The sequence below is a fragment of the Pongo pygmaeus genome, chromosome 4 (assembly GCF_028885625.2).
Source record: "Pongo pygmaeus isolate AG05252 chromosome 4, NHGRI_mPonPyg2-v2.0_pri, whole genome shotgun sequence".
NCBI lineage: Eukaryota > Metazoa > Chordata > Mammalia > Primates > Hominidae > Pongo > Pongo pygmaeus.
Genome location: NC_072377.2, coordinates 139,168,486 through 139,393,408, shown reverse-complemented (window position 1 = coordinate 139,393,408; position 224,923 = coordinate 139,168,486). Strand labels below are relative to the sequence as shown.

Sequence of the window (224,923 nt, the reverse complement as noted above, 5' to 3'; positions counted from 1 at the left end):
ATACATGATTTGAAGGTGCATGAAAAGCCAACAGGACAGAGCACCAAGGGGATTTATGATTAATGAAAAGGAAGCTGATCTGGATACTCCAACATGGATGCCCTGTGGTTACTACTCCTTCCTTTTTATTATGTCCTTTCCTTTCCTGTATGTGTGTTTGTTTGATTTTTTGAGACAAGAGTTTCGCTCTTGTTGCCCAGGCTGGAGTGCAATGGCGCGATCTCGGCTCACTGCAATCTCCACCTCCCCGGGTTCAAGCAGTTCTCCTACCTCAGCCTCCCAAGTAGCTGGGATTACAGGCATGCGCCACCACGCCTGACTAATTTTATATTTTTAGTAGAGACAGGGTTTCACCATGTTGCTCAGACTGGTCTCAAACTCCTGACCTCAGGTGATCCACCTGCCTTGGCCTCCCAAAGTGTTGGGATTACAGGCATGAGCCACTGCGCCTAGCCCCTTCCTGTGTTTTTACTTTAGCTCTGTGTTTGGACAGATACGCTTACAGATGTTGGAACTGGATGTTAGAATTGTCTTTCAATTTTTTTTTTTTTTTTTTTTTTAAGGCACAGTCTCGCTCTGTCACCCAGGTGCAATTGCTCAGCTATGGCTTATTGCAGCCGCAACCCCTTGGGCTCAAGCGATCTTCCCACCCCATTTTTAAATTTTTTTCTAGAGATGAGGTCTCACTGTTTGACCCAGGTTGATTTCAAACTCCTGGGCTCAAGCAATCCTCCCGCCTCGGCTTCCCAAAGGGCTGGGATTACAGGCTTGAGCATCTTTGAATAATTACTGTATATACCCCCTCTAATGACAACAAATGCAGCCCACAGGTTAGAATCCTTATTTAACTGTCTCACCACCAACGTGCACTTCTTTTCAGTGAGAAAACTGCCTTCACAATTGTCCTGGTTTCTATCAAATTTCTAGGGGTGAGAAGAGAAAAGCTGATATTATTCTCTTCCTTTGGCTGAAATTAAATCCGCTAAATTTGTCTTGCTATCTCAAAAGGCCTTTCTGTGAGTCTAGGACATCTTATATCAAAATGCAAAACTTAAATATATAAGTAAATAAATAAATAAATGAATACCAGGGTACTAGGGTCATTCAGAATGGCTGAGGAACCAGACTGGCTCCTACTTGCCAAAGATGGGATGATTTGAGCATAAAAATGAAAAATTTCAATAGACTGAAATACACTGCATATGTTAACATCTATGAGTTCACACTGATAACAAAATTTTTTAAAAACTAGTCGGCCGGGCACAGTGGCTCATACCTGTAATCCCAGCACTTTGGGAGGCCGAGGCGGGCTGATCACTTGAGGTCAGGAATTCAAGACCAGCCTGACCAACATGGAAAAACCCCATCTCTACTAAAAATACAAAATTAGCTGGGCATAGTGGCTGCATACCTGTAATCCCAGCTACTCAGGAGGCTGAGGCAGGAGAATCGCTTGAAACCGGAAGGCGGAGGTTGCAGTGAGCCGAGATCACGCCATTGCACTCCATCTAGCCTGGGCAACGAGCAAAATTCCATCTCAAAAAAAAAAAAAAAAAGAGAATGTAATTGGATTACTTGTAAATCAAGGATAAATTCTCGAGCAGATGGATACTCCAATCTCCCTGATATGCTTATTTCACATTGCATGCCTGTATCCAAACATCTCTGGGCCAGGCGCGGTGGCTCAGGCCTATAATCCCAGCAGTTTAGGAGGCCGAGGTGAGCAGATCACTTGAGGCCAGGAGTTCGAGACCAGCCTGACCAACATGGTGAAACCCCATCTCTACTAAAAAATACAATAATTAGCCGGGCATGGTGGCCCATGCTTGTAATCCCTGCTACCCAGAAGGATGAGGCAGGAGAATCACTTAAAACCCGGAGGGTGGCCAGGTGCGGTGACTCAGTCCTGTAATCCTAGCACTTTGGGATGCTGAGGCTGGCGAATTGCCTGAGCTCACGGGACCAGCCTGGGCAACACGATGAAACCCCGTCTCTCCTAAAATACAATAGAAATTAGCCAGGCATGGAGGCATGTGCCTGTAGTCCCTGCTACACGGGAGGCTGAAGCAGGAGAATTGCTTGAACCTGGGAGGCGGAGGTTATAGTGAGCCAAGATCAGGCCACTGCACTGTAGGCTGGGCAACAGAGTGAGACTCCGATTCTTAAAAAAAAAAAAAAAAAAAAATCCTGGTGGGGTGGAGGTTGCAGTAAGCTGAGATCCTGCCACTGCACTCCAGCCTCGGCAACAGAGCAAGACTCTGTCTCAAAAAACAAAAACGAAAAGAAACTCATTTATTCCATAAATATATACACCTACTATGTACTGGCAATTTTTTTTTCTTTTTTCTTTTTCCTCGAGACAGAGTTTCACTCTTGTTGCCCAGGCTAGAGTGCAATGGCATGATCTCGGCTCACTGCAACCTCTCTGCCTCCCGGGTGCAAGCTATTCTCCTGCCTCAGCCTCCCAAGTAGCTGGGATTACAGGCATGTGCCACCATGCCTGCCTAATTTTGTATTTTTAGTAGAGACAGGGTTTCTCCATATTGGTCAGGCTGGTCTCGAACTCCCGACCTCAGGTGATCCACCCGCCTTGGCCTCCCAAAGTGCTAGGATTACAGGCATGAGTCACTGCACCCGGCCAAAAAATTTTTTTAATAATTTAAAAATTAACAAAAACAACAACAAAAAACTACCAGAGATAATGAGTTTTGGAAGGTTGCCAGATAGAAGGTCAATATGCAGAAAATAGACTTTATATATGCTACCAAAAATAAAAAAAAATTCTATTCACAGTAGCATCAAAAATAATAAAATACCTAAGACTCAAGTCAACAAAACAAGTTCAAGTTTTATACACTAAAACATAAAAAACACTGCTGAAAGAAATCAAGACAGATGAAAATCGATGGAGAGACATACTATGTTCTGGATTGAAAGACAATATTGTTATGATGGCAATTCTGTCCAAATTGATCTATAGATACAACTCCTAAAAAATCCTAGAAATTGACAAACTGATCCTAAAATCTATATGAAACAACCAAAATGATTTTGAAAAAGTAGGAAGACTTACATTACCTGATTTCAAAACTTTAATTAAACTACAGTAATCAAGACTGTGCTATCGGCATAGGTATCAGCAGACAGATCATCAAATTGGACAAGTTAGCCCAGATATACACCTACACATCTACAGTCAACTGATCTTCAGTAAACATGACAAAGCAATTCCAGATGGAAAGGATAGCTGGCGCAGTGGCTCACGCCTGTAATCCCATCACTTTGGGAGGCCGAGGCAGGCAGATCACGAGGTCAGGAGTTTGAGACCAGCCTGGCTAACACGGTGAAACCCCATCTCTACTAAAAATACAAAAAATTAGCCGGGCGTGGTGGCGGGCGCCTGTAATCCTAGCTATTTGGGAGCCTGAGGCAGAAGAATGGCATGAACCTGGGAGGCGGAGGTTGCAGCAAGCCGAGATCGCACCACTGCACACCAGCCCAGGTGACAGTGCGAGACTCCGTCTCAAAAAAAAAAATGGAAAGGATAGTCTTTCCACCAAATTGTGCTAGATTAATTGGATACACACACACACACACACACACACACACACACACACACACACACACACACACACACACACACAAAATTAACAATGGGTAAAATTTATGATATGTAAATTATACTTCAATAAAAAGAAATAGCCGGGCGCCGTGGCTCACGCCTGTAGTCCCAGCACTTTGGGAGGCCGAGGTGGGCGGATCATGAGGTCAAGAGTTCGAAACCATCCTGGCGAACATGGTGAAACCCCTGCCTCTACTAAAAATACAAAAATTAGCTGGGCGTGGTGGCCCACCCCTGTAGTCCCAGCTACTCGGGAGGCTGAGGCAGGAGAATCACTTGAACCTGGGAGGTGGAGGTTGCAGTAAGTGGAGATCTGCTGCTGCACTCTAGCCTGGGCAACAGAGCAAGATTCCCTCTCAAAAAATAAATAAATAAAAATAAATAACAACTAAAAAACATTTTTAAAATGCTGGAACAGTTAGGACAATTTTAACACTAGAAGCGTGATATTTACAAACATTGTTGATTTTTTTAAATTGTAATAATGGTATTGTGCTTATGCTTTGAAAAAAGTCTTTAGGCCAGGTGCGGTGGCTCATGCCTGTAATCCCAAGACTTTGGGAGGCTGAGGCGGGCAGATCACGAGGTCGGGAGTTCGAGACCAGCCTGGCCAACATGGTGAAACCCTGTCTCTACTGAAAATACAAAAATTAGCCAGGGGTGGTGACTGGCACCTGTAATCCCAGCTACTCAGGCGGCTGAGGCAGGAGAATTGCTTGGACCCAGGAGACAGAGGTTGCAGTGAGCTGAGATCATGCCATTGCACTTCAGCCTGGGTAACAGAGTGAGACTCCAACTCAAAAAAAAAAAAAAAAAGGCTTTATTTTTAGATATATGTACTAAAATATTTTAGGATAAAATATGACTTGGAGAATTTCCTTCAAAATAACTGAGGGGGACAGGGAGTGGGTGGGGCTATACATGCAAATAGATAGGTTTTAAATTGTTTTTTTAATGTTTTTCTGGCTTTTATTTCAAAAGCAGGTATACTCATGAAAGGTCTTAACTTTTTAATTGCTAAAGCTTGGTGATGGACACATAGAAGGTCATTATACTCTATTTTTGCTTTTTGTATATGTTTGAAGTTTCCAAAAAAAATTTTTTTAACACAACTTGAAAAAAAGCCCTCTTTTTGGCATTTTTCTGACAGCCCTACAGTGAGTTACTCTGAAAAAATCATAATCTGCTTCAGTCATCATTCATTCTGCACCTGGCATAATGAGGATGTAATAGTACTTTGTAGTTATTTGTTTTTATTTTTATTTTTTATTTTTGAGATGGAGTCTTGCTCTGTTGCCCAGGCTGGAGTGCAGTGGTGCAATCTCGGCTCACTGCAACCTCCGCCTCCTGGATTTAAACAATTCTTCTGCCTCAGCCTCCTAAGTAGCTGGGATTACAGACACACGCCACAATGCCTGGCTAATTTTTTTGTATTTTTAGTAGAGACGGGGTTTCACCATGTTGCCCAGAATGGTCTTGATCTGTTGACCTCGTGATCCGCCCCCCTCAGCCTCCCAAAGTGCTGGGATTACAGGCGTGAGCCACCGCGCCTGGCCTATTTATGAATGATTTTTTAAGGTGATACTTTTGAGCTTAAAGAGAATAAACACAATAACCAGCTTTTTTGGTGAAATCATCTAAAAATTCACCTAAAGCTTAGGAATAGGCAGATGGACTGTAGTTTCATTTGCTATGCACTAAAATCATTAGCTAATTTATGAGATAAAGCATGTTTAAAATATCAGAGTGAATAAAAATTGACATTACATGGTTTAAGTTTTACACATCTTAAGACGTTTGTTTCCTCTTTCTTCTTTTTTTTTTTTTTTTGAAACAGAGTCTCGCTCTGTCGCCCACGCTGGAGTGCAGTGGTGCGATCTCCACTCGTTGCAAGCTCTGCCTCCTGGGTTCACGCCATTCTCCTGCCTCAGCCCCCCGAGTAGCTGGGACTACAGGCGCCCACCACCACGCCCGGCTAATTTTTTGTATTTTTCAGTAGAGACGGTGTTTCACTGTGTTAGCCAGGATGGTCTCGGTCTCCTGACCTCGTGATCCGCCCACCTTGGCCTCCCATAAGGCTGGGATTACAGATGTGAGCCACCGCGCCCGACCGGCATTTGTTTTCTAATACGAGTTCCTTGAGGATACTGACTTATGTCTTATTTGATATGGGAGCTGCCACATTGTAGAGCAGATGCTCAGAAACTATTAAGGTTTGTTGAATTTGTTAAGTCAACTGAAAACATAGAAAATTATTACTAATTAAGCCGGGTACGGTGGCTCACGCCTGTAATCCCAGCACTTTGGAAGGCCGAGGCGGCGGATCACGAGGTCAGATCGAGACCATCCTGGCTAACACGGTGAAACCCCGTCTCTACTAAATATACAAAAAATTAGCCGGGCGTGTTGGCGGGCGCCTGTGGTCCTAGCTACTTGGGAGGCTGAGGCAGGAGAATGGCGTGAACCCGGGAGGCGGAGCTTGCAGCGAGCCGAGATGGCGCCACTGCACTCCAGCCTGGGCGACAGAGCAAGACTCCATCTCAAAAATATAAATAAAAATAAATAAATAATTACCAATTAAAATGGGTTTCCACTTAAAATATATCAGCATCTCTATGTATAAGAGTAGTTCCTTTTTGCCCCATACCCTCCATCAGATATAAAAATAATGTCCACTTTCACCTATAAAGGGTAGATTTTGGGCTAAACTAGAAAAAATATCATGTCTTTATATAGGCAGGGGTCATCTTAACCTGTCATATTTAGCTTGGATACACTCCTAACCACCTCCCCTCAACTGTGCATATGCATGCAGGCACACACACTGCTCCATAGACTAGTTAATACTATGTTGCCACTCAAGTCAGAAACGGCATCATCTTAGACTCCTCTTTTGTTTATTCCTGGCACCAAGTTTTATTACTTCTATATATCTCAGTTCACAATTTGTCCACTTCTTTCTTCCTCACTGTCCCAAACCTAATCTGAGTATCTCATCCAAATGAGACTTTACTACTGTGCCTGACTCTGACCTCTGCTCCTCCAAACCAACCTAAGCTATAAATAAGGGCAAGTCATGACCTTAAATTTTTCCAATGGCTCGTCATTTGTCCTCAGAAGAAATCAGAAACTCTTTAGACTGATTTTCACAGCCCTTCTATGATCTAGTCTGTTTCATCTCCCCTTCCCAGCGCGTGTTCATTACCACCACCTACCATACACATTTACTTGCTGAAAGAAGGTCATTCATGCTTTCCAGGCTTCTGCGTGTGTTTCCTTTCTTTAACAGTCTCTTCTCTCCACATACCAATCTCTACTCTTAGCTTAAATGTTATTTCTTTTTGGTTATTGTTGGAACCCCCACTCCCACCCACCCCCATTTACTCTAGAAATAGTAGTAGTCATCATATATATGTTTTTTGAGACAGAATCTTATTCTGTCACCCAGGCTGGAGTGCACTGGTGCAATCACAGCTGGGCTCACTGCAGCCTCAACCTCCCAGGGTCAGGGAATCCTCCCATCTCAGCCTCTCAAGTAGCTGAGACTACAGGCACAAGCCACCAGGCCCGCTGATTTTTGTTGAGATGGGGTTTTGCCATGTCACCCAGGCTGGTCTCAAACTCTTGGGATCAAGCAGTCTGCCTGCCTTGGCCTCCCAAAGTGATGGAATTACAGATGTGAGCCACAAGCACCTGGCCTTTCATATTGTATAAACTCTTCACTTGTCCAGAACTTTCACTAGACTATAAACCAGGAAGTAATCTAGTGTACCCAGAATAGTGCTTGGCTCAAATATGATATTCAAATCTTTAGTGAATTAACAATTTTTTAAAGGTAACTAGTAACAATTTAGTTTCAAAAACCTCAATTTGGTTTCATGTAATCTGTAGGTATGTGTGCTTCTTCATTCCACCCCAATCTCCACCTACAAACCTTTACCTACAGATATGTGGTAGAGATTGCTACTAAAATCCATTCTCTCCCTCCACATTAATAACTGGACCTGGTTGTTCAAATAGGGACTATGCTTCCCAACACCTCTTGCAGCTATATGTAGCTTCACCTTATTTGCCTAACAGGGCTTGGACTTCTGTAATTCTTCCCTTCAGACTGGGTAAAATGAAGGCAACTAATCTTAGAAGCCATGTTTTTGTTTTTTGTTTTTGTTTTTGTTTTGTTTTGTTTTGTTTTTTTGAGACAGAGTTTCGCTCTGTTGCCCAGGCTGAAGTGCCCGGCCAGAAGCCATGTTTTGAAATTGGCAACATCACTGTGAGCTTAGGTCCTTGAAATTCTGCATGGAAAGCATAGGACAAATATATGAGAAATATGCTAATTTTATCAGAGCCACAGCATTTTTTTAATTAAGAGAAGGGGTCAGCTGGGCACGGTGGCTCACGCCTGTAACTTCAGCACTTAGGGAGGCAGAGCTAGGTGGATCACTTGAGGTCAGGAATTTGAGACCAGCCTGGCTAACATGGCAAAACCCCGTCTCTACTAAAAATACAAAAATTAGCTGGGTGTGGTGGCAGGCGCCTGTAGTCCCAGGTACTTGGGAGGCTGAGGCAGGAGAATCGCTTGAACCCAGGAGGCGGAGGTTGCAGTGAGCTGAGATTGCGCCTCTGCACTCCAGCCTGTGTGACAGAGACTCTGTCTCAAAAAAAAAAAAAAAAAAAAAAGAGAAGGGGTCTTGCTCTGTTGTCCAGGCTGGAGTGCAGTGGTATAATCCCAGCTCATTGCAGCCTCAAACTCCTGGACTCAAGAAGTCCTCCCACCTCAGCCTCCCAAGTAGCTAGGACTACAGGCATGCACCACCAAATTCGGCAATTTTGGGGTCTCTTCGTTACAACTATAATTACTGTAAGGACTAACTGCTACACAGGATATAAATAGGCAGGTGAAATGGAAGACTTAAGATATTCAGAAACACAATGTTAATCTAATAAAGATTAAAATTTCCCATAATATGAAAAACAGCATTAGTAGCAACCAAGGGTTACATAAATACAGAAATTAGAAAAATTCAAAAATACTTAAAAATATTTTCCTTGCTTTTCCAACTTGGGCCTGGCAGAATAGCTCCCGCAAAGAAGGGTGGTGAGAAGGGCTGTTCTGCAATCGAGGTGGTGATTTGAGAATACACCTTCAACATTCACAAGTGCATGCATGGAGTGGGCTTCAAGCAGCATGCCCCTCCGGCACTCAAGAGATCTGGAGGAGGTGGGAATTCCAGATGTGTGCATTGATACCAGGCTCAACAAAGCTGTCTGGGCCAAAGGAATAAGGAATGTCCCATACCGTATCTGTATGTGGTTGTCCAGAAAACGTAATGAGGATGAAGATTCACCAAACAAGCTCTATACTTAGGTTTCCTATGTACCTATCATTTTCAAAAATCCAGCCAATGTGGATGAGAACTGCTAATCATCAAATATATCAAATAAAGTTATACAGTTGTCCAAAAAATTTTTTCCTTTATGATAACTGAAAGTGATTTGAGGCAAATTAACAAAATTACCAAGAAATAAGTAAGTAAAAACAATGCAAAGAGGACAAGGAAAAAGAACTTATGTATCTGTGGGACCTGTAGGTCACATGCAGCTATAAGGCAGCAACTTATAGGGTGACTGCCACTCTACGAAAGCTAGCCCGAGGAAAGAAACAAACGATAGACAGTAAATCACACACAAGTTTTTTTTTTTTTTTTTTTTTGAGACGGAGTCTCACTCTGTTGCCCAGGCTGGAGTGCAGTGTCATGATCTCCGCTCACTGCAAGCTCCGCCTCCCGGGTTCACGCCATTCTCCTGCCTCAGCCTCCTGAGTAGCTGGGACTACCAGCGTCCACCACCACGCCCGGCTAATTTTTTGTATATTAGTAGAGACAGGGTTTCACCGTGTTAACCAGGATGGTCGCAATTTCCTGACCTCGTGATACACCCGCCTCAGCCTCCCAAAGTGCTGGGATTACAGGCATGAGCCACTGTGCCTGGCCAATGACAAACTAGCTTCTTAAGTGATCACAAACCAGCACCAGGCAGATTAAAGACAAAAGGGGCAGATTCTGTACTTAAAAACATGCCAAGCCCATATGGAAATAAACACCTAACAGAATGGACTAAAAATCCCCAGAGAAAAAAATTTTTAAGAGAGTTCACAAGAAAGACAAATGACAGAGAAAATTTTAAGACTGATTTTTTTCTGTCACTCTCCTTAGAAGCTACTTCAAAGCCCCAAAGTTCTCACAACAGAATGGCCGCAGAGATAAAATGAAATGTATCAGCTTCCATGGCCACATTTATCTCAAAGCCAGTACAAAAACACTACTACTAGGCCAGGCATGGTGGCTCATGCTTGTAATCCCAGCACTTTGAGAGGCCAAGGCGCACAGATAGCTTGAGTCCAGGAGTTCAAGACCAGTCTGGGCAATGTGGCAAAACCTGTCTCTCCAAAAAAATATAAAACATAGGCTGGGCGTGGTGGCTCACGAGGTCAGGAGTTCAAGGCCAGCCTGGCCAACACGGTGAAACCCTGTCTCTACTAATAATACAAAAATTAGCCAGGAACAGTGGCAGGCACCTGTAATCCCAGCTACTTGGGAGGCTGAGGCAGGATAATCGTTTGAACCTAGGAGGCGGAGGTTGCAGAGGGCTGAGATCATGCCACTGCACTCTAGCCTGGACGACAGAGCGAGACTCCATCTCAAACAAACAAACAAAAAAATATATATACACACACACACACACACACACACATATATATATATTTGAAACATTAGCCAGGCATAGTGGTGTGCACCTGCAGTCCCAGCTACCCGAGAGGATGGGGTGGGAGGATTGCCTGAACCCAGAGGGTTGAGGCGCAGTGAGCTGTGATCACACCACTGTACTCCAGCCTAGGCAACAGAGTGAGATCCTGTCTAAAAAAAATTCTAGGTGATAAATGGAGACTGCCTTCTCTTCAACCTACAGATCTTCAATTGGTTAGCTTTTTCAAATGATCTGCTTGAGAATATGGGGAAATATAATTACAATGGACAAATAAATATTACAGAAACTCTATGAACTAGAAAAAATTGGACTAAAATATACTTAATAAACAATAAGTAATCCTGTGAGCCCAAGCAAACTGTCCGTACCTATGATGGTGTAGACCTTTTCAGGAATAGCCCACCTAATCAATAGCACATGACCATCTATGAGTGAAAGGACTTTTAACAATCTAGGCAGGGTAGGTGTAGTGGCTCACGCCTGTAATCCCAGGCCTTCAGGGGACCGAGTCAGGAGGATACCTAAGAACCCAGGAGTTCAAGACAGGTGTGGGCAACTTAGTGAGGCCACATCTCTATTTAAATACATATGCACACGATAAAAAAAAAAAAAATACAAACTAGCCAGGCATGGTAGCACATGACTGTAGTCCCAGCTACTTAGGAGGCTGACTTGGGAGGATCGTTTGAGCCCAGGATTTGGAGGTTGCAGTGACCTAAGGTCGTGCCATTGCACTTCAGCCTGGGTGACAGAGCAAGACCCCATCTCAAAAAATAAATAACAAAATGAGCTGTCGCTTCTGTAATCCTAGCACTATGGGAGGCTGAGGCAGGAAGATTGTCTGAGGCCAAGAGTTCAAGTCCAGCCTGGGCAACATAGCAAAACCCTGTCTCTACAAAAAAACTTAAAAAAAAAAATAAGCTGGGTGTAGTCCCAGCTACTTTGGAGACTGAGGTGGGAGGATCACTTGAGCCCAGAAGTTCAAGGCTGCAGTGAGCTATGATTGTGCCACTGTTCTTTGGCCTGGGTGACAGAGACTGTATCTCAAAATAAATTTAAAAATGAGCTGTGTTTAATATCTAATTTTTTTAAAAAACCAAAGGGATCAATAATTTTTAAATTTAAATATTAGCCTTTTAGTAGAACTATTTGTCTGATGCATCTTTTTTTATTTCTAGCTGTATTCTGATTTATCTTTTTTTTTTTAAGTTTGTCGTGCAGGCTGGAGTGCAGTGGCGTGATCTCAGCTCGCTGCAACCTCTGCCTCCAGGGTTCAAGCAATTCTGTGCCTTAGCCTCCCAAGTAGCTGGGATTACAGGCACCTGCCATCACGCTCAGCTAATTTTTGTATTTTTAGTAGAGATGGGGTTTCACCATCTTGGCCAGGCTGGTCTCGAACTCCTGATCTCGTGATCCACCCACCTTGGCCTCCCAAGGTGCTGCGATTACAAGGGTGAGCCACCATGCCTGGCCAGAGACCAGGAGTTTGAGACCAGCCTGGGCAACATAGGGGACCCCATCTCTACAAAAATTAAAAAATTAAGGCCGGGCGCAGTGACTCACACCTGTAATCCCAGCACTTTCGGAGGCCAAGGCGGGTGGATCACGAGGTCAGGAGATCAAGACCATCCTGGCTAACACAGTGAAACCCCGTCTCTATTAAAAATACAAAAGATGAGCCGGGCGTGGTGGGGGCACCTGTAATCCAAGCTACTCGGGAGGCTGAGGCAGGAGAATGGCGTGAACCCGGGAGGCGGAGTTTGCAGTGCGCGAAGATCGCGCCACTGCACTCCAGCCTGGGAGACAGAGTGAGACTCCATCTCCAAAAAAAATAAAAATAATAAAAAATTAGCTGGGCATGGTGGCAGGTACCTGTAGTCCCAACTACTCGGGAGGCTGAGGTGGGAAGGTAGGAGGACTGCTTGAGCCGAGAAAGTTAAGGCTGCTGTGAGCTATGATCACGCCACTGAACTCCAGCCTGGGTGACAGAGTGAGACCCTGTCTTAAAAAAGAAAAAAAAAAGCAAAATTCTAAGAAAAACACAAGATCTACAGTCATGAAAAAGGTTTACCATTTACCACTTAAGTACTTGAAAAGTACCATACTAAAAAACATAGTAAACACAGTTGGTTTTAAAGTAATGACTTTATTAATAAATATACATCCATATGATGATGTAGATACAAATCATGAACACTACTCCATTCCCATACACATAATTGCACACGAGTAGCTCAAGTTCATGGACATAAAAACATACACAGTATCTATTCAGACTTTTTACAGCAGAGGACAGCGTGCTTATTATCAGTTAATTGGTAATTATTTTCTCCAAAATTACCTGTGGAAAAAAGAAATTCTGAAAACTTAAAAGAATCAAAGTGATCTGATTACTTTAAATCACACACTTGATTTACTATATAGCATTAAATTTTCCAAAAATTAAATACATTATATGTGAGAGCACAGATTTATATATTTGGAGGAGGAGGGGGAAAAAGGAAAGATTCAGATACATCCTAGAGTTTAACAGCATACAGTTAAGCTATAATAAAAACAAAAATAGAATAGCATCAAAATTTTTTATGTCCAAGAAAAAAAATCGTTTGAAAAACTGTTTTGAATTCTTTATATTCCTATAAAGGGACCATAAAATTTTACTGCATATAGAGACAATGACCGACAGAGTAGCAGTTATCAATATCCCCTGAATTGTTCTTTTAAAGCTTCTTAGAATATAAAGGAGAAATTTACTTTTTTTTTCTTTAGCTCACACACTGTGGTTATTTTTACACTGAATGGGTCAACTTTAACCTAATAAATGGACCCAAATATATATTTTTTTCTCCTTAACTCAAAGAAACTCTATTCTTAGTTCATTAAAATAGACATGTAAATTCACACAAACATCAGTTTGGAATCAATATTACTTTGACAGATGTTTCTTTAAAAAGTAAATAAAAAATATAAAGAATTTTTAGTCTAATTAAAACACTGATTTTTTAAAATGTCCCTAAATATTAAAAATTAAACCAGATACTACTCATTTTCTTCCAATACATTGTGCCATTTTTTAATATCCAGTGCAAAACTCTAAAGATAGTATCAAAATCATCCTAAATACTAGTTATGCAAGGTTATATCTGTCAAAAAATGAAAATGTCATCTGTTATTAGCTCCTTATTTGCTAATATAATAAATAAGGCATGTTAAAGTACTTTTTAAAGAAAAAAGTAATGCAAACTTACTTGAATTGCAGATCATTTTCTGACCAACAGTTTAAATATAGAATAATGAAACCTATTTTGTGAAGAACAGAACTACACAGTATAAAATTAGCAATTTACCTTTCAAGAAACAATCATACAGTGGGGGAGAAAAGGCCAGTTTTCCCCAACTGATTATATTAAAGTATAGGCAACTGTTTAACATGCTATTTCAGTGTTTATCATAACAAGAGACAGTGTTACAAAAGATGCACAATGTAGTCTTTAGTTTATATAACAGTAAAAATACTTTAAATTTTAAGACTTCATTCATGTTATCACTTAGATGTCTTTCTCTTCAGCATGGCACCAGTAAACTGTTCACAGGGAGAAAAGTAAGTGGAATCAGGAGATGCTCACCAGTGCATAGATATAATACTTCAGGTAACCGCTCAGACGAACAGTAAATTCGGCTTTCTAAATGATGTTATCCATTTACAACTGTAGCCATTTGCCCCTCCCGTTTTTTTTTCCTGGGACATAGCTCCTGATAATAAACACTGTTATGAACATGCCTCCTTTAGTTGATCTCACCATTTCATAAACATGTATACAAAATTCATTATACAATAATACACCTGTTTTATCTTCTGACACACAGCACAGCACCAGTAAGTAGATGTGCTGGAGGGTAGAGGAAGAGGAATGAATGTAGGAAAGGCAGGGGAGAAAGGGAAGGGTATGTATAACAAAATAAGGAAGGAAAATAAACTGAAAGGGAAATAAATGTCAAATGGACTTACTATAAAACACAACAATCAAATCTTTGACAATGGTGTGCATTATTCTATGGTAGAACATTAAACAAATGTCTTTAGAAACTGGCTTGAAAAAGATTTCTAAGCAGCCAACTGCTGAACATCATCTTGAGAAACAGCTAAATGACAGATACATGTGGAGAGTAGGTAACGAACATATGAGGCAAGCATTTGTGTGTGTCAGAAGTTATACTGTTCTGAGTAAATTATTAAAAATCTTATATTTTAAGCTTCTGCAAGAAAAAGCTCTTGTAGCAATTTAGCTGCCAGAATGTTATAACTGATTATGTAGCCATCCAACATCGTTCTCTATGGTTTGTGCAAAGCTAATATTGTTGAGGTCACTGTCTTAGATGCCAGTGCACATAGTCCCCACATACAATGCAACACCTCTTACTGTAAAGAGCAGCATAAAGTCCAGCTCATTGTGTCAGGCATCACTGGAACACCTGAAGGCTTGCTGCTTTTTTCCTGATAAAAAAGGTATGAAACATGACATCCATTTGCAATCAGAGTTTGCATTAACTAATAGCAAGCCCAAAAAACACAACATGTGCCCTTTTAAAATTTTAATTATTTTAAAAGTTTTTGGGTCCTGCAATTCTACATTTTAATCTCAAAGGCATTTAAAATCCCAAATACAAACATTGTAACTTTAAAATTCAGTGGAATTTTTTCAAGTCTGAAGTTTATAATATTTTATTTAGAACAAACTCAGAATAAATAAAATGTGTAACAAGAAGTATTACTTTCAGAAAGGAAAGAAGAAAGATTTCCCTCTGTCCCTACTATACATATCTACCTAATACTTTTTTTCCGTTCTATCTTGCTTCTAAAGCAAACATCATTGGGGGAAAAAATCTTTTGGATGAAATGGTCTCACTGGACCCACAATAAGATTTTTAATTAAACTAACCAACATATTTTTTACATGTTTCATGCATAGATGGATTCCTATATGTTTCTTAATATTTGGGTTCTGATGGTCAGGAAACTGCATTCTGTTTATACCAGTTTTACAGTCTACCATTCAATTTGTGTCCTTTGGTAGATATAAACCTGAAAACACAGTAAGTGCTAATGCAATGGGACAATTTCTGAGAAAAACTAAAAACGTTCCAAATAAATGAGCAACATCAATAAATGGTTTTATTTATTTATTTATTTGAGACGGAGTCTTACTCTGTCACCCAGGCTGGAGTGCAGTGGCGCAATCTTGGCTCACTGCAACCTCTGCCTCCTGGGTTTAAGCAATTCTCCTGCTTCAGCCTCCCGAGTAGCTTGGATTACAGGCGCCCGCCACCACGCCTGGCTAATTTTTGTATTTTTAGTAGAGATGGGGTTTCACCATGTTGGCCAGGCTGGTCTTGAACTGCTGACCTCAAGTGATCCACCCGCCTCAGCCTCCCAAAGTGCTGGGTGTGAGCCACCACACCCGGCCAATAAATGTTTTTAAACATAATACTTTAAAACTTTCTATATGAAAGGCAAAATATAGTGACTATAGCTACATGCAAACCTAGAGAATGTTTCTTTTTCTATTATATGAAATATGCTATCCTCAGAATGCACTATATTTCACCAAAAATGTAATGTGCAGTTTTTATAAAATAGTTTAAATTTCCTGTAAATATGAATTGTTTGTAGTGTTTGGTATATATGCTCTTAGGCAATTAAAAAATACACAACCTATCAGTGCTCAAAGGCAAACACTAAAGAATTATTTCAGGTATAATGGTTAAATCAATTAATGCCATGTAGATCAATAAATTACAAGCTGCTTAAACCTAGAACATTAAAAATAAGTTTTTTTAACATTTGAAGTTGATGTAAATGCCAAAGCATACAAATATCTGTGTCCCATCTTGTGAAAATAAATGTTACAAAAACTCACACAACCATTACCTCAAGTAATCCTGATTCATTAGTTTGCTTTTTTGCTCCATCAGTTAAAAATACGTTAGTGTCTTTATTATATTGTAGGCTTACTTCATAAACTAATAGGTATAATGGTTTCAGTTTATCACATAAAGCATCTATTTAGAACAGCCCCAAAGTATTAATGAAACATGAGACATAACCATAACTCTAAAGGAAAAGGAAAAATGATTTAGTTAGGTGTTACACTTGAACCTATGTACAAATACAATGCCACTGCTCATGCCCTGAGTGCATCTGTCAGCATATGGCAGTTTTTGAGCAAAAGCAGGAAAAAAACCAAACAGGAAAACAAATTTGGAAAGCCCAGGCCATAAAATTATGTATATCAAAATAAAACCAAGAAGCTTTGGGATTATTCACAATCTTCCTTCTAAACCTGGCCCTCTTTTCCTGCCTCATTCACTCATTGGGTGGTTTGACTTCACTGCTAGTTTCCTCTACCCCATGAACTGCTCTGCCATGCATCATAGGGTAAGGAAAAGCAGCAGTGCCACAGCCATAACCAAGATCGGCAAGACGGGATAGAGCTTTAATGCTACCTGGAGGTCTGCCTGGGCTGACTTTGTATCCCGCAGCTTTAGTTGTCCCCAAAGGTCTGCCTGGACTTGTCTTAAATCCAGCTGCTTTGGTGGTTCCCAGGGGTCTGCCTGTGCTGGTCCGGTATCCTGCTGATTTGGTGGTTCCCGAAGGCCGGCCACGCTTACCAGATCGGTTGAGATTCTTCTTTTTCTTTAGTTCGTCTTTTATTTCTATGCTTCTGCCACTTGTAGTCTGCAAGTGTGTTTCATTTAATGGGTCTTGCCTCTGACAGACCATTGGTTTGTGGTTGACTGTGTGGCTGTATTTGCTTTGCTGGGAGGAATATATGTCAAACTGATCAGCAGCTCTCATGGCATCTTCATTGAGGCAGGAAGGCTTGCCAGGCCCACAGAAAGCTGGATTACTGCTGGCAACAGGATGCATCATTTTCTACCAAAAATAAAAGACAAATATATATAAATACACATACACAAATACATATCTGTATGCAGCATTCAGTGAGAAAACAGTCTGTCTTCCAACAACTATGCAGGCTACATAAAATTAGGCTGACAGGCAGGACTCCAGACCACTTATAAACAAACACACATCAGCAGATTCAAGGATACTTCTTCTCAATTTAATCACGGGACAAACATCATACAAGATAACTCTATTATAATACTGATTTCATAGCTATAATGTTCTCCAATTAGGAACCGGAAAAGTGTGTAAGTCAAAAACAAATGTTCTATTCTGTGGGCTTTTCTCTTCTAGATTACTAAACCTCAAAAGAATAATAGTAAAGCCAAGAACTCTTATTAACACAATTCTTTTTTTCAGTTTGCCTGATGTTCTTAGAATGCCTCCTGTTGGCCTTTTATTGTATTTCTCACATGTATACTTCTGGCCTGACAACAGTTTCCACAAGATGGACACTCCATCGTTATTGTAATTTATTATTTATACAGAACCCTGAGTATATGTTACACTTCACAAAAGCAAGCATGTGCCAAGCAATGAACACAATCTCTACTGCTTCTTGGCCTTCTGGCTAAGATCAAGTGTAAAGAATACAATCTCTTGGCCCAAGGTACTGACTCCCTTCAAACATCCTCCATTCCAACAGAAGGCAGTACCAATACAGAAAGTAAACAAAGGTTTCCATTAGCTAAAATGAGTGAACATTATACAAATGCTTAAGACTTATACTACAAAAATATGGATAACAACCATAATAAAATACCTCCTTTTTAAAAAAAATTTTTTTTGAGATGGAGTCTTGCTCTGTCGCCCAGGCTAGAGTCCAGTGACGCGATCTCAGCTCACTGCAACCTCCGCCTCCTGGGTTCAAGCAATTCTCCTGCCTCAGCCTCCTGAGTAGCTGGGACTACAGGTGCCTGCCACCATGTTTGGCTAATTTTTGTACTTTTAGTAGAGACGGGGTTTCACCGTGTTAGTCAGGCTGGTCTCGAACTCCTGACCTCGTGATCTGCCTGCTTCGGCCTTCCACAGTGTTGGGATTACAGGCGTGAGCCACCGCACCCAGCCAATACCTCCTATTTGTAAGGTATATTTATCAAGACAAAAAGTTGAATGTACATACAACATTGCTTTCTCCCTTGATCATAAATAGTGTGGATCATCTTCCCTTACACAAGCCCTGACTTATTAAAGAACAGTCCAGCCAGGCATGGTGGCATCAGCTATTAGGGAGGCTGAGGTGGGAGGATTACTTGAGCCCAGGAGTTTGAATCCAGCCTGGGCAGCATAGCAAGATTCCTGCTCTTGAAATAGGAAAAAAAAAAAAAAAAAAAAAAAGGTCCAAAGTCTCTATTTTGTCTGTAAGGACATCCCTGTGATTTTTTTTTTTTAATATATAAAGGACTTATTAAAACCACTACCACAACAAACTAGCTCTAAATAGCCATATCATTTAGACAGAGGAAATGACAGGTTGTTGTTTTTTTTTTTAGGTGGAGTTTCGCACTTGTTGCCCAGGCTGGAGTGCGATGGCACGATCCTGGCTCACCGCAACCTCCGCCTCCTGGGTTCAAGCGATTCTCCTGCCTCAGCCTCCCGAGTAGCTGGGATTACAGGCATATGCCACCACGCCTGGCTAATTTTTTATTTTTATTTTGTATTTTCATTTTATTTTTTATTTTTTTTTGAGACGGAGTCTTGCTCTGTCACCCAGGCTGGAGTGCAGTAGCGTGATCTCGGCTCACTGCAACCTCTACCTCCCGGGTTCATGCCATTCTCCTGCCTCAGCCTCCCAAGTAGCTGGGACTACAGGCACCTGCCACCACGCCCGGCTAGTATTTTGTATTTTTAGTAGAGATGGGGTTTCACCGTGTTAGCCAGGATGGTCTTGATGTCCTGACCTCGTGATCTGCCTGCCTCAGCCTCCCAGAGTGTTGGGATTACAGGCGTGAGCCACCGTGCCTGGACTGTATTTTTAATAGAGATGAGGTTTCTCCATGTTGGTCAGGCTGGTCTTGAACTCCCGACCTCAGGTGATCCGCCCGCCTTGGCCTCCCAAAGTGCTGGGATTACAGGCGTGAGCCACCGTGCCCGGCTGGAAATGAGAGTTTTACAGACACTACAGTATTATGTTGTGATGAAGTAAGAAAGATAAAGATATGGGTTCCAATTTGGATTTAGAAAGAGTCACAAATGTATATTAAGGTCTAGCCTCAAGTTGTTAGGAGATATTTGTGTGCACCCTTCATACATGTAAGACTGCACCAAAACCTCAGTTATGAAAACAGTTACTCCCAGAGGCTGCAAACAGGTAATAAGGTTAGCCAAAACCACTGTAAATTTACTTTAGTTTGTAAAGGCAAAAGGAAACGAGCATGAAGTCACAGAATCAAATTCTGTTAAATTACGAAACATTTGCTGAGAATCAACAGAGCAATTGGCAAGCTGGCTTAAAGTCTCAATATGATAGAAAAATATCTACAGTGAGAAGTTACTTGTTCATGGCAAAAGCTTTTTAGACTTGAGAGCATAAAAAGACTGGGCTAAACACAAATATTAAGTGGAATAATTTTTTCACTCATTCCCCACAGATACAAGAACTAGATTATTGGCCAGGCGCGGTGGCTCACGCCTGTGATCCCAGCACTTTGGGAGGCCGAGGCAGGTGGATCACAAAGTCAGGAGATTGAGACCATCCTGGCTAACACAGTGAAACACCGTCTCTACTAAAAATACAAAAAATTAGCTGGGCGTGGTGGCATGTGCCTGTAGTCCCAGCTACTCAGGAGGCTGAGGCAGGAGAATTGGTTGAACCCCGAAGGCAGAGGTTGCAGTAAGCCAAGATCGTGCCACTGCACTCCAGCCTGAGTGACAGAGCAAGACTCCATCTCAAAAAAAAAAAAAAAAAAAGGACTAGATTATTAATTATCATTTCACTAGCTCAAATTCTAATTTCAGATGAGAAAAAAGGAGATTCTGAAGATGAGTTCCAAATATAGTATTGGCTGAAAATTAGCAATTTTTTAGCATTTTGTTATGTGCCAGGCAATAAGCTTGGTTCTTTGCACATTATCTGATTTAATCCTCAGTACACGCCTATAAGGAACATAAAATATTATTAGCTCTATTTTACAGACTTTAAGCATTCTGCCAGCGTCACACATTAGGAAATGGTTAAGCCAAATATGACTTTTGATAATTCAACTTCAGAACCAACAATTTACAATGTAGCATACCATGGTTTTTCAATAGCAGCACTGTCATTTGGGTCAGACAATTTTGTTGTGGTTTGTCCACTGCATTGTACAATGTTTAGCAGCATCCCTGGCCTCTACCCACTAGATGTCAGTAGCAACACCTCTCTCCCTTCCCCTAAATATTTGACAACGAAAAATTTCTCCAGACATTGCCAAATGTTCCCTGGAGGGCGGAGGGGGTGGGGGGGCAGGGAATCCACCCTTCACCATGAAATTGCTTGATTATACTAAAATGAAAACACAGACCAACTTAAAATATTCTCACTTAAGTTTTTATTCACCTTTTTAGCCTCTTCCTCACCAAATATCCACAAATTCTTTCTTACTGAAAAGTCAAATAGATTTGGTTTCCAAATGGAAGAAAAGCTAATGCCAGAATTAGTAAAGACAACCAGGACAGCCACGATGGCTCACACCTACTGTGAGAGGCCAAGGCGGGCAAATCACCTAAGGTCAGGAGTTCGAGACCAGCCTGGCCAAAATGGTAAAACCCTGTTTCTACTAAAAATACAAAAACTTACAAAAATTTTGTGGGGAAAAAAAAAGTTCTGTGACTTACCAGGAGGGTAACAAAATAAATAAATAAATATATATATTATATATATATAATATATATATTTTTTATATATAATATATATTATATATGTATTATATATAATACATGTATTATATATTATATTATATATAATATGTATAATATATGTATTATATATAATATATAGTATAATATATATGTATTATATATAATATATAATATATGTATTATATATAATATAATATATAATATATAATATAATGAATATATATAATATATAATTATATACATATTATATATATTATGTATTTCTGTACATATAAAATGTGTGTGTATATATATATATGAACATTCATAATCTATCAGAACTCAGGATATACAGTCTCAGCTTACATTATGTTAGGCTTTTAGAGGCAAAATGCCACTATCCTTGACTCAGATATTAATCCACACTGAAAAAAACATACCATTAAAAAATTAGACGTGCGGCTGGGCATGGTGGCTCATGCCTCTAATCCCAGCACTTTAGGAGGCTGAGGCAGGCAGATCACCTGAGGTCAGGAGTTCGAGACTAGCCTGGCCAAAATGGTAAAACCCTGTCCCTACTAAAAATACAAAAAAAATTAGCCTGGCATAGTGGTGCACGCCTGTAATCCCAACTACTCGGGAGGCTGAGGCAGGAGAATCGCTTGAACCCAGGAGGTGGAGGCTGCAATGAGCCAAGATCGCACCACTGCACTCCAGCCTGGGAGACAAGAGCGAAACTCCAACTCAAAAAAAAAAAACACACATGCAATTTTTAAAAAGCATGCACCTTAGCCGGGTGTGGTGGTTCACGCCTGTAATCCCAGCACTTTGGGAGGCCAAGGCGGGTGGATCACCTGAGGTCAGGAGTTCAAGACCAGCCTGACCAACATGGAGAAACCCCGTCTCTACTAAAAATAAAATTGAGTTGGGCGTGGTGGTACATGCCTGTAATCCCAGCTACTCAGGACGATGAGGCAGGAGAATCGCTTGAACCTGGGAGGAGGAGGTTGCAGTGAGCTGAGATCATGCCAATGCACTCCAGCCTGGGCAACAAGAGCAAACTCCGTCTCAAAGAAAACAAACAAACAAACAAAAAACCACGCATCTCCATTTCTCCATTCCTTCAATATTCTCCAGAATTTATGCCTTTAGTTTGTATTATGTAAATTTAGTTCTGACATAACCCACATTTATTGAGGGCCAACTCCATGCAAAACACTATTCTAAGCACAAATCGACAAGAGTAAAGCTATTTATTCCAATGGAAAGATAATGAGACACTGACTTGGCCAGGTGTGGTAGCTCACGCCTGTACTCCCAGCACTTTGGGAGGCTGAGGCAGGTGGATCACTTGAGGTCAGGAGTTCGAGACCAGCCTGGCCAACAGGCAGAAACTCCATCACTACTAAAAATACAAAAATTAGCTGGGCATGGAGGCATGCACTTGTAATCCCAGCTACTCGGAAGGCTGAGGCAGCAGAATTGCTTGAACCTGGGAGGCAGAGGTTGCAGTGAGCCAAGATCACACCTCTGCACTCCAGGCTGGGTGACAGAGTGAGACTCTGTCCTTAAAAAAAAAAAAAAAAAGACACTGACTTAACATTTCTGAAGTGCAGGGCTTCTGTATGTTCTATATATTCCTTCCCTGCTACTGCCAATAAATCAGTACAGTATTCTACTTAATAATTAACAAACAAGCTAGACAAGGAATTTAATATGAGAATTACTCATGTAAATAATTAATTTTAAAAATGCAAACAGAACTAAAACCAATCCTTTCCTATTTTCAGACTTCAACTTTATTAAGTTGGGAATCAACACTATTAGATGCTTGTGTGCATAACCATCACTATATATTTACATGCAGGATATTTATGTTTATATAAAAATTATTTGCATAATGTGAGCTTAACCCTGCACTCCATAATGCCTTCCTCCTCCCACTTCCAGACTAACTATTGTTGAAACACTCCCTTTTTTTTATTTTGAGACAAAGTCTAGCTCTGTTGCCCAGGCTGGAGTGCAGTGACTTGATCTTGGCTCACTGCAACCTCTGGCACCCAGGTTTAAGCGATTCTCCTGCCTCAGCCTCTGAAGTGGCTGGGATTACAGGCAAGTGCCACCACGCCCAGCTAATTTTTGTATATTTAGTAGAGACGGGGTTTCATTATGTTGGCCAGGCTGGTCTTGAACTCCTGACCTTGTGATCCACCCGCCTCAGCCTCCCAAAGTACTGGGATTACAGGCGTGAGCCACCACGCCCGGCCCCTTTTTTTTTTTGAGACGGAGTTTCACTCTTGTTGCCCAGGCTGGAGTGCAATGGTGCAATCTTGACTCACCGCAACCTCTGCCTCCCGGGTTCAAGCGATTCTCCTGCCTCAGCCTCCTGAGTAGCTGGGATTACAGGCACATGCCACCAGGCCCGGCTAATTTTTTTATTTTCAGTAGAGACGAGGTTTCACCATGTTGGTCAGAGCTGGTCTTGAACTCCTGACCTCAGGTGATCCGCCTGCCTCGACTCCCAAAGTGTTGGGATTACAGGCGTGAGGCACCACGCCCAGCCTTTTTTTTTTGAGACGGAGTTTTCCTCTTGCCCAGGCTGGAGTGCAATGGTGCGATCTTGGCTCACTGCAACCTCCACCTCCTGGGTTCAAGCAATTCTCCTGTCTCAGCCCCCTGAGTAGCTGAGATTACAGGCACGTACCACCATGCTAGGCTAATTTTTATACTTTTTTTTTAGTAGAAACGAGGTTTCACCATGTTGGCCAGGCTGGTCTCGAACTCCTGAGCTCTGGTGATTCGCCTGCCTTGGCCTCCCAAAGTGCTGGGATTACAGGTGTGAGCCACCGCGCGGACGAAAAGCCTCTTTCATTGAAAGTATGCAAGCGACATTTCTTTTGTTTTTGTTTTTTTTTTTGAGATGGAGTCTCGCTCTGTCGCCCAGGCTGGAGAAGAGTGGCCCAATCTTGGCTCACTACAAGCTACGCCTCCCGGGTTCTCGCCATTCTCCTGCCTCAGCCTCCCGAGTAGCTGGGACTACAGGCGCCAGCCACCATGCCTGGCTAATTTTTCATATTTTTAGTAGAGACGGGGTTTCACCGTGTTAGCCAGGATGGTCTTGATCTCCTGACCTCGTGATCCGCCTGCCTCGGCCTCCCTAAATGCTGGGATTACAGGCTAGAGCCACCGCAACCGGTCCCAAGCCACATTTCTAAAGAGTCAGAATGGTCCGGCGCGGTGGCTCAGGCCTATAATCCCAGAACTTTTGGAAGCCCAGGTGGGCAGATCAGTTGAGGTCGGGAGTTCCAGACTAGCCTGGCCTGGACAACACAGCGAAACCCTATCTCTAAAAATCCAAAAAATTAGTCGGGCATGGTGGCAGGTGCCTGTAACTCCAGCTACTCCAGAGGCTGAGGCAAGAGAATCGCTTGAACCCAAAGGCAGAGGTTGCAGTGAGCCGAGTTCGTGCCACTGCACTCCAGCCTAGGAAACAGACTCCATCTCAGGAAAAAAAAAAAAAAAAAAAAAACCCAGAGAGAATGAATACTACATTTCTAGACAGCGTGGACTGAATAGAAGCCAAGAGTTATAGAACAGGTTGTGCAGACTATCAAAGGTTAAAGATCATCTTTTCAAATAGTTACTGAGGCCGGGTGCAGTGGCTCACGCCTGTAATCCCAGCACTTTGGGAGGTTGAGACGGGTGGATCACGAGGTCAGGAGTTCGAGACCAGCCTGGTCAACATGGTTAAACACCGTCTCTACTAAAAATACAAAAATTAGCCGGGCGTGGTGGCGCATGCCTATAATCCCAGCTACTTGAGAGGCTGAGGCAGGAGAATTGCTTGAACCCGGGAGACAGAGGTTGCAGTGAGCTGTACTCCAGCCTGGGGGACAGAGTGAGACTCCGTTTCAAAACACAAAACAAACAAAAACAACCAATAAATAGTTCCCTGAATGTACAGGAGTCAACTAAGAGCTTCTATATATTTGGACTGTGACTAAATTCGAATACTTAAAGCATAAGCTAAAACTTGCCATCCTTGAAGTTGTTTTATTGTGTTTAACTCTAAAGTTTAACCCCTAAAATGAGCTGTTCTTTATAGAACAATTCCTTTCTTTTCTCTTGAATGTGGCAGTCATTACTGCCAACATAAAGAACTGTTACTATTTTTAGTAACTTCACAAAGCATCCCTGAAGCTTTCTAAACATGGAGAAAGCTTCCTTTCAAAAAACCCAAGTTCTGTTCTCCAAAGATCAAAGATCACGTAATTCTCAGAGATTTATTTCAGGTCATTTGACTAACTATTATGTATAATCATATACGTTTCATAATTCTAAATGAAGATTTGCAACTCACCTCAATCACTCTGAAAGTCCATTCAGCAGAGGCCAATAGCCACGCACCCTGCCCCACCACGGAAAGTTTTGATAATAGGACGGCACATAAATAACGGCCTCCTTTGTCTTCTTCCTACTCCTTAACTGTGCCCCACGGTGCACAAATAAGGACTCTCCTTATTTTGACACGAGGCGTTTAGAATGTATTACCTGTTGTGTGCTGAAAGCGACTATTAGCGTATTGGCAATAACAAGTTTGCAGAAGATGCACGCCACCCTAGAGAAAGGGTTGTGTACCCTCTAAAAAGCAAAATTCATAAGCCGCTGTCCGTCCACTCGGAGTTCCGCAAGCGTAGAAGTCCACGGGCACTCCATCGCGACGCCGATCTCGAGCCGGCAGGCTTTTATTTAAAGGCGGAGGGCGGACTGCGGATTCTGACCTCTCAAAGAAAAGAAAGGGGGCTCCCTCCCCTCGCCGCAGGAGGAATGTCCCCCCGTAATGGCTCCACACCCGGGAACAGCAGGCTACGTCCGGGGCCCCTCCTCTCACTCCAGCTACACTAGGGCCCCTTGGCAGGAGGCCTCTTCTTGCCGGCCAGCGAGGCGCCCGTTCTCGCCGCCGCCCGACCCCGCTCTCGGCCGGCTGACCAGCCCGCGCGCCCCTACCTACCTCAGCCGCTCGTAGCCCGGCCCCTCGGCGCGTCTAGGGGCTTCCCAGCGGCTGGGAACCTCGCGCTGGCGCCGCTCCCTCCCCAGCCCGCCGCCTCTGCACGGTGCGGAGAACGGGCCAAGACGGAGGGGCAGGCAGCGAGGGCGGCGGCGAGGCAGACGCTGGCTCCCAGCACCCGCCGCGGCCGCCGCGCACGGTCCTGCCCCGGACGCAGTACGAAGAGGCCGCTACCACCCTGTAGTGTTAGAGGCGGCGTGCGCGAGCTCGCGAGGGCCGCGCACGCACACGCACACTCGCATCGCGAGACCCCATCTCCCGCCGCCGACCTGCACGCAAGCTTTGGGAGAGAGCCAGGCTGGCAGGCTGCGCTTGCGCGTCGTGGCCTTAGGCCTGAGCTGCTGGTGGTCCGGCGTGGACCGTCCCCAGTGGCTGGGGTTGAGGAACCCACCAAATGGGGAATTAATAACTTCCTTACTTGTATTGGTTATCACCACAATTCTGAGATGCTGGAACTCCTGCTGACCCCATTTCTTAGATACAGGACTAATAGATGAAAGTCAGGGGAGTTGGGACTCTTCATGCCCAAGATCATGTGATAATGAAAAGCTTTATTTTATGGGACATCCTGATGATCCACGCGGATTACAGGCGTGAGCCACCACGCCCCACGGAATTGTCACATTCATTATTCCATAATCACAGGAAAGGATGGAACAACAAACTACCGCTATTATGTTTTTCTTGTGAGATATCTGACATATCAGTCACCTCACACAAACCCACTTAGAAGGGATTCATTTCCTCACTCCTTCCTCCTGTGAATTTCCAGATGTCAGAATGGAGAGGATCCAGAATTAGGGCAGCTACTGAAAGGGAGACACTTTATTAAGCAGTGGGAAGAGGCTAGAGGAGGATGCTTGCCCTTTTCTCTCATGTAATGAAGGCTATTTGAGGATGGACAATTCATAGAACTGAGTTCTACCATAAGCACAGCCCTGGGCCAGGTACTGCCCTGCCAGTAGGAAAGAAAGGAGGAGCAACAACTTTTCTGGACAAACACACAAGCCGGGACACAACACACGAAACAAGCAAGCCCATTCATTCAATCTACTGAGGGGCTGGAGACAGATAAGCCATGTGAACAGTTGATCAAACCTACACCAATAAAAACTCTGGACAGTCTGGGTGCGGTGGCTCATGCCTGTAATCCCAGCACTTTGGGAGGCCGAGGCGGGCAGATCACGAGGTCAGGAGTTCGAAACCAGCCTGGCCAACATGGTGAAACCCCTTCTCTACTGAAAATACGAAAATTAGTCGGGCATGGTGGCACGCACCTGTAATCCCAGCTACTCGGAAGGCTGAGGCAGGAGGATCGCTTGAACCCAGGAGGTGGAGGTTGCTGTGAGCCGAGATCGCGCCACTGCACTCCAGCCTGGGACAGAACGAGACTCCGTCTCAGACAAACAAACAACAACAACAACAACAACAAAAAACTCTGGACACAAAGCTCAGGTAGAATTCCCTGGTTGGGAAGGTAGGATTTTTTTTGGCAGACAGAGATTCATAACATGATTCTAAACATCATTCCAACTAGGTGGAGTGATTCACACCTGTAATCCCAGGACTTTGGGAGGCCAAAGCAGGAGGCCAGGAGTTTGAGACCAGCCTGGACAATATAGAGAGATTCTGTCTCTACAAAAAATAAAACAACTAGCTGGGTGTGGTGATGAGTACTTGTAGGGCCAGCTGCTAGGGAGGCTGAGATAGGAGGAAGGACTGAGATAGGAGGAAGGAGACTGAGGCTTCCTTAAGCTGTGTTTGTGCCACTGCACTCCAGCCTGGGCAACAGAGTGAGACCCTGTCTCAAAAAAGTAAAATGCTAAAAAACAGGATTAATCATGCTAGTGTTATTTATATGTAAAAGGAAAATACCAATATAGAAAGTTAAAATATGCACACAGATTTTAAGGCATATTAAGTAGCCTATCTAAAAACAAGTTTTTTTTCTAAGCAAGGTTTTTTTGCTCTTGAGGTGGAGCACTTCCATACCATATAATCACTATTCCAAATCTGTAATTCTAAACTCTTGTCTGAAATGGCATTTGTATATAAAAAGATTTAAGAAAAAGAAATTTTCATTCTAACAAAGTCAAGTAATTTGCAGGCCCAATGGAGGGGTAGCCAGAATAACAAAGGAAGTCAGACAGCCCTGAGTTTCAAAGCCTTTCTGCCACTTGCCTCCCATGATATTTTGGGCAAGTCATTGCTCCTTCAAAAGTTCCCACATGTATGAAATTAAGACAATGTCTTCCTTGTAGAGCTGTGAAATTAAATAAGGTAATAGGACTATTTAAATATCCATCAGTGGCCAGGCACTGTGACTCATGCCTATAATCCCAGCACTTTGGGAGGCCAAGGAGGGTGGATCCCCTGAAGTCAGGAGTTAAAGACCAGCCTGGCCAACATGGTGAAATCCTGTCTCTACTAAAAATACAAAAAATTAGCCAGGCGTGGTGGTGCATGTCGCTAATCCCAGTTACTTGGGAGGCTGAAGCAGGAGAATCGCTTGACCCTGGGAGGCGGAGGTTGCAGTCAGTTGAGATCGTGCCACTGCACTCCAGTCTGGGTGACAGAATGAGACTCTGTCTCAAAAATAACTCAGCTTAGCTACTTGGTAGGCTGAGGCGGGAGGATCGCTTGAGCCTGGAAGGCAGGGATTACACTGAGCCAAGATCACGCCACTGCACTCCAGCCTGGATGACCAAGCGAGACCCTGTCTCAAAAGATAAAAAGAAAAAAGAAAATATTCACCACTACTTAGATGTTCATCATACTATTCTATTTTCAAATATTTACCATTTTCCATAAAATATTTTAAGCTCATACAAGTTATATTGTTCTTGAAAATAACCAAATATAAACATTCCAATAAAATCTTGAATAAGAATTCATGGGAATAAGGCCAGGCACGGTGGGTCATGCCTGCAATCCCAGGACTTTGGGAGGCCGAGGCAGGTGGATTACTTGAGGCCAGAAGTTCCAGAACAGCCTGGCCAACATGACGAAACCTCCTATCTACTAAAAATAGAAAAATCAGCCGGGTGTGATGGTGCACATCTGTAATCCCAGCTACTCAGGAGGCTGAGGCACGAGAATCACTTGAACCCCAGAGGTAGAGGTTGCGGTGAGCCAAGATTGGCCACTGCACTCCAGTCTGGGCAACAGTGAGACTCTGTTTCAAAAAAAAAAAAAAAATATATATATATATATATATGGGGACAAATATTCATCATTACAGCTAAAGGGAATAACTGAGGAAGACTTGCAAAGGATTTGAGTTTCGAGTTTGGATTTGAAAGTGCCAGACATGAACTGGTGGAGTAGAAGCTGTGGTGGCTACAGGGAAGACAACAGCAAGTACATTTATAATGATGGAACCTTTGCCCACTGAATGCTCTAGGAAGGGTTGGAAGTGGGCTTTAAATGCCACTTTAATCTGGAGATATTTCACAGAAGCACCATGAGCCAGGAAATATCAGCAAGAAATCTCCAGCCAGCTCTCTTTAGAGGGAGATCTAGCCACCAAGATGAAACTGCACACTTATATCAGCTGATGACCTTAGTAAAATAGCACCAGCCATTTGGTGAACCACTAGCTAGTGGGTATTTGATCAAGGAAGAGGAGACATTCCAGGTTTACTCACCCTCTGACACAGCTACTCATTTATGCTATATGTTGACTTTAGCTTTTTTTTTTTTTTTTCAGACGGAGTCTCCCTCTTTCACCCAGGCTGGGTCACTGGATTGTGGCCCAATCTAGGCTCACTGCAACCTCCGCTTCCCGGGTTCAAGTGATTCTCCTGCCTCAGCCTCCTGAGTAGCTGGGACTATAGGCATGTGCTACCATGCCTGGCTAATTTTTGTATTTTTAGTAGGGATAGGGTTTCACCATGTTGGCCAGGCTGGTCTTGAACTCCTGACCTCAGGTGATCCTCCCACCTCGGCCTCCCAAAGTGCTGGGATTACCGGCAGGAGCCACCGTGCACAGCCAACTTATTCTAGATTCAATGGAGCAGACAAATGTTATAACCATGCAAAACAGTGCTTCACGAAAATCTAAACTATCTTCACAATAGTCACTATGAGAGAAATAGTGACCAATTCGTTTTTTATATAGGAATTTGCTACCACTGTAGGCAGCTCCTCTTATAAAATTCTAAAATTCTATAAACTTCTAAAATTTGACCTCATATTAAAGCAGTCAGCCTCCTACTAATGTCTATCCACTGTCCTAGTTTTTTAGACTCACATTGCACAAAGTTAGTCATGTGATTCCACTTGCCTCTATAAGGTGCTCATTTAGTTCAACCCTCTGGAAGCTCTTTTTTGGATATATTATAAATATTATAACTAATCTCCACTATCTAGCTCCTCTGTACTTCTTCAGCCATCCCCTCCCCAAACTCAGGCATAGCCATGTGACTTGCACTAGTCAATGAAAGTGACAAATGCGAGATTCTCTAAGATTCTTCTCTGCCATTAGGACTGTGATGTTAGAGTTGCCATCAGTCTGGATCCTGGATTCTGGGGTTAGATAGATGTGAAGTAAAGCTTCTCCTCTTACAACACATGAGGATAATTTAGCATAGATGAGAAATAAGCTTTTTTTTTTTTTTTTGAGACAGAGTCCCATTCTGTCACCCAGGCTGGAGTGCAGTGGCGAGATGTTGGCTCACTGCAACCTCCATCTCCCGGGTTCAGCCTCCCAAGTAGCTAGGACTACAGGCACGAGCCACCACACCTGGCTTTTTGTATTTTTAGTAGAGAGGGGGTTTCACCATGTTGACCAGCCTGGTCTCGAACTCCTGGCCTCAGGTGATCTGCCTGCTTCAACCTCCCAAAGTGCTGGGATGACAGGCGTGAGCCACTACACCTAGCCCAGAGAAATAAAATAAAAAAGAAATCACTGAGATTTTTGTTACTACACCATGATCTAGCTGTAGTAACTGGAAACTACAAATGTTATTTTTACCTCTGATGAAAAGCTAAGAGAGAATTGAAGAAATAACATAATCCAAAAAAATTGAGGAAACGGGCCCTTCTATGATGTAGAGGGGCAGGCGTAAAGAATTTAACCTTGCCAAAGAACAGTCTGGCCTTTACTGCTGGCTTCTTGGAAGTAATCCCTAAACCCTTGGAATGTCATGCTTCATAGTGTTTTTGTTTGCCTGGGGCCGTGGGTCATGCACGATAGTCTAACAATGTGATTTAGTGTGAAAGAGCTGGGTCACATGGTATCAGCTCCACCTCCTGAGGGACTGAAAACTGAAATCAGCCATATGGCTAATTAATCATGTCTACATAATTAGCTCCAATAAAAACTCTGGATACCAAGGCTCAGATGAGCTTCCCAGACAGGTGCAATGGCTTATGCCTATAATCCCAGCACTTTGGGAGGCTGAAACAGGAGGACTGCTTGAGCCCAGGAGTTGGAGGTCAGCCTAGCCAACAACATAGGGAGACCCTGCCAATACCAGAAGAAAAAAAATGCCAGGCATGGTGGCACATGCCTGTGGTCCCAACTACTTAGGATGCTGAGGTGGGAAGATTGTTTGAGCCCATGAGGTTGAGGCTGCAGTGAGCTGTAATCACGTCACTGTACTCCAGATTGAATGACAGAGTGAGACTCTGTCCCCAAAATATAATAAACCAGGCATGGTAGTTCACGTGTGAAATCCCAGCACTTTGAGAGGCTAAGGTGGGAGGACCACTTGAGCCCAAGAGTTTGGGGCTACAGTGAGCTATGACCATGACACTGTACTCCAGACTGAACAACAGAGCAAGACCTGGACTCAAAAAATATACAAATGAATGAATAAATAAATAGGGTGCTGCTAAGGCCACATCACTTACCTGTTTTGTTTTTTTTGTTTTTTTTTGAGATGCAGTCTTGCTGTGTCGCCAGGCTGTAGTGGGGTGGTGGGATCTCGACTCACTGCAACCTCCGCCTCCCGGGTTCAAGCGATTCCCCTGCCTCAGCCTCCCGAGTAGCTGGAACTCCAGGTGCACACCACCACGCCAGGCTAATGTTTTGTATTTTAGTAGAGACGGGGTTTCACCACTTCGGCCAGGATGGTCTCGATCTCCTGACCTCTTGATCTGCCCGTCTCGGCCTCCCAAGTTTCTGGGATTACAGGCGTGAACCACCGCACCCAGCCACTTACCTGTTCTTAAGGTTAAGTTACTCTAGACTGGGTGTGGTGGCTCACGCCTGTAATCCCAGCACTTTGGGAGGCTGAGGCAGGCAGATCACTTGAGGTCAGGAGTTCAAGACCAGCTTGACCAACATGGTGAAACTCTGTCTCTACTAAAAATACAAAAAATAAAAATAAAAAAAAAATTAGCCAGGCGTGGTGGCATGCGCCTGTAATCCCAGCTACTTAGGAGGCAGACACGAGAATTGCTTGAACCTGGGAGGTGGAGGTTGAAGTGAGCTGAGATTGAGCCATTGCACTCCAGCTTGGGTGACAGAGTGAGACTGTCTCAAAAAAAAAAAAAAGGTAAAGTTACTCCTTAAATTTAACACTTGCGTTAGCGTCTACAATAACAGCATCCTCTTTCCAGTCCCTTCAGCTGCAGAGTACAAATAATAAAAGCAGTATTGATATATTCTAATAATGCTGCTTGATATGAGCCAGCCAAACTGAAAAAAACTAAAATACCATGTATGTATCACAAACTACATCTTCTATATAGTATTTATTGTTACCAGACAGGCAGCCTTTGGAGTGAAGATACGGATTTAAATGCTAGGTCTGCCACTTACTAGCTGTGTGACCATAAACAATTCAACAAGTATTTATTAAATGCAAAACTGAGGATACAAAACATAGGACATGGACTGTGATCTCAGGGAGCCCATATTCCACTGAAACCATTGAAATGGACAGTCAAACATATCATTGGAATTTTGTGTTAAGTGCAACAAGAATGGTGGGTCTGATGTTTTTAGAAAATTAACTCAGATTGGGTTTTTTTTTTTTTTTTTTTTTTGCTCTGTTGCCAGGCTGGAATGTAGTGATGTGATCATGGCTCACTGCAGCCTCAACCTCCCCAGGCTCAGGGGATCCTCCAACCTCAGCCTCCCAAGTATCTGGGATTATGGATGCGTGCCGGGCCAATTTTTGTATGTTTTGTAGAGACAGGGTTTCCTCATATTTCCCAAGCTGGTCTTGAAGTCCTGGGCTCAAGCGATCCTCCTGCCTTAGCCTCCCAAAGTGCTGGGATTACAGGTTTGAGCCACTGTACCTGGCCAGATTGGTCTTAATGAGGTGCTATAGTACACACAATACATATATAATGTACTATCAAATGCAGAGGCTTTTTCAAGGGCATAGGTATTTATCAGTACTTCATCTGCAACAAGACCATACTTAAACATTTTTTTTTTTTTTTTGTAGAGATGAGGTCTTGCCATGTTGCCAAGGCTAGTCTCAAACTCCTGGCCTCAAGTGATCCCCCCACCTGAGTCTCTCAAAGTGCTGAAATTACAGGGATGAGCCACTGTGCCTGGAGTACACTTTTATTTATTTGTTTGAGATAAAGTCTTGCTCTTTCACTTAGGCTGGAATGTGGTGGTGTAATCTTGGCTCACTGATTCTCCTCCTCTCAGCCTCCCGAATAGCTGGGATTACAGGTGCCTGCCGACACGCCTGGCTAATTTTTGTATTTTTTTAGTAGAGATGGCGTTTCATCATGTTGGCCAGGCTGGTTTCAAACTGACCTCAGGTGATCTGCCCACCTCAGCCTCCCAAAGTGCTGGGATTACAGGCGTGAGCCACCGCACCCGGCCTGGAGTGCACTTTTAAACATCACACTATTCCACTTATCTCCCAACATTTTTTCTTCAAAAGTATACATCCTTGAAATACAATTTGAACTCAATATAACATTTTTCATTGTTTCTCCAAAAGCTTCAGCCTGGCCCAAGGTAGGCCATATCACATAGGCAAATCACCAGTGAATTTGGCTTTTGAATGATAGTGATTATATAAACGTGAATAAAAGGAATATTTGTTTATATCTGGAATTTGGCTGCCTCTAAAGACCTTTCAATTGAGGGTACAAGTGTTTTTGTTTTGTTTTGTTTTTAAATAGAGACGGGGGTCTCCCTGTATTGATCAGACTGGTCTTGAACTCGTGGGCTCAAGCAATCCTCCCGCCACTGCCTCGCAAAGTGCTAGGATTACAGGTGTGAGCAACCACACCCAACCCAAGTGTTCTTAAATACTTTCATATACATAGGAAAAAAATGAATCTTGCTTTCTACATTTTAACTTATCAGTAACAGCCGACTGTCCCTGCTAAATATATAGCTTTATATCAACACTAAAAAGAAAGATAGGGTCTTAGTCTGTTTTGGCTGCTATAACAAAATAACGGACTGAATGGCTTACAAAAGACAAAATTTTATTTCTCTGGAAGCTGGAAAGTCCAAGGTCAAAGTACTGGCCAATTTGGTGTCTGGTAGAGAGCCAGCTTTTGGTTCACAGACAGTTGTCTTTTTTTTTTTTGCTATGTTCTCACATGGCAGAAGGGGCAAGGGAGTTCACTGGGGTCTCTTTTATAAGGGCACTGATCCCACTAGCCCTCATGACATAATCACCTCCCAAAGGCCTCCAAATACTATCAAATTGGGAACTGGTTTCAACATCATGAATTTGGGGGTAGGAGGAGGGTACATTCAGTGTACAGCAGAGAGCATAAGAAAATCTACCACTATTCACCCATTATAATAATAGTGCCAGCCAACATTTATTGAATGCTTACCACATGCCAGGCACTATTTTTACGTGCTTTAAGCACATTTATGCTTTAAATGTATTATTTCACCTCATCCTCATAACAATCCTAAGATGTACATATTATATCAGAATTTTATATATGAAAAAACAGATAAAGTGGCCAGGCACAGTGGCTCACGCCTGTAGTTCCAGCACTTTGGGAGGTCAAGACCTGTGGATCACCTGAGGTCGGGAGTTCTAGACCAGACTGACCAACATGGAGAGACCCCATCTCTACTAAAAATACAAAATTAGCCGGGCATGGTGGCGCATGCCTATAGTCCCAGCTACTTGGGAGGCTGAGGCAGGAAAATCACTTGAACCTGGGAGGCGGAGGTTGCGGTGAGCTGAGATCGCGCCATTGCACTCCAACCTGGGCAACAAGAGTGAAACTCCATCTCAAAAAAAAGAAAAAACAGATAAAGCATTTAAGCAAGCCCAAGGTTGTTCAAGTACCCTCCCAATATACATACTTGATTATGTATATGAACTGTTATACCAATACAGTAACAATATATTATGTAGCAACGTATTATAAAAAATTTACACAGGCTGGGAGGGGTGGCTCATGCCTGCAATCCCAGCACTTTGGGAGGCTGAGGTGGGCGGATCACGAGGTCAGGAGTTTGAGACCAGCCTGACCAATATGGTGAATCTCCATCTCTACTAAAAATATAAAAATAAGCCAGGCGTGGTGGCACATGCCTATAATCCCAGCTACTCAGGAGGCTGAGGCAGGAGGATCACTTGAACCCGAGAGGCGGAGGTTGCGGTGAGCCAAGATTGCACCACTGCACTCCAGCCTGCATGACAGAGTGAGACTCCATCTCAAAAAAAAACAAAAACAATAACCTTACACAAAGTAAAATTTTAAAGAAAGGATGAGATTTAGAAAGAAAAATAAGGCCAGGAGGGCCCAGTGGTTCACGCCTGTAATCCCAGCACTTTGGGAGGGCAAGGCAGTTGGATCATCTGAGGTCAGGAGTTCGAGACCAGCCTGACCAACATGGTAAAACCTTGTCTCTACTAAAATTACAAAAATTTAGCCAGGTGTGGTGGTGGGCACTTGTAATCCCAGCTACTCGGGAGGCTGAGGCAGAATCACTTGAATCCGGGAGGCGGAGCTTGCAGTAAGCCGAGATCACGCCATTGCACACCAGCCTGGGCAGTAAGAGCAAAACTCTGTCTCAAAAAAAAAAAAAAAAAAAAAGCTCCTCAATGACCAGCCAGACATCAGGATGTAAAAAATAAATGAGTATAGTCTTCTCACTAAGTTGTTTTTATTTAGAAAAATGTATCTTTCATTTAAAAATATTTACTTAACACATATGGGTTGTTTTTTATAAATATTCTACAACTTAAAAAAATAAAGAAAGAAAAATAGATCCAGGTGCGGTGGCTCATGCCTGTAATCCCAGCAGAGGAAGGAGGATTGCCTGAGGCCAGGAGTCTAAGATTAGTCTGGGCAACACAGCGAGACCCCACTGCTACAAAAAATAAAAAATTAACCAGGCATGGTGGCACACACCTGTATAGTCCTACTTACCTATTCAGGAGGCTGAAGTGGGAGGATCACTTGAGCATAGGAGTTTGAGACTACTGTGAGCTATGATCATGCCACTGCACTCCAGCCTGGGCAACAGAGCAAGACCCTGTCTCTAAAAGTAAAATAAAGAAAAAACAAACAAACACAGAAGCTTCAAAATTTTTTTCCTACTTTTCTCTTTGAGATGGAGTTACTCTGTCACCCAGGCTGGAATTGGCACGATCTGGGCTCACTGTAACCTCCACCTCCTGGATTCATGCAATTCTCCTGCCTCAGCCTCCCAAGTAGCTGGGATTACAGGCGTGTGCCACCATGCCCTACTAATTTTTGTATTTTTTTAGTAGAGACTGGGTTTCACCATGTTGGCCAGACTGACACTCCTGACCTCAAGTGATCCGCCCACTTCGGCCTCCCGAAGTGTTGGGATTACAAGTGTGAGCCAACGCATCCGGCCTCTTCCTGCTTTTCAATAAATTACTGTCATGTACCCCACTTTGGAGACCACAGCTTTAGTTCACAGGCAGTCAAAATCCAAGAGCAAAAGTGAAGATTACCAGTATTTCTCAAACTTAAATGTATATCATAGAATGATTACCACTCCCAGATATACTTTTTTTTTTAAAGACAGTCTTGCTCTGTTGTCCAGGCTGGAGTGCACTGGCGTGATCTTGGCTCACTGCAACCTCTGCCTCCTGGGCTCGAGCAATTCTCATGCCTCAGCCTCCTGAGTAGCTGGGATTACAGGCGCACACCACCACACTGGCTAATTTTTTTTTTTTTTGAGATGAAGTTTAGCTCTGTCACCCAGGCTAGAGTGCAGTGGCGCAATCTTGGCTCACTGCAACCTCTGCCTCCCAGGTTCAAGTGATTCTCCTGCCTCAGCCTCCCGAGTAGCTGGGACTACAGATGCATGCCACTACACTGGCTAATTTTTTTTTTAGTAGAGACAGGTTTCACTATATTGGCCAGGCTGGTCTCGAACTCCTAACCCTGTGATCTGCCTGCCTCAGCCTCCCAAAGTGCTGGGGTTACAGGAGTGAGCTACCGTGCCTGGCCTTGTAGTTCTGATAGAGACAGAGTTGCACCATGTTGGCCAGGCTGGTCTCAAACTCCTGACCTCAGGTGATCCACCCTCCTCGGCCTCCCAAAGTGCTGGGATTACAGGCGTGAGCCACCGTGCCTGACCCCAGACACATTTTTAGGAGCAAAATTAAACCAATAAAAAGTTACAGAGGAATTTATGCTCTCTTTGAAGCTCCCAAGCATCCAACCCTACCAAGCTTTCCAAATCCTGTGCCACAGACACAGGCTGAGGGCTGGTTTGGGGATGGGGAGGACTCTTTTCCAAAGTCAACAGTATACTTTTGGGAGTATCAGCTCCCGGAAGACTCCCTTAGGCAAAGGCACAGAGAAAAGATGCTGCCTTCAAGGTTTCTGGGACTGGCTGGAAGGCACTTGAGAGTCTCCTAGGATTTCAGGGATAAAGGCCAAGGACACTTTAACATCCAAAGCTGCTATAGAAGTGCCTGAAGTTGCCAGGCTGCTAAAAATCCAATCACTACAAAGTTCGAATGAAAAGCTTTTTCTGTAGAAAGAACATGTTTTTCACACTGAATCCTCTCACATATCCCTTATTCCACAGTATGCAAAGTTGTGAAGAGAGACTAATATTCAAAACATGGGCAACTAGGTATTTCTATATATTAAAAATGATTAGTTTTTTAAATTCTGAAATTCTATCTTTTAAAGTAATCCTAACATGTGAGAGTAATGTTGAGTTCCAATTCCCCCAAAAGGTTAAACTTCCCTTTTTACTTCATACTTATTTTTTTTTCTTCCCAAAAGAACATGGTTAATGCAAAGTTAGAATTTCTTCTTTAGGGCTTGAGTTTGAAAAAAATCGTGAACTCCTGTAAGTTGTTGCCACATTTGGAAGAGAACAAGTTCAAGAAAAATAATCAAAAGTAAATTCCTCACCAGTCATGTAACTTGACAGTATGCACTCACACACACAGCAGCTAAACCATAAGGCACTTTTAAAGGGGAAGGTCAATACTGTGGGGACTTTGTGAAGAATACCTTTACACTTTCTCTTTGCATTCCTACTTGGACCCCTGCCTGAGAAAAATTATAAATTTATATATATTTTTAGAAGGCCTTCAAATATCCATAACAGTCAACATATCAGGGAATTTCTACCTGGTAAGGGAAACGTAGCTGTCTTTAGCTCCAGAGAGCTGACCTAAGAGTAGAGCAGATGTTTCATTAACCAGTATGTAAGATGTTGCTATACTCCAAGTTAAGCATCTCACTTCAGTAAGTTTGTTTTCTGATGGTTACACCCAAACTAAATAGTTAAGACTCTCCCTCACCCCTCTACATACATTTACTCTCTCACTCCTGATACTTAACACACATAAATATACATACATGCACCTTTTTAAAAGATAAGCTTCAGTATGCCAGAAGCAGAAGGCATGAGAAAATGTCAGTAGATTCCCGTTCGTATGTAAAACTATGTACCAAAATGTGAAAAACTGACAGCTCTAGACTCAAATCTAACTGGAAGAGTATCTGAATGGCCCACATTGGGCTAGCCACTCAGAACTCTTGCCTGCTTTAAGAACTTAGCATGATCTGGCCAGGCGCCGTGGCTCACGCCTATAATCCCAGCACTTTGGGAGGCCGAGGCAGGTGGATCACCTGAGGTCAGGAGTTTGAGACCAGCCTGGCCAACATGGTGAAACCCCATCTCTACCATAAAAATACAAATTCAAAATTTTTATTCAAATTCAAAATACAAATTCACCAGGCATGGTGGTGAGCACCTGTAACCCCAGCTACTTGGGAGGCCATGGCAGGACAATCACTTGAACCTGGGAGGCGGAGGTTGCAGTGAACCGAGACTGTACCACTACACTCCAGCCTGGGCGAAAGAGTGAGACTCCGTCTCAAAAAAAAAAAAAAAAAAAAAAGAACTTAGCATGATCTATAAAGTAGCAAAATGGCACATTTTACTAAATAAAGTGTAGCTATTTATACTAGACTTCATTTAGACAACAATTTCCCCACACCTCCTATTTTAAACAATATGCTAATCTGTCACTAAAGGACTTTGGCTGATGGCTTTATAAATCAAAGCATGGCTCCAATAGTAAAAAGAGGTCAGAAACAACTGAGTTACAACTTTGGCGGTTTTCCTTTCTAGTTTGTGCTTCTCAAGATTCTGCTGTTACTTTGAAGCTGACTTCACAGCTAGCTGAATGGGATTTATAAATCCTAAGTATTCAATAGCTGGTTCTCCTTTAAGACGAACAAACCCAATTCTATACATAGGAACTGCCTGACTCAAAAGAAAGATTAGGCCGGGAGCAGTGGGCCCATGACTGTAATCCCAGCGCTTTGGGAGGCCGAGGTGGGCAGATCACGAGGTCAGGAGATCGAGACCATCCTGGCTAACATGGTGAAACCCCATCTCTACTAAAAATACAAAAAATTAGACTGGTGTCGTGGCACGTGCCTGTAGTCCCAGCTACTCAGGAGGCTGAGACAGGAGAACTGCTTGAACCTGGGAGGCGGAGGTTGCAATGAGCTGAGATTGTGCCACTGCACTTCAGCCTGGGTAACAGAGCAAGACTCTGTCTCAAAAACAAAACAAAACAAAACAAAAGATTAGCAGTCATATGTGCATTGCGTACACCAACAAAGCCAATGAGACATGAAATAAATCAAATAGTGGCTGGGCGTGGTGGCTCGTGCCTGTAATCCCAGCACTTTGGGAGGCCAAGGTGGGCAGATCACGAGGTCAGAGATCCGAGACCATCCTGGCCAACATGGCGAAACCCCGTCTCTACTAAAAATACAAAAAAATTAACTGGGTGTGGTGGCTCACGCCTGTAGTCCCAGCTACTTGGGAGGCTGAGGCAGAAGAATGGCTTGAACCCGGGAGGCAGAGGTTGCAGCGTGCCGAGATCACGCTGCAAATCCAGCCTGGCAACAGAGCAAGGCTCTGTCTCAAAAAAAAAAAAAAAAAAAAAAAAAAAAAAAGAGATATATCAAATAGTAAAGTGTCCAAAAGGTGTGAGGGAGAACTTAGCTATTATTCTTTCATTCTACATATCCTTTTTTTTTCCCTTTTTTTTTTTTTTCTTGAGACGGAGTTTCGCTCTTCTTGCCCAAGTTGGAGTGCAATGGCGCCATCTCAGCTCACTGCAACCTCTGCCTCCCAGGTTCAAGCGATTCACCTGCCTCAGCCTCCCGAGTAGCTGAGATGACAGGCATGCGCCACCATGCCTGGCTAATTTTGTATTTTTAGTAGAGACTGGGTCTCTCCGTGTTGGTCAGACTGGTCTTGAACTCCTTACCCAAGGTGATCTGCCTGCCTCGGCCTCCCAAAGTGCTGGGATTACAGGTATGAGCCACCGCGCCCAGCCTACATATCCATTTTGTAAGAGTGTCACTGTGGCAAAACCCCAACTGGTAAATGAACCTATTATTTCACCTATGTTTCTCTTACGCTAAATACAATGAACATAAAAGACTTAAGAGCCTTCTTCAGGAAGACATTTCTGAAACAGAATTATAAATATTTTGGGTAATAAGTTGCTAGAATTTTTTAAATAAAAATACAGAGTATAATACTTCTCTCACCAATATAAAGAAAATTAGAGAAACAGAAGAAAAAGCATTCGAGGAAAGATAATTTTAAGAAAGTGCAGACTGAATTCGAATTAATTTTATTTTATAAGGAATTTAGAAAACGAGCAAATATTCATATTGCATTAAAAAAACAAAGTCTGTACATCATTCAAATTTTAAGTCAGTGTGACACTAAAAAATGTACTAACAAAGTAATATGTTTCATTTTAGAATAAAATTTTATCAGTGGCTCATCACAACTGATATACAAACAAAATGCTAAAATGATGTAAAACTGAATCTCAAAGTGATCCAGTTGGATGAAGGGAGCACCAATTATCATCAATGTGGGACTGCCATATACTCTACCAAAGAAAACAAACTACCATTAGGTGATAAAGATAAGCAAATAAATAAACTAGAGGGAGGGAATGAGCCCACAATTCCTGGAATTTTACAGTAAGTGGTTTATTTGTTTCCGTTGTTACATGTCTTTTGTCTGTTTTCTTCCTTCAAGAAATTAAGTGGATGTGTGAAGGATCCAAGAATATTTCCCAGGTATATCTTACTTTTTCAGGAAGAATAACTTTATACTGAATAAATAATGATTAATACTCCCTATCACTTCAGTCACTGAATATACTATTAAAATTATTTGTTTTTACAACTATAGTATGCTTTTATTTTTATTTTTAAAAAAACCTGTAAGTCAAGAATATTTAAAGAATGAACGTCTCTTCATTTAAGAAATATACGGTCATCCTTTGGTATGCGAGGGGGACTGATTGCAGGACACCCCTTAAACCCCTCCTCTATACCAAAATCCACGGATGTTCAAGCCTCTTATATGAAATGGCTTGCTATTTGCATATAACCTATGCACATCCTCCTGTATACTTTAACCTCCTGTATACTGTAACCTTTAAATTACTTAAAATACTTAACACAATGTAAATGTTATAGTAAAACTGTTTTACAGCTGTTAAACTGTATTTTTAAAATTTTACATTATTTTTTCTTCTTCTTTTTTTTTTTCTATTTTTGATCTGTGGTTGGTTTAATCTGTGGGTGTGAAACCCTTGGATATAAAAGGCTAACTTTATTTAACTCCTGAAAAAATTCCTTTTTTGAAAAGTGACAATAACATGAAGTTAATACATCAGGAATCTTGAAAAGAATATTAGGTAATCCAATTATAACAATTTAAATTAGAATATTCAGGAACTGTATCTTGAAGGCTCAAAAATACTATTTATTTATTTATTTATTTATTTATTTTTGAGATAGTCTCACTCTGTCGCCCAGGCTGGAGTGCAATGGTGTTATCTTGGCTCAGATTCTTCTGCCTCAGCCTCCTGAGTAGCTGGGATTACAGGCACCCACCACCATGCCGACTAATTTTTGTATTTTTAGTAGAGACAGGGTTTCGCCATGTTAACCAGGCTAGTCTTGAACTCCTGACCTCAAGTGATCTGCCCACCTCGGCCTCCCAAATTGCTGGGATACAGGTGTGAGTCACTGCACCCAGCCTCAAAAATACAATTTATGATTCCTTGTGAATTAAATTTCACTAAGATGAAGCACATCTAAGTTTAAAACTTGGGTACCATTATGTTTTACAATTTTTAAGAAAGAAAATTCACAACCTATTCAATAATCCTGAAGAAAAATCAGTTTAAAAGTAGTAGGATATTTGTACATACAACATGTATAGATATATAAACAAACACTTTCTAGAAGGAAAAGGTATCATATTTAGTATTTATAGGCTACACTCTTTCTTTTAAGGAAGATTATAAAAGAGGAGCTAGGTATGGAGCCAGAAGTTGTGAGGGAAACCTCAAAGTAGTAAATACTAAAACTCTTTGTAGAGTTTTACACTCAGTGTAAAGAAATGCAAAAAATCCTTATACTATTAAATCTTTACTTGTATAAAAACCGAAATTAGTCCAACTACTTTTTGCCCATTTATGATGATAAAAGTTGAAACAAAAACTCTCAACCCATTTTGTAAGACTTCTATTATAACATTCTTAAATCCAGTTCATATTGTTCCACAGAGTCATGTAACATTTAAGCTCAAGGCAGGGACACAAAATATGATAGTGAATTTTACCTTTTCTTAGGAAATGATAACAATTTCATTGAAAGTACACAATAAAGTGAATAGCCCCTTAAAGACTTGTGTACTTTATTGTCTTCAATAGAAAGTTCAAATATTTCCATTTTTTAAACCTCTAGAATATTATCCGGACATTTAAAATATTGATATTTAAGTTTACATTAAAGGACATCATACTCTGAAAACAGGCCGGCTTTAAATATAGTTTGATGGATTGTGGGGGTACTTACGGACAGATTTCTTTACCAAGTACCAGTTTCTTATATTTAAAAAAAATCAGCAAGATAGAATTTAAAAAATCTTAATTTACAATACATTGTAAACTGCAGACAGCAACTGTCACATATATCATAGACCAGCACAGGTAAAAATCTTTTTTCCGGATGTCTATAAGACTTTGTATCTTCCTTTATTTGTTGGTTGGTATGAATTTTGCTGTAATAGGAAATAAAAGATATGTCATCAGAGAAAGCAAAACAAAAAAAACAAACAAAAAAAACCAACCAACCAACCAACCAACCAACCAAACAAACCCAAAAGGAAATATTTAAGATCATTTCCTTTGCCAACTTATAAAACTATTGTTTATTTAAAACTTTAAATGTTAATATTACTGCATTGAGAAAGGAAAAACTATTCAATAACTAATGAATTCTCTGTTCACTCAACTACTCCTTAACAACTATGTTTTGAATCAATTTAATGGTGGTAGCATCTATGGGCACAAGATTTTTTTCGATCACTCCTTGGTGAACTAGTATTAAGCGCATGATTTAACAGCTGTTTTACTTTTTCCCTCTTGTTTTGTGAACCCTCTTTTCATTAAACTTCTAACCACCCCCACCTCCCCACAAAAAAAGGAATGCTCTGTGAGGGGAATTTTAGAAAAGCTCTCAGAATTACACTTAGAGAAAAGACAGCGTTTCCTTTCAAAGGAAATGTACACACGTAGGGAGTGTTTATAAGCTGCAACTGGCACTAAAGACACAAGGACATGTCTACCTCCTCTGGACAGGCAGTCTGTAAGGGGCTTTTTCCAAAATCACATTAAGTCATTGTTCAAGTTTAAAGACACTGACAACACCATGTGTTGGGAAATATGTAGAACAACTGGAATTTTCATACACTTCTGGATAGAGTGTGAATTGATGTAACCCTTTGAAAAACTATTTAGCAATACCTAGCCTATAATTAACAATTCTACTCCAAGGTATATACCCAAGGAAAAAATCATGCTAATATATACCAAACGCACATGGAATAATGTTCACAGAAGTGTTATACATAAAAACCAAAAATAAGAATAGCCCCCAAATCCAATATATAAATTAATTGTTGTATATTCATATAAATATTATATGGCCATGAAAATGTATGAATTATTGCTACATGCAATAACATGGACCGATCTCCTCAAAATGTTGAGTGAAGGAAACTAGATGCAAAACGTGCAAACATATGATTCCACTTATGTGGAGTTCAAAAACAGGAAAAACTAATCTATGATTTTAAAATTCACAATATGCGGCCGGGTGCCGTGGCTCACGCCTGTAATCCCAGCACTTTGGGAGGCCAAGGCAGGTGAATCATGAGGTCAGGAGTTTGAGACCAGCCTTGCCAACATAGTGAAACACCATCTCTACTAAAAATACAAAAATTAGCCAGATGTGGTGGTGTGTGCCTGTAATCCCAGCTACTCAGGAGGCTGAGGCAGGAGAATCGCTTGAACGCAGGAGGCGGAGGTTGCAGTGAGCCAAGATCGTGCCATTGCACTCCAGCCTGGGTGACAATGCAAGACTCAGTCTCAAAAAAAAAAAAAAAAAAAAAGATAAAAATTCAAGGTATGGTTTTGTTGGGGGGAGATGAATGGAGATGAATAGTGACAAGAATAGACACAGAGAAGACTTCTGGGATATTAGTAATGTTTTTTATTTCTTGATCTGGGTAGTGACTACCCTGGTATGCTTATTACTTTGTGAAAATTCATCAAACTATATGTTTATGATTTGAGTACTTGTCTGTATTTATATTTCAATAAAACACTTATTGAAACAAAACAAACGAAACTTTAAGGTTTTCACTCACCAGCCGGATCAGCTCTTCTTTTATGAGCCTGGTGATTTCTGCCTTTGCTTTCTGCACAGCCAGTTCATTGGCACCTGGTGATTGAGTGGAAAGCATATTATTCACATTACTAAACTTACACTGTGTTTACCCATATCACGGAGGTCCAGGAAGAAACACTGTAGGTGACTTTCAGAAACACTGTACTGCCTGCCAAGATAGCCATTTAATGCCTGGTGGAACATTACCCACATTATATAATAGCTGCTTATTATTTTGATTACTTTCAGAGTTTCAAATGTAACCACTGAGGTCATATTATGTGTTAAGAGTTCCTAGCATGGTGATTAAAAAGAGTGGAATAAAAAGACTATTAGCAATTTGTTCAGAAGATAGTAAGAGAAGGCTAAAGGGAAATATAACTTCCTTGGTTTATTCATTTAGCAAGTATTTATTAGACATTTATGATGTTCATTGAAGTCTACAAATGTTTCAGAAGGGTCTCGTCTGAACAAAATCTTTAAAATGAAAGGAGGACTAGCCAATTGGAGGGAGGAAAGATACCAGAAGAGTATTTTGTAAAGGGAATTACATGCATAATGGTACAGAGTTAAGACAAGCATGCTTAATTATTGAAGAATAAGAAGCGTAGCGTGGTTGGAAAAGGAGTGTGAAAGAACACAGCAAGATAGCTGACTGGATGAGGTAGGCTGCAGACATTCATTCACAGTTATCAATTTCATAAACATTAAGCACTCACCTCTCACATACTGTGAGACATTTAACATATAAAGAACAAATTCATGCTCTTTAAAAGCTTACAGACTAGAAAAACAAACTTGTAAAGATATCACAACAGGATGAAAAGGAAGTAGTTCACAAACTTCACTTTTAAATACCACTTTTAGGAAGCTTTTCCTGACTTTTAAAGGCACAGTTAAGTGTTTTTTTCCTTAGTGCTCTCACAATATTGTATTTATACCATCACAAGAGCACACTTTTGAGGTAGAATGGACAAGATATTTTTTCTGATGGGATGTGAACAGTGAAAAAGAGAAACAAATTAAGATATTAAGAGCTGGCTGGCAAGTGAAAAAAGGTAGAAGTAATAAAAGAATATATTGATTCCAGGAGGAAAAACAGGTGTTTTTTGGACAGTGATAATGGGTGAAATTTAATTCTAAAATTGCTGTAGCTGAGGTGCTCATCAGACATCCAATTGGAAATATAGATGAGACCAATGGAAATACGGACCAGAAGTTTAGAAGTGGCAGAGATTAGAGAGCCATCAAGGGTAGGCTGGGTAGAATCTGGAGCCAATGGACAATGCCAGTGAGTAGGTAAGTACAGATAGGCACCACATTGCACACTGAGAAGAGAAAAAGAGCTGAATCAAAGAAGACTAAAGATTGAAATGTCTAAGAATAAAAGGAGGACTGGGTTTGCAATGTAGAGAGCTATATTTTTATCATTCCATGTATTTTTAAAAAACACAAATTAGGGAAAGATTTACAATAAACGAGAAAATTTCCCCCCATATTAGAAATGAGTAACTTTTCTGTCCCCAGAGAGACAGAGACGGAGCTAGAAAGAGAGACAGAAACAGTTTCACAACAGGAAGGAAAAGGCCAAGAATATGGCTATGAAGTCATAGCAACATATCTAATTTAAATCCTATACCTCCACTAGCCACTAACCACAACAGTATAAAACTATGTGGGGAAGGTGAGTGCTGGAAGGGAAGAGAAACAGAAGAATCAAGACCAAAGTCAGACTGAAAATTACAACAAAAATGGAATTTAGGAGGAAAACACGTTGCTTGGTATGAGTTGGTGTGAAGCTTGTTGATATTTTTGTGCAACTTTAAAAAGAAGGAAAATGACACTCTCACCTAGATTTAACTGGAAAATTAATTTTCCTACTTTTGTCAGAGCCCGACAATTCGGACCAGTTTAAATTCTGACTTATGTAACTTCTTGTAATAGGTTACATATGTTTATAAGCAGCTATGAAAAAAAGGGCATTTCCTTTCATTGGGCCTAAAACAACTCTGGCTGCTTTTAAGGGATTCTCCACTAGTAAAAAGAGAGGGTCACAGAACAGGCTATATAAATTATACAGGCTGACTAGGCATGTAAGTCCTTCCTGTTCTCCTTCCCTTTGCCTGGTGGGAGGCCTGGAGCTGCTGAGCCAAACAGAGCCTCCAAGGAGCCAGCCGGGCAGTGGGGTCCCTCCAATTACAGAACTAGAAACAGATGACACTAGGCTCCTTCCACAGTAGCAACACCTGTTTTCATCCTGTTAGTGTTTAGTTGAGTTTGGAGTTTCAAAAACTAAATGATCCTTTAAAAAATCTAATTACCTCTGAAAATTCTAAAAGCTTTAGATCACTTAAATTACCAAACCCTAGCTCTTACTCAGTATCATTATATTTCTTTTTCTTTTTCTTTTTTTTTTTTTTGAGACAGAGTTTCGCTGTTTTTGCCCAGGCTGGAGTGCAGTGGCACCATCTCAGCTCACTGCAACCTCTACCTTCTGGTTCCAAGCGATTCTCTTGCCTCAGCCTCCCGAGTAACTGGGATACAGGATCCCACCACCATGCCCAGCTAATTTTTGTATTTAGTAGAGATGGGGTTTCACTATGTTGGCCAGGCTGGTCTCAAACTCTTGACCTTGTGATCCGCCCGCTTCGGCCTCCCAAAGTGCTGGGATTACAGGCGTGAGCCACCGCGCCCAGCCATTATCATTATATTTCTAGATTATCCTTGAGATTTGCTTTCAATAAAGTTGCCTTTTTACTGGGGAGGCTTGCTTAGATTATTATAAAAATTAGACGTTATTTCCTGAGTGTACATTGACAGTGGAGACAAATGACCAGAACCATTCTGGATGAAAGGAAAACTACATCGAAGCTGTGGAATCAGTGAATATCTCACTTCACATCACTTGGTAGTAGAGATGTGTTCTGATAAAGTTATACATAAATTGAAATTTGATATATCAATTATACCATACCAAGCAAATGCTGCATTTAAATTAATAAATGAATTACAAAAAGAATCCTTTTTCAAAGCAAATAATCGTGTCTCTCACCTACCTCTTTATAAGGCAAACATTTAAAATATTAATTTTGCTTAAATGATACCCATGTATTCAAGCAGAAAATAAAATCCTGACTCCATGTACACCAAAGGTTTTATTGCCACATCCTCTATCATTGTCTTCAGCCTGTATGATCTAATTAACACAGTAGCAAAGACCTGTCCAGTTCCAACTACAGAAACACAACAGCTTAAGTTTTCTCTGCTTGAAGACCCAGGGGTCAGCAACCCCTATTTCACTATGTAATAAGAAACAGTGTCACATGAGTTAGAAACATACTGGGTCATTGGCAGACCAAAAGTATTTCAGGATACACAAAAGGATGCCATTTTTAAACCTGACTTCAAATAGATCTAAGTCAGTTTCTCATAGTCACAAACATGAAGAAAAAAGTGTAGTTTGCCTAGTTCTGGACACACATCCTTTGTATGCCATTTAGAAATATGTATGAAACTTACCATGACTCAATGATAGAGTGGCAAAAACATGGAAAACAAACAGCTGTATTTGTCGGGCGTGGTGGCGCTCGCCTGTAATCCCAACACTTTGGGAGGCCAAGGCAGGAGGATCACGAGGTCAGGAGATAGAGACCATCCTGGCCAACATGCTGAAACCCCATCTCTACTAAAAATACAAAAATTAGCTGGGTGTGGTGGCATGTGCCTATAATCCCAGCTACTTGGGAGGCTGCCAGGAGGCAGAGGTTTTAGTGAGCCAAGATCGCACCATTGCACTCCAGCCTGGCGACAGAGCGAGACTCCATGTCAAAAAAAAGACGAAACTAAGAAATTCTCAGATAAACAAAACCTGAGTTAGTTGCTAGTATACCTGCCCTACAAGAAATACAAAAGAAAATCCTCCAGACTGAAGTGAAAGAACCCTAGATGATTACTTGAATGAGGAAACAATACTCATAACTACATAAGTAAATATAAAAGTCAGTATTATTTTTAGTTCGTAGCTTCTCTTTATTTCCTGTATGATTTTAAAATTACATAAAATAATTATGAATCTATGTTGAAGAATACAGAATGTATGAAGATGTACAGGTCTGGGCCCAGCATGGTGGCTCATGTTTGTAATCCCATCACTTTGGGAGGCTGAGGCAGGAGGATCACTTGAGCCCAGGAGTTCAAGAACAGTCTGGGCAACATAGTGAAAACCCATCTCTACAAAAAATACAAAAATTTAGCTGGACATAGTGGCATACACCTGTGGTCCCAGCTAAATGGGGGGCTGAGGTGGGAGGCTTGCTTGAGCTGTGACTGGGTCACTGCACTCCAGGACAGGTGACAGAACAAGACTCTGTCTCAAAAAAAGATGAGCAGGTTTGGGAGGCCAATGTGGGAGTACACGTGAAGCCAGGAGGTCAAGACAAGCCTAGACTGTAACATAGCAAGACCCTGTCTCTAGAAAAAAAAATTTTTTTCACTAGCCAGGCATGGTGGCACAGGCCTGTGGTCCTAGCTATTCAGGAGGCTAAGGATAGAGGATCACTTGAACCCTGGAGTTTGAAGCTGCAGTAAACTATAATCTCACCTTTGCACTCCAGCCTGAGTGACAGATCAAGACCCTGTCTCTTAGAAAAAGGTATACAGGAATTTTGTGTCAATAACAACAAAAAAATAGATGGGACTATATAGGAGCAAAATTTTTGTATAGTATTAAAACTAAGTTGGCATTAATTGAACTATGTTGTTATGAATTAAGATATTAATTGCAATCCACTGAGTAACCGCTAAGAAAATACCTGGCTGGGCACGGTGGCTCAGGCCTGTAATCCCTGCACTTTGGGAGGCTGAGGTAGGCAGTTCACCTGAGGTTAGGAGGTCAAGAACAGCCTGGCCAACGTGGTGAAACCCCATCTCTACTAAAAATAAAAGTAGCCAGGCATGCGTCTGTAATCCCAGCTACTAGGGAGGCCAAGGGAGAACTCCTTGAACCCGGGAGGTGGAGGTTGCAATGAGATGAGACTGTGCCATTGCACTCCAGCCTGGGCAACAGAGTGAGACTCCATCTCAAAAACAAACAAACAAACAAACAAAAAAACCTAAAAATACATATAGCAAAAGAAACAAGAAGGCCGGGCATGGTGGCTCATGCCTGTAATCCCAGCACTTTGGGAGGCCAAGGCAGGCAGATCATGAGGTCAGGAGATTGAGACCATCCTGGCCAACATGGTGAAACCCCATGTCTACTGAAAATACAAAAATTAGCTGGGCGTGGTGGTGCATGCCTGTAGTCCCAGCTACTCGGGAGGCTGAGGCAGTAGAATCGCTTAAGCCCGGGAGGCAGAGGTTGCAGTGAGCCAAAACTGCGCCGCTGCATCCCAGCCTGGTGACAGAGCTAGACTCCCTCTCAAAAAAAAAAAAAAAAAAAAAAAAAAAAAAACCGAGAAACGAGCAAATCAAAATGGCACACAAGAAAATATTACTTTAACACGGCAGGGCGCAGTGGCTCATGCCTGTAATCCCAGCACTTTGGGAGCCCGAGGCAGGTGGATCACCTGAGGTCAGGAGTTTGAGACCAGCCTGACCAACATGGTGAAACCTCGTCTCTACTAAAAATACAAAAATTGGCCGTGCGCAGTGGCTCACACCTGTAATCCCAGCACTTTGGGAGGCCGAGGCGGGTGGATCACAAGGTCAGGAGATCGAGACCATCCTGGCTAACATGGTGAAACCCTGTCTCTACTAAAAATACAAAAAAAAAAAAAAATTAGCCGGGCGTGGTGGCAGGCACCTGTAGTCCCAGCTACTTGGGAGGCTGAGGCAGGAGAATGGTGTGAACCCGGGAGGCGGAGCTGGCAGTGCGCCGAGATCGCGCCACTGCACTCTAGCCTGGGCAACAGAGCAAGACTCTGTCTCACAAAAAAAAAAAAAAACGAAAATTAGCTAGGCGTGGTGGGGCGGCGCCTGTAATCTTAGCCTCTCAGGAGGCTGAGGCATGAGAATTACTTGAACCCAGGAGGTGGGAGTTGCAGTGAGTCGAGATCGTGCCACTGCACTCCAGCCTAGATGACATAGTGAGACTTTTGTCTCAAAAAAAAAAAACCAGAAAAGAAAAGATTACTCTGACACAAAAAAGGCAGTAACTGAGATCTTTTATAATGCAGGCATTCACAGCTAGAAATTTCTCTCTAAGCACTGCTTTCACTGAATCCTGTTTAAGTTTCGCGAAGGTACTGAAGACTGAACTGTACATTTTTAACGGTTAAAATGGACAAACTTTTGTTACTTGAATTTTACCTCAATGTAAGTCCTAAATAGCAAAAGACTGCTACAGATTTTAAAAATAGTTCCAAATGGAAACAGTACAATCAAAAAGTAAGAGGTCTAGCCTGGCCAACATGGTGAAACCCCATCTCTACCCAAAAATACAAAAATTAGCCAGGTATGGTAGCACATGCCTGTGGTCCCAGCTACCCAGGAGGCTGAGGCATGAGAATCGCGTGAACCCTGGAGGCGGAGGTTGCAGTAAGCCAAGATCGTGCCATTGCACTCCAGCCTGGGCGATATAGTGCTAAACCCTGTACTGACAACAATGCTATGGTGTCAAGGAAATGAAGCCAGAACAGATGGTTCTATTATCTAGCAGTCTAGTTCTGTCTTGCTTCCATTTCACATGATGTCAGAAAACAAAAACAAAAACCACTTAAAATATCAATAACAAAGATGTTCGGATTAAACATAAATAAAGTGGGCTGGGCGCAGTGGCTCATGCCTGTAATCCCAGAACTTTGGGAGACCAAGGCGGGCGGACCATGAGGTCAGGAGTTTGAGACCAGCCAGGCCAGCATGGTGAAACCCCGTCTCTACTAAAAACACGAAAATGAGCCAGGCATGGTGGTGCATGCCTGTAATCCCAGCTACTCGGGAGGCTGAGGCAGGAGAACTGCTTGAACCCGGGAGGTGGAGGTTGCAGTGAGCCAAGATCGCGCTATTGTACTCCAGCTCTGGGCAACAGAGCAAGACTCCATCTCGGGGGAAAAAGCAAAACAAAACAAAACAAAAATCAAAAACATAAATAAAGTGTGACAGGGTGTCCTACTATGCAGTAGAGTAACACATCACAAAAAACAAAATAGGCTGGGCACATTGGCTCATGCCTGCAATCCTAGCACTTTCGGAGGCTGAGCGGGGGCGGGTCCCTTGAGCTCAGGAGTTTGAGACCGGCCTGGGCACCAAAACACAACCCTGTCTCTACAAAAAAGACAAAAAAATAAGTCAGGTGTGGTGGCATGTTCCTGTAGTCCCAGCTACTTGGGGGTGTTGAGGTGGGAGGATCACTTGAGCCCAGGACGTTGAGGCTACAGTGAGCTCAGATTGCACCACTGCGCTCCAGCCGGACAAAATAAGACCCTGTCTCAAAATAAAGAAAGATGGAAATTGCCTCTGGAATGAATTCATTCATGAATGTATGAAATAAAGTTAAAAACCAAACCTGACTGCTGTTAGATGATGTATTATTTATATCCATTACGTTGTGGCATTGTCTACTTGTTATTTTGTTAAAGGTATAAACTTTCATGGGCATAATTTCACAGGCAATATTTGCCTAGATAAACATTCATTAAGTGGACTAATACACTTGATTTACTTTCCAAACTAAACTTAGGCCAGAATATTCCACTTACTAGAAGCATAAACAGGTCAGTCCTTAAAATGTAAGTTTTCTTTTAATTTTCAAATTTGACTAAATTGCCAAAACTGAGTCTCGCAAACAGATCATTTATCTTTGCATATGTACTGAAATTCTTCTATATAAAGACCTCAATTGTCATAAGATTTTTTTTTCAGAGGTGTTCCTTACTTTCAGTTTTCTCTAGAATTGACCTCACATGCTCTTTGCGTTTATTACATCTACATCAACCTTGATCTAAATGCAAGACTGAAACAGAACTAACAGTACATACTTTCAATTGCCAAGTAAATCTTCCGCTCGCCTTCCTTGGGTTCTTTGCCAGGAGGGAAGTAGGTTCCTCTGATTGTAATTGCGGCTTCAGAGTATTCACTGATTCTCTGCAGAGCTTCCTTAGAGGTAACTTTCCACCTAGCAGTCTAAAAGAAAAGGTAAGGAAAAGAAAAATCACTTCATAACAGGATAAAAAAATCCAGGCGTGCTGACTAGGCTGGCTGATATATTATGGGGGTGTGTGTGTGTGTGTGTGTGTGTGTGTGTGTGTGTGTGTGTGTGTGTGTGTGTGTGTGTGTGTGTGTGTGTGTGTGTGTGTGTGTGTGTGTGTGTGTGTGTGTGTGTGTGTGTGTGTGTGTGTGTGTGTGTGTGTGTGTGTGTGTGTGTGTGTGTGTGTGTGTGTGTGTGTATATGTATACATATACATATATATACGTGTATATATATATATGTATACGTATATATATATTTTCTTTTGAGACGGAGTTTCACTCTTTTTGCCCAGGCTGGAGTACAATGGTGCAATCTTGGCTCACCGCAACCTCCGCCTCCCAGGTTCAAGCGATTCTCCTCCCTCAGCCTCCCGAGTAGCTGGGATTACAGGCATGCGCCACCATGCCCAGCTTATTTTTGTATTTTTAGTAGAGACGGGGTTTCACCATGTTGGTCAGGCTGGTCTCAACCTCCCGACCTCAAGTGATCCACCCGCCTTAGTCTCCCAAAGTGCTGGGATTCCAGGCGTGAGCCACCTCACCGGGCCCTATGGTCAATATTGAGATCATTATTGGCCAGGCGTGATGGCTCACGCCTGTAATTCCAGCACTTTGGGAGGCTAAGGTGGGTGGATCACCTGAGGTTGGGAGTTCGAGACCAGCCTGACCAACATGGAGAAACCCCATCTCTACTAAAAACAGAAAAATTAGCCAGGCATGGTGGTGCATGCCTGTAATCCCAGCACTTTGGGAGGCCGAGGCGGGCAGATGACCTGAGGTCGGGAATTCAAGACCAGCCTGAACAACATGGTGAAACCCCGTCTCTACTAAAAATACAAAAATAAGCTGGGCATGGTGGTGCATGCCTGTAATCCCAGCTACTCGCGAGGCTGAGGGAGGCGAATCGCTTGAACCCGGGAGGCAGAGGTTGAGGTGAGCCGAGATCACACCATTGTACTCCAGCCTAGGCGGTAAGAGCAAAAGTCCATCTCAAAAAAAAACAACAACAAACAAACAAAGAAAACAAAGATCATTATTAATACATACCTGCATCATAAGTTCATTTAGATCCTAAGGTACCTTGAACATACTCATAAAAATCAAATTTCTATTGTTATATCCTCCATTTAGGTGAAGAGTGAAGGAGTTATTAAAATGTTCATGGGTTTTACAGATGAGATTTTTCCTCCAAAGAAGAGTTTCTACTTCACAATAAAAAAAGGTTTAAACCTGTTACTTGCCTGTGGGAAGTCATTGATCTCTAATTCTTCTTCATATCTCTTAAAAGACTCATTCTGTCCACCATCCTGTCTCTCTTCTTCTTGTTTCTCTAAAGGCACATAATTGAGCTTGGCATTGATCTTTTCAGCAAGTTGTTCTGCAATGGTTTTTGCAGAAACAGTGGGAGCCAGAATGGTGCCACCTCTAAGAATTGCATTGGTGGCCTGCTGCATCACATCCTGTAGTTAAAGAAGACTTAGTTAAATCTCAAATGAGGGCAGAGACAAGAGTAGGGACCACACCACAAATTATTCTTTGAAAAGCTACTAACTTTATATGCAAGTTTAATAAATAAACACCTTTCTAATGCATAGTCTCATTGATATGTGTGATTTAGCAATATATATTTATAATGTAGTTTAATGTACCTCCTTGTGTATAAGAAAACTGGAGAACATTCAACTCTCTATTAAATATTCTACTAGATCATACAGATATAGTTGATAATTAGCTAACTCTTGATGTCAGACACAGTAAATATTTCCAAAATCATTTGCATACTCTAATTCCTAGGAGTTTACTCCAAATTTGAATGTTTGTACTACTACCATCACTGAGCTCCTTCATCTCTATGACCCAACCCAACATTACAAACATTATAATGACTGCCTCAAAAGCTTCAAAATAACAAGTAAGCTTCCAAGAAAAAGATAACGTGAAATATTTAAAAATCACATTTCTCCACTGTTTAAGACCATATTAATTTGAGTCATGTAACTGGGTGTTTGTATATCCAGGGAGTTGTGTGCCCAATAAAAGCAGATAAAGAAAAAGAGAATTATTAATACATCTTTAAGATTTTGTTAAGACTCATCAGAATACTACCCTATAAAACTACCTATGGCTAACAGTTAGAAATTCTAGAATAGACATAAAGTCCTCAGTTAATAGCACCAGAGAAATCATCCAAATGCAACGATCAAAAAATTCTGTATTGAGAATGTTAAATTCTCACAGACTCAATGTCTAGGACAACTTATTTACTTGTGCTCAACATAATTCCTGAAAAGTAAAATCAAAGAACTTCTTAAAAGTATTGACTGAGACTTGGAACAAATTACTTAATACCTGAGACTCGATGCCCAAATTCTTCTGGGCATTGATTCTAAGAGCCAATCTCTTAGCAATTTCTAATTTCTCAGCATTTCCTGCAGTTGGAGCAGGAACACTTGATGTTCCAGGAGCAGCCATATCCTTTACTCTCTTCTTTGAATTAAACATGCTTTCAATTTGCTCATCAATCTAGATCAAAAGGAAAAAAAGAACTAGTAAAAAACTGAATTAGAAATACCAAATTAAGTTATTCTACAGAAATAAATAAGGAATGTTTCCACCAAAAGGTTGGAATCAGATAGTTATATTTACACAAATCCTACTACACAGATCCATGGGAAAATATATCACCTATTTGTTAAAAGTCACATTTCATTTAAAAAATCAGTTGTCTATGGTGGGGAGAAAAATAGAAAACAGAGAAACAACATTGTATGAACCATGTCATCAGACTCCTGAGAGGACCAGAAACTTCATCCCTGTTCAATAAATGAGGAAACATCTGCTTTCCAGACAGAACAGCCAATACAATGCAGCTGACTTGCCCCAGGGCTCAGGCCTTGAGACCAAATTATACTGCAATGAAAGAGGCTGGAAGAAGGACTATAACTCAAGGTCAGTGGCCAACTAAAAATATAGTCAATAATTCTCAGAGGGAGTGGTATAACATGTTCCTAAGGCAAAGCTCTCAAAACTCTTCCCAACCCACAAAATCCAATTCGATTTGCCTTAAAAACTGGGTAACTGAACCAGAAAACGCTTATTCCCTTATTCCTTTGAATCAAGAAAGGAAAGAAATGCAGGCTGTTTCCCGACCAAGGCAAGCGCAATGATGAAAGCTCCGCTTTGACAGGAGTCACATGAGCCCTACTGCTAGGTGAATTTCTTTTTTTTTTTTTTTTTAAGACAGAGTCTCGCTCTGTCTCCCAGGCTGGAGTGCAATGGCGTGCCATCTCAGCTCACTGCAAGCTCCGCTTCCCGGGTTCAAGCCATTCTCCTGCCTCAGCCTCCTGAGTAGCTGGGACTACTGGTGCCTGCCACCACACCCGGCTAATTTTTTGTATTTTTAGTTGAGATGGGGTTTCACCATGTTAGCCGGGATGGTCTCAATCTCCTGACCTCGTGATCCGCCCACCTTGGCCTCCCAAAGTGCTGGGATTACAGGTGTGAGCCACCGCGCCCAGCCTGCTATATGCATTTCTTTTAAAAAATGCCCTTTGCCCAACAATGACTACTGATATCACTGATTACAGAAATACAAGCCCCCTTCAGAAATTTAGATTAGATTAATAAAGCTGTATCTTCTAGATCTCAAATGCACAGAAAAGCTTATTTAGGGCTTAAAAATTAATTGGTTAATTTACAAAGCTCTTTTACTAAAATAAAAACAGTCCATTTAGCTTTTATATTTTTTGGAGACAGGGTCGCCTTTAACTCCCAGGCTCGAGGGTTCCTCACACCTCGGCCTCCCAAGTAGCTAGGACCACAGCGTGCACTATCACATCCAGCTAATTTTTAAAAACGCTTTTATAGAGACGGGGTCTCACTGTGTTGTCTAGGAGGGTCTTGAACTCCTGGGCTCAAGCTATCCTCCCAACATGGCCTTCCAAAGTGTTGGGATTACAGGCCATGAGCCACCACACCCAGCCTTAGATTCTTCTTAAAACATTTATTACCTATTAAAGGGTTTTAGTTATGGCCAGGCACAGTAGCTTCTGCCTATAATCCCAGCATTTTGAGAGTCCAAGGCAGGAAGATTACTTGAGCCCAGGAGTTCAAGACCAGCCTGGGCAACATGGCGAAACCTTGTCTCTACAAAAAATATAAAAGTTAGCCAGGCATGGTGGCACATGCCTGTAGTCCCAGATATTCAGAAGGCTGAGGTGGAGAATCACCTGAGCCCAGGAGGTTGAGGCTACAGTGAGCCAAGATCACGCCACTTTACTCCAGCCTGGTTGATGGAGTGAGATCCTGTCTCATAAAAACAAAACAAAACAAAACCCCAAAAAAACACCAACAGGGGGTTAGTTATCAACTAGTTTTAAAACTCAACATTTACCTGAGTAAAACTTTTTTAAATTAAATAGCATTCATGGTATTACAATCTGAACAAATTCATAAAATCAGGAAAGGGGGAAGTATACAATGCTAGCTGGTAGAGCTAACCTTACTTTTGATTTTATTCGTGTTAAGTACTGTTTATATTTTTCATAAAATTATATATTACTTTAACACCCGAAGAAACAATTACCGTATTTTATCACAAGATTTTAAAAAACAGTTAAAAATACTGCAGTTTTCCCTTTATACATGGAATACATTCCAAGAACCCCAGTGGATGCCTAAAAACACAGATAATACCACACTGTTTTTTCCTATACATACATACCTATGATAAAGTTTAATTTATAAATTAGGTACAGTTAAGAGATTAACAACAATAAAATAGGACAATTATAACAATATACTATAATAAAAGTTATATGAATGTGGTCTCAAAATACTCTAATAGTTTCAGACTGTGGTTAACCTATGGCAACTAAAACCACAGAAAAGAGGAAACTACCATAATGTCAAAAAGTGACAGATGTTTTTAAAACATGGCTACAAATTATTTAATAGTCTTTTTTCCTGAGTGTGGGCTGGACTTAATGACTTCCTTCTAATAGAAGAAAGTGGGCTGGGCATGGTGGCTCATGTTTATAATACCATCACTTTGGGAGGCTGAGGCAGGAGGATCACTTGAGCCCAGGAATTTCAGACCAACCTAGGCAACATAGTGAGACCTCGCCTCTAAAAAAAACATTTTAAAATATATATTAACAGGGCATGGTGGTGCACCTATAGTACCAGCTACTCAAGAGGCTGAGGTGGGAAGATCGCTTGAGCCCAGGAGGCAGAGGCTGCAGTGAGCTGAGTTCGCACCACTACACTCCAGCCTGGGCAACAGAGTCAGACTCTGTTACCAAAACAAAACAAAACAAGACAAAAAAAACCCCACAAAGAATAAAGTGGAAGTGACAGAGTGTAATTTCAGAGACTAGTCATAAAAAGCACTAAAGCTTTCTCTTTGCTCTCTTGGATCACTTACTGTGGGGAAAACCAGCTGCCATGTGGGTAAGGACAGGCAAAGAGGTGAAGAACTGAGGCATCCTATCTACATCAAAGTGAATGATGTTGGAAGCAGATCATCCAGCAACAGTCAAGCCTGCAGATGACTGCAATCTCATGAGCGCCTAAGCCAGAACTACCTGACTAAACTGCTCCTGATTTCCTGACCATAAGGAACTATGTGATAATAAGTGTTTATTGCTTTAACCTGCTAAGTTTTGATTTGTTACATGGTAACAAATAAATTTAAAAAATGAAATTTGGCCAGGTGTGGTGGCTCACGCCTGTAATCCGAGCACTTTGGGAGGCCGAGGCGGGTGGATCACGAAGTCAAGAGATCAAGATCATCCTGGCCAACATGATAAAACCCTGTCTCTAGTAAAAATACAAAAAAAATTAGCCAAGCATGGTGGCGCGTGACTGTCATCCCAGTTACTTGGGAGTCTGAGGCAGGAGAACCGCTTGAACCTGAGAGGCGGAGGTTGCAGTGAGACAAGATCGAGCCACTGCACTCCACACTCCAGCCTGGTGACAGAGCGAGACTCCATCTCAAAAAAAAAAAAAAAAAAAAAAAAAAAGACTTTATTGGCCAGGCACAGTGGCTCACACCTATAATCCCAGCACTACAGGAGGCCAAGGCGGGTGGATCACCTGAGGTCAGGAGTTTGAGACCAGCCTGGCCAATATGGTGAAACCCCATCTCTACTAAAAATACAAAAATCAGCCGGGTGTGGTGGTAGGTGCCTGTAATCCCAGCTACTCAGGAGGCTGAAACAGGAGAATCGCTTGAACCCGGGAGGCAGAGGTTGCAGTGAGCTGAGATTACGACACTGCAGTCCAGCCTGGGTGACAGAGCAAGACACGCCCGGCTAATTTTTTGAGCTAGTATGGTATCCTAGAAAGAAATGGCTTAAGGTTAATACAACAACTGGGTTCTGGTCCTGACTGTGTTAACTCCCACTGTGGTCCTGGACCTAACATCTTTTCTTGGAGTCAATTTCCTAATGATAAGATCAGATTGAATTTCTGATTTCCAAAATTATTTTCTGAACTTGTTTAACATGATATGTCCAAAAGTGTTCTGAGATCAGGTATGTTGGGGAATTTCTGGGTTTAACAAAGTTAAACAAGATTCGTTAAAGACTTTTCACATCCATGGCCAGACGAGGTGGCTCACGCCTGTAATCCCAGCACTTTGGGAGGCCGAGGAAAGGGGATCGCTTGAGGTCAGGAGTCTGAGACCAGCCTGGGCAAGAGGGTGAAACCCCGTCTCTACTAAAAATACAAAAATTAGCCAGGTGTGGTGGTGGATGCCTGTAATCCCAGCTACTCAGGAGGCTGAGGCAGGAGAATTGCTTGAACCCAGGAGGCGGAGGTTACAGTGATTGGAGACCACACCACCGTACTCCAGCCTGGGTGACACAGCCAGACTCCCATCGCAAAAAAAAAAAAAAAAAAAAGACTTTTCACATCCTTTGAAGTGCTAATAAGTGGTCTATATATTGAGAGGAGGGGTATTGGTATGTAGTACGCAGATTTTCCAAAACTGTTCTGGAACCAACCTCTTGTAAAGAAGGTTTCCAATGATTGTCTATCTTGATAACCATATGGCAAGACCTCCAGTACAAAAGAAATAACTGCTTCAATTAAGAATAAGAGAATAACAGTACTTACATCAACTGCAGCATCCTCATCATCTGAATCCTGCAGACCAAGAGCTGCTTTTTGTAACTTCTTCCTCTCATTAGCCAAAGCTTGTTCTGTTTCATCAAACTTGAATCCCTTACCAGAGAATCCACTACTCTTTTTAATTATTTTCCCCTCCTTTCAAAAAAAGAAAACAAAGTTAATCTCATAGTAAAAACTTTAATGTTTAGGAATTCATACTAATTAAATATTTTTCAAGGTGGTGTATGTCAATGTAATAAAAACACTTCATCTAGCATGTAAGATAAACTAAGAGCTCTACATAGACACCACAAAATACTAAGTTCAAGAATAAGATAGGATTTTAGCTTTCACTCATTTTTCCCTCTAGAGAGAAATAAAAATAGTCCTACCAAAATTTCCAAATGTTAAATAAAAAAGATTTCCAAGAATTAAATAATCCAGGTTTAGTCACATTAATGATTTCTAGAAGAGTAACATGGGTTAAAAAACTCACAGCTTTCTGTTGATCTTTGAAATCACTCCACAGTTTCTCTAAATCAGGAGGTACTGCAGTCCCTGACAATTCAAGAGCTTTAATTATGTCACCAGCATAGCGAGCTTGATCCTCTGTGATAAAAGTATAAGCATAACCCTAATGAATGATGAAAAAGTGCAATTATTAGACACTAACAAGATGGATCTACTTAGATCACAAAAATCTGATCCACCTAATAAATCCTCGAGATTGACAACATTAACTATAGAATTTTAAAAGCCACGAAAGAGTCTTACTAAATTACTTAATGGTTCAAAGTGAAATATCCAAGTTTAATTTTTTGTTTGTTTGTTTTTTATTTTTCTGAGATGGAGTCTCGCTCTGTTGTCCAGGCTGGAGTGCAGTGGCACAGTTTTGGCTCATTGCAACCTCTGCCTCCCGGGTTCAAGTGATTCTCCTGCCTCAGCCTCCCGAGTAGCTGGGATTATAGGCACTTGCCACTATACCCGGCTAATTTTTGTATTTTTACTAGAGACGGGGTTTCACCATGTCGGCCAGGCTGGTCTCAAATTCCTGACCTCAGGTGATCCGCCCGCCTTGGCCTCCCAAAGTGCTGGGATTACAGGCACGAGCCACTGTGCCTGGCCCAAGTCTAATATTTTAAAATAACACAAGCAAACTAGAAAATTTCTAATTTCTTTACACAGAGGTAGAAATATATGCAATTGGCTGGACACAGTGGCTCACGTCTGTAATCCCAGCACTTTGTGAGGCCAAGGGGCAGGGGGTGGATCATTTGAGGTCAGAAGTTCGAGACCAGCCTGACCAACATAGTGAAACCCCATCTCTACTAAAAACACAAAAAAATTAGCCAAGTGTGGTGGTGCACGCCTGTAATCCCAACTACTTGGGAGGCTGATGCAGGAGAATCACTTGATCCTGGGAGATGGAGGTTGCAGTGAGTGTGAGATGGCGCCAATGCACTCCAGCCTGGGTGACAAGAGTGAAACTCCGTCTCAAAAAAAAATAATAAAATAAAAAGAAACATATGTAATTTTACACAAATGCACAATTGTGTGGTCATACCTATTGATTTTGTTTTTTGTTTTTCCTTTTTTTTTTTTTTTGAGATGGAGTCTCGCTAGAGTTTGCTGTCTTCACAAAACAATCTGACCTTGCTGGGTGCAATGGCTCACACCTGTAATCCCAGCACTTGGGGAGGCAGAGGTGGAAAGATAGCTTGAGCCTAGGAGTTTGAGGCCAGCCTGGGCGAAAATGGCAAGACCACATCTCCACAAAAATGTAAAAAACAAAACCAAAAAAACAATCTGACCCAAACAGTCAACTGTTGTGATTTTTTTTTTTTTTTTTTTTGAGACAAGAGTTTTGCTCCTGCTGTCCAGGCTGGAGTGCAATGGTGCAATCTCGGTTCATCACAACCTCTGCCTCCCGGGTTCAAGCTATTCTCCTGCCTCAGCCTCCCGAGTAGCTCGGATTACAGGCATATGCCACCACGCCCAGCTAATTTTTTATTTTAGTAGAAACAGGGTTTCTCCATGTTGGTCAGGCTGGTCTTGAGCTCCCAACCTCAGGTGATCTGCCCGCCTCGGCCTCCCAAAGTGCTGGGATTACCAGCGTGAGCCACCGCGCCCGGCCAACTGTTACGAATTTTAAAACGTGGTTTAAGATTTTAATTCAGAAATATCTTGGCCGGGTGCAGTGGCTCACGCCTATAATCCCAGCACTTTGAGAGGCCGAGGCGGGCAGATCACGAGGTCAGGAGATCGAGACCATCCTGGCTAACACGGTGAAACCCCGTCTCTACTAAAAATACAAAAAATTAGCCAGGCGTGGTGGCACACGCCTGTAGTCCCAGCTATTTGGGAGGCTGAGGCAGGAGAATCGTTTGAACCTGGGAGGCAGAGGTTGCAGTGAGCCAAGGTCGTGTCACTACACTCCAGTCTGGGCAACAGAGCGAGACTCCATCTCAAGAAAACAAAAACAAAAACAGAAATATCTAAATAGCCACCACCTTTGACCCATGGTCTGCTTTTGTACTCCTACGGGGCTACAAGTATTTACATTTTTATAGGGTTATGAACATATACACAGAAGGAGAGAGAAAGAGAAGAATATGCGACAGAGCCCAAATAGGCTACAATTTTTAGTACATGGCCCTTTCCAAAAAATATTCTTGACTCCTCCCAATACGTTAAAAGAATAAATGCCATTACTACTTATTAAATGTGTATAAGCAGGTGAGCTAAATTCTATGTGCATGGATTTTTCTCATCTATAAAATAGAGTAATATTATTTACCTCAAAGGAAAGTTTTAAGGATAAAATGACATTATATATGCAAAACACTTAAATAGTTTTAAGGATAAAATGATATTATATATGTAAGGATAAAATAACATTATATATGTAAAACAGTTAAAATGACATTATATATGGCAGATAATATGTTATCTATTAATGCAAGCTATGGCATATAAATACTATTTATTGCTTTATTATGCAATGTACAGGGTTAGAAAATTAAATATATCATAATCAATGTCTCCAACAACAGAATAGTCTGCTGCCTCTAGAAGGAATGAGTTAGACCTATACAGTTTCTAGAATACAGGTGAGTCAAAAAAGCAAGTAATATATGTATATATGAATGATAGGGAGGTAAAGAGGGGAGTAGGAGAAATTGGTAGGTGTGGAGATGGGTATATTTTATGATCCCATGTTTTTTTTAAAAAGATCCTGAAGTATAAACATTTATGTGTATGTGTATACAGATGGTCCCCGACTTACAATGATTCAATTTATAATTTTTCAACTTTACCATGGTGCAAAAGTGACATGCATTCAGTAGAAATTGTACTTTGAGTACCTATACAACCACTGTTTTTCACTTCCAGTACAGTATTCAGTAAATTACATGAGATACTTAATAGTTTATTATAAAATAGGCTTTGTGTTAGATGATGATGCCCAAGTATAGGCTAATATAAGTGTTCTGAGCATGCTAAAGGTAGGCTAGGCTACTATGATGTTTAGTACATCAGGTATATTAAATGCATTTTCAGCTTACGATGGGTTTATCAGGACATTGTAACCCCATCATAAATCAAGGAACATCTGTATAGAAATGTTTAGGCATGAGGGGAAAAACCTAAAAGGGAAGACAAACTGTTAACAGGATCTGCCTATAAAAAGCAGCTAGGTATCTGATAATTTGAACAATACTTAGACCTGTACATGTATATAAATTATTAACATCAACCACTCTTCACACTATGTGGATTAAAGATTTTCAAAATGTCTCCATAACTCCTATTATCTACTCCTTGAAATACTAAAGAAACACCTGTATTTTAATATAATGAAGATCAACTATAAAAAACTTATTTTTACCTTGTTTCCTGCTCTTCCAGTCCGCCCTGCTCTGTGTACATAATCCTCATAATGGTTGGGGCAGCTATAATTTACTACAAGAATCAGATGTTTCACATCTAGACCTCGGGCAGCAACAGAGGTAGCCACAAGAAGTTTGCAGGTCCCATTCTTAAAGTCATTTATGATGCTATCTCTGTCATATTGATCAATGCCTGCAAGTAATTTAAAGAGCTGTAAAACATGTTCAAATTAAATTTTCCATCTCTTCTGACCAAGAATCTAAACTCAGTGAAGAACAAATTGACACATCCAACTCCTAAAATATAGAAAATAAAATACTAAGAAAATGTAATGGCAAGATTAAAGGTTATTGCTATTAACTCATTTATGAATCTTTCAACTCTGGTCTTGTATTGCCCCCCCTTTATTCTATATAAGGTTTATATTTGCAAAGGTCCAATATCAGAAATTAATTTAAACCTGTTTGGGAGCCAAAGTGAGAAAAGGCAGAAACATTCAGCCTATATTGACAAGAGTTAGATCTTTCTCCTTTCCCTGTAGGTTATTTAGAGCCTTGCTACTCAGTTTTGTCCAAGGACCAGAGCAGCATCACCTGGGAGCTTGTTAGAAATGCAGAATCTAGGCCAGGTGCGGTGGCTCATGCCTGTAATCCCAGCACTTTGAGAGGCTGAGGCGGGTAGATCATGAGGTCAGGAGTTCGAGACCAGCCTGACCAACATGGTGAAACCCCCGTCTCTACTAAAAATACAAAAAAAAAAAAAAAAAAAGCCAGGCGTGGTGGCACATGCCTGAACCTGGGAGGCAGAGGTTGTCGTGAGCCGAGATCGAACCACTGCACTCCAGCCTGGGCGACAGAGCATGACTCTGTCTCGGAAAAAAAAAAAAAAGGAAATGAAGAATCTAGGGTTATACTCCAAACTACTGAATCAAAATCTGCATTTTAAAAAACGCTTAGGTGATTATCATATGCAAATTAAAGTTTTAGGAATACTGGTTTAAAAGTACCCAAATGGATCTCTCTTAAATAAATGATCCAAAGAGGTTTAGTATGAATGGCAAAGCAGAGTATAAAATACCATAAAGTTCTATTGCGACATGCCCAGGCCACAGAATATTTTATGATGAGGTTCCCAGGAAACTCTGATAATAGAGAAGGTAATAAGATAAACTCTCAAAACTTAAAACTCATGCTTTCAATGGAAGATTTCACAGAAAATCTGGGTTTAACATACACTGTTTAGCATGTAAATAATTACCAATACTAATTCTTAGTACTACCTAAAATTTTAAAGGTACTCTTCAAGGATTGATTTAAAGAAAGTATTTGAATCACTGTCAAAGAAACTGGAATCTAACACTTCACCAAAAAAATCGCCTAAGAAAATTTAATGAAATCAATATCAATATAAATTTAAGTTTATAATTTGAAAATACCAAAACTTTTACTTTAGCCTAAGGTACCCTTACTAACATAATCACACAAAATGGATTCCTTAGAATTGAATATAATATGCTAACTGAAGCAGCATATGGGATGTCAACCCAAAAACCATGAACCCCCTTCCTTTTTAAAATAACCCCAATTTTGTTCACATACCAACCCAACACATAGTCAGGTATACATCAAATGAGAGATGGGCCTAATCCCAGTCTCAAAGAGTGAATCGTGCTTGGTGTAAACCAGCCCTTCTCAAACTTTCTGTTTTCAGGATGTCTTTTTTTTTTTTTTTTTTTTTCTTGCCCAGGCTTGTGCAATAGCGTGATCTGGACTCACTGCAACCTTCGCCTCCCAGGTTCAAGCGATTCTCCTGCCTCAGCCTCCCCACTAGCTGGGACTACAGGTGACTGTCACCATGCCTGGCTAATTTTTGTATTTTTAGTACAGACAGGGTTTCGCCATGTTGGCCAGGCTGGTCTTGAACTCCTGATCTTGGGTGATCCGCCCACCTCCCAAAGTGCTGAAATTACAGGCGTGAGCCACCACGCCTGGCCTTTAGGATGTCTTTACACTCTTAAAATCAATAAGGACCCACACCCAAAGAGCTTTAGTTTAGGTCTTGTCTATCGATACTTAATGTATTAGAAATTAGAACAGAGAGGCTGGGGGCAAGGCTCACGCCTGTAATCCCAGCACTTTGGGAGGCCAAGGCAGGAGGATCACCTGAGGTCAGGAGTTTGAGACCAGCCTGGTCAACATGGCGAAACCCTGTCTCTTCTAAAAATACAAAAAAATTAACCAGGCATGGTGGCAGCCACCTGAAACCCCAGCTACTCGGAAGGCTGAAGCAGGAGAATTGCTTGAACCTGGGAGGTGGAGATTGCAGTGAGCCAAGATCGTGCCACTGCACTCCAGCCTGGGTAACAAAGAGTAAAACTCTGTCTCAAAAAAAAAAGAAAAGAAATTAGAACTGAGGAAATTTTTAAATACTGGATTTGTTTAAAAACACAGTTCCTTGGCCAAACGCGGTGGCTCATGCCTGTAATTCCAGCGCTTCGGGAGGCCGAGGTGGGCGGATTACAAGGTCAGGATTTCAAGACCAGCCTAGTCAATATGGTGAAACTCCGTCTCTACTAAAAACACAAAATTTAGCCAGGCGTGGTGGCAGGCGCCTATAGACCCAGCAACTCAGGAGGCTGAGGCAGAATAGCTTGAACTCGGGAGGCAGAGGTTGTAGTGAGCCGAGATCGTGCCACCGCACTCCAGCCTGGGTGACAGAGCAAGACTCTGTCTCAAAAAAAAAAAAAAAAATACAGTTCCTCTTTCAGGGGCGTTGTCTAGAGGCACTCAGAATGGTCAAGCATTTGACATACTGCCTGTCATAGGCTTTCTACAATACAGCCTTTAACAAAACTAGGTTGTCTGGAATCCCTGGTAATAGAATTGTTTACCTTTATACCAAGAAAGTTGGGAAAGCACCAAAATCTGCAAGTGGCATGTGCCCACGCAGACTTCAAGGGGTTTCTGTTGTGAGATCTAATATTGTTACGTGAATGTCCAAAACAAAAAAAACATGTCAGCAGAGCCTATGGTGGTTCCATGTGTGTTAAATGTGATCATGACAGGATTAAGCATGCTTTCCTTATCAAGGAACAGAAAATCATGATGAAAGTGTTGAAGGCACAAGCACAGAGTCAGAGAGCTAAATTTAAAAAATTATCTTTGAATAAAAATTAAAAGACTAAAAAATAGCAATGACATGTTAAAATAAAAAGCACATTTTTGTGAAAAATAACTTTCCCAGAACAATAAAATAATTTATTAAGACAAACGGGCCAGCCTGGGCAACATGGCAAAGCCCCCTCTCTACAAAAAATTAGCCTGGTGTGGTGGCACGCGCTTGTAGTCCCAACTCCTCGGGTGGCTGAGGTGGGAGGATCACCTGAGCAAAGAGAGGTCCAGGCTATAGTAAGCTGTGATTGTGCCTCTGCACTCCACCTTGGGCGACAGAGTAAAACCCTATCTCAAAAAAAATAAAAAGACAAATGGCACTGATTTACATTTTTGCCAATCTTTTTCAGGTCTGGCTTAATAGAAGATAATTGGAGTGTCATATCTTCTGTATTCAATCTGTCACAATATACCATGTCATTTAGTCTGTAGCAAACCCTACACACCAGAGAGAATGAGAGTGAAAAAGGCAAATAACATCATTGGATTATTACGAAAATACATATAGCCTCATAAACCTCCTGACATCTCAGGGATTCTCAGAGGTCCTAGGATACACGCCCATAATTCCAGTGCTTTTGGGAGGCCAAAGTGGGCAGATCACTCTGGGCAACATAGCAAAAACCCATCTTTACAAAAAATATAAAAATAGGCTAGGCACAGTGGCTCATGCCTGCAGTATCAGCTATTCAGGAAGCTGAGGTGGGAGGACAGCGTGAGCCCTGGAGGTCGAGGATGCAGTGAGCTGTGATCACACCCCTGCACTCCAGCCTGGGAGACAGAGCAAGACATTAAAAAATTGTCTCAAAAAAAAAAAAAAAAAAAAAGAAGAATCATTACTTGTCATTCTCTTTGCCTATGAAATGAAGCTTAAGCATATGATACAATACAATTCTGGCCAAAAAGATAAAAGGAGTATTAAAGACAAGTATTACGGGAAACAACTTCCTTACTATATAAAAACACACATTCCCAACAATGTAGGAGAAACCCTTACTGAACCAATCCCTCCGGCAGGTAACAACTATGAACTCTGGGCAAAATAAAGAGCAACTACGTAAAGACACCAGAGAGCGACTAACAGTAGCAGAAATGGAAAGAAAGTTGACACTTGGAACAAAGTATTGCACTGGCACTGGCAAAGTGTAGAGGATTGTATTTATTTACTTATTTATTTCAAACTCTTTGCTTAGGGGCAGGCCGTGCACAGACCAAGCAAGGAAGTCAAAACTTGAACAGAAACTCACAGTCTTATAAGAGAAACCACCAGAAAGTGTTCAAAACAAACTCAGGACTGGGAAACAGAGGAGATAAATCCTGAAAATAATGGAGCAGAAACCCACAACTATGCGTATATATGCTGCCCAATCATCTGGCTGACCCCTAAGCTACAGATTCATGAGGCAAAAATCTAAGCAGTTGGGATGAAAAAAAAAAAATTCAGAGATTTCAGGGCTAGGCTCGGTGGCTCAGGCCTGTAATCCCAGTACTTTGGGAGGCCAAGGTGGGTGGATCACCTGAGGTCAGGAGTTCCAGACCAGCCTGGCCAACATGGTGAAACCCCGTCTCTACTAAAAACACAAAAATTAGCTGGGCGTGGTGGCACACACCTGTCATCCCAGCTACTTGGGAGACTGAGGCAGGAAAATCGCTTGAACCTGGGAGATGGAGGTCCAGTGAGCTGAGATCATGCCACTGCACACAGTCTGGGAGACAGAGCAAGGCTCCGTCTAAAAAATAATAATAAAATTTAAAAGTAAGAGATTTCAGATGCTGCCCATTAAAGGCAGACAGAGCTTGGATGCTGGGTTCTGCCAAGTTAATGCCCTATTTGGAAACCACACAAAAACAAAAACAAAACACCACTTGAGGGGGACATCAGAGAATTGAGAATTTAGAATCGCTACAATGGATCATTCACAAAGTACAGTATACAAACAGAAATTACTAGACATACAGAGACAAAACCATAAAACAAAAATCAAGAGAAAAGACAGTCAATAGAGACTGACATCAGTATGACCCAGATGTTAAAATTAACAAAGATTTCAAAGCACATATAATAATTATGATCAAGACTTTTTAAAAATGCTTACAAGGAATGTCTAGAAAATCTAATCAGACAAACAACAAAATGTAAAAGAGAACATATTTGTAATTTTAGAACTAAAAAAAATACAATAACTAATTCAAAAATTCACTGGATGGGCTTAACAGAAGATAGGAGATGACAAAAAAAAAAAAAAGATAATGTTGACGACAGGGTAAAAGAAATTATCAGGGCCAGACACAGTGGCTCACGCCTATAACCCCAGCACTTTGGGAGGCCGAGGTGGATGATCACCTGATATCAGGAGTTCGAGACCAGCCTGACCAACATGATGAAACCCTGTCTCTACTAAAAATACAAAGTTAGCTGGACGTGGTAGCATACACCTGTAATCCCAGCTACTCAGGAGGCTGAGGCACAAAAATCACTTGAACCCAGGAGGCGGAGGTTGCAGTGAGCCAAGATAGTGCCATTGCACTTTAGCCTGGGCAACAAGAACAAAACTCCATCTCAAAAAAAAAAAAGAAAGAAATTATCCAATTTGATCTACAGAGGGGGAAAAAAAGGCCGAAAAAGACTGAACAAAGCATCAGTGAGACAATATCAAAAAGTCAAACATATACATAACTGAAGTCCCAAAGAGAGAATAAGGCAGGAAAGAAATAACGAAGAATTTCCCAAATTCAGAACAGGACATAAATTTACAGATTCTAGAAGTTAAATGAATCCCACACAGAATAAATACAATATAAAATAAATAGATATAGTCACCATATGATGTAGCAATCCCATTCTTTGTTATCTACCCTAGAGAAATGAAAGCTGACATTCACACAAAAATCTTTATTTGAATAATAGCAGCTTTATTCATAATTATAAAAAAAAAAAAACCACTAAAATGTCCTTAAACAGATGAATGGATACACAAACAGTGATAAATCCATACAATGAATACTACTCAGTAATAAAAAAAAAAGAACTATAGGCCGGGCACCATGGCTCAGGCTTGAATCCCAATACTCTGGAGCTTGAGGCGGGAGGACTGCTTGAACCCAAGAGTTTGAGATCAGCCTGGGCAACATGGTGAAACCTCATCTCCACAAAAAAATATAAAAAACTTAGTTGGGCATGGTGGCACATTCCTATAGTCCCAGCTACTCAAGAGGCTGAGGTGGGAGCATCGCTTGAGCCTGGGAGGTAGATGTTGCAGTGAGCCAAGCTGAGAGAGTGCCACTGTACTCTAGCCCGGGCAACAGAGAAAAGTTGTCTCAAGGAAAAAAATAAATAAATAAACTATGCAAGAACTTGGAACTTGGATGCATATCAAAGTTATTAAGCTGAGTAAAAAAAAGCCAATTGCAGAAACTTACATACCGTAGGATTCCACTACAAACTTTTTGTTTTCATTTGAGACAGGGTCTCACTCTGTCACCAAGGTGGGAGTACAGTGGCATAATCTCAGCTCACTGCAACCTCTGCCTCTCAGGCTCAAACAATCCTCCCTCCCACCTCAGCCTCCTGAGTAGCTGGGAGGCTAATTTTTTATAGTTTTTAAATTTTTTCAGAGATGGGGTCTTGCTATGCTGCCCAGACTGGTCTCAAACTCCCAGACTCAAGCAATCTGCCCAACTCGGCCTCCCAAAGTGCTGGGATTATAGGCATGAGTCACTGCACCCAGCCTACAAATGTTCTTAAAAGAATACAAGAGGCCAGGCGTGGTGGCTCAGCCTGTAACCCCAGCACTTTGGGAGGCTGAGGCAGGTGGATCACCTGAGGTCAGGAGTTCGAGACTACCCTGACCAACATGGCGACAACCCATCTCTACTAAAAATACAAAAATTAGTGAGACGAGGTGGCACATGCCGGTAATCCCAGCTACTTAGGAGGCTGAGGCAGGAGAATCGCTTGAACCCGGGAGGTGGAGGTTGCAGTGAGCCGAGATGGCATCATTGCACTACAGCCTGGGCAACAAGAGCAAAACTCTGTCTAAAAAAAAAAAAAAAAAAAAACACACACACACGAGTGGTTGCCAGCGGTTATAGATGGGGAAAGGTACCTTTATAATTAATTACCTTTATAGGGACATGATGAGGGAGTTTTTCAGGAAGTGATGGAACTGTTCTGCAACCTGATTATGGTGTATTCTGTGGGATGTGGCTAAAGCAACCAAAATACTGGAAGCAGCCCCCACCCCCAGGGTCCCACAGAAATGACTAAACTGTGGCACAGTCATATAATAGAATGTTATTCAGCAATAAAAGGGGAAGAACTACTGATACATGCAACAACACGCATCAATCTCAAAAGGCAAATGCTAAAAGAAACCTTACATAAATAACAATGCATTATATATGATTCCATTTATCTATAACTCTAAGAGGTAAAAAAACTAATCCATGTTGAAAAAATTTGTTTAAAGTACTTGACTCAGGCCAGGTGCAGGAGCTCACACCTGTAACCCCAGCACTTTGGAAGGCCGAGGCAGGTGGATCACTTGAGGTCAGGAGTTTGAGACCATCCCGGCCAACATGGTGAAATCCCGTCTCTACTAAAAATACAAAAATTAGCCGGACATGGCGGTGCATGCCTGTAGTCCCAGCTACCCAGGAGGCTGAGGCAGGAGAATCACTTGCACCTGGGAGGTGGAGGTTGCAGTGAGCCTAGATCATGCCACTGCACTCCAGCCTGGGCGACAGAGCGACATTCCATCTAAAAAAAATTAAAGTGGTTAACTCTGGAGGGGCAAGGACAGAGATAAACTGAGGGAAATTTCTTAGATTTTTTTTGATTTTTAAGAGACAGTGTCTCACTATGTTGCCCAGACTGGCCTCGAACTCCAAGACTCAAGCAATCCTTCCACCTCAGTCTCCTGAGTAGTTGGGACTACAGGCATGCAACACTGTGCCCAGATTAGGGTTTTTTTTTGTTTTTGTTTTTGTTTTCCTTGAGACGGAGTCTTGCTTTTGTCACCCAGGCCAGAGTGCAATGGTGCAATCTCTGCTGCTTACCACAACCTCCACCTCCCAGGATTAAGCGATTCTCCTGCCTCAGCCTCCTGAGTGGCTGGGAATACAGGCACCCGCCACCACGCCTGGCTAATTTTTGTATTTTTAGTAGAGACGAGGTTTCACCATGTTGGCCAGGCTGGTCCCACACTCCTGAGCTCAAGTGATCCACCCGCCTCAACCTCTCAAAGTGCTGGGATTACAGGCGTGAGCCACCGCACCCGGCTGGCTTTTTTTTTTTTTTAAATATTCACAAATTTTGCTGTAGTCCCAGCTACTTAGGAGGCTGAGGAGGGATGATTGCTTGAGCCCAGAAGTTCAAGACAAGCTGGGCAGCATAGGGAGACTCTGTCTCAGAAAAAAAAAAAAAAGTGAAACAAGTTTTGAACTAATGTTAATGATATGCACATTGACATGAAATGTGATAACCTGATCTCCAATTTATTTGAAATGTGTGAAAAATTAAGAAAAATTGATGTGTGGGTAGACAAAGAATAGTAGCTAAAAAAATGATAAACAAATGTAGTCATCACTCAGTATCCTCAGGGGATTGGTTCCAGAGTCCCTGGCAGATACCAAAATCCTAGGATGCTCAAGTCCCTTATATAAAATGGCATAGTAAGCCCATATCACCTACACCCTCCTGAAAACTTTAAAAAACTCTAGATTACTTAAAACCACCGATTACAATGTAAATGCTATGTATTAATAGATAGTTTTTATAATGTATTGTTTAGGGAATAATGACAAGAATAGATTTTATGCATGTTCAGGACGGACAAATTTTTTTCCAAATATTTTCAATCTGCAGTTTATGGACACAAAGGGCTGGCTGTATATACATACAATGGAATATTATTCAGCCTTACAAAGAAAATCTGACAAATGCTACAACACAGATGAACCTTGAAAGCATTTTGCTAAGTAAAAAAGACCAGTCACAAAAAGACATAGAATGTATGATTCTACTTATAGGAGGTACCCAGAATAGGCAAATGCATAGAGACAGAAAGCAAAATAGAGGTTATGAGCGACTGCTCAGGGATGGGGAAAGAAACTTGTTACCTAAAATAGTAGTTTCTATTCAGGGTGATTAAAACGTTCTAGAAATAGACAGTAGTGAAGGTTATAGCATTGTGAATATACTTAATGTCACTGAATTATATACAAAACATGGTACATTCTAAGGCTGAGCGTGGTGGTTCACGCATGTAATCCCAGCACTTTGGGAGGCCAAGGCAAGTGGATTATCTGAGGTCAGGAGTTCAAGAACAGCCTGGCCGACATGGCATAACCCTGTCTCTACTAAAACACACACAAAAAATTAGTCAGGCATGGTGGCATGCACCTATAGTCCCAGCAACTTGGGAGGCCGAGGCACAAGAACTGCTTGAACCCAGGAGGCGGGAGGCAGAGGTTGCAGTGAGCTGAGATCGCACCACTGCACTCCAGCCTGGGTGACAGAGCAAGACCCTGTCTCAAACAAACAAACAAACAAACAAATAACAAAAAAAAAAAAACGGTGGGGGAGGGGATATTTTATGTAGTGAGTATTTACCACACCAAAAAAAGTCATTTTCGGGCCAGGCACGGTGGCTCATGCCTGCATTCCCAGCACTTTGGGAGGCTGAGGCGGGCGGATCACCTGAGGTCGGCAGTTCGAGACCAGCCTGACCACATGGAGAAACCCTGTCTCTACTAAAAATACAAAATTAGCCAGGCGTGGTGGTGCATGTCTGTAATCCCAGCCACTGGGGAGGCTGAGGCAGGAGAATCACTTGAACCTGGGAAGCGGAGGTTGCAGTGAGCCAGGATTGTGCCATTGCACTCCAACCTGGGCAACAAGAGCAAAACTCCGTCTCAAAATAAATAAATAAAAAATCATTTTCAAACATTAAAAGTTAACCAAACACAAATCTTCAAAGCCCCTTTAATTTCATCCCATACGAAGCCTACTGGAAGTAGATTGTATTTCAAAGATATGTCCTATTCCATATGCTTTTCTGCACGTGGGATGACACTCTCTCAATCAAGAAGTGATATCTATGCCTCCATCCCCTTGAATCTGGGCCAGTGTGGTAATCAACCTATTGTATATGGCAGAAATGAAAGCTCTGCCAACTCCAGTATCATCTTTAACTCGCTGGGCAGCTTCTTGTTCTTTCCTCTTGGCCAAGCAGCCTCATAGAGAGGCCCACAAGGGCCCGTGACCAAGGCCTAACTGAGCTCCTAGTCAAGAGCCAGTACCAATTTGCCAGCCACATAAAGTGAGGTAGATTGGTAGGTGATGCCCAGCTCCACTGTGTCCCAGCAGATACAGCATGAAACAGAGACTAGATATATATGGTGAGCTCTGCGCAAATTGAAGATTCATAAGCAAAATAAGTAACTATTGCAACTAAATTTTGGAGTGATTCATTACTAAGCTACTGATAGCCAGAACACTTAGTTAATGAGAATAATTCAAACTGTCTCTGTTCCATGTGTTTTGTGGTTTTTTTTTTTTTTTTTTTGAGACAGAGTTTCGCTCTTGTTGCCCAGGCTGGAGTGCAATGGTGCAATCTCGGCTCACCGCAACCTCTGCCTCCCGGCAACCTCTGCCTCCCAGGTTCAAGCGATTCTCCTGCCTCAGCCTCCCAAGTAGCTGGGATTACTGGCATGCGCCACCATGCCTGGCTAATTTTGTATTTTTAGTAGAGACGGGTTTCTCCATGTTGGTCAGGATGGTCTCAAACTCCCAAACTGAGGTGATCCGCCCACCTCAGCCTCCCAAAGTTCTGGGATTACAGGTGTGAGCCACCTCGCCTGGCCTTTATTTATTTATTTATTTATTTATTTATTTATTTTTGTGGAGAGAGTCTCACTCTGTTGCCCCGAGTGCAGTGGCACGATCTCAGCTCACAGCAACCTCCGCCTCCCAGGTTCAAGCGGTTCTCCTGCCTCAGCCTCCCAAGTAGCTGGGATTACAGGCATGTGCCACCATGCCCAGCTAAGTTTTGTATTTTTAGTACAGATGGAGTTTCGCCATGTTGGCCAGACTGGTCTCCAACTCCTGATCTCCGGTGATCTGCCCGCCTCGGCCTCTCAAAGTGCTAGGATTACAAGCGTGAGCTACCGCGCCTGGTCTGTTCTAGTTCCACATACTGTGATATTGCTATTACATGTATATGATAGCAATATCACAAGAAATTAAAATGTTACTTTGAAATTTCAATAAAAGCTCTTTAAAGTGAATCATGAAAACCTACAAATAGCATGTGCAATGGAAAGGGTATAACACAGAGAAAATTTAAATTCAATTCCTCCAAAGTTGATAAATGGCGATGGAACTTGGTCAAACCAAAGTATGCCTGTATGATTTTCTTTCTCTTAGATGGGGCAATAATAATCTTACTCCCACAAAGCACCTTTGAATAAAAACTGACATAAAATTTAGTTCTGAATTATAGAGAACAAAGTAAATATCATCGAGAACACGGCACAATGCTTGGCAAGTACTTAATAGATATTTTATGTGTGAATCAAGTGAATAATTACCTCCATGAAGAGACATGCAAGGATAAGATGCTCTCATTAAATCCTTAAGAAGACCATCAGCATGTTCCTGCTTATCCACAAATATAATGACAGATCCTGACTCTTGATAATGGCCTAGAAGCTCAAGTAACTTCAAGAATTTCTTTTCTTCTTCAATCACAATCTGAAAACACCATATTGTATCAAGTTAATGAAGTGAAAATGCAAATGGATCCCCTGGACAGAAATATTCATTTTATTTGTGGTGAATGAATAAATGACAATATCTTGCTATATCTTTACCAAGGGCTAGGAAGATGTTGATTTTAATTGTAAACGATAAAAATTGTAAACTTTCAGGGTTTAACAGGCTTGCAAATGAGGGCAAATGATCATCTGTTCTCTCTGACTCTTAATTTCATATCCTAGTAACCAAGAAATAAAATAGGTATGTGACATTTCTTTTTCCTTTGTAGAGACAGGGGTCTCACTATATTGCCCAAGCTAGTCTCCATCTCCTGGCCTCAAGTGATCCTCCTACCATGGTCTCTCAAAATACTGGAATTACAGGCATGAGTCACCATGCCCATCTGGTATGTGACATTTCTATATATCAGCTCACCATTCACCACTCACCACTTTTGCTGACAGAAACTAAAACGACGTTTTATTTGTCTTTAAAGAGACAGGGCTCACTATGCCTAGGGTGCTATTCACAGATGTGCTCCAACTACGATCAGCACAAAAGTTTTGACCTGTTCTGTTTTTCTGCCCTGGACAGAATATCCCATTCTTTAGGCAATCTGGTGGTCCCCTGTTACCGGGAGGTCACCATACTGATGCTGAACTTAGTATGGACAAAGATAGGCATAGTGCACTACAGCCCAGAACTACAGGGACCGAAAAGCTGCGACTTCAGGCATGCACCACTGCACCCAGCAAAAAAAAAAAAAAAAAAAAGAGCATTTTAAATAGTTCCATGGAACAGCATAGTTAAGTTTATCTGGTAAAATACTGAAGGCTAGAGTAGCGGTATACGACTTCATTTTACAAATTACCTTGCCTACCTCACAAACAGTGATCCTAGAAGAATCACACATACCACCTAAGTATCAAGGAAGCTGGGAATTTCCTAAAGATGTTACCCACCACTTGTTGCTCCACATCTGAGCAAACCACACTCCTGCCTCCAACTTGTACTTCAATAGGTTTACTCAGGATCCTGCGAGCCAAAGCCTCCATAGCTCTGGGGAAAGTAGCTGAAAACATAACCGTCTGTCGATCAGGACGAACATTATCCACGATGCGCATGACCTGAGAAAAAGAAAACATTACAAATAAATATGGTAAATATGGTCTTCAAAGCTTATGCAATGTTAAAACCAAGTAAAAGGAACTTTTGAGAACAACTGTCTCAGTTTTGCCACTCCCAGTCTCCCAATCTCAAGAAATGACAACTCCACACATGCTCAGGCCAAAAATCTAGGAGACATCTTTGATTAATCTCTGTCACTCATCTTACAACCAATCCATCAACAAATATACTGGTCTATCTTCAAATTATATCTAGGATACAACCAACTACCACTGTTTTCCTTCATTTATTCAACACATTTTTATTAAAGACCCATCTTGAACCAGTTACTGTTCTAAGTACTACGAAGATGCAATAAAAACAGACAAAAAGAGGAGGATTCTGGGAAGCTGGCAGAACGGGAATCACCAGGAATCTGTATCCACACCTAGACAACAATTGTGCTGGTAGAATCTGTCTGATGTAACCACTTTGGAACTCTGGAGTCTACAGAAGGTTTGCAACTTCCTGGGAAAAGCCTGGAAGATAAATTGTGGCTATTTTCTGCCATTTTCAGCTGGTAGCACAGTAGCAGTTAACCGTCCCCCACATATAGCCCCACAGCAGGCAGGCGTACACATGTTTCTGAAGCAAACTGTACAGAGCTTGCAAGAGCCAGGGTCGTCAAGAAGGACTCTGTCCTCCAAATATGGAGGATCTCTGCTCTGATTGCTACTTCTGATCACAGAGGTGAAGACAAAGAGACACCTGGCTGTTATTGTTGCATTCACACCCTGCAAACCACTACAAGCCCGGGCCTCTCAAGCTGAAGTGACTACCAGGGGATTTAAAATCTGATGCCCCTTCCTTCTGCCTTAATTTTTCTCCTTTTGACAGCCAAAAATGAAATACTAGGAGATTAAAAAACAAACGAATATCCAGAGAAAATTACAAAGTAACCACACATAGAGAATACCACAGGCTCAGAAAACACATGAGATGACCTTAAGTTTACACCTCAGGGCAATCCTTGCCAGACTGCCTACAACAATGAAAAACAAAAATAATAAACAATAACAGTAATAAAAAACAGTAAACTCTAGGGAAAGGGGAGAATCTGATTCCCAAGTTACCACATTACTAAATTCAAATGTTCAGTCTTCAGGCTGGGTGTGGTGGCTCAGGCCTGTAATCCCAGCACTTTGGGAGGTCAAGGCAGGCAGATCACTTGAGCTCAGGAGTTCGAGACCAGCCCAGCCAACATGGTGAAACCCTGTCTCTACTAAAAATACAAAAATTAGCCAGGCGTGGTGGCATGTGCCTATAATGCCAGCTGCTCAGGAGGGTGAGGCAGGAGAATCACTTGAACCCAGGAGGCGGAGGTTGCAGTGAGTGGTGATCGTTCTCCACTGCACTGCAGCCTGGGCGACAGAGCAAGACTCCATCTCAAAAAAAATAAAAATAAGGCTTAAGCTCTATTATTAAGCACTCCAATTCTAGTTTTATTGGTGTTGGTCTTAGATGGCTAAGAAATGCCGGTATAAATACCTCCTGAAGAAGTTTTATGAGGAATCTGAAACATAAATATGTACTTCAATACTGTATGTCCCCAGTCTTCTGTATTACCGTGCGACAGAAAAGTGTGTGTGTGAATTTCAAAAATCACATGAACATTTCATTCTCATGGAAGCTACAAAGTTATATTTACATTTCAAAACACTTAAGAAATGTAATAATTACCTGGGGTTCAAAACCCATGTCAAACATTCTGTCTGCTTCATCTAAAACAACATACGTCACTCTTCGAAGATTTGTGACCCGACCTAAGATGAAAAGATAAATAAAGACAAAAAGAAAACTAAAAATCAGTCACAATTCATTTTATGGCTACCAAGAACTTTTAAAAACTGTAAAGGAAACTAAAATGCCTGACTTAACCAGAGGGGTAAGTTAGGTATCTTTAAAAAGTGAAAAGAAAATTTGATCTACAATGTCTTAATCTAGTGGCAAATACTTTCTGACAATGGGTATATGAGGCCCTTTATTTTGTCAAACTCGTCTCTTGCATACCATCATAGGGCCTGAAGAACCTGTAAAATTCAGAAAACAGCCCTCTCCAAAACACATCATAAAACTAAGACTGAGATGAAGCATCGAGCCACATCAGCCATTATCTGACAGCATCACCTAGAAAAAAACATATTAGAGATTACAGCGTATGTGTGGAAAGCAAGTTCTAGTGCTAACTATTTTAGACACAGAAAATGTCTCTCTATATTATTTTATAACCTGCTTCCATATATTTAGAAGCTTCTTAAATGGGCATGTCAAACCCTTAGTGAGAAGCTATTTGACAGCATTAGGAAACTAACGTATCACACAAAAACTTTAAATACCAAAACACCTTACATAAATACATTTTCCATACAAAGATATAAATCCCAATTTTATTAAGTGAACCCACTGACTTAAATAAATGCAACTGGCTTCCTAACCAGTGAAAACAAAATACATACATAGGAAATTCCTTCTAAAATATTAACAGAAGCACTGCTATCAACTGTTGAATCAATCACCTGGCAAAAACACGTATAAAATAGTTATTTAAAAATAGACCACAATGACAGATAAGAGAAAAAGGTAAAATTAATCAAGATGAATTTCAGGAGGAGACTTAATCAATGCAGCATTGAGAGAAAAAAAAAGGGGGGGATTATTTAATCAGCATTCAAACCAAAACTTTCCATATGCTAGACAAGCACAATGACTTCTCAATTTCGATGTCACTTTGCCAACTTCATGTACAATTAGAATTAGAAATTCAAGCAGAATACTACTAGAAACATGCACTAACTCAGTTTTTAATACTCTATTTATGTACACACTAAATATTGCAATGGAAACCTCTGAGAGCATTTTCTTCAAAATATAAAAAGTGCCAAAAATAAGTGCTATCTAATATTTAAGTATTCCACACTAGCATTTGTAGCCCCAATTAGTTTTGCAAGGTTGGGAACAGCATTAAATTACCTACCTTTGATGGTTTAAGTCTCGGAAGCCCAGTTCTATAAATCTTGAAGGGCCTTTCTCCACAGAAGTTAAATAATGTCAACAGTTTAGTAAGAGTTTTGATAGGGAATAATTTAACAAAGCATAACATTTGAGCTACAAACATGCAATATTTACAAAAGATAAAATTTCTTGAAGCTGCAATATCTTAATTTATGTAGTATCGTAAGAAAATACTAGCTCATGTGGAGAAAAAGTCTAAATTTTGTAATAAAGAAAAGGCTACTACCCCACTCTTTTACTAAGCAAAGCCAGGCCAAAAATGGATTAAGAATCCAAGTTATGATCAGATGGAGTTACTTCTGAAAAAAAATTTTAAATTGCAAAAATATCATTAATGCTTGTAATAATCAACTTGTTACAATTTTTTTTTTTTTTTTGAGACGGAGTCTCACTCTGTCACCCAGGCTGGAGTACAGTGGTGTGATCTTGGCTCACTGCAAGCTCCGCCTCCCAGGTTCAAACTATTCTCCTGCCTCAGCCTCCCAAGTAGCTGGGACTACAGGCTACAAATTTTAAGATACTGCAGCTTTAAGAAGAAATATAGAAACCTTTTGTTGGTTTCTTGCATCTGTTTTAACAAAAAAATGTAAAGAATTCAAAAATAAAAGACACCAAAAAAAATACCCCTGACTTACCACTGTTAGCTGCTAACATGTCAATCATTCGACCGGGTGTGCAAACAATAATTTCAGCACCTCTTTTCAGCTCAGCAATCTAATAAAAAAGATGAAACTTTATAGTCTATCACTAATGCTTACTTAAACACTAAAAAATATTACATTTAGTTCTTGCTTACTCTAATTAGAAAACTTCCAAGCTTCCTGCTTAATTATTTTGAATCTCGGGGCACTACTAAAGAAATAGCAACAACGTGACCACATAGTGCCATAAATTTGAAACAAATAAAAATTAGAGAATTTTGCAAATTTGATTTGCCACTATCCCTCAAAACCAAGAAAGGAACTTAAGAAAGCAGTTTAAAAAAAAAAAGTGATCATCTCTTGAGCCCAGGAGTTCAAGGTTGGAGTGAGCTATGATCACATCCTTGCACTCCAGCCTGAGCAAGAGCAAGAGCAAGACCCTGCCTCAGAAAAACAAATTTCTAAGTGACTACATAGACTGGTGTTTTTCAAATTGAGGGTTGCCACATTAGTGAATCATGAAATCATTTTAACAGTCATAATCAGCTTTTTTTTTGAGACAGGGTCTCACTCTGTTGCCCAGGCTCTGTTGCCCAGTGCCACAGTGTCATCATAGCTCACTGCAGCCTAGATCCTGGGCTCAAGTGACCCTCCCATCTCAGCCCCTCCCCCCACCACCCCACACACCCTCCCAGTATCTAGGACTACAGGCACTCGCTAATTTATTTACTGTTTTAAGAGATGGGGTCTCACTACATTGCCCAGGCTGGTCTCAAACTCCTGGACTCAAGTGATTCTTCCATTTCAGCCTCCCAAAGTGCTGTGATGATTACAGGTATGAGCCATAGTGTTCAACCACAACCAGCATTTTTTAAATGAAATGGAATGGAAAATACCAGAAGTCCCTTAACATCATAAAACTTTTGTTTGGCATTTATATAAATACAACGTGCAGGCATGTACCATGTTATTTTTGTAAGTGTATTTCTACAAACTATAGTCATGAAAAATCATAAAGATAAACTTAGAAAATGAAGTAAGTTGAAGTAATTAAAATAGCACTGGAGTTAACAAAAGCAAATATTCTTGAAGTGTGTTCTTGTAACAATACTCCTAAGAAACAGTTTTGTAGTTAAGTTCAGAAAACGTCACTTAATTTATCCCATTTATCTAGCAACACAATATACATTAGCTTATTAAGAACTAAGAAGTCTTACAGGAAAGAAAGTGGTTTTAACTTTTTATACTCCAACATTTCCAAAACTTATCCAATCACAGAACCTACTTTTTTGCCTTCTTCTAGTTAAGCAAAATATCTGAAAACTATTTCACTCTTTAGAAGACAGCTGAAGGGCTGGTCACAGTGGCTCATGCCTATTACCTTTTGGAGGTGTTACAAAGGGAAGCCGAGGCAAGCAGATTGCTTGAGCCCAGGAATTCGAGACCAGCCTGGGCAACTTGGCAAAACCTCATCTCTACAAAAAAATACAAAAACTAGCCAGGTGTGGTGGCATGCATCTGTGGTCCCAGCTACTCAGGAGGCTGAAGAGGGAGGATGGCTTGAGCCCAGGAGGTCAAGGATGCAGTGAGCCAAGATCACACCACCGCACTCCAGCCTGGGCAACAGAGTAAGACGCTGTCTCAAATAAAACACAACCAAAAAAAAAAAAAAGACAAAAAACCACCACCACCACCACCAACAAAACACCTCTGATATTAATGCATCCCAGTAATCACCATCACTTCTCCCGCCCGCCAAGATGGAGTCTTGCTCTGTCTCCCAGGCTGGAGTGCAGTGGCGTGATCTCAGCTTATTGCAACCTCCTCCTCCCAGGTTCAAGTGATTCTCCTGCCTCAGCCTACCGAGTAGCTGATATTACAAGCAGGCACCACCACGCCAGGCTAATTTCTGTGTTTTTAGTAGAGACGGGGGGTCTCGCCATGTTGGCTAGGCTGGTCTTGAGCTCCTGACCTCGTGAGCCACCCGCGTTGGCCTCTCAAAGTGCTGGGATTACAGGCGTGAGCCACCGTGCCTGGCCACCATCACTTTTTAAAGATGTCAGCATAGATTAGAGAAAACAAATGCTCAGAGATCAGAGACCTAGGTTCCAGGACAAACTTTAGAACGTATTAACCTAGTTGGTCAACTTAATAAATCTTTCTGAATATTTCCTCATATGTAAAATGAAAAAGAAAATCTGCCTTCTCAGGCAGGGGAAGAGGGAGGAGGGATAATCTATGTAAAAATGATTCAAAAATTCTAATATAGCATTAACATAATGTTCTTTTTTGCCACAACTATATTGGGTCATAATTAACAAAAATTATATATATTTAAGGTGTACAACATGTTTGATATACATATACACTCTGAAATAATGACCACAATCAAGCTAACATATCACCTCACATAGTTACCAATATTTTCTCTTGTGGTAAGAATATGTAAGATTGGTTGGGCGCAGTGGCTCACACCTGTAATCCCAACACTTTGGGTGGCCGAGGCAGGAGGATCACCTGAGGTCAGGTGTTCAATACCAATCTGGCCAATACGGTGAAACCCTGTCTCTACTAAAAATACAAAAATTAGCCAGGCGTGGTGGCAGGCACCTGTAGTCCCAGCAACTTGGGAGGCTGAGGTAGGAGAATCGCTTGAACCGGGGAGGCAGAGGTTGCAGTGAGCCGAGATCGTGCCACTGTACTCCAGCCTGGGCGACAGAGCGAGACTCCATTTCAAAAAAAACATGATGTGAGATCTACTGGCTTAGCAAATTTTCAGCATACAATATAATATTAACTAGTCACCATGCTGTACATTACATCTCCAAAGGTATATTCATCCTGCATACAATAACTAATTCTTACTATTATTTTTATACTTCATTTTTTAAATGATTTTATAAGCAATCACTATTCAAAAAACTAAAAGTCACTCTTTTACTTTATTGAATCATCCAACTTGAGAAAAGAATGGAAAACATGAATGTTTCTTATATAACTACCTGCTCACTGATTCCTGTTCCTCCGTAAACACAGACCACTCTAAGTCCCAAAGTCTTGGAAAACTTCTTACACTCTTTAGTAATCTGTAAAGCCAGTTCTCGAGTTGGAGTCATGATGACAGCTGGAAAGATAAATACATCAGTAGCCTAACCACCAAAATTCTTAAGGCTATGCTTTAAAGTGTTCAATTTAACCTTTACAATAAAGTTCAGATTGTTTCACCTAATTTTTGTTTTGTTATGCATCCCTGAAAACTATTTCAAAAGTTGTATAACAGCAGAGGTTGTGGGAAAGGATAAATATAAGCAGATTTTTAAAAACATGCTAAAAGAAGATAAATGACAGTTAAATGCCTCATCCAACCCTCAGGAAAATACTTGGTTCAAAAGAATGCAAATAGTTTTCTAATGCAAATCACAGAACAAAGAAAATCAAGTGACTCACTGTGCCACAGAAGCCATACTGCTGCTTCCAGAAACAACCTTGGTCTGAGGGGCACAGACAGAGGAGAGATATACTATGCCCCGTGTTCCTAAGAGAGAAGCTGAACAACTTTCCAAAACCCTACTCAACTTTCCAAGAGTTATCTCTGCCAAGATGAATCAAGAAACCAGAATCTAAACAAGTAATCTTGAATGAAGTGCTGGCATTATAGCCTGTTAAGGCCAAAAACTACCTAGGAAAATATGTTTCCCTAGCATATCTTCCATGTTGCTTTTATATATCCACTGATACTGGGCTAACAAACCTCAATATAAATAAACAGATAGATGCACAAGGAGTCTACCTGCCAAGTCAGAGTTTAAAAACTGAGCTGTGCCAGGAGAGGCTGTTTTTGTACTTCTGAGATGTCACTCCAGAGCTCTGAAGATTCTCACTCCACCTGCTGGTAAGGGGAAATCAGCCCCAAAGTGCCAAATTGATAAAGAAAATGTACATAAAGACACCTTCATTGTCATAATTAAGAACATTATAAACTATAAGGTCTTTCTGTTTGACAACAAAGCTGTTATTTGAAAAATAGTTTAATGAAAAGAATTGTACCTATTGGCCCCTCTCCTTCCTCTAATGACCTCTGATCCATGATGTGTCTAAACATGGGCAACAGAAAAGCAATGGTCTTTCCACTTCCTGTTTTGGCAATGCCAATCAAATCTCGTCCAGACATTATAGCAGGAATAGCTTGGGTTTGGATGGGTGTGGGCTTCTCATAGCCATGCCTTAAAAAGAAAACCAAAGGAAGAAAAGGTAAGAATTGAGATTGCTGGGCCCCAGACAGGTCCTATGTGTTCCCATAAAAATAAACTTCCAAAAGGTGGTATATATCATACAATAAAATACTATTTGGCAATAAAAAGGAATGAAGTACTAACATATTCTACAATATGGACTAACCTTTACAACATTATGTAAAGTGAAAAAGACCAGGCAGTAAAGACTATATATTGTTTGATCCCATTTACATGAAATGGTAGGAATAGCCAAATCTATTCTAGAGACAAAAAGATTAATGGTTGCCCAGGGGTGGCGAGAGGGAAGAAGACTGACTACTAATGGACAAAAGTTTCTTTTTGGGATAATGAAAAATTTAAAAATTAGGCAGGGCGCAGTGGTTCATGACTGAAATCCCAGCATTCTGGGAGACTGAGATGGGAGAATCATTTGGGGCCAGGAGTTGGAGACCAGCCTGGTCAACATAGCAACACCCCATCTCTTTTTTTAAATAAAAAAAAAAAAAAAAAAAAGGCTGGGGATGGTGGCTCATGCCTGTAATCCCAGTACTTTCAGAGGCCGCGGTGGGTGGATCATCTGAGGTAGAGAGTTCGAGACCACCCTCACGAACATGGAGAAACCCTGTCTCTACTAAAAATACAAAATTAGCTAGATGTGGTGGCACATGCCTGTAATCCCACCTACTTGGGAGGATGAGGCAGAAGAATCACTGAACCCAAGAGGCAGAGGTTGCAGTGAGCCAAGATCGAGCCACTGCACTCCAGCCTGGGCAACGAGAGTGAAACTCCATCTCAAAAAAAAAAAAGGCCGGGCATGGACGCTCACGCCTGTAATCCCAGCACTTTGGGAGGCTGAGGCGGGCGGATCACGAGGTCAGGAGTTTGAGGCCAGCCTGACTAACATGGTGAAACCCCGTCTCTACTAAAAATACAAAAATTAGCCAGGCGTGGTATGGCACACACCTGTAGTCCCAGCTACTTGGGAGGCTGAGGCAGGAGAATCACTTGACGCGGGAGGCGGAGGTTGCGGTGAGCCGAGATCATGCTACTGCACTCCAGCCTGGGCAACAGAGTGAGACTCTGTCTCAAAAAAATAAATAAATAAAATAAAATTTAAAAAAATTCAAAAAAATTTTCAAAAATTAGACTATTGTGATAGTTGCACAACTACAAAAATACACTGAAAACCATTAAGTTGGCCAGACGCGGTGGCTCACACCTGTAATCCCAGTACTCTGGGAGGCTGAGGCGGGTGAATCATGAGGTCAAGAGATCGAGACCATCCTGGCCAACATGGTGAAACCCCGTCTCTACTAAAAATACAAAAATTAGCCGGGCATGGTGGGGCGTTCCTGCAATCTCACTACTCAGGAGGCTGAGGTAGGAGAATCGCTTGAACCTGGGAGGCGAAGGCTGCAGTGAGCTGGGATTGCGCCACTGCACTCCAGCCTGGTGACAGAGTGAGACTCTGTCTAAAAGAAAGAAAAAAAAAACCCGTAAGTTGCATAATTTTTTTTTTTTTTTTTAAGACAGAGTCTCTCTCTGTCACCAGGCTGGCGTACAGTGGCATGATCTCAGCTCACTGCAACCTCCACCTCCCAGGTTCAAGCGATTCTGCTGCCTCAGCCTCCTGAGTAGCTGGGACTACAGGCATGCGCCACCACACCCAGCTAATTTTTTTATTTTTAGTAGAGACGGGGTTTCACCATGTCAGCCAGGATGGTCTCGATCTCTTAATCTCATGATCTGCCCCTCTTGGCTCTCAAAGTGCTGAGATTACAGGCGTGAACCACAGCATCCAGCCAAGTTGCATAATTTAACCAGCGCTTTGAGAGGCCAAAGTGGGGGGATCACTTGAAGTCAGGAGTCTGGACCAGCTTCACCAACATGACAAAACCCTGTCTCTATTAAAAATACAAAAATTGGGTGGGTGTGGTGGAGGGTACCTGTAATCCCAGCTACTTAAGAGGCTACAGCATGAGAATCGCTTGAACCTGGGATGCAGAGGTTGCAGTGAGATGATTGCAGTGAGATGATTGCAGTGAGAGGTTGCAGTGCATTGTGCCAATGCACGCCTGACGGACAGAGGCGGGAGGCTCTGTCTCAAAAAAGAAAAAAATAAATAAAAAATTAAAAAGGCCAGGCATGGTGGCTCATGCCCATACTCCCAGCACTTTGGGAGGCCGGGGCGGGCAGATCACCTGAGGTCAGGAGTTCAACGCCAGCCTGGCCAACATGGTGAAACCCTGTCTCTACTAAAAATATAAAAAAAATTAACCAGCTATGGTGGCACACACCTATAGTTCCAGCTACTTGGAAGGCTGAGGCAGGAGAATTGCTTGAGCCCGGGAGGCTGAGTTCACAGTGAGCACAGCGAGATTGCACCACTGCACTCCACCCTGGGCAACAGAGGAAGACTCTGTCTCAAAAAAAACCAAACAAACAAAAAACCAAAAACCAGTTGTATAATTTAAAGGGTAAATTTTGATATGTAAATTATCTCAATCAAAGTTTTTTAAAACGTAAGGTTTTTTTTAGAGTAAAAATGTAACTCAGGGAGACATTGGTGTGGAAGGACTATTTTGAGCAGCAAGACACGGAAAACATAAACAATCACCAACCACTTACTTTTTGAGGGAATTTAAGATCTTCATGGAAATTCCACACTGGACCCAGGATTTAATTGGTTTGGGGCAACCTTTTCCTTTAACTGTAATGCCCTCCATTTCCAATCGAAACACATTTACCTCTACAAAACAAAACCCAGATTAAAAGTTCTTAAATATTGTTCTATTGGTGTCTTCTACTTTTCAATTAGGCATAAGATTAACAAACTTTAACTCTTATGCCAGGCCCAGTGGCTCACACCTGTAATCCTAGCAGCTAGCACTTTGGGAGACAGACGCAGGCAGATCACTTGAACCCAGGACTCGAAGACCAACCTGGGCAACATGGTGAAACCCTGTCTCAACAAAAAGTACAAAAATTAGCTGGGTGTGGTGGCACATGCCTGTAGTCCCAGCTACTCGGGAGGCTGACATAGGAAGATCACCTGAGCCTGGGGTGGGAATGGGGGGTGTGGTAGGAAATCAAGGCTGCAGCGAGCCATGACTGCACCATTGCACTCCAGCCTCTAGCCTGGGCAATGGAGTGAGACCCTGTCTCAAAACAAAACAAAACAAAACAAAAAATTTTTTTTATTTTTGTATTTTTTTAGTAGAGACAGGGTTTCACCATATTGGCCAGGATGGTCTCAAAACTCTTGACCTCGTGATCTGCCCGCCTCGGCCTCCCAAAGTGCTGGGATTACAGGTGTGAGCCACTGTGCTCGGCCTAGTTTTTTGCATTTTAGTAGAGACAGGGTTTCACTGTATTGCCCAGGCTGGTCTCGAACTTCTGAGCTCAGACAATCCACCCACCTCGGCCTCCCAAAGTGCTTAGATTACAGGCGTGAGCCACCACAGCTAGCCAATTAATTTTTGATTCATTTTAAAAATATTTCCAAAACACCCTCCTTCATCAGACACTATCCACATTTCTCTTGAGCAATGTGAAATGTATCCTCTTCTGTTCCCTTATAACCAGTAAATGAAAAAATGGAATTTTACCTTCTTGAGACATTTTTGCTAGTTCTGGAACTTCAACATAGAAGTTTTTCCTAAATGGCTCATATTCAATTTTTCCATGATCAACTGGTTCTAGAAGCTTTCGCTGTTTTGTTTGATACCCTGTAAGGGCTGTCTGAAGATCAACTTCTTCCTCCTCTGAAGAATACTATAGTTTAAAAGAAAAAATTAAAGCGCTAAGTTCATTACTATTTTCCCCTTGTGGGAAGCAATACTCCTAGCTTTTCAAATCTTCCTCTCCTAGAAACTACTCTAATTTTTCTACTTTCTACGACACACTGTTTGACCCACAAGATTTTTATAGTGCTCCAGCACACTTAAACCTCATAATTTTAAAATCACCTCAAATAACGTATGTCACCTTGAATCAGAAACGTATCAAGCAGCTCCTGAAGAATTTTTCAACTTAGTTTTTTTTTCTTTGCCTTTAGAAGGTTAAAATGCCAATACAAAGCTAAAACAGTAATCATCACAGACAGCTCTAATAAGGTTTTGCTATTGTTTTTACTATATAAATCTTTACAATACGTGTTAATGGAAAGAAAGTTAATTCATTCTGTTACTCCATTTTTTTTCTCTCCATATTGTATGCCTGAAGTGAGCTGATGAGGGGCAGAAAGATCATACAGTTAGGAATGAAAGACATCAGAATGTTCCACTAAACAGATATTTAACTAGATACTATTATACTACTAAGAATAGCAAGAATGTCTCTCAATTCTGGGAATTTCTCCTAGCTCACACAAATGAAAAGCACATCTCCATGAATGCTTTCTAATAAATACTTCCAGGATAGTATCATAAACAAAGTCAAAATTAAGAAAAATCACCTCCATGGCATCCTGGTCATTCTCCATCAGCTCACCTTTCTTCTTATCAGAATCCACAACTGCTTTTTTGGTTGTCACAACAGTGACAACTTTTGTGACCGTTGGCCCAGACTTCTAAAATAAAGAACAAATATAGAATATTTTGCAAAGCTGAAACACAAGTTATATGACAGCTGAAGCACACAATAACTGACACAATTTCATCTTTAGTTTTTTTTCTTTTTTTAGTGACATGGTCTCAGTCACCCAGGCTTGAGTGGTGTGATAGTAGCTCACTGTAACCTCAAATTTCTGGGCTCAAGGATTCGTCCCATCAGTCCTCCTGAGTTGCTAGGACTACAAGGACATGTCACCAAACCCAGTTAATTTTGTTTGTTTTTTGGTAGAAAGAGTCATGCTATGTTGCCCAGGCTGGTCTTGAACTACTTGGCTCCAGTGATCCACCAGCCTCAGCCAACCAAAGTTCTGGGATTGCAGGTGTGAGCCAGGGCATTGAGCCAACTGAGTTATTAAATGAAAAGATAAACAATAGCCTGTTTTTCTCATTAATTTGTATAAAATTTTAAGCATAATATAATTATATTTTATAATACATCCATTTATCATTTACTGTATTATAAATAATTTTATATAATATACTTATACATACTTTATTCATTTATTTATTCAGATAAAGTTTTGCTCTTGTCACCCAGGCTGGAGTGCAATGGCATGATTTCAGCTCACTGTAACCTCTGCCTCCTGGATTCAAGCAATTCTCCTGCCTCAGCCTCCCCAGGAGCTGGGATTACAGGCACCCGCCACTATGTCCGGCTAATTTTTGTATCTTTAGTAGAAACAGGGTTTCATCATGTTGGCAGGCTGGTCTCGAACTCCTTACCTCAGGTAATCCACCCACCTCAGCCCCTGCAAAAGTGCTGAGATTACAGGCGTGAGTCAGCACACTCAGGCAATTATATATATATAATATTATAATAATATATGTAAATATATATATAATATATACATATACACACACATATATACACATATATACACACATACACATATACATACACACATATACATATACATATATACATATACATATATACACACACACACACATATATATATATATTTTTTTTCAGACTGAGTCTTATTCTGTCTCCCAGGTTGGAGTACAGTGGTGTGATCTAGGCTAACTGCTCCCAGTTCAAGCTACTCTCCTGCCTCAGCCTCCCAAGTAGCTGGGATTAGAGGTGTCTGCCATCACACCCAGCTAATTCTTGTATTTTTAGTAGAGATGGCATTTTGCCATGTTGGCCAGGCTGATCTCTAACTCCTGACCTCAGGTGATCCATCTGCCTCGGCCTCCCAAAATGTTGGGATTATAGGCATGAGCCACCGCATCCGGCATGATTATGTATTTTTAAACTACTACTAGGCTAGGTACAGTGGCTCATGTCTGTAATCCCAGCACTTTGGGAGGCCAACACAGGAAGATCACTTGAGTCCAGGAGTTCGAGACCAGCCTGGGTAACACAGTGAGATTCCATCTCTATAAACAATTAGCCAGGTGTGGTGGTACATGCCTGTAGTCCTAACTACTAAGAAGGCTGAAGCAGAACGATCGCTTCAGCCCAGGAGTATGAGGTATGATCATGCCACTGCACTCCAGCCTGGGTAACACAGCGAGACCCTGTCTCTAAAAAACATTTTCTTAAATAAAAAATAAAAAAAGGCTGAGTGTGGTGGCTCACGCTTGTAATTCCAGCACTTTGGGAGGCCAAGGCGGACAGATAATTTGAGGTCAGGAGTTCAAGGCCAGCATGGCCAACATGGTGAAACCCTGTCTCCACTAAAAATACAAAAATTAGCCAGGCATGGTGGTGGGCGCCTGTAATCCCAGCTACTCGGGAGGCTGAGGTAGGAGAATCACTTGAACCTGGGAAGCAAGCGTGCAGTAAGCAGAGATAGTGCCACTGCACTCCAGCCTGGGCAACAGAGCAAGACTCCATCCCAAAAAAAATAAAATAGGGCAGGCGCAGTGGCTAATGCCTGTAATCCCAGCATGTTGGGAGGCCAAGGCAGGTGGATCACCTGAGGTCAGGAGTTCAAGACCAGCCTGGCCAACATGGTGAAACCTCGTCTCCACTAAAAATACAAAAATTAGCTGGGCCTGGTGGCAAGGGCCTGTAATCCCAACTACTCAGGAAGCTGAGGCAGAAGAATCACTTGAACCCAGGAGGCGGAGGTTGCAGTGAGCCGAGATTACACCACTGCACTCCAGCCTAGGCAACAAAGGCGACACTCCATCTCAAAAAAATAAATTAAAATAATATAAAATAAAATAAAATTAGGCTGGGCACGGTGGTTCACACCTGTAATCCCAGTACTTTGGGAGGCCGAGGCAGGAGGATCACCTGAGGTCGGGAGTTCGAGACCAGCCTGACCAACATGGTGAAACCCGGTCTCTACTAAAAATACAAAATTTAGCCGGGCGTAGTGGCAGGCGCCTGTAATCCCAGCTACGTGGGAGGCTGAGGCAAGAGAATCACTTGAACTCGGGAGGTGGCGGTTGCAGTGAGCCAAGATTGCGCCACTGCACTCCAGCTTGGGCAATAGAGCGAGACTCTATCTCAGAAATAAATAAATAAATAAATAAAATAAAACAAAATACTACTAAATGGTATTTTCCAATCACTAGGCAAGCCAGGGGCTTGTACTGGGAGCCTGAATAAATCAACAAATAAAACAGGTAAAAGTCACTGCCCTGCCCTTAGAGTGCTTACATTTTAGAAGGGAGAAGGGACATACTGTAAACACAAAAAAATTATATAATTTGTCAAAATGTAATAAATGCTATGAAAAAGAGGAAAAATAGAATAAAGTGAGGGGCATCAAGGGTATCAAAGACACAGTTGGGCATGGTGGCTTATGCCTGTAATCCAAGTATTTTGGGAGGCCGAGGCAGGTGGATCACTTGAGGCCAGGAATTCGAGACCAGTGTGAGCAACATGGTAAAACCTCATCTCTACCAAAATACAAAAATTAGCCAGGCGTGGTGGTGCACACATGTAGTTCCAGCTACTTGGGAGGCTGAGGTAGGTAGACTGCATGGGCCTGGGAGGTGGAGGATGCAATAAGCCAAGATCACACCACTGCACTCTAGCCTGGGCAAGAGAGAGACTCTGTATCAAAAAAAAAAGAAAAAAAAAGAGTATCAAAGACAGGAGTGCTAGAGAAGTCTCCAGAGAACTTATTAAAAAGGTTAATATGTAAGCAAAGATATTAAACAAAGTTGATGGTGTTAAAAGAGTGACTTTTGAAAGAACACTTATAGCTAAAATTTACCAGTATCTCTGGTACTTAGAAAAAGTACTGCCATCTCTCAGATGAGGAGAAAGAAAACTGTTAGCTTTATAAAGTCATGCAAATCAGTAGGACAACGCAATGGAGAACTCAAGTTACCCAAGAGGAAACAGAAATCTTTAAAAATAAGAAATTCCATACCTTTTCATTTCCCCCACCACCTTTTACACTTCTCATGTTAAATTTTTTTACTTCCTCTTTCACTTCTTCCATGTAAGCATCTAATGGATCTAACTCCTCACCCTCCATTTCATTTCCCTCCTTTTCAGCTTCTGCAGGATCATCTTCATCATCTAAAATACCAGAATACACATTCTTTAAACATCTGTTTCAAAATGCAGTATTTCACAATCAGACCACACCCCACCTCTCTAACCTTTTCTCCCACTGCCCAAACACCACTTTTCCAATTACTCCAGCCATCCAGCAGTTCAAATGCTCACATTCTGAGGTTTTTCCACTTTTACATGAAGCATGTATTACTTCTGAATATTAACAATGACAAAATAAATATGAATAAAACATAAATTGGTTGTAAAAGGGTCAAAAGATTAATTATGCCAAAAAAGGTGATCTCCAATAATAGATTTTACAGCTATACAGCTGGATGCAGAACTACAAACTTTCTCTGCTAAATGACTTTTTTTTTGAGACGGAGTCTCGCTCTGTCACCCAGGCTGGAGTACAGTGGCGCAATCTCGGCTCACTGCAAGCTCCGCCTCCCACGTTCCCAGGTTCACACCGTTCTCTTGCCTCAGCCTGACAAGTAACCGGGACTACAGGTGCTCGCCACCATGCCGGCTAATTTTTTGTATTTTTAGTAGAGACGGGGTTTCACCACGTGAGCCAGGATGGTCTCTAACTCCTGACCTCGTGATCCACCCGCCTCGGCCTCCCAAAGTGCTGGGATTACAGGCGTGAGCCACCACGCTTGGCCTTTTTTTTTTTTTTGAGACAGAGTCTCGCTCTGTCACCCAGGCTGGAGTGCAGTGTCGTGATCTCAGCTTACTGCAACCTCTGCATCCTGGGTTCAAGCAATTCTCTTGCCTCAGCCTCCTGAGTAGCTGGGATTACAGGCGCGCGTCACCATACTCAGCTAATTTTTTTGTTTAGTAGAGATGGGGTTTCACCATGTTTGTCAGGCTGGTCTTGAACTCCTGACCTTGTGATCCACCCACCTCAGCCTCCCAAAATGTTGGGATTACAGGCGTGAGCTACTGCGCCCAGCTAAATGACATTTTCAATTACAGTTGATCCCTGAACAACATAGGTTTGAACTGCGTGGGTCCACATGGAAATAAATTTTCTTCCGCCTTTGCCACCCCAGAGACAAGACCAACTCCTCCTCCTCTTCTTCCTTCTCAGCCTACTCAATGCGAAGACAACAAGGATGAAGACCTTTAAGATGATCTACTTCAACTTAATGGACAGTAAGTATATTTTCTCTTTCTCGTAATTCTTTTTTTTTTTTCGAGACAGTCTCGCTCTGTTGCCAGGCTGGAGTGCAGTGGCACCATCTCGGCTCACTGATGGCAACCTCCACCTTCCAGGTTCAAGCGAGTCTTCTGCCTCAGCCTCCCGAGTAGCTGGGACTACAGGTGTGTGCCACCACACCAAGCTAATTTTTGTATTTTTAGTAGAGACGGAGTTTCACCATGTTGGCCAGGATGATCTTGATCTCTTGACCTTGTGAACCACCTGCCTTGGCCTCCCAAAGTGCTGGGATTACAGGCATGCACCAGCGCGCCCAGCCTCTAATTCTCTTAATAACATTCTTTTCTCCAGCTTACCATATTAAAAGAATACAGTATTCAATACACAAAGCATACAAAGTATGTGTTATTCAACTGTTCATGTTATTGGTGAACAGTAAGCAGGTAATGCTTAGTTTCTGGGGAGTAAAAAGTTATATATGGATATTTCACTGTGTGGGGGTTGGTGTGCTTAGCTACCAAGTTGTTCAAGGGTCAACTGTATTTTTCTTTCAATCACAGAAGACAGCATATCTCAGCTACGTAAAAAAGATTAGATTGTCTAGAATTAAGACATCATGACTACTTGGCTGGGCATGATGGCTCACACTTGTAATTCCACTGCTTTGGGAGGCCGAGGCAGGCGGATCATGAGGTCAGGCGTTTGAGACTAGCCTGGCCAACATAGTGAAACCCCATCTCTACTAAAGATAGGCCAAGGCGGGAGGATCACAAGGTTAGGAGTTCAACACCCACCTGGCCAATGTAGTGAAACTTCGTCTCTACTAAAAATACAAAAAAATTAGCTGGGCGTGGTGGTGTACACCTGTAATCCCAGCTACTCAGGAGGCTGAGGCAGAGAATTTCTTGAACCCAGGAGGCGGAGGTTGCAGTGAGCCGAGATCATGGCACTGCACTCAAGCATGGGCAATAGAGCAAAAAAAAAAGACGTCATGACTACTTATAGATAGAATCTATTTAAACCATTCTTTGTAACTTTCCCAGACAATGGACCTAAATCCCATTTTCCTATAAAATTCTACAATCTTCTACTTTACTAAAATCTCAAAAGTCAAAATCAGATGTGAAGGGAAATGTTTGCATCCTAAATTATGAAATATCAGCAGCCAGGCACAGTGGCTCCTGCCTGTAATCCCAGCACTGAGAAAGGTCAAAGCAGCAGGCTCTCTTGACCCCAGGAGCTCAAGACTAGCTGGGTAACATATTGCGACACTGGCTCTTCAAAAAATGACAAAATTCGCTGGGCATGGTGACTCACGCCTGTAATCCCAGCACTTTGGGAGGCCAAAGTGGGAGGATCACCTGAGGTCAGGAGTTCAAGACCGGCCTGGCCAACATAGCAAAACCCCACCTGTACTAAAAACACAAAAATTATCCAGGCATGGTGGCAGATGCCTGTAATCCCGGCTACTTGAAAAGCTGAGGCGCAACAGAATAGCTTGAACCTGGGAGGCGGAGACTGCAGTGCCACCTGGGTGACAGAGCAAGACTCTGTCAAAAAAGAAAAAAGAAAAAGACAAAATTAGCCAGGCATGGTGGCTACTCTGGAAGCTGAGGCAGAAAAAATCACTTAAGCCCAGGAGGTCGAGGCTGCAGTGAACTATGACTGTGCCACTGCACTCCAGCCTAGGCAACAGAATGAAACTCTATCTCCAAAAACATAAAATAGAAAAGAAAAATCAGAGGAGGCACTTGAAAGCATGCCCTTAATTTACTCTCCTTACTAACGTTCACATTGGTATATTAAAGAGCTATTTACTGGCTATGTCCAATAACACTCAACGATTCATTCTAAAGTAAAATCAGTGATGCTTACTAAACACAATTCTATATTTCAAATTACAATATAAATATTAAAAGGAGCTTTTATAATCTCAATTCCACTTCTGGGTATATACTTCACAGAACTCAATACAGAGACTCAAACAGATTTTTATACACCAATGGTCACAGGAGCATTACTCACAATAACAAAAGGGTGGAAACAACCAAATTAACCAACGGCAGGTGAATGAACAAACAAAACTTGGCATATATATACAGTGAAATATTATTCAGCCATATAAAGAAAGGAAATTCCAACATGCTACAACATACATGCACCTTGAAGACATTATGCTAAGTGAAACAAGCCAGACACAAAAAGACAAATATTTATTATTATGATTCCACTTATGTGAGGTAGCTACACTAAACAAATTCAGAGACAGAAAATAGAGCAAAGGTCACAAGAAGTAGCGAGAAAAGGTGTCATGGAGTTATTTAAAAGGTGCAGAATTTCTGCATGGAATGACGAAAAAGTCATGGAAACAGACAGTGGTAACGACTGCATAACATTGCAAATGTATTTATCACTGAATTGAAACCTGAAAATGATGAAAATGGTAAATAGCATACCATGCATAGTTTTCAACGATAAAAAAGATTAAAAACCCCTTATGAAATATTATTCATATAATATTCTACATGAGGTGTTATACAGGCTATTAGGCTAAAAAATATACCATCATCGTCCTCTAAACTCCACTTTTTCCCTTGTTTCATCTCTTCGATTTCCTTTTTCAGTTCTCCTATGTTTTCCATAGCCTTTTTACGTTGCTCTTCTCGCCATTTTTCTACTCTTTCTTTTCGCTTTCTCATTTCTTCTTCCAGCTTATTCTGGTCAAAGTTCTTGGGGGAATAAAAGAAAGAAAAAGATGGGGGAAAATAAAAAGCAAAACCAAATTTAATAATTTTGCTCCAAGTGACATTCCAGTAAGTTCTTCAAAGTATAAAGAAGGGGAAAAAAGGCATATATACAAACTCCTCAGGGTAGACTTAGATCACACACCTTTATAAATATACACACAAATATATTACCAAAATGAAATCACAAAAAAAGCATCTTCAAATAAGAAAGCCAAAAGATAGATTTCAAACACCATAAATTAATCTCATTTTACTTACAAGCATTATGCACACATAAACTTTATTTCTTCCTAACAATAGAAATTAAAGTAATTAGCAAGCAAAGTTTCCCAGTTATTCTCAATTTTAATCCCCTAAACTCCTCCAAAATTGCCTCTATGAAAAGCAATTTTCTATTAACAGTTAGAAAATAAACGACATCAACATGATAAAGAAATTTTGTGGCCAGGCACGTGGTACATGTCTGTGGTCCCAGCTACTTGGGAAGCTGAGGCTAGAGGATCCCTTGAGCACAGGAAGTTGAGATCAGCCTCAGCAACAAAGGGAGACTCTGTGTTATTAAAAAAATACAAGTTTATGGCCAGGCATGGTGGCTTACACCTGTAATCCCAGCACTGTGGGAAGCTGAGGCTGGTGGATCCCTTGAGGTCAGGAGTTGGAAACCACCCTGGCCAACATGGTGAAACCCTGTCTCTACTAAAAACACAAAAATTAGTTGGGCATGGTTCCCCATTCCTGTAGTTCCTCCTTCAGGAGGCTGAAGCAGGAGAATTGCTTCAACTCAGGAGGCGGAGGTTGCAGCAAGCTGAGATCATGCCATTGTACTCCGGCCTCGGCAACAAGAGCAGAACTCTGTCTCAAAAAAATGAATAGGCCAAGTACGGTGGCTCATGCTTGTAATTCCAGTGCTCTGGGAGGCAGAGGTGGGCGGATTGCCTGAGGTCAAGAGTTCAAGATCAGTCTGGCCAACAGGGGGAAATCCCATCTCTACAAAAAATACCAAAAAATTAGCTGGGCGTGGTGGCATGCACTTGTAATCCCAGCTACTCAGGAGGCTGAGGCAGGGGAATTGCTTGAACTCCCAAAGTCCTGGGATTACAGGCATGAGCCACAGCACCTGACCTCATGTCTAAATTCTTAAGTCTACTTTTCTTTTTTTCAGACAGAGTCTCGCAGTCACCAGGCTGGAGTGCACTGGAGGGATCTCAGCTCATTGCAATCTCCAAGTCCAGGGTTCAAGCCATTCTCCTGTCTCAGCCTCCCGAGTAGCTGGGATTACAGGTACACACAACCATACCCAGCTAATTTTTGTATTTTTAGTAGAGACAGGGTTTCACCATGGTGGCCAAGATGGTCTCAATCTCTTGACCTCATGATCTACCCACCTTGGCCTCCCAAAGTGCTGAGATTACAGGCATGAGCCACCATGCCTGGCCTTCACGTTTGAGACAGAGTTTCACTCTTGTTGCCCAGGCTGGAGTGCAATGGTGTGATTTTGGCTCACTGCAACCTCTGCCTCCCAGGTTCAAGTGATTCTCCTGCCTCAGTCTCCCAAGTAGCTGGGATTACAGGCATGTGCCATCACGCCCGGCTAATTTTTGTATTTTTAGTAGTGACGGGGTTTTACCATGTTGGTCAGACTGGTCTCGAACTCCTGACCTCAGATGATCCACCTGCCTTGGCCTCCCAAAGTGGTGAGATTACAGGTATGAGCCACTGTGCCCAGCCTTAAGTCTAAATTTATACAAATTTTTTGGAAGGCAATTGATAATATTTATATGGTAAGACCACACTTTGTATGTAAAAACAGATATTGTGTATAGATGTGCAACTTCTTTCAGAAAATTTTCCCACAGGGGTAAATATTATTGAATCTTCCTTTTTTATCTTTCACATCTGGTTATTTTAAAATAAAGGTTACAGCATTAAAAAGAAAAAAATGTGTTGGCATAGAAACAAGTTTCTTTTGGTTTTTGAGACAGTCTCACTTTGTCACCCAGGCTGAAGTACAGTGCCCCGATCTCGGCTCACTGCAAGCTCCGCCTCCCAGGTTCACACCATTCTCCTGGCTTAGCCTCCCAAGTAACTGGGACTACAGGTGCCCGCCACCATGCCCGGCTAATTTTTTTTTTGTATTTTTAGTAGAGACAGGGTTTCACCATGTTAGCCAGGATTGCTTTGATCTCCTGACCTCCTGATCTACCCGCCTCGGCCTCCCAAAGTGCTGGGATTACAGGCGTGAGCCACCACGCCTGGCCCATAGAAACAAGTTTGATGGCCAGGCACGGTGGCTCACACCTGTAATCTCAGCACTTTGGGGGGCCGAGGCGGGTGGATCACGAGGTCAGGAGTTCAAGACCAGCCTGGCCAACACAGTGAAACCCCATCTCTACTAAAAATACAAAAATTAGCCAGGCATGGTGGCGCATGCCTATAGTCCCAACTACTTGGGAGGCTGAGGCAGGAGAATCGCTTGAACTCAGGAGCCGAGAATGTGCCACTGCACAGAGTGAGACAGACAGAAACAAAGAAAGACACAGACCGACAGACAGAAAAGAAAGAAAGAAAGACAGACAGAAAAGAAAGAGAAAGAAAGAAAGAAAGGAAAAGAAAAGAAAGGGAAGAAAGGGAAGAAAGGAAAGAGGAAAGAAAGAAAGAAATTATTTTTAAGTTAATAAACATACGCCAGCATCTTTTTCTTTTTCATCCTCCTTGTCATCTTTGTCTTTTTTCTTCTCTTTAGAACTTTCCCCACCATCAGTTTTCTCTTTGGACCTAGATCTACCAAAAAAATAAAAGAGACAAGAGAAATGTCATTCATTTGTACTTAGAAACACTCATTTTTAAACACTTTTTTTTTTGAAACAGTGTCTCACTCTGTCGCCCAGACTGGAGTGGAGTGCAATGGCGCGATCTCGGCTCACTGCAACCTCCACCTTCCGGGTTCAAGGGATTCTCCTGTCAGACTCCCGAATACCTGAGATTACAGGTGCCAGCCACCACACTCATATAATTTTTGTATTTTTAGTAGAGACAGGTTTTCCCCATGTTGGCCAGGCTGGTCCTGAACTTCTAACCTCAGGTGATTTGCCCACCTCAGCCTCTCAACGTGCTGGGATTATAGGCATGAGCCACCTCGCCCAGCCTCAAAATACTTTTACAGGTGGGGTGAGGTGGCTCACACTTATATTCCCAGCGCTTTGGGAGGCCAAGGCAGGAGGATCAATTGAAAACAGGAGTTAAAGAGATCAGCCAGGGAAACATAACAAGATCCAGTCTTTCCAAAATATACTAATAATTAGCTGGGTATGGTGGTGTGCACCTGCAATCCTACCTACTGAGGAGGCAGAGACAAGACGATCACTTGAGCCCAGTAGTTCGAGGCTGCAGTCAGCTATGATCCCATCACTGCACTCGAGCTTGGGTGACAAAGTGAGACCCTGTCTCTTTTTAAAAAAAAAAAAAAAAACTTGGGGCAGGCATAGTGGCTCATGCCTGTAATCTCAGCATTTTGGGAGGCCAAGGCAGGAAGATCACTTGAGCCCAGGAGTTCGAGACCAGCCAGGATAATACAGTGAGACCTCGTCTCTATTAAATTAAAACAAAAAATACTTAAGTACACTTTTTAGACTTGTATTCCAATATTTAGGTAAGAAATAAACTTCTAAGAGTCAACCGTGTTTTCATATTCCATTAACAAACACCTGGAGGCTGGGCACGGTGGCTCATGCCTCTAATCTCAGCACTTTGAGAGGCCAAGGCAGGCAGATCACGAGGTCAGGAGATCGAGACCATCCTGGCCAACATGGTGAAACCCCATCTCAGCCGGGCGCAGTGGCTCACGCCTGTAATCCCAGCACTTTGGGAGGCCGAGGCAGGTGGATCACATGAGGTCAGGAGTTCTAGACCAGCCTGACCAACAAGGTGAAACCCTGTCTCTACTAAAAGTACTAAAATTAGCCGGGCTTGGTGGCAGGCGCCTGTAATCCCAGCTACTCGGGGGTGGGAGGCCGAGGCAGGAGAATCGCTTGAACTCGGGAGGCAGAGGCTGCAGTGAGCCGAGATGGCACCATTGCACACCAGCCTAGGAGACAAGCGCAAGACTTCATCTCAAAAAAAAAAAAAAAAAAACCCCGTCTCTACTAAAAATACAAAAATCAGCTGGGTATGGTGGCACGTGCCTCTAATCCCAGCTACTCAGGAGGCTGAGGCAGGAGAATAGCTTGAACCAGGGAGTCAGAGGTTGCAATGAGCTGATGTTGCACAACTGCATTCCAGCCTGACGACAGAGCAAGATTCTGCCTAAAAAAAAAAAAAAAAAAAACCTTGAAAATATAATGAAAAAAATTAATCCCATGACACTAATGGGAAGCATTACTAAATATTTGGAAATTCAACCCAAGAAAAACTGAACATACTACATACAAACAATATAGTTTGTTTATAGGTAGGATAGTTAAAATGTGATAAATGAAGAAATAGACCAATATCTTAATATTCTGCAAGATAATATATATATGTAGTAACATTTAAAATCCCAAGGGACATGCATTTCGAAAGTTCTAATGTTCTAATGATTTTTGGGGTTTTTTTTTGAGACACAGTCTCTCTCTGTTGGCCAGGCTGGAGTGCACTGGCGCAGTCTCGGCTCACTGCAACCTCCACCTCCCGGTTTCAAACGATTCTCCTGTCTCAGCCTCCCGAGTAGCTGGAATCACAGGTGTGCACCACACCTGGCTAATTTTTTTATTTTTAGTTAAGACGAGGTTTCACCATGTTGGTCAGACTGGTCTCAAACTCCTGACCTCGTGATCCATCCACCTCGGCCTCCCAAAGTGCTGGGATTACTTACAGGCGTGAGCCACTCCACCCGGACTTCTAATGATTTTCTAATGTTAAAATAACCTGCCATTCTTGGAATAAACCCAACTTGTTTATGCACCCCAACTTACGGCATCTCATAATGGATAAAATTTCTTAATTTTAATGTAATCAAATTAGTCAATCTTTTTTCTCCTTTATAATTGGTGCTTTTTAAAGTAGTTTAGAAATCCTTCCAGATTTGATGTAAGATACCTAGAGGTGAAGAAGAAGATACTCTCTAGTACAAACTTCTAAAAGGTTTAGAATTTTGTCATCTAATTTGGTCTTTGCTTGGAATTGCTTTCTGAACACAGAATAAGATAGGCAGTCTTATTTCATAAAAGGATACTAGACATCCCTAAAGCAATTTAAAAAATTTTCTGGCCGGGCATGGTGGCTCACGCCTTTAATCCCAGCACTTTGGGAGGCCGAGGCAGGTGGATCACGAGATCAGGAGATCAAGACCATTCTGGCTAACACGGTGAAACCCCACCTCTACTAAAAAATACAAAAAATTAGCCGGGCATGTTGGCACACGCCTGCAGTCCCAGCTACTCAGGAGGCTGAGGCAGGAGAATTACTTGAACCCGGGAGGCGAAGGTTGCCGTGAGCCGAGATTGTGCCACTGCATTCCAGCGTGGGCAACAGAACAAGACTTCGGCTGTAAAAAAAAACTCCACTTATTACATCATCACCTCTGTCATCTATCAAATTACCATGTGTATGGATGCCTTTCTAGGCTCTTTACATGGTTCACTAATCTGTTTGTCCACTGCTAAACAAATTGCACATTGTCTTAATTTCTGTAACTTTTTTTTTTTTTTTTTTTTTTTTTTTTTTTTTTTTGAGAAGGAGTTTCACTCTTGTTGCCCAGGCTGGAGTGCAACGGCGCGATCTCGCCTCACCACAACCTCCGCCTCCTGGGTTCAAGCCATTCTCCTGCCTCAGCCTCCCGAGTAGCTGGAATTACAGGCATACGCCACCAAGCCCAGCTAATTGTGTATTTTTAGTAGAGACGGGGTTTATCCACAATGGTCAGGCTGGTCGCGAACTCCCAACCTCAGGTGATCCGCCCACCTCAGCCTCCCAAAGTGCTGGGATTACTGGCATGAGCCACCGCGCCCGGCCTAATTTCTGTAACTTTTAAGACAAGTCTTGGCTGGGCGCGGTGGCTCACGCCTGTAATCCCAGCACTTTGGGAAGCCGAGGCGGGCAGATCGCTTGAGGTCGGGAGTTCGAGACCAGCCTGGCAAACATACCAAAACCCCATCTCCACTAAAAACATAAAAATTAGCTGGGCGTGATGGCGGGAACCTGTAATCCCAGCTACTCGGGAGGCTGAGGCAGGAAAACTGCTTGAACCGCAGAGGCAGAGCTTGCAGTGAACTGAGATTGTGCCACTGCACTACAGCCTAGGCAAAAAACTGAGACTCTGTCTCAAAAAAAAAAAAAAGTATTCAACTCCAACTTCATTATTAATCAGGGAAATGCAAATTGAAACAATAACAATATTGTTATTACACATCTATCCAGTTGGTAAAAATTTAAAGGACTGACAATTCCAAATACTGAAAAGGGTATGGGGTAACAGCATTCTCATCCACTGGTAGTAGAAGTATCATTAGCACAAACTCTTTGAAAAGCAATTTGAGATTAACTACTAAAAATAAAGCTATGTTTATTCTACAACCAAGCACTTTCACTCCTAGAAATGCACACTAGGAAAAAGTTATGCGTATATATACCAGGAGATACACACACAAAAGCTAATAGCCCAAAAGTTAAAACAAACATCCATCTTCAGCAGAATGGATAAATTATAGGATATTTGCTGACTCTCTTTTAGGACTCAGCCCACCTACACCCAGGTGAAATAAACAGCCTTGTTGCTCACACAAAGCCTGTTTGGTGGTCTCTTCACACGGACGTGCGTGAAATTTGGTGCCGTGACTCGGAACGGGGGACCTCCCTTGGGAGATCAATCCCCTGTCCTCCTGCTCTTTGCTCCGTGAGAAAGATCACCTACGACCTCGGGTCCTCAGACCGACCAGCCCAAGGAACATCTCACCAATTCGTAAAATGGGCAAACGGTCTGAGGTGCCTGACGTCCAGACATTCTTTTACACATCGGTCCTTCCCTAGTCTCTGTTCCCACGCAACTCATCCCAAATCTTCCTTCTTTCCCTCCCATCTGTCCCCTCAGTCCCAACCCCAAGCATCGCTGAGTCTTTCTTTTTTCTAATCTTCCTTTTCTATAAAACGGCCCCACCCCTAATCTCCCTTCGCTGACTCTCTTTTCGGACTCAGCCTGCCTGCACCCAGGTGAAATAAACAGCCTTGTTGCTCACACACACACACAAAATTATGGGATATTTATACCACAGAATACTACTCAGCAACGAAAATGAACTACTGCTAGAAGTAACACGTGAATCTCAAACAATGTTGAGCAAAGACACAAAAGAACACATGACTCCATTCATGTAAAGATAAAAAGAAAACATAAATCTAAATTATTTTTCCAGATGCAAATGCAGGTATAAAACGATAAGGAAATGAAGAAAATTACTAGCACAAAAGTCAACAGTGGTTTCACCTACGAGGCAGAGAGTTAGGTTAGAGAAGATAAATGGAGGACTCATGTGATACTGACAATGTTTTATTTCTTGACTTTGATGATGGGCATATGATGTTTGTTTTATAATTACTTAATAAACTACATGTTTTTTTGTTTGTTTTTTCTGAGACAGAGTCTTGCTCTGTGGCCCAGAGCTGGAGTGCAATGGTGCGATCTCAGCTCACGGCAACCTCCACCTCCCGGGTTCAAGCATTTCTCCCACCTCGGCCTCCCGAGTAGCTGGGATTACATGCATGTGCCACCACACCCAGCTGATTTTTGTATTTTTAGTAGAGACGGGGTTTCACCATGTTGGCCAGGCTGGTCTTCAACTCCTGACCTCGTGATCTGCCTGCCTCGGCCTCCCCAAGTGCGGGGATTACAGGCATGAGCCACCGCGCCCAACCTTAATAAACTATATGTTTATATTTTGCTCACTTTTTCTGAATTTATATTTTGTTTTTAATTGAAATAGAACCTCCAGAATGGGCAGAGTGGCTCACACCTATAATCCCAGGACTTTTGGAGGCCTAGGTGAGAGGATGGCTTGAGTTTACAAGTGTAAGGTTAGTGAGCTATGTTCTTGCCACTTCACTCCAGCCTGGACAACAGAGTGAGACCCTGTCTGAAAAGAAAACGACAGAGTTTCTACAAAGATGTCTATAAAATACATTTCTGATCAATAGTATGTATTAAGTAAGAATACAATGTATTGAATGTTAAAACTGACAGAATCTATTATTTTCCAGTTGAATTATAAACATTATAACCAATTAAAACAAAACACTGCCAACAGTTCATGGTAGGAGCCAAATGCAGTTAATTCTCTATAAATATAAACTTAAAGGAAAAAAAAAGAAAGGCACAGAGAAGGGAAGCAGTCCCCAGTCTGCACTATAGATGCAGCCCAATGATAACATTACCTATTCTCAGTTTTCTTGCTTTTATTTCCAGGACTAGAGGATCGGGATCGCCGGCCCCGGCTTCTACTCCTTGAGCGTCTCCTGTCTCTACTTCGAGATCTTCTTCGCTCTCGGCTTCTGTCTCTCTCTCTACTTCTGGAACGTCTGAAAGGGGGACACTTTTCATTTATTCTATGACCAAATGGAGCTACTATTTCATATTAGGATTCTGTCCCACATTGAAAGAATCTTAATCACTACCATTATTAAAGGCGGAGGTCTCAATGAAGTAAAAGCCAAGTCTTATAAGTGCTCAACGAAAAAAATGAGAATACTAATTTATTTCTTTCTTTTTTTTTAAAGACAAAGTCTCACACCTGTCACCCAGGCTGGAGTGCAGTGGCACAATTGCAGCTCACTGCAACCTCCACCTTCTGGGTTCAAGTGATTCTCCTGCCTCAGCCTCCCCAGCAGCTGGGATTACAGACATGCACCACCATGCCCTGCTAATTTTTTTTTTTTTTTGGAGACAGAGTTTTGCTTTTGTTGCCCAGGCTGGAGTGCAATGGCGCAATCTCAGCTCACCACAACCTCCATCTCCTGGGTTAAAGTGATTCTCCTGCCTCAGCCTCCCGAGTAGCTGGGATTACAGGCATGTACCACCATGCCCAGCCAATTTTGTATTTTTAGAGATGGGGTTTCTCCATGTTGGTCAGGCTGGTCTCGAACTCCCAACCTCAGGTGATCTGCCTGCCTCAGCCTCCCAAAGTGCTGGGATTACAGGCGTGAGCCACCATGCCAGGCCAGAGAATACTAATTTCATAAAGATGTCTGTGAAAAAAACATAATACATCTGTAACTAACATCGATTGAAAATCGATGGTCTAAGATAGAATACCTAGTTTCAGATAGCCTAAACCTAAGTATAAGGATGGGCATAATGGGTCTACTAAAAGATCACTGATCTGAAGATGAAGAGGCAAGAATTTTTATCCTGCTACTCCTGGTAACTAATGACATGATACAGGTCAGATCTCCAACTTTCTGGGTCTCAGTTTCATCACCTACAAAATACGGAGACTTCACTAGACATCTTTCAAATCCCTCTTGCTCTAAAATTTTGTGATTCTACTTTCACACCCAAAAGTCAAAGATCAAATGTTAAATAACCATTTTCACTTAAGTACTTGAATTAATTGTGTGAAATTGTTCCTAGGACCACAAAATGTGAAAATGAATTAGTTAGCACTATCCACATTGTCACGGGTGAATATTTTCCTTGAATCCTATGTAACAACAACGTACTCCAATGTCTGAAAAGGAAAAAGTTAAATTCTTTCTGTGATCCACTCACAACACAATCTTGTCTTCCTTTCCTATTTTAATGAGAAACTGGGCAAGGTATGGTATCTCATACCTGTAGTCCCAACCCTTTCGGAGGCCACTAGCAACACAGTTAAGACCCCCATCTCTATGAAAAGCTTTTTTTAATTGGTTGGGTGTAGTGTGCACAGAAGATTATTTTCTTTTTTTCTGTTTTGAGATGGAGTCCTGATCTGTCTCCCAGGCTGGAGCACAGTGGCACCATCTCGGCTCACTACAACCTCCACCTCCCAGGTATCAAGCAAGTCTCCTGCCTCAGCTTCCCAAGCGGCTGGGAATACAAGCATGCACCAACATGCTGACTAATTTTTTTTTTTTTTTTGAGACAGAATTTTGCTCCTTGCCCAGGCTAGAGTGCAATGGCATGATCTCTGCTCACCGCAACCTCCGCCCCCTGGGTTCAAGCGATTCTCCTGCCTCAGCCTCCCAAGTAGCTGGGATTACAGGCATGCACCACCACACCTGGCTAATTTTTTTTTTTTTTTTTTTTTTTTTTTTTTTAGTAGAGACGGGGTTTCACCATGTTGGCCAGGCTGGTCTCAAACTCCTGACCTCGTGATTCACCCACCTCGGCCTCCCAAAGTGCTGGGATTACAGGCGTGAGCCACCATGCCTGGCCAACTTTGTCACTATTAAAAATACAAAAATTATCCAGGCATTATGGAGCACGCCTATAATCCCAGCTACTCAAGAGGCTGCGGCATGAGAATCACTTGAACCCGGGAGGCAGAGGTTGCAGTGAGCCTAGATTGTGCCACTGCACTCCAGCCTGGGTGACAAAGTGAGACTCTGTCTCAAAAAAAAAAAAAAATTAAATTAAAAAAAAAAAATTAAGGTGCTCTTTAGTTTAAATCTATGACAGCTCATTAAAATAGTTTAAGAGGCTTGGAGAGGGTCTGCTTTGTTTCCTTTTTCTGTCTGCTTTAGAGGCTGCTCTAAACACACTGTTTAGCAAAATGAAGAAAGAAAGAGAAAGAGAGAAACAGTGAGAGAGGAAGGGAGAGAGAGTGGAAGGGGAGATAGGGAGGGAGGAAGAGAGAGATGGAGGAAGGGAGGGAGGGAAGGAGGGAGAGAGGAAGGAAATTTTACAAATTTCAACAAGGGTGGCCAAAAAAAAAAAAAAAGGAAGGAAAATTAACACCTCGGTCAGCTCTCCTGGAACAGAATTGGAATAGAACCCTCTTGAATACAACTTATTACTTTACTTTTTACTTCATTTTGTATGTCCCTCAGAGGGCTTCAAGGGATATCTTTGGGTTGCAGGAAATACAGGCTAAAGTTTCCAAACTAAAAACACTGTTTGATGGCCGGACACGGTGGCTCACACATGTAATCCCAGCACTTTGGGAGGCCAAGGTGGGAGGATCACATGAGGCCAGGAGATCGAGAGCAGCCTGGCCAACATGGCAAAACACCGTCTCTTCTAAAAACACAAAAATTAGCCAGGTGTGGTGGTGCACATCTGTAATCCCAGCTACTTGGCAGGCGTAGGCATGAGAATCGCTTGAACCCAGGAGGTGGAGGTTGCAGTGAGCTGAGATCATACCACTGCACTCCAGTCTGGGCAACAGAGTGAGGCTCTGTCTCAAAAAACATATAAAAAAAAAAAAACACTGTTTGATAGTCTTTGTAGGCACATCCTTCTCGGTCTAATCAAACAACTTGGGGATAAAGAAAAGGGCCTGCAATTGGGCCACCAAACTCCAGTTGAAAACATACTTTTCAAGAAGCCTGCTATAGCTGAGAAGGCCCAATTTATCACTAGTCCTTTGGAAATTAATTAATGTCTTACCTCAGACGCTTCCTGTCCCTTGACCGAGATCTTCTTTTATCCCTGCTACGAGACCTCTCTCTCCTCCTATCTCTATCTCTACTTCTAGACCGTCTGTCATCTCCACGTTTACTTCTTTTGTCTGAGGGTGAGCGACTTCTAGACCGACTTCCAGAGCGACCCCGGGATGCCGATCGTTTTCGATAGTGGCTAGAATAATAATAAGTCAAAGATTAGGTTCAGCAAACACCATTAGCTTCTATTATATTTTATTACATTTTTTCTAAAAATAATTTCAGCAGACAAATTTAACACTCAAAGAACTTCTTATGAATTTTTCTAAAATTAGGAGGGAAAAAATGAACCCTTCTGCTTCAGCACAGACACATGTAGAGGTGGAAAATCTGTCTTGAAAGAGAGGCAAGGACAGTGAACAAAACAGACCAAGCTCCTGCCTTTGAACTCCAGGCAGCTTACACTCTGGTAAAGGAAAAGATGGCAGACAAGTGAAGAAACAAACACTGTATATAATATGTTTATATACAATATAAATATGACATTTGTTACAGAGGCTTGGAGGAAATAAAGGAGCCATGTAGATATACAGGGAATTTTCCACGCAAAAGGCACAAGTGCAAAGTCCCTAAAGAGGAAGCTTGACTGGTGCGTTCAAGGAACTGCAAGGATGCCAGTTGTGGCTAGTGTTGAAAGAGTGACACAGTGTGCCATAAGACGAGGTCAGAAAAACCGCAGGGAAGCCAAACCTGGAAGGCCTTACTGGCCATTATATAAGGACTATGTCTTTTACACCAAGATGAAAATCTACTGGAAGACTTTAAGCAGAGGAGTGACACAACCTCGTTAATGTTTTTATTTTTATTTTTAGAAACAGGCCTCACTCTATTATCCAGGATAGAGTGCAGTGGTGTGATCACAGCTCACTGCAACTTCAACTCTCAGAGGCTCAAGCAATCCTCCCACTTCAGCCTCCCAAGAAGCTGGAACTACAGGCATGCATCACCACACTTAGCTAATTATTATTATTATTTTTTGAGACGGAGTCTCGCTCTGTTGCCCAGGCTGGAGTGCAGTGGCGCAATCTCGGCTCACTGCAAGCTCCGCCTCCTGGGTTCACGCCATTCTCCTGCCTCAGCCTCCCGAGTAGCTAGGACTATAGGCGTCCGCCACTACGCCAGGCTAATTTTTTTTTGTATTTTTAGTAGAGATGGGGTTTCACCGTGTTAGCCAGGATGGTCTCGATCTCCTGACCTCGTGATCCACCCTCCTCGGCCTCCCAAAGTGCTGGGATTACAGGCGTGAGCCACTGCGCCCGGCCACTCAGCTAATTATTTTTATTTTATTTTATTTTATTTTTTTTGAGACAGAGTTGCACTTTGTTGCCCAGGCTGGAATGCAATAGCACCATCTCAGCTTACTGCAACCTCTGCCTCCCGGGTTCAAGCGATCCTCCTGCCTCAGCCTCCCAAGCAGCTGGGATTACAGGCCTATATCACCACGCCCAGCCAATTTTGTGTCTTTAGTAGAGGAGGCAGTTTCACCACGTTGGTCAGGCTGGTCTGGAACTCCTGACCTCAGGTGATCCACCTGCCTCAGCCTCCCAGAGTCCTGGGATGGATTACAGGCATGAGCCACCGCATGCAGCCTTTTTATCATTTTTTTACATTTCTTTTTTGAGACAAGGTCTCACTCTGTCGCCCAGGCTGGAATGCAGCAGCTCAATTGCCACTCACTGTAACCTCGACCTACTGGGCCCCAGCAATCCTTCCACCTCAACCTCCAGCATAGCTGAGACCAAAGGCACACACCACCACGCCCACCAATTTTTTTTTTTTTTTTTTTTTTTTTTTTTTGGGTAGAGATAGTGTCTCACTATGTTGCTCAGGATTGTCTTAACCTCCCGGCCTCAAGCATCCTCCCACCTCAGCCTCCCAAGTAGCTGGGACCAAAAGCATAAAAGCGTGTGCCACTATGCCCACCTATTTATTTATTTTTATTTTTTATTTTTGTAGAGATGGAGTCTTGCTATGTTGCTCAGGATGGTCTCGAACTCCTGGGCTCAAGCAATCCTTCCACTTAATGTAATCCCAAAATACTAGGATTACAGGTGTGAGCCACTGCACCTGGCCTAATGTTTTTAAAGTATTAGTCTGGCTGCTGAGAGAACAAACCAAACAAAGGGAGGCAAGGACAAAAGGAGAAAGAATAGGCAGGATTATCAAAGACCAGCACTATAGCAATCATCCAGGCATGAGATAGCGGTGGCATAGATCAAAATGGAAGGTGGAAAGATTTTGAGAAATATCAAAATCTGGATATCTTGAAGCTAGCACTGATGGGATTTAATGATTAACTAAATGTCAAGTGTGACAGCAAGAGAGAAATCACTCAGTTGCCATTTACTAAGATGGGAAGGCTGAGGGAGGAATAGATCTAGGGAGAAGGTGGATCAGAATATTAGGTATCCAAGTGGAGATATATAGTATATAGTTGAAATATTAGCCTGGAGTTCAAGGAAGAGGTTTGTCTATAAATATAAACTGGACAGCCATTAGTGTGAAAAGGCTATTTAAAGCTATAAACCTAAATAAGATCACTAGGAGATGAATGCACCTAATTACCTCTCAAGCACCTCAAGTTCAACCTGTAGAAACCCAAACTTGTTACCCTTCCCTCCCCAAACCATTAATCATACCAACTTCCGGTCACTAGGCTCAAAACATTAGTTATCATCAATATTTTTCTCTTGCTCTCATTCGATACAATAAATAAAACACCAATTGGCTGGGCACAGCGGCTCATGCCTGTAATCTCAGCATTTTGGGAGGCCAAGGTGGGCAGAAAGCTTGAGCTCAGGAGTTGAGACCAGCCTGGGCAACATGGTGAAACCCTGTCTCTACAAAAAACACAAAAATTAGCAGAGCGTGGTGGCACACGCTTGTAGTCCCAGCTACTCGGGAGGTTGAGGTGGGAGGATCTCTTGAACCTGGGAAGCATAGGTTGCAGTGAGCCAAGATTGTTTCAATGCACTCCAGCCTGGGCAACAGAGCAAGTCCCTGTCTCAAAAACAAAAAAACAGGCCGGGCGCGGTGGCTCAGGCCTGTAATTCCAGCACTTTGGGAGGCCGAGGCGGGTGGATCACGAGGTCAGGAGATCAAGACCATCCTGGCTAACACGGTGAAACCCCGTCTCTACTAAAAAATACAAAAATTAGCCGGGCGCGGTGGCGGGCGCCTGTAGTTCCAGCTACTCGGGAGGCTGAGGCAGGAGAATGGCGTGAACCCAGGAGGCGGAGCTTGCAGTGAGCCGAGATTGCGCCACTGCACTCCAGCCTGGGCGAAAGAGCGAGACTCTGTCTCAAAACAAAAACAAAAACAAAAAAACAACCAAGTAATACCAATTTCACCTCTGTAATTCCCTTCACATTATATTACCTCCACGAGTTCCAACTGTCACTATTCTATATCAGACATATCTACCTAGGAGATTCTTAAAGACTGTGGTCTTCTTGTTTCTATTACTTTTCCATTAAATCTTGCTCATTGCTGCTAAGGAGAATTCTGATTCTATTACACACTTTTTACTCAAAATCTTCAAAGGTTCACAAACAAATCCTGATCTTCAAAATCTACAATCCACCCGCTTTCTGGGCCCAAGTCCTATTCAGGACTTACCTCCTACCACTTCTCAAAAAAGATAAAAACTCTTCATGAAACCTACACATGCAGAAAAATTGGGCTTTTTAGCTATTTCTCTAACACCTTGCGCCTTCCCACCTCTGAGCCTTTCACGATTCTCTCAACAAACCTAGAGCACAGGCCATGCACAACAGAGAGGTAAAGGAGAAGGCTGACGGGCTAGAATGGACCTTCTTGTGAAAGGCCTTGAAGGCTGTCATAGAGTTTAAATTTCATCTTGGAAGCAGTAGAAACCAATGGAGACTAAGTCAGGGGCATGCCATGATCTTATCTCTACTTCAGAAGTGTCACTCTGGCTGTAGTGTGAGGGATCTAACAATTAGGAGAGCAACAGAGGAAGACAATCAATTCAGAGAATAATCAATTTAAAACAGGTGTAGTAGTCTGGACAATAAATAATTAGGGCCTCAATTAAGTCAGGGACAACCAAAATGGGGAAAGGATGTAGAATCTAACAGGCTGTGGGTAGTGAGAGAGAAGAATGAGTCAAATAAATATCACTTCCAGATTTCTGGTCTGGACAGCCTTCCGGAGATTTAAAACACCGTCACACGAATTTTCTGTAGTTAAAGAAATATTTTTTATCTTCATCCAGGTGATGATTACACGGTTTATATATCTGCTAAATTTCATCAAGCTTTACCCTTACGTTTTGTCCATTTCCCTGATTGTTAATTGTACCTTAACAAAGAACTGTTAGCACTAAAAACAAAAGCCTTCATTGTTCCTAGACATAAAATATCTTTCAGTCATTGCTAAATACATAGCAAATAGTCATTTTTAATATAAAAATCTCAAGGTTCCTAACAATCTATCAACAATCTAAAGTTGTGATGAGATCTAATGAGTTCTAATACGAGCTCACAGTCCACAACTTCAAAAGGACAGAAAAGCAGGTAACAAAGTTACCTGCTTAAATACGAAATCTATTTGCGAAGTAAATGCCCACGCAACAAGTATTTATCGTAGCCCAGTAAAAGCCTAGTCGTGTACAGTGCTGTCGATGCGGTAAACATGTCTGCCCACACGCTCCTTTCAAGTAACTTGGGAAAAGATCATACGCGCACAAAGAACTAAAATACAGAATGACAGGAGTCGAGGAAATGTTGGAAACGCGAAGCAATAAGCAATCCAACTGGGATCACTTCTGACTGAAGTAATCAGGGCAGGCTCCCTTGAAGTGGCGGGATGTGGTGCCCAATCACTAACGTCCTGGAGGGTTGTTCCCGCTCCAGGGGCTCGAACCCTCTGATGGTAGTGCAGGGGAAGCCGTCGCTGGCCCAAACACAACCATTCCCTCAGCCGAGGTCCCCCAGCCCTTCCAATGCCCGCGGGGCAACGCTGGCCGCACGTGGGGCCGCGCCAGGCCTGGCCCGGCGGCCACCTCAACTCCCGCCTCTTCTCACGACCCCAAGAAGCCGCTCGCCCGCTAGCCCCCTCGGCGCTCTGCCTCACCGTGACTCCCGACCCATGCTGCCGACCGCGGGAATGCTGGTGCCCTTGAGTATCACGCACAGGCGAACCGAACAAACAAGGAGGCTGCTCTGCCCTCAACGCCCGGCAAAGACCAGCGCTAAGCACTTGCAGCAGCTACAGCTGCGGCGGCCATCCCAGCGCGGCCAACGAAAACAGGACGTGCTGGCGCCGGCAGCCGAAGGAAGAGAAAAGCCGACCGGAAGCTGCCACTTTTCCACAGCGCCCCACCTCGACTGGAGGGCGCACAGCGCCGGCCCCATCGAAAGGTGATGCCTTCGCCCCGCCCAGTCTTCCCGGCCGCCTTACCACGCCCGGCTGATTAGTGCGGTGGGGCGTAGCGCCTCAGGCTCGCCGGCACGTGGGGGTGTTTCGCGCCAGAGCCAAAGAGGCGTCCTGGGCAGGCTGATGTCTGCCTTAATTTGCGCTAAATAATGCGGCAACTTTCTCCATACACGCTCTTTATTCATGTATACATTCACTCATTTATTTATGTGTTGTCATATGCCAGGCTTGTGCTAGATCCTGCGGAGCTCACAGTCTAGCCCGGGAAACAGAGATGACTAAAGCCAGCACAGTGGCTCACGCCTGAAATCCCAGCACTTTGGGAGGCTGAGGCGGGAGGATCGCTTGAGCCCAGGAATTCAAGACCTGGGCAACGTAGCCCTCGTCTCTGTAAAGAAAATAATAATAATGATAGACTTGACTAAAAACACAAGCAGATGTAATACAGCAAGGAGACTCCACTGGAGAGGGATTCAGAAAAAACGTTTCCCGAGGAAGTGAACTCTGAGGTGAGATTTGAAGACCTGATAGGTGTTAACCTAGTAGAGAACAAAGAGCTAAAAATACTTTGGCAAAAGATTAGTTCTCAACATTGCTTGCACTGGGAAGCTTAAAAAAAAAAAAAGGGCCAGGCATAGTGGCTCATGCCTATAATCCCAGCACTTTGGGAGGCCGAGGCAGGAGGATGGCTTGAGCCCAGGAGTTCAAGACCAACCTGGGCAACATAGTGAGACCCTCTACAAAAAATAAGCAAAATAATTAGCCAGGTGTGCTGGCACGCCTGTGGTTCTAGCTACTTGGGAGGCTGAGGTGGGAGGATCATTTGAGCCAGGGAAGCTGAGGCAAGAAGATTACTTGAGCCCAGGAGTTTGAGGCTGCAGTGAGCTATGATGACTCCAGCCTGGGTAGCACAGAGAAATCTCATCTCTAAAATATTAATAAATAAAATAGAAGCCTGGGTTCCACCCCTATGTTCTGATTTAATTGGCCGGGAGTGCTTCTTGTGCACTGGGAATTTTTAAGCTTCCCAGGTAATTCTGAAGTACAGTCAAGATTGAGAACATTATTCGAGAGTTTGGGCACCAAAAAAATGTATATGTATTGTCTCATGCAACATACACAGAAATGTTGAATTTTTTTTTTTTTTTTTGAGGCAGAGTTTTGCTTTTGTTGCCCAGGCTGGAGTGCAATGGTGCGAGCTCAGCTCACCACAACCTCCACCTCCCCGGTACAAGCGATTCTCCTGCCTCAGCCTCCCAAGTAGCTGGGATTACAGGCATGCACCACCACCCCGGCTAATTTTGTATTTTTAGTAGAGATGGGGTTTCTCCATGTTGGTCAGGCTGGTCTTGAACTCTCGACCTCAGGAGATCTGCCCGCCTCGGCCTCCCAAAGTGCTGGGATTACAGGCATGAGCCACTGCGCCCGGCCATGTTGAGTTGTTTTTGCAAAAAGCTATGATGGAGTTGGACAAAGGCTCACATTTTTACTTTACTTGCCTCTGTACTATTTTACTTTCTTACACCTAAAGATGATGGAAAAGTTCTGTATCTTGATTTTAGTGGTCATTGAATAGATTTGCACATTTTTCAAAATTCACTGAACTGTACCCTTTAACTGTACATGACTTACTGTATGTAAATTTTACCTCAACATAGTTGATTAAAAAAAAAAAAGCAAACCAACGAGTGACACTCCAAGATGAGTTTATGCTCCCCACGCCCCCAGTGGCTTGCTGCCCACCTGTGGTAGCTGCTGAGAAGCACTGAAGAGGGATAGAGACTGGAGGGTCTGGCAGTCCATGCCAAGGGTAAGAAGGCCTGAGCTAATTAATGAGTGACAGGATGGACACCAAGGAGGGTTAGGAATCCCCCTGTAAATTGTTTGGATGTGGGCTGCAGGTAGGGAATGTGGATTTCAGCCTAAAAAGCGTAGAAAACCACCAGTGGCTTAAACAGTGAAGACTGAGAAGTGATCAGATCTGGATGTATTCTGGAAGCAGCTCTCAAAGCGCCAATAGATAAACTGGATGTGAGCTATGACGGAAAGGAAGGAATAAAAGATGACTGCCAGGTTTTCAACAGAGCTATTGTGGACTGTGGTGAATTTGTGGAGATGAGAAAGGCATGGGAGCAACAGATTTGGTGGAGGAAACAGAGAAAGTCATTGATTTTGTTTCAGTCATGTGATATTTGAGGTGCCTACTAGACGTCCAGGAAATAACAGCTACAAAGAGAAGCGGGAGAGATATGGGTCCTCAGCATTTAATAGAATGTATAATACACAGTATTTGAAGCCATGGAACTGGATGAGGCCATGCAGAAGTGAATGGAAATAAGTCCTTAATTTTTGAAATTAACACAATTTGAATATTGCTTAGAATCACAGGATTAGGGCCAGATGCAGTGACTCATGACTGCCATCCCAGCACTTTAGGAGGCTGAGGCGGGTGGATCACGTGAGGGCAGGACTTCAAGGCCAGCCTTGCCAACATGGTGAAATTCTGTCTCTACTAAAAATACAAAAATTAGCTGGGTGTGGTGGTGCGTGCTAATCCCAGCTACTCGGGAGACTGAGGCATGAGAATCACTTGAACCCGGGAGACAGAGGTTGTAGTGAGTCAAGATCGTGCCACTGCATTCCAGCCTGTGAGATAGAGCGAGACTCTGTCTCAAAATATAATAATAAAAAGAATCATGGAATTAATGTTATAGATTTTTAAAATCACAAACTCAAACTTCTTGATTTTAAGTAACAAAACTGAGACTCAGGAAACATATTTCGTCCTAGATTACTAACCTTGTTGGAATCTAACCTGGAACTAGAGTGCAGAGATCTGACACTTAGGCCAGAGCTGTCTTCAAGATACTTTATTTCCAACTCCCCTTTAAGATAACACATTAACAAGACAATTCTAACTGGCTTAAATATTTCTTATATATATAATACATATTCAATATTCTATATTAATATTATATTAATCTAATATAGTATATATATTATAACATAGAATATATATTATTATTTTTTTTTGAGACAGGGCCTGGTTCTGTTGCCCAGGCTGGAGTGCAGTACTGTGATCTCGGCTCACTGCAACCTCCTCCCAGGTTCAAGCGAATCTTGTGCCTCAACTTCCCAAGTAGCTAGTAGCTGGGACTACAGGCACACACCACCCCGCCAGCTAACTTTTGTATTTTTCATAGAGAGGGTTTCGCCATGTTGCTCAAGCTGGTCTCAAACTCCTGGACTCCTGGTCTCAAGCGATCTGCCTCTCTTGGCCTCCCAAAGTGCTGGGATTACAGATGTGCACCACGCCCACTCCGCCACAATATATTTATAGTAAATTCACATCAAGTCTGTCCTGGAGGAAGGTTTTTTTTTTTTCTTTCTTTTGAGATGGAGTTTCACTCTTGTTGCCCAGGCTGGAGGGCAATGGCGCGATCTCGACTCACTGCAACCTTGCCTCCTGGGTTCAAGTGATTCTCCTGCCTCAGCCTCCCAAGTAGCTGGGATTACAGGCATGAGCCACCACTCCCAGCTAATTTTGTATTTTTAGTAGAGGCGGGGTTTCTCCATGTTGGTCAGGCTGGTCGCGAACTCCCGACCTCGGGTGATCCACTGCCTTGGCCTCCCAAAGTGCTGGGATTACAGGTGTGAGGCTGGAAGATTTTATCTATTAGACAGGTGAAAGAAATGACTATAGTCTGTGTTCTAATACATCACTTTCAGTAAACTAACCTGTTTTCCAAAGCAGCAGATTTTGACTGTAACTTGACTTACTAACCCAGTATTGAATATCTGATAACCCTCTTGCTGTTTTTAGTGCCAACTGTGATGACACATGTCCATTTACACAACTAATTGAACTTAAAAAACTACTAGGTAACATGGTCAAGATGTCACCTCTAAACAACCATCCTTGTCCCTCTAGTTTTAATCCATATACTTTTTTTTTTTTTTTTTTGAGACAGAGTCTCACTCTGTTGTCCAGGCTGGAGTGCAGTGGTGCGATCTCAGTTCATTGCAACCTCTGCCTCCCGGGTTCAAGTGATTCTCATGCCTCAGCCTCTCGAGTAGCTAGGATTACAGACGCACCCGCCACCACACCTGGCTAACTTTGTGTATTTTTTTTTTTTTTTTAGTAGAGACAGGATTTCACCATGTTGGCCAGGCTGGTCTCAAACTCCTGACCTCAAGTGATCCACCCGCCTCGGCCTCCCAAAGTGCTGGCATTACAGGCATGAGTCATGGTGCCCAGCCAATCCATATACATTTCAAAACCCAGAAATTTCCAAATAAAAAACGTTTTAAACTATTCCAAACACTAAGAAACTTCAATTCCCAGGCCAGGCGCAGTGGCTCTCGCTTGTAATCCCAGCAGTTTGGGAGGCCAAGGTGGGTGGATCACATGAGGCCAGGAGTTCGAGACCAGCCTGGCCAACATGGTGAAACCTGTCTCTACTAAAAATACAAAAATTAGCCAGATGTGGTGGCATGCATCTGTAATCCCAGCTACTCAGGAAGCTGAGGCATGAGAATCGCTTGAACCAGCGCCGGGGGGCGGGCAGAGGTTGCAGTAAGCCGAGATCGACATCACTGCACTCCAGCCTGGGCGACAGAGTGAGACTCTGTTCTGAAAAAAACAAAACAAAAATTAGCCAGGGGTGGTGGCACATGCCTGTGGTCCCAGCTACTTGCAAGGCTGAGGTGGGAAGATTGCTTGGGCCTAGGAAAGCAAGGCTGCAGTGAGCCCTGACCATGCCACTGCACTCCAACAGGGGCAACATAGTGAGACCTTGTCTCAAAAAAAAGAAACTTTCAGGTCGGCTGCAGTGGCTCACACTTTTTTTTTTTTTTCCTTTTTTTCTTTTTGAGACACAGTCTTGCTCTGTTGCCCAGGCTAGAATGCAGTGGCACGATCTCGGCTCACTGCAAGCTCCACCTCCCAGGTTCATGCCATTCTCCTGCCTCAGCCTCCCGAGTAGCTGGGACTACAGATGCCCGCCACCATGCCTGGCTAATTTTTTGTATTTTTAGTAGAGATGGGATTTCACCGTGTTAGCCAGGATGGTCTCGATCTCCTGACCTCATGATCTGCCCGCCTCGGCTTCCTAAAGTGCTGGGATTACAGGCGTGAGCCACCGCGCCCGGCCTCACACTTTTAATCTCAGCACATTGGGAGGCTGAGACGGGCAGATCACTTGAGGTCAGGAGTTTGAGACCTGCCTGGCCAACATGATGAAACCACCATCTCTACTAAAAATACAAAAATTAGCCAGGCATGGTGGCAATGCCTGTAATCCCAGCTACTCACTACTCAGGAGGCTGAGACATGAGCATTGCTTGAACCTGAGAGGCAGAGGTTGTACATCATGCCACTGCACTCCAGCCTGGGTGACAGAGTGAAACTGTCCAACAAAACACAACAAAACAGGCCGGGCGCAGTGGCTTATGCCTGTAATCCCAGCACTTTGGGAGGCCGAGGCGGGCAGATCACCTGAGGTCTGGAGTTCGAGACCAGCCTGACCAACATGGAGAAACCCTGTCTCTACTAAAAATACAAAATTAGCTGGGCGTGGTGGTGCATGCCTGTAAACTCAGCTACTCGGGAGGCTGAGGCAGAATTGCTTGAACTTGGGAGGCAGAGGCTGCAGTGAGCCGAGATTGTACCATTGTACTCCAGCCTGGGCAACAAGAACGAAACTCTGTCTCAGAAAAAACAAAACAAAACAAAACAAAAAAAACCTTTAATTTCTACTTGATATTATTCAACAAATGCAAGCAAATGATCAGGGAGTTGCCTATCAGTTAAAGAGAAAAAATGGCACCAATAGATACAGGTATCTTCTGTTTTCAAAATACAAATTTGATAATGATCTACAATTACTAAAATTTTGCATGTGTCAGCTGGCTAAAGGATATTTTTTTTTTTAAGAAACAAAAGTAGGCCAGGCACAATGGCTCGTACCTGTAATCCTAGCATTTTGGGAGGCCAAGGCAGGAGGACTGCTTGAGCCCAGTTCGAGACCAGCCTGGGTAACATGGCAAGATCCTCTCTCTACAAAAAATCAAAAAATTAGCCAGGCATTAATGGTCCCAGTTACTTGGGAGGCTGAGACAGGAGGATTGCTTGAGCCCAGGAGGTCAATCAAGGCTCCAGTGAGCCATGATTGTGCTACCACTACACTCCAGCCTGGACAACAGCGGTAAACACGGTTTGGGAAAAAAAAAAAAAAAAAAAAAAGCAGCAAAAGAGTAAACATGTGCAATGTGCAATTGAAGACCACTAGTATCTTCTCAGGGATTAAGGAAGTGACAACTTTAAGGATGATTTACAACCCTTTAGATACTAGATTCATTATGGAATCAGGAAAAATGTGTGCTTACAATCTTTCACCCAAATCAGAAGAATAGACTTAAATTATACTTATTCTTCATTACCCTGGTTCAAAATGAAATGACAGAAATCAAGACTTAATGAGTAATTTTTTAAAAAGTGTATGTGTTTTTAATCTCACAAGGATTAACCAAATTGGACTATACAAAAATCTGTAAGGAAATGTGACACCAAGTGACATTAACATTTTAGTCTTATATTCTTTTAAGAAAGCAACCCATCAAAATATGGCAGTTACTGAGTTAGTTAAAAGGCGATTTATAAGGCCAGGTGCAGTGGCTCACACCTGTAATCTCAGCACTTTGGGAGGCCGAGGTGGGCAGATCACCTGAGGTCAGAAGTTCGAGACCAGCCTGACCGACATGGAGAAACCCTGTCTCTACTAAAAATACAAAAGTTAGCCGGGCGTGGTGGTGCATGCCTGTAATCCCAGCTACTTGGGAGGCTGAGGCAGAAGAATCCCTTGAACCAGGAAGGCGGAGGTTGCGGTGAGCCGAGATGGCGCCATTGCACTCTAGCCTGGGCAACAAGAGCGAAACTCTGTCTCAAAAAAATAAAAACAATGTTTATAATAACTCGTCTAGACCATATTTGGGGGGGAAAAGGACATTTATGCTGTTGGGTTGCATGCCTCAATTCTTTGCATCCCATTTTGTTTTTGCTTGCTTAAAACATACTTCTAAAAAGTGAAACTCAAATGTAAAAAGTGAAACTCAAATGTAATAAAAAGTTCCAACTCTGAGTCTGGTATATGGCAATAAAAATTTTATAAATACCTTCCAATTTCACATGTATGAATCATTTCTTTGATTAAATACTTGTGCTGGAGTAAAAATTAAGATACTAACTCAACAAGAAAAGTTACAATGTGCAGACTTAACATTAGACAATTCAGTTTCTTTCATTTTATTTTTCAGATGACTTCATTTCTCAGGACAGAATGACACAAATACAAGAAGCAGTCTCTAGGGCTGGCTGAGACCACGTTTATCTGTTCTCCTAAAAGCACTAGCTCAGCTCCCAAAAGAAGAATTACAAATCTGAGAAGTTAAAGGAAAGGTACAGAATAGGAATTCTGATTAAACAAGAAAAATCAATTAATGACATTGGTACTCTATTCTTCATATCAGTAATAATACAAACTCAGCCCTTTTAAATCAGAGAATCTGCCATTCTATTTCTAATAAAGTAGTTTTACAACCCCTAAAGTAAAAGAATTACATGAAGGTGTAAACCAGTTTGCCTCCTTTAGAGACACTACAATATAGAAGATTTTTTTTTTTTTTTTGTAAGCTTCTCCTTCTCAGTTCTACAGGCTTCATGGTACTTCAGAGCCCCAATAATCAAGCAGTTCATGACAAAAGATAAAAGTGAAAAAGTAGACACAGAGATCTGTGAAGACTTCGCCCATTTTGCTATAGGTATCCATTGATCGATTTATCACTTCGGCAGGAATTCCCGATAATAGAAGTGCAGCTGTTAGTACTGTTGTCTTTATCTTCTTTTCACTCTGTGTAGAGAAAGACTCAAATTAATCTTCAAAGTTTCAGCAGACTACATTAAGCTCTATACAAACATGATCAATACTGCTGTTTTTAACCGAAAGGATTTAAAAACTGTTAATGATGTTTTAAAACAATCAGTAATATGCCAACATTTACTGAGCATATAATATGTAACTCATCAAACTGCTAGGCAATAGCAGACATCAGTCTTGCTTTATTTATTTATTTATTTTTTTGAGATGGAGTCTCGCTCTGTTGCCCAGGCTGGAGTGCAATGGCACGATCTCGGCTCACTGCAACCTCCGCCTCCCGGGTTCAAGCGATTCTCCTGCCTCAGCCTCCTGAGTAGCTGGGATTACAGGTGCTTGCCACCACGCCCAGCTAATTTTTGTATTTTTAGTAGAGACGGGATTTCACCATGTTGGTCAGGCTGGTCTCAAACTCCTGACCTCGTGATCTGCCTGCCTCGGCCTCCCAAAGTGTCAGGATTACAGGTGTGAGCCACTGCGTCTGGCCCAGTCTTGCTATTAAAAGTTTTTAAAAAGTGTCATCTTGGAAGCATGACATAAATAACAATTTATGATATATACAACAGTACATATAAAAACAAGAAAAATATTACTAGACAGGACATAAATAACTGCTAAATGACTGACATGGATAATGTGTGACATAGGAGCTCACAGGAGATATAAATTACTCCAGTGTTTTATGTAAATAAAGCACAAGGAGGACTTCAGAGGAAGTAAAATTAAAAACAGGCCTTCAGGCCAAGTGCAGTGGCTCACGCCTCTAATCCCAGCACTTTGGGAGGCCGAGGCTGGGTGATGGCTTGAGCTTAGGAGTTTAAGACCACTCTGGACAACATAGGGAGACTCTGTCTCTACAAAAAATACAAAAATTAGCTGAGCATGAGCCTGTAGTCCCATCTACTCAGGAGGCTGAGGTGGGAGGATCTCTTAAGAGGTTGAGGCTGCACTGAACTGAGACTGCACCGCTGCACTCCAGCCCACATGACAAAGTGAGACCCTGTCTCCAAAAACAACAACTAAAAACAGACCTTCAAAGAAGAGCAGGATTTAGACTGGCAGAAGTGAAAGTTTTTTGAAGGGTTAAGTCTCAGGACAAGTTAGAGGCAGAAGAATGCTAGGAGAACAATGAGTAATTTTTAACAGACTTATAGGAATGTGGGGCCCTAATTGTTATGCAAAGGAATCCACACTTGATTACACATCCAATAGGGTATCACTGAACAATTCAGTATACTTCTGGTGGAAGAGAGAACATTTACTTACTAATTTTCTAGTCTCATTTTTTAAGAGCTTAAAAGCTGAATTTTTCTTTGTTATCACAAAATCCAATCATATGGTTTAAAATATTTTTAAATATAAAAACCTATAGTTGGCCGGGCGTGGCGGCTCATGCCTGTAATCCCAGCACTTTGGGAGGTCGAAGTGGGTGGATCACAAGGTCAGGAGTTCGAGATCAGCCTGGCCAATATGGTGAAACCTCGTCTCTACTAAAAATACAAAAAAATTAGCCAGGCGTGGTGGCGCATGCCTGTAATCCAAGCTACTTGGGAGCCTGAGACAGGAGAATTGCTTGAATCTGGGAGGCAGAGGTTGCAGTGAGCCGAGATCATGCCACTGCACTCCAGCCTGAGTGATAGAGCAAGACTCCGTCTGAAAATAAAAACAAACAAACAAACAAAAAAAACCCTATAGTTACCTAAGAGAAATGAAAGCTTATGCTCACAAAAAGCCTCATACAAGAAAGCTCTTAGTTTTAGTCACAATAACCCCAAAACTGAAAACAACCAGGATGTCCATCTACAGGAGACTAGATAAATGGATATAGTCATACAATGGAGTATTAATGAGCCAAGAAAAAAAGGAATTAACTACTGATTTATCCAACAACATGGATAAATCTCAAAAATATCATGCAGAATAAAAGAAGGCTTGCACAAAAAAGTAAAATCAAGAATGATCCCACTTATATGAATTACTATGCCAGACACAACTAATCTATGGTGGGAAAAAGTTCTTTGGGGTATAGGGACTGGGACTGCCTAGAAAGGAGCATGAAAGAAACTCCTGGGGTGACAGCGAAGTTATAAACCTTGAAACAGGTATGGGTTTCACAGGATGTCAAACGTATTAAATGGTACAATTAAGACGAGCATTTCAAGCAATCAATTAATTACGCTGGTACCCTACTCTTCATATTAGAACTAATTTTTTTTTTTTTTTTGAGATGTAGTCTCGCTCTGTTGACCACGCTGGAGTGCAATGGCAGAATCTTGGCCCACTGCAACCTCTGCCTTCTGGGTTCAAGCGATTCTCCCACCTCAGCCTCCCCAGTAGCTGGGATTATAGGTACCCACCATCATGCCCAGCAAATTTTTGCAGAGATGGAGTTTCACCATGTTGGCCATGCTGGTCTTCAACTCCTGACTTCAGGTGATCCGCCCATCTCGGCCTCCCAAAGTGCTGGGATTATAGGTGTGAACCACTGCACCCGGCCTCAGAACTAATTTTACCTTAAAATTTTACCTAAAAAAGGCCAGGCGCGGTGGCTCACACCTGTAATCCCAGCACTTTGAGAGGCGGAGGTGGGCGAATCACAAGGTCAAGAGATGGACACCAGAGACCAGCTAATTCTAGCACTTTGGGAGGCCAAGGTGGGCAGATAACCAGGTCAGGAAATCAAGACTGTCTTGGCCAACATGGTGAAACCCCGTCTCTACTAAAATACAAAAAAATAAGCCAGGTGTGGTGGCACATGCCTGTAATCCCAGCTACTTGGGAGGCTGAGGCAGGGAAATCGCTCGAAGCTGGGAGGCGGAGGTTGCGGTGAGCTGAGATCTCACCACTGGACTCCAGCCTGGTGAAAGAGTAAGACTCCGTCTCAAAAAAAAAAGAGAGACCATCCTGGTCAGCATGGTGAAATCCTGTCTCTACTAAAAATACAAAAATTACCTGGGCTTGGTGGCGCGTGCCTGTAGTCTCAGCTATTCGGGAGGCTGAGGTGGAAGAATCGCTTGAACCTGGGAGGTGGAGGTTGCAGTGAGCCAAGATTGTGCCACTGCACTCCAGTGTGGTGACAGAGCGAGACTCCGTCTCGAGAAAAAAAAAAAAAAAAAGCCGAGCATGGTGGTTCATGCCTGTAATCCCAGCACTTTGGGGGGCCGAGGCAGGCGGATCATGAGGTCAGGAGATCAAGACCATCCTGGCTAACACGGTGAAACCCTGTCTCTACTAAAAATACAAAACAAAATTAGCCGGGCATGGTGGCGGGCACCTGTAGTCCCAGCTACTTGGGAGGCTGAGGTAGGAGAATGGCGTGAACCCGGGAGGCGGAGCTTGCAGTGAGCCGAGATGGCGCTCCAGCCTTGGTGACAGAGCCTCGTCTCAAAAAAAAAAAAAAAAAAAAAGAAAAAAAATTACCTAAAGAACCTTAAAACAGTAAATTGTAAGTCAGTGTTATGTAAGAGGGGTGAGGTATACTGATGTGTACACCTACAACATACTTTGAAATGCATCAAGAAAAATTTGATGGAAAAACTTTACAGAGATTATCTTGGGTTTGAAAAATAAAAGAAAATCTGATAGATACGTAATATAATAAGATGTTAACTGTAGAATCTAGGTGGTTGGTATCATACAAATGGGTGTTCACGGCACAATTCTTTCAACTTTTGTGTTTATTTATTTTTGAGATGGAGTCTTGCTCTGTCGCCCAGGTTGGAGTGCAGTGGCGCTGTCTTGGCTCACTGTAACCTCTGCCACCCGGGTTCCAGCAATTCTCCTGCCTCAGACGCTGAGTAGCTGGGATTACAGGTCTGTATCCACCATGCCAAGCTAATTTTTGTATTTTCAGTAGACATAGCGTTTCACCATGTTGGCCAGGCTGGTCAAGAACTCCCAGCCTCAGGTGATCTGCCCACTATGGCCTTCCGAAGTGCTGGGATTACAGGCGTGAGGCACCGCGCCTGGCCAACTTTTGTGTTTAAAAACTGCTATAACAGGCCAGGTGCGGTGGCTCATACCTGTAATCCCAGCACTTTGGAAGGCCCACGTGGGCAGATCACCTGAGGCTGGGAGTTCCAGACCAGACTGACCAACACGGTGACACCCCGTCTCTACTAAAAATACAAAAATTAAGTGGGTGTGGTCACTCACACCTGTAGTCACAGCTACCTGGAAGGCTGAGGCAGGAGAATGAACCCAGGAGGCGGAGGCTGCAGTGAGCTGAGATCGTGCCACTGCACTCCAGCCTGGGTGACAGAGTGATACTCTGTCTCAAAAACAAACAAGCAAAAAACCCTGCTATAACAAAATGCTGTTTTGTTGGGAGAATATATAAAGTTTCCCTTTTCTCTCTTCTATTTACATAGTACCCATATATACATCTGTATCACACACATAAGTATTGTTAGTAATTTCATGTATAGTCTTTCAGTTTGTTTATGCACATATAAGCAAAATCAAATAATACATTATTTTTTCTTTTCAAAAAGAAATTAGTATAGATTCTATTCTGAATTTTGTTTTTTTTTTTCTCTTAATATTTCTTGGAGAGCTTACCATTATCAGTACATTGAGAACATCTTCATTCTGATATAATTTTTTTTTTTTTTGAGACGGAGTTTTGCTTTGTTGCCCAGGCTGAAGTGCAATGGTGCGATCTCGGCTCACCACAACCTCCACCTCCTGGGTTCAAGTGATTCTCCTGCCTCAGCCTCCTCAGTAGCTGGGATTACAGACATGTGCCACCATGCCTGGCTAATTTTGAATTTGTAGTAGAGACGGGGTTTCTCCATGTTGGTCAGACTGGTCTCGAACTCCCGACCTCAGCTGATCCGCCTACCTCGGCCTCCCAAAGTGCTGGGATTACAGGCATGAGCCACTGTGCCTGGCCGATTTTTTTTTTTTTAATGTAGTCACTCAGTGGACATTTAGGTTCCAAACTTTGCTACTGGAAAACTACAATCAGTGTTTCAAAGGTGAATTTCTTTTTTTTTTTTTTTTTTGAGACAGAGTCTCGCTCTGTTGCCCAGGCTGGAGTGCAATGGCACAGTCTCGGCTCACTGCAACCTCCACCTCCCAGGTTCAAGTGATTCTCCTTGCCTCAGCCTCCCAAGTAGCTGGGATTACAGGCGCCCACAACCATGCCCGGGTAATTTTTATATTTTTAGTAGAGACGGGATTTCGCCATGTTGGCCAGGCTGGTCTCGAACTCCTGACCTCAGGTGATCCACCCGCCTCAGCCTCCGAAAGTGCTGGGATTAGGGCGTGAGCCACCGCACCCAGCCTCAAAGGTGAATTTCTTTCTTTTTTTTTTTGAGGAGTCTCGTTCTGTTGCCCAGGCTGGAGTGCAGTGGCGCAATCTCGGCTCACTGCAAGCTCCGCCTCCCAGGTTCACGCCATTCTCCTGCCTCAGCCTCCCGAGTAGCTGGGACTACAGGCGCCCGCCACCACGCCTGGCTAATTTTTGTATTTTTAGTAGAAATGGGGTTTCACCCTGTGAGCCAGGACGGTCTCGATCTTTTGACCTCGTGATTCGCCTCCCTCGGCCTCCCAAAGTGCTGGGATTACAGGCGTGAGCCACCGTGCCCGGCCTCAAAGGTGAATTTCTAAACAAATGCTTCAATTAAAATTACAATGTTATTTACTCTTTTACTTCTTATATTTGACCTATTTGACCCTTCAAAAATACAAATGCTTCAAATCCATTAAAATCATACACAGGTCTGTCAGCCAGTTAAATATAACACGCAAACAGCCAAGTAGCAATTTTTTCAGCAAAAAGCTCCCACAAAATTCGATCACACTAGTTAGGCTATCGTCTATGTCAGGCAAGCCAAGCCTCATAAAACTGTATGTATCTGTAGTCAAGTAGGCCAGGTAAACATTGACTCTCAACATCATTCTGTTCTGTAATATTGGCCAAATATTTATTGCAAATATCAGGCCCTCAACACTGAAGATAAAGTGCACTGCTATTAAGTGTCCAATATGAAGTACAATGAGATAATCAAATCCATTTTTAAATTAATTTCCTTTATTATAGACAAAATGAATTACTAAATTTACTAATTAAATTTAATACTTTGCTTAAACAAGTACTATTCACACTTTTTCATGAAGGACCTCAATCCACAGTAGACCAATATTTTTGTAAAACAGAATAACAATGTTATGGCAATGTCAAATTGCTATAAAAGTTTCTAATTACTCTTTTTTTTTTTTTTTTTTGAGACAGAGTCTCACTCTGCTGCCCAGACTGGAGCAGTGCAGTGGTGCAATCTTGGCTCACTGCAACCTCTGCCTCCTGGGTTGGAGCAATTCTCCTGCCTCAGCCTCCTGAGTAGCTGGAATTACAGGTGTGCGTCACCATACCTGGCTAATTTTTGTATTTTTAGTAGAGATGGGGTTGCACCATGTTGGCCAGGCTGGTCTTGAACTCCTGACCTCAGGTGATCCACCCACCTCAGCCTCTCAGAGTGTGGGGATTACAGGCGTGAGCCACTGTGCCTGGCCAATTACTGATTTTTTGAACTTAATGTATAACAAACACAAACACATAGTTTGGAGATAAGTGGGCAAACCACACTTTGAGTAGCACTGATTCAGACCGTAAGCAGGACTAACATTTTAAAGTTCCTTCAATTAGCTAGTCATAAATCAATCCAAACACATCATCAAAATTTAGAAAAAAAAATTAATTTACCTTGGGAAAATATTTGTATAATCCCATGTACGCAAGTTGTAAAGTAAGAAATGGAGCAAATATGGACTGTGAAGATAGAAGATAAAATTAAATATTTCCAACATAATCATTCAAATCACAATAAATCAAACAGCAGCTATAAAATTCCAAGGAAAAGCTGTAAGAAAATATTGTTATTATTATTTTTTGAGACGGAGTCTTCCTCTGTCACCCAGGCTGAGTTGCAGTGGCACGATCTTGGTTCATGGCAACATCCACCTCCCAGGTTCAAGCGATGCTCGTGCCTCAGCCTTCCGAGTAGATGGGATTACAGGCGCCTGCCACCACACCTGGCTAATTTTTATATTTTTAGTAGAGACAGGGTTTCACCATGTTGGCCAGGATGGTCTAGAACTTCTGACCTCATGTGATCCACCCACCTCGGCCTCCCAACATGCTGGGATTACAGGTGTGAGTCACCGCGCCTGGCAATTGCTTTTTTTTTTAAGATGGAGTCTCGCTCTGTCGCCCAGGCTGGAGTGCAGTGGCGCAATCTCAGCTCACTGCAACCCCTGCCTCCCCAGTCCAAGCAATTCTCCTGCCTCAGCCTCTCATAAAATAGTAATTTTAATGGTTAAAAGTAATCTTGTTTCTGCAGAAGGGTGAATACAATATTTCCTAACATAAAATATGTTTCTCAAGTCATACAATTCTTTCATATTCTTTTAGTGTCCCCAAAACTGTCTTCTCTCATAAAAACTTATCTTTTAAATTATTTAAAGTATTAAATAGTGACAGATGTTTAACACAGTAACACAGAGACGGTAACATCTCCATCACCCAGAGGGAATTAATTGACATCCAGGAAGCACACAGAAAAGGCCCAGCACTCAAAATAGATGGCATTCTTCCAGCTATGCAGAAGGCTAAGGCAGGAGGACTGCTTGAGCCCAGAAGTTCTAGTCTAGCCTGGGCACCATAGCAAGATCCTATCTCTAAAACAACAACAAGAACAAAACTAAATGCTTGGCTGGGTGCGGTGGCTCATGCCTGTAATCCCAGCACTTTGGGAGGCAGAGGTGGGTGGATCATGAGGTCAGGAGATCGAGACCATCCTGACTAACACGGTGAAACCCCATCTCTACTAAAAACACAAAAAATTAGCCGTGAGTGGTGGCACATGCCTGTAGTCCCAGCTACTCAGGCGGCTAAGGCAGGAGAATCACTTGAACCCAGGAGGTGGAGGTTGCAGTGAGCCAAGATCACACCACTGCACTCCAGCCTGGGCGACAGAAACTCCATCTCAAAAAAAAAAAAGATTTACAAAAACTGTTTTGCTTAATGATATAAACTTTAATTATCTGGATATTTATGTGCCTGGTACATATACTTAAAATGTCTACTGAATGGAAAAACCTCAGAGCAAGACACGGAACTATGAGCTATGCTTTTCTGCATTCTTTAATATACTATAAAACAAAATGACTACATCATGGTACAGCCAAAATGGACTCATTATGATACATTAGGAAATGCTGAAATGTCTTCTGAACCATATGAAAATTACCTCATATTCGGGACCAGAGGAACTGCATTTTACTATTTCAAATTATTTGAAAATTGATAATATGCAGTATATATATGTAAAGCACTTAACACTTTGGTTAAGGAATGAAACTGCCAGGGTTTAATCCCAGCACCGCTTAATCCCAGCACCACTGTGTGACCTTGGGCAAATGATTTAACCTCTCTGAGTCTTCATTTCCCAACGGATTCAAATAATACCAAGTTCATAAGAATGAGGATTAGATGAATTAATATATGCAAAGCAATGACAAGGGTCCGTAGAATGAAAAAAGGGTTTTAGTACAGTCATCCCTCAGTATCAGCAGAGGACTGGTACCAGGTTCCTCCTGATACCAAAATCCATAGATGCTCAAGTCCCTTATGTAAAACGGCACAGTAAATATTACCTACTCACTTTCTCCCATATACTTTAAATCATTTCTAGATTTTTTTATGCCTAATGCAATGTAAATAGTTGCTATACTGTTTTTATTTGTATTATTTACTATTTGTTATTGTTGTATTGTTATTTTTTCCCCAAATATATACACATACATATATTTTTGAGACAGGGTCTCACTCTGTCACCCAGGCTGGAGTGCAGTGCCGTTATTCTGGCTCACTGCAACCTCTGCCTCCCGGGTTCAAGCAATTCTCCTGCCTCAGCCTCCCAAGTAACTGGGATTACAGGCGTGCACCACCACGCCCAGCTAAATCCAAATATTTTCAATCCACAATTGGTTGAATCCACATAGGGTGCAGAACCAACTGATATGGAGGGCCAACAGTAATTATTAGGCTCTGTAACCAGAACACTTCATTCTATGAGATGAATAGCAAAATTAATAATATATCTTCAAACAGCCACATGGATCTGGTAGATATTAATACTGGCAATGACTTCTATGGATCAAAAGAACTCATAATTATTAACATTTTGCATTTTCCATTAAGTTAGTTAATAATTTACAGATCTTTTCTTACCAAGTATTTGCAAACAAAAGCTCTGACTCCAAGAGCAAGAAGAGCACATCCCACCAATCTAAATATTCGAAAAGAGTCAAATTCTTCTGTTGTACTTCCATCCTCTTGACTGGGTTTTTCACTAATCAGCTGTTTCCTTAGCTTCATTGCTTCTTCGAATCTGGAAAGGTACTGCTCTAGGCCATGGCGGGAACCCCTCTGGACCGAGTCCGCTGTCAGGTCCCCTCTGTTCCGCTGCCGGAGCTCAAGGTTGACATCATTACTGCACTCGGGTGGTTTAATGAACGAGTCTAATTTGTCTCCCAGTTGGGTCCCCTTTACCTCGGCCACACCACCCTGCTGGTCAGTTGTTCCTGTACTGACTGAATCACCCAGCACTACTCGCTTTGAAACGGAAGGAACGCTGAAGGAGTTCAGTTTATCACTGTCCTGCTGCTTTGATTTTGTTTGACTTTCTTCTTCTGAGAAAAGAAATTTAAAAGTCTTATGTATTTATTCCATACTGGCAAACACCTTACATATTTATGTTTTAAAATATGCTGTTGCAGCCAGAACTCAGCAGCCTCTGAATCAAAATAAATAAATACTGATTCTGCATTAAAGAAAAGCTGGTTTCGGCCAGGCGCCGTGGCTCACGAATGTAATCCCAACACTTTGGGAGGCTGAGGCGGGCAGATCATGAGGTCAAGAGATTGAGACCATCCTAGCCAACATGGTGAAACCCCATCTCTACTAAAAATACAAAAATTAGCTGGGTGTGGTGGCGTGTGTCTGTAGTCCCAGCTGCCTGTAGTTCCAGCTACTCTGGCTGAGGCAGAAAAATCACTTGAAACCCAGGGGGCGGAGGTTGCAGAGATTGCGCCACTGCACTCCATCTGCATCTGCCTGGCGACAGAGCGAGACTCCATCTCAAAAAATAAAAAAAAGAAAGAAAAAAGCTAGTTTCTTCCTCTACACCCTCAAAATATATCACCCAAAATGAGTATTCTGCAGAGGAAATAACCCAAACTTTGTGGGTAGGAGATAAGATTAGTAGACAAACTGGGAAAGATATTCAGAGATGAAGCAAGCTGAAAAGACCAACTTTTTATGGATAATATATCCCAGATGTATGATTGCATTGCCTGCCTTAGCTTATTTGGTTAAAAATATAAAATCAGTAAAGCTTTTTAAAATCTATATTTTAAAATTAGATTTCTGAATCCAGTGCCCTATGAGCATAGGGTGTGGCATATCCCACAGCTACTGTTTATGTAGTCAGGCAGCCATTAGTAGGCACTTCAGCAGTTTTAAGACACGACTCTGGTGTTTTGTTTTTGTTTTTGTTTTTAAAAAAAGGCCAGGCACAATGGCTCACACCTGTAATCCTGTAAGCCCAGCACTTTTGGAAGCCAAGGATGGTGGAACACTTGAGCCCAGAAGTTCAAGACCAGCTTAGGAAACATAGTGAGACCCCCATCTCCACACACACAATTTTTTTTTTTAATTAGCCGGGCATGGTGGTGTACACCTGTGGTCCTAGCTACTCCGGAGGCTGAGGTAGCAGGATTGCTTAAGCCCAGGAGTTTGAGGCTGCAGTAAGCTATGATCATGCCACTGCACTCCAGCCTGGCCTACAGAGGAAGACCCTGTCTCAAAAAACAAAACAACCTTTAAAGACATAAAATTTTCAAAGCAAAAGAACAAAATATAGAAAGTACCTCGGGTAAGATCATAAATAATGCTTTAAGAATAAATAGCCTGATAGAAAAACGTTTCTTCTATTGTTCTAGAAGAATTTGAAATGGTTTTCTTACCTCTCATTTGAACTGTCTAAAAGTTCAGAGCTATACACCTAAAGCCTTACAGAACAAAAGTCACAAAGATATAAGGAGCTTGCGACCAGTGACTAAAGGCCAATTACTAAAGGAAACACTGGAAACTTAGATAACACTAGGGCGTGCTAATTGCTCAATTATACTCACGTGAAATAAATTTTTTTTTAAAGAAAATCATTGGACATGTGTTTGGGGGAGGAATGAGGCGCTCTCCTTAGAAATGCAGCTCCATACATCAATCACATCAATATCCCCTGATGAGGAGAGGAAACTCTCAGGTGTGCACTTCGCACTTGCTGGGTCTCTGAAGAATGCTCACTCTCACTTTTCCCACCTTTTCTAGCCGGCCCGTAGGTGACAGTGTTGAGGGCACTGAACACAAACACTAGAATATGACCACAAGAGTCCCTGATACACGCAGGATGAACTAGCGGGCAGTTCAGTAAAGACAGGCTGATGTGGGCGGACAAGAGTTACACAGCAAAAGGCAAAAGAAGGTAGACGCTAGAGAAGGCACTGTAAGGAAAAGCACTTGGAACCTTAAGAAGGAAAGCCATCTTCCTAAGGGGAGCAGTAGGCACGACAGTCTGGGGATACACCGTGAGCCCTTCAAGAAAGGCGAGGAGTGGCTAACGAGAAAATGGGCTGTTCAACGTAACTGGGAAGAGGGAGTGAGAGCTCTGCAGGCAGGGTGGGGAAAATCTCACGGCGAGGCCCCGGGAAAATTGGGGGGAGCGACTAGGAACATCCTGGGGTTCAGGAATGAGAACTTGGGATATCACCGAAGGGGCGGGACAGAGAGGAAGTCAAAGAGCAGAGCTTGGTCAAAAAGGTCAGAGGAGTGGAGGTGGAAGAGGGAAGAATGACCCTGAAGATTCAAGGTGATGGGCTGGAGACTGAGGGGAAATCGAGGCTCTTACCCGCGCCGCTCCCGGGCCTGTGAAAGCCCATGATCCGGTTGATGCGCTGTTCCGAGTTCATGAGCAGCTTTCTCCGACGCAGCTCGGCCCGACGCTGGGAAGCCGACAGACCTGAGCCCGCTGGGACCCCCGGCCTCTCCCCGCCGTCGGTAGCGACGCCCATCGACTCCATCCTCCCGTCCACAGTCTGGGAGGGGTGGCAGTGGCGGTGGTGTTGGCCGCCGCTGCGAGGGCGATGACTAGACGCCGGGCCGCAGGGCGCGCGTCCCCTTCCCGCTGTAGACCCGCCCCCGAACGCGGTGCCGGAGCCTGTGAGCTAAGCACTCACGCACGGCCCTACGCGACCAAGCGCGAGGCTCTGGCCGCCATCTTGAGTGAGGGCAGCGCTGGACGCCCTGGTGCCTCCCCAACTCGTCTGGCCCTCACCCAACAGCCCCCTCTGCTGTTCGCTCGGAGGTGAAGAAAACCGGCACCCAGGGCCGGGGGTGGTGACTCACGCCTGTAATCCTAGCACTTTGGAAGGCCGAGGCGGGCGGATCACGAGGTTAGGAGTTCGAGACTAGCCTGGCCAACATGGTGAACCCTCCCCCCTCACACCCCCCGTCTCTACTGAAAATACAAAAACTTAGAAGGGCGTGGTGGCGCGCGCCTGTAATCCTAGCTACTCGGGAGGCTGAGGCAGGAGAATCGCTTGGACCCAGGAGGCGGAGGTTGCAGTGAGCCGAGATCGCGCCACTGTACTCCAGCCTGGGCTACACAGCGAAACTTTGTCTCGAGAAAAAGAAAAAGAAAGAAAGAAAAGAAAACCGGGAGCGGGAATGGGATGTCAGTGAATAGATCAGCCCAGATTTGGTGCCAGGAAGCAAAATGGAGGTTGCAGCGGCAGTCGCTTGTTTACAGACCCGCGGCCTCGCCTGTAGGCAATGGGAATACGTAACCCTGGGAGCCGCGCTTAAAGGGAGCCTTACACTGGGATTTGTTCTTGGTGCCTGTACCTCATCCTTAACTTCTCTACGCCGAAGTACACGGCTGATGTGTTTCTAGGCGCTTTCCTCGCGTTTTGTGCGTTTTTGTTCACATTAGAATTTCCCAGTGAAGCCTTTTGTGCACATTCTATCTAAATTGCCAACACTCCCTATTCCCCTTCACCTTATTTTTTCTCCTTGTCGTTTATGACCACCTCTCATGCTATTATTTTTTCTCCTTGTATTTTATGACCACCTCTTATGCTAAAGATGCTCCACCTGGGCGACAGAGCGAGACTCCGTCTCAAAAAAAAAAAAAGAAAAGAAAAGAAAAAAACAAAAAGGCCGGGAGCGGTGGCTCACGCCTGTAATCCTAACACTTTGGGAAGCTGAGGCAGGCGGATCACCTGGGGTCAGGAGTTCAAGACCAGCCTGGCCAATATGGCAAAATCCCGTCTCTACTAAAAATACAAAAATTAGGCAGGGCGCGGTGGCTTACGCCTGTAATCCCAGCACTTTGGGAGGCCGAGGCGGGCGGATCACCTGAGGTCGGGAGTTCGAGACCACCCTGGCCAACATGGTGAAACCCCATCTCTAGTAAAAATACAAAAATTAGCCGGACGTGGGTGGCATGCACCTGTAATCCCAGCTACTTGGGAGGCTGAGGCAGGAGAATCACTTGAACCTGGGAGGCGGAAATTGCAGTGAGCTGAGATCATGCCACTGCACTCCAGCCTGGGCAACAGAGGGAGACTCCATCTCAAAAATACATATATAAAATAAATAAATAAATAAAATAAAATCAGAACAAATGACTGGGCGTGGTGGCTCATGCCTTTAATCCCAGCATTTTGGGAGGCTGAGGTGGGTGGATCACTTGAGGTCAGGTGTTCGAAACCAACCTGGCCAACATGATGAAACCCATCTCTACCAAAAATACAAAAATTAGCCAGGCATGGTGGCGCACACCTGTAATCCCAGCTACTCGGGAGGGTGAGGCAGGAGAATCACTCAAACCCAGGAGGCAGAGGTTGCAGTGAGCTGAGATTGCGCCACTGCACTCTAGCTTGGGCGACAGAGTGAAACTCTGTCTCAAAAAAACAAACAAAAAAAGAGGCCAGGCACAGTGGCTCACGCCTGTAATCCCAACACTTTGGGAGGCCAAGGTGGGAGGACTGCTTAAGCTTAGGAGTTCAAGACCAGCCTGGGTAACATAGTGAGACCTTGTCTCTAGAAAAAAAAAAAAATCAAGAAATTTTAAAAAATTTAAAACGAGGCAGAAAGTTTGCTGCAATGAGCCATGATTGCATCACTCCACAACCACCTGGGTGATAGAGCCAGACCTCGTCTCAAAAGAAAAAGAGTAAAAGAATGAATTGATGAAACTGCTTAAAAGAAATTCAAGAAAAATTTTCAGAAATTAGCAAATTACTTCCTCTAAACTCCAAAATGAGTCAAATTTTTATTTTTGTAGACACAGGGTCTCACTCTATGGTCTAGGCTGGAGTGCAGTGGCACAATCATAGTTCACTGCAGCCTACAGCCTTGAACTCCTGGGCTCAAGCAATCCTCCTGCTTCTGCATCCTGAGTAGCTAGGGCTACAGGATTGAGCCCAGATAATTTTTTTTTTTTTTTGAGATGGAGTCTTGCTCTGTCGCCCAGGCTGGAATGCAGTGGCGCAATCTCGGCTCACTGAAAGCTCCGCCTCCCAGGTTCAAACCATTCTCCTGCCTCAGCCTCCCGAGTAGCTGGGACTACAGGCGCCCACCACCACGCCCGGCTAATTTTGTGTATTTTTAGTTGAGATGGGGCTTCACCGTGTTAGCCAGGATGGTCTCGATCTCCTGACCTTGTGATCCACCCGCTTTGGCCTCTCAAAGTGCTAGGATTACAGGCGTGAGCCACCGTGCCCGGCCGAGCCCCAATAATTAAAAAAAAAAATTTTTTTAGTAGAGATTGGGTCTCTGTGTTGCTGGTCTTAAATTCCTGGGCTCAAACAATCCAATCTTCTCAGCCTCCCAAAGTGCTGGGATTACAGGTGTGAGCCCCTGCACCCAGCCAGAAATTTTATTTCAATAATTTTCTCAAGTATAGTTGTTAAACACCCTTAAACACTCAAAGTTTAAAAGAAACAGAGTGAATTAACAGTTTCAATAGGAGACATGTCAATAGTCCTCTCCTTAATGAGAATGGAGCTTAGTATAACAAACCAAAAGCCAAGTAGTGAACCTCATGAAATAAATGTAATTTTAGATGGTACTGAATATTTTGTTTTACAGTATTTATTTATTTATTTACTCTCTCGCCCAGGCTAGAGTGCAGTGGTGCCATCTCTCGGCTCACTGCAACCTCTACCTCCTGGGTTCAAGCTATTCTCCTGCCTCAGCCTCCCAAGTAGCTGGGATTACAGGCACGCACCACCATGCCCGGCTAATTTTTGTAATTTTAGTAGAAATGGGGTTTCCGCATGTTGGCCAGGCTGGTCTCCAACTCCTGACCTCAGGTGATCCACCTGCCTCGGCCTCCCAAAGTGCTGAGATTACAGGCGTGAGCCACCGCGCCGGGCCTATATTAACTTTTAGTATGTTATAAACACTGCAAAACAGGCCGGGCATGGTGGCACATGCCTGTAGTCCCAGCTACTTGGGAGACTGAGGCACGAGAATCGCTTGAACCCAGGAGGTGGAGGTGGCAGTGAGCCAAGATCATGCCATTGCACTCCAGCCAGGGTGACAGAGGGAGACTACGTCGCAAAAAAAAAAAAAAGAGTTAATATAAATGTGTGGATGTTGTCGTGGGTTGGGACAAAATCATTTGGCTCCTTGGATAATGTTACTCTCCGATGTTACCCCAGAGTGACACTGATGAGGATTTCTGCTACTCTAAGAGAGTGGCAGTTTAAGGTTTCTGGCCTCCCTTGCTCAGGCAGTCTCCATGCTTTTTTTTCTTCTTTGAGACAGAGTCTCCCTCTGTTGCCTAGGCTGGAGTGCAGTGGCTCGAACGGGGCTCACTGCAGCCTTGACTTCCCAGGCTCAACTGATCCTCTCACCTAGCCTCCCAAGTAGCTGAGACCACAGGTACATGCCACCACATCTGGCTATTTTTTATTTATTTATTTATTTACAGACAAAGTCTCTTGCTCTATCACCCAGGCTGGAAGGAAGCAGTGCGATCTCAGCTCACTGCAACCTCCACCTCCCGGGTTCAAGTGATTTTCCTGCCTCAGCCTCCCAAGTAGCTGGGACTACAGGCATGTGCCAGCATGCTTGGCTAATTTTTTGCATTTCTAATAGAGATGGGGTTTCATCGTGTTAGCCAGGATTGTCTCAATCTCCTGACCTTGTGATCCACCTGCCTCGGCCTCCCAAAGTGCTGGGATTACAGGTGTGAGCCACTGCGCCCGGCCTATTTTTTATTTTTAAAGACAGGATCTTGCCATGTTGCCCAGGCTGTTCTTGAACTTCTGGGCTCAAGCAGTCCTCCTGCCTCAGACTCCCAAAGTGCTGGGATTACAGGCATGAGCTACCACGCTTGGCCTCTCCAGGCTTGTGAAGCCCTCCTGTACCTGGTGTTTTCAGCACTCCTATAAAGTGAATTATTTTCATGCCTCATCTCTTTTGCCAAATCATTGCACATGAGTATTATCCTGACTCAAAACCCCTAATACTTGAAGGAAGAATTCAGGGAGAAAGCTTCCAACACAGACCAATTGGTTTGTGCCACCCTTGCCATGACCCTGGCTGAATTGCTAAGAATCTTATCCTTCTAAGTGATACTGCAGTTTGATATCACCACGGAGAAGCACGATTTGAGGAAGTGATAATTATGACACACTGATTAATCCTGCCAACTAATATAAAGAAATAGTCCCCATTCATGAGGACAAACTCATGCTCCAAATCATAACATGCTGATGATAAATTAGCATTCTCATAATATGTGGTAGGAACTAAAAAAAGTCTCTTGATTTATAATAGTAATCACTTAAAACTTAACATAGGTAAAATATTCACAAGAAGGAAAAAACAAAAACAAAAACAAAAAACTGGCTGGGCATGGTGGCTCACACCTGTAATCCCAGCACTTTGATAGGCCGAGGCTGGAGGATCACTTGAGCCCAGACACTTGAGACCAGCCTGGGCAACATGGTGAAACCCCATCTCTACAAAAACTACAAAAAATAAAAATAAAAAAATAAAAATTAAATAAAAATAGCCTGTAATCCCAGTCACTTGGGAGGCTGAGGTGGGAGGATCCTTTGAGCCCAGCAGGTCAAGGCTGCAGCGAGCTATGATCCTGTCAGTGCACTTACTGTGTGACAGTGAGACCTTGTCTAAAAAAAAGAAAAAAATAATGAACATGTAGATGCTCAATGAATAACTGTGAAAACTTGGAATTAATTCATATTTCCAATATTGAGAGAAAAATAATAAATATTGATTAAATAGCTAATAATATGCTATTATGCAAACACTAACAATGCTAAAGTAATATGTATAATATATAATGCAAAATTGAATCTTAACTATGATTTATGAGAGAATAAAAAATTCAAATGCATTGAACAAAGAATGGAAGGGAATAGGGAACATAAAAAGACACCTTTTATGATTGTGGATGGACTTTCTAGTTTCACTAAGTTATGTTTGACCTTGTTCATTCATTCATCAATCATTTGAGTGCCTAATATATATCAGCTACTAAGCTAGTTAAGAGTGTTAAGAGTGTTAAATTTTTAGGTGGAAATAAATTCCCAGAAAACAATCCTCTGCCATTTCAGTGTCTCACCAGTTATCTAAAATAGTAGTGTTTTTCCATAATCTCTAGGTTGTAAACCCTCAAATTGGCATCATAAAGCAATTGTGAAGACCTATTTAGAACGTAATTAGTGAACATCTAAAAAAGAAAGGTTAGGCCGGGCGCAGTGGCTCACGCCTATAATCCCAGCACTTTGGGAGGCCGAGGCGGGCGGATCACAAGGTCAGGAGATGGAGACCATCCTGGCTAACACGGTGAAACCCCGTCTCTACTAAAAATACAAAAAATTAGCCGGGCATGGTGGCGGGCGCCTGTAGTCCCAGCTACTCGGGAGGCTGAGGCAGGAGAATGGCGAGAATCCGGGAGGCGGAGCTTGCGGTGAGCCGAGATCGCGCCACTGCACTCCAGCCTGGGCGAGAGTGCGAGACTCTGTCTCAAAAAAAAAAAAAAAAAGAAAGGTTAAATTATAAGAAAGAAACTCATATTCAGAGAGGTCCAATCTCCTTTTGTCGTAGTCAAGGTCTAAAGGAAACAAACATAACTTAGGGTTGTGGGTATCTACCTAGAAAAGCGTCTAACCTCTTAAACATACAAGTAACAATATGTCTCTTCCTTCTTCTCCTTTAATAACAAAGTTGTCTAAATATAATCCCAGGGTAAACAAAAGATTTTTTCATTTGAGATAGCCTATAAAAGCCAGATGAAAGTTTCAGTTCTTTAGATAGATGTTTTGATATATGATGGCTCATTTAAGTCAGGTGAGAGTTAAAGTGTCAAGATTTCATGTTATGTGCTTACCAATGTCTGGGGAACCTTTTCCTGTTGGGGTTCCTGTAGTTTCAGTTATCCTTCCTAGCACATCTCAGTGGTATGTGATTCTTTGATACATGATGTGCATACATACATACTAATTTCTATCTCCCTCACTATAGACTTTACGAGGGCAGGCCCTTCCATTTTTTTTTTTTTTTTTTTTTTTTTTTGAGACAGAGTCTTGCCTTGTCACCCTGCTAGAGTGCAATGGCACTATCTCAGCTCACTGCAACCTCCGCCTCCCAGGTTCAAGCGATTCTCCTGCCTCAGCCTCCCGAGTAGCTGGAATTACAGGCACATGCCACCATGCCCCGCTAATTTTTTGTATCTTTAGTAGAGATGGGGTTTAACCATGTTGGCCAGGCTAGTCTTGAACTCCTGACCTTGTGATCCGCCCACCTCGGTCTCCCAAAGTGCTGAGATTACAGGCATGAGCCACCACACCTGGCCAGGCCCTTCCTTTTTTTTTAAAAAAGTACCACTTTGCCCCAAGTCTAGCACTGAGTACCAGACTTTAGTACTAGACTAAATTTACCAGAATATTTGCAGAAATTTTTCTCTTAGAGCAAGTGTCAAAACTTGGCATTTTCAGTGAGTTTTTTGTATGATTTGTATTTGATCCTAGTATTTTTTTTTAGGTAGGCTAATATTAGTAATTTTTAAAATAAACTGTAGATACAAAGCTGAACAGATTGAATAGCAATAATTAAGTGATAAAATTAGAATCCAGTTTTTGGGGTTACAATTATGGCAGTAAGTTGATGCTTGGATTCCTCTACTACACACAGTTAAAAATAAAAAAGGAGACAAAACATAGCTTGCTTGATTCAAAACCATGAGAGAAACATCTCAGCAGATCAAAGAACCAGAAACACAAGGAAGTGTAGAGTTGAAATCAGATGCCTGGTGGGCTACAGGTCCAGAAGCAGGAGAAAGAGAACATTTTATGGGGTGACAGGCATTAGTCATGCTCTATATGAGACAGGGAAGACCAGACCAAACTGTTTAAAGCCTGTCCTTGCTCCGAAATGTTCAAATCATAACTCGCTATTGACCTACACAGCCTCGGATTTCTGCTTTAAAAGAGAGAAGGCAGAAAGGAGGGCAACAATTACACTTCCCACTATAGGTGACTGCAATGATGGTATCCCCAAATCATTACAGAATAGGAGCCCAGAAGCACCACTATGAGTCCTAGTTCTGGAAAAGGGGTCAGGAAAAGGCAATTATAAAACCCTTGGATAAGAGGTAGGCATAAACAAAAAGAGATGAACTAAAACAAAAATAAAAATACTTCCACTCAAATATGCCTGAAAACCCATATTCCAACAAACATGAAGAAATACAACACTTAAATTCTTCCAGCCGAGTTAAAAGTTGGAATAGAAATTTATTCCAGAAAGAATTAATTTTATAGAACAGTTTTCAAATATTTGAAAAGGAAATGGCTGGGAGTTTTTCAGAATTGTATACAAGGATCTTTAAAGTGTGCTCTGAATAACAAGCAGGATAAAAAAATAAACAACAGGCTGGGCACGGTGGCTTATGCCTGTAATCCCAGCATTTTGGGAGGCTGAGGCAGGCGGATCACCTGAGGTCAAGAGTTCGAGACCAGCCTGACCAACATGGAGAAACCCTGTCTCTACTAAAAATACAAAATTAGCCAGGTGTTGTGCCGCATGCCTGTAATCCCAGCTACTTGGGAGGCTGAAGCAGGAGAATTGCTTGAACCCGGGAGGTGGAGGTTGCAGTGAGCCGAGATCACGCCATTGCACTCCAGCCTGGGCAACGAGAGTGAAATTCTGTCTCAAAAAAATAAACAACAAACCAACAGTAATAAAACTATAGACATTAAGGATAAAAGCCAAGACGGGTGGATCACTTGAGGCTAGGAGCTCGAGACCAGCCTCGTCAACATGGTGAAACTCTGTCTCTATTAAAAATACAAAAATGACAGGCATGCGCCACCACGCCCAGCTAATTTTGTATTTTTAGTAGAGACGGAGTTTCTCCATGTTGGTCAGGCTGGTCTCAAACTCCCGACCTCAGGTGATCCACCTGCCTCAGCCTCCCAAAGTGCTGGGATTACAGGCATGAGCCACCGTGCCTGGCCAGTTATCTTCTTATGACACGAGGGTACAGAAGACAATGGAGTAATATCTTAAAATTATCAATGGAAAAATAACCTTTGATATAGAATTTCAAACCCAGCTATCCTTGAAGAGCAAGCATCAAGAATTCAGTTTATGACCTCCCAGACATCTATGTAGGCTATTTAAAGCACCTTCAGCAATAGTTTTTTCATTGACATAATTTGGATGCACAACATAGCACTACTTAGTAATTGGCAAGTTGTTCGTGCCACTTTTTACTTAAAGAGACTGGGTCTTGCTTTCTTGCCCTGGGTGGAATGCAGTGGCACAATCATGGTTCATTGCAGCTTCACACTCCTAGGCTCAAGGGATCCCCCCACCTCAGCCTCCTGAATAGCTGGGACTACAAGTGTGAGTCACCATGCCCCGCCACTTTTTTTTTTTTTTTGAGACTGAGTCTCACATTGTCACCCAGGCTGGAGTGCAGTGGTGCGATCTTGGCTCACTGCAACCTCTGCTTCCCAGGTTCAAGCGATTCTCCTGCCTCAGCCTCTCAAGTAGCTGGGATTACAGGTGCCCGTCACCACACCCAGCTAATTTTTTGTACTTTTAGTAGAGATGGGGTTTCACTATGTTGGCCAGGCTGGTCTCAAACTCCTGACCTTGTGATCCACCCACCTCGGCCTCCCAAAGTGCTGGGATTACAGCACTTTTTTTTTACTGGGATTACACTTTTTTTTTTTTTTTGAGATTGAGTCTCGCTCTGTCGCCCAGGCTGGAATACAGTGGTGCTATCTCAGCTCCCTGCAACCTCCGCCTCTCAAGTTCAAGCAATTCTCATGCCTCAGTTTCCCAAGTAGCTGGGATTACAGGCACCCACCACCATGCCCAGCTGATTTTTGTATTTTTAGTAGAAACGGGGTTTCACCATATTGGCCAGGGTGGTCTCAAACTCCTGACCTCAGGTGATCTGCCCACCTCGGCCTCCCAAAGTTTTGGGATTACAGGCATGAGCCACCACACCTGGTCTATTTTTTTTTTTTTTTTTTGAGATGTAGTTTTGCTCTTGTTCCCCAAGCTGGAGTGCAATGGCGCGATCTGGGCTCACTGCAACCTCAGCCAGGGTTCAAGCGATTCTCCTGCCTCAGCCTCCCAAGTAGCTGGGATTACAGGCATGCGCCACCGTGCCTGGCTAAGTTTTTGTACTTTTATTAGAAATGGGGTTTCACCATATTGGCCAGGCTGGTCTCGAACTCCTAACCTCAGGTGATCCATCTGCCTTGGCCTCCCAAAGTGCTAGGATTACAGGCATGAGCCACCACGCCCAGCCTACTTTTAAAAACTATTTTGTAGAGACAAGGTTTCGCCATCTGGCCCAGACAGGTCTTCAACTCCAGGCCTCAAGTGATCCTTACACCTGGGCCTCCCAAACTGCTGGGATTACAGGTGTGGGCCACTGTACTTGGCTCATATCACTTTAAATAACTAGTCACTATATATAAGCTCTTTTCAATTAACTTTATTGAATAGCCAAGTTGATAAGTTAGCACAGATCAAACGATTGTTTGCATGGGTTACAAATGACTTTTTTTTTTTTTTACAGGAATAAAACAGTGAAAATTACAAACTGTAAAAAGGAAGACGAATCTTGTCTCCAACATTTCAGAGAAGCAAGATTTAACACAGCACATTGAAGATCAATACATACTTGAATTTGAGAACAAGAATTTAATATTACAATATTATACACTACTTTACAAAATTAAAATTTCTATATAAGAATTACATTTGTAATAGTTAACAAAATTTTGAAATCACATTTGGTGGTCCCCTAGATAATAGCTGTTATGTATCTTTGATTAGAAGAAATAAATCTTTATTCTAATTATTGCAAAACGGTCTATTAGACTCAATACATTAAATTAAAAACAGTGAAAATATATGCAAACTAAAATAAATGGTACTGCTTGAGTGACTATTAGTATGTCAGACTTACAGAAATGTTATTTTAAAAATCCTAGAAATTAGAAAAATAGAGTACTTTTTATGGTAGAACTGCCATGCTCAGATTTAAATACCAAGATTGCCCTTGTCTGTTACATTAGTAGTTGTAGATCTGTAGAAAATTCAAGGATCTTTCATAATTTACAACTATGATTAAAAAAAATATGGCATAGTGTAAATATTAGTTGCTTTACATCAAAAAGTAATATAAGATGATATGGCAGGTAGTGCCCTATTGGGGGGAAAAAAAAGAATCAAACTAAAAAACACATTCAACATTGCAAAAAATAATTGCTTTATATCAGTATCTCCAAAGGCTCATTCATTCTCTCATTATGTGGAAAACAAATATTGTGAATCCTAACTAAAGTTATGTTTTTCATGACCTGTTATAAAATTATTCTGAATTGCACATGTTACACAGTATCTAAAATAATATTTAAAAGTAAATTTGTGAAATATACTAATAAAGCATGTGGTAATAACAAGAGTCATACCCACTTAGGGATGTAGTGAGGCACAAGGAAGATTATCCCTAAAAGTACAAATGTTTCCCTCTAGAAGATTCTTTACTACTAAGAAGGGACCTACAAATCACTCCATTTAAAATCATGTTAAGAGGAACATTTTAGTTATTTTAAGAAACATCAGCATATAGTGACTGTTTCTTTAAAAGAGGGGATAATATAATTTGCTACAATTTGAAAATTGCTTCTTAATAGATGAAGCAGCTTTCAAGAAAACTTCCAGTTCAATGTGCCACTTACACACTGCAAACCAACCTTAACACTGCTTAAGGGAGATATTTTCATAAAACATGATTATTTTGATCCAGCTGGCAAGCAGTAGTTGTATACTGTAGAGGGACTGCTTCTTCCCTATCCCAAACAACTCAGTTAAAGTCAGCTCATATTGATATAAACCTGAAAGTTACTATTCCATTGGTGATCATATAAGACCAAGATTGTAAACACATTTTCTAACCCATTAAAACAAAACAAAAAACCCAAAAATATTTTGATCAAGTATTATACATGAACATATTTAAGAAATTCTTAAGACAAAATCTGTGAAAACTGAGCCAAACTCTTAAAGATACTATGTCACAGCACTTTAAATATACAAATGTATAATTTACCTATTTGTAAACAAAATTCACTCAATAGTTTTGACTATAATATTTCTCTAGCTGAATCAAGAAAGCAGTCTCTTAAGGATTTTCAGAAATCAAGTTTCTTTCATAACTTTAATATGTTGGATGTGTATAATCTTAATATCCACCAAATCAAACAGCAGCATTTATGCTTTAATAGATTTTCATATTCAAGCATAAATATTTCTTATGAATGACTTCTAATTTAACAATTAAACTCCTTAGAAAAATGTTACTGATGTATTTGAATAGCACTTTAGAAACCTTTCATTTCTTCACTCTCATTTCACCAAAAACCCCCACTTTTATTATATACCCAGAGCAGAAATGCACCAAATAAAATCCACTTAAAGGATCAAGATTAATTTAAAGTTTCTTATCTCCCTATTATCATTGCCAGTCCCAGTGTTTATGAAGACAGCTCAAATTCTTTTCACTACAGATTAAGACAGTATGTCCAACTCTTCGTCAGGAAATCAGAAAACCACCTAATGATAGTTCTCACTTCAAATCAAAGTGACTTTGTTCTTCAAGTATAAAGAATACTGACAGATTTTAAAGCCTGAATGTGTTTCTTCATATTTTTCTCAAGCTATACTAGAATTAGTTTACTCTAGTTTTAGTCAACAATCCTTACCCTTCCTTAACAAAGAAAAAAAAAAAAAGACACGTGTGGGGAATGAATTCTAGTTTTCTTACATTATATTTACTTCCCATTGTTTTCATTTTAAAAACATCACTACCAATGAATTTGTAACTTCCCTGCAACACTTAGGTTTGTGAGGTTTTAAATGTAGCAGCCAAAGATTCAGAAAAATTAAAAATGAGAAATATACATATAGAACACAGAAATCTTTATTTTACAAAATGTACTTTGCCTCTGCAATATTGTCTTGTCTTATTTTAATCCATAACAACTCAAACATAATTGGCAAGAAAAAAGTATCCAATCATATGTTGCTATATTCTGATTTGAAAAATACAGTATTTGAGTTGCATGTTTGATTCTCTGCTGTGGTCTTTTATTTGCTATAGGTTGTTGAAATCACAGTGAGAACATCTCAATCATCACATTAGTCCACAAACATAATAGAAAAAGAAGGTATTACACATTTCCAGGTATTCTGCACTATCGTGACATTCCTTAGAAATAATTAAGTCAAATTTCTTCATTCATTCATTTATTTACTTGTTGCTGTATATGCAACAGGAATTCATAATATGATAATGCAGATTCTGTTCTGTCTTCTATCATGTTTTGAAGGAAGTTTGCTTTCATTGGACTCTCATCCCTTAGGAATAAAAGCAAAAAAATTTAGGTAAAATGTAGCAGTAAAATAAACAGACTTGTCAGAAGGCTTTTGATTTCCTCATAACCATAATAACATTTACTATATAAACAGTTACTTCTAGAGGCTTTCTCTGAGAATACTTGGTTGATTATGTAAATTTCAAGTTGTTTAAGGGAAAAGCTTATGGTGGAATTAAGAGAAATAGTTGATCCAGAAATTCCATTTCTGAATATATATCCAAAGGAATTGAAATCAGTATATCAAAGAGATGTCTGCACTTCCATGATCATTCCAGCATTAATCACTATAGCTAAGATATGGAAATAACTGAATGAATGGATTTTTCAAATGTGGTATATATATACAATGGAATTCTACTGAGCCTTTTTTTTTTTTTGAGACAGAGTTTTACTCTTGTTGCCCAGGCTGGAGTGCAATGGCACGATCCTGGCTCACCGCAACTTCCACCTCCTGGGTTCAAGCTATTCTCCTGCCTCAGCCTCTCGAGTAGCTGGGATTACAGGCATGTGCTACCATGACAGGCTAATTTTGTATTTTTAGTAGAGACGGGGTTTCTCCATGTTGGTCAGGCTGGTCTCGAACTCCCAACCTCAGGTGATCTGCCCGCCTCGACCTCCCAAAGTGCTGGGATTACAGGCATGAGCCACCGCGCCCGGCGACTTCTATTCTGCCTTTAAAAAACAGGAAATTCTGTCATTTGTGACATTATGCTGAGTGAAATAAACCAGGCACAGAGAGACAAACACCACACAATCTTACTTATGTGTGGAACCTAAAAAAGTTGAACTCATATAAGTAGAAAGTAGAATTATGGTTATTAGAGGCTAGGTGGCAGGAAGTGGCTGCGGAGAAGGAAAGGAGATGTTAGTCAAAGGGCACAAAATTTCAGTTAGGATGAATAGATTCTGGTGATCTATTACACAGTATGATGACTATGGTTAATAATAATGTATTGTATATTTTAAAATAGGCAAAATAATGGATTTTAAATGTTCTCACCACAAGAAAACAATAATTGGCTGAGAAGATGAATATGTTAATTAGCCTAATTCGATCATTTCACAGTGTATACATGTATCAAGAAATCAGTGTACCCCATAAATATATACACATTATTAGTCAATTAAAAATGAAAAAAGTTCAGTATTTCCAATAATTGGATATAAGGCATGATTTACTGCTATTTATTGAGAATTCTTTTTCTTTCTTCTCCTTTTTTTTTTTTGCTATACTCTTGTCAGGTCCTGGCAAGGCCAAACAAATTGTTTTACTACTAGCAAATGGAAAATTCAACTTACCTTATTACATAAAGTACTGGGAAAAATGGTCTCTGCTCTCTAAGCCAAGAGATGAAAGCTATTATTCTGGCAGATTCTGGTGTATCAAGTTCTGGAAGGTCTGTCTGTTAACCAAAACCAACAATATCCAATTACTTTAATTACATATCTAATGTATGGTCTATGGTACTTTTCAAATTTTTATTTTTTTAATTACTTTTTTTTTCTTTTTTGTGACAAGGTCTCTGTTGCCAGGCTGGAGTGCAGTGGCATAATCATGGCTCACTGCAGTCTCAACCTCCAGGCTCCGGTGATCCTCCCACCATAGCCTCCTGAGTAGTTGGGACTACAGGTGTGTGCCACCATGCCTGGCTAATTTTTGTATTTCTTGTAGAGATGAGTTTTGCCATGTTGCCCAGGCTGATTTCGAACTCCTGGGCTCAGGCAATACACCTGCCTCAGCCACCCAAAGTGCTGGGATTATAGGAGTGAGCCACATTGCCCGGCTTACTTCTCAAATTTAACTTAATTTATTTTGAGACAAGGTCTTGCTCTGTTGCCCAGGCTGAAGTACACTGGTGTGATGACGGCTCACTGTAACCTCCACTGCCTCCCAAGGCTCAAGTGATTCTCTCACCTCAGCCCCACCAAGTAGCTGGAATAAGAGGTGTGTGCCACCTGCCAGGTAATTTTTGTATTTTTAGTAGAGACGAGGATCTCACCATGTTGCTCAGGCTGGTCTTGAACTCCTGGGCTTAAGCAATCTGCCCACCTCGGCCTCCCAAAGTGCTGGGATAACAGGTGTGAGCCACCATGCCTGGTCTTGAATTTTAACATGTATATGAATCACCTGATCATCTTCTTGAACTATAGATAATGATTTAGGAGGTCTGGGACAGGGTTGTGGTCCCGAGATTTTGCTTTCCTAAAAAATTCCCTCAGTGATGCCAATGCAACTTGACTTGGGACCACAATTTTCTACGAATAATCTAGAACAGGAGTAGGCACACTTCTTAAAGGCCCATATAGTAAATACTTTAGGCTTGCAGATCATTTGGTCTCTGCTGCAACTACTTAACTTTGCCATTGTTTTTTATTTTTTGAGACAGAGTTTCGCTCTTGTTGCCCAGGCTGGAGTGCAACGGCGTGATCATGGCTCACTGCAACCTCTGCCTCCCAGATTCAAGCGATTCTCCTGCCAGAGATTCTCCTGCCTCAGCCTCCCGAGTAGCTGGGAGAATAGCTGGGATTACAGGTGTGCACCAAAACACCTGGCTAATTTTGTATTTTTAGTAGAGATGGGGGTTTCTCCATGTTGGCCAGGCTGGTCTCGAACTCCTGACCTCAGGTCATTCGCACACCTCGCCTTGAGACGGGGGTTTCTTCATGTTGGCCAGGCTGGTCTTGAACTCCCGACCTCAGGTGATTCGCCAGCCTCAGCCTCCCAAAGTGCTGAGATTAGAGGTGTGAGCCACCACGCCCGGGCAACCTTGCCATTGTTACACCAAAGTAGCCATAAACAATACATAAGTGAACAGGCATGGATGTTCCAATAAAACCTTATTTACAAAAACAAGTAGCAGGTACCCCTTGGGCATAGTTTCTAAGCCCTCATCTAAAAAAACCTCTTAGTTCTTCCCTTCATTTTAGCATGACATCAAGAATTAATTGATTCGTTCAGGTATTATTAAAAATATAACAATTTCTTACTCATTACTTAAAACGCTTAGTCATCTAGTCCAGTAGTTCTGTTTAAGGCCTGAAAGCCAGTGCTTATCCTAGCTATAATCCTGACACAGCTGTCTTTTATTTATTTATTTTTTGAGACAGGTTCTTGCTCTGTTGCCCAGGCTGGAGTGCAGCAGCACAATCACTGCTCACTCCAGCCTCAACCTCCCAGGTCCTAGCACTCCTCCCCTTTCAGCCTCGTAAGTAGCTAAGACCACAGTTGTGTGCCACCATGCCCAGCTATTTTAAAAATGTTGTGTAGTTATGGGGTCTCACTATGTTGCTTAGGGTCGTCTCAAACTCCAGGGCTCAAGTGATCCTCCCACCTCAGCCTCCCAAAGTGCTGGGATTACAAGTGTGAGCCACCACGCCTGGCATATCTATCTTTTTTTTTTTTTTTTTTTTTTTGAGATGGAGTCTCGCTCTGTTGCCAGGCTGAAGTGTAGTGGTACAATCTTGGCTCACTGCAACGTCCACCTCCCGGGTTCAAGCGATTCTCCTGCCTCAATCTCCTGAGTAGCTGGGACTACAGGTGTGCGCCACCATGCCCAACTAATTTTTGTATTTTTAGTAGAGAAGGGGTTTCACCATGTTGGCCAGGATGGTCTTGATCTCTTGACCTCATGATCAGCCCGCCTTGGCCTCCCAAAGTGCTGGGATTATAGCATGAGCCGCTGCGCCTGGCATATCTGCCTTTTAAATACATAAATTCCCTAATGATTCTATGAGTGGAGTCATAGAATCCATCAATATGAAAACCTATCAATAAAAATTTTTGGTATGATTTTGTTATTATTTTCTGATAATCAAAATAGGGGATATTCATGTTTTTGCCAACTTTGAAATGCCCTTTATAATCACTATAATAAAAGAGTCTTACCATAGGCTGTGGAATTGATGCATAGTTTTGAACTCCTAGAACTTGGCTCAGAAAATTCTGTGTACAGTTTTTTCCAACCCAAAGCATCAGTACCTAGGGACAGGAATAAAATTATTTTGAGATGTAGCATACATAAAGGTGAGTCTGTTGAGTGAGTACATTTATTTTTATTTTATATATATATTTGTGAGATAGGGTCTCACTCTGTCACCCAGGCTGGAGTGCAGTGGTGTAATCTCGGCTCACTGCAACCTCCGCCTCCTGGGTTCAAGCGATTTCCCACCTCAGCCTCCAGAGTAGCTGGGACTACAGGCGTGTGCCACCATGCCCAGCTAATTTTTGTATTTTTAGTAGAGATGGGGTTTCACCATATTGACCAGGCTAGTCTTGAACTTCTGACCTCAAGAGATCTGCCTGCCTCAGCCTCCCAAAGTGTTGGGATTACAGGTGTGAGCCACCACACCCAGCCTGAGTATATTTTAAAAGGTCAAAAAGGTAAGTATATTTAGTGAGTTTGTACAGCCTTTAACTGAATTAATAATAATTAGTATTTACCTGATGAGACATTTTATGCTTGGCATGAAACAAGGAGGATATGGAGGGGAAAGGTGGCAGACAAATGTACTGTCATGAATCACTCACTGAACAATGGGGATACATGCTGAGAAACGTGTTGTTAAGTGATTTCATTGTGTGAACATCATAGAGTGGATTTACACAAGCCTTAATGGTATAGCCTACTGTACCTAGGCTACAAACATCTATAGTATGTTACTGTACTGAATACCGTAGGCAACTGTAACACAATGCTAAGTATTTGTGTATCTAAACATAGGAAACATATAGTAAAAATATGGCAGAAGGGATAAACAGTACACCTGTATAGGGCACTTACCACGAATGGAGTGCACAAGACTGAAAGTTGCTCTGGGTGAGTCAGTGAGTGATGAGTGAATGTAAAGGCCTAGGACATTACTGGACACTGCTATAAACTTTACAAACACTCTACATTTAGGCTACACTAGATATATATAAAAAATTTCTTTCTTCAATAATTAACCTTAGTTTACTATAACTTTATAAACTTCTTTTAATTTTTTTTTTTGAGACGGAGTTTTGCTCTTGTTGCCCAGGCTGGAGTGCAACGGCACGATCTTGACTCACCACAACCTCCGCCTCCCAGGTTCAAGTGATTCTCTTGCCTCAGCCTCCCAAGTAGCTGGGATTACAGGCATGTGCCACCACGCCTGGCTAATTTTGTATTTTTAGTACAGACGTGGTTTCTCCATGTTGGTCAGGCTGGTCTCGAACTCCTGACCTAAGGTGATCTGCCCGCCTTGGCATCCCTAAGTGCTGGGATTACAGGTGTGGGCTACTGCGCCCAGCCTCTTAATTTTGTTTTTGAGACAGGGCCTTGTTCTGCTGCCCAGGCTGGAGCGCAGTGGTATGATCTCAGCTCACTGCAGCCTCAACCTCCTGGGTTCAGGTGATCTTCCCACATCAGCCTCCCAAGTAGCTGGTATTACAGGTGTATGTGACCATGCCTAGATTTTGTATTTTGAGTAGAGACAGGGTTTTGCTATATTGCCCAGGCTGTTCTCGAATTCCTGGGCTCAAGGAATCTGCCATCCTCGGCCTCCCAAAAGGTTGGGATTATAGACGTGAGCCACTGGGCCCAGCCAACTTCTTCTTCTTTTTTTTTTTTTTTGAGAATAGGTCTCACTTTGTTGCCCAGGCTGGAGTGCAGTGGTGTGATCTCAGCATACTGAAGCCTCAGCCTCCCCAGCTCAGGTGATTCTCACACCTCAGACTTCTGAGTTGCTGGGACTACAGCCTTGAGCCACCATGTCTGGCTAATATTTGCATTTTGAGTAGAGACAGGGTTTCACCATGTTGCCCAGGCTGGTCTCGAATTCCTGACCTCAAGCGATCCGCCTGCCTTGGCATCCTAAAGCGCTGCAATTACAGGCATAAGCCACCATGCCTGGCCAAATTATTTTAATTTTTTGACTCTTTTGTAATAACACTTAGCTTAAAACACACATTGTACAGTTGTACAAAAATATTCTTTATATCATTATTCTATAAGCATTTTTCTATTTTAAATTTTTTTTTTTTGAGACAGTCTTGCTCTGTTGCCCAGGCTAGAGTGCAGTGGTGCAATCTTGGCTCACTGCAACCTCTGCCTCCTGGGTTCAAGCGATTCTCCTGCCTCAGCTTCCCAAGTAGTTAGGATTACAGGCATGCACCACCACGCCCGGTTAATTTCTTTGTATTTTTAGTAGAGATTTTCGCCATGTTGGCCAGGCTGATCTTAAACTCCTGACCTCAAATGATCTACCCGCCTCGGCCTCCCAAAGTGCTGGGATTATAGGCGTAAGCCACCATGCCCGGCCCTATTTTTAAAATTTTTTATCTTTTACTTTTTAAATTGTTTTGTTAAATACTGAAACACAAACACACATTAGCCCAGGCCTATACAGCGTCAAGATCATCAATCTCACTGTCTTCCACCTCCACATCTTGTCTCATTGGAAGGTCTTCAGGGGCAGTAACATGCATAGAAATGTCATCTCCTATGATAATAAGATCTTCTTTTAGAATACCTCCTCAAGGACCCGCCTGAGGTTAATTTTTCAAAAAATTAAGTAGGAGTACATTCCAAAGCAATAATAAAAAAATATAGCATAGTAAATACTAAATGATAGGAATTCTTCAGCTCCATTATAAATCTTATGGGATCACCATCATATAAGTCATGACTTACACATCATTAATCAGTGTAAGACTGTATATAGGTTAAAATATGAAATCTGTTCAAGAAGAGAGATATTAAAGGGAATGAAACCAAATGCTAAATTAAAACAGTATAGTAGTTTGCAGTGAGGGTCAGGATAAGTCAAATTACTTACAGAGCCTGCATCCATGAGGAAAGCTCCATCTCTGCTCAGCTTCTCCACTGAAAGCTGAAGAATGGGGGGCTGAGGTATGGTTCTATCACTGATGTTGAGTGCTCCCTGAGGAATTAAGTAAAAGAGTAAAGGTTTTAAATATAGGAAATATGGAGTCACAATTAAACAACAACAAAAAATTAAATGAATGTTACCTCTACAAGTCTGGGCCTTGCTTAGGTAAATCACAATTATTCTTATTTATTTATTTATTTATTTATTTATTTATTTATTTATTTGAGACGGAGTTTCGCTCTTGTTGCCCAAGCTGAAGTGTAATGGCGCAATCTCAGCTCCCCACAACCTCTGCCTCCTGGGTTCAAGCGATTCTCCTGCCTCAGCCTCCCGAGTAGCTGGGATTACAGGCATGCACCACGACACCCGGCTAATTTTGTATTTTTATAGAGATGGAGTTTCTCCATGTTGGTCAGGCTGGTCACGAACTCCCAACCTCAGTTGATCCACCCGCCTCGGCCTCCCAAAGTGCTGTTACAGGCGTGAGCTACCGCACCCAGCCAATTATTCATATTTAAATATAAAGAAAATGACGAAATAGTTATCACTTATCTAACTAAGCTACTGTGACTCCCAATAAAGCCAAACTAACTTCTGATCTTGTTTTTTCTTTCTTTTTTTTTTTTTTGAGACAGAATTTCACTCTTGTTGCCAAGGCTGGAGTGCAATGGCACCATCTTGGCTCACCGCAACCTCCGCCTCCCAGGTTCAAGTGGTTCTCCTGCCTCAGCCTCCCAAGTAACTGGGATTACAGGCATGCGCCACCAAGCCCGGCTAATTTTTTGTATCTTTAGTAGAGAAGGGGTTTCACCATGTTGGCCAGGCTGGTCTCAAACTCCTGACTTCAGGTGATCCACCTGCCTTGGCCTCCCAAAGTGCTGGGATTACAGGTGTGAGCCACTGTACCTGGCCTGAAAAGTTTTTAACCAAAACATTACTTCCAAAATATATATCTTAACTTGATCACAATTTTAAAAAGATTATGATTTAACATTTTCATTCTTGTGACTTTAATTCTGGCAAATTTCTACCAAAGGAAAACAATGTTACAACTTAGATAACTATTTTTTCTTTAATTCAAGGACACTGTTACATTGAACTGGGTGTTCAGATGTAATTTCACTCTCAGATCTAGACGTGCACTTGTTCCAGTCTGGAATGATTTCTGTAACAAAAAACCCCCGTTCCCCAGAAAAAATATATTTTAAAAATACACCCAGAACTTTTTTTTTTTTTTTAATACTTTTAAGTTCTGGGACACATGTGCAGAACATGCAGGTTTGATATATAGGCATGCATGTGCCATGGTGTTTTGCTGCACCCATCAACCTGTCATCTGGGTTTTAAGCCCCACATGCATTATATTTGTGCTAATGATCTCCGTCTGCTTGTCCCCACCCCCTGACAGGCCCCAGTGTGTGATATTTCCCTCTCTGTGTCCATGTGTTCTCATTGTTCAACTCCCACTTATGAGTGAGAACATGCAGTGTTCGGTATTCTGTTCCTAAAAATGCTTCACGAATTTGCATGTCATCCTTGCGCAAGGGGCATGCTAGTCTTCTCTGTAGCATTCCAATTTTAGTATATTTGCTGCTGAAGTGAGTAAAAATGCACCCAGAACTTTTAAAATGTCAGTTGTTAAAAGATCGATTTGTTTGAATAAATTAGTAAGTTGCTCTGGTCAATTTGACAATCTTTCCATTTCTTAGATCTGCTCTACAGATGGTATTTTAGGAAACTTAAAGGCACTATTTTTAGGAGCTTCCCTATACTAAAATTTCTTTACTCAGACTTAGCCAAAATAAAATAAAATAAAATAAAAGCTAAAGCCTTAAATAATAAACAAACCCTTCCTCATTTCTGTACTGGACTATGATTAGGCTTACTAATCTTCAAGTAAAAGCCACAAAAAAGCAATCCATCTTACCTCATCTGAGAGATTGTCAACTCTATACAAACTGGGATGAGTTGTGAGCATAAGGTAAACTAAGGGCTGGTTTTTCACTTGACACATAGCAAAAATGCGTTCATCTAGACGTGCATTTGTCCCAGTCTGGAATGATTTCTGTAACAGAAAACCCCCATTCCCCACAAAAGAACATATTTTAAAAATACATCCAGAACTTTTAAAATGCCAGTTGTTAAAAGAATATTTTCAGAGAGAATTCACAAATTTACTGTTAATTTTTTTAAAGTATCTTTTTTTAAGAAGTCACACACATCTATTAAACTGTAGGTATAGCCCCACTTAAAAGTCTTTTGAAATTAACTAACTGACCATGGCAAAGTTATCTGATCTCCACAGTGTCTGTTTCCTAGTTGATAAAATAGATCTAAACACTCTATCTACCATATTAACGACAGTGATAATGATGTAACAATCCAAGCAACACCATAGGAAGGATGAAGTTATATTGCAGATGACAAAGTAAAGGCATACATGAAGGACCAAAAAGATATCCATTACGTCAGTGATCCTTTTTCGTACCAGGGACTGATTTCGCAGAAGATAATTTTTCCACAGACTGGTGGGGACACGGTGGAGGATGATTTTGGGATGAAACTGTTCCACCTCATATCATCAGACATTAGATTCTCATAAGGAGCATGCAACCTAGATCTCTCGCATGCGCAGTTCACAATATGGTTGGTGCTCCTATGAGAATCTAATGCTGCCACTTATCTGACAGGAGGCAGAGCTCAGGCAGTAATGCTCCCTCGTCCACTGGTCACCTCCCGCTGTGTGGCTCAGTTCCTAACAGGCCACCCGCTGGTACCGGTATGTGGCTGGGGGGTAGTGCACTTAGAATACTGCACTAAGTGGTCCATAAGTGCTGGGTGACGATTAATGGCAGCTGTCATTGATTCTCCCACCATACAAACAATGTAACAAAGAATACTAATAAACAAGAAAAAATAATACTACTACAAATGAGGAAAGCTTCTTAGTAAAATGAGTTAATAAGTAACTATGATATTTAACCATTATTATTTTCTTTACACAGATAAAAACGGAGAAGAAAAAAGTTATGGGTAAGATTTGTTTTGTTTTTTTTTGTGACGGAGTCTCCCTCTGTTGCCAAGCCTGGAGTGTAGTGGTTCGATCTCTGCTCACTGCAACCTCTGCCTCCCGGGTTCAAACGATTCTCCTGCCTCAGCCTCCTCAGTAGGTGGGATTACAGGTGCGCACCACCACGCCCGGCTAATTTTTTGTTTGTTTGTTTGTTTTGTATTTTTAGTAGAGACCAGGTTTCAGCATGTTGGTCAGGCTGGTCTTGAACTCCTGACCTCATGATCCGCCTGCCTCGGCCTCCCAAAGTGCTGGGATTACAGGCGTGAGCCACCGCACCCAGCCAGTCATAGGTAAGGTTTTAAGTATTCCAATTGATGGAAAGGAGTAAAACAGGCAGAGAGAAAAGAATAATGAAATTACATATTAAAACAAGTACACTGACTATATTAAAGGAAGATAATAAAAGCTCTTAAGATTTTAATGGAAGAAGGAAAGTTCCATCTATTCATTCAAAAAATATTTCCTGAGTGTCTATTATATACTAGGAACTGTTCTAACTGCTAGGACAAAAAAATGAATGAAAAAGATAAAAACCCTTGTCCTCATGGAGCGTACATCCTATTAAGGGAAGAATAAAAAATAAGCAAAATATGTGGTATGTCAGTGATAAATGCTATAGGAAAAATACAGGAGGTAAGAGTGATTAGGAGTGTCAGGATGGTGAGGGATGGGGTGGGATTAGGGTATTGCATATTAAATGGGGAAGATCAGAGAATGTAGGCTTTAGAAAAAAGTATTTCAAGAAAGGCCTGAAGGAGAAAGAAGAGCTCAGATTTTTAAATGTCAAAATTTAAATATTTCGGCCGGGCGCGGTGGCTCACGCCTATAATCCCAGCACTTTGGGAGACCGAGGCGGGAGGATCACGAGGTCAGGAAATCGAGACCATCCCGGCTAACACGGTGAAACCCCGTCTCTACTAAAAATACAAAAAATTAGCCAGGCGTCGTGGTGGGCGCCTGTAGTCCCAGCTACTCAGGAGGCTGAAGCAGGAGAATGGCGTGAACCCGGGAGGCGGAGCTTGCAGTGAGCCGAGATCGCGCCACTGCACTCCAGCCTGGGCAACAGAGCGAGACTCTGTCTCAAAAAAAAAAAAAAAAAAAAAATTTAATTTTTCCAGGCACGGTGGCTCATGGCTGTAATCCCAACAATTTGGGAGGCCGAGGTGGGCGGATCACGAGGTCAGGAGATTGAGGCCATCCTGGTTAACACGGTGAAATCCCGTCTCTACTAAAAATACAAAAAATTAGCCAGGCATGGTGGCACGCGCCTGTAGTCCCAGCTATTTGGGAGGCTGAGGCAGAAGAATCACTTGAACCCAGGAGGCGGAGGTTGCAGTGAGCCAAGATTGTGCCATTGCACTCCATCCTGGGCAACAAGAGCCAGACTACACCTCAAAAAAAAAAAAAAAAAAATTAAATATTTATGTAATCTGTGTACCTATACTCAGAAATAGAAATACATAATTTGAGTTAAAGAAGTGAGAACTAGAGACCGGGCACGGTGGCTCATGCTTGTAATCCCAGTACTTTGGGAGGCCATGGAGGGCGGATCACAAGGTCAGGAGTTCGAGACCAGAATGGCCAACATAGTGAAACCCTGTCTCTACTAAAAATACAAAAAATTAGCTGGGCATGGTGGCGGGTGCCTGTAATCCCAGCTACTCTGGAGGCTGAGACAGGAGAATCACTTGAACCCGGGAGGTGGAAGTTGCAGTGAGCCAAGATCATGCCACTACACTCCAGCCCAGATGACAGTGTGAGACTCCATCTCACAAAAAAAAAAAAGAAGTGAGAACTGTAGATTCAAAAGCCACTCCTACTAGAAAGTAATGAGTTGCTCTTCTCACCTGGAAAAAACTACACACAACAGACAGTAAATCCCAGAGTTCAGGAAAAATACAAGATGCAGGCCAGGTGTGGTAGCTCACGCCTATAATCCCAGCAATTTAGGAGGCCGAGGCCAGTGGATCATTGAGGTCAGGAGTTCAAAACCAGCCTGGCCAACATGGTGAAACCCCGTCTCTACTAAAAATACAAAAATTAGCCAGGCGTGGTGGTAAACACCTGTAATCCCAGCTACTCAGGAGGCTGAGGTCGCAGTGAGCCGAGATCGCCACTGCCACTCCAGCCTGGGTGACATAGCGAGACTGTTTAAAAAAAAAAAAAAAAAAAAAGATGCAGAGCAGTCCTTTATTTTTCTTATTAAAAAACTTTTTTTGTAGGGGTGGAATCTCACTATGTTGTCCAGGCTGGTCTCAAACTCCCAGACTCAAGCAATCAATCCTCCCGCCTTCGCCTCCCAAGGTGCTGGGATTACAGGCATGAGCCACTGTGCCCAGCCAGCAGTCCTTGAACAGTTCTGGAATCTGGAATGCTGCTTCAGGTGCTTTACTAACATGAGTTGTTTCTTTTTTAATTAAAAAAATTAAACAAATTTTTTAATAGAGACAGATTCTTCTTTCTTGCCCAGGCTGGTCTCAAACCCCTAGCTTTAAGCAATCCTTCTGCCTTGGCCTCTCAAAGTATTGGGTTATAGGTGTGAACCATGGCACCTGGCCAACATGAGCTTTTATCTATTTTTTATTTATTTAATTTTTCTTTTAAGAGAAGGAGTCTCGCTTTGTCACCCAGGCTGAAGGGCAGTGGTGCAATCTCAGCTCACTGCAACCTCTGCCTCCTGGGTTCAGGCGATTCTCCTGCCTCAGCCTCCCAAGTAGCTGTGACTACAGGTATGTGCCACCATGCCCTGCTAATTTTTGTATTTTTTGTAGAGACAGGGTTTCACCACTTTGGCCAGGCTGGTCTCAAACTCCTGAACTTAAGTGATCTGCCTGCCTTGGCCTCCCAAAATGTTGGGATTACAGGCATGAGCCACCATGGCCAGCCAACACGAGCTTTTAAATAAAATTTTATAAGGGAAGTTTATCCTGAGGCAATAAGCTTGGACATTCAATTCTGGACACTGGATAAATAAGCCTACTCCACCAGACCAGAGTTTTCCTTCTTTTCTGAGAGGAAGGCAAAGAGCAGGCAGGGGAGACATGTAAATAATAAGTAGCAAATGAAAAACCCTACAAATAAAACAAAACAAAGAAAAACTCTACAAACGTTTAAACTCAAAGACAAGGATATGGAAGTCCAATCCAGATCATGGAAACAGGTATGCAGGTATACAGGTATAAGAAAGTGTATCTAAAGAAGATTAAGGGCCGGGCATGGTGGCTCACGGCTGTAATCCCTGCAATTTAGGAGAATGAGGTGGGAGGATCACCTGAGGTTGGGCATTAGAAACCAGCCTAACCAATATGGTGAAACCCTGTCTCTACTAAAAATACAAAAATTAGCTGGAGTGTGGTGGTGCATGCCTATAATCCCAGCTACTCAGGAGGCTGAGGCGAGAGAATTGCCTGAACCCAGGAGGCGGAGGTTGTGGTGAGCCGAGATCATGCCACTGTGCTCCAGCCTGGGCAACAGAGGGAGACCCTGTCTCAGAAAAAAAAAAAAAAAAGAAGAAGATTAAGAAGTGTAATGTGCTAGCTCATGCCTGTAATCCTAGCACTTTGGTAGGCCAAGGCGGGCGAATCACCTGAGATCAGGAGTTTGAGACGAGCCTGACCAACATGGTGAAACCTTGTCTCTACTAAAAATACAAAATTAGTCAGACATAGTGGCACACACTTGTAATCCCAGCTACTCAGGAGGCTGAGGCAAGAGAATTGCTTGAACCCGGGAGGCGGAGGTTGCAGTGAGCCAAGATCGTGCTACTACACTCCAGCCTGGGTGACAGAGCAAGACTCTGTCTCAAAAAAAAAAAAAGAGAAGTGTAATGTTGCTGAAATTCTGTAGGGACAGGAAAGAGCAAAAAAAAAAAAAAAAAAAAAAAAAAAATCACATATATGGTCTCTTTTTAAAAAAAAGTTAAATTTTTTTGTTGGTGAAAAATTCTAATTGTATATATTTATGAGGTATAAAGGGATGCTATGATATAGTATACAATGTGGAATGATTTAATGAAGCTAGGTAACATATCCATAACCTCAAATAGTTATCACTTATTTCTCCTAACTAAAACACTGTACATTTTGTTCAATATCTCCCCATTCCTGCCCCACCACCCAGCCTCTAGTAACCACCATTCTGCTTTCTGCTTCCGTGTGTTTGATTTTTTAGCTTTCACATATAAGTGAGAACACACAGTGCATGTGTGCCTTCTTGCACCAGCAATATAATATACAATTCTTGTTCTGGAAAACTGATTATCAGTTGAATTTTTTATAATGTCACTGAAAACTTTGCTTAGAGAAGCATCTTATGAACAAGGAACTTGCTCTGAATCAGTTTTCTGTAAGTTTCTTCAGTTATTAAACTTTTCAAAGTTCAAATAAGAGGTAAGGTCCCTGTCGTCAAAAATTTAACCAACATAAAGTTACATATACAATGTTTAGGGATTCACAGGAGAAAAATTTTGCCTTTTGATGTTTCCATCGTGTTCGTTTCTTTCTTTTTGTTTGAGACAGAGTCTGGGTCTGTCACCCAAGCTGGAGTACAATGGCGCGATATGGGCTCACTACAACCTCTGCCTCCTGGACTCAACCATCCTCCCACCTCAGCATCCCAAGTAGCTGGGACTACAGGCGTGCACCACCACACCTGGCTAGCTTTTTTGTATTTTTTGCAGAGACCAGGTTTCACCGTGTTTCCCAGGCTGGTCTCAAATGCCTGGACTCAAGCAATCCACCCATGTCAGCCACCCAAAGTGCTGAGATTGCAGGTGTAGGCCACAGTGCCTGGCCATCATTGTGTTAGTTTCTGTATCTGTTTTTCTTACCTGTTTAAGGAGAGCCAACACAAAAAGTGGGAAAAGCCGCAAAGAAAAAGGAACCATGAGTCCAGGCTGCTGGTTACTTAAGACTGAAGAACGGTAAGCTGAAAGGGAGTCAATGACTGCATTCACTAGAGCATCTCGAGCGTCACTCAGACTGGCAGTCATAGATCTGTCAACAGCTAAGCAAGGTGAGGGTAAGGACAAAAAAGAAATATGATAGAAGTTTAGCTAGTCCACTGTTAAGGATAGAAGAGATAATTTTTAAAAACTATACTAAGTATCTCTCCAATTTGCTACATACACAAACGAGACAAAACACAGCAGCTAAAAGCATGGTCTGGAGAACTGAGCCAACCTCTGTTGAAATGCTCCTCTGCTATTTCCTAACTGTATAATGATTTGGCAAGTAACTTAACCTTCCTGAGCCTCAGTTATGCTACTGATTGTAATCCAACATTTTATATACCAATGAGAAAGAAAAACATTGCAATTAAACACACAATGCTTTCCTGTGTTTCCTGAAATGCACAATGTTTCGAAACAGAGTTCTTTTGAAATTTTAATTTTAATTAATTAAAACACTTTTTTTGTACAAAGTCTCCCTATGTTGCCCAGGCTGACCTCAAACTCCTGGCCTCAAGCAATCCTCCTGCCTCAGCCTCCCAAAGTGCTGGGATTATAGGCACAAACCATCATGCCCAGCCCAGAGTTTTTATATTTACAGAAAGAGCTCTTAGAGTTATTTATTTATTTATTTATTTAGAGACAGAGTTTCTCTCTGTCGCCCAGGCTGGAGTGCGGGGGTGTGGTCTTGGCTCGCTGCATCCTCCGCCTCCCAGGTTCAAGCAATTCTCCTGCCTCAGCCTCCTGAGTAGCTTGGACTATAGCTGGGACTACAGACATGTGCCACCACACCCTACTAATGGTTTTCTTTTTTGTTTTTTGTATTTTTAGTAGAGATAGGGTTTCACCATGTTGGCCTCTTATTTAGACAGATTTTCATCATTTGCCATGACACTCTGTTTATACGCATTTCTGCATAAAAACATTTTTTCAATACTTAAAAAAAAGCATAATTGAAGACTTCTCAAATAAATAAACTCCATCCATGTGGTACTAAAAATACATTCAATATGGTAGCAGAACCAATACTTACAAAGTTGTGACAATTTATCAAAAATCCACAAAACCCATCTATCTAATAGTTACTGCTGTCAATAATAATAATAATCACAGTTACAAAAAAATGTAACTTAAACAAAAAAATAGGCCAGGCGCGGTGGCTCACGCCTGTAATCCCAGCACTTTGGGAGGCCAAGGCGGGTGGATCACGAGGTCAGGAGATCGAGACCATCCTGGCTAACATGGTGAAACCCCATCTCTACTAAAAATACAAAAAATTAGCTGGGAGTGATGGCGGGCGCCTGTAGTCCCAGCTACTGGGGAGGCTGAGGCAGGCGAATGGCGTGAACCCTGGAAGTGGAGGTTGCAGTGAGCCGAGATCACGCCACTGCACTCCACCCTGGGCGACAGAGCGAGACTCCATCTCAAAAAAAATAAATAAATAAATAAAATAAAGGCAGTGATCTTCAAATTTCATAGGTCACAATCTTGAACATCTAATAACATAAAAGACTAAAGTGTGGGTAAATCCTTTACCAGGCTCCATGTAAAACATTTTTCCCAATAGGAAATTCAAGAAAGTGGGTAACTATTCCTGATACAGACAGAATTAAGTTTGAAGCAAATGGACCTACTGAGGCCGGGTGTAGTGACTCACAGCTGTAATCCCAACAGTTTGGTAGGCCAAAGCAGGAGGATTGCTTGAGCCCAGGATTCAAGATCAGCCTGGGCAACATGGTGAGACTCTGTCTCTAAAAAATTTTTTTTAAAGTTAGCTGATTGAGGGCCAGGCGTGGTGGCTCACGCCTGTAATCCCAGCACTTTGGGAGGCTGAGGTGGGTGGATCACGAGGTCAAGAGATCGAGACCATCCTGGCCAACATGGTGAACCCCCGCCTCTACTAAAAATACAAAAATTAGCTGGGTGTGGTGCCATGCGCCTGTAGTCCCAGCTACTTGGGAGACTGAGGCAGCAGAATCGCTTGAACTTTGGGGTCAGAGGTTGCAGTGAGCCGAGATTGTGCCACTGCACTCCATCCTGGGAGGGTGAATGAGACTCCATCTCTAAACAAATAAATAAATGAATGAGTGAATGAATGAATGTTAGTTAGCTGGGTGTGGTGGTGTGGGCCTGTAATCCCAGCTATTCAGGAGGCTGAGGTGGGAGGATCCATTGAGCCCAGGAGGTAAAGGCTGCAGTGAGCTAGAACCACACCATTGCACTCCACCCTGGGTGACAGAGCAAGACTCTGTTTTCAAAAACAAAAGAAAGAAAATGGACCCACTGAAGTCTTCCCTCAAGTAGAAAGACCACAAGAATCAAAATGATGTTATTAAGCTGTATGTATTTGAAAAGGGACCAAAAAAATCAAGAGGACAATTGTATCTGAGATGGAAATAAATACGTGAAGATATCAGTAAGTTTTCTATTGGCTCACATGATTTGGCTGCAAACAAATGTATGGTGGTAAACTGGTTTTCAATCCCAAATTCCATGACTCTAATGATCTTTATGGTACACTGCTTCTCATAAAAAGAGTATTAAATAGCACTAATATTAACCATTACATAAGATATAGTTGGCCAGGCACGGTGGCTCACGCCTGTAATCCCAGCACTTTGGGAGGCCAAAGCGGGTGGATTACATGAGGTCGGGAGTTCAAGAACAGCCTGACCAACATGAAGAAACCCTGTCTCTACTAAAAATACAAAAATTAGCCGGGCATGGTGGCGCATGCCTGTAATCCCAGCTACTCGGGATGCTGAGGAAGGAGAATCGCTTGAACCTGGGAGACAGAGGTTGTGGCAAGCCGAGATTGCGCCATTGCACTCCAGCCTGGGCAATAAGAGCGAGACTCCATCTCAAAAAAAAAAAAAAAAAAAAAAAAAGATATAGCTAAGTTCAGTGTAGACAAATATATAAACATATAGAGACAGAAAGTAGTTTAGTGGTTACTTAAGGCCAGTAAGGGAGGGAGGAAGAAGTGGGCAGTAACTGCTAATGAGCATGAGGTTCCTCCTGGGACAATAGAAATGTTATAAAATTAGATTGTGGTGATAGCTGTACAACTCTGTAAAAACACTAAAAACAAATGAATTATCAATTAAACTGGGTGAAGTGGTATGGTATGTAATTATATCTCAATAAATTTGTTTAAATAAACAAACAAAAAAGATAAGATTATCTGCAGCAGATCTTTTCATTCAAATAGTTACTTAGCAGGCACCCAGGGGATCTAAAACATTCAAACTATAAAGCCAACTATTTAAAGGAAAACAAAACTGTTTGGATGTGCCTAATGTTATTACTTGTAAGATATTTATAACAGATAACAACTCTTACCCATATTGGCCAATAACCCTGAAATTGCTTGAACATCAGCTCCAAGAAAGACATCATTCAGAGTCGAAACTACTGGCAAACACAAAGTATGAACACGAATTCTTCTTTCGCCTTCGGGGAAAATACACAAACAACAGTGAGGGGCAACTATATATAACAAAAGATTATGTTAAAGTCACTTGGAAAAATCACTTCTTAGCTGGGTGCAGTGGTGCACCCCTGTAGTCCCAGCTACTCCAGAGGCAGAGACAGGAGGATCCCTTGAGCTCAGGAGTTTAAGTGCAGCCTGGGCAATACAGTGAGACTCCATCTCTTAAAAAAAAAAAAGTATACACACACATATATATATATAAATAAATAACTTCTTTTCGATTTAGAACCAGGTAGTATAGTTACATAGTAAGCAGAGACAGTATCAAACGTTTTATACTGGCCAGACACAGTGGCTCACACCTGTAATCCCAGCACCCAGCACTTTGGGAGGCTAAGGTGGGAGGATCACCTGAGGCCAGGAGTTCAAGACAGGGCTGGATAACATAGTAAGACCCTCTCTCTATTAAAATAAATAAGTACATAAATATTAAAAATTTCATCCTTTTTTTTTTTTTTAGAAACAAGGTCTCATTCTGTTGCCCAGGCAGGACTACAGTGGCACAATCATAACTCACTGTAGCCTCAAACTCCTGGGCTCAAACAATCCTCCCTACTCAGCCTCCCAAGTAGGTAGGACTACCAGTGTGTGCCACTATACCTGGCTAATTAAAAAAATATTTTTTTAGAGACAGTGTCTCACTATGTTGTCCAGGCTGGTCTTGAACTCCTGGCCTCAAGTGATCCTCCCCAGTCAGCCTTCCAAAGTGCTAGGTTTACAGACCACCACATCTGACCCTACTTCTTTTAATTTTTTTTAACTATAAAATTCTTTTCATTCAGATTATTACTAAATGAACAGGGATCGTATTCAAATGACAATATGCTAAATTTTTAAAAATCTCTTTTTTGAACTTTTTAGTTGGTTTACTGCTTTTGGTAATGAAAATTTTAAGGGCTGGGCGCAGTGGCTCATGCCTGTAATCCCAGCACTTTGGAAGGCAGAGACGGGCAGATCACGAGGTCAAGAGATTTCACACCATCCTGGCCAACATGGCAAAACTCCATCTCTACTAAAAATACAAAAATTAGCTGGGTGTGGTGGCGCACACCTGTAGTCCCAACTACTCGGGAGGCTGAGGCAGGAGAATCACCTGAACCCAGGAGGCAGAGGTTGCAGTGAGCAGAGACCGCGCAGAGGTTGCAGTGAGCAGAGACCGCACCACTGTACTCTAGCCTGGCGACAGAGTGAGACTCTGTCTCTAAATAAATAAATAAATAAATAAATAAATAAATAAATAAATAAAAATAGAAATTTTAAGTTAGCACACGTAAGATATGCTACATGTATTTTATAGCCTGTTTTGACATTTGAAATCCAGACAATATGTGAACATTTGAAATCCAAAAAAGCAAACAACTTACCTTTGCTGGATGTATACAAGAGTGCTGACTGAAAAGAAACCAACTGAGTGTCAGTAAGACTCTCTTCCACTGACATCTGTACTGCATACCCAGCGTCTGGGTTGACGTTAGGCAAAGACAGTAAGTCGGTTGACCTAACAAAGAAGTTCCCATGGAAAGTATGAATGGAAAGACCTAGAAGAGAAAAAGGTAACAAAATGATTTTTATATACCTACATACTGATATTTACATTTTATCCTAGTTACTTATCAGATTGGCAAAAAGTAAAGAAATCTAGACAATACACAGTACTTAGTGAGGTTAAGGAATAACAGATGCCTTTCGAAATGAAGGTGGGGATACTAATTTTCAAAAAACATTTTTGGGTCAGGTGCGGTAGCTCACGTCTGTAATCCCAGCACTTTGGGAGGCCAAGGCAGGTGGATCGCCTGAGGTCAGTTTGAGACCAGCCTGGCCAATAACATGGTGAAACCCTGTCTCTACCAAAAACACAAAAATTAGCCGAACACGGTGGCAGGCGCCTGCAATCCCAGCTACTCGGGAGGTTGAGGCAGGAGAATTGCTTGAACCCGGGAGGCAGAGGTTGCAGTGAGCTGAGATTGCGCCACTGCACTCCAGCCTGGGCGACAGAGCGAGACTCGGTCTCAAAAAGAAACACAAAAAACATTTTTGGAGGATAATTTGGCAGTATCTATCAAAATTCTAGATACTTATTTTGACTTTAGCAATCCCATATCAAAGAATGTGTCCTACAGATATACTCATTTAAGTGCCAAATTCATACCTGCAGAAAAATTTCAAGTAGACTGGTGTGTCACAGCAAAAAAATTTAGAAATACCTTCAATGGGTATCAGTAGAAAAACCAGGCCAGGCACAATGGCTCATGCCTGTAATCCCAACACTTTCGGAGGCTGAGGCAGGCAGATCGCTTGAAGTCAGGAGTTCGAGACCAGCCTTGGCAACATGGTGAAATCCTGTCTCTACTAAAAATACAAAAATTAGCCGGGCATGGTGGCACACGCCTGTAGTCCCAGCTACTCGGGAGGTTGAGGCAGGAGAATCGCTTGAACCTGGGAGGCAGAGGTTGCAGTGAGCCAAGATCGCGCCACTGCACTCCAGCCTAGGTGACAGAGTGCGACTCTGTCTCAAAAAACAACAACAACAACAACAAACAAACAAAAAACTAAACTGTGATTTGTCCAATCTGCTGAATACTAGGTAGAATAGGCAGAAGTTTAAATTAATGTGATGGATTTATATGATCTAAAATTAATGAATCTTCAAGGTTTATTGAATAAAAATACATACGATATGTCACTTATGTAAATCGACCATAAGATACGTTTTCCATGGAGATGTACCTAAGTATGTAAATGTATAGGAAATTCAGTATATACCAAGTGATATACACCATTTTTAATAAGAAATTCTGATATATACCATTTTTAACTACATAAAAATGAAGTGAAAGTGTATGTGTCACATACACATGCAAGCTGATACAGGAAGACTTTAGCTTTATCAATAATGTTTTTATTTTTTACAAGAAAAACAGATGCACATGTTGCTTGTGAAATAAAAACCAACTTAAAAACACTAATCAGGATGAAAAAGAATGCTGGGCATGGTGGCACGTGCCTGTAATCCCAGGTATTCAGGAGGCTGAAGCAGGAAGATTGCTTAAGCCCAAGAGTTGAAAGCAAGCCTGGGCAACATAGTGAGACCCTGTCTCTTAAAAAGAAATATATAACATTAATAAAGAAAGAAAGAAAAAGGAGAATGTGGGTCTGTACATATAAAAATAGAAAGGTTTTCAAGATATTGTGATAAAAATAAAAAAGCCAGGTATAATTCCTCACTGCTTTTACTTGAAGTTAAGGCCAAAATATATGTTTATAAATGCCATGGGAAAGTTTCTGAAGGGCATATGATTAACTGTAGAGTGGAACAGAGGTTATGCTTGAGTTCTCATTTTATATCTTTTTGTACATTATCTTTTCTGTGTTAACTTTTCTAGAGTATGTATTTGATCTGTAGTGAATTTATCATAATAAAATAAAAAGAGGAACCTAAGCAAGCTAACCACAAAGCTTTATTAAATTAAGCACTCTAGAAAGAGGGCGGCAGGCCGCACTGGCTCACACCTGTAATCCCAGCACTTTGGGAGGACAAGGCAGGCAGATCACGAGGTCAGGAGTTCGAGACCAGCCTGGCCAACATGGCGAAATGCCACCTCTACTAAAAATACAGGCCGGGCGCGGTGGCTCACGCCTGTAATCCCAGCATTTTGGGAGGCCGAGGCGGGTGGATCACAAGGTCAGGAGATCAAGACCATCCTGGCTAACATGGTGAAACCCTGTTTCTACCAAAAATACAAAAAATTAGCTGGGCGTGGTGGCAGGCGCCTGTAGTCCCAGCTACTTGGGAGGCTGAGGCAGGAGAATGGCGTGAACCCAGGAGGCGGAGCTTGCAGTGAGCGGAGATCGCGCCACTGAACTCCAGCCTGGGCAAAAGAGCAAGACGCGATCTCAAAAAAAAAAAAAAAAAGTAAAAAAAAAAAATAAATAAAAACTATTAGAATTAATAAATTCTAATTATAGTGAAGGATAGATAAGAGAGACCTATCTTGCTCATGGTTTGACCAATAGACTTCAATGTGTAACGGAACAGGTTAGTGGATCTTTTATCTTTTTTTCTTTGTTATAGATTTCATATAAATAATTTTTCCATTGAAAAGAATATTATTATACTAGGCGTGGTGATTCACACCTGTAATCCCAGCACTTTGGGAGGCTGAGGTGGTAGGACTGCTTAAGTCCAGGAGTTTGAAACCAGCCTGAGTAATAGAGTAAGACCCTGTCTCTACAAAAAAATTAAAAATTAACTAGGCATGGTGGCATGCGCCTGTGGTCCCAGTTATTTGGGAGGCTGAGCTAAGAGGATTGCTTGAGCCCAGGAGTTGAGGCTGCAGTGAGCTATGATGGTGCCACTGCACTCCAGCCAGGGGGACAGAGCAACACTCTCTGTCTCCAAAAAAAGAAAAAAGAGAGAGGAGAAGAAGAAAGAAAATTACCGCTCTACACCCCATTACAGAGCAATATTTATTTAAATAAAACTCAATCTGTGCTCCACACCCCGTTACAGAGCAATAATATTTATTTAAATAAAAAATTTGTGCAGCAGCAATGGAAAAAAAAAAACCCACCTTAAAAAAAAAACCCACCAGGTTGATAATGTGGAGAAATGAAAAACTAAAAATAAGAGTACAGGCCGGGTGCGGTGGCTCATATCTGTAATCCCAGCACTTAGGGAGGCCAAGGCAGGCGGATGACCTGAGGTCAGGAGTTTGAGACCAGCCTGGCCAACATGGCAAAACCCCGTTTCTACTAAAAATACAAAAATTAGTCAGGCGTAGTGTCAGGCACCTGTAATCCCAGTTACTCAGGAGGCTGAGGCAGGGAGAATTGCTTGAACCTGGGAGATGGAGGTTGCAGTGAGCCTAGATCACACCATTATACTCCAGCCTGGGCGAGAGAGTGAGACTCTGGCTCAAAAAAAAAAAAAAGAAAGAGAGTACAAACTAAGAGATCTCCCACTTTTGGAAATAAATAGTTGCACAGTGAAAACGTACTTGATGCCACTATACAATTAAAAAATGGATAAAATGGGCCAGGTGCGGTAGCTCATGCTTGTAATCCCAGCACTTTGGGAGGCCGAGGCGGACGGATCACGAGATCAGGAGATCGAGACCATCCTGGCTAACACAGTGAAACCCCGTCTCTACTAAAAAATACAAAAAATTAGCTGGGCATGGTGGCAGGCGCCTGTATTCCCAGCTACTTGGGAGGCTGAGGCAGGAGAATGGCATGAACCCAGGAGGCGAAGCTTGCAGTGAGCTGAGATTGTGCCACTGCACTCCAGCCTGGGCGACAGAGCGAGAGACTCCGTCTCAAAAAAAAAAAAAAAAAGGATAAAATGGTAAAGCTTATGTTATATATATTTTACCACAAGTAAAAAAAAAAGTTTAAAAGCAAGATCTGTGGCTGGGTGTGGTGGCTCATGCCTGTAATCCTAACACTTCGGGAGGCTAAGGCAGGAGGATCGTGTGAGCCCACGAGCTTGCAACCAGCCTGGGCAACATAGGGAGACCCAGTCTCTACAAAAAATAAAATAAAAAATTAGCCAGGTGTCGTGGCTCACACCTGCAGTCTCAGCTACTAGGAAAGTTGAGGTGGGAGGATCACTTGAGTCAGGGAGGTGGAGACTCCAGTGAGCTGTGATTGCACCACTGCACTCCAGCCTGGGCGATAGAATGAGACTCTCAAAAAAGATACGGTCTAGGCTGCGTGCGGTCGCTCACACCTGTAATCCCAGTACTTTGGGAGGCTGAGGTGGGCAGATCATCTAAGGTCAGGAGTTCCAGACCAGCCTGGCCAACATGGTGTAACCCTGTCTCTACTAAAAACACAAAAATTAGCTGGGCATGGTGGCGGGCACCTATAATCCCAGCTACTCGGGAGGCTGAAGCAGGGAGAATTGCTTGAACTCGGGAGGTGGAGGTTGCAGTTAGCCGAGATTGTGCCACTGCACTCCAGCCTGGGCAACAGAGCAATATACCATCTCAAAAAAAAAAAAAAAAAAAAAGACTCTATCCTCTTCTTTTTTTTTTTGGAGACAGTGTTGCCCAGGCTGGAGTGCAGTGGTGTGATCTCTGCTCACTGCAACCTCTGACTCCCAGGCCAGGCCCCAACAATCCTCCCACCTCAGCCTCCTAAGAAGCTGGGACTACAGAGGTGCACCACCACGCTCAGCTAAGTTTTTGTATTTTTTGTAGAGACATCATTTTGCAGTGTTGTCCAGGCTGGTCTCTAATTCCTGGGCTCAAGCGATCCACCAGCCTTGGCCTCCCAAAGTGCTGGAATTACCAGGCATGAGCCACTGTGCCCAGCCAGAGATAAGGTCTTTTTTAAAAAACAGAGATAATTCACACACCATAAAATTCTCTATTTAGAAATATACAAGTCAGTGCTTTTGAGTATATTCTCAATAGGTCCCCCTTTTTTTTGGTTACAGTGTGTCTTCTCTCCTCTTAATTGTATATTCCAGAGTAGGCAAAGTATCTCTGAAGGGCAATCTTATAAGACTAGATAAAAACATGTATATTTACTGATACCAAAAATATTATTTAGTCCTACGCAAAAAAAAAAATATTCCTACCTTTGGTGCACCGAATCCTCATGACTGCCTCAAAGCCAATCTTCCGAGTAAGGTATCTCTGTAGTTCCTTCTGTAATTTCTGTACTTGGACTGGGTTGTGCTGATGATGGTAAGAGGGATAGTAATAGACACTACCTGCTGAATACCGAGAAATACAACCTGGAAGAGAACACACACTGTTTTAAACTGTGCCGTTAACTATTTCTACCACACCAAAGTAACTAAAGACATTGGAATTAATCTTTCTTTAACTTTCCAAGGTAAACTACTGTCAGAAAGGAGATTTCATTCCCTTTTTTTGAGACAGAGTCCCATTCTGTCACCCAGGCTGGAGTGCAGTAGTGATACCATGGGGCTCACTGCAGCCTTGACCTCTCCACCTCAAGCACTCTTCCCCCCTCAGCCTTCCAAGTAGCTGGGACCGCAGGTGTGCGCCACCATGCCTGGCTAGTTTTTTATTTAAAAAAATATACATATTATTTGCAAATACAGGGTCTTCCTATGCTGCCCAGGTTGGTCTCAAACTCCTGGGCTCAAGCAATCCTCCTGCATAGGCCTCACAAATTGTTAGGATTACAGGCAAGAGCCATCATACCCGGCCTGCATTCCTTTAAATAGTAGAATAGAAATTTCTCTATTACTAAATGTTTAGAGTAGAAGACTATAAGGTTTTTAATAGACTAAACTGACTGATTAACTTTCCCAAGGGCATACATATTCTTTAATTTTGTTCTATATTTAGAACACTATCATATAAGGACCTTTTTGATATTCATTTAACAGAAAAAAAAAATCATTACGAAGAACTTACCCAGAGAAGCCAAATCAGAATACTGTCCACTGAGAAGGAATAAGTCAACAGCTACTTGCTGACCAGAACAGTCCAAGGCTAATTTCTTATAGAAGTCAGTGGATGGTGTCATGTGTATATCCTATTTATAATAAATTACAAAGAGACATTTTAAAAAATCATTACATTGTCATAAAATCTAAATACACATCTACATACATCATGATGTTAACAACAATTGCAATGATTTCTGGGCATTCTACAAAGTCCTTTTCCTTTGTGGTACTACTTGATTTTTCATTAAGAAGCAAGTACTGCTTAGGAATTTTCTGTAAGTTCCAGCCAGGTGTGGTGGCTCACACCTGTAATCCTAGCACTTTGGGAAGCCAAAGCGGGTGGATTGCTTGAGCCCAGGAGTTTGAGACCATCCTGGGCAACATGGCTTTATTTATTTAAAAAAAAAAAAAAAAAAGGCTGGGCACGGTGGCTCACGCCTGTAATCCCAGCACTTTGGGAGGCTGAGGCAGGTGGATCATGAGGGCCGGAGATCAAGACCATCCTGGCTAACATGGTGAAACCCCGTCTCTACTAAAAATACAAAAAATTAGCCAGGCATGGTGGCGGGCACCGGTAGTCCCAGCTACTCGGGAGGCTGAGACAGGAGAATGGCATGAACCCAGGAGGCGGAGCTTGCAGTGAGCTGAGATCGCACCACTGAACTCCAGCCTGGGCGACAGAGCGAGACACCATCTGAAAAAAAAATATATCTTTTTAAAAAATTTTCTGTACTTTTTTTTCCCTTTACTTTTAAAAAGAAATACATCTACTATAATAATTTCATAGTTGGCAAAGTTTTTTTATTGTAACTAAAATATATTAACTGTTGAGTATGCTGGAAACTGTTCTAAACAATTCATATGTAATACTTAGTCCTTTCAACTACCCTAAGAGGTAAGCGCTATCTTTATTTTCTTTTTTTTCTTTTTTTTTTTTTTGAGATGGAGTTTTGCTGTGGTTGCCCAGGCTGATGTGCAATGGCACGATCTCGGCTCACCGCAACCTCTGCCTCCCAGGTTCTAGCGATTCTCCTGCCTCAGCCTCCCGAGTAGCTGGGATTACAGGCATGCGCCACCACGCCCAGCTAATTTTTTTTGTATTTTTAGTAGAGACGGGATTTCACCATGTTGTTCAGGCTGGTCTCGAACTCCCGACCTTAGATGATCCGTGTGCCTCGGCCTCCCAAAGTGCTGGGATTACAGGTGTGAGCCACCACACCTGGCCGCTATCATTATTTTCTTTCTTTTTTTTTTTTTTTTCTTTTTTTGAGACAGAGTCTCACTCTGTCACCCAGGCTGGAGTGCAGTGGCGTGATCTCAGCTCACTGCCTCCTGGGTTCAAGCAATTCTCATGCCTCAGCCTCCCGAGTAGCTGGGACTACAGGTGCACACCACCACCCCTGGCTAATTTTTGTTTTTTGTTGTTGTTGTTTTGAGACGGAGTCTCGCTCTATCGCTCAGGCTGGAGTGCAGTGGCACAATCTCAGCTCACTGCAACCTCCCAGGTTCAAGCCAATTCTCCTGCCTCAGCCTCCTGAGTAGCTGGGATTATAGGTGTGTGCCACCACACCCGGTTAATTTTTGTATTTTTAGTAGAGACAGGGTTTCACCATGTTGGTCAGGCTAGTCTCGAACACCTGAATTCGTGATCCACCCACCTTGGCCTCCCAAAGTGCTGGAATTACAGGCGTGAGCCACCATGCCCGGGCAATTTTTGTATTTTTAGTAGAGATGGGGTTTCGTCGTGTTGGCCAGGCTGGTCTCGAACTCCTGACCTCAGGTTATCCGCCCACCTCGGCCTCCCAAAGCACTGGTCTTACAGGCATGAACCACCGCACCCAGCCATCTTTTTTTTGTTGTTGTTGTTGTTTCCCAAGTTGGAGTGTAGTGGCACGATCTCACTGCAGCCTCCTGGGCTCAAGTGATCCTCTCACCTCAGCCTCCGGAGTAGCTAGGACTATAGGCTCTCAGCATCACACCTGGCTAATTTTTTTGTATTTATGTAGGGACAGGGTCTCACTATGTTGCCCAGATTGGTCTCAAACTCCTGAGCTCAACTGATCCTTCCATCTCAGCCTCCCAAAGGGCTGGGATTATAGGCACAAGCCACCACACCTGACCCTTTATTTTCACCTTATATATAAAGAAACAAAGGGGCAAAGAAATTAATTTTTCAAGCTCCCGAGTGTAATAAACAGTGAGAACAGGCAGTCTGACTCCAGGAATGATACAATACCCAGTATAGTACACAGGTCTCTCTTTCATCATCTTTTGGGAAATACGGGTCTCAAAAACCTTAAAGTTTATGCAAACAAGGTGCACATAAGCACCTTGGCCATCAATGTACCAAATACAACTATTCTTTTTCTTTCTTTTTTTTTTTTTTTGAGACAGAGTTTTGCTCTTGTTGCACAGGCTGGGGTGCAATGGTGCAATCTTGGCTCACTGTAACCTCCGCCTCCCAGGTTCAAGCAATTCTCCTGCCTCAGCCTCCTGAGTAGCTGGGATTACAGGCATGTGCCACCACACCCGGCTAATTTTGCCTTTTTTTTTTTTTTTGAGACGGAGTCTCGCTCTGTCACCCAGGCTGGAGTGCTGGAATGCAGTGGCGCGATCTCAGCTCACTGCAAGCTCCGCCTCCCAGGTTCATGCCATACTCCTGCCTCAGCCTCTCCGAGTAGCTGGGATTACAGGCGCCCGCCACCATGCCTGGCTAATTTTTTATATTTTTAGTAGAGATGGGGTTTCACCGTGGTCTTGATCTCCTGACCTCATGATCCACCCGCCTCGGCCTCCCAAAGTGCTGGGATTACAAGTGTGAGCCACCGCACCCAGCCAATTTTGTATTTTTAGTAGAGATGGGGTTTCTCCATGTTGGTCAGGCTGGTCTCAAACTCCCAACCTCAGATGATCCACCCGCCTCGGCCTCCCAAGATGTTGGGATTACAGGCGTGAGCTACCACACCCAGCCAAATAAGACGATTCTTAACTGGTCAATCAGGTTCTCTTTGTCCCTATCAAGCATATTCTGTTAGTCTCCCAGACTATCTCTCTGAAGGCAGGCTGAATTGCTAGTGGCCTGCTAAAGATATTAAAAATTAAAGAAAGGTGAATCAGGTAGAGAAAAATGTAACAAAATAAAAATGTCTACATAAAAGTTAACTTCCTTATAGTCCCTCCTCCCAACATTTGACAAATAAATTTAAAGAAAAAACAAGTTCTATGGTCACAGGGATGGAACACCAGCATAAACCTTATCAGACATTTCATGACTCTCTAACCTTAGCAGATGACCTGTGGTTTGGTTCCTCTCGTGGTTTCAGGGCTCCCACTCCAAGAGTTGGGAGTTGTGTTTGAAAGACAGACATTCGACCACCAGTTGGAGACATCAGCTTAAAGGCAGCCTGCAGTGCAGGACCCAAGGCACTCTGGGTCTCCAGAGTCTTGGTAAACATTTGTGGCAAAGTTTTCAGTAAATCTTGCACGAGCTTGTAAAATAAAGCAAGAAAACTCAAGAGTGTCATAATTAAAAATTTATTTCACATTAAGTCAGTATCTAATACAATAGACAAGACATTGAGTCATGATGATGGTCAGAGAATCTACAGACACTAAACAATGAAGTTGGTCAAATGACAAGAAAGCCATTTTAAGTCAACATTATAAATTGGCAAGCAAGACAAATCAAAGTTGGGGCCTTACAGTTCTTGCACATGCAGTAGTCCAGCAAGACTATAAGTCCAAAATGTATCCAAAAGAACCATCACAGTTTAGAGATTTGATGTATTTTAATGCCATGAAATATGGCCTTCTCCATCACCTCTACATACTTTATTCTTGTAAGTTCCAAAGTGAGTTTAGTTCTTCCCTGTTGCAAATCTAAGATATCCAGTAACTTTGCCAACTAGTAATATCACTACAAAAGAAAAACAACTACCTTTACAGGTTAGGTTGTACAAATAAAGTTAATGGGGAAAAAAATACTTCGCACTATGGCACAGTCACCATTGCCAACAGCAGAGACCATAGACTTGCTAGTTAAAATGTTACCCCTACGGCATATATGCATGTACAGGGTAGACAACATCCCCCCTTCAGACACATTCTGTTCACCTCTCACTGTATTATCTCATGGCAATTTCCAGGCAGGTAATAAGAGTTTCTTCTGAACTGACCCCAATGACACTCTGTGAATCAGAAAAGCAAAGGGCACTGAAAGCAGCCTACCTAATGTGCTTCTATGTAGTGACCAGAAGCTTTATCTCAGCAACCCTCCCAACTTCCCAAATGGCTGGCAAGACAGATTTCCTTCAGGTGTTCCTCCTTTATGGAATACGCTTATTTTCTACCCTACTACAAATAACTTGCTTCATTAGACTTAAAAATGATCAGCTCAAGGTTGAACTCAAGAGCTGTTCATCTAATTATAAGAGCAAATATAAAATGCTACACATCTTAGAAATGTCACAGAAATAATCAAAATTTTACTTAAAGTTCATTTCAAAAACATATTCCTTCAATATTTCAATTAAACATGTCAAGTAGGAAAATGTGCCTTACCTCTTTACTTTCATTTAAGTTTACTAATAAGTTCTCTGGCATAGGTATAAAAACATCTGAAAGAAGAAATACATATTTATTTTAAACAAAATGTAATAATTAAAAGTGTTCCAAATATATAACACTAATGCAATTAACCACCCCCTTCCTTAAAAATAAGCCACCTCCTCCACTATTATAGCACTGTTTACATGTGTCCAAAGAGCCACCAAAAAACCACAATGATACAGGTATCTACTGCAAATTTTCTGCTTCTTGTCTGCTACCTTGTAAAAGGTACAGCTTCCCAGTTAGAAAATATTTATCTGGGCCGGATGCAGTAGTACACGCCTGTAATCCCAGCACTTTGAGAGGCCGAGGTAAGTGAATGACTTGAACTCAGGAGTTTGAGACCAGCCTGGGCAACACAGTAAAACCCTGTCTCTACAAAAAATACAAAAACGAGCCAGGCATGGTGGTACATGCCTATAGTCCCAGCTGTGTGGGAGGATTCCTTGAGCCCGGGAGGCTGAGGCTGCAGTGAGCCAAGATCGCACCACTGCACTCCCAGGCTAGTAGGGAGGTCGAGACCCTGTCTCCAAGAAAAAAAAAAAAAAAAAAGGAAAGAAAATATTGATCTGTACTCACTGAATAAGGGTTTGTGTACGTGCTATGCTTCTCAGGCTAAAGATAATTTACAATTCTGCTTTGACTTTTTTTTTTTTTAAATGGCTGGCTCTGGAAGCCAGCCAAAGATACACTCTTGGCATTAAGAAATTTTTTGACTAACACGACACACAAGAATGCTGTCTTTATAAGGAAGCAATACAGCTCACCAATAGCTCTGTCATTCACAAAGCGGATGCTTTCTCATAAAGAAGGTCGGCTGGGCACGGTGGCTCATGCCTGTAATCCCAGTACTTTGGGAGGCCGACGCGGGCGGATCACAAGGTCAGGAGCAATGTGGTAAAACTCTGTCTCTGACCAATGTGGTGAAACCCTGTCTCTACTAAAAATACAAAACGTTAGCCGGGCATGGTGGTGGGCATCTGTAGTCCCAGCTACTCGGGAGGATGAGGCAGGAGAATCACTTGAACCCGGGAGGCGGAGGTTGCAGTGAGCCGAGAGTGCCACTGCACTCCAGCCTGGGTGACAGATCAATCAAGACCTGTCTCAAAAAAAAAAAAAAAAAAAGAAGGCCCACACCAGTGCCTTGAAAAAGGGACTATGGGCTGGGTGCGGTGGCTTGTGCCTGTAATCCCAGCACTTTGGGAGGCTGAGGCAGGTGGATCATGAGGTCAGGAGTTCAAGACCAGCCTGGCCAAGATGGTGAAACCCTGTCTCTACTAAAAATATAAAAATTAGCCAAGCTTGGTGGGCGCCTGTAATCCCAGCTACTCGGGAGGCTGAGGCAGGAGAATTGCTTGAACCCAGGAGGCGTAGGCTGCAGTGAGCCAAGATCGTGCTACTGCACTACAGCCTGGGCAACAGAGTAAGACTCCATCTCAAAAAAAAATAAATAAAAATAAATAAATAAGAAAAATCAATTGACTATATATGCTAGGCTTTATTCTGAGCTCTAAATTCTATTTCCTTGCTCTATATGTCTATCCTCAAATACTTTTTGAATGAATAAATGGGAAGAAGGGGGAAAAAAAGCCTAAACTTGATCTGAGTTCTAACATTAACTTGTTTTTGTTAACTTGTTCAGTGGGTTGTCTCCATAACCCCCATTTCCTCCTCCATAAAATGAGAGATTGAACTGAAAGACTCTTACAACTCCAACAATCATGATTTTATACTCAAGATTTTCCTTGACATACTACAAACAACACACATCCAATTTGTCAAGTAATCAAGAAATATTTCTAAAATTGAAAAATTATGAAAGTAGTTCAATAAATCTATACCTTCAATATCTGAAACTATTAGCATCTGAGGTTGAGAGAGACCTTCCTGAAGACTGTAGAAATGGATTGTACTGTCAAATGTTACGAACCCAATTTTTGTTCTAGTGTTGCCAGGAAGCCTAAAAATAAATTCAGAAGAGTACTTTATCAAGTTTTAACCATATACAAATACACATAAAATATGTCCTAAGAGTTACATGAAAATATCTAATTCAGTATTATAGAAATTGGCCCAACACAAACAAATGTTTAAACCACCCAACGTTTACCATGAAAACATATCTGACTCAAAGGGAAAACACTACACGTAAGCCAAACAATAAACAAAAAACAGCAATAATACAATAATCCACAAGTATAGCTATGTAAAGTTACATATAATCACTTAGGAAATAGTATGTTAAAAATACTGAAAAGTGTTAATGAAATTTTGCAGATGATTTTAAGTCATAAAGCATGCTTCAAAATATTATGATACAGAAACTCTAATATTTAAGAACAAAGAAAAGCAAAAGCATCTATTTTAAAGAACTACAAATATGTGGAACTACAATTATATAAGGGGAAGAACAAACTGTTTTTCACTCTTGTTCATGCATGGATGAGTCAGTGACAATCTCATCAATTCGCAATCCCCATTCACAATCTACAACATTAAAAATACAAATGCTGGCAGGAACAAGAATGAGCTTTTCACCAAAGTGAAGGAGTTACTCCACTCGTGATGAAATTTGGCCATCTATATGCCTCCACACCACACACAAGCACTATACTTCATTACACAGAAAGGTCACATTAGCTTTGATGGATTACACTAGGTCTCTAAGCACCACTGGAAATAGTTATTTTAAGAGACTTAAGACACTTGATAACCAAATGCAATGTGTGTACACTGTTTAAATTCTTACTCCAATAAACTGACAGTAAAAAGGCATTTTTGAGACAACTAGGAACAAAAAATAAACTAGGTATTAGATCATATGTGGAATTACTGCTAATTTTCCTTGATGCTTTAGTATTATAGTTAGGTATAAAAGTTAATCTTGAAGTACGTATAGGTAAAACAGTACGCTGGCTGAAATTTGCTTTCAAATACTCAAGGTGGGAAAAGGTATGTGCATGAAAGGGGAAGGATGAGATTAAGAAGAGCAAAATGCTGAAGATGATGAATCTGGGTGACAGGTGCCTGGAAGTTCATTACATTATTCTTCCTACCAACTATAGGTTTAAAAATAATGTTTCGAAGAGACAGTGAGGCCTAAATTAACAACTGATTTGGGTGGAGTTTTAGAACATAATTATACAGTTTTTTTTAATTTCAAAAACTACTTATTCATTTAGAAAATATTATTAGTTTCATATTTAAGCTGAATTGAGAAACTTACAAATCCAGATTGTCTAACAAACTCTGGCAAACTGAATTCAAGTATCCAGTTTCGACTGCATTGTGAGACACATCAAATACAAAGAGATACACTGGAGGCTGAGGTGGTCGTAACTGAAGAAAAAAAGATCTTGTTAAGTACATTTAACAGGATTAAGTTTAAACTTATTTGCTGGGTACACATACAGCAAAACAATTTAAAAAGCATTATTTACAGATTGAGTAGAGATTATAATAAACAGGCAAAGCTATACTATATTGTTTATAGATGTATACTTAAAAGAAAAATGAGTCTCTGATTGCCATAATTCAGAAGAGTGTTTTCTCTAGAACAGGAAGGGGAAGAGATGTAATCAGAAGGGCTTGTGGCTGGGCATGGTGGCTCATGCCTGTAATCCCAGCACTTTGGGAGGCCAAGGCGGGCAGATCACCTGAGGTCAGGAGTTCAAGACCAGCCTCATTAGTCAGATGTGGTGGTGGGCGCTTGTAGTCCCAGCTACTTGTGAGGCTGAGGCAGGAGGATCGCTTGAACCTGAGAGATGGAGGTTGCAGTGAGCCGAGATTATGCCACTGCACTCTAGCCTGGGCGACAAAGTGAGACTCCATCTCAAAAAAAAAAAAAAAAAGAAGAGATTCTGGGAGTACTAGCAAGGTTCAAGTGCTTGGCTTGGGTTATACTAACAAAAGTGTTTAGTTTATAATGATTTGGTAACCTGAATATTTTATGTTTTATTGATTTTTCAATATGTTTGTTGGATTTCACAATTTAGGGAAATTATAGCTCTGAAAGTTACAAGTTAGCTTCAGCTGGTTATTTAAACAACAAATTACAGCCAAATCTCATAAAAACGTAAGACTATTTTTTTTTTCTTTTGAGATGGAGTCTTGCCCTGTCCCCCATGCTGGAGAGCAGTGGTGCGATCTCGGCTCACTGCAACCCCTGCCTCCTGGGTTCAAGAGATTCTCCTGCCTCAGCCTCCTGAGTAGCTGGGATTACAGGCACGCGCCACCACGCCTGGCTAATTTTTGTATTTTTTTAGTAGAGACAGGGTTTCATCATTTTGGCCAGGCTGGTCTTGAACTCCTGACCTCATGTGATCCACCTGCCTTTGCTGCCTCCCAAAGTGCTGGGATTACAGGTGTGAGCCACCGCACCTGGCCAAGACTGTATTTTAAACTTCCAAATCCAAAGATTTGATCTCAATTCAGTAAAAAGCATCAAATAGCCACAGTCAGAACTGGGTATGTAGTATACAATCTTCCCTTGGTATCTGCAAGAGATTAGTTCCATGATCTCCCACCTCGAATACCAAAATCTAAGGATGCTCAATACCCTTACATACAATGGTGTATTATTTGCATATAACCTATGCACACCCTTCTGTATACTTTAAATCATCCCTAGATTTTTAAAATAATACCTAATACAACATAAATGCTATGTAAATAGTTGCTATACTGTATATTAAAATTTGTATTATTATTTTTTTTTAGAGAGAACGTGTTGCTCTGTCACTCACGCTGGAGTGCAGTGATGCAATGCAATCATAGCTCACTGCAGCCTTGAACTCCTGGGCTCAAGTGATCCTTCCACCTCAGCCTCCCAAGTACCTGGGACTATAAGCACACACCACAATTCCTGAAATTTTTCGCAGAGATTTGGGTCTTACTATGTTGCCCAGGCTGGTCTCGAACTGTTGGCTTCAAGCAATCCTCCTGCATCGGCTTCCCAAAGTGCTGGGATTATAGGTGTAAGCCACCATGTCTGTCCTACAATATTTTTTACTGTGTTTTTCTGAACATTTTTGATCCGTGGGTAGTTGAATCCACAGATGCAGAACTCATGGATACAGAGTCAACTGTACTTTTATATATTTTTGCATGTATCACTTGCCAAATCCACACAACCTGCCCCCCAAGAGATAGAAAGGAGCAAACACTTTCTGCTATAGGAAAGTTTCTAAATTTAAAGGAAGCAATTTTTGCAAAGCATGGATGATAAAGGGAAACTAGGAAGGTAAATTTAAAAGAACAAGTGCTTCTGTTTTTTTTTTGTTTTAATCCAATAAAGGAACACCTAACTCTGTGGATGGCTATTACCAACCACTTAAGTGCAACAAAATGTTTTCTTTTTTTTTTTTTTTTTTTTTTTTGAGACGGAGTCTCGCACTGTTGCCCAGGCTGGAGTGCAGTGGCGCAATCTCGGCTCACTGCAACCTCTCCCTCCCTGGTTCAAGCAATTCTCCTGCCTCAGTCTCCCGAGTAGCTGGGATTACAGGCGTATGTCACCACATCTGGCTAATTTTTGTATTTTTAATAGAGACGGGGTTTCACCATGTTGGTAAGGCTGGTGTCGAACTCCTGACCTCCAGTCATCTGCCTGCCTCGGTCTCCCAAAGTGCTGGAATTACAGGTGTGAGCCACTGCGCCTGGCCAACAAAATGTTTTCTACATAGAAGCTTTTCTGTGGTGAGGAGACTGGTTCCTCATAAGTTTACAGAAAAATGGACCTAACTGCCCAGATAAAGACACAAAAATATATTAATTTTTTTTTTTTTTGAGTTTCGCTCTTTTGCCTAGGCTGGGGTGCGGTGGCGCAACCTTGGCTCACTGCAACCTCTGACTTTCGGTTTCAAGCATTTTTCCTGCCTAAGCCTCCGAAGTAGCTGGGATTACAGGCACTTGCCACCAGGCCCGGCTAATTTTTGTATTTTTAGTAGAGACGGGGTTTTACCATGTTGGCCAGGCTGGTCTTGAACTCCTGACCTCATAATCCGTCCAGCTTGGCATCCCAAAGTGCTGGGATTACAGGCAGGAGGCACTGTGCCCAGCCAAAATACAGTAAAATATTAAAAGGTAGTGTTGACAGTTATCTTCATATTCCCTTTTCCCAAGAGACAATTATGGCATGGTGAAAGAGTAACCAAATCAAAAGGCCTAAATTACTATGCAAGTTCTACTACTAAGTGAAATTTGGCAAGTCACTTAACCTAAGTCTGTTTTCATATCTGTAAAAGAGGATTAACAGCATTTTTCTAGCTTACTTCAGAATACTGTTTGTGCTGATCAAGTGTAAGTGCTTTATAAAATGTAAAGTGCTAATTAAACATTAGGCATTCACGACCAGCCTAAGCAACATAGTGAGACTCTGTCTCTAAAAAACTTTTAAAAAATTAGCAGGGCATGGTCGTGCATGTCTGTAGTTCCAGCTACTTGAGAGGCTGAGGCAGGAGAATTGCTTGAGCCCATGAAGTTGAGGCTACAGTGAGCTATGATAGTGCCACTGCACTTTAGCTTCAGCAACAAAGTGAGACCCTCCTCTCTAAAAGAAATAAACATTAAACAAAAAAATTAGGCATAGTTACTAGTTTTAAAACGCAAGACCTCAGATAGTCTCACGGGTGTAGAAAAGAACAATATTTGCAAGAAGATGTTCATCACAGCATTATTTCTAATAGAAAAAAATTGGTATGAAGGAAAAATGAAGCAATAGGGAAAAAAAAAATGACTGTAACTTATAAGTAAATATGAGCTGGCCGGGCGCGGTGGCTCATGCCTGTAATCCCAGCACTCTGGGAAGCCGAGGTGGGAGGATCACAAGGTCAGGAGTTTGAGACCAGCCTGACCAACATGGTGAAACCCCGTCTCTACTAAAAACTCAAAAATTAGCCAGGTGTGGTGGCTCGCACCTATAATCCCAGCTACTCAGGAGGCTGAGGCAGGAGAATTGCTTGAACCCGGGAGGCAGAGATTGCAGTGAGCCAAGATCACAGCACTGCACTCCAGCCTGGGTGACAGAGTGAGACTCCGTCTCAAAAAAAAAAAAAAAAAAAAAGTAAATATGAGCCCAATATTATATTGGAAATTTCTGAATGTCACATAAGACACTTAAATGGGACTTTACATAAACTCTTACCTTTCAAATATACACTTATATATTAATTACTTTAGCAATAAACAAGTATTACGCTTTTACACATTTAAAAACATAAAATTTTGGCTGGGCACAGTGGCTCACACTTGTAATCCCAGCACTTTGGGAGGCCAAGGTGGGCAGATCACTTGAGCCCAGGAATTCGAGACCAGCCTGGGCAACATAGCAAAACTCTGTCTCTACAAAAATAAGCCAGGTGTGGTGGTGTGTGCCTACAGCCCAGCTACTCAGGAGGCTGAGGTGGGAGGATCACTTGAGCACGGGAGGTTGAGGCTGCAGTGAGCCTTGAACCTGCCACTGCACCACTGCACTCCAGCATGGGCAACAAGAGTGAAACTCTGTCTCAAAATAAAATAAAATAAAATTTTGTTACAGGATGCTGTATTGTTTTACTTAAAACCTGGTAATAAAAAATAGGTATACTGTAATAAAAAATAAAAGTTTACCATGTATTCTGAAGGAGCCATAAACTCAATAGTAGCATTTTGAACTTCTGGTCTTCTGTGAGGTTCTCCATAAACTCTGGTCAAAGGGTTGTACAAGAATTCTTCAGGAACTATATAAAGTTAACAATACACATATTGAAAAAACTGAAAGAATTTAATATATTTTGCATTTGGCCACTTTCTTCCTTGAAAAGATGACAAAGATTCATTAAATGTTTTCTTTTTTTTTTTTGAGACGGAGTTTCGCTCTGTTGCCCAGGCTGGAGTGCAGTGGTGCAATCTCGGCTCACCGCAACCTCCACCTCCTAGGTTCAAGCGATTCTCCTGCCTCAGCCTCCCGAGTAGCTAGGATTACAGGCATGTGCCACCATGCCCGGCTAATTTTTTCTATTTTTAGTACAGATGGGGTTTCTCCATGTTGGTCAGGCTGGCCTCGAACTTGCGACCTCAGGTGATCCGCCCGCCTCGGCCTCCCAAAGTGCTGGGATTACAGACGTGAGCCACCACACCCGGCCTATTTTCTTAAATTTCACAATTATACAAAGATATTAACATTTCACATATGAAATGTACAGACACTAGCTGGCACTAGAAGCTATGGTAAGACAATTTCAGAGGTCAAGGTCATAAGGTTTAGTGAGTTTCATTAAGTAATGAGAACTTTATGGAACATCACTTAACCTAACATCATACCTACCACTTATAATACACTAGTGGTCAAAGAGTATTTCCTGAATTATCATTGTATCTGTCTTCCTACTAATTGTTTAGAAATTCAAATCCCTATGCACTCTAAAGGGTAAGCTATATATAGTTCAGGAAATAGTCTGGTTTGCAGATGAAAGTGGTTTTAGCTTTTATTACAATTTCATTTTGTATATTAAAGCACTTACACATAAAGATATTAAAGGTAACTAAATACTTCATGTACATTTTCAGAATTATTATAATGCAAAAGAAAGTTCTTAGCCTATCCTTACTTTTCCATACTCAAAAAAAAAAAAAAAAAACCACACACACACACAAACAATAAAACTGTTTTTTTTGTTTTGTTTTATTTGTTTGTTTGAGACGGAGTTTTGCTCTTGTTGCCCAGGCTGGAGTGCAATGGTGCAATCTTGGTTCACTGCAACCTCTGCCTCCCGGGTTCAAGCGATTCTCTTGCCTCAGCCTCCCGAGTAGCTGGGATTACAGGCGCCCACCACCACACCCAGCTAATTTTTTTATATTTTTAGTAAAGATGGGGTTTCACTACATTGGCCAGGCTGGTCTCAAACTCCTGACCTTAGGTGATCCACCCACCTCAGCCTCCCAAAGTGTTGGGATTACAGGCGTGAGCCACTGCACCTGGCTCTGTTTTGTTTGTTTTTGAGACAGAGTCTCGCTCTGTCACCCAGGCTGGAGTGCAATGGCTCGATCTCAGCTCATTGAAACCTCTGCTTCCTGGGTTCAAGCGATTCTCCTGCCTCAGCCTCCCGAGTAGCTGGGATTATAGGCGCCCACCACCACACCCGGCTAATTATTGTATTTTTAGTAGAGATGGGGCTTCACTGTGTTGGCTACGCTGATCTCAAATTCCTGACCTCAGATGATCCACCGCCTCGGCCTCCCAAAGTGCTGGGATTAGAGGCGTGAGCCACCGTGCCCGTCCAATAAAACTGGTTTTTAAAAACTCTTGGCCAGGACCGGGTGCGTTCTCGGGAGGCGGAGGCAGGAGAATTGCTTGAACCTGGGAGGCAGAGAGGTTTCAGTGAGCTGAGATCATGCCACTACACTCCAGCCTGGCGACAGAGCCAGACTCCGTCTCAAAAACAAACAAAAACAAACTCTTGGCCGGGTGCAGTGGCTCATGCCTGTAATCCCAGCACTTTGGGAGCCTGAGGAGGGCAGACCACTTGAGGTCAGGAGTTCTAGACCAGCCTGGCCAAAACGGTGAAACTCCACCCCTGCTAAAAATATAAAAATTAGCCGGCCGTGGGGGTGGATGCCTGTAATTCCAGCTACTCAGGAGGCTGAGGCAGGAGAATCTCTTGAACCTGGGAGGCGGAGGTTGCAGTGAGCCAAGATCGTGCCACTGCACTCAAGCCTGGGCAACAGAGTGAGACTCCATCTCAAAAACACAAACAAAAACAAAACTCTTATATTCCTCTATTTCTCAAATCTTTCAAACAGACACTGTGGATACTGGCATACGCACTTCCTTCTCTAATCTAACAGAACCCTGTTGATTACATTATAGTCCTCAAATAAAAACGGTGACATAGTTACTGAGAGAAATCTCCTCCTCCTCAATTACTGAGAAAACTACATTCAACTAACCTTCTAGCACTGCCTACCTCCCTTCATTCAGCAGTGAATTAATTAGGCAGCTATTCTGTGGACTTATTTTCTTTCACCCTAGAGAAAAGGCGTGGGACAATTTCTAAATAAAAATGTTTCTTAAATTCCTGGCTTAAGTAATACCATGAAATATACCACTTATTATATACCCAATACAATGTAAAAATGGGATATCCATGTAATACTATCATTATTTTTTGCTTAAAAAATAATTAAATTTATTTATAAATATAAATGCACAGAAAAAAGTCACCCGTAGTTTTCTCTGAGTGGAAGGACTGACTACAGGTAAATAAAAGGGTTTTTTTTTTAACTGTGCATTTGTATCATCTGATTTCCCTACAATTCAAGTAGAAATGTTTAAATGTTTCAAAAAAGCATCCCATACCATCATTGACTCGATAACATAAGTTACACTTCCATCTCCTTTGATCAAGAAAGCTGACAAAAGGATTGATGTACGTCCTGCATGAACGGCATCTCACAATTGTACTGGAGGTAACCACAGGCAATTGCTGAAAAAAAAAAACCAATTAAATTTTTAAAGGCAATAATCGTCATGTTGAAAACATAAGCATGAATCCAACCTGTCTAAATAACTGTTGGGATATTATCATTTTAGAGAAAACCTAGAGTACAAGATGTATCTAAACTGCCATACACAAAAACCATGTAGTTGAAATGTATTAATTTTAAACCCTACTATTTTGCTCCAAGACCATTCTCATTAAAAGTTGTCTTAAAAAAAAAATTATTGGCTGGGGACAGTGGCTCACATGTGTAATTCCAGCACTTTGGGGGCCAAGGCAGAAGGATTGCTTGAGGCCAGAAGTTTGAGACCGGCCTGGGCAACATAGTGAAACATGACCCTCTAAAGATTTAAAAAATTAGCCCAGTGTGGTGAGTTGGGTTGAAGTGGGAGGATCACTTGAGCCTGGGAGGTCAAGGCTGCAGTGAGCCATGATTGAGCCACTGCACTACAATATGGGCAACAGAGCAAGACCCAGTCTCAAAAAATAAAATAAGATAAAAATTTAAAAAGCATTTTTTTCCTCATTAAACACTCACATTGTGAAACCAAAATAGCAGGCCAGGCACAGTGGCTAACACCTATGTCTAAAATCCCAGCACTCTGGTGGGAGTCCGAGGCAGGAGGATTACTTGAGGCCAGGAGTTTGAGACCAACCTGGGCAAGAAAGTAAGACCCTGTCTCTATTCTAAAAATAAAAATAGGCTGGGCGTGGTGGCTCATGCCTGTAATCCCAGCACTTTGGGAGGCCAAGGCGGGTGGAACGCAAGGTCAGGAGTTCAAGACCAGCCTGGCCAATGTGGTAAAACCTCGTCTCTACTAAAAATACAAAAATTAGCTAGGCGTAGTGGCGGGTGCCTATAATCCCAGCTACTCGGGAGGCTGAGGCAGGAGAATTGCTTCAACCCTGGGAGGCGGAGGTTGCAGTGAGCCAAGATTACGCCACTGTACTCCAGCCTGGGCAACAGAGCAAGACTCCATCTTGGAAAAAAATAAATAAATAAAAATAAAAATATCCCAGTGCTTTGGAAGGCCAAAGCAGGAGGATCACTTGAGGCCGGGAGCTAGAGACCAACCTGAGCAACACAGCAACAGCCCATCTCTACCAAAAAAAAAAAAAAAAGAGTTTTTAAATAAATAAATAATAAGTTAAAAAAAAATAAAACCAAGATGGTAAATTTACAATGTACTTTTGGCATAAATGGCAAAGAAAAAAAAATCAACATTCTAAAATATATGACCAATGAAACTATTACAAAGTTTGTTGATGTTACATTAAGAAGCTTACTTAGTTCTCAACTGTAATAAAGTAAGGTGAGGTTAATTTAAATAACCAATTAAACTTTGGAATTACGCTCCTAGTTAAAGTTTATCCTACATATTAAAAGTTCTAAAGTCTTAGCTGGGTATAGTGGCCAGTGCCTACAGTACCACTTACTCTGTCTGGAGGCTGAGGCAGGAGGACTGCTTGAGCCCAAGAGTTCAAGGCTGCAGTGAGCTATGATCATGGAACTGCACTCTAACCTGGGTGACAACGAGAGACCCGGTCTCTAATAAATAAATAAATAAATAACAGTAAATACATGGGAAGGGTCTTTGTAAGACTATCAGATTTGGGGAGATTTGTTTTGATTTACCAGAAACCCTGAGACAGGTGAACACTGATCAACTTAACTGAGAGCCAGTGCCTTGGACAACAAAGTGACATAGCATCTCATCTTTAAAAAAAAAAAGGTTTTATTTATTTATCTTTTTTTTTTTTTTTTTTTTGAGACAGTCTCACTCTATTGCCCATACTGGAGTGCAGTGTGGGATCTTGGCTCACTGCAACCTCCACCTCCCGGGCTCAAGCGATTCCCTTGCCTCAGCCTCCCCAGTAGCTGGGATTATAGGTGTGCATCACCATGCTTGGCTAAATTTTCTATTTCTGGTAGAGATGAGTTTCACCACGTTGGCCAGGCTGGTCTTGAACTCCTGACCTCAGGTGATCTGCCCGCCTCAGCCTCCCAAAGTGCTGGGATTACAGGTATGAGCCACTGCACCTGGCCTTTATCTTTTTTTTTTAAGATAAGGATCTCATACCCAATCCTGGGCAACTCAGTTAAGACTCTGCTTCTTAAAAAAAAAAAAAAAAAAAAAATCAATGCAGGCAATAAAATTCTATCACCACCAAAAAAATCCTATCACCAAAAGAAGGTGTGTTTTGGGAAAGTCAGCAATCCTCAAGAGTATGTGGCCACAGAGCTTTAGGACAAAGGTAGATCAGTTTCTTTTTTCTTTTGAAATAACTTTTCTTTTTGGATACAGGGTCTCACTCTGTCACTCAGGCTGGAGTGAAGTAGTACAATCATGTCTCACTGCAGCCTCAACCTCCTGGGCTCAAGTGATCCTCCCACCTTAGCCTCCCGAGTAGCCAGGACTAGGCTGGTCTTGAACTCCTAGACCCAAGGAATTCTCCCACCTTGGCCTCCAAAAATGCTGGGATTACAGGCCATGAGCCACCATATCTGGCTTAAAACAACTTTTTAAAATAACAAATTTTACTGCAAGGATGGCAGAACGGGGAGACTAGGGTAAAGTACTTTAATGGGTAAATAATTCACAACCTATTAAAATAGTATGATTCATTTATTTAGTTTCTCTCAGTACCTCTATTCTGTTCAGTACTTTTTGAATTTTCCAGCAATATACCTACTTTACCTAGTATTTGAAAGTGTTTAGTAATAAAATTTTTGGTTGAACTGTAAGTAATCTGTCAATCATCGACTTCCTAAAGATAGATCAAACAAATTCTATATGTAATTCTTGCATCACTGCAGAAAATTTTCACCACCAAGATAATTTTGCACAAAAGACATTTACCTTCACTAAAGAGGTCGGGTGTAGTGGCTCAGGCCTATAAATCCCAGCACTTTGGGAGGTGGGCAGATCACTTGAGGTCAGTTCGAGACCAGTCTGGCCAACATGGTGAAACACCATCTCTACTAAAAATACAAAAATTAGCTGGATGTGGTGGCAGATGCCTGTAATGCCAGCTACTTAGGAAGCTGAGGCAAGAGAATCGCCCGAACCTGGGAGGCGGAGATTGCGGTGAGCCGAGATCTCGCCACTGCACTCCAGCCTGGGCGACAGTGAGACCCAGTCTCAGAAAAAAAAAAAAAAAAAAAAAAAGAGCCGGGCGCGGTGGCTCACGCCTGTAATCCCAGCACTTTGGGAGGCCCAGGCAGGTGGATCACGAGGTCAGGAGTTCAAGACCAGCCTGGCCAAGATGGTGAAACCCCCTCTCTACTAAAAATACAAAAATTAGCCGGGCGCGGTGGCAGGCACCTGTAATCCCAGCTACTAGGGAGGCTGAGGCAGGAAAATCGCTTGAACATGGAGGGCAGATGTTGCAATGAGCTGAGATCGCGTCACTGCACTCCAGCCTGGGCGACAGAGGGAGACTCCGTCTCAAAAAAAAAAAAAGAAAAGAAAAGAAACATACCACTAAGTCTTTGAAAGGATGAAGCAGCAGCCCCAAAGGAAGTTTGGCTTTATTCAGTAAGGCCTGCGTCTGAGGAATGCTAGTCAGCGTGCATCGAAATAACCTATATCAAAGTAAAAGTACGTATCAGTTGCTGCTATGATTATTTTTGAACAAAACAACAACAAAGATTTAGAAGGTATATATTTTAATACTGGATCAGATTACAGATGAAATATTTCAATAGAGTCTCAAAATTTTATCCCATTTAAATATTTACATCTAAGTCCTATGCAGAAATAGAGTGGATGGTTATCCTATAACTAAAACATAGTCTCTTCTTGGCTTGTGTGTAAAACAGTCTAAACTATCAAATGACTTATTTTTTGTTTTGTAAGTCTAGTTGACACTGGAATTAAATTAAACTTAGGTGATGACCCAAATTGCAAAGTCTATTATTTAAAAGTTCAGTTTTGCTGAAGATTCTAAATACAATTTAAAGGTACCAAATTTATCAGAAATTATTGATCATATACATTTAAGCTTATGGTAAGTTTTTAGGAAGAAAAGGTATTATGTTTGTTATGAAATTAATTTTAAATGAGAGCAAATAAAGGATTATGTAGAATCAAATCCCTGTACTTTGGATTTTGAAGAAAGAATGTAACCACTATAATGATAATGAATATCATAATCTCATTAGAGCTGATAAGATCAAATCAGTTCAGGAGTTACATCCCTATTTCTTGACGTAGGACTTTTCAAATGTCTATTAAGTAAACAAGTAAAAGAGTTCTATCTTCTGTATCCAGAACTTTCATAAATTAATAATTTGTACAGCTTATTCATAACACCTGATGTGCCCCCTGCAAAAAGCTAGAAAACTTTTCGAACGTGCATAATGTCACATCTGAAGCCTTACTCTGGGTTACAGTTGAGTTTCTGGATGTCTTCATGCAAATTTGGAACCGGAGGCTTCAAAGGTGTTGACGGAAGCATGTTTCTTTCTTGAAGAAGATTGACAACTCTTAGACCCTCTGGTTGTAGACTTAATCCACTCATGCTTGTGGTTAAATGATTAGCACCTAAGGGAGTCTACAGATACATAATTTTAAAGTAAGTAACTTTTATTAAGTGTGTAGGGAAGTGGTTAATTTCTCTGTAAATAACAAAAGTGTAATCTAGATTTCTTGGCCAATCTTTTGGTTCTGGAAAAATGTATAAAGACAAAGGCTTTATGAAATATCCATTATTATTCTAATTGGTTATAAAAATGTATAATATATGTTCCTAAAACTTTCTTCATGTGTATACAGTTTAAACCAAATGGAGGAACAGGTTAAAGAAAATCCCAAAAAGTTTACCTGAGTAAAGGCTTGTGGCCCACTTGGGTAATTCAAGGAAGAGGGTGGTACTCCAGTTGCACCAGGTGGTGTTGTGTTCTGATAACCAGGCGGTAAGGAGGGATATGAATATCCAACACTTCGGCTCATTTTGGGATTCTTGTTAGTAAGCTGTGGTGTTGCTAGAAACAAGGTAACTTTTAAGTTCTATTTTATACTCCAGAATACTTGATTTATTTATTTAAAAAAAACATTTTTTTTGGAGAAAGGGTCTCACTATTGCCCAGGCTGCAGTGCAGAGGTGCAATCACACCTCACTGCAGCCTTAACCTCCTGGGTTCAAGTGATCCTCCTGTGTCAGCCTCCCAAGTAGCTGGAATGACTGGTGTGTGCCATCATGCCTGGCTAATGTTTTTGTATGTTTTGTAGAGACGGGACTTCACCATGTTGTCCAGGCTGGGATTACAGGCGTAAGCCACCACGCCTGGCCCAGAATGCTTTAAATCAACACATAAATCTAATAAGTTATAGGTATTATAAGTCCAAAATTCTTTGGATAATTTAATACTTTCATTTATCAAATTTGTAAAATAAGACAAACACCAGTAACAAAGTAATAGCAATGGTTAAAATCTATTTATTTCATTTTACCTATCATTTTATTTTTCGAGATGGAGTCTCACTCTGTCACCCAGGCTGGAATGCAGTGACACAACCTCGGCTCACTGCAACCTCTACCTCCCGGGTTCAAGTGATTCTCCTGCTTCAGCCTCTCGAGTAGCTGGGACTACAGGCGTGTGCCACCACACCACCTAATTTTTGTATTTTTAGTAGAGATGGGGTTTTACTATGTTGGTCAGACTGGTCTCAAACTCCTGACCTCAGGTGATCTGCCTGCCTTGGCCTCCCGAAGTGCTGGGATTACAGGCATGAGCCACTGTGCCCAGCCAAAAATCTTAATAGATTTACACTAGTTAATATTTTATACTATAGTAGTAGACACAAAAACTAGTTTGCACAGTTAATTTACTTTCATATCGGCTGGGTGTGGTGGCTCATGCCTATAATCCCAGCACTTTGGGAGGCTGAGGTGGGCGGATCACTTGAGGTCAGGGGTTCGAGACCAGCCTGGCCAACATAGTGAAATCCCATCACTACTAAAAAGTACAAAAATTACCCGGGTGTGGTGGCATGTGCCTGTAGCTCCAGCTACTTGAGAGGCTGAGATGGTAGAACTGCTTGAATCCAGGAGGTGGAGGTGAGCCGAGATTGTGCCCACTGCACTCCAGCCTGGACGACGGAGGGAAACTCTGTCTCAAAACAAAAACAAAAACAAAAACAAAACCAACAAAACAAAAGAATAGTTAATTTACTTTCATATCATGTACTAAATTTTGTATTCAGACTAAAATTTTAATTCAAAACAACTTTAATTAAAACATCCTGGCAGGGCGAGGTGGCTCATACCTGTAATCCCAGCACTTTGGGAGGCCAAGGTAGGTGGATCACAAGGTCAGGAGATAGAGACTATCCTGGCCAGCGTGGTTAAACCCCATCTCTACTAAAAATACAAAAATTAACTGGGTGTGGTGGCACGTGCCTATAATCCCAGCTACTCGGGAGGCTGAGGCAGGAGAATCGCTTGAACCAGGGAGTTGGAGGTTGCAGTGAGCCAAGATCACACCACTGCACTCCAATCTGGGCGACAGAGCAAGAATCCATCTCAGAAAAAAAAAAAAAAAAAAAAAAACCTAAATGGGCCGTGTGAGGTGGTTCACGCCTGTAATCCCAGCAAATCGGGGAACCAAGGCAGGAGGGATCTCTTCAAGCCAAGGGTTTGAGACCAGCCCAGGCAATATACTGAGACCCACCCCCACATCTCTACAAAAATAAAAAAACTAGCCTGGCATGGTACCATATGCCGATAGTCCCTGCTACTCAGGGAGGGTGAGGTGGAAGATCACACGAGCCCAGGAGTTGGAGGCTGCAGTGAGCTATAACAGTGCTACTGCACTTGAGCCTGGGTAACAGAGACCCTGTCTCAAAAAAAAAAAACACCTAAAAGTACTCTATAGTCAAAACATAATAATAATAAATCCATGATCCCAATTCTGACAGAAGAAAAACTTAACAAAAAATCTAATGCATAGAAATAAAAAATGTTAAATAATAGAGCCAGATGTTGTGGCACACGCCTATTATCCCAGCACTTTGGGAGGCAAAATGGGCAGATCGCTTGAGCCCAGGAATTCAAGACCAGCCTGGGTAACATGGTGAAACCCTGCCTCTACAAAAAATACAAAAATTAGCCAGGGCCTGGGCATGGTGGCTCATGCCTATAATCCCAGCACTTTGGGAGGCCAAGGCGGGCAGATCACTTGAGGTCAGGAGTTAGAGAACAGCCTGGCCAACATGGTGAAACCCTGTCTCTACCAAAAATACAAAAATTAGCAGGGTGTGGTGGCGGGTGCCTCTAATACCAGCTAACTGGGAGGCTTAAGTGGGAGAATCACTTGAACCCGGGAGGCAGAGGCTGCTGTGAACCGAGATCTTGCCACTGCACTCCAGCCTAAGCAACAGAGCGAGACTGTCTCAAAAAACAAAAACAAAAACAAAAAGCTGGGCATGGTGATATGTGTCTATAGTCCCAGATACTCAGGAGGCTGAGGTGGGAGGACTGCTTGAGCCCAGGAAACTAAGGCTGCAGTGAGCCATGATCGCACCACTGCACTCCAGCCTGAGCAAGAGAGTGAGACCCTGTGTCCAAATAAATAAATAAATAAGTTAATAGTATGTATGGCTACATGATTATGAAGTTTCCCTCTTAGTTTCCTATATATTTGTACAATTACCACATATTATTTCTATAATCAGAAAAAAGAGATTAAAAAAAAACTTTCATAGCATCTCACCCAATAAGCCACCTCCTTCAATCTCATCGTAACTACTGTGGACCACCATAGATCCGTTATTGGTATTTGATGTAATACCTAAGAAGAAAGTTCATCAACAAGATTTTAGTTAGAATGATTATAACAATCTCTGTATGATTTGAACCAATATCCAAAATTTTAGATAATTTTCTAAACAACAAATAATTTAAAACCACAGCCTATTAAAAACACCAAAAATCCAAGTTTTTACATATACGATAGTTTCAAGTAATTTAGCTGCAACTTCAGGGAAAGGAAACATGAGTCTTTGGAGTCTTTTTTCACCTTACATTGTACCTAAGCCAAAGGCCCAAATAACAAGGCTTTTTCAAAACCTACTCCAGCAACATAACTTCTAGCAAAAGATGGTTCTTCATGAAGTTTATAAAATTATATACCATCTGAAAGATTTCAGCAGTTTTGAGAGCTGCATTAAAAACCTCTAAGGAGCAGTACACAATGAAAAAAAATTATCAAAATCAAAACTACCTAAAGAAAGAGGCCAGGTGCGGTGGCTCACGCCTGTAATCCCAGCACTTTGGGAGGCCAAGGCGGGCGGATCATGAGGTCAGGAGTTAGAGATCAGCCTGGCCAACATGGGGAAACCCCGTCTCTACTAAAAATACAAAAAAAATTAGCTGGGCGTGGTGGCGCGTGCCTGTAATCAGCGCATGCCTGTAATCAGCTACTCGGGAGGCTGAGACGGGGAACTGCTTGAACCTGAGAGGCAGAGGTTGCTGTGAGCCAAGATCGTGCCACTGCACTCTAGCCTGGGCGACAGAGCGAAACTCCATCTCAAAAAAACAAACAAAAAAGGAAAGTAAAATTATGAGGAACAAAGACCTTACTTTCTTTTCTTTTTGTTTTTTGAGATGGAGTCTCACTCTGTTGCCCAGGCTGGAGTGCAGTGGCGCAATTTCAGCTCACAGCAACTTCCACCTCCTGGGTTCAAGGGATTCTCCTGCCTCAGCCTCCCACGTAGCTGGGACTACATGCGCCCGTCACCATGCCCGGCTAATGTTTTGTATTTTAGTAGAGACAGGGTTTCACCATGTTGGCCAGGATGGTCTCAAACTCTTGGCCTCGTGATCCGCGTGCCTCAGCCTCCCAAAGTGCTGGGATTACAGGCATGAGCCACCGTGCCCAGCCCTTATTTTCAAAATATCTAACAAAGAGAGTGGAATCCAAATTAATTTGAAAATGATATAAATGAATTAGAACAACTGCTTTAAGTCCAGAGGACAACCACTAAAATAGAATTAAAATCTTAATATCTCTTCTCCCAAAATTATACAGGATTAAAGACAAATGCCAGGGACATCTGTTTATGAGAACTAAATATTTATTTCTAGTTACCTCTACTAAGTATGAGCTCTAATTCAGGAATAGAAGACAATTCAGTGAACAGCATTAACCTCTAGCACCTAAGTACAAAACTGCTAACTTCAATAGCTGTATTAACACGAAGCAGATAAATTTAATGGTTTAAAGACAGTAACTTCTAACCAGTTCTCAAGACCAACATGACTTTAGCCATGAATTTGTAACAGAAAACCACAATAAAACTTTTAGGAGAAACAAAAACACTGGGCATATTGTGAATTATTTTTAGTTGTTAAAAAATGTAGGCAAGGCGTGGACGCTTACACATGTAATCCCAGCACTTTGGGAGGCCAAGGCAGGCAGATCACTTGAGCTCAGGAGTTCACACCAGCCTGGGCAACATGGGAAAACCCTGCCTCTACTGAAAATACAAAAATTAGCCGGTTGTGGTGGCACATGCCTGTAATCTCAGCTACTCAGGAGACTGAGGCACAAGAATCGCTTGAACCTGGGAGGCGGAAGCTGCAGTGGACCAAGATCCTTCCACTGCACTCCAGCCTGGAAAACAGAACTCCAGCCTCGGCAAGAGTGAGACTTATGTCTCAAAAATAAATAAAATAAAATATTAGCCAGGTGTGGTGGTACACACCTGTAGTTCCAGACCAGGAGGCTGCAGCTGTAGCCTCCTGCACCTCTGCATTCCAGCCTGTGTGACAGAGTAAACTCTATCTCTTAAAAGTTTTTTTTTTTCTGGGGCCGGGCGCAGTGGCTCATGCCTGTAATCCTAGCACTTTGGGAGGCTGAAAGGCAGGCAGATCACAAGGTCAGGAGATCGAGACCATCCTGGCTAACACAGTGAAACCCCATCTCTACGAAAAATACAAAAAAAATTAGCCGGGCGTGGTGGCAGGCGCCTGTAGTCCCAGCTACTCAGGAGGCTGAGGCAGGAGAATGGTGTGAAGCCGGGAGCAGAGGTTGCAGTGAGCCAAGATCACGCCACTGCACTCCAGCCTGGGAGACAGAGTGAGACTCCATCTCAAAAAAATAAATAAATAAAATTTTTTTTCTGCCGGGCACGGTGGCTCATGCCTGTAATCCCAGCACTTTGGGAGGCTGAGGCGGGAGAATCACCTGAGGTCAGGAGTTCCAGACCAGCCTGACCAACATGGAGAAACCCCATCTCTACTAAAAATACAAAATTAGCTGGGTGGGGTGGTGCATGCCTGTAATCCCAGCTACTCGGGAAGCTGAGGCAGGAGAATCGCTTGAACCCAGGAGGCGGAGGTTGCGGTGAGCCGAGATCGCGCCATTGCACTCCAGCCTGGGCAACAAGAGTGAAACTCCCTCTCGAAAAAAAAAAAAAAAATTTTCTTATTTAAATATTTAATGTAACTTGATTTTCAAAGTAATACTGTGGCAACCAATGAGACAATGCCTCATCATTTTGACACTCTTTTTTTTTTTTGAGACTGAGTATTACTCTGTAACCCAGGCTGGAGTACTGTGGTGTGATCTTGGCTCACTGCAACCTCCACCTCTCGGGTTCAAGCAATTCTCCTGCCTCAGTCTCCCAAGTAGCTGGGATTACAGGCACATGCCACCACGCCCGGCTAATCTTTGTATTTTTATTTTTTATTATTTTTATTTTTTTTGAGACAGAGTCTTGCTCTGTTGCCCAGGCTAGAGTGCAGTGGGCAACACTGGAGTGCCTTACGGGTTCAAGCAATTCTCCTATCTCAGCCTCCCGAGTAGCTGGGATTACAGGTGCCCACCACCACTCCTGGCTAATTTGTTGTTTGTTTTTTTTTGTGATGGAGTTTTGCTCTTGTCACCCAGGCTGGAGTGCAATCGTGCCATCTTGGCTCACTGCAACCTCCGCCTCCCAAGTTCAAGCAATTCTCCTGCCTCAGCCTCCTGAGTAGCTGGGATTACAGGTGCCCACCACTATGCCCGGCTAATTTTTGTATTTTTAGTAGAGACAGGGTTTTGCCATGTTGGCCAGACTGGTCTGGAACTCCCGACCTCAGGTGATCCGCCCACCTCGGCCTCCCAAAGTGCTGGGAATACAGGCGTGAGCCACCACGCCTGGCCTTAATTTCTGTATTTTTAGTAGAGATGGGGTTTCACCACCTTGGCCAGGCTGGTCTCAAACTCCTGACCTAAGGTGACCTGCCCACCTCGGCTTCCCAAAGTGTCAGGATTGAAGGCATGAGCCACCACACACAGCCTTGTTATTCATTGCTAACATTATTCTTTTCCCTACTTATAATACTTAATGTAATGCTAGAAGAAAACACAAAAATGATAATATTGATTGTATTCAGTAGTATAATATGGGCAATGTTTTTACCCCCTCATCTGTTTTCTACATCTTGCTGCAACGATTATATTACTGCTAAAATCAAAAGCAATTCTCCTGCCTCAGCCTCCCAAGTAGCTGGGATTACAGGCACATGCCAGCACACCTGGCTAATTTTTGTATTTTTAGTAGAGATGGGGTTTCACCATGTTGGCCAGGCTGGTCTCAAACTCCTGACCTCAAGTGATCCGCCTGCCTCAGCCTACCAAAGTTCTGAGATTACAGGGGTAAGCCACTGTGCCCAGCCTAAAATCAAATTTCTTACTTTATAAAATATCTTATTTAAATGAACACTCTTATTTCCATTACATCCCAAGATGATGCTTCAAAATATTTTACTTATATAAAACTGCATGTAGCTGACATTGATTCCAGGGAGGGGAAAATCAAATTTCAAAAGCTTGTATTTTTCCACTGCTTGTATAAATGACTTTTATTTAGTTTCATAAGTATGTGTTAACATTTACGATAATAGTGGCAATCAAAATACATCTTTTTTTTTTTTTTGAGATGGAGTCTGGCTCTGTTGCCCAGGCTGGAGTGCAGTGGCGCAATCTCGGCTCACTGCAAGCTCCGCCTCCCAGGTTCACGCCATTCTCCTGCCTCAGCCTCCAGAGTAGCTGGGACTACAATCGCCTGCCACCATGCCCGGCTAATTTTTTTGTATTTTTAGTAGAGACGGGGTTTCACCATGTTAGCCAGGATGGTCTCGATCTCCTGACCTCGTGATCCGCCCGCCTCAGCCTCCCGAAGTGCTGGGATTACAGGCGTGAGCCACCACGCCTGGCTCAAAATACATCTTGAATGAAAAGGGTCAATATTTTAAAAGGATATTCCTAACATTCTAACATCATGTCAAGAAAAGTAGTAATTCTCCTTTTGCATGCACCCCCAAAAGCCACCTGACTTTATAGCCATGATTTTTTAAAAATCTGCATAGCAACAAAAAAAGTAACAAAACGCTAAGAGCTTTTTTCCCAATGGTAGTCACAGCCCAGCGGATGGCAATGGAATTCCTGAGGAACTTTAAATTGTAAATTTCTGTAGCCCATCCCTAACCAAAACTAGATTTTCTGGAAAAAATGTGATTTTAATGCACAGAATTCAGCTAATATTCATCTTTCTACCCTAAGTCAAAACTTGAGGATTTGACTTTGTTTCTTGGTTCACTTACCTTCTTGGTTGACAGCCGAATTAAGTGAGGGCTGGGGTACATCTCTATATGATGATGTCTGGGGCATGAGGGCCCTTATTGGGGGTGGGCCTCCAGCTGGAGGGGGCCCATGAGGAGCTCCTGGTTGAAAAGTTGTAGGCAGAGGTGGATTCACTAAGGGAGGTACAGAAGAACCTATGGAAACAGTGGTTTTTCACACATCACTTAAGAACTCAAGACTATGGCCAAAATCAGCCTTTTACTAAAGCTGAGTAACTTCCAAACTTACATTTAAATTATAATAACCAAAGAGTCACCAGAAACATGTTAACTTCCTAAATTTACAATTTTTCAATCTACATGCATATTTTACAAATTTCTCTCTCTTCCTTCTCTCCCTCCCTCCCTCCCTTCCTTCCTTTTTTCTTTCTTTCTTTCTTTTCTCCTGCCTGCCTGCCTGCCTTCCTGCTTTCCTGCTTTCTTTCTTGTCACCCAGGCTGGAGTGCAATAGCGCTATCTCAGTTCACTGCAACCTCTACCTCCCAGGTTCAAGAGATTCCCCTGCCTCAGCCTCCTGAGTAGCAGGGACTATAGGCATATGAAACCATGCCCGGCAAATTTTTTGTATTTTTAGTAGAGCCAGGGTTTCACCATGTTGGCCAGGCTGGTCTCGAACTCCTGACTTCAGGTGATTCGCCCACCTTGGCCTCCCAAAGTGCTGAGATAGATTATAGGCGTGAGCCACTGTGCCCAGACCATATTTTACAAATTTCTAACTCTCCCCTACCAGGCCTCTTACCTGTCAATTATTAAAGCAGAGTAAATATAAAATTTGGATTAAATCACTTCTAGAGTAGATACATTGCCCTGTTTATTTTTATTATTATTATTTTAAACTTTAATAAAATAGAGACGGGGGTCTCATTTTGTTGCCCAGGCTGATCTTGAATTCCGGGGCTCCAGTGATCCTCCTGTCTTGGCCTCCCAAAGTGCTGGGATTACAGGCGTGAGCCACTGTAGCTGGCCAGCCCTGTTTATTAATTTTTCATTAACTGATCATTAGATTCAATAGGCCATGTGTCATATTCTAGTACAAATTAACATGAATAAAATTTCAATATTATTAATTTTGTAATATTTTGTTAATTTTGTTTACCAACGTAGTCTGTTCCATTAACATCAACTAAGTTTAGAGTAAGCCTAAAAATAGAGGGCTGGGCCAGGCACAGTGGATCACCTGTGGTCAGAAGTTCAAGACAAGCCTGGCCAACATGGTGAAACCCCATCTTACTAAAGATACAAAAAATTAGCCAGGTGTGGTGGTGGGCACCTGTAATCCCAGCTACTTGGGAAGCTGAGGCAGGAGAACCACTTGAACCTGGGAGGTGGAGATTGCAATGAGCTGAGATCTCGTCACTGCACTCCAGCCTGGGCAACAAGAGCGAGACTCTGTCTCAAAATAAATAAATAAATAAATAAAAATAAAAATAGGGGGGCCAGGAGCAGTGGTTCATGTCTATAATCCCAGGACTTTGGGAGACCGAGGCAGAAGGAACACTTTTTTTTTTTTTCTGACACAAAGTCTCACTCTTGTCCCCCAGGCTGGAGTGCAATGGCTCAATCTCAGCTCACTGCAACCTCTGCCTCCTGGGTTCAAGCGATTCTCCTGCCTCAGCCTCCGGGAGCAGCTGGGTCCACAAGTGCGTGCCACCATGCCTGGCTAATTTTTGTATTTTTAGTAGAGACGGGGTTTCACCATATTGGCCAGGCTGGAGGCTGATCTCAAACTCTTGACCTCGTAATCCACCTGTCTCGGCCTCTCAAAGTGCTGGAATTACAGGCGTGAGCCACCGTGCTCAGCCTGAAATTTTTCAAAATGTTTCACCAATACTGTTAAATACTCCAGTATCAAGTTGAAAAATTGCCTATTAGGCTGGGCACAGTGGCTCACGCCTGTAATCCCAGCACTTTGGGAGGCTGAGACAGGCGGATCACAAGGTCAGGAGTTTGGGACCAGCCTGGCCTATATGGTGAAACCCCGTTTCTACTAAAAATACAAAAAAAATTAGCAAGGTGTGGTGGTGCATGCCTGTAATCCCAGCTACTTGGGAGGCTGAGGCAGAAGAATTGCTTGAACCTGGGAGGCAGAGGTTGCAGTGAGCCGAGATTGCGCCACTGCACTCTAGCCTGGGTGAGAGTAAGGCTCTGTCTCAAAAAAAAAAAAAAAAAAAAAAAAAAAACAAGAAAAAAAGAAAAATTGCCTATTACTGAACCTTACAACCGCTAACAACACTACCAGTGCCTTGTTGACAAAAGTGAAGACAAAGATTATTGCCATGTAACTCCCTTATCAAAGAAGTGGTCACACATATCTATGGCAGTATAGACAAGTCAAAGGAACAAAGGGGCAAGGTACATTGCCAACTCAGCATGAACAAGAATGTAAAATATATCTGGCCACAAAGATGTAACAACCTACAACCTAATGTTTAATGAATAAAAGTAAACTTATAGAGATTTTCACAGCTTTTAGAAGACTATTTTTGAACAGATAATCATATATTTCATAAAATGAACATTTTTTCAAGTTGAATAATTCTTATTTACAACACTGATAGCTAGAGTTTCAGAGCCTGTCCTCTCAGCCCCTAAATGAGTATAATGATACTTAAAGGTGACCTATTAAAAAAATTCAGGAAAATTTAATATATGAACTAAAAACTTAGTATAACCTAGATACAGCTTTGATATCAGACTATCAGGTACCAACTCTCAGTTATGAGTTGGAAAAACAGAAAAAAAATGAGGAATTTGAAGGTTCTTTGAAGGTTCAAATGAGAAAAAAGAAGGTTACTTTTTAGGTTCATTTTATTAGTTTATATGTTTTTATTTCCCCTTCTTTCATAAGTTTCAGCACTTTTTTTTTTTTTTTTTGAAATGGAGTCTTGCTTTGTTGCCCAGACTGGAGGTAGTGGTGCAATCTCAGCTCACTGCAACCTCCGCCTCCCAGCTTCAAGCGCTTCTCCTGCCTCAGCCTACTGTGTAGCTGGGATTACAGGCACGTGCCACTATACTTGGCTAATTTTTGTATTTTTAGTAGACACGAGGTTTTCACCATGTAGGCCAGGCTGGTCTCGAACTCCTGCCCTCAGGTGATCCACCCGACTCAGCCTCCCAAAGTGCTGGGCTTACAGGCGTGAGCCACCATGCCCAGCCTCAGCACTTATTTACATCTCTCTCACCAAATCTGTAGTGGAGACAAGGTACTCTGAGGGTTTCTATTATAGCTAAATAAATTTCAGATTATTGATAATGTACCTTTTTAAGAGAAGCTACACCTACTCTTAGTATTTATTTATTTTTAAATAAAATTATTTAAAATAAAAGAGATGGGGTCTTGCTATTTTGCTCAGGCTAGTCTTGAACTCCTGGTCTCCTGGCCTCAAGTGGATCCTCCTGCCTTGGACTCCCAAAGTGCTAGGATTATAGGCGTGAGCCACCACGCCTGGCCCTTAAATAGTTTTTAAGTAACTGTTTTCCCAAACTATTTTATTGTGGCTTTGGGCAAATTATTCAAGTCTTATACTTTAGATCTGTAAGAGACTGTTATGAAGATTAAACAAGATAATGCAGGCCTGGCTAGGTGGCTCATACCTGTAATCCCAGAACTTTAGGAAATCCAGGCAGCAGGATGGCTTGAGCTCAGCAGTTACAGTGAGCTATGTTGCTGTTAAGTGAGCTATGATCGTGCTACCCTACTCTACCCTGGGCGACAGGGTAAAACCCTGTCTATACAAAAAAATAAACAACAAAAGATTAGCCAGGCACTGTGGCACGCCTACTCAGGGAGGTGAGGCAGGAGGATAGCTTGAACCCAGGAGTTTGATGACACAGTGAGCTAGGATTGCGCCACTGCACTCCAGCTTGGGAAACAGAGAGATGGCCTATCTCTAAAAAATGAAAAGCAAAACAGAAAAACAGATAATGATATAAAAGTTTGATAGAGCCGGAAAATAATACAGATAACATTTTTTTTTAACACTTAAATTTTTTTTTAGACAAAGTCTCACTCTGTCACCTAGGCCGGAGTGCAGTGGCACAATCATAGCTCACTGCAGCCTCAACTGCCAGAGCTCAAGCAATTCTCCCACCTCAGCCCCCCAGGTAGCTGGGACCACACATTCATGCATTCAAGTGATTGATGTTTGCCACCATATTCATTCATTTCAAGTGACTGATGCTCACTCATGGTATCAAATGAATTAGAACAAAAGTAACATGAAGGATTTTAGCTCTAGTAATTGCAGGTCAGAAGATTTCCACAAAGAAACTTAAGTTTCTAGAAGCAGCTTTAATCTTTACAAGGCCAAAATGCATTCACCAGGGCCAATGTCTGATCAAAGGCTTGGAAAAATAAAGTTTCAGCCATTAACAATTTACAAGCCTGATGGAGTATATGCCATATAAACATACATGAGGTTAAAAAGGTAACTATTGATATTACTATTTCACTTGGAAGCCTACACTAGTTCATAAACTTGAGGCTGTCTGCTGAGAAGTATCAACCTGCAGATCCCAATACAGAATTTTAAATGCTTTTCAAAGAAATACTGGCTCACGCCTGTAATCACAGCACTTTGGGAGGCCAAGGCGGGCGGATCACAAGGTCAGGAGATCGAGACCATTCTGGCTAACACGGTGAGACCCCGTCTCTACTAAAAACACAAAAAATTAGCCGGGCGTGGTGGCAGGCACCTGTAGTCCCAGCTACTCGGGAGGCTGAGGCAGGAGAATGGCGTGAACCCGGGAGGCAGAGCTTGCAGTGAGCCAAGATCACGCCACTGCACTCCAGCCTGGGCGACAGAGCGAGACTCCGTCTCAAAAAAATAAATAAATAATAAATAAATAAATAAAATAAATGTGGCCAGGTGTGGTGGCTCACACTTGTAATCCTAGCACTTTGGGAGGCTGAGGTGGGCGGATTACCTGAGGTTGCGAGTTCAAGACCAGCCTGGCCAATATGGTGAAACCCCATCTCTACTAAAAATACAAAAAGTTAGCTGGGTGCAGTGGCACATGCCTGTAATCCCATAATCCCAGCTACTCTGGAGGCTGAGGCAGGAGAATCGCTTGAACCTGGGAGGCAGAGGTTGCAGTGAGCTGAGATTGTGCCACTGCTTTCCAGCCTGGGTGACAGAGCAAGACCCCATCTCAAAAAAAAAAAAAAAAAGAAAAAAGAATGAAAAAAAAAAACTACTAATGAGTGTTACAGCTTGCTTAATTTGTCTAGCAGGCTTTCTGGTTTTTGCTGGAAAGCCGAAAAACAAAAAACTACTAATAATTTTAAAAGTCACATTTTCCATATGGTTTTCAGGTTTCAAGTATTATTTCAAACATCTAAATAAGCAAAAGTTTCACATTTCTACATTTTAAGCACTTCTATAAGAATACTACCTGACTTTATGAAGCTATTTTGAAGTGAAGGATATCCAGAAGAAACATATTGATGATTTGTGGTTAAACTTGTATTTCCAGATACAGTTGGCTGGGATGATGCACGAGGACAATGGTTTGTTTGTGAGGCTGTGGATGGATAGTTATATTGCCAATTCAAAGGTGGCGGCAGGTTGGCTCCAGGAAGAAAGCTACCAGAAGGCATTGGTGTAGTAGATGGGTTCTGAGAAGCAGGTAATGGCATTCGGGGAGCAGGACCACTATGAAGTGAAGGTGTCACTGGATTAGAGGCCACAGGTGGTCTATTAAGAGTCTGCCCAGATCCCTGAGAACCACCATAGTTAGACTGTCCAGAGACTGGATTTAAAGTCTTTGCTGGTATTGGATGAGGATAGGATCCTGGAAGCTGGAAATTGTATCCTTGGCTCACTGACTCTTGTGAAGACAGCAATGCATTTTGGACAGGACCTTCCAATAAAAGGAGGAAAAATTAGTCTTACCAACGAATATAGCAATACTTTAAGAAATAAAGTAAAACATATATTCTTACAGTCAGCAATAAAAACATATAACTCAATTAAAAAATAAGCAAAGGACTTAAATAGACATTCAAATATACTTCCAAAGAAGATAGCTAATAAGCACATGCCAAAACATTCAACATCATCAGTCATTAGAGAAATACAAACATCATTAGTCATAACAGGAATGCAAATCAAAACCACAATGAAGGCCAGCGCAGTGGCTCACATCTGTAATCCCAGCACTTTGGGAGGCCAAGGCAGGTGGATAGCTTGAGCCCAGGAGTTCAAGACCAGCCTGGGCAACATGGTGAAACCCCATGCCTATAAAAAAAACAAAAAGTAGCCAGCCTTGATGGTATGCGCCTGTAGTCCTAGCTACTTGGGGGGCTGAGGCAGGAGGATTACTTGAACCCACGAGGTCAAGGCTGCAGTGAGCCGAGGTCACACCATTGCACTCCAGCCTGGGTGACAAAAAAAAAAAGATGGACTAAACAGTAGCAAGTAACAGAGGGAATACAGAGATGTCTCAATAAATGAAAACATTTGTAAAAAATTAATGTATAAGCATATGTTGGGTCACTTGGATAAAAATAGGCCATCTCACAGCCCAATGTTGCCACAAGATGTCCTGGCCTAGTTTCATATTTGTATTACAATTTTATTTACTTACTTATGGATTGATTGATTGAGACAGCACTTTACTCTGTTGTCCAAGCTGGAGTACAGTGGCACAATCATGGCTCACTGTAGCTCTGACCTCCTGGGCTCAAGTGATCCTCCCATCTAAGCCTCCTGAGAAGCTGGGACTACAGGCATGCGCCACCATGCCTGCCTAATTTTTTTTTTTTTTTTTTATAGAGACAGAGACTCACTATGTTGCCCAGGCTGGTCTCAAATTCCTGAGCTCAAGTAATCCTCCTGCCTCAGCCTCTATAAGTGCTGGGATTACAGGAGTGAGCAAACAGGTTGTATTTACAATCTTATCACAAGCTAATACGCTAAAGAGGTGCCTTCAAGCCAGGTGCAGCCAAGTGAAAGCCAAATACCATCAAAATGTACAAAATAAGCAAAAATTTGACAGGTCAATAAAGATGAAAAGATGCCGGGAATGGTGCCTCACACCTATAATCCCAACATTTTGGGAGGCCAAGGCGGGCAGATAGCTTGAGCTCAGGAGTTTGAGACCAGCCTGGACATAATAGTAAGACCTCGTCTCTATAAAAAATGTAAGAATTCGTTGGGCGTGGTGGCGCCTGCCTGTAAGTCCCAGCTACTTGGGGCTGAGGCAGGAGGATCACTGAGCACAGGAGGTTAAGGCTACAGGGAGCTGCGTTCACACCACTGCACTCCAGCCTCTGTGACAAAGTGAGACCCTGTCTCAAAAAAAAAAAAAAAAAAAAGAATATGAGGTCATAAGGCCAACTGGCAGGAAGACATACAAAAGAACTTGTTTTGTGGTAGTCACCATCATAGACCTATTGTGAGTAACTATTACATGAAATTTTTTTTTTCTGACCTCCCTCCCCACTATGTGAAAATCGTATATGGATCAATTACAAGTAGTTCACAAAAAGTGTAGTAATAAATATATAATAACACCTTCACTAAATGGATAATTTTTTAAAATTCTGAAGTCATTACTAAGTAGCCCATCAAAATAATGGGTCAGTGAGGCTGGGCGCGGTAGCTCACGCCTGTAATCCCAGCACTTTGGGAGGCCAAGGCGGGCAGATCACGAGGTCAGGAGATCGAGACCATCCTGGCTAACACAGTGAAACCCCATCTCTACTAAAAATACAAAAAATTAGTGGAGCGTGGTGGCGGGTGCCTGTAGTCCCAGCTACTCGGGAGGCTGAGGCAGGAGAATGGCATGAACCCAGGAGGCAGAGCTTGCAGTGAGCCGAGATCGCACCACTGCACTCCAGCCTGGATGACAGAGCGAGACTCCATCTCAATAAATAAATAAATAAATAAATAAATAAAAATAAATGGGTCAGTGACGGTGAAGGGGTCCAGAATATGCTACTATGGCATAAAAATTATTTTAAGCAGAAGGCATTTGAGTTCCTAAAATCTCTTATCTGCCTAAAACAGAGCCTTCCAAAAGAACTCAATTGTCATAATCTACTTCCCAGGGGCAACCAGGAAAGATGTCAATCTGACTCATGACCTAAGATGAGAAATTTCCACACCACACCTAAACAGATATCATCACAAAACAATCATATCTATTCTAAGAGCCCATTTATCCTTCCTATAAGTCGTCTGTTTTCCAGTAAATGTCCTTTCCCCCACCCCACTCTTCCCCTATTAAAATCGTGTAGAGGTTGGGCATGGTGGCTCATGCCTGTAATCCCAGCACACTGGGAGGCCAAAGCAGAACTACTTGAGCTCAGGAGTAGGAGACCAGCCTGGGCAACATAGCGAGACTCCATTTCCACACAAAAAAATTAAAAATTAAAAAATTAGCCAGGAGTTGTGGCACATGCCTGTAGACCTAGCTTCTCAGGAGGCTGAGGCAAGAGAACTGCTTGAGCCCAGGAGTTTGACTTCAGTGAGCTATAATCAAGCATTCCACCCTAGGCTACAGAGTGAGAACGTGTCTCAAAAACAAAAAGGAAAAAGTGAGCATGGTAGTCACCCAAGTAATGTTCCAACATATTCAAAATTAAAACAATCAAATCAACTGTGGTTTCAAACAAAATGTAGCATATTGTTTAATGTTTTAAAATTGAATTATATTGCTTTTGATTTTTTTTTGAGACGGAGTCTCGCTCTGTTGCCCAAGCTAAAGTGCAGTGGTGCGATCTCGGCTCACTGCAACCTCCACCTCCTGGGTTCAGGCGATTCTCCTGCCTCATTCAGCCTCTCGAGTAGCTGGGATTACAGGTGTGCACCACCATGCCTGGCTAATTTTGTATTTTTAGTAGAGCCGGGATTTCACCATGTTGGCCAGGCTGTTCTTGAACTTCTGACCTCAAGTGATCTAGCCATCTCAGCCTCCCAAAGTGCTGGGATTACAGGCGTGAGCCACCACGCCCAGCCATTTGTTGATATTTTTAATGTCTGGTTTTACTACAGTACAATAGCTATAAGCCTATGAAGTTTACATCTAGTTTTGTGTTTGCATATACACATTTAATAAAAATAATTTTTGCCAGGCATGTTGGCTTGATCTTGTAATCCGAGCACTTTGAAAAGCCAAGGTGGGAGCACGGCTTGATCTCAGGAATTCAAGAACAACCTGGGTAATATAGTGAGACCTCATCTCTACAAAAAAATAAATAATTAGCCAGTTGTGGTGGCACGTGCCTACAGTCCCAGCTACTTGGGAGGCTGAGGCGGGAGGATCACTTGAACCCAAGAGATCAAGCCTGCAGTGGGCTGTGATCATGCCCCTGCACTCCAGCCTGGGCAACAGAGTGAGAACCTGTCTCAGAAGTAAAATAAATAAATAAATAATTTAACACTGGGACGGCAGAGAAATATTTAGTATCTATACATTACTCAAATTTTTAAAAAACTGATTTGAGTAAACAGCATTCATGGGATTTTATGTGGAATTGAATATGGGTGATGAAGAGAGGAAAAAATCTAGGTTGACTCCTAGGTTTCTGACCTGAGCAACCTGGTGGACGGCCGTGTTTATTCATTTGAACAGAAAGAGAAAAGAATAGAAATGTAGGCCAGTCACGGTGGCTCATGCCTATAATCTCAGCACTTTAGAAAGTCAAGGTGGGAGGATCACTTGAGTCCAGGAGTTTGAGACCAGCCTGGGCAATAGCAAGTCCCTATCTCTACAAAATATGTTTTGGTTGTGTGTGTGTGTGTGTGTGTGTGTGTGTGTGTTTCAGAAATGAGGTCTCACTCTGCCACCCAGGCTGAAGTGTCACAGCTCACTGCAGTCTCGACCTCCCAAGCTCAAGCGATCCTCCCACCTCCCCTCTTGAGTAGCTGGGCCTACAGGCATGCACCATTATGCCTGGCTAATTTTTTAATTTTTTTGTAGAGATGGGGTCTCCTTAAGTTGTCCAGGCTGGTCTCGAACTCCTGGGCTCAAGGGATCTTCTTGACTCGGCCTCCCAAAGTACTAAGATTACAAGCATGAACCACTCCACCCACTTGATCAAAGATCAAGGATCACTTGAGCCCAGGAGTTCATGGCTGCAGTGAGCTATCATTGCATCATTGCATTCTGGCCAGGGCGACAGAATGAGAGCTGTCTTTAAAAAAAAAAAAAAAAAAAAGTCGGGTGCAGTGGCTCATGCCTGTAATCCCAACACTTTGGGAGGCCGAGATGGGTGGATCACCTTAAGTCAGAAGTTCGAGACCAGCTTGACCAACATGGTGAAACCCCATCTCTACTAAAAATACAAAAATTAGCCAGGCATGGTGGCACACGCCTATAGTCCCAACTACTCAGAGGCTGAGGCAGGAGAATTGCTTGAACCCGGGAGGCGGAGGTTGCAATGAGCGGATATCATGCCACTGCACTCCAGCCTGGTTGACAGAGCAAGACTCTGTCTGAAAAAAACAAAGGTGGGGAATGGCAAAGGGAAGAGAGACTGAAGAGTTATTTTAAACACACTAATTTTCAGGTGCCACCAAGAAATCTAAGTGGAGATGTCCAGTATAAAGATATTTATCTGCGCTGGGCGTGGTGGCTCAGGCCTGTAATCCCAGCACTTTGGGAGGCCAAGGCGGGCAGATCACGAGGTCAGGAGAGCGACACCATCCTGACTAAGACGGTGAAACCCCATCTCTTCTAAAAATACAAAAAATTTGCCGGGTGTGGTGGCACGTGCCAGTGGTCCCAGCTACTCCGGAGGCTGAGAAGGGAGAATCGCTTGAACCCAGGAGGCAAAGGTTGCAGTGAGCCAAGATCATGCCACCTCACTCCAGCCTGGGCAACAGAGCAAGACTCCGTCTTAAAAAAAAAAAAAAAAAAAGATATTTATCTGCAGCCAAAGTGATAGGTTTCAGCTTAAGATGTAATTATGGGAGTCATTGATCTATGCATAAGATTTAAAACCACGGGAATTAAAGACACCCAGGGAGCATATAAGAGTAAGAAAAATAGGTCACCTTGAAGAACACCAATATTTAAGGAGGAGAGAGAAAAAAACAATCAGAAACGGAAGAAATATTGAGAATACTGCTGTTGAGAAATAGCAACCAAAAAAAAGAAAGAAAACCATAACTACCCTTCTGGTGACATCCTAGAAACCAAAGAAAGCAATTGTTGTAAAAACAAAATAACAGCCAAAGGTATCAAATGCAGCTCGGAAAATGAGGACTGAAAAATATTTTTCTACTTAATAACCAGGAAGCCATTTGAGGCCTTATTTATTTATTTATTTATTTTGAGATGAATTCTTGCTCTGTCGCCCAGGCTGCAGTGCAATGTCGTGATCTTGGCTCACTGCAACCTCCACCTGTCGGGTTCCAGTGATTCTCCTGCTGAGAATCACTCAGGAGGCTGAGGCCTCCTAAGTAGCTGAGATTACAGGCGCACGCCACCACGCCCGGCTAATTTTTGTATTTTTAGTAGAGACAAGGTTTCACCATGTTGGCCAGGCTGGTCTTGAACTCTGGACCTTGTGATCCACCTGCCTTGGCCTCCCAAAGTGCTGGGATTACAGGCATGAGCCACCACGCCCAGCTTTGTGGCCTTATTAAGGACAATTTTGGGATGTGTGAGTAAAGAAGCTAAATTAGAAAGTTAGAGGCAAGAATGAATGCAGATGAGTGCTTCCCACCCAACCAGCAGCTTCAGAATCAGAGGAACCTGCTATAATAATGGTACGAATTGAGATCCCAGGTCCCACCTTTGTAAAATCCTATTTCATAGGATTCAAAAGGATCCCAGAATCTGCATTAGTAAAAAATCTCATGTGGCCGGGTGTGGTGGCTCACACCTGTAATCTCAGCACTTTGGCTCAGTCGGGCAGATCACGTGAGGTCAGGATTTTGAGACCAGCCTGGCCAAAAAGCTGTAAGTTTCTTTAGGAAAGCCTGGGCCAGGCGCAGTGGTTCACACCTGTAATCCTAGCACTTTGGGAGGCCAAGGTGGGAGGATCACGAGGTCAGGAGTTTGAGACCAGCCTGGCCAAATGGTGAAACCCATCTCTACTAAAGATACAAAAAATTAGATGAGCATGGTGACACACACCTGTAATCCCAGCTACTTCAGGGGCTGAGGCAGGAGGATTGCTTGAACCTTGGAGGTTAAGGCTGCAGTGAGCCAAGACTGCACCACTGTACTCTAGCCTGGGGGACAAAGTGAGACCATTTCTGAAAAACCAAACCAAAACAAAACAAAACTGCAGTTTCTAACTGCCTTTGCAAGTTGATTCAGTCAATAAAGGCACTAATTAATGGTGGGAGTCATTATTTGCCTTTAGCATTATTACATGATAATCAGATTAAGATCCATTAGTTTAAGGTCTTGTAGTCTCGCTATCAATTTTTGCCAAGGAAATATGTATACACAAAGACTCAGAAAAACCTGTCAGCCGGGCGCAGTGGCTCACACCTGTAATCCCAACACTTTGGGAGGCCAAGGCAGGCAGATCACGAGGTCAGGAAATTGAGACCACCCTGTCCAACATGGTGACACCCCGTCTCTACTAAATATACAAAAATTAGCTGAGCATGGTGGTGCACGCCTGTAGTCCCAGCTACTCGGGAGGCTGAGGCAGGAGAATCCCTTGAACCCAGGAGGCAGAGGTTGCAGTGAGCCAAGATCTGCACCACTGCACTCCAGCCTGGGTGACAGAGTGAGACTCTGTCTCAAAAAAAAAATTTTTTTTTTTGAAAAAGGCTACTGTTAGGTCTTTTGTTTTTTATTAATTAATTTATTTTTGTGACAGGTTCTCACTCTGTTGCCCAGGCTAGAGGGTAGTGGCATGATCATGGCTCACTGCAACCTTAACCTCCTGGACACAGGTGATCCTCCTACTTCAGCCTCCTGAGTAGCTGGGACCACAGGCTGGCACCACTACACTGGACTAATTTTTCTTAATTTTATAGATATGGGGTCTTCCTATGTTGCCCACCCTGGTCTGAACTCCTAGGCTCAAGCAGCCCTCCTGCCTTGGCCTCCCAAATTGCTGGGATTACAGGTGTGAGCCACTGCACCCAGCCTATTTATTTATTTTTGAGACAAGATACTGCTGTGTCACCCAGGTTGCAGTGCAGTTGTGCAATTGTAGCCCACTGCAGTCTTGACCTCCTGGGGTCAAGTGATCTTCCTGTCTCAGCCTCCCCAGTAGCTGGGACTACTGGGCCCACACCATGCCTATTTTTTTAAAAATCTTTGTAGAGACAGGGTCTCACTATGTTGCCCAGGCTGGTCTTGAATTCTTGGGCTAAAAAAATCCTAGTGCCTCGGCCTCCAGAGGTGTTGAGATTACAGGTGTGAGCCACCACACCTGGTGAGGTCTTTTGACTATAATATAAAAAATATCTGTGCTAGATGTTGTGGCTCATGCCTGTAATCTTAGCTCTTTGGGAGGCCAAGGCAGGAGGATTACTTGAGTCCAGGAGTTCAAGACCATCCTGGGCAACAGAGTGCAGCTCTGTTTTCTAAAAAAACCTGTTTAATTAGCCAGGTTTCAGGGCATGTGCCTGTAGTCCTAGCTTCACAGGAGGCTGAGGTGGGAGGATCACTTCAGCCAAGAGGTTCGAGGCTGCAGTGAGCCATGATCAAGTCACTACACTTCAACCTGGGTGACAGAGCAAGACCCAGGCTCTTTAAAAAACAAACAAACAAAACTGGAACGGGTATGGTGGCTCACACCTGTAATCCCAGCACTTTGGGAGGCTGAGGCAGGCGGATCATGAGGTCAGGAGATAGAGGCCATCCTGGCCAACGTGGTGAAACCCCGTCTCTACTAAAAATACAAAAATTAGGCCGAGCACAGTGGCTCATACCTGTAATCCCAGCACTTTGGGAGGCCAAGGCGGGCAGATCACGAGGTCAGGAGATCGAGACCATCCTAGCTAACATGGTGAAACCCTGTCTCTACTAAAAAAAAAAAATACAAAAAATTAGCCAGGCGTGGTGGCGGGCGCCCATTGTCCCAGCGACTCGGGAGGCTGAGGCAGGAGAATGGCATGAACCCGGGAGGCGGAGCTTGCAGTGAGCCAAGATCGCACCACTGAACTCCAGCCTGGGTGACAGAGCGAGACTCCGTCTCAAAAAAACAAAAACAAAAACAAAACAAAACAAACAAACAAAATACAAAAATTAGCCAGGCATGGTGGCATGTGCTACAGGTACCTGTAATCCCAGCTACTCAGGAGGCTGAGGCAGGAGAATCGCTTGAACCTGGGAGGCGGAGGTTGCAGTGAGCTGAGATTGCACCACTGCACTCCAGCCTGGCGACACAGCAAGACTCCGTCTCAAAAACAAAAAACACCAAACTGGCCAGGCACAGTGGCTCACACCTGTAATCCCAGCACTTTAGTAGGCTGAGGTGAGTGGATCACCTGAGCTCGGGAGTTCGAGACCAGCCTGGGCAATGTGGCGAAACCCCATCTCTACTAAATATACAAAAATTAGCTGGACATAGTGGCGCATGCCTGTAGTCCCAGTTGCTCAGGAGGCTGAGGCAGAATTGCTTGAACCCAGGAGGCGGAGGTTGCAGTTAGCCAACATCGTGCCACTGCACCCCAGCCCTGGGCAATAAAGCAAGACTATCTAAAAAACAAAAAACAAAAGCAAACTGAAGATCTAATTATACTGTAATATATAATTTAAGCAAACTTCATTAAATACTTAAGACTTTTCGGCCGGGCGCGGTGGCTCACGCCTGTAATCCCAGCACTTTGGGAGGCCAAGGCGGGCGGATCACCTGAGGTCAGGAGTTTGAGACCAGCCTGACCAATGTGATGAAACCCTGTCTCTACTAAAAATACAAAAATTAGCCAGGCGTGGTGGCATGCGCCTTTAATCCCAGTTGCTCAGGAGGCTGAGGCAGGAGAATTGCTTGAACCCGTGAGGCAGAGGTTGCAATGAGCCATTGCACTCTAGCCTGGGCAACAAAAGTGAAACTTCATCCAAAAAAAAAAAAAAGAGTTTTCAACAGAATATGCAAGCATCAACTACTGCTTTGGAATAGTTAAGCAAAACTAGATCCCAGCATTGAAACATTTTCTCACCTTCTTGAAAAATATCCTCTTCTCCAACTTGATACCACATCCCTACTCTCTGTATTATTAGCAGGACGAACAATAAAACAACCCAGGCTAGGCTTGGTAGCTCATGCCTCTAATCCCAGCACTTTGGAAGACTGAATCAGGAGGATCACTTGAGGCCAGGAATTTCAGACCAGCCTAGGCAACACAGAGAGACCTGTCTCTACAAAATATATATAAAACATTATATATATAATATACATATATATTTATATTAGGCCGGGCATGGTGGCTCATGCCTGTAATCCCAGCACTTTGGGATGCCAGGGTGGGCGGATCATTATGAGGTTTGGAGTTCAAGACCAGCCTGACCAACATGGTGAAACCCCATCTCTACTAAAAATACAAAAATTAGCCAGTTGTGGTGGCATATGCCTGTAATCCCTTGGGAGGCTGAGGCACGAGAATCACTTGAACCTGGGAGGTGGAGGTTGCAGTGAGCCGAGATCGAGCCATTGTACTCCAGCCTGGGCGACAGAGTGAAACTGACTCAAAAAATAATAATAAAATATATACATTATATATATATAATATATATTATATATTTATATAAAAAATGGGGCCTGGTGGTATGCACCTGTAGTTCTAGCTATTGGGGAGGCTGAGGTGTGAGGATTGCTTGAGCCCAGGAGTGACAGTGAGTTGTAATCCTGCCACTGCACTCCAGCTTGAGGGACAGTTTAAGTAAGACCCTTTCTCAAAAAAAAACAAAAAGGCAAAATACAAAAAACCTGCAGAGGCCAGGCACAGTGGCTCATACCTGTAATCCCAGCACTTTGGGAGACCAAGATGGGTGGATCACTGGAGGTCAGGAGTTTGACATCAGCCTGACCAGCATGGTGAAACCCCGTCTCTACTAAAAATATAAAAATTAGCTGGGTGTGGTGACACGTGCCTGTAATCCCAGCTACTTCTGAGGCTGAGGCAGGAGAATCGCTTGAACCTGGGAGAAGGAGGTTGCAGTGAGCTGAGATAGCGCCATTGCACTCCAGACTGGGGGACAAAAGCAAAACTCCATCTCAAAAAACAACAACAACAACAACAAAAAACAAACAAACAAACAACCCTGTAGAAATGGAACTTATAAAAAGACTATGAAAATTATATTTTAAAAAAAGGTCTGGGTACCGTGGCTCAGGCCTGTAATTACAGCACTTTGGAAGGCTAAGGAGGCAGGAGAATCACTTGAACCCAGGAATTAGAGGTTGCAGTGAGCTGAGATCACACCACTGCACTCCAGCCTGGGCGACAGAACAAGACTCCATCTCAAAAAAAAAGAAGATGTGGAACAAATGTCTTTTGGACTGTATCAAATCAACATAGTGACAATATCTCTAATACGGCATACCACAGTGGCCAAATCCCTTTAACATTTCAATATTATGACAACTACACTCATATATAAACGTTGAAGCACATTTGAGGATATGTCATTTAAAGTTAATGTAAAACTGCAATTTATAGATTATAAGAAAAATCCATAGCCATGTAACATATTTTTTCTCATCCTCAGTGTAAATGTTACTAAATATTCTAGAATAAAATGTAGTGCACATAATCCGTTACCATAATTCTGAGAAAGAATGGTTAACTCAGTACCCTTTCAGTGCCTTTCCTCCACTTATTCTTTCTTCTGCCCACATAGTTGCCTACTCACAGACATTTTTAAAAGTCTTTTAGAGCCATCTTTGTAAAGAAAACAGCGGTCTTCTCTAAAAACAATGTAAATTAGCGATTTCAGTCACTGTCTGTTTTCTCCAACTTCAAGAAATCTTAGACTCTAATGGGCAACTTCAGTTCTTTAGCATTATTCTACTAGTCTTATTTCTGTAAACCAAAGATTTGTAAGTAAATTGGTAAGTAGGCAATCTGTCGGCAGAAAGTCTTTGTCTATAGTAACAACTGAAATAATCTTAGCAAATCACAATGCAGGACGATTTAAGGAATCCTAGAAGAGGTATAAAATTATAAGACATTCTCACACTAAATGACAAACTATAATGTACATGCAGACTCCTGTCAGAGATTCAGAGAGTTGTGTCCAACCACTTTCCAAATGCTGTACAGACATCTACAAGTCAAGCAGGAGATCCTCCCTTCTATTTGGTTTTTCCACAGCTGAAACATTGAACAGCTGTGGTAGGTACAATTCTGGGAAGGTTCTGGGAGAGATGAGTAGGCCCTAAAGGGGTGTGCCAAAAGCATGCATTCATCTCCAGAAACTCAGACTGAGTACGACCCCCACCCCACTTCAGGGCCTGCGGAACCCAGATGAATCAGACCCCAAATCCTGCTCTCTAGGAGACTCGGGTGAGGTGGCAAGGAAGGCGAAGGCACACAAACACTATGATCCTTATATTCGAGTTTTGAGGCATTTTCTCCCCCGTGTTTCACCCAGGGCGTTGCATACAGCAGGTGCTCATTTGCTGTTTTGGTGACCGACTAAATAAATAAATGTGAAAGACTGGGACGAGCCTGGGGCTACAGATGCACAATTGCCGTGGTCCCCTGGCCCAGCCTCCCACCACCGTCCACGCCAGAACCCGGTAAGGAGGTCACCCTCTCTATCTATGTCGCCTCAAGCAGCAGTGGCACGCAAAGGTCAGTCAGCCCTGGCCAGGCTGCGCCCTTCCCCCGGACAGCACTCACCGTTGGTGTAGGGAGACCCCGAGGCCAACGCGGCTCCGTTCTGGGCCTGCAGGTTGGCTGGGGCGCCGCCGGAGGCCGGTATTCCCGGCTGGGACATGACGACTGGGTTGGAAGGGGCTGGTCGGGGTCGACAACAGCGCACAAGAAGAGAGCTGAAAGACCACTGCTGAAAGTGGAGGGAGGAGGCTAACGACTTAAGACTGAAGACTGGGAGAAGAGAGGGGGGCGCATTAAGCCCGAGGCATGGCGCCGCACTCTCCCCAGGCCACCGGCGGCCACGGCCTAGCCTGGGAGCTCAGGCTTGAGAGTTGGGCCGGCGGGGCCGCGAACGCCCGGCTAGAAGGCGGCAGCCAAACCTAGAGAGAAGGAGGGAGGCCCTAGCCGGAAGTGCCTGTCAGCCGCCGGCCGCGCAGCCGCAATCAGGACACGTGGCACTTCCGGCTCCGGGCTCGCAGCCGCCGCCGCGCCGGCGAACTCCTCTGCCAGCCGTGCTGCCCCGAGGCCACCTGACAGCTCCTGGTGCCCAGACCCCGACGACCGTGCCCGGCCTCGCCGCCACGTCACCGACTCTCACGGCCGGCCGGAAGTGCCGTGTGTCACCGCTACGGAAATTCCCGCCGTTGTGAACGTGACCTCGCTCGCAGAGCCGGGATCGTGGGGCAATCTGAGATTCAGTAGTCGCTTTCGTGCGGTGGGACTGACAGTTCCTCTCCTCGGGTTTTGTGAAGATTACCTGAGACCATAGAAGTCATCGTCCTCTGTTGAGACCGTACCACCACTGGTAGCTGGGACGGTTAATGTTCATCGCAGTATTTCATTCACATTTCGTCTTCTTGTTTCAGATGTAAATTATAAGGGGTTTTAAAAAGAGGTGGTTAAATATGTGTACATGTTAATAGTGTGATCAAGCCAAGAAGGAGGCCTTTGTCTTTTGACTGGAGGACTCAGAGGAATTTTAATTTTGAAACTCGCTGATTCACAGCATAGTCACGCTCAAGTTCATTAGCACATTTAAATGGCAGTTTTGTTTCCTCTTCTAAGAGTTTACAGTAAGGTAAAGAACTCAAACTTGCTTTCAGAGCAAGTAGACCTTTTTTTTTGCAAGTAGACTTTTTTGACTTTTGAAGCCAAAGGGAGGTCGAAACTGCGGTGATTAGACAACATAGTTAATTAATGACTGAGTAATCATCTTAGCTGCCTTCATTCTATTTAAGGTTTTTCCTGCTCTGTGCTGATGATAAAGCCCTTCTTTACAGATTTGTACTGTTGATTAAAATGTCATGCCACGCGGTTTCGAAACCTCAGTGTGAAGTACATCTTACCTAACTCATTTAATATCAAATGCCTGCTATGAAGTGTTATATTACATACAAAAAAAAGCCAGATCTAAACCACTGTGTCGGGCTGGGCAAGGTGGCTCGCTCCTGTAATCCAAACACTTTGGGAGGCTGAGACAGAAGGATTACTTGACGCCAGGAGTTTGAGACCAGTCTGGACAACAGGGAGAGTTCCCTTATCGCTATTTAAAATATATATATATATATATATTTTTGAGACGGAGTCTTGGTCTGTTGCCCAGGCTGGAGTGCAGTGGCGCCATCTCTGCTCACTGCAACCTCCGCCTCCTGGGTTCAAGCAATTCTCCTGCCTCAGCCTCCCGAGTAGCTGGGATTACAGGCTCCTGCCACCATGCCTGGCTAATTTTTGTATTTTTAGTAGAGACAGGGTTTCACCATGGTCTTGAACACCTGGCCTCAGTTGATCCACCCACCTCAGCCTCCCAAAGTGCTGGGATTACAGGCATGAGCCACCATGCCCAGCCAATTTTTTTTAATTAAATAAATTTTAAAAACGTGGCCAGTGTGGTGGCACATCCCTGTAGTCCCAGCTACTCAGGAGGCTGAGGTGGGAGGATCACCTGAGCCCAGGAGTTCAAGACTGCAGTGAGCTATGATCTCACCACTGCACTCCAGCCTGCGTGACAGAGTGAGATCTTGTCTCTAAGAAAAGAAAAAGAATAAACCACTGTGTCAGGCCTAAAAACAGTCAGTAAAAATTCAAATAACTAAATACTAAATTTTATACTAACCCTGTTTTCATCATTTGCCTCAGAACTTTACTAAAAATGTATTTGCTCGGGCGTGGTAGCTTACGACTGTAATCCCAGCACTTTGGGAGGCCGAGGCGGGCGGATTACCTGAGGTCAGGAGTTCAAAACCAGCCTGGCCAACATGGTGAAACCCCGTCTCTACTGAAAATACAAAAATTAGCCGGGCGTGGTGGCACATGCCTGTAATCCCAGCTACTCAGGAGGATGAGGCAGGAGAATTGCTTGAACCCAGGAGACCGAGGTTGCAGTGAGCCAAGATTGTGCCACTGCACTCCAGCCTGGCCGACACAGCAAGACTGTCTCAAAAAATAAAAAATAAAAATAAATAAATAAATATTTGCTGTAAGTAGCATTTAACAATTCAATTCCTTTGTACAAGATCCAAGTACAATATCTTTTTTTTTTTTTTTTTTTTTGAGACAGTCTGTTGCCCAGGCTGGAGTGCAGTGGTGCAGTCACAGCTCACTTCTGCCTCAACCTCCTGGGCTCAAGCAGTCCTCCAGCCTCAGCCTCCTGAGTAGCTGGGACTACAGGTGTGTGCCATTATGCCTGGCTAGGTTTTTATTTGTTTGTTTGTTTGTTTTTGTAAAGAGAAGGTCTTGCAAGAGATCCTCCTGCCTCATCCTTCCAAAATGAGATTACAGGTTTGAGCTGCCACGCCCAGTTAAAATCTTCTTTAAGATGAAGATGATACTTTTGGTCAAATTGTTTACAGTTTGGAGCCACTATAACAAAATCCCAAATTATAGATCCAAAAACACTTTAAAATTGCACAGACACAAGCCTCTCAATGTTTTGAAGAGGAAATAGAGCTCAAAGAGAAACAACCTTTCTGAGGTCAGACAAAATCAGGGTCACTCTTCAAAGAGGCAAATAACCTGATCTCAAACCTGCATTAGTTTAATTCTCTCTTTTTATTCAGCTCCTTTTGAATGATCTTGATTTGTTTTGACCTTGGCACAGTGGTTTGATTTGGTTAAATCAAGCTTTCTTTGAACTTTGTGCTATTTAAGCAGTATCTGTGTGTTCAGAGATCTTTTTTTTTTTTTTTTTTTGAGACGGAATCTCGCTCTGTGGTCAGGCTGGAGTGCAGTGGCGCGACCTTGGCTCACTGCAACCTCTGCCTCCTGGGTTCAAGATATTTAAGCAATATCTGTGTGTTCAGAGATTTATTTATGTATTTATTTATTTATTTTGAAACAGAATGTCGCTGTGTTGCCAGGCTGGAGTGCAGTGGTGCAATCTCGGCTCACTACAACCTCTGCCTCCCGGGTTCAAGTGATTCTCCTGCCTCAGCCTCCCGAGTAGCTGGGACTACAGGCAGGCGCATGTCACCATGCCCAGCTAATTTTTGTATTTTTACTAGGGACGGGGTTTCACCATGTTGACCAGGCTGGTCTTGAACTCATGACTTCAGGTGATCAACCTGCCTTGGCCTCCCAAAGTGCTGGGATTACAGGCCTGAGCCACTGTGCCTGGCCCCAGGGATTTTAAAAAGTAGTCTAGTTGGTTAAATCAGGTTAAATCAACATAAATAATTTGCTAATAAGTAAACAATGCTTTTTCTAAAATTTGTTCCACCCCTAAGTTGTTATGTTACTGTTCGTGTCCTCAAAACAATGATTAAGTATTTCAAATGGTTTTTACACTCTCGGTGTAATCAGCACTACGGTATTGGGGAGAGCTGGGCACCGTGGCTCACGCCTATAATCCCAGGACTTTGGGAGGCTGAGGCAAGTGGATCCCCTAAGCCCAGGAGTTGGAGAACAGCCTGAGGAATATGGCAAAACTCCATCTCTACAAAAACATACAAAAAATTAGCTGGTCATGGTGACGTACGCCTGTAGTCCCAGTTGCTCAGAAGACTGAGGTGGGAGGATCGCTTGAGCCTGGGAGGTTGAGGCTGCAGTAAGCCATGATTGTGCTACTGGACTCCAGCCTAGGCAACAGAGTAAGACCCTGTCTCAGAATACATGTATATATATAGAGAGAGAGACAGAAGAAAAACAGCATTTGTCATCTGCCTAACCTTTGGGATAGTAGGAAGGTAAATTTAAGTAACTGAGATGGGACAACATATTTTAAAAGTTTTCATCTTAAGTATTATCCACACAATATCAAATCATTTGATGACTCGTTTAAGTGTGGCCACAGAAATATGAAAAAATTATTGGTGATAGCAATTATAACAATTGCTCTTGGCCAGGCGCCGTGGCTCATGCCTGTGTTCCCAGCACTTTGGTAGGCCAAGGTGGGTGGATCACTTGAGGTCAGGCATTCGAGAGCAGCCTGGCCAACATGATGAAACTCTGTCTCTACTAAAAATACAAAAATTAGGCAGGCATGGTGGCGGGCGCCTGTAATCCCAGCTATTTGGGAGGCTGAGGCAGGGAAAATTGCTTGAACCTGGGAGGCAGAGGTTACAGTGAGCTGAGATCTTGCCACTGCACTCCAGCCTGGGCGACAGAGGGAGACTCCGTCTCAAAAAAAAAAATTGGTCTTACCAATTGTTATTGATATTTATTTGTTCAATTACTTGTATGTACGCTACACTACTATACATTTTTCTAAACTGATGTCAGTAATATATTCTACTTTTTTATCTTTATTGACCAGAAAAACAGAATCCTTCTGCCACATATACAACCTTCATAAGGCCATTGTGTGATTTTCTGCATATTTTCAGAGCCTTCAACCCTAGTTAAGAAAATTGTAGGCCTAGGGCAGTGGCTCATGCCTGTAATCCCAGCGCTTTCGGAGGCCGTGGCGAGCAGATCACAAGGTCAGGAGTTTAAGACCAGCCAGGCCAACATGGTGACACACCTGTCTCTACTAAAAATACAAAAAATTAGCTGGGCGTGGTAGCAGGTGCCTGTAATCCCAGTTACTCGGGAAGCTGAGGCAGAAGAATCATTTGAACCCAGGAGGCGGAGGTTGCAGTGAGCCGAGACCATGCCAGTGCACTCCAGCCTGGGCAACAGAGCAAAACCCCGTCTAAAAAAAAAAAAAAGAAAATTGTAAACAACAAAATAAGTGACAAGAAACTGTTTCAGTAAGGATATAAGCATTATACTAAGAATATTCCATTACATTTGATTATTTAGACTCAAAACTGGGAGACAGGCATTTCTAATAAAACTTGCTGATATGCAGAAGTGGACTTAGGCTCACACCAGAGCTCCTTTGCCTGCCTGCTCATGACTGTTGCATTTTCAGGTGATAAATAGGATCAATTTGCTTTACTTTTCAGGAAGGGGTAAATTATTTTGGGTTCTTTAATTATTAAAAATACTGTTCGCCAGACACAATGGCTCACACCTGTAATCCCAGCACTTTGGGAGGCCAAGGTGGGTGGATCAAGAGATCAGGAGTTTGAGACCAGTCTGGCCAAGATGGTAAAACCCCATCTCTACTATAAATACAAATATTAGCTGGGTGTGTTGGCGGTTCCCTGTATTCCCAGCTACTCGGGAGGCTGAGGCAGGAGAATTGCTTGAACCTGGGATGTGGAGGTTGCAGTGAGCTGGAATCGTGCCACTGCACTCCAGCCTGGGTGACAGAGCAAAACTCCGTAAAAAAAAAAAAAACTGTTCCATTTATATTTCAAACAAAGAACAGTTTCAGTTACAAACAGGTTTATAAGAACAACAGTTTTGTTTACTGAAACTCTTGTGGTTCCATTTTAAGAACAGTTCCTTTGGCCTCATTTGCTTCTGACAGGACAGCTGTTTGTATCTGAAGTCAGCAGCTCTGAAGCTACATCACAAGTACATTCATCCCCACCAAGCCTGAAAATCCCATTGCTTTCTTTGAAAACTTCTCATTTTTATGTAGCTCTTACCATTCTTCCTGCCCGTTCTGGTTACTTTTCATCATCTTGCACTTGAACCGCTGGGAATGAATTGCCTTCTGGATTGCC

The 224,923-nt window shown here is 42.3% G+C and overlaps 4 protein-coding genes, 1 non-coding gene and 2 pseudogenes across 14 annotated transcripts; 2 read left to right on the top strand and 5 right to left on the bottom strand.

Moving 5' to 3' along the window:
• Nucleotides 1-12,513: 12,513 nt before the first annotated feature.
• Nucleotides 12,514-26,499, bottom strand: C4H5orf24 (chromosome 4 C5orf24 homolog). Of its 6 annotated transcripts, none has more exons than XM_054489016.2 (3): nt 26,185-26,499; nt 16,892-17,321; nt 12,514-14,882 (listed from the first exon to the last, which is right to left on the bottom strand). In XM_054489016.2, the coding sequence occupies exons 2-3, from the start codon at nt 17,316-17,318 to the stop codon at nt 14,842-14,844; spliced, it is 468 nt and encodes a 155-aa protein (XP_054344991.1). In that variant the 5' UTR covers nt 17,319-17,321; nt 26,185-26,499; the 3' UTR covers nt 12,514-14,841. The 6 variants fall into 6 exon arrangements, with proteins under 6 accessions (XP_054344991.1, XP_063521575.1, XP_063521576.1 ...); XM_063665505.1 differs by lacking the exon at nt 26,185-26,499 and adding an exon at nt 25,534-26,142; XM_063665506.1 differs by lacking the exon at nt 26,185-26,499 and adding an exon at nt 25,725-26,142.
• A 16,718-nt stretch (nt 26,500-43,217) lies between these two features.
• DDX46 (DEAD-box helicase 46) lies at nt 43,218-114,508 on the bottom strand. 3 transcript variants are annotated; one of them, XM_054489013.2, is made up of 23 exons: nt 114,311-114,508; nt 109,161-109,349; nt 106,007-106,150; nt 100,288-100,384; nt 97,420-97,585; nt 93,564-93,715; nt 90,069-90,182; nt 89,221-89,386; nt 88,241-88,361; nt 85,425-85,600; nt 84,380-84,501; nt 81,372-81,450; nt 79,405-79,487; nt 77,520-77,684; nt 76,392-76,554; nt 64,628-64,821; nt 61,235-61,372; nt 60,745-60,894; nt 55,975-56,148; nt 54,867-55,085; nt 53,415-53,559; nt 45,419-45,492; nt 43,218-43,768 (listed from the first exon to the last, which is right to left on the bottom strand). In XM_054489013.2, exons 1-23 carry the CDS (start codon nt 114,325-114,327, stop codon nt 43,721-43,723), a joined length of 3,096 nt encoding a protein of 1,031 aa, XP_054344988.1. In that variant the 5' UTR covers nt 114,328-114,508; the 3' UTR covers nt 43,218-43,720. The 3 variants fall into 3 exon arrangements, with proteins under 3 accessions (XP_054344988.1, XP_054344987.1, XP_054344989.1); XM_054489012.2 differs by having other exon boundaries at nt 55,972-56,148; nt 114,311-114,499; XM_054489014.2 differs by lacking the exons at nt 43,218-43,768; nt 45,419-45,492; nt 53,415-53,559 and having other exon boundaries at nt 54,951-55,085; nt 55,968-56,148; nt 114,311-114,499.
• LOC129037098 (large ribosomal subunit protein eL34-like) lies at nt 67,421-68,170 on the top strand (annotated as a pseudogene).
• A 7,252-nt stretch (nt 114,509-121,760) lies between the features above and the next one.
• On the bottom strand, nt 121,761-135,376 carry CAMLG (calcium modulating ligand). Of its 2 annotated transcripts, XM_054489010.2 has the most exons (4): nt 134,517-135,376; nt 131,780-132,240; nt 129,251-129,316; nt 121,893-122,520 (listed from the first exon to the last, which is right to left on the bottom strand). In XM_054489010.2, the coding sequence occupies exons 1-4, from the start codon at nt 134,686-134,688 to the stop codon at nt 122,329-122,331; spliced, it is 891 nt and encodes a 296-aa protein (XP_054344985.1). In that variant the 5' UTR covers nt 134,689-135,376; the 3' UTR covers nt 121,893-122,328. The 2 variants fall into 2 exon arrangements, with proteins under 2 accessions (XP_054344986.1, XP_054344985.1); XM_054489011.2 differs by lacking the exon at nt 129,251-129,316 and having other exon boundaries at nt 121,761-122,520; nt 134,517-134,828.
• Nucleotides 135,377-144,645: 9,269 nt separating this feature from the next.
• SEC24A (SEC24 homolog A, COPII coat complex component) lies at nt 144,646-219,478 on the bottom strand. 2 transcript variants are annotated; one of them, XM_054489007.2, is made up of 23 exons: nt 218,895-219,478; nt 206,521-206,988; nt 201,088-201,261; nt 196,211-196,288; nt 193,320-193,480; nt 192,878-193,050; nt 191,977-192,079; nt 188,352-188,478; nt 185,624-185,733; nt 181,245-181,357; nt 179,860-179,978; nt 177,971-178,026; nt 176,692-176,898; nt 173,376-173,496; nt 172,565-172,723; nt 167,346-167,519; nt 165,831-165,941; nt 162,369-162,544; nt 156,395-156,532; nt 154,414-154,518; nt 151,502-151,594; nt 148,915-149,018; nt 144,646-147,595 (listed from the first exon to the last, which is right to left on the bottom strand). In XM_054489007.2, exons 1-23 carry the CDS (start codon nt 218,989-218,991, stop codon nt 147,481-147,483), a joined length of 3,282 nt encoding a protein of 1,093 aa, XP_054344982.1. In that variant the 5' UTR covers nt 218,992-219,478; the 3' UTR covers nt 144,646-147,480. The 2 variants fall into 2 exon arrangements, with proteins under 2 accessions (XP_054344982.1, XP_054344983.1); XM_054489008.2 differs by lacking the exons at nt 144,646-147,595; nt 148,915-149,018; nt 151,502-151,594; ... (6 more) ...; nt 173,376-173,496; nt 176,692-176,898 and adding an exon at nt 176,929-177,597 and having other exon boundaries at nt 218,895-219,243.
• LOC129037646 (U6 spliceosomal RNA) lies at nt 155,974-156,073 on the bottom strand (annotated as a pseudogene).
• Nucleotides 206,328-206,387, top strand: LOC129037686 (U7 small nuclear RNA). The gene has a single exon (XR_008502916.1). It is a non-coding gene; the product is annotated as a U7 small nuclear RNA (small nuclear RNA).
• Nucleotides 219,479-224,923: the final 5,445 nt, after the last annotated feature.

Coding starts and splice junctions, on each gene's coding strand:
- SEC24A (XM_054489007.2), bottom strand. CDS start 218,991: ATGTCCCAGCCGGGAATACCGGCCTCCGGCGGCGCCCCAGCCAACCTG. Junction 167,520..172,564: donor GAGGATTCGGTGCACCAAAG/GTAGGAATATTT, acceptor TTTCTCTTCTAG/GTCTTTCCATTCATACTTTC. Junction 165,942..167,345: donor CTTGTATACATCCAGCAAAG/GTAAGTTGTTTG, acceptor TTTTCCCCGAAG/GCGAAAGAAGAATTCGTGTT.
- C4H5orf24 (XM_054489015.2), bottom strand. CDS start 17,318: ATGATGCATCCTGTTGCCAGCAGTAATCCAGCTTTCTGTGGGCCTGGC.
- CAMLG (XM_054489010.2), bottom strand. CDS start 134,688: ATGGAGTCGATGGGCGTCGCTACCGACGGCGGGGAGAGGCCGGGGGTC. Junction 132,241..134,516: donor CAGGCCCGGGAGCGGCGCGG/GTAAGAGCCTCG, acceptor TTCTTTTCTCAG/AAGAAGAAAGTCAAACAAAA. Junction 129,317..131,779: donor CTTTTGTTTGCAAATACTTG/GTAAGAAAAGAT, acceptor CTATCTTCACAG/TCCATATTTGCTCCATTTCT.
- DDX46 (XM_054489012.2), bottom strand. Junction 56,149..60,744: donor ATGAGGATGCTGCAGTTGAT/GTAAGTACTGTT, acceptor CTTTTGATCTAG/ATTGATGAGCAAATTGAAAG. Junction 55,086..55,971: donor TGGGCATCGAGTCTCAGGTA/TTAAGTAATTTG, acceptor CTTTAACTACAG/GATGTGATGCAGCAGGCCAC.